This window comes from Pocillopora verrucosa, chromosome 8 (assembly GCF_036669915.1).
Source record: "Pocillopora verrucosa isolate sample1 chromosome 8, ASM3666991v2, whole genome shotgun sequence".
Taxonomy (NCBI): domain Eukaryota; kingdom Metazoa; phylum Cnidaria; class Anthozoa; order Scleractinia; family Pocilloporidae; genus Pocillopora; species Pocillopora verrucosa.
The window spans coordinates 8,918,973-9,201,275 of NC_089319.1; the positions used below are offsets into that span (position 1 = coordinate 8,918,973).

A 282,303-nucleotide genomic window follows, 5' to 3' on the forward strand; every position below is an offset into this window, starting at 1 on the left:
GGCTTATCTTAACCTAGCTTTGAACAACCTGGCCCTGAAGATTAACCACGCACGCTGTTACGCACGTTCATACGAGGCCATTTCAGCGTTCATCTAGCATCACTGAATTATAAAACGCACGACTCAGCTGAATGAAATTCTATTTTGTACAACTGCGCCAAAGCAACCTTGTTAAAAAAATATTTGCCATCCATGAAATTATTAAAATCTAAGGCAAAGTTAAACCTTAGTCATTGTTTTCTAAATGCCCTCTGTCTCAGCCAATCAGCATTTAATTATTTTTCCCTCTACACATGTATGTTAGAAATCGAAAATAGAAAGCAACCTGACAAATACTTACCATTAGCACCACTTGAAGTCGATCAGGGTCCACTGATCTGCTGAAGATTGAATACAAATGATATTCGCACTCTTGCTCACATGTAACTCCTGTGTGAAGATTGCAAAAGACAAAAGGTTGATCAAAAAACCTTTCTTTTCAAAGAAATCTTGAATGAGTCTTTAAGTACTGACGTATAAAGCAATGTTTAAAATGAGTTATCTTCAAATCTTTTTAGGAGTTTTTTTGGGTGAAACTAACTCCTTTGTGGGTCAGCTCTTAGTCACCCATCTCTTGTACAAAGTCCACTCTCTGTTTGGTGCATAAAGACAGTCCCGTGGCCGAAACAATAAACACACTCACTGCATATCCTTTTCCTTTTTTTTCTTTTTGTGGGACCAAGTCTTTGCATCACAGATGAGACCAGGGAAGAGATTTGTTGGGAGAAACTGACCCCTTTGTGGGTCAGTTCTTATTCACCCATCTCTTGTACAAAGTCCACTCTCTGTTTGGTGCATAAAGACAGTCCCGTGGCCGAAACAATAAACACACTCACCGCATATCCTTTTCCTTTTTTTCTTTTTGTGGGACCAAGTCTTTGCATCACAGATGAGACCAGGGAAGAGATTTGTTGGGAGAAACTGACCCCTTTGTGGGTCAGTTCTTATTCACCCATCTCTTGTACAAAGTCCACTCTCTGTTCAGTGCATAAAGACAGTCCAGTGGCCAAAACAATCAACACACTCACTACTTTTCCTTTTTCTCCTTTTTGTGGGACCAAGTCTTTGCATCACAGACTAAGACTAAGGAAGAGATTTGTTGGGTGAAACTGACTCCTTTGTGAGTCAGTTCTTATTCACCCATCTCTTGTAAAAAGTCCACTCTCTGTTCAGCACATAAAGTCAGTCCTGTGGCCAAAACAATCAATGCACTCACTGCATATCCTTTTCCTTTTTTTAGTGGGACCAAGTCTTTGCATCACAGACTAAGACTAAGGAAGAGGTTTGTTGGGTAAAAATGACCCCTTTGAGGATGATCAGCTCTTAATCCCCCATCTCTTGTACAAAGTCCACTCTCTGTTCAGAGCACAAAGACAGTCTATTGGCTGAAACATTCAACAAATTCATTACATATCCTTTCCCTTTTTTTGTGGAACTAAGTCTTTGCATCACAGATGAGACTAAAGAAGAGATTTGTTGATAGAAACCCACTCCTTTGTGGGTGATCACCTCTTATACCCCCTCTCTCCAAGAAACTCCACTTCACAGGTTTAAATTGACTGCCTAAAAATTACCAGCTGAGTTTTCATAGTGGCAAAAGGAAATTTTGACTTCTCAATCACTCAATACAGCAAAAACTGAGGTAAAAATATGAAAGGCAAACCTGCAATTTAAGTTTACTTTGAGTTGTCTGGCACAGAGTTTTAAATGATATATTGTACTTAATAAAGAGTTCATTTGAATTCTAACAATTGTTTGAGAGAAGATTGAGGGTGAGTCAAAAAGTTGTCAAGAGTCTAGAGGTACATGATCGTACAGCTGCACAAAATAGGTCAATGAATACGTCAGTTTACAGTATATGTAGCTACTGAGCAATCAACTCCGTTAAAATGAATACTTGCAGCTCACAAATGTATGTTCAAACAAGGTTGTAGCCTCCTTGTCAAACTACAAATATGTTGCTAAAGAAAAACAGTGTCATTCACCTAAGGAAAGTTTTTTCCTCATATGCTTTTTTTAACTCTTGCATGAGCCTACTAAGTAAAGTGTTTCATTTTTTTGCAATTGAGCTCTAAGGTGACACATCTGTTGTGGGACACTTTATAGAAGAGTTGTGTACGAGCCATAAACTGAACACTCAGTGCAAACACAGTGCTTCAAGCGATTGAATTGTCAGTTTTATCTCCAACCCTGCCCCCAACTATAAACAATACAGTAAATTCTGACTGGCCGGTCTCATGCTGATATAACCCCAGCTCTGTCAGATACATGAAAAGATGTATCTCTGTAATTTGCTTCTACTTAAATTGGATACATAAAACCACTGGACACAAACAAAATACTTAAGATTGGTACCACATGAACTGGATCAGGGTCCACTGATCCACCAAGAGCCAAAATGTTTCCAAGGATACAAACATTATTCACATTCTTGCTTTGAGTTCCTGTGCAAAGATTGGAACAAGCAAAAATTAACAAAAATATCTTTTTCCCGAGAAAATCTTATATAAGTATTGATGTACAATGTGCAGAGCAATATGTTTAAAATGAATTATCTTCAAATCTTTTTTGTGATTTTTTAGGTGAAACTAACTCCTTTGTGGAGTGACTATTAATTAACCTTTATAAGTCTGAGCTCCTATTCACCCATCTCTGGCATAAAGTCAGTGCATTAACACAGTCCAGTGGCTGAAAATTCAACTAATTCACTCCTTTTCCTTTTCCTCTTCTTGTGAGACCAGATGTTTGCATCACAGATTAAAGTTTAGAGAGAGATTTAGTGGGTGAAACTGACTCCTTTGTGGGAGATCAGCTGTAATAGCTACCCAACCATTCTCTGTTCAGCACATGAAGACAGTCCAGTTTCAGAAACAGCTTTTAATGAACATGTTTAATGCTTTTGTTACACATGCTTCATAAAGTTACATTCACAGAGGCTTTGATCCAAAAACAACAATCAAAGTTCTCAGGAAAACCTTTCATCCACATTAAATGACAACTAGATAAAAAAAAAAAAAAGAAAGCACCACCAAGAATTATCTTGTCTTTCCCATGAGACCCTTCAACGGCAATTGCCTAAAACTTATGTTTTGCAGAAAAATTTCGAAGAAAAAGATGTACCACTCTCTGTTTTGGGGAAATGGCATTAAAGGGCATGAATTGTTGCACAAACTTTCACTCAGATTGCTAAGGGAACTTCATTTGTGCATGTCATTTGCATTACTCTTGCACACTACTGTAAGCAGAGTTATAACCAAAGAAATGCCAACTTGAAATTTAGATCAGGTGTCAACTGATTTGTCTCCAGATTTATTTTATCATAATAGCTGAATAGAGGAAAAAAAGAAGGCAATTTTCAGAGGCCAATACTAAATTTAACAGTGTATTGGGTAAAATGATTTAAGTGAGTAAGTTCCAAATGAAACTGTGGTGCTGTGTCAGTGGAAGAGCATAGAAAGGTAATTTGGTATTATCAACTGAGTTGATAACATAAGTTGACCACCGTGAAGAGTTTCAAAGCTGATAATTTGAGCATTAGTCCCTTCAGGAGAGCAAATGGGTAAAATGGTTTTCCTATTTTGAGTTTCATTGCTTCATGTAACTCTGCAAAATATTTAGCAATTATTCTATTGTTCCCAAAGTGGAATGAATATTGTTAAATAAGCCCCCAAGATTAGTTCCAAGGGGAATTATTTAACAATAGTCAAAGAGGCTGAGGCAAACAATTGTTTTAGTAAAGTTGCTTCGAATTCTATTATAAATTCTGTAACTAACAAAAGCATTTTGCATATTGTGTGAGAATTACTCATATCGAGATAAGTAAGGAGTTTTAGGAGGTTTACTTAATTAAATCAGCAAAAAACTTAATATCTTTCTTTTGAAGAGTGTTCCACCAATCTAAATGGCATCTTTTGTGCTCTCTGCATTTGAATTTTCTTCTACTGCATTTATCACTTACATGGAAACATGAACAAAATGCGAGGCAACCACTTTGAGATTTAGCACTCCTACTATAATCACCTTATGCAAGATTATGAAATAGACAAAAATTGTGACACATACAAGAGTTTTCGAGTAAGTAAGAGAGTATTTTAGTGAAAAAAATAACAACACCAACATTTCTCACCATTTTTCCTTTCTCCTCTTGTGGAGAAATGGGCAACAAAGCAACAGCATTACATACAGTGCATATCTTTTCCACATTTCGGAAAGATTTCCGTATAGCACCATATCATCTTAAAACAAAGTCTTAGCCTCAAAGTAGTCTATTGCATATTTGATTTCACCACTGTTCACTTTCATCGAAGAACTGATGCATAATGAATTATATGCTAAGACTGAAATCTAACCGAGACTTAATAACTAAAAGCTTCACACAAAAGCGAGTTTTTATCTCTTTTACAAGACATCACCTTACCTCTAACAAGCTGTTTACATGCAAGCTTCCTCGCAAGATTTGAGTCCACGTGCGCCTTTGTCATTCCATGTCTAATTGTTACATTCCTGTAACTATAAATTCTCCTTCCAAAAATAATTATCCAGAAGACATTTAGTTCCGGTTTTTACAGCCGGCAGATACCAACCGACAGTGAAATTTCCCCGAAATTTTGTTTTCAAGCCAGGCCACCATGTTACATTCCTTCATTGCTTCCCAATCCCATTTCGACGTGTGAACCAATCAACAACCGTCGGAGCCATATGTAGCCGAACTCGGAGGGAACAGTCGGAAAACAGACGAAAATGTCCGAACATTGGACGGAACTGTTCAAAAAAGAGCGAGCTGTCCAAAATTAACAGAACAACGCGAAACAGACAAAAGTTTCCAAAATTAGACGGGATCGGGGACCATCCGAAAAGAGACGCAATATTTCGAGATCGGTGCAGTCAGAAATGTGCGAAATCTAACGAGTTCCGTTATCGGAGATACTGAGGTGGGGACAATGGGTGCAACCTACATGTAAATACAGTGGATTTTTTTTAAAATAAGTCCTGCGAAGTGTTGCTTACGATAAAAGGTGCAAATGTAGCCTGACAAAAAATGGCATTTATCTTCCATTGGAGTGTTTCTAAATATACAAGTCTTCATGAGAAAATTTCGTACCACGGAGTTATTTGATTTCCCGGTTACTTTATTACAATTGTAACAATTGTCATGCATAACAATATTTCCAAAGTTGTGCGGAATAAATTAGATCTTAAAAATAAAGATCGCACTCGGTTATTTTCCCTTGAAAATTTAAGATTGACCGCGCTGTTATTTTGTTACAGTGGGAACGTAAGATTGAGTACAGGGCTCTGTATTTCTCCTGTGCAAGGAGAACGCCACCTGAGCGATTGAGTGAGTTATCGATTACTTTCGTAACCATCCGTATCGCGCGTCGATATGCAATTTTTTCAAGAGTGAAGACTGATTGTGGGTATTTAAGAGATGGTAAAAACAATTGAAGGTTCAATCAGAGATCCCATAGAAACAAATTGCGCTGCGACCATAATTAAATTATGGTCGACCATAATAAAACATTCTCACCTGTAGAAATACGACGAATGTTAGATCGGTGACTCATCAATGTCCAGACAGAAATCATCTAAGACTATTAAAAGAAACATACAAAGAGCCAAGAGGTATAAAATTTCCCTCCATACACAACGTAAATAGTCCTTGTCTTTTAAATTGATTTTAAACTAGATTTCTCCAAAAATTCAAATTTGAGATTTGAGACTTGATTTAAGACAAATCAGGGAGAGACCATATTATGTTTTGCCTTCATTCGTTGCGATTTTCATTGCCTCCGGCAATTATTAATAGCCTTTCAAGGTCTTTCATAATTATTATTGAATTGAGTGTAGTGCAATTTGGTCTGAAATCATACGCATGTTTTTAAAATACAACGAACGCGTAGCGCGAATTTGATTTGAAATCACAAGTATGATTTTAGACCAAACTTTCGCGACACAAAGTTCAATTGCCGCTTTATTACATTTACTTTCAAATAAAAAAAATTCAGTCGCTCAAATACATGACTTTTTAGTCTGTACATATATTTTATTGATCCAGTACTGGGCTGGTGTGTAAAAAAAGTTGCTAACGTTGTCTTTCAGTTTCCTAAAATTTGATTGATTACTTTAGATAAGCCTTGAAATCGGACTGGTTGTTCTTTTTTAGTGGCTAGGAAAAAATTTCGATTAAGATCAGAAAATGATGCGAATGTAGGACAAATCACATTGACAAGAGCCAATCAGACTGCAACAACAGGGGGAACGACAGAAAATTGACGGCGAATGAGGGGGGGGGGGTGGAGGGGGAGGATCCTAAGAATATTACAAAGTCTAGGGGGAGATCAGGTAAATTATGGTCCTTTAGCTCCTACAGGCGCTATGCGTTTCATGGGTGGTGATCAACCCACGTGACTGACAGTAACAAGTTAACTCCTGTGAACTGTCATCACTCGAAGAATTTCCGTCATGTTCGTAATTATTGTTGGAGTGCTCTTCACTCTGAACACTGGCTTCCTCCTCGATAATTGCCTCTTGAAGAACACTTATAACCCTAGACTCCCATGTCGATCTGTCAGTTTCGTTCGGTAGGTCAATGTAACTCCTATCCAAGAGAGATGGCAAATGGACTTTGAGATCCACATTGTCGTATTTGATTATAATCAAGCAATCATCGCCCTCGTTCATCAATCGTGTTATGGCGTGGTTTATCTCAAATTCGCAAATGCCTTTTTGAACAAAACTCTCCGATACGACAGCAATGATCTTGTAGCTATCATGAACACTATCAACAATGCTCTGAGCAAACACTGAGCCGGGTTGAAAATCTTTCCAATGTATGCAGCATCTAAACCCGTTGCTCTGTAGCGTCGAAAGTAGGACGTTGTTGACCCATTCAGATTCTGTCGAGCTGTAGATTATGAATGCGTGGTACTTAAAAGCTGTGAATACAAAATGAATATTGTTAATATTCTGTCTTTGATTGTTTAAGATTGTGATTATTGCAGTCTTCATGAGGCAATCGAAATAAAGGATAAAAGCAACTAGGAGAGGATGCGCTTTATCCTCTCTTGAGGCAACCAAGTATATCTTGTTCTCGTTTTCCTTTTTAGCCGGCCAGAGAAATCCCGAATACACGTACGTTTTTTCAGGTTCTTGTCCATAGGCGAAGTTACTCGGACTAAGGACAAAATTAATTCTTTGCATGCAGGTGAGGTAATATCCCATATTTATTAGCAACTAGCTCGTCACAAACGAGGCAGATACTCAAGCATATCATGAATGTTGGGAAGTTATCGGAGAAAGTCCGTCTTGAAAAGCTTTTGGATGTGTATGTTATAGGACAATAATTATGGAGAGATTCCGGGCTATAGCTTTAGTTTTTTTCCTGAAACAGTAAGATAAATTGAACACCTAAGAAATTTCAGCTTTTTGTTAGAGTGAATGATAAGTGCATGATGCGGCTTAAGTATCGACCTTACCTCTTCTTACAGTCTCCCTGGTAACTGAAGATGGCGGCTTACGACATTTTCGATACAACACCAAAGCGAACAGCCCAAGAAAAAACGTACCTCCAACGGAAGAAAATACAACCTCAAGTGTTCTTGAAGCTGTTGAAGAATCGTGTATCAATGTAAATGTTTGCTAAAAGGATATCCACTTGTATGAGATTAGTTCACCAATTTTCCAAGGGAACAACAGTTCAAGAGATTCTAGTGAGTGGTTCGCTGATATTTCTTTTGTGGACTATGAATTGTATTTGGAGAATCCATTGCATTGAGGAATATATTACAGATGAATTACCTCTAGGGGTTAAAGAGACAGGAGACATTTCGCCTTTATAAAAGACGAAACATAGTTTTTCAAGGCTTTTTTTTTCTATGGGGATCAACCGCGTCAAAGTTACTTATCTACACTTACTTGGCGATGATGCTGTCCTTGCCGGAATAGAAACTTCTATGAGAGTAAAACCAATTTGACCTCATGTCGGTTAATACAGTTTCAAATTTGACATAACCGGTTAATATTTGGCAAGCTACTACTGCTAAAGTAGTCACTTTTTAGATTCTTTCGTTGCCATAGCATTATCCTCTAAAATAGGGACAACTGCATCGCCCATAATTCATTATATTGTGATTCTGCGGGGGATAAGACTGAGGGAGAGAGGGAGGGAGGGGGGAATTGATTTCTTGAAATGTCCTGCCTTTGTCTCTCTCGATCCTGAGCTACACTGTACGTTTGCGATTGTTTGCAATTTCTGGGGTAAATTTCAGATTGAGAATCTCAACCAAAACAAAATAAACAAAATAACCAAAACGGATAATCAATTCAAAACAAAAGTAAGTAACACGAAGAGCCAATGAAAGGTCGGAGTAACTTAAATCAAGCCGCCTGAGGTTCTGAAAACATGGATGACTGCGTCGTGATTAGCTTTGCATCCGATTGGCTCAGATGTTCAAGCGAGTTTTTTGGCAAATTACAGGGCAAAGGGATGCAAAACCAATGGAATCTCGGATTACTTTCGACGCCACCGCAAATGAATCCAACATTCTTCTGATATTTACAATGTTGCAATTCCAGAATATTCAAGAACGTCAGCCCTTCTATGACCTCGTCAGTGTTCAACAGAAAATTGAGTAGATCAGGTCTTCCAGACTGTTTGTCCGTCTGTCCACATTCACTTTGACATGAAATACTGAGAGTACTGATATACTTAATATAATTCTACCACATTTCCGTAATTGTTAACGCTTACTTATTCAAAACAAAGTTATTTCTGTAATGATTGTCATTTTGCCTTACTTTTCATTTCATCATTCTCACCATTGTTACAAATTTTTTAATATCAATGTTGTGATTATCATAATCGTCCTTGTCACTGTCACTGTAACTGTCTCCGACATTGCCATTGCCATTGCCTTTGCTATTGTCGTTGCCTTATTATTAGTATAGGTAATAACATGATTTCGAGTGCAATGGGTATTAATAAGCACGAGTAAATATTTCAAAGACAATAAAATTGCACGGTTCCGTAAGACGAGTGCAATTTGCAGTCTTTGAAAATTCAGAAGTGCTTATCACACCAAAGTGCGAGAGGAATCTTGTTATTACTTCTTAATGAAACAACATCACAGAAAGTCAAGAAAGACGACATTTTGAAAGTGTGCGCGCTCTTGTAACTTGCACCACTCGTGCAACATGAGAATGCACTCGTTTTTAGCCAGTCGGAAGCGCGTGAGTTTTTCATGTACATTATTACTAAATTATTATCATCAACATCAGTAGCGTTACTAGTATTAGTAATAGTATCCTTATTATTATTATTTATTATTATGTTATTATCATTATTGTTGTTATCGTTATCACTTAAAACTGAACATTATCATTGTGTTAAAAATGATGCATCTTACCGTATTTTCGAGTAATATGAATCATTGTATGAGTATCTGGATATTTGGGGAATGGATAGGCAGTCACCTAGGCACAAGGGAAAGATTTTGGATTCAGAAGTTTCAGGTTTCTGTTGACTAAATGCTACAGAGAACTCTCCAAAACTTCTTTAACAACTTCTTGTTCCTTGCTTCTATGTTTCCTATTTGAACCTAAGAGGAGGAGACGGTAGGGGCTGCGTTTCGTCAGTAGCTGTCATGTCAGCCAAATGAAAGTGATGAAGTCTTTCAAAAATCACGTGGCTAAATGTTGATTTTCGCCTTAGCAATATGAGGATGTAATAAGTAAAAAAAGAGAGCGCCATAGAGTTAAAAAAATTCACAGCCACAGATCATCATCCGTGGCTGTGAACCTTCTGAGCAATTTCAGAATATCTCCGGACCTTTTGTCAAATGAATCAAATATCGTTCTAAAACTTCTTCACATGAAAATACCATAATAAAACCAATGGAGGACTACGAAAATTTAACTAAGACGAATAAAAGGAAGAGAAACCTCTTTTGAACCTTGGTTGCCAAATACGCTTCGAGTCAAATGACTGACGCCCCCAAATATACACTGTACTTTAACACCTTGACCCCTAAGAGTGACCAGCATCTAATTTCTCCCCACAAAATCACTCCTAAATCAAACATTAAGGTCACAAGAATAAAGGAAATGATCACCAACTCAAGAAGTTCTTGATTGTGAGACACGTTCTCCTTGTTAGCACCTTAGTAAATGTATAGAGAACAGTATGGAGAATATGCACGCATGGAGTTGTTTGTATTGATATTAGGAAGTAAAGGGACAATGATGAAGCTTTTCTTGCCAGTCGGTTGTCATCGAATTAAATTGATACTCACAGGATAACAAGATAAAGTCGCTATCGTCACTTACCGCGACGTCAATTCGCTCAGGATATTTCCAACCATAAGTGGCATAATCCAAGATGAAATATGTCTGGTTCTGAATGAAATACGTTTCGAATTCCAATATTTAGGAGCTGATTTAAAACATGTATCAAAATCAAAAATTTGTTACGTTTGCAATAAACTAATGAGCTCAGCTCGATAAGCTTGTCTCCTGTACCTAAGATTAACAACGGTCAAGTTTTTTTCATAATTGAAATCGATTTGCAGTATCAAAAATTTAAGCTACAGGGAATATACGCCATTAAGAATTTACTTTACTATTCATGTTATGTCGTGTTGTACCTCAAGAAGGCAATTCGATCTTGTTGTGTGATCGTCCGCGTGAGAGCAGCCCTGACAATGACTGTTGTCGGTAATGCTGATCAGCGGCAGTTTTTACAATCTCAGCAAATTAAGAATTAAAAATGAGGGAATTTCAGTGAATACCTTTGGTAATTTGAAACACTGTAATTTGGGGACATTCTTTTGATTTCTGCTGATACCCATTTGTATGTAGTAGCTAGTCCAGTTGAAAGAGGCATCTGCAGAAAAGATACCCAAGTAAGTTGCAAGGGTTGTTATCTCAATTAAAGAATAACTGATACTTGAAAAAATCTCGATTCATTGCATCGCTCGAGCACGTGCGAGAAGCTGTGTGGCGGTTTAAGTATCCCATCATTGATTTGTTTTGAACAAATACCTCCATAACCGTCCTTGTTCCCTCTCCACTTAATTTTGCTTTTTCGTCTTTTACCACCCTCTGACTGATAGTCTACCCCCTTTCAATGATCGCTCTTGAACAGAAGGGTGCGAAAATACTTCTCAGGCAAGCAGCAATACGGAGAACAACTCAGTGACCTTGCCGTTCTCTCCTTATTGTTCAATTTTATCGCCAAGGAGGATCAAGACTTTATCACCTCAAATGTAAGTGGCCAGGTTGCTAGGCAAATTTTAAAATGGCCGCATCCGTGGTCGCATATCTACTTTTATCGGCGTAGATACCCGGGTAAAAATTAATGGTTTCTGCGGCATAAATCATGCAAAATCAACACAAAATAACAGTAGCTCAAACACCAGTCATTCCCATATATCATAATTATATGTTTAACATGATACATGTCTAACACGATACAACCAACCTGCCAAGTGTTATAGTACTGAATTTTGCTTAGCTTATATGGTAAAACATCACAGAATTAAAACTCACTTACTTTTAAAAGGTGTCCACGAAATGTTGACGACCCATTCTCCGTTACTTCGTTTGGAAAAACGTCCATTGATGTTTTTGGAATGCCACTCGTATTCTCCAAACTCGTGCCGTACACAACCTGCAGAAAGGTACATACTCTAAATATGGCAGTTTTCGGTGGTTAATGAAAAGTACGTTATGTAATTTGAGCTTATTTGCCGAGAAAATAACAAAAAAGGTTCACACATTGAGCCATCGACATCTCTTCCTTCTATACAGTTTGCAAATACCAAATGTGAATTACTTTGGTTCCAATACAAATGCTTTTCCTGTTTCCTGCTTTCACTATTCACGGAAACTTCAGTTCTGTTTACTATCTCTTGTTTGTTAATAAAGGAACTGTAACTTACTGAATTTTGAAGAGTTTGTTGACGCTGTGGGTAGGAAACCTAGAAACAGACATTAAACAAGCGTTTATGCAAGTAGGATATGAAATAAACCTGGGTCACAGCGTCTTTGATCACTCTTACAAATAGGACTACCACGCTTTTCTGTCACAAAACAAACACATGCGCATGATGACCACAAAATTCTTCGTTTGAATTTCTCGTTCAGTCTCCCGCAGTTAGTAACTGCAGTAGCCTGGATAGTCCATAAGAATCGCATTATTTTATTGCCATTTATTTTTTTTTTCTTTTCGAAACTTTTGATGGACCTAACAATACCCAACAAACATCTTAATAACAATATCGGTGAGTAATTTGGATTTTGGAAGACCCTAAAATGAAACCTTGTTTTATCTTACCTGCTGTCGTATCTTCTACAAGCGTGCGTGACGTTGGAACAGCTGTTAGGAAAAAAAGAAAAATAACCATGTAGTTTTCACCCAAATCGTTGAAGCAGTGACATGGATAAAAGCTCTTTGGCAAATTGTAGTGTTTAGGTTACTCGGAAGGGTCGTATATCAGACGTTACATATGATTACAAGTGTCTGTCTCACAAACCATAAATCCAAGTCTCAACCGGCTTTGGCTTCTTAAGCAAGTGACCGAATCAAGACAATGATGTATACTACCAATTTATTTTTTCTAGAAGTAAAAAGTCTAGAGTCGTGCTGATCTTTAACCTGATGGCGGAAATGATGAAAAAAAATTGTGAATTATTTTTTATACCACCAGAATGACATAAATTAACAAATGAACCCCTGTCCATGTAACAAAGGACATTTTCCCTCTATCCTTGCATTTAAAGAAATTCATTTTCAGCAGTGGTTATCAAAAATGTTTCTATTTGACAGAGATCTCTTCCATAATCATTGCCTCTGTGGAGACATCCTGTCTCCGTGTTATCCGCTCTCCATTAAGTGAATTTTCATATTGATGCGCTGAATGCCGGAACATAGGAAATATTCTTTTTCATCACAATTACTTGAAATCAAACGTAAAAAAAACCAACGAAAAAAGTTATAAATAGCTAAAACCTTCCTCTAAAACTCAACAATTAAGATGAAGGAGAAATGTGAAAGAAAAAAAAATAGAAACTAGTCCAGTTAACCCTTTACATCTAAAATCAGTTTACATATTCTCCTCTCGATTCTTTACACATTTCCCAGGGTGATAACAAGGATAATTTATTTAACAATCGATAGCTTCTTTATTTGGTGAATGTTTCCTTTATTCTAGTGAACTTAATTTTGATTCAGGGGTGATATTGAAAAGAATCGAAACCAGTCACTATAAGGGCTCCAAGGGTGAACAGAGGGGAAAAAGTGTATGAATCGAGTGAGCTTCTTTGAAACTCAGGAAACCGTGAACACCATAAATATACATGTAAATGGGATGTCAGAAAATCTGAACTGAGCTTGTGATTTTGAGGTTTGTCTTCGCGAGCTTAACTCGGACAACCGTATCCATGTATATGGAATGTTATACATTGCCAAAGCCAATCGGCGTCAGAAAATCTGAACTAAGTTTGTGGTTTCGAGGTTTGCCTGCGCCAGCTAAACTTTAACGTGATCAGTGGTCAATATACAACTGATTTATCAGAATCAAATAAAAGGGTGCACAGTTGTCTGAGTTTTACGGCAAATATCTGCCTGAATTTGACGAAGAAAAGACGAAACGGTAAGAAAATTATTATCTAAGCACATAATTATTTTACGCCTCATTTTTATATCCTCAGTCCTTGTGTATAGTTTAAACGGGAAGTTACCCCTTTGTCTCCCAAGATCTGACTGTTATTCTCCCCTCCGGCAGCAACACATTTACATGTAAACAGGTTACGAGAATGCGGTGTTACATTAACATAAAAGCCTCTACCTGATAAGTTTGAGTGTTCTGGTTACCTTTTTGTTGAATGATGTATGGCTATTGGGAGTTATAGGGGAAGAGCTATCACACAAGAGTGTCTATGTTGACTTCCTGGACGCTTTTTATCTTTATCGGCACAACTTACGTGGTTTAAATGACTGTACATCTGAGGAGTCCTCTTTTGGAGAGTAAGGAAGAGCAACAATCTTAAAATAAAATATGAAACCACAACATGATGAAAAGCGTCTCACTAACTGTTTTTGGTTCAAAAATAATTAAACTCACGGTAGCAAATACATTTTAAATCGAGGGTGCTCTCACTTACCCTTAGATAAATAATATCTGGAAAAATATATCCATAGGAAGAGAGATTAACTTGAAGAAATGTTTGATTCTAAAATGTAGAAAGAGACAGAGGAGAAATTATGGTGAAAAAACAAAAAGAACACAACTGATAAGCTACTGACCACCACGTCATAGACCACATGAAAAGAAGTTTACTATGGTCAGTGGATTTTCAGAAACGGCTTTTAATACCTCTAAGAGAAGTTTTCTTTTTCCTCTCATTTTGTACAGTTGGAGAGCATGCAGATCTCAATCTGTATCAATGCTGGATTATTTAATGAGTGTGCCCAAAACACTATGGTTACAGCTTTAAATCAATTGCTAAAGCCTCAGGGTTCTGAAGAATTAGGCTAAGTTTTGTTACTTTAACTAGGGCGACTTGCTAGCTTTACATCATTCAAAGAGGCTGTAACATTCTGATGTGCAAAACTAGCTTTAACTTGCGAGGCGATAGTTTTGAAAAGAAAAAACAACACGAATGAGGGTGTGGATGGTAATGTATTGAGAGGTTACATCATTAATTCGCAAACACTAGACTTGAGAGCTAGAAATCTTAGTTGAATCATTGAAGAAATTTGGCGTTAGAAAGAAAACTAAGTTAAATTCATTAAATTCACCTGATAAGTAAAAGAAATTCAGGTCAGTCTTTAAGAAAGATTAACCACATTTTCCGCGTAACTTTGCATCTTACCTTCGGATGCTGAGAACAAGTTGATGGATTTAAGCCTTTCACTTCAGGGTGGGCATTTTTTACTGCAAGTTTAACCACGATACCAGACCAGTTTCCATAAGTTTCTGCAAAAAAAAATCGCAGAGTGAAAAATTGTTACTCCAAGGAGTCATCATGCTTTTTCGTTAGGGACTTACCCTGAAGCCAATTTGCAACACGGGGTCATAGGGAAAATGCCGCACACATAGCAAAAATATATTATTTACTATATTACATTTCCGTAAAAATATCCCTAAAAGAGTCTGATCGAGGAAAAAGAAAAATTTAAGTGCAATTCATACGTAAGCAAGGGAACTTGCATATTAATTAAACCCTCATGATTCAAAACTAGGCTTAGGGAAAACATTTTTCACTAAAAAAAATAAAACGCATGAAGTTATAATTGCTTTTAGGGAACTTAACATAGATATATTCATATTAAGTATATTATTCTGCATTTGCAGCTAGATAATTTATCAAAAAATAAAACTTAAATTTCAATGCAAACGAGCCTTCGCTTTCTCTTTAAGTCTTAAGGTTCTCTCTCTGGAGTGCGGGAAATCTATTATCTTTAATTTACTTTTAAATTTTTTATCTGATTGGTGAAGGTAGAGCAATTTTTTCACTCCAATTATATCGCGAGAGAAAGGAAAGCCATTTTGATGCCGCAGTTATTACTAACACTCAATAAAATGGGTTCAACTCTCTCGAAGCTTTAATCACTCACCATTCAAAGGTGTCCAAGATATGTTCGCGTACCAATGACTGGTGTTTTTATACTGTCCAAAGGTCACGTTCACCTCTCTTGGGGTCCAGTCCACTTTTTGATTTGGTGAAGACACTGAGCACTCTGAAAAACATGGTCTGAAGTTAGATATTTGATCAAGAGCAAAAAGACTACCCCAAAAATAACAGTAACCGGAAGTAAATTCCAAACTGTCGGCCTACCCCTCTCCGATGCTCAAAATTTAACATCGGGAGAAACGACAACTCCCGAATAACTACTACATCAAGAAAGAGCATGGCTGGAATGGCAACAATTAAATTTTTTTCAATCGGGACAAGTTAACTCATCAAAAAATTTGTCATACTCACAGACATTTGTATGACGGAGGGTACAACATACATCCCTAGCGGTTGCTATATAAAGTTCTTTTTTTTAAATTGTTTGAATTACATTCACTCCAGAGATGCAAGACCTGTTTGAATGAAACTTTGCAAACCTTTTCAAAACTGGGTAATTATTTTGGTAATTGTGTATCCCCAACAAATCATCCTCTTCGATTTTAAATCACCTCTTACAAAAAGTGTCTATTCAGATGCTTAAAATGGTCTTTGCGAAGTTGGCAAACAATTTATCTGAGCTGATGCAAATTGTTAGGATTTGTAACCCATGTGTTAATTATATTTACAATTTCAGCCTTCATTTCATGATGCATTTAAACTGAAAAGTAAGATCCTAAGCTATTTCCTCACACTCCTGTAATTATTTTCAGCTTACCAGGAATGGCTTTCAATGCCTTTCGAATGCGCTGTTTGGTAGAGAAAGGTGCAGTTAGGCCTCGTTGGTCTGCCACTGCAATTATTAGGGGGTGTAAATTAATCAGTAAACAATTTCAAAATTAGCATTCACGCTATAAAGTTTATTCAGACAGGAGACCAATAAACTATGGGCAAATGAGAATCAATCAGCCTAAAGTACTCAAAGACCCTTAACGGACCAACTTTAAAACATCTACAGGGACCGGTGAAAAAATTTTACAAAGTGATCCCAAGATTTACCGCACTTGGGTTCACGCGATTTTTAATTTAGCGTCCTAAAAGGAGAAACAAACAAATCACGTCGACCAATCAAATAAATGTGAATATCGCTTTATCGATATAATTTTAAACCAGCTTACCTTTCCTTGCCTTGCAAAGCTCATAACACGAGGGGAATACCTGCAGGTCAGAAAGACATAGGGACAGTTGGTCAGGTGCCAAAATTGATCGATGAATTTGCGGTTGACTAAACAAAGACTGAAATCGAATTCGTTTTTGATAAACGAGGCTAGGCTCCAAAGGTGTAGTTCTTTTCTACGATTAACGAATCGTGTAGTACGTGAGATGAATTGTGAGCAAATTTAGGATTTTTAAAAATAGACGGTTAAAGCTTCCTCGTTTGCTCTGGTTAAACAATTAATGTGAGGAACATTGGCTGCCATCATGTCACAAAGGGTTAAGATCATATCATCGCACGGCTGAATTTTTTCAGTATTTTAGATCCGCCTATCATTAACCTACGGAAAACACGTCTTGATGCATGATTCTGTTGCAGGAAATCGGAAGGCTTCCAAGAATATCAGAGATATCAAAAGAAGCAAAATTTGAATATTGGAAAAGCTCGACAAGGGGCAAAATATAAACTCTTAACTGCTTCCTTCCTCCGACAAACAGTAATGTTATTTGCATATTTAAAGTATGATCACCAGGAAATTTCAAATGCTAAACGGTGTTAAGACCTAAAAAGCCATGTTTAGAAAGCCTCATCGATTATTTTTATATTCTCATTGGTTTGAGATACCAGGCACAAGAAGTTACTGTCATAAAATTTCCGCGAAATCTGCTAACTGAAAACCTCAATGAACCAACTTTTCCCGGAAAACTGAATCCAATATTACCGATCATTCAAACTATGACGGAATCTTACATTTGAAAGGTCTCATCTACTTAGTTCTAGAATGAACTGTGAAAGCTCTCACCCATCTGAAACGTAGTTTCATTCACAAGTTTCTGCCAGTATCACTTATTCAAATGCTGTTTGCTAAGTAATGTCTCGGGCTATGTCGAAATGGATTTGTCCATCCTTAAATATTCAGGGTGGTAAAATATGCCCAGAAGGAGTCGTATTTTTGTCACGATATCAAGAGGATCTCGTTTTGAAAACATAAGACAATTTTCTTGGATATCAAAGTCAATGAAGATTCTTGTTTCCGTTTCAATGAAACATAACTAGTACTATCATCTCCTATCATGTCTCCGTCCAATTTTACCGGTAACATTTCCATCGATAAAAATCTCGGGAAGTTAAACTCTTTCTCTCCAACTTTTTGGTGAGAGTAAACTCGTGCTTCTCTCCTCAAATATCAACGGTACTAAATGCAGTATTTTGATCTACATTACGTATCCACATACATCTTGTTAAGAATAGTAAAAGCGTCGAGAAGAAAAAATCATTATGAAACGTTATGCTGATTATAACTGATATGCTTTGTCATTAATTACGTGTTAGGAAATGATTTGGTTTGTCGGCTTTGCAAAGTGTATTTTTACTCAACAAAAACAATGACCTCTTGAACGAAAAGCATTTCTAATTCAGCTCCCTATGCAAACTTCTACCAAGGAGCTGTGTTTGGTATTCAAACAAATCAAACACAAATTGATTTTTAAATAGCAAGGTTAGTTATCCTGACGAAGGAGAGGAACAAAAAATAATTCAATACAGTCGGTCTAAACTACGCATTTGCGCAAATAAAGATTTCCCATTTCAAACTTGAATAAACACGAAATTACTGTCTTTACCGGACTGATTTTGTGTCTGTGATAGTTAAGACACTGTAGAGGCAGGATGACTCAATAATTTCGTAGAGAAAAATACTTTCAGCATTGACAGAAATATTCCTCAGTACACGTACACCTGAACGAATTCTTTTTTAAATTCCAACGTGACGTCATTAAAATGCACGTTTTGCTCCGCACATATATAAACACTGATTGTGAAGTGATCACGTTTTAACTTCTGTGAGCACACCGAAGGAAAATACATATAGCGACAAAGTTCCAACCCAAAAGTGTTTTCAGCTTGTCTTTATCACTGTCTATACATCTACCTAAGAGTATTTTGAACGAGCTTAAATTTCAGACCAGCTTAGCATCGCAAGACCTTTATTAATTGTGCTTGTTATTTCGCGATTTACCCTAGCTTGCGTTACTAATTCGTAGTTCAAAGGAAAAATAATATCAATAAACAGTTCTTGCCGGGCAGAAATCTAAATGCCAAGGATCACTCACATTGACGATCGAATGTTAATGAAAATTGCCAATAAGATTCACTTTGCACCATCATTATCCTTAGCCCAATGTTCTAAATTCCTGGAAATCAAATCACGCTCACCTTTTATAAAGTATATTTTTGTATGCCCTCGCAAACAGGTTTCAAAGAGTAGAAATTAGAACGAAACCGCTTCAGCGTCGAAGAAATGCATTAGAATTCCGAGGTTTCCGTTCTACGACAACTTTTACGATCCTAATAGGAATATTCGCAGACTTGAGCGTAAGTTGCAGTGCAGTCAGTATCGAAACCCAATCGGAATACAAACAAATGGGGCACAAACCTTTGAACTGGCGGTTTTTTCAGCTAAGCGATGGCATCGTCGAAGACATGATGACTTTACAGATCGTGCTTGAGATTCTTGAAGCAATACACCAGCAATAAGGACAAACAAGGGCAATACCACGACAAACATTAAACGGCCGAGTCTTGTATTCATTGGATTGCAGTTGCGTCAAGAGACGTCGGCATCACATGGCATTACAATTTCAGGGCTGGATATAACACCAAGCATTTTGTCTTCAGACACGGACTCCTTGTCGAGAGCACGGACCTCTCTTTACAACCTCGTTTGTTAACTCACCCGCAACAAATTTGTGATTTATGTATGCTGCAGACATAAACAACAGATCATAATTGATGCGCTCAGTCTTCATTATGCCTTTATCACGTGCGATCGAAGTTTGCATTGTCTCTTCCAGTCTTCCATACTTCTTTTATTTTAACACTAAGCTATTTTTATCTTCGTGGATATTTATTTGCATGGGACAATTTTATTCGTCTTGTTGTTTTTCCAAAATGCAAGAACACAGTAAAAGCGGAAGTCATGTACGAAATACAAGCATGAGTGATCATGGCGTGACAAATCTAAACAAAAATACCGATGGACCAGCCATGGTGACTGAAGCCTGACCTAGCTAAGCGTCTGGCACCTAAAGATATTAATTATTATGATAATATTAATGATGACGGTAATGATAACGAGACTTAAGTAACTAATTATAATGATTATATTTGTTTTTATGATACTGCCGTAACTTCGTGAAAATAGTAGAATCGAGATAAATTTCAAACTCACGATAATACTCACGAATTATTTTTTAAGAACATGTGTCGGCATGACTCATACCATCATCCATTTTTTGTGCTGTATACATTCACACGTTACGCGAAAATAACGTTATCAATCTAAATCAAATGATAACAGTTAGAAATTGCAGTGCTGTGAAGTATTGTCAATTGGTTTTAATCATGATTATCATAATTTTCAACATCATCATTTTTCAAATTTATAAAGTTAGATCATGACTCACAGCTATAAAGAGAATTAGTATACGCCAAACAAGTAAATAGAGCTTTTTGCGCGCGCTGATTGGCTAGTTCGGAAATGAATTATCAAATACTATTTACCTCTGAGCAGCCGATGAGACAAAATCGCGCGTAAAGAGTTAAATTTCTGACCATTTTTTCGGTATGGTAGAAGAAATAAACAAGCTGGTTGGTTTCCGTGTGGTAAGTACTAAAATAATTATTCACCTCTAATGTTGCGTTTACAGTTTTGGTAGATAGGAGCTCCTTTCTAACAGGTGTATACGTATCACGCTAAAGCTGAATATGAAGGATAAAGCGAGGATAACACTGGTCTTTAAGGGGAAGGCGAATTGGAGAGGGAGATAAATGATGAGTCTTAAATATTTTCTCTCCTATCCCTGAATTTCTGTTTTGTTTTCGTTTTATCTGCGTTTTTGTGGCAGCCCATTAGAAGCCTGCGCGCGCACAGGCCTCATCATGATGTAACATACGATAAAGAGTGTGACGTAACGGAAGAAACTCAGTTTTTCTTCCGTTCATAAAGATAGTGCTCGATGCTTCTTAATGGGCTATGTTTTCAGGTGGGTGCGTTTCTTCCAGGTACATTAACAATCTACAACATTACTTTGAGAACTTTGAAGCGAACGCAAGTAAGTTTTCGCAGAAATATGAGCAGTTCTTTCTAACTCAGTATGTGACGAAAACGAAGAGGGCAGAGTATCGAGCTATGCAAAGCTCTTTTTTTTACGATCGTTATTGCAAAATAGGAAAAATACTTACCAACAGTTACGATACAGAACGATTCTTGCGGGGTTGATGATTTTATTTTAAGACAAAGCACTCTGTACTATTTACAATAAATAGCTAAGTGATCCTTAAGCCACGCAAAAATGGTCTGTAATGTTCCAAATTTTTTTTCCAATCTTTGTCTTTCCAACTTGTTGCTTCGTGCTGGAGATCTTTTTAACCCTTCAACTACCATGGGTGACCAAGACAGAATTTCTCCTCACTAATAATCTGGGGATAATAAGTTGATCCAATACTAAATTCTCGAAACTAACATTATCAGAATTGTATGGTCGACAGTAAGGAGAATTACAGAGAAATCTATGGTTTTACTGTCTTTTCGATAGGTTTCTAGCAAGAGAAATTATAAAGTAATAGTCTATAATGAAATAAAATTGTCTTGATCCCTGGCAGAGTAAGAGATTCATGAAAGAGAGGCCCAGATCAATAAGATTATCGAAAATTGTTAAAAAAGATAACAAATTACTTACGTATCGTATCAATTAGGAATTTGAGGTTTAGAAAGGAGAAAACTGATTAAAATGCAGAAAAATGATTTTTTTTTGGATCTGATTTAAAGGTCATCTGTTACTATATGTTTTCCACTCAGGCACTAATCTACAAAAAACTGCTCTCTTTTCTCTCAACCTTACAACGAGAAATAAAATAAGGTTATAAATGAGCACCAACAGTGAATAGTGATGAGGAATCCTCTACAAATTTGACCCTTGGCGAATATCCAATAAACTTTTGACTCATGATACTGAAACAGTCATTGATTATTGGTATTAAGACTATTTTAGCTATGATTATGTTCCAGTTGTGAAACATGAAAGAACCGTATCGAGATCATATTCACTTTTTACCTTCGCTTAGAGTGTTATATCCATTGACTTGATTAAATTGATTTGATTTTCAGAAGAACTTCGTCACCATAAGAATATAAAATCTGATGTTGAATTCTGGTGTTGAAAATATAAAGTCGTACTGAGTACTGATAGCACAAGTTCTCTCAGCTAGTCTCTCAGATGAGTGGCAGAATCGAGTAGTGTTGAGTCAATTAGAATGATAACCAACTCGTTTTGACTTCATGAGTCTTTTTTCTGAACATAAATCAGTTAATTACAATTTCGCAAATTCCTGCGATAAGAAACAGCTGGCCAAAGAGAAGCGATTGTCAAGTTTTATGGTTTGAACTCTGCTAATAAAAGCTGCAGCGTCGAGAACCTGCAAAAATTCACAAAGCTTCCAGAAGGAAATAAATGTTACTATTATTCGTGATGGTAGTTGGTGCTTTATCACGCATTAGTAATACAAGTTGCCTCAGTGGCCATTTTGGCAATTTCGTGTCCATTTTCGAAAACATCTCCGTTGACTGGTTCAAGCACGGATACTTCGGTATCATTGCTTTTTGTGCTTTCACGTTTGTATTTGTGAGGAACCCCGAGAAATTCAAGGAGCTTTTTTTCCCAATGAGGTTTTTCATGATTACTTCCATAGTCGATCACGCTTCTTTCTCGCAAATCTACGGGTAGCGACCCTAAATCAACGTCATCAATCCTTAAGATAACCAAACTGTCGTCATTTCTTTCGAGAAGTCTCTGCTTCGCTTGATCTAGCTCATACCTGCAATAACGGCCGTTCAAAAACTTACTTGAGAAAACTACTACATTTTTGTAACTTTTGTAAACGCTATCCGAAATCAGATCATAAATAATACCGCCAGCTCTGAAGTCTCTGTGGTGGATTCGGCATCTTAGCTTATGCTTTCCTTCAAGGAGAGGTAGAAGCCTTTCTTCCACCCATTCAAGGTCATCACCTCTAAAAATTATGAATGCGTCACAATCATAATTTTCAGACTCAAGATCTGAAAATGATAAACACAAAATTGTTAGAAGGATTATTTATGCAAAAGAATTGTAAATTCCCAGACTTGTAAGTGTTGCTGCCCAAGTTTTTTATAGTTTTGATTTTCCACAATTTACCGGTAAAATTGTGAAAAATAAAAACTATAAAAACTAAAATTGCAAGACAATAGTTATTTAAAGAAAAAAAAAAACACGAATTAGGGTGTGGATGGTAATGTATTGAGAGGTTACATCACTGAGTCGCAAACAATTGACTTGAGGGCTAGAGATCTTATTTGAATCGTTAAAGAACGTTACCGGTGGAAAGAAAACTAACTTAAAGCCAATATAAAGCAACTTATTCACCCGATAAGTAAACGAAATTCAGGTCAATCTTTAAGAAAGATTGGAACTACGTTTTCCGCGTAACTTTGCCTCTTACCTTCGGATGTTGAGGACAAATTAATGGATATACGCCTTTCAATATAGGGTGGGCATTTTTTACGGTAAGTTTAACCACAATGCCGGACCAATTTCCGTAAGTTTCTACAAAAACAAATCGCAGAATGAAAAATTGTTGCACCAAAGAGTCATCATGCTCTTTCGTTAGGGACTTATAAAACTGAAGCCAATTTGTAATACAAGGTCATAGGAAAAATGCTGTACACAAAAAAAATATTATCATCTACTTTATACCTTTCAGTCGAAATATCCCCAATGTAGTGTGATCAAGGAAAAAATTTAAGTATGTATTTTGAATCTTGCAAGGATAAAACTACTTTGTAAGCAAGGGAAATTGCACATTGACTAAACCTTCATGATAAAAAACTAGGCTTAAAGAAAGCTTTTTTCCACTAAAACTAAAACATCATTAAGTTTTTATTGCTTTTAGGGAACATAACATAGATATATTCATATTAAGTATAAAATTCTGCATTTGCAGTTAGATAATTTCTGAAAAGAAAAATTAAATTTCAATACAAACCAAGCTCCCTACAAAAGCGTTAAATCTGGAATTTAATTTCATTTTCGATTTTGGATCTGATTAATTTAGAGTAGAGAAAGTTTTTCACTCCAACTATTTCGCGAAAGAAAGAAAGAAAGCAGATCACGTTTACTTGTTATAAAGTATTTTTTGCACTTAAGCGTAAGCTGCAGTGCAGTCAGTATCAAAACTCAATCGGAATATAAACAAATGGAGCACAAACCTTTAAAGCGGCGGTATTTTTAGCTGAGCGATGGCATCGTCGAAGACATGATGACTTTACAGATCCTGCTTGAGATTCTTGAAACAAATCGCCCGCAATAAGGACAAACAGCGGTAAGAATACGACAAACATTAAACGACCGAACACTGTATTCATTGGGTTGTGTCAAGAGACGTTGGCATCACATGACATTGCAATTTCAAGGCTGATATAGCACCAAGAAATCTGTGTTTAGACACAGACTCCTTCTTAATGGCACGCCTTCCTGTTTACAATCTTGTTTTTTCACTTGATTGACTAGTTGACTTGTTTGGTCAGTCAGTCTAAATAAACTTTTTTAATTGAATAACTCGTCTGAGTGTAGTCAGAATTGATAACGGGACTCACATTACTACTTATAATAATTATATTTGTTTTTATGATACTGCCGTAACTTCGTGAAAATAGTAGAATTGAGATAAATTTCAAACTCACAATACTACTCACTATAATATTTTTTTAAAGACATGTTTCAGCATGACTCATACCATCATCCATTTTGTGTGTTGTATACATTCACTTTGTTTTGACTCGTTACGCGAAAACAACGTTATCAATCTACACAAATTATGCTAGTTAAAAATTGCATTATCGTGAAGTACTGTCACTTGATTTTAATCATGATTATCATCATTTTCAACATCAACATCTTCATTTTTCAAATAGAGTTAGGTCATGGCCCACCACGAGAATAAGTCTATGCCTAACAAATAAATAGATTTTTTTGCGCGTGCTAATTGGCTAGTTTGGGAGTAATTAGCAAGTACTTTTAACCTCCAAGCAGCCGATGAGACAAAATCGCGCGCAAAGAGTTGAATTTCCGACCATATTTTGGTATAATAAAAGTAATAAACAAGTTTGTAGGTTTCTGTGCAGTAAATACCGAAACAATTATTAACCTCCACTTTCGTAAATAATTGTTTATCATGTTTCGATTACAGTTTTGGATCTTGAATGGGAACTCCTTTCTGACAGGTGTATATGTAGTACGCTGAAGCTGAATATAAAGGATAAAGCGAGGATAACAGGGGAGGGAGGGAGATAAATGATGAGTCTTAAATATTTTCGCTTTTATCCCTGAATTTCTGTTTTGTTTTCGGTTTATCTGCGTTTTTGTTGGTGTGTTAGCTTGCAGCCCATTAGAAGCGTGCGCGCGCACAAGCTTCATCATGATGTAACATACGATAAAGAGTTTGACGTAACAGAAGAAACTCAATTTTTCTTACCGTTCATAAAGATAGCGCTCGTTGCTTCTTGATGGGCTTGTTATCAGATGTTACACTTTGTGTGGGTGCGTGTCTTCCAGGTACGTTAACAATCCATAACATAACCTTGACAACTTTGAAACGAAAGTAAGTAAGTTTTCGAAGGAAAATGAGCGATAGGTCTTTCCCAACTCAGTGCGTAACGAAAACGAAGAGGGCGGAGCATCGAGCTTTGCAGACCTTTTTATGATAATCACTACAAAGTAGGAACAATACTTACGAACAGTTATGATACAAAACGATTCTTGCAAGGTTGATGATTTTATTTTAAGACAAAGCACTATGCACTATTTACAATGCATGGCTTCTAGAGCCTTAAGACACGTAAGAAAAAGTTTATGTTTCACAAATTTTTTCCAATTTGTCTTTCCAACTTGTTGCTTCGTTATGCAGCCCTTTTAAAAGTGGCTCTGCGCCATGTACGGAATTGCCGAGAATTCTCTCATTTTACTGTCTCTACGAAAGCTTTTTAGTAAGTACAACTGCAGTGATAGTGGAACGAAAAAATGAAAAGGCAGCATCGCTTGTTACGTCAATGATAATACAATCGTCTTGATCTCTTAACTGGCAGATTGAGAGATTTATGATTATTCAAAACTGTCAAAAACAATGGCCAATTACTTATAAATCTTATCAATGAAAAATTTGAGGTTAAGAAAGGAGAGAACTGATTAAAATGCATAATAATTTATATGTGGGCACAAACAGTAAATAGTGATATGGGATCGTCTACAAATTTGACCCACATGATACTAAAACAGCCATTGATTATCGGTAATGTGACTATTTTAACTACAATTATGTTCCAGTTCCGTAACACTGAGAGAAATTTATCGATATGTTATCCACTTGGCACCTTTTGGAGTTGGAAAATTGAAAGTCGTGTTGAGTATACTAATTGCATAAGTTCTCGTGCCAGTCTCTCATCTGTGTGGTAGGGTGTTGAATTTTAAAGTGCAGTGGACATGAAACCAACTCGTTTTGATGCCGTGGGTCGTATCCGATCACAAAATTATAGGTCATAGCAGTCAAAATTCTAAGCGATTGTCATGTTTTAAAATTTGGCATAAATAGCTGCGTTGAGAAACGTCAAAGGTTCGAAGAGCTTCAAAAAAGAACTAAATGTTACTATTATTCGTGACGGTAACTTGATGCCTCATTATGCGAAAGTAAAACAAGTCATCTGTCCATGTTCGGAATTGTTTCTTAGAAAACTTCTTCTCCTTCTCTGATCGGGCTGACGTCGTCTATGGAGGATACTACTGTATCAGGCTTTCATGCCTGTTTTTGTTAGGCTTCTTGAGAAACTCGATGAGTTTTCTTTCCCAGTGAGCTTTTTCATGATTACTGCCATAGTCGATAACACTTCTTTCTCGCAGATCTTCAGGCAGCGATGTTAAATCTACGTCATCTTTTCTTATAATGACTAAACTGTCGTCATTTTTTCTAAGAAGTCTATGCTTTGCTTGATTCAGTTCAAATATACAAAAGCTACTATTCAAAAAGTTCCTCGAGTAAACTACAACATTTTTGTAACTTTTACTAATACTATCCGACATCAGCTCATAGATAATACCACCGGCTTTGAAGTCTCTGTAATGGACTCGGCATTTGAGCCCATGCTGTTCTTCAATGAGGGGTAGGAGCTCTTTTACCACCCATTCGTTATCGTCACCATTAAAAATTATGAATATTTCATGATTTTCAGGCTCAATATCTGGAAGAAAAGAAAGGAAAATTTGTTAGACGAACGTGGGAGGTTTTATCCAAAAGAACTCTGTGAAATTCTCAGACTTAAGTATAGCTGATAAGGGTAAAAGTTTGAGCAGGCTTCATTCACAGCACAAAAGAGTTTTAATAAGGAGACTGAAGTGGTGAAATAAATGGATATGGAAAGATGTTATCCACACGTGATTTCAAAGTTAGGTACGTAAGCAATTAGGATCAATCGAGTCGCTCGCCCCTCCAAGAGATATTATTGGTATTTCTTTACTGATAGACAAATACAAACCACCAGATGGACGGCTGTATCTAGATCCCCTGTGTTGTAAACAGATTCTGGTAAATGTTTTGTGGCAAACACCAGCCAATACTACTGCCAAGACACCAGCAACGATACCAACGGAACTGGACATATATTTCATGACTTTATTAGAGCCTAGGTGAAAATGAATAACTTTTATTACCAAATCAAGAAAAGTCTTTTACTTGCCTTCCTTTCGTGAGAGATAAAAACTCGTGATTTGCTGTTATCAAGTACCGGTATGAAAAACTTTCAACGAACACACATTTAAAGTGAAGGGTCGTTTCTAAGATTCTATCTAACAGTCGGCTCTAGGAATCTCTCCATGCACATTCTACAGAAATGGGAGTAGTTGAAAAATTACTGAGGTAAAAAAAATCTGTGATAAAAGCCAGGTTACCATGCCCGTTAAAAGGAAGACACAATCCGGCTGTTTGAAGGCTTAGGCAGCTCACGAAACCAGTACTAAGAAATAAAGAGATCGATTGACACCAGCAACAAGCTTCATTCCAATAAAGCTAGCGTGTGGGACTTTGACGCTTACGCTGGGCAACGGCAACAACGATGTAATTATGCTAGGTGTTGTGTTTTATGAAGCATTTCCTCCCCGATTTCTCGTGAAAAGAGAATTCGTTTTTTGAAACAGCAGTTCATGAAAAGAATAACAATTTCAAAACAATGAGGCCTGTTTCAAAGTGCTCCTGAGAAGTTTGTCTGAGACCCCATAAACATAAAAACTCAGTATTTCCTTCTCACACCAATAGGAATACAGTTTGTCAAAGATCCTTTGAAAAATTTGAACAATAACTCACCAAATTTTCCAGTTTTTGCAGGCTCTATGGGCATAATACCCAGATCAGAAGACAAGGACAATGAACAGGCGTTTATGCAAATAATATGAGACAAACTTCGATGTCTAAGGGCTCAAGTACTATTAGAAGTAACATCACTGTGATGGCTTTCCGATGACCACAGATTTCTTCATTTGAAATTCTCGTTTAGTCCTCGGCAGTTACTAACTGCAGTTGCTTGGACAATCATCAATAATTGCATTATTGTTCGACTTCTGACATTGCATTTACTTCTTTTTAACACTTTTAAAAGGCGCAACATTATACATCTTAATAACAATCCCGCTAAATCATTTGGGTTTTAAACAATCCTCGAATGAAAGTTTTTATTTTCATCTTACCCGCTGTCGTTTGATTTACAAGTGAGGATGACGTTGGAACAGCTGTCAGGAGAAAAAGCGAAATAACCATGTGATTTCACACTAATCGTCGAAGTAGTGACCAACAGATGAAATTTTAAAGTTTCTTATCTGATAAACTTTTCTCTGTTTATATTACCAGAACAAAATAGTCTAATATATGAATATCGTGTCTATGTAACGAAGCAGCATTTCCTTATATCCTCGCCTTTAAAGAAAAGCAATTTCAACAGAAGTTATCTAAAAACTTTTTGTTTGGTCGGCAGGGATCTCTTTCATGACATTCCGTCTCTATGCTATCCAGATGTTTTTCACCATCATAAAATTAATTCTACAACATTGTTATCGGTACAACTTACGTGGTTTAAATGACAGTACATCTGAGATGTCCTCTTTTGGAGAGTAAGGAAGGGCAAGAATCTTTAAATAAAATAGGAAACTATCATGTGATGATAAGCGGCTCACTAACGTTCTTTGGTTCAAAAATAATTAATTAAACTAATTGGCAGCAAGTACACTGTAAATCGAGTAAGATCTCACTTACCCTCAGATAAATAACATCTGGAAAAATATATCCGTAGGAAGAGAGATTAACTTGAAGAAATGTTTGATTCTGAAATTTAGAAAGAAAAAGAGGAGAAATTATGGTGAAAAAAACAAAAGCAATGCAACTGATTAGCTACTGACCACCAGGTTTTAGACCAACTGAAAAGAAGTTTATGATGGTCAGTGGATTTTCCAAAAACGGCTTTCAATACCTCTAAGAGAGGTTTTCTTTGTCCTCTTATTTTGTACGGCTGAAGAGCGTCCTCATGCGATCCTAACATTCTGATCTTTAGTCTAGTCACACGTCACATTGACGTGTTGCACAAGTATCTTGAGAAATATGTAAATATGTAACCAGGACGCTACCGATAGAAAAAAGACTAAGTTAAAGTCAATATAAAGCAATTTTTTTTCACCCGATAAGTAAACGAAATTCAGGTCAATCTTTAAGAAAGATTGGAACTACATTTTTCGCGTAACTTTGCCTCTTACCTTCGGATGTTGAGAACAACTTGATGGATATACGCCTTTCAATACAGGGTGGGCATTTTTTACCGTAAGTTTAACCACAATACCGGACCAGTTACCGTAAGTTTCTACAAAAACAAATCGCATAGTGAAAAATTGTTGCATCAAAGAGTCATCATGCTCTTTCGTTAGGGAATTATAAAACTGAAGCCAATACAAGGTCATAGAGAAAATGCTGCACACAAAAAAATATTATCATCTACTTTATACCTTTCAGTCAAAATATCCCCAATGCAGTGTGATCAAGGAAAAATTTAAGTATATATTTTGAATCTTACAAGGATAAAACTACATTGTTAGCAAGGGAACTTGCACATTGATTAAACCTTCATGATAAAAAAAATAGGCTTAAAGAAAGTTTTTTTTCACTGAAACTAAAACATCATTACATTTCATTGCTTTTAGGGAACATAACATAGATATATTCATATTAAGTATAAAATTCTGCATTTGCAGTTAGATAATTTTCTACGCAACGCAACGCAAACGAAGCTCCCTACAAGCGTGGTAAATCTGGAATTTAATTTAATTTTAAATTCTGGATCTGATTAGTTTACGGTAGGGAAAGTTTTTCACTCCAGCTATATCGTGAATGAAAGCAAAGCCATTATGATGCCGAAGTTATCACTGACACTCAATAAAATTGGTTCAACTTTCTCGAAGCTTTTATTACTCACCATTTAAAGGCGTCCAAGATATGTTCGCGTACCAATGACTGGTTTTTTTATACTGTCCAAAGTTCACGTTCACCTTGCTTGGGGTCCAGTCCACTTTTTGATTTAATGAAGACTTTGAGCATTCTAAAAAACATGGTCTGAAGTTAGCAATATAATCAAGAGCAAAAGAACTACCCCCAAAATACAACAGTAAGTGGAACTTCCAAACTATAGGCCATCCCTTCTCCGATGCTCAAAAATTTAACATCGGGGAAAACCACAACTTCTGAATAACTACTGCATCAAGAGAGAGCATGGCACGAGTAGAAACAATTAAAATTTTTTAAATCAGGACAAGGTCACTCACCACAGAATTACTCTAGGGATGCAAGAATTGTTTGAACAAGACTTTGTGAATCTACACAAAACTGCGTGATTATTCTGGTTAACTGTCTCTCAGGCAAATCATCCTTTTCGATTTTCAACCACCTTTTACAAAAGGCGTCTATTCAGATGCTTAACATGGTCTTTGCAAAGTCGGCAAACGATTTATATGCGCTTCTACACACTGTAAGGATCTGTAACCTATTTGTTATTTGTATTTACAAGATCAGTCTTCATTTCATGATACATCTCAACTGAAACGGAAGATCCTGAGCTCTTTCTTTACACTCCTTTCATTATTTTCAACTTACCAGGAATAGCTTTCAAAGCCTTTCGAATGCGCTGTTTCATGGAGCTATGTGCAGCGAGGCCTCGTCGTTCTGCCATTGAAATCGCTAGGAGGTACATGTATAAACTTATGCAGTGAACACTTTCGAAACTAAGATTCACGTTATAAAGTTTACTCAGCGTCACAAGACAGACGACAAAAATTATTGTTAGCAAATGGGCATTAATCAGTCTAAAGCACTCAAAACTCCTAACCATTAAAATATTTAAAGGGGACAAATAAGTTTACCACGTGATCCCAAGATTTAACAGAAATCGGTTCGCGCGATTTTCGATATAGCGTCTAAAAACCAAAAACAAACCAATCACTTTAAAATTTCATCTATTGGTCACTGCTTCGACGGTTAAAGTGAAATCACATGGTTATTTCGCTTTTTCTCCTGACAGCTGTTCCAACGTCATCCTCACTTGTAATAATACATAGCAATAACAGTGATAATATTGTCAGAAAGAGAAAGCCCATTCGCTTTGGTGCTTTTGAGAGGGCTATCAAATATTACTTTAAAACAGATGAATCACTCTAAGTTTTACCTTGCGTTTCCTTGCAAAATTCATGACATGAGAAGGATACCTGCAGGTCAGAAAGGTAAAGAGACAGATGGTCAAGTGGTCAAATCGATCGGTAGATTTCCAGTTAATAAGACAGACTGAAATTGAATTTGTTTACGTTCCAAAGGTGTAGTTTTTTCATAAGGTTTCAGATTTGTGTTATGCTTAGAGAAGAATTTGGTGTGAAATATGCGCCATTTTCTACATTGTCCCACGAGCAAAAATTAATAAGAGAGAGAACAAAGCCATAGGTCCGCGAAGTGTGCTGAGGTTTGCATGATTGTCTTCAAACTCAAAGTTTAATATAACGTGCACATAAAGACTTATTTTCTATAATTCATGACTCGTTTAAGTACGTGAGATTAATTGCGAGCAAATTTAGGATTTAATAGACCGATAAAGCTCCCTCGTTTGCTCCGATTAAATAATTAATACGAGGAACATTGGTTGTCATCATGTCACAAACGGTTCAGATTATATCATCGCCTGGCTCAAATTTTCAGTGTTTTAGATTCGCCGATTCATTGACCTACGGGAAACACGTTTTATGCATGATTCTGCTACATCAAATCTGAAAATTTCAAAGAATATCAGAGATATCAAAAGAAGCAAAATTTAAAATGTAAACTTTTAACAGCTTCCTTCCTCCGACAGACAGTGATGTTATTTGCATATCTAAAATAGGATCATTAGCAAGGAATTTCAAATACTAAACGGTGTAAAGACTTAAAAAGCCATGTTTGGAAAGCCTTATCGATTATTATTTTTTTCTCTTTCGTTTAAAATACCAAGAACAAGGAGTTATTGACGTAAAATTTCTGCAAAATCCGCGTACTGAAAATCTTAATGAATTCCTTTTTCCCGGAAAGTTTGATCCAGTGCTACTAATCATTCATACTATGACAGAATCTCATCAGGTTAATTTGAAAGGTCCCATCTAATTAGTTCTAGAATGAACTGTAAACGCTCTCACCCATCTGAGACGTATTTTTATCCACAAGTTTCTGCCAGTATCACTCATTCAAATGTTGTTTGTTAAGTAATGTCTCGGGCTGTGTCAAAATGGATTTGTCCATCCTTTAATATTCAGAGTGGTAAAATATGCCCGGAAGGAGTCGTATTTTTGTCTCGATATCAAGAGGATCTCATTTGAAAACATAAGACAGTCTTTTTGGATATCAGAGTCGATGAAGATTCTTGGTTCCGTTTCAATGAAACATAACAACGATAATTATGTTTCAGTCCACTTTAACCGGTATTGAATAGTAACTAACATTTCCATCGATAAAGATTTTCAATTTAAACTTGAAATCGTCGTGTCTTCACTGCACTAATCACTATCCTTAACCTAATGTCATAAATTCCTGGAAATCAGATCACGTTTACTTGTTATAAAATATTTTTTGCACGCCCTCGTAAACAAGAGAAAAGAAAAGAAATTAGAACAACACCACTTCAGCGTGGAGGAAATGCATTATGCATTGTCCGTGGTTTCCGCCATGTGAAAGCTTTTACATTCCTTAGAGGAATGTTTGCAGACTTGAGCGTAAGCTGCAGTGCAGTCAGTATCAAAACTCAATCGGAATACAAACAAATGGAGTACAAACCTTTGAAGCGGCGGTATTTTTAACTAAGCGATGGCATCGTCGAAGACATGATGACTTTACAGATCCTGCTTGAGATTCTTGAAACAAATCGCCAGCAATAAGGACCAACAGCGGCAATACTACGACAAACATTAAACGGCCGAGCATTGTATTCATTGGATTGCAGTTGTATCAAGAGACGTTGGCATCACATGGCATTCGCAAGGCTGATATAGCACCAACAAATTTGTGTTTAGACATAGACTCCTTCTTGATAGCACGCCTTTCACTTTACAATCTCGTTTGTTCACTCAGCCGCAACAAATTTTTATTTATGTATGCTGCAGTCATGATAACATCTTCATTATACCTTTGAACGAGGTTTGCATTGTCTCTTTCGGTCTTCTTTAACTCTCCTATTTTAATACTAGGCTATATTTATCTTCATAGATATTAAATTGCATGAGATCATTTTTTTCGTTTTATTGTTTTTCTAAAATGCAAGAACAAAGTAAAAGCGGACGTCATGTACGAAATATAAACATGAGTGAGCATGGCGTGACAAATCTGAACAAAAATTCAGATGGACCAGCCTTGGAGACAGAAGCATGACTTAGATACGCGTTTGACACCTAAAGATATAAAAAAATTATGATAATATTAATGATGTTGGTAAATGTAATTTCTGAAGTTTGAGTGACATGGAAACAAGTTAGTCAGAAATTAATATTCTGATAGCACGTTAAAGAGGTTCGCGTGGCATCATGGAAGTTTCGGATGATTAAAGTGTTTCGCGGGAAAATTTAGTCATTCTAGATCGGTCAGTCTTATGTTTGACCACTTTCCTTTTTTTTTTTTTTTTTCGTATTGATGCAATTTTCGTTTCCAAATCCTTGTAAAATATCAGTACATTCTTCGATTTTTTTTGGGATTAGCAGGGTGGCCATGTTAGTTTACCCTTTCCTCAGGGTATTGTGCTGCTGCATTAGATGAGGAATACGTTTCCATATATTTTTTGACCACTTTTAAAGAATGGTTTTCTTAGTGGTTTTTCGTATCTGGCGCAGCACAGGTTCTTTTAGAACCCTTAGTTTTCAGTGTACACGTGTTAAGATCAAACCAGGATGCGTGTACTACAAGACTGGCTGACTCAACCTAAATAAACTTTTCACAGTGGATGACTCGTCTGAGTGTTGTTAGAATTGAAAACGAGACTTACATTATTACTTATAATAATTATAGTTGTTTTGTGATACTTCTATAACTTCGTGAAAATAGTAGAATCGAGATAAATTTTAAACTCACGATACTACTCACGATAACATTTTTAAAGACATGGTTCGCCATGACCCATACCATCATCCATTTTGTGTGCTGTATACATTCACTTTGTTGTTACACGTACGCAAAAGAACGTCATCAGTCTAGACAAATAATAGTTAAAAGTTGCAGTACCGACAAGTATTGTCACTCGATTTTAATCATGATTACCATCATTTTCAACATCGTCATTTTTCAAATAAAGTTAGGTCATGGCCCACCTCTATAAAGAGAATTAGTATATACCAAACAAGTAAATAATGCTTTCTGCGTGCGCTGATTGGCTAGTTCGGAAGTGAATAGCAAGTACTATGAACCTTTTAGCAGCCGATGAGACAAAATCGTGCGTAAAGAGTTGAATTTCCGACCATTTTTCGGTATAATAAAAGTAATAAACAAGTTTGTTGGTTTCTGTGTGGTAAATACTAAAACAATTGTTCACCTCCACGTTGGTGAACAATTGTTTATTATGTTTCGATCACAGTTTCGGTCCTTGAATAAGAACTCCTTTCTAACAGGTATATACGTATCACGCTAAAGCTGAATATAAAGGATAATGCGACGATGGTCTTTAAGGGGAAGGAGAATTAGAAGGCGATAAATGAGGAGTCTTCAAATATTTTCGCTTTTAGCTCTGAATTTCTGTTTCTTTTTTTCGTTTTATTTGTTTGTTTGTTGGTGTTTTCGCGTGCGGCCCATTAGAAGCTTGCGCGCGAACGAGCCTCATCATGACGTAACATACGATAAAGAATGTGACGTAACAGAAGAACCTCATTTTTCATACCGTTCATGTAGTCAGTGTTCGTTGCTTCTTGATGGACTGTGTTTTCAGGTGTTGCGCTTGGTGCGGGTGTGTTTCTTCTAGGTACGTTAACAATCTACAACATAACTTTGACAACTTTGAAACGAACGCAAGTAAAATTTCGAAGGAAAATGAGCAGTTACTCTTTCCCAACTACGTGTGTAACGAAAACGAAGAGGGTAGAGCATCGAGCTTTGCAAACTTTTTTTATGATCATCATTGCAAAAAAGGAACAATACTTACGAAACAGTTACGATACAGAAAGATTCTTGTAGGGTTGATGATTTTATTTTAAGACAAAGCACTCTGTACTATTTACAATGCATGGCCTTGAGAGCTATAAGACACATAAAAAAAGTCTGTTATGTTCCACAAATCTTTCCAATTTGTCTTTCCGACTTGTTGCTTCGTGATGCAACCCTTTTAAAAGTGGCTTTGTGCCATGTACGGAATCTTTACGATAGCTTTTTGGTAAGTACAATTGCAGTGATAGTAGAACGAAAAAATGAAAAGGTAGTAGCGCTTGTTCCAGACGAATGTACAGTAATGATGGTCAATGATAATGCAATTGTCTTGATCTCTGGCCGATTGAGAGAATTATGATTATCCAAAACTGTCAAACACAAAGACCAATTACTTATAAATCTATTCAATGACCAATTACTTATAAATCTTATCAAAGACCAATTACTTATAAATCTTATCATTGACAAATTTGAGGTTAAGAGAGGGGAGAACTGATTAAAATGTAGAATATTTTTATAAATGGCGCACAAACAGTAAATAGTGACGTGGGATCGTCTACAAATTTGACCCTCATGATACTAAAACAGCCATTGATTATCGGCACTTTGACTATTTTAACTACGATTGTGTTCCAGCTGTGTGTCACTGAGAGAAATGTATCGATATGTTGTCCACTTAGCACCGTGCTGAGTATACTAATTGCATGAGTTCTCTCTCGTGCCAGTCTCTCATCTGTGTGGCAGGGTCTTGAATTTTCGAGTGCAGTGGACATGATATCCAACAAGTTTTATGTTTTGAAATTTGCCATAAATAGCTGCGTTGAGAAACGTCAAAGGTTCGAAAAGCTTCAAAAAGGAACTAAATATTACTAATATTCATAACGGTAACTTGACGCCTCGTTACGCGAAAGTAAAACAAGTCCTCTGTCCATGTTCGGAAATGTTTCTCAGAAAACTTCTTCTCTGATCGGGTCGACGTCGTCTATGGAGGATACTACTGTATCATTACTTTTTGTGCTTTCATGCCTGTTTTTGTTAGGCAACTTGAGAAACTCGATGAGTTTTCTTTTCCAGTGGGGTTTTTCGTGATTACTGCCATAGTCGATAACACTTCTATCTCGCAGATCTTCAGGCAGCGAACTTAAATCTACGTCATCTTTTCTTATAATGACTAAACTGTCGTCATTTTTTCTGAGAAGTCTATGCTTTGCTTGATTCAGTTCAAAATCACAAAAGCCACTTTTCAAAAAGTTCTTCGAGTAAACTGCTACATTTTTGTAACTTTTGTTAACGTGATCCGACATCAGGTTATAGATAATACCACCAGGTATGAAGTCTCTGTAATGAACTCGGCATTTGAACCCATGCTGTTCTTCAATGAGGGGTAGGAGCTCTTTTACCACCCATTCGTCATCGTCACCATTAAAAATTATGAATACGTCACGATTTTCAGGCTCAATATCTGGAAGAAAAGAAAGGAAAATTTGTTAGACACACGTAGGAGGTTTAATCCTAAAGAACTCTGTAAAATTCTCAGACTTAAGAGTAGCTGATGAGCGTAAAAGCTTGAGCAGGCTTCATTCACAGCACAAAAGAGTTTTAATATGGAGGCTAACCATTATGTCATTTCAAAAGCGAGAGTGCTTCAGTAAGAGGACCCCAGACTACCCATTAAAAAAGTCAGCTGGTTAATGGCGTAGTAATTTGGTTTTATCAACTGAGTTAAAAATGTAAACTACCCACCGTTAAGAGTTTCAAAGCTGACGTTTCGGGCATTAGCCCTTTATCAGCGTGAATGGGCAAACCGAGGGCTAGCGCTCAAAACGTCAGCTTTGGGTAATTGGTAATTCATGGGTTTTTTTCTATAGCCATGTCATATTTGTACACCTAGTAATTGGAAGAAACCCTCTTTAAGAGCAAAATATAAGTAGTTGTTGATCAAGTGTTATTTTTTCCCTTCTTCGATCAGGCTCAACTCAGAAAGGGCCAAACACTTTAACGAAGAGCTGGCGGTCGAAACGTCAGCTTTGAAACTCTACGCAGAAGCCACTTTGCGCCATCAATTCGGTCGATAACACTTAATTCACCTGTTATACTCTCCTACCAACGTAGCACCACAATTTCTTTAAAAAGTTGCCCCCTTAATACGTTCATGACGTTTTCGCTAGGGAATTACAGCTATTTCGTGTAGATCTTTACGGAGGCGGGAAATCGTGCAAAAAAAAAAATGCCACCCACTATCGAGAAAGGAGCTTCAATTTTTCAAAAGATCGGAATCAGGTTTTTGTGATGTTGATTGTCTATCTCTTCTTTGTTTCCTTAAGCAATTCATATTATGGCTTGAAGAGACACTGAGCAAATTCAAAAGATAGTACAGCCATTGGTATCGTTTTGGTAAAAATAAAATTGCCCCAAAGTTCAAGAAAATCTAACAGTTTCAGTCTACTAAATAGGACAAATTCGAAGTGGTGAAGTAAATTTTTATGGATATATATTAACCAAACGTGAATCCAAAGTTTGCCTGAGTCGTTTGCCCTTCTAGGAGATATTAGGAACTTTTGGCAGTTAGGACAGCAAAACCAAGGAAGACTCGAATCAAAAATTAATACATATTTTAGTTGGAATTTCGCGACTGACTGGATGTGTGTACCATCTTTTATGGCGCCGCAAGTTAACCTCAGCATAGCGTATGAGAGCGCCGTTGAGTTCCAAATGGAAACTTAAATAATTTGCCGTCGGGGTTTCCTTTCTCGGACTACGCAAATTTTGATGATTTCACGTTGTTATTTTTCAGAGGATGGTTAAGAAATGTACACAGTTTTGAAACGCACGCGCTGAGCTATTGTTCTGCTAATTAGATCTCTGGTTTTGCCACGTCCTCGTTGCCATCGCCATCGTGGTTTGCTAAAGCTCCCTACTATTAGTATTCTCAAGAGAATATAATAAAGTTCTTTTTTTGAAATAAAAATACAAACCACCAGGTGGACGATCATAGTTAAATCCCTCGCGTTTTACACAGATTCTAATAAACTTTTTATGGAAAACACCAGCCAATACTACAGCCAAGACACCAGCTACAGCACCGACGGAAATGGACACATATTTCATGGGTTTGTCAGAGCCTGGGAAAAAAATTATTTCATTATTAAATCAATTTCAACACTAGTTAATAAAAGGAATAACAAATTAAAAAAAGAATCTCGGGACTGCCTTAAGTGTTTTTGAGAAGTTTTTGTGTAGCCCTATTATGATTAATTATTTTCTTGTCATATGAAAACGGATAGAGTTTTTCAAAGTTCTTGGGAATATTTGACGATTTTTTTTTTGTTTATTAGTGTCTGAAAAATGAAGGTAAGTTTGGTTCGGGGCAGGGGTGATAGATAGATGATCACAACTCCCCATGAATGTGGAGAATATATCATCTGCAGATAATTTCCTGAACCCCTGCATGCACTCAACTCAGGGGGATTTCGCTTGTGTCACCACAAAATTTACCTGATGCCACATATTATTTTTTTCTCAGTCCGTGAGCGGGCGGTATTCTACAAATCCTGCAATCTGATTGGTTCCAAGAGCGGGCAGTGTTCTCCCCATCCGGCCCGCTCACAGCAGGCGGTTCTTATCGCAACCATTTGTTAGGTTTAAGAAAAAATTAAAATGTTATTCACGAGCCAAGGTCGGTCCGTATTGGGGAAAACTGTGCCCTACGAGGCCGGTATCCAAGTCCTCGGGCACATTTTTTCCCAATTTAGCCCCCCCTCTTTGGCAGTTAGTAAGAAGTCAATTCTAATCGTACCCTCTTTATACTCTGTTGGCGTCGACTGACCCTCCCCCCCACCTCTGTACCCCCTAAAAACCATGATGTATGATGTACTCCTTCCCCAAAATCCTCCAAACTCCCCCCCCTCCAATCACAGTCGGTAAAGAAAAATTGGTTCTTTTGAAAGTTATTAGTAATAATTCGCGCAAAGGCCAAGCTCTACACTAACAGAATTCCGGAGCACAAACGAGGAAGAGGTACGAAGCAATACAAAAGGTGGACGAAACTAACGATAATCTTTGTTTTAAAAGGGTCAGCACCTCACCTTTCGTCGTTGTCCTTGCTTTTGATGTTTCTGTGGCTTTGGATGCTTTTGCAGCTGTCGATGATTTCGTTGTTACCCTAACTGATGTCATAGTTTGTGATGGTGGTGGTGATGTTGAAGCTAAAATGTAAATTTAAGATGGATCTAAAGATCAAGTGAACGCTGAAAGTGCCTTCTTGAGGCCAAGTGTGTAATCATCAGAAATGAATATCCTACATGTATGTGATTTATGGTGTTAAAATAGAAAACGGCTTTACTCAACTAAAAGGAAATAGGAAATTATGAAATGGGGATGCCATCCCCCTCCACTAATTGGGTTAAATTGTCAGGAGGTTAAGACCATCTCAAAATTTCACCGTGAAGTCTGACATAATCCGAAAGTCTGAGGTCCGACTCCTCATGGAGAATTTTTTTCTTTGTCCCACGTTCGAAGGAAGAGCTTATCACCAGTTAAAATTTACCAAATTTTATGCTCTATGTAGAGAGTCTTAATGGGGTTAACCGTTAGCCGTAAAACAGCCAAAAACATTTAGCCGTTAGGCGTAAAATTGGGAGATTTTAAACGTGAATCGTGAAAAAAGCTAACCGTAAAAACTGTTCCTTGTAGAGCGTGTTAGTTTTGTATCATTTTTGGGTAAACCGTTAGCTGTAAATAACCAAAATTGTAACGGTTAGCCGTAAATCATTCCATTGAGACCCTATATTCAGTTATTGCTCTTTATTATTATTTTAATCTAATAGAACCTACTTTTTTTGTCAGAGAATGACAGCATCCCAGTGACAGTCGTATTATACGGGATGCTTATAACCTTCAAGTAGAAAAAAAATTAGGGAATTTAAATGAATGAATAAAATATCGAAGGCACTGGGGAGTTGACGAACGAGCGGACCAACGAACGGATGGAAGAAAAGATGAACAAATTTAATTCGTAAATGAAAAATTGAATGGGATAAAGAATGGACGAATGAGTGAATGCATGCAAGCATTTCTGCATGCACGTAGATATACAAGCATCCTTCCATGCATGCAAGAAGGGTTAGATGGATCAGTATATTATAAAAAGGCCAGTGAAATGACATATTTTAGTGCATTTAGAAATATGAGAGCAAAAGACGACACTAAAACAAAAAGAGTAAAACATCAGGAAATCTGCATTTCACTCCTTGAACTTACCACTAGGTGAATATTTTCGCCCTGAATATAGCCATAACTAGATATATTTATTCTGAAAGACGTTTGGTTCTAAAAACATGATAGGAGGAGAAAAGTACAACGTAAGTCCATGAAATTTGCCTTAATCAAAGCTTGATCATTTCCTGATACTATGCCTCTGGATATGACAGCTGGTGGAGAGAATTACGAATGGGGGTTGAAAGGAAAAGTATGCCAAAAATACCATGCACGCAATTATTAAAAAAGTGTCATTAAGTGAACAAAAAACTCGCACGCTGCTGTTTTTAAATCTTGCTTATTGGCCTGGTCGCTCATCTGTGACGTAAAAAAGTCTTGCGCCCCCCACCCCCCCCCCCTTTCACTTCTCCCCATTTTCTTTCCTATTCTCCATGTAATATATCTCTAGAGTTTGGAGCTACAAAAGAGGCATTCTTGATACCAGTAAGAGCAAATGATGATTTCTTTTTGTGTGTAAATTGCGTATATAGCAGGCTGTAATCGTTAGTCTTATTAGCATTTTTAGCATTTTTTCGCCCCCAGAAAGTTTGTGGCCTTGAGCAAGAGGTCTGCTAAGGCTCTAACGCCGATAATGAGGTGCCGAACCCTTTTCAGGACTCTCGCTGGCTGACTTTGATCAAGGCCTCAACCTCTCTGTCGCAATGCATTTAATGAGTGTCTGCTTACACAATGCGAACTGCAACTGTGGTATTGCGTTCGCATCCAGGTTGTTCAATTATATTGAAATAAAGGCGTTCGCAGTCGATGTTCATCCCAATTGAAGACAGTTTTCGAAAGATTACGTTACTCTTTGGTATCTCAAATTGCGGAGGGCGACTGATGTTTTATGTACAATAGTTAAATTGTGGATATAAATCTTGAGGCTTCTCAAGCTGATAGTCTCCATTCAGTCTTTACTGGAATAGCCACGAAACGTATGAGGGTATACACTTATTTTACCTGTTTACACAATACCAGTCGACCAGATCAATCAAATATCTTATGGATAGGGCTAGCAATGAGACCTCTCTTCTTACCTTCGGCACCTTAGCACAAAGTATATCACTGTCAAACGAGTAGCGAACAGAATAGCCTTTTAAAAAACCAGCGGTATCTATGAATTTATCAAAAATATTAGAGAGAATATAAGACTTTAGAACAAGTGCGGCAATTATTCCGACAACGAATATTTTCATGAAGTTTAGAGCGGAATTGTGAGAAATATATCATTCAAAGGATATATCTGTTTCGGATTGAAAAGTCTCAGATATGAATAGGTCCCATGATATGAATAGGTTCAAGCGAACTTTTGTGCCTTGTAATAAATTGCAGACGTATAACTATAGATTTTCTCTATTGAAGTAAATCATACTCGTAGTTTTCAGATAATTTTCAATCGGTCTTCAAATACCACATTTTCCCTACGCTTTTGCGCACTATAATACGTTTAACTCCAAGAAATGAGAGAGCTTTAAGAAACGCATCGTACTTACACCAGTCATCAAAACACTGTTCAGCCATTGCTATTCAGAAGCAGGTTCTAGTCCACCATTTTAATGAAACACTCAATTTTGTCAACAGCGTTGTGAGGTCTTATAGCTAACTCAGTGAAAATATTTATCTTCTGGCGAAAACTTCACTTTTTGCCAGCGATCTCCTGGTTCAATGACTGTTTTAAAAAAGCCACTAACAAAGTTACACTGCTTCGCTTGTGGAATAAGTGGATCTCTGTGTTCAGGGGCAAAGGCTAATAACGCCTTTTCTTTCTTTTTTCCTCTTTTTTTGCTTTTTTGTTTATTTGCTTTTGCTAGTTTTTTTTTCTACTCCTTTATTACTGCTGTTTGCGTTGTTTGGAATAATAAAGGACAGGCAATAAGCCAGTAACGCACCATTGATTGGACTCCAAGATACGTAGGCATACCAGTCGTCTGTGTTATCATACTGTCCGAATTTTACGGAGACATTGGATGCAAGCTGTATTTCAGGTACGGGTGAATTGTCATCAGCCCTGCTCGCACAGTCTAAAATAAAGGATAACCTTAAGCTACAAAAAAACAACTGTCTTAGTGGTGTATATTGAGGATCATGATACATTAAAGAGCGATGCGGATAGGAAAAATTTTTGTTCACCATTTAAGGCAAACGGCCGGGCTCCTGTGAGGGCGATGAAATGCCTGCCGAACAATCTTGTTCGAAAGTATTAAAATAAATCACCAACTCTAGCCAATCAGAGTTGACAAAAGAATCGGCAAAAAGGGTTAGCCAATAAAAAGTCAGTGGACATTTTCTTACAAAAGAGTGACGTCACGGAATACGATTAGTGTCAGGTTTGCGTAAACGTTCCCTCGCCTCCGTTTTACCCTGGGGGAGGGGGGGGGTACGGTTACACGTAAGCTACTCGTGGCCTGCTGGGAGCCTCCTGGCAACCTCTGGATTTTACCCGGTTTAAATAGCCTGCGACTAAGAAAAAACTCTTTCATCCTGAGCCAAGTTAATCGAAATAAGACTTGCGCTGGATTTAATTCTCTAAAAGGCTCTTTCCAGAGATCTTTTTCGCCAAACAGAAAACAGTTTATTCTTGGGCTAAGGTTGAAGAAAACCAAGTGATACTTTTCCTGCCTTAGCGGAATTTTAAAATTTGGCATGGTGATATTTTCCAGAATTTTTATGACAAACTGTTCAAGTTTCCCGCTCCAAAACGATGCCCATGTTACAGCCGAAAACTTGTTAAACAAAATCAGATATACTTACCATAACTAAGAGATTGCCTCCGACGTCTTACAAAGGCAGTGATAGCATGTCGATAGAGGTCTGAAAAGAGAGAAGAAACGGATTTTAATCCAAAAATTACATTTCCTTTGAATATACGTAAAACTTTTGCTTCTTTCACTGGAAAATTTAGACTGACTTTTTTAATGGCTCAGGAATAACAGTGAGTTATAACTGATTTCCAAAGACAGCAGATTTAACTGAATGCATAGTTTTCTTATCTGTTTCAATCCAGTCTCGAATACTTTCAATTTTAATCATCCACGTCAATTTGGTATATTATTCTCTTCATTACTCTTCGCTCTCTTCAGTGATAATCATCGTTCCCTTGTTGGCTTAGAACCAAAGATAGCTCAAAGATAGTTTTATTTCCGAGCGCTAAAAATAGTCCCATGTGAGAGGCAAAAACATTGTCTTATTGTGATCTCTATTCAACTTTATAAGTATTATTTACCTCTCCTCCTTCTTAAACACTGATCGCAGGAGAGAGATGAGCTGGCCTGAAAAAATGCAAAACATAAAGGTAAAAACATGATCTCTGTTTAAAGGACTGTGCGTAGGTCAAAGCTTTAAAATTGTAATCAAGATGTTTGTGGCTCTCGACTTCAAATTGGCAGACCAACAGTATTCTTCTGCCTCAACATCGAAAGCGCTTTGAGTACTTGGAGGAAGACGCTAATGAATTTGAAATATCGCATTCAATTTTTCTATTTGCATTCACATCAATAAATTAGATCTTCATCCCCTGCATTTCATGGATTTACTCTAAAGTGTGTTTGTTTAGCTCCATCCTGATGGATGGAGAAAGCTTTAATACATTCAGAATTGATCGAAACTGAAAAATGAGACGATCTTGGAGTTTTGACGCAGGCTAATGTTATCATTTCGATAAAAAAAAAAGGAAAGCACTGATCAGGGCTTTCAATTCAACAGTTGCAAATTAAGCAGAAAACGCAAAAATAGCCGTTGCAAATTGGCACAAATAAAAGCCTAGTATAGGGCCTGGGCCTCAAATTGCTTTCATTCCTTTCATGATCTTCAATGTTCCTCTAGTTTATGCTCATTTCGTTTCAAAAGGTGTGGTTCCATTCAAATAACAGCATTAAACATGACTCTATACATATCTATTCTTATTGGGTGGATAATCTGTCGGTATCTTAGGTAACGAAAGGTTAGATCTCAACCACTTATTGAAGTGATAGGGTTAACCACTACTTAGGGAGAGTGGAAAACATGTTTTGCTGGTGTGAATGGGGCCTAAATTTATTTCAGATCTATGACCTGTTGGAGCACTAATCTTTGTGGTTCGTTCATTCTATCGAAGAAGCAATTCCCATAACTTGTGGATAAACGAAAACAAGTTATACTTTTGTAATCAAAATTTACGAAGTAGACCTCATACTCATGGTTTTAACGCATATTAAAGAAATGACTGCTTTTGAATATGTTAACTTTTAATTGTATATAAAAGAATCGACTGATAAAGAAAATTATTGGATGTTGTCGACCACAATTATTTACCTGTCACGTTCCACACGTTGTTAAAATTCTCTCTTCTTTGTTCTTAACGAGTGGTTATCATTATCATTCGTACTCGAGGCAGCCCGAGGTGAAAAAAAAATGTATTTTAATGAATAGTAGACAAAAGACTGAAAACACAATTCATTAACACGCAAAAGTAAATACAGATAGCAAGATAACAAACTCTTGTTGGCTCAACACATTTGTTTTCGAACCCCAGAGCGCGTGACCTTCACGAAGAATACACATGATCGAAACTTGTCTGTCCTGATCTACGACAAATTTTCCTTTGTGTGTGCCATGCCAGAACCTGCGAAAATTGGCTTGAACCGGAATCGTTTAAGTCTCTGCTCCAAACCTAATGTATTGTTGATAATTGCAATATATTGATTTCGGTAGACTTTCTCGGTGTTTATCGCCTGGTAATGTTTTTATTTATGATATCGTAATTATTTTCTTTTTCTTTAAATTTCAACGTGAATTCTAATAATAATCAAGAAAAGTGAAGTAAAGAAAGTTTTATAACACACTTCATAAATTCAGCCATTCCCAGCAATTTTCACAGGTGTAGGATGTTTTCCAAGCTAATGGCATGGAGGGAACAAAACAATGCCATGTAGGAGGAAATTTTATGTTCAAACGTTAATTTATTCTCTTTCGTTTTCTGTCTTTCCCGTGCAAACAAACAGTAAGATCTTAAAAATTCCGGTTTGCTTCCTTTAATGTAAATGATCACTAATTCTGGAAATCCTGTCCTGATTGTAAACAATCTACCCTAAGACCCCGACACTGAACGCTATTTCAGTATTGCTAACTTCATGAAAATGGATTACGCGGCAAACTTCGTTTCGCAATTCCTTAGCCTTGCTGTATTTTCAAGTTTAGTAAAATTTAACAATAGGCTCATAATTGTCTCGAGGGCAAACTAGAAACTAAACCTTCTATGATAAACATACTCTGCGGTAAACAAAAGTCGATGACAACTATAAATGCACGAAAGAACACGAATAAAACATTGTCGCTAATTTGCAAACATTGTTGATGCAACAATTTCTGAGGTACTGAAGTTTTTGGGCCAACTCAAAAGAAAACTCGAAGGAGCGGGAGACAGGATAAATTCATGTTCACATCTTGATTTCACGTCCAACAGGGTTAAGTTTGTTCGACTGCTAATTGAATATACCTCAGTGCTTCGCAAATCAGTATGACTTGAGCAAATTATATTCCCTGTTTGAGATAATATATTTTTTAAATTGAAGCAATCACTCAACGAAAATAGTGCTCCATGTGACAAAGCGAAAAGAGAGGTATTTCAGAGTAAAATCATCTGGCCAAAGCACAAAAAGGGATTGAAAAACTCAATACGACGTGATCGTGCATTAAAGCATCAATCATTTGATGCTACATTAACTTCATTGACCTATAATATGTATGATCAAGCAAACCATGTTAAATCTTTATTAACGAATTTGCATGGAAGATTATTAGCTCCATTTCTGTTTGCACTATCATATCTGGCAAACTAATTCAGAAATTGGTGAAATTGATGACATTTCTTTTTAACCGCACTTTGAGCTGAATAAAGCAAAGGCCTTCGGTACGAAATTTTCTTCGGTTGATCTCTGCAGTCGAATTCTTCGAGGCAATACTCCTGGATGTTTTGGTATCATTAACGGTAATTGTCGTCAAATATCACATGCACAGAATTTACTTTGTTAATTTTTTTGTTTGTATACAAATATCAGAAATTCGCGGCAGCCACAACTCTGCCTTGAACGCTTCAAGTGAATTTTGCGATTAAAACCTCTATACTTTCAAAACGCTACGTTCTCAGCCAACGGCCGATTTCACCATAACATGGAAATTTCGATGTAAATGGAAGAGAAAGAGACAACTTACCCGAGCTCTCTTGGTCAAAGATTTCCGCTCGTCCCAGCCGCAGGCTCGTAGGCACCCTGCTATGTTGTGTTCATCTTGTTCTAAACATTCTGTCAACGTTCCAGTGATAATAAGTGCCCCTACTGCAGCTATGATGATTCTCGCATTCATGGGGTCTATTGTTACTCTCAAATCAATTGCCACAGCTAAAAGGCACGTTCATCAAGAATCGGCGCTCGTTGTCTTGGGTAGAGAACTCTAAATAGCACCATAACCAAGGTCGACTGGAATCGACTGACTATCATTGTTTTGTGATGCAGATTTAACTGCACTAAGACATGCTATCTAAGTTAGTATAATTTCACACCTGGATAATTAATTAAGATGTCACATTTCATTCCCAAGATCGATGAATAAATTATCCTTGTCAATATTTCAAAGAAAATTTCTTTTTTTTGAAATTTCAGGAAAATTTCTCAGAGGTCGTTATCGGTTATTGAAATCGTTTCCTGGATGTTTTGGTATCATGTTTTGGAAGAGTGCCTAATAAGGAGAATGTTGCCAAAATTTATAACCGTAAAAAACCCACAGCAGATTAAAAGCTCAGGCAACTACAACACAACCCACAGCAATGAACTATACTTGCAATTAATCCTTAATTCATCACTTGCTTGTGAGACGAGGCAAACTCTCGCTTTTTTTAACTGGATCTGTGCTGTTCTCTTCTGCTTCCGAATGAACTTCTTCGTTTTTCAAGTAAATACTCCTACTAAACCTTAATGATTCCATACGAAACGTTTTTATTTATTTACCTCTATAGTTATCTATTAATTAATTCTATCATCTAATCGTCAGATGCTCATTAGGTTTCAAATCTGAAGAACTATAATTTGCTCCATCGACCGGACTTTGTATATCTGCTAAGCTTACTAATTTTAGCGCATATATTGAACCAGCTTCAAAGTCTTGGTAACGGATGCGATACCAATTAAACGAAATCGAGCTTCAAGCATCCAGTTTTCATCAGATTGCGTTTGGAGTCTCGTCTCCAAATTTTGAGAACAATGAAAGATAAAAATTACATTATCACTGTATTTTTTTTTTCCTTTAACGGAGTAATGAGGGCGGATTAGATCCACGGAAAGCCATATGCACTCAAAAATTAATTCATATTCCCGAGCGATCAAGTAACACCTTAAGCTAAAATTATGCATGTTAAGAAAACAGTGAAGCCAAGCATTCAGAGTAGGCGGTGTGCGCAGTCCGATTACGTTGCATTGTGGTAGCTTCATTTTCAATATGGCGGTCAAAGCTGCAGAATTCGGCAGATTTTGACGGAACATTCCGTAAAAGTTAGGCCGCTCCTTTTCCCTTTCACCATAGATAAATGTAATTTGATTTATTCTCAATTTGTAAAAGTATTTTTCGTACGTATTTGTCGCGTATTCTATGGTTCTGAAGGACAAACGCAATCACTGTTTTTTTTGGTATGTAATTTGAGACCATATTTCGAGAAGGTCAAATTTGATGTACGTCGCAGTTTGGAGCCTTTCAAAGATTTGGGTGGCCGCTTTGATCCTTCTTTAACAGCTCTGACCAAACGCTCTCAAACGCTCTCCGACGGTATATGTGTTTCTCGAATTTTAAGTGCTGGTGTTTGAGACCGATTATGGCCGAGAAAAGGCCTATTGTTGTGTTACACAGCGCTACTATTGTATACTCAATTGAGTTGTAAATTTACTTTCCTAAGAAAAAGCAAATTAACTTATCGCGAGTGTTGTATGGTAAATAAACTATCTTGATCATTGAAAGAAGAACAGTTGAATTAGAGCAATGAAAGGAGTCACTAGACCAATTAATAGCTCTACAATGCGCATGGCGACACGCCGGGTAAGCCGGAAAGCAAAAGGGAGTCGATCGTTAAAAGGTGTTGATAGGCCTATGCGACTCCCGCCATTCGCTTGCGCTTTTAAATCTTCTAACCTGAAAGCTTAGATGTTATTTGGATATTCATCAGTGACTTTCGTTAGCGATACGATAGTAAGGGTTAGTTTAAGGTGTCATTTCCCCGTCTGTATGTTCTTAAGGTTTGGCAAAGCCGGATGGGATTGTGTTACAAAAGGTAATATTTTCATATGTACGCACTATTTTTTTTTGTTTTTAAGTATCAGTCTCTCCCGCAGAGAACAACTCCAGAGATACGTTTCTCAAAACCTTATTCTAGGTATTCTCTATTCTTTAAGCATATTTGAAACTCTGTACGTTTTTTATTAAACGTTGAGTGTGACGAATTTGGTCTTAGGAAGCGTAAGGCTTCTCCTCTCACGAATCCCGTATTTACGCCTTTAAGTGTATGACATAAAAATAGTTCGTGTATTAGAGGGTCGCTGCCTCTTTGGAATGCATTTGCATGTCAAGGGTCGATTCCCAGTTAAATAACTCGCGAATTTGATATTATCCACATAGCCATCGGCTGTGACTGTAACTGCCGCCAAATGAATAGATAAACAAGAAAGGCTGCAGTTTCGATTCTTTTTTAATCTCTTCAGTTTTCTTTTACGACGACGAAATTTGTGACGAAGGAATAATAGGAGTCGCACACGCTCGCAAACACTTTTTAACTTTCGAAGGAACGGCAACAGCCAGTGAATTCTATTACATTCCACGTTTACTCACACTGTCTTGCTGCCACCAGAAATGTTCACTCGACCGCGAAAGGACGCAAATGATTCACTTTTCGCTTTACGACCATGATGTAACGTAATCAGAATGCGCACACCGCCTGTATTCAGAGTAGGGATTAAAAGACCATATCCCGGCAGTGAAAACTCGACAAGGCCCAACGAACGAAGAGAAGGCCAAAATCGAACCAGGCTCAAAGAAGGAGAACCTACAACAGAACTGATTTGTTTACGTCTGGTCTATGACTTATAGCAAGCTAATAAGATAAATACCTTGACATCTAGGGCTCTCCCCGTGTGGAACAGAGAACTTTCTACATAAGACAGCAGCTACTATAATCATGCACACGACACCTGCCGTCGACCAACGGAAATAAGCACATACCTCATGGTTTTGTTATAACCTGGATAAATACGAATTATGTATAGATAGATGTCAATAATTTTGTCATGAGTAGGAAACAAAGTAAAAAATCTGAGTCCCTAGAAAAGAAGCGGGTCCTAGACCGGAATCCGCTCTCCGATGCTCCACCACTGAGCCTAAGAGAAACTCTGTTGTGAGTTAGGCCATCACGGGGTACATACCTGAGTTGTGACCAGCATCCTGATGGGATCGGCGTTAGCTTTGTTCTCAATATCCAGAATATTTACTTTCCAACATGTATTTATAAACATTGCAAGGGAAACTTCATTGGACACATTGGAGGGCTGGAAATAAATTTTTGGAGAAGCTATCAGTTAAGGTAAAGAACACACTCAATCGTATCTGTCAAACAGTGTGCACAGAACACATTCCAAAACTGTCAAGATTTGAACAAATCTTCGTAGCTTCTCTGCATTTTAATTCAAAGTTGTGTAGTGTACGACTCCTAAATTTGCTTAATCTAGAGTTAATCCAGTTTCAGAGCTTTATTCTTTCTTTACAGATAGACAAACTGCATTATGTTTTCATGATATAGGTAACTGCTATCACGGTCAGTTAGCTATTAGAGGACTTAAGACCCTAACTAAAAGATCTAGTAATCAGTTGGAGATTCATGTTGAATTTGTTTTGAAGAATTTTAAGACTTTACCGATAAGGGAAGATAACCAAAACCCTTGCTAAACCGTCATGGTTTAGATTCAGATCAAGAAGACCAACGGATATAAAGTCGATTTTGCTATACCACTCTGAGTGGCGCAGGGCGACGAGAAGGACACGAGATATCTAGTCGCCCTCTCATTAGGTCTTTCTACAGGGGTATCATTCACAACACCCTTAGCCTTGAACTATTTAAAGTAGAAGTGTCTGTTTGAAAAAGTAACTCTTGCTGTGAATGAGATCAAAATTCTAAATCAGAAATGAATTCCACATCTCTGGGATTTACCATAGTCCAAAAGGGGTAGCCAAATTATAGAGCTTAATTTTTGTACGCTGCTTGTTATGAATATTTCATAATATAATGATATTGTTGCTAACAATCGATGTAAAGGAATACGATAAAAATGATGAAAAAAATACTACCGCGACTTAAGAATAAGCTCCTCTATTGTTTTGCTCTCATGCAAACTAAATGACTCAAAAAAATTTCGAAACACCTCTGAATATTTATTTGATGGCAACCATTTTAAAGAGATCCTTCACAGTAGATGTCGATGCAACTTTGTTCCATCCAAATTCCCCAAAGGGAAACTCACGATTAGATACGTACAAGAAGGTAAGGAGATTCACCAGCTCTTCCAAGATTTATACAAGGTAACTCAATAGACTATCAATATTTGAATTGCACTTATTCAAAGCGTCGAGGCTAGTTTTTTTTTTCCTCAATTGCCCAATTTATTTTAACATGTTAATGATTAAGCTCAACACATTTAATATTTAATGTAGATGGCAGTTTCATCCTTTCGACAATACAACTATAGGTTATGGAAGTTATGTCTCTGCGATAGGTAACCTAAAATGGAAACTACTGAGCTCTAAAATTTTCAGCATAATCAGAAATTTTAACCAAGAATTCCAAGTTGGCTAGACAGTGTTTTCCTTAACTGATGGTATTAGTCTGGAAAGATCGCGTTGAAAGACTGATTGTATTGCAAGAAATTGGATCACTTTTGGCTAGGATACATGATACCTTAGTCAATGAATGAGTAGTTAGCTATCGCTGAAGGGAAATATCTTTTGTCCACTACTGGTTAAAAAACCTGGTCAACATTGCAAAATTGCCTTCTGCGAAATAAACTATCTCTGTGTTTTATACGTGTTTTGAACAATAAACACTGACAACGGCAATAATTAAGAAAGCTAGTAGGCGTACGCCATTGAGAAAACAGAGAAAAGAAATGTAACAGGTTTATGGCAAATCAGTTGAGTTGAAGAAAATTACAAGAATGTTGAAAAACTTTGTAAAACTACGCGCTAATATGCCTAATAATGGGTGATCAAAGTCAAATAACCATGCCACTCTCAGCGATGCAATGTCACCCACACACTGCAAGCCGCCACTACATTGATTTCAAAGTCGAAATCTTCAATCTGTCGCAATAGAAATGTAGAGGTTGCTTCTGCTAACAGAAAAAAAATACGAATTAAATTTTTCAATTAATTTGATTACTTATATGTACAAAGGATTGTTTTATGATGTCATGAGGCCACGACAAGTTCAAATATTTAAGCTACACCTTGCAATGAAATTTTAAAAAAACATTCTTTGAAAATTTTGTGCTGCACGATTTGTGTGTAATTTCACAGTCACTTGAACAACTACATTTAAATTTACAACTGTAATAACATTAATTCTCCATCTTATAAAAGTCTATTTCACAACTTCAACCGATGGGTCGCTCCTTCTAGTACTCCTGAACGAAGCCTGTCGACAACTTCTTCAAAGAAGAAACATGGATGAATGTTATAAGTGGATGTAGGTCTGTCTTGCACACATTCAGAAGAGTAATGCCTTTGAATAACGTGCATCTTTCTTTCAGAAGAAATAGAAACTCGTTGAAGAATGTCTTCACAATTCGGGCACGGTGGATTCATAATTTCAAGTTCTTCCTAGATCTCGATTTGTCGATGCCATGAAAAAAACAACGAAGACCGTAGTTTCGTGCGGCTAAAACGCAGTTTCTTTGTTTGAAAGTGCGGCCACAGCCTCGTTCGGATATAACGCACTGTCATTGGTTGAAAAAAGCGGCCGCGTGCTTTGTTGGAGTTAGAGCACAGGACTTAGCTAAAGCTGTCACGCCATCTGCCAAATTGAAGGGCTAACGCTCGAAACGTCAGCCTTTTTAACTCTTTACGGTGGCCAATTTACGTCATTAAGTCAGTTGATAACACTAAATTACCCTGTTATATTCTCCCACCGAAGCTATCGGATGAACTAATAAGCGCAGAGAACGAGTGATTTTTTTGGTGCATCGCGAGGAGTAATTAGCAAGGAGCACTTTCCATGGTATGATGTTTTTATTTCATACATATTGAGATTTTTTCTCTTTGACCGACACATTTAAAGGTTGGAAGCTATTTTTTGCCTCCACCTTATAGTACCATCGTTCATGTCTCTGATTGGTCGAACGTTGTATTTTTACAGCCCGACTTCGTTCGGTATGAACGAAATAAAACTATTCTCTTCGTAGCATAGAGTTACAACGTGAAATCTTGATCCTTTCAAAGCTAGAGGGTTGTTGTGTACATTCTCTTTTTATAAGAATGTCTTATTTTAGGGGCTGAGGCTAAACGTTCTCATCTTACTTTATGCGATTTGAGCCTAAAAACGTTCTTAAACTTGTGTGGTATAGTATTTCAAGAGGTAATTTAGTGTCAACAACTGAGTCGAAAACGTAAATTAACCACCGTAAAGAGTTTAAAGGCTGCCTTTTTTAGCGTTAGCCCTTCGTCAGAGCGATTGTAGTATTTCAATAAATCGATCAAGTTCGACTGCAAACTCAGTTGATCTTCAGTGTATCGCGTAATAAGAATACAACATTCATTTGTTAATATAAAAAAACTCCCAAAGTATTTGGGTTCATTGTTCTGTTAGACCACATTTATTTATACTTGTCACAAAAATGTGACTTTCAGCCTTGGTATGTTCCGGCTTAGTATGTTCGCAAAATTTTGGTTAATCTCAGCCTGAACGTTCTTATGAAAAAGGTTCTTGTATTAAAAAAGAAGGAGTGAAAAGCCATAATTGAGAGCATGTAGATTCCAGTGGCACATTTTGCAATATTTGAACAACTTGACTCAACATATTACAGCGCCTCGAATATGTATGCCCAATAATTAATTTATAATTATAAATTTGCTGTGTTTGGGAACTGACAGCAGGCTGAGGACCAAAGCGAGCCCTCATTGGAATGCTCATTTCCACTGAGTTATGAAGATTATTTAGGGAATTATGCTATATGCTTTTTGGCAACCTAAGATCCCCAGACATATACCAACTTAAAATCCAACTCTACGACCTTTTTGGAATTTTCTGAAATACTTAAACAGAACTAAACAGCTTTTAAACCAGTTAAAGATATAGATAAAAGTTTCATGAAATTTCCATGGAGCGCTTTAAACTGGTTTAGAAATACCTCTTACTATAGCTTAATCCGAGAGCCGCACTGTAAGTTACGGACCGAGTTTTTTTCCGTAATTTACAACGCGGCCCGAGAAAAACGAGGCTAGGATAGTTAGGATAGAAAATAGTTATTATATTTCAATTCAAATAGAAGGGAAAAATATTTCAATTCAAGCGGAACGGCCGTGATGATTTACGCCCGTCAAATCTTAAGAACGAGAGCATTTTATCGGCTTCATCATAAATAATCATAAAGCTTTCCCGTAAAGCTATTTGCAAACATTTGTATTCTCATCAGCTTCAAGCTGGATAGTTTATTGATATTTTAGGAAGTTAAAACGCAGAATTAATTCTTGGACTGAAAGGGTTAACCACAAGTGAACCAGAGCGAGGTCTTGTCTTAATCTCCAGTAGCTCGTGTTAACTTAGCCATCAAAAGCCCTTTTTGGTAGGTTGAGGAAATAACCTCGACGACTCAAATAACGAAAGCACGTTCGCTACGGTTTCAAATTAGTGGCAAAAACATCGTCTTGCTACAAAAAAGTATTTGTTACTGACTTTCTCAGGTATAGATCTAGAATGACGTAATCAGTAAAAGCATATCATGCGTGAGAGACGTGTTACAACTTGCCTCGCTGTATATTTGACAAAGATTCAAAGTTTAGTTCTGATTAATGACTCATTGGAAAGTAATCATTGTTCCTTCGTTTGTTGTGCTTTGTCTAGATGATCTAATTCTGAAAAACCTCAACTTGTTGTGTTTTTGTTTGTTTTTCTCTTTGTCACTTGTTCTGCAATTTTTTTTGTGATTACTTTGTCAGAAAAACAAATTTCCAGACATAAATCAAAATTGAATCTATCCATATAAACGTATGAAATAAGATGTATTCAAATGACAATCAAAGTACGCGATAAAATACGGTCGACTTCCGCAATTGAATATTTCATAGCGAAAATTTTGGGTATTTTGGTATAAGCAATGGTAATGGGCCCAGAATTTACTTTATTAAATTCCTATTTAAACTCGTTGTTTATGTTCAAATATAAGAAATTTGAGGCGACTACAACTCTGCCTCGAACACTTGGATTTTCGCGATCAAACTTAGTTACTTTCAAAATGCAATGTTCTCAGCGAATGGCTGAGATGCATCCACAACATAAAAAGTTCGATGTAAAAATAACAAAAAGTGATAACCAACCTAACCTGCCTGGTTTTTTGTTCGTCCAAGCCACAAGCTCAAAGGAACCCTACTGCCTTGTAAAGTAATGGGTTCGTGCGAAGATTTTAGTCACTGTCAAAACACTCGTTACAATATCAGGGTACGTTCATCAAGCACGTCTTGAATAGTAAAGTTGTTGTTAAGTTTGGCAGAAGTCTAATTTTATACCTTGATGCAAATTTTACCGCCCCAAGCGATTCTTTTAGTCTCAATTCCCTAACCCCTTAATTCTTTTAATTCTTGCATCTTGTTTCACACCCGACTTTTTTTTTCACTCCACCCTCAACAACTATCGTCCCACGGGATACTGGTGAGAGGAATGTTTTTCTAAGGAAACTTCAAGACAGGGTGAAAATTCAATAAAACGTGAACATCTCTCTGTTGTTTGCCAGGGAGACGAAACCCATTCTCAACTTATTCTGGACGATACCAAACTCAGCTGACTTTCAGGGCAGAGAGCACAGTGTGGAGAATGTTGCCAGAATTCGTGACAATAACAATCCCGGAGAGATTAATAAGATAACAGATGCAAATGCAACACAACTAGCAATAAACTACTCGTAAATCATTCTTATTTTATCGCTTGCTTTTGAGAACGAGACAAACTCGTCGCTTTTTGTTACTGGTATTTCTGCCGATATGTCCTGATGCCAACAAAATTGAAAAAAATAGTAATTCAACGACTACTCTTCTAAAGCAAAAACTTCAACCCAGCCTTACTGTTTTAATGAGGAATAACTGTCTTGTATCCTTTCACTTCTTTATTTACGCAATTAATTAAATCATTAATCAATTCATTCCTTCAATCATTTATTAATCAAATGCTCTTTTCGTTCCAAGTTTGAGATCCCTATGTTGGAATAACTACGTGCACCCTTAAAGACACAAATGGTGAAGGTTTTCTCGACCCCGCAAACAAAGGTTGTCCAATGTTCAGGTGACGGGCATCGATTGGATGCTTGATTAAATGCACAGATAATGTTAACAAAAGCTTATCTGTTAGTAGTTGAAAGCCGAAGCTTACATATAGGTTTCTTTTACCGAAATAATGAGGGTAACATATACATTTCCAGCTGTTGTTGTTTATGCTGCAAACTTTTTAAACTTTTATTTATGAAACGACACTTCACTCTCCATACCCATACTTCGTTACCACTGCTCTTTGAGATTTTCAGGAAACCAAGATGTTTCGGCTTTTCCAGAAAGGTGACTTTGCCAAGACAAGGTACAGTCGATAAAATTTCGCATCTCATACCTTGGGAGTGCTACATTAAAAGCTTTTATAATCTCATCGCTTTATCATGGCAATACTTAGTCCTATTCAGATAATGGCTGCAGATATATAATTGTAATTGCTTTATGAACACTACAACGACTTTCCCTATTAAATTCGACGAAAAAACATGGAATAATCAGGCAGATTTTCAGTAAATCTTCGAAAGAGACCGAATGCAATAACAGCGTTAAAACGCAATATCCTCTTGCCCTCGTCCTCAAAAGGAAAATAGTCTGCAGATGTCCTTACAGACTTGTTCTTATCGTTAATTAAAGGATGAAAAGAATATCATGTCCTTCCGATTGCTATAGAGGCCTGTTGAACCGAGTTATTTCCCTGGAGTCTATCTAATTGAGAAACATCAAGATTTCTCTTTCCTTATGCAGTCTTTCAAGTCCACTTTTAAAGTTGATGACATTTGTCTCTAAAAACCCTTGACTGACATTCCGGTAAAAGAGCTAAATTACAGAACACATGTAATATCCGCATTTGCATTTTTTCTCAGCTTGATTAAGCACATACTGGCAATCGTGAATTACGATAATTCTGTCGCTGGTAATTAAAAAGAAAACCTTTCCCAGCCTTAAAGTCTCTGAAACGAATGCGAATCTTTACACAAATAATGAGCTCCAAGCAGCCTGAACTCAATCCGAGCCTATGTTTTCAGTTAACATATTCTCGTCATCTCCAGATCCTGAGAATGATAAAAGATAAAAATAATAATATCAGTGCCTTTCTCATAAATATTTTCGTAGTGGTCACAACCTCTTTTTTTTTCTCCCTTTCTCGCCAAATGAAGAGCGCAATAGATCTGCAGGTTAAGCTAAAATTTTCAATGGTAAAATTCTCCTGTACCCAGCGACATCCACTTGATCACTTTCCTGGATAGAAATACGAAAAGAAAATTGGATACAAACCTTGATCTTTTGCCCCGCTGCGCCACAAAAGGAACTTTCTAAGTAAGACATAAGACATCATTGCCAACCGGATAACAGTAGCCGCTAAGCCAACGGAAATGAACACATACTGGATGGTTTTGGTCGCACCTGAATAAATATATCTTATTAGATGTTTTGATGTATAGTATCGCCGAGTATTTCTGCGAGTTGTACTGTACGAACAAAAAACTTGTAAATACAAAAAACTTGTAAATACAAACTACGTAAATAAACTTGTAAATACAAACTACGAGCACAGATACTCAGTGATATTAAACGATCATGTAAAGACAAAATTTTTTTTTTTTGGTTTCATCTCGAGCGTGGGATAACAAACTTAGTATTTGCCTAGCTTAGCAAAGGCTCTCCGCGCCTCAGTAGCAAGCATGAGACCGTGGAATCTAAAGATCAGTTGTGCTATTCCACATTGAGTTAAATGCAAATTCAAATGCATTTATAGAGTGTCATACTCCAATAATTTTCCAGGGCAATTAATTGTTTAACTCTCGATTAAACAACATTATTCCATACTGTTCAGGCTAATTAAAATAAAATTAAAAATATATAGGTCTTATAAGGTCTCAGATTTTCTCCTTCGTACCATACTCGTGGAGAAACGACAAAACATATTTCGTCAGTGCCATTTCTCTATTTATTCAAAGATAATTGTTTTAAAAGGATCTTGACTACTATGTAATTCGTCTCACCTTTCGATGTTGTCTCCCTTGTTGGTGCTTTAGCGGCTGTTGATGTTTCTACCGTCGTTTTTGCAGTTGTTTCTGCCATTGTTGTTCGTGGTGTTGATGGCGATGTTGACGTTGGTACTGCAATGAAAAATCAAGATGCAGATATTAGATCAACACTGTAATAAAGATCACTGCGATAAAGTAAGAACTGTCCATGTATTAATGCCAGTAAACTATACCTACTTCTTACGTCGTTAACAAAGCTTTCCATCTCATGATCACTCACATTGGAGGGTATGCTTTGAATCTTCAATGAGAAAGAAAATAAATGAATAAATAAGTGAATAATGGAAATATTTTTTCTACATGTTGGCACAATTTCTCTTCCAAGGGACGCCAAAAGTCGACTTCGGAAGGACCCCGGTTATAAAAAACATCAAATTATTAAACTTTTTTAACTCACCAATAGATAAATATTTTCCGGGTAAGTATAGCCATAATGAGAGATATTAATGCTGAGATACGTTTGGTTCTACAAAGAAAATAATAGCAGGAGATAGTTAGGCCAAAGTCAGTAACATTAGCCCCTTTTAACTCTTTGAACCCTAAGAGTGACCAGCAAAAAAAAATAATAAAAAAAAGATAATAATTAAAAAATAATAATAATAGCAGGAGATAGTTAGGCCAAAGTCAGTAACATTAGCCTCTTTTAACTCTTTGAACCCTAAGAGTGACCAGCAAAAAAATAATAATAATAATAAAAAATAATAATAATAGCAGCAGATAGTTAGACCAAAGTCAGTAACATTAGCCCCTTTTAACTCTTTGAACCCTAAGAGTGATCAGCAACTAACTTCTCCTTACAATGTCATTCCTGAATCAACCATAAAGATCAGGAGAATGAATGAAATGATCACCAACTACAGCTCTTGATTGTAAACCAAATTATCCTAGTCAGTACATTAAAAAATGTGTAGAGAACAGTATGGAGAATATGCAAGTTGATGTTAGGGTATAAAGGATTAAAAGCCTTCATCTTGATATCTATCTTTTGAGTGATACGTGTGCTACTTTAAATGGTGCAAAACCAAAATACAAGGAAACCAGTATCTTAGACATTTTGGGAGGTTTTAACAGTAATAGCAGTTCACACTACATTTTACTCTCCCAATGATAATTTTTGAGAAAGACCGGTACAGTGAGGGTATTCCTGCGAATATAATATACTAGCATATTTTGTGCTCAGTATTTAAAGATTACCTCAACCCTGGACCAGCCATGGGGAAGAAGCCCAAGGCAGCTGAATGAGAGGACCACGATTCGTGAGGTATGGCCCCAGTAACCAATCAATCAAACCACTACTGCGAGTAGCTGTAAAAGAGATCGAAGGAATCACTCGTTCTCTTACCTTGGGCAACACAGAGCAAAGTATACCTAGCCGGGAACCGAACCCTAAATTAACCAGGTAGCCTTTTAAGACGCCATCGGGATCTATCAATGCAACGCAAAATAGATCGGAGACTGTTAGATTCTAGAACGATTAGATTAAGGTCAAGAACCTTTTTTTTCACAGTGAGTACGTACATATTATAGTAAATTACTAGAAAAAGAACATCAAACGGGTGGATTGGTTTTGTACCACTTCGCGTCTGCTAATTCCAGGCCGAATTGGAATATGGCGTGTAGACGGCGAACAAGAGAAATAAATTTCTCTAGACTAAATCTTCTGAGCAAGGAAAAACACCGGCTGAAACCTAAACAATGGGTGACCCAAGGTTCAAGAAACCAATTTCGGCCATAACTTTTCGTGGGGAAAGCTGAGAAAATGCCAATACTCAAACACATACATTTTTTGGTATCTAGAGGAAGTGAGTCATGTTTATGTTCACTATCGTAAATGTAGTGAAAGACAAAGAAATTGAGCTGGGTACGCACCTTTTACTGGATTCCAAGACACATTTGCATACCAGTTAACTGTTTTTTCGTATTGTCCAAAGGTTACATTTGGCCTGCTGGATGTTAACTGTTGTTCCGGTAAAAGTGTTCCGTTACTGGCCGTGTCCCCACAATCTTGAACGAATATAAAACCAATCATTTACTACCAAAATCCACAGCAAATCAGTTGAATAGAAACTGAATAAATTCCCATTATTTCTTTATCATTGATGCAGAATTTATTCCTCTTTAATTTGTTAATAAAAAAGAGAAAGCTTTATCTGTATGAAGCTGTATAAAGTTTTTTACCTTCCTATACTGTTGCAGGAAGATAACATAATAACATGAATTAATTATCAGCTACAATTATAGCTAGAACACAGAGTGACTAATTTATATCCGAAGAGCTTATTATTACCACGGGCAAAAATAGATCTTTTATGGCGCTCTACTGTAGAGACAAGTCCACCGACATCTGTGGAGCAAAATGAAATTCTACTTTTAAAATATATGAAATGATTATAAAATTTAACTATAGACCAAAGTTTTAATCTTACATCTGAAAAAAATGTATCAACAGTACTTAATTTTTTGGTTCCTAAAAACTATCAGATATTATATTTTTAAACTAGTTCCTTTTCTTTTAGCTCCTACAGCACAACCTAACAGTCTTCTGGAAGACTTACATTGTTAGTGTAAACAGCAGATAGAATCGGAGTTCAACAACCGATGAATAAAAATGAACTGTGTTGATAATCAGAGAAAGAGGACAGTTTCTAAGCTGTTCCTCCTTCACTGGCTTCCAACCAATCCCGGATTACATTGAATATGATTGTATTAAATGACAAACAACTCCTCCTGACTGGTTTAGAACCATAAATGCAAAAAAAATGTTTTTGCTGTGATGTCAATTTAGCTATTACTCGTGTCACTAATGTTTACTCTCTTGGTAAATCATCTTTTCCCTGTTGGTTTAGAACTGAAGATATGAGAGTAACTGTCTTCCATAATTTTCTAGAATAAAAAAATCGAATTTTTTTTTCAAATCTTTCAAAGATTTCCAGGTAATAAAAACATATTTACATGAGACAGAAACATATTGTTCCGTTGCACTTCTTATTCAGCTTTATAAGTACTGGTTACCTCTCCTCCTCCTTAGACAGTGGTAGCAGGAAAGAGATTGAAATGCCTAAAAAATGCAAAACATAAGGATGAATGTATCTCAGTTAAGTTTAAAGAATTGCACATAGGCCAGGACCCTTTAGGTTGTAATCTTGAACATTGGGGCGCCTCATTTCAAATTGGTAATGTTTTCCCTAAAGATACCGTCCAGGTTACAAATTTAGCTTAGGGTCCTTTCATAGTCTCCAGTCGCATATATAAATGTAACAATCAAAAAACCTTTCTAGATCCAAATTTGGTGCCTGTCACATTGTCTGACAAAAATGGCATATGTTTCTCACTGAATTTCTTAGAAATAGCATAACGTGGTCAGTGCCTGATTCAAAGAAAGCATATCATGCGTGAAAGAGACGTTTTAAAGTATTCTTGTTTGTTTTGCGCTGACAAAGGATTGAAAGTAGAGTGCAAAATTGTTAAGTTTTTAAGATAAGTTCCGATTGATGACTCGTTAGAATGTAATCCACGTGGTTCTGACACCCTATGGAATCAATACCCATAACTAGTGATATATTGAAATTAGTCTGATATGAAGATAAGAACGTGAACTTATTCATTTCTCTCTCTTTCGAAGTTTCCTTGGATTTCTGTACGGAAACCCTGCCGAAATCATTTTCATTTCTATTTGCAGCATTAAGTCCGGCTAAATCTTGAATTGGTGAAAATGATAAAATATTTAATTACCGCAAACTGTGCTGAAGTCAATCGAATTCTATTACTGTCGACTTCCGCAATCGAATTTTTTAAGGGAATACTCCTAGGTATTTTGATACAATCAACGGTAATTATCGCCTCCTAATTGGTCCAGAATTTACTTTGATAATTTTGTTGTTTGTGTACAAAGATTAGAGATTTATGGCGGCCACAACTCTGCATCGGCTTCGTTTTCCTCAGCTCAAATTTAATTACTTTCAAAATTCAACATTCTCAGCCAAAGGCTGATCGCCTTGCATCACAATGTACACATTTTTATTTCAATATAACAGAAAGCGATAACTAACCTGGGCTGACTTTGTCAAAGTTTTCCGTTCGTTCAAGCCGCAAACTCGAAGGCACCGTGTTGTATGGTATTTATCTTGGCTTAAACAATTGATCAATGATCCTGCCATAATAAGTGCTCCTATAGCAACTATAGGGATTCTCGCAGTCATGGGATCCTGGAAAGATCTTTGTTATTCCAAAAGACTTGTTATAATTTCAGGGCACGTTCATCAAGCACTTCTTGAGTAGAAAAGTTGAAAAAGCATCATAAATCAAGGTCGATTGGAGACTAATTTTCACTCCCATGTGATGCAAATTTTAACCGCACCAAGACATTATTCTCTTGCATCTCGTTTCACACCTGGATAAATCTGTCATTTTCCATCCCCGAATCGAGCAAAAAATCACACTTCTCAAGCTTATTCAAGTAATAATTTCTTGTCATCGAGAAAATTTGTCAGAGCTGTTGTTATAAGTAATTCGAATTTTCCACCTTCAGCATCCATCGTCCTACCGGTGAGAGGAATATTCAATTGTTTAGCAAAAATGGCAAATTTCTTTTTTCAAGAAACTTCAAGAAAGGGTGAGAAGTCAACAAAACATGACCATATCTTTGTTGTCCGCCAGGGAAACGGCACCCATCCTCAACTAATTTAGGAAGTTACGAAAGTCAGCTGACATTTAAGGTAGAGTGCATAGTGAGGAGAACGTTGCCAGGATTCGTGACAATAAATAAAACGCAATAATTAAAACTATTACACAAGCAAACAAAACCTGCCACCAACAAAAAACTACTCTTAACTCATTCTTACTTTATCGCTTGCCTTTAAGGACGAGACAAAATCGTTGCTTTTTGTTACTGGTATATCTATCGATAGGCACTGGTGCCAAAACAGTAAAAAAATTCAATTCTGCTACGCTTCTAAAGAAAAACGTGAACTGTGAAATAATGACTTTATATGGGGTAACTGTCCTTTCACTTTTCATTTATTCATTCATTCATTTAATCATCTGATGCTTTTCAAGTTTGACATCCCTTGGTTGAGAAATTCTGCCTGCACCCCTAAAGAAACAAATGGTGAAGGTTTTCTCAACCTTCGTTAGCAAACTTTGTCCAACTTTCAGGTGACAGGGATCCATTGGATGCTTGATGAAATGCCCAATTGGTTCGACAAATGCCGTCCACATGTTGAATAAATGCGCACATGAAGCATATCTATTTGTAGTTGAAAGCATAAGCTTAAATATAGGTTTCTTCAACCGAAATAATAAAGATTACATACACATTTCCAGGTGTTGTCGTTGTTTGGGCTGTAAAACCTTTTTAAAAACCTTTGTTCTCGTATATTTCCGAAATGACAATCCCATAGTGTACTGTTGCAAGTGTCGAGATACAATTCCATCCCCATACTTCGTTACCACTCTCCTTGGGAATAACCAGCAAGATGGTTCGGCTTTTACAGAAAGGTCAGTTTGCCAAAACAAAGACAAAGTCGACAAAATCCCGCATCCCATTATCCCATTCCTAATCATGGCGACACTTTGTCCTATTCAGATCATGGCTGCAGATATAAATTTGCAATTGCTCTGTGATCACTGCAACGACCTTTCCTATTAAATGCTGCGAAAAACATGAATGTAATGTAGATTTTTCTGTAAATGTACCGACAAGGCCAAATGCAGTAGCAGTAATAAATTCTATGTCTTTGCAGACTTGTTTATATCGTTTAACAAAAGATACAAAGAGTATTATGCCCCTCCGATTGCAATAGAGGCCATTTGAATTTAAAGCGAGTTCTTTCCCTGAAATCTATCTTATGGACAAAGGATTTTTCTTTCCTTATGTAGTCTTTGAAGTCCTTTTTTTAAAGTTGATAACACTTCTCCCCCACAAGCCTTCACTGACATTCTGGTGTGCGAGCTCCACCTTTAATATCTGCACTTGATTTTGCACATACCGGCAAATGTGAAGCAAGATAAGTTTGTCGCTATTAATTTAAAAAACCTTCCCAGCCTCAAAGTCTCTTTAACGAATGCGAATATACAAATGACGAGCTCCTGCCAGCCTACACTCAATCCAAACCTTCGTCATCAGATATAATTTTTGTCACATCTTCATCAGATTCTGAGAATAAAAGATTAAAAAGGTCATTATCGTTTTCTTTCTCACAACTTTTTTTCGTAACGGTCACAACATATTTTTCCCCTTTCTCGCCAAAAGACGCATAAGAGCGCAATAGACTTACAGGTTGAGTCAAAGCGTTCAATCACAGAATCCCCCTGCACCCAGTGATCACCCTTTTTTCTTTTCCTTTCTCGCCAAAAGACGCATAAGAGCGCAATAGACCTGCAGTTTGAGTCAAAGCGTTCAATTATAGAATCCCCCTGGACCCAGTGATCACCCACGTGATCGCTTTATTGAGTACAAGTATGAAAGGAAAATTGAATACAAACCCGGTCTCATCTTGCGCCACAAAAAGATCTTTCTAAGTACGACAACAGCAACTATTACCAAAAGGATACCAACCGCCAAACCAACGAAAATGGACACATACTGGATGGTTTTGTTAGTACCTGAATAAAGATAAAATAAGAAGGATAGCTAATTTTGAGGTTAGTAATGAGAAAAGGAAAAATGTTTTTTTCTTGTCTCATATCGAGCGTGAGACAAAGAACCTAGTATTGGCCCACCTTGGAAGAGAGTTCTCTGTGCCTCAGTGGTCGAGCAATAAAGCGCGGATTTCAAAGGTCTGTAGTTCTATTCCTTCTAAAGTCTCAGATTTTCTACTTCGAGCCATGCTCGAGGCAAGATGAAAAAACATTTTTTCTAATCTAATTAGTCTATTTACTCAAAGATAAACTGTTTTACAGGGATTCTGACTAAAATATAAGCCGTCTCGCCTTTCTTTGTCGTCTCTCTTGTTGGTTCTTTAGAAGCTGTTGTTTTTGCTATTGTTGTTTGTGTTGATGTTGCTACTGTAATGGAACATCAAGATTCAGATATTAGATCAACAATGAGAAGAAGCAAAACAACATATTCAGTCAACTTCACTGCGATAAAGTTATCATCCGATAAGCTTCCTCGATGTTTAGCCCCATCTTTCGACGGTCAAAAAATTCTATCTTGGACAAGACAGAGACAGAAGGCTTCAGAATTAATGTTTTTCTCATGATTATATGAAAAAAAACAATTACGATGACTGATTTATGTTCGCTGCTCGTGCGGCATCACTAATGAGTACAAGCTCGCAGGCAAGGAGGAACTTTAGTGATTGCAATTAACTATACCTACTTCTTACGTCGTAACTTTCCATCTCAGAAGCGGTTACTTTGGAGGGTATGCTAAGAATCTTCATAAAGAAAGAAAATGAATTAATAAATAAATAAGTGAATCATGGCTTCTTATTTTCCACTATTAGGCACTAGTTTTCTTGCAAGGGGCGTCAAAGGTAGACATCGGAAGGACGATGGAAATAAAAACATCAAATTGTCAAAATCTTTTCACTCACCAAGAGATAAATTAGGTCCGGGTAAGTATAGCCATAGTGAGAGATATTAATGCTGAGAGACGTTTGATTCTACAGGAAAGAAAGTAATGGCAGGAATAGCATCTTACTTCTCCTTACAATATCATCCCTGAATCAAACATTAAGATCAAAGGAATAAACGAAATGATCACCAAATACAACTCTTGATTGTAAACCAAATTCTCCGAGTCAGAACATTAAGAAATGTATAAAGAACAGTGTGGAGAATATTCATACTGATGTTAGGGTATAAAGGGTTAAAAGCCCTCATCTTGATATGTATCTTTTGAGTGATACATCTATTACTTTAAATGGTGCAAAACCGAAACACAAGGAAACCAGTATCTTAGACATTTTGGGAAGTTTTAACAGCAATAGCAGTTCACACTGCTCGTTATTCTCGCAATGATAATTTTGAGGAAGACGAGTACAGTGAGGGTATTCCTGCGATTTTACTAGCTTATCATGTGATCAACATTTGGAGATTATCTTAACTCTAAACCAGCCAGGGAAGAATCAAAATATTTTTAACTAAAATGATTTCAATTGGCGAAGTAAGGCCCCTCGAATCTGTTTACCGAACCCAAAGGATCAAAGTCTACCGGAAGCAGCTGAACAGGATGTAAGAGAAGTCCCCCGTTTTCTTACCTTTGGCAGCACAGAGCAAAGTATACTTGGATCAGAACCGAGCTCTAACTCAACCTTGTAACCTTTCAAAACGCCATCAGGATCTAACAATGCAAGGTAAAAAAGATCGGACACTGTCAGATTCTAGAATCGATTACGATCAAGAAATTATTTTCGCTACAAGTATTTCATGAGTAAAATGCTAAAAATCATTTTATTTGAGGAAAAAAAGGTCCCTATTTACCACTACCAGTGTTTCTTGTTGTAAAAAATGACAAACAAGCAAATCATTGTTTATTTTATGAGTTCCAGCAAGATATCGTGTTGTTCATGATTGCTTCCAAAGTAGTTCTATACCTTAATTAAATAAATTAAATCAGTTACTGGTGGACTTGCCGAATTGGAACGTGGCGTGTAGACTACAGAGCTAAATCTCCAGCTGAACTAAACCAAAGAACTCTAGAGAACCGGCAAAAACCCTCGAAGCAAGAACGAAAACTAACTAAAACCCTAGCAACATGTGACCTAAGGTTAATGAATCCAATCCGGGAATAACGTTAGTTGGCCCAAATTGGATATTCCCTTCCCCCTTATAGAAAGCATTTGATTCTGAACATTCGAGGAAGCTGAGAAAATGCCAATTACTACTCAAAGACAATAATTACCAGAGTTAAGGAGGAGTGTCTTATGATTCTGTTCACTAACATAGTTATAATGAAATTGTCACAAATTGAGTTCGGTACACACCTTTAACTGGATCCCAAGAGACATTTGCATACCAGTTAGCTGTTTTTTCGTATTGTCCAAAGGTTACCTTTGGCCTGGATGTAAACTGTTGTTTCGGGAAAAGTGTTCCGTTACTGGCCGTGTGTCCACAATCTAGAACAAATATAAAACCAATCATTTACAACCAAAATCCACAATAAATCAGTTAAATAGAAACTAAAAAAATTCTCATTATTTCTTTTGTATTGATGCAGAATTTATATTACTTTAATTTGTAATTAAAAAGAGAAAGCTATATCTGTATGAAGCTGTGTAAAGTTATTTTATCTACCGAGTTTGCACAATCTAAACAAATTTAAAATCGCCAAAATTTGCAGCAAATTAAGCTGGATAGAAATTGCATGATTTCCTTTATTTCATTTGGATCATTTCCAAAAGACAAAGTTTTTACCAAACAAAGCTTTTTCCGGTCACACACTGATGTAGTGTTAAACTGCCAGCAATTTATTACCAGCTATAATTATAGTAAATACACACGTTGACTAATTTATGGATAAAACAGTACCATCTATAGAAAAAGATCTTTTTCGGCGCTTTGCGCTGGTCTTCGCAGTAAGGACACCGATATCTGTCAAGAAAAATCAAAAACCTTTTTGAAATAAGTGAGAAATGAGTATGAATTATGGCAAGACCATATTTTCAATTTCACAAAACATACCAATAGCATTCCTATTTTTATGAAAACCATGAAAAATGATTTATTTAGACTCCTCCATTTCCTTTTAGCACGTGTAGAAAGCAATCTGTTTCTCTTCAGGAAGACTTAAATTGTTTTCGTAAACAGTCGATTAAATTCGACCTAAGCAATCGATGAATAAAAATTAATTGCTGTTGATTTTCAGAGAAAGAAGATAGCTTCTGAACTGCACTTCGTTTACTAGTTAAAAACGAATCCTGGACTATTCCGGTTGTAAATAATTAATATGATTTTATTAGTTAACAAACGACACTTTCTGGTTGGTTCAGAACCATATATGTAAAAGTGCATTTTTCTATAATGCAATAAGAATTTCGTATATTTTAGAGAAACAGAAATGTCGTGATTTATCAAATTTGTGGTTCAGCATTAAGTTTTGTGTACCTCTCCTGCTCCTTTTACGACACCGGTAACAAGAGAAAGATTTCAGGACCTGCATAGAGAAAAAAGACAAAAGCACCGCTGTTGTAAGGGGCTTAGGGTTAGGGTTAGCAAGCAGTAGCTAACACAAACTGGAATAACGCACCTTTAAACCCTACAAAAAATTTCCTATAGGTCAAACCAATGAAAGAGACTAACAGATTTGTCTCGGTTGCTTTGTTGTTCAGCGATACAACATACTCTTGTAAATCCCGCAATATCACGTCATTCTGGGGTGTCATGCTCCAATAATCAAATGAATGAGTATTCAAACGCCACATGGCGTGACTTTTTCAAACTCATTGGATATCGATATCGATCCGACCGGTTTATCCTGTTGCACAGCAGTCTTTTTTGTTTGTACGAGTTATGTTCAAGCTTGTAACAGAGGTTGAACCGGAGGCCAACACATTTAAATGAATGCAATGTACTGATACGGTACTTTATTTTCTTTCTTGTCGCGGAGACATATTTGCTTTCTATTTCGATTACCAACGAGGTCACGATAAGTAAATTTATTCCATGGACCAATGATTCCTTGAGTAGCACACACGTCGGGAAACTTCGAGTCTGTATCTTTGAGGTTTCAAAGTCACTCAACAGCTCGAAAGTGAAAGCGCCACTTTTAATAGCCTAAGCATGCTTCTAACCAATTCTGACTAGGAAAGTTTCTTCTAATTTTAAACAGCTGAGAGTTAATTCATAACGGCAAACCCCGTGCTGTTTTGTAGTACATTTTGCCCTTTCTACCTTTATTTCATTCGACTTGTGTTTTTTAACTCATGTCAATGCAAAATCTAGAGCTTACACTACTGACCTAGCCGTTTGTATTCAAACATGTCACGTTTTGCCGAAGCTGCTCTTTCCCTAATGGCAATTCAAATCAATTCAATTTCAAATTAACATTAAACCTAGATAACGTCTTCTGCTTCCGAACAACTTGGTTTACACCACAATGTAAAAGGAAATTTAATGTGTGTATAAAGAAACGGATACGTTACCTGAACTCTCTCGGATAAAGTTTTATCTTTTTCCAACCCACAAGCGCGAAGGCACCATACAGACTTGTTTATGTTTGCGCGTAATACCTCAAGCGAAGATCCCGCGATGTTTTTTAACTCATGTCAATGCAAAATCTAGAGCTTACACTACTGACCTAGCCGTTTGTATTCAAACATGTCACGTTTTGCCGAAGCTGCTCTTTCCCTAATGGCAATTCAAATCAATTCAATTTCAAATTAACATTAAACCTAGATAACGTCTTCTGCTTCCGAACAACTTGGTTTACACCACAATGTAAAAGGAAATTTAATGTGTGTATAAAGAAACGGATACGTTACCTGAACTCTCTCGGATAAAGTTTTATCTTTTTCCAACCCACAAGCGCGAAGGCACCATACAGACTTGTTTATGTTTGCGCGTAATACCTCAAGCGAAGATCCCGCGATGAAAGCAAAGGCAGTTATCGTTATGACAATGATTCGTGCAGGCATGGTTCTTGTGAAACGCTCTCCCTCCGTGTATTGACTTGTAAACAGGTTCAATGAAAGTTTCACCGGAAAAGAAGCTTTTCCCCTCGAGTAGAAAAGCTAAATTAGTACAATAAATCACGGGCAACTGCAGTCTGCCGGCAGTTTGTTTTCCTCTAAATATAGAACGAGTGCTGCAGGGGGAGTAGAGATTGGGACGAGATGGCGTCACGATTTCGCCCCAGCCTCTCTCATTTCGAGTCAACGTCCACTGTCAGGCTCGTAGAGGCGAACAAAGAAATATGAGTAACAAAAGATAATATGCTTTCCACTTGACCCATCTTAAAAACTCTAATTGCACAACCGTGGAGGATATTGAACTCAACTGGCGGTAAGGGCGGAAAGCATGATCAGGAGAAGGTTAACGAGATTTAATGACAACAGAGGCCACGAAGAAGAGTTTCTTAAATCCCCTTATTCATTAGTTTATTAAAGTAATATCAAAAGAAAAATTACAGTTTCATCCATTTTTACAATTCATTTATGTATTGTTTGTTTAGTTATTCATCTTTTATTCATTTATTTGTATATACATGTATGTATCTTTTCAAGTGTGTTTGCGACTGCGGCTCCCCACTGTTATAAATAATCACCCAATGAAGATTATACAACCTGCTGACATTCTAGGAATATGTTTGTCTGGGAATCCTTAAGTCAGAGAGTTTAGCCTAAATCCCTAAAACATAATCATAACTACTACAACACGCAGCTTAATGATATTGCGTTTGATAATTGGTTGAATGTCCATGCACGTGTTTATACATATGTACCTGTCATGGTTGACATGAGAAGAAATGTTTAAAACGGTTTTCTCTAAAATGAAAAAATCCAATCTATAATTAGAGTAAAGTGTTAGGCGCTTCAAAATTACTCCTTTGTGGTTTTGTTGTTAATCTCGTCGATATATATACATTTTTTTCAAATTTTCCCATGTAGAATCGCCGTCCTTTCCTTTTTTAAAGCAATCGTTTTATTCCATGCGCATACGTCGTTATTATTGTCCTTGAGGAAATCCAAGAGCACAAGATTGAGCTATAAGTTTTCTTTACTACAAATAAAAAAAGAAATCTCTAGCCTCAGTACCAGAATTTCAAGATCCATCTCGTCTGTCACATAGCGATTTATCTGGCTTAAAAAAAACTACTTCGGTGTAATCACTATCAGTGCTGTTAGTCAGAGTTCCTGCACTGCCAATTTTTACAGTTGATACTTTTACTGTACTCTCAATATTGCTGTTGTTATTGCTTAGGTTCACCCTTTTCCTTCGCAATATTCCTCTCAGTCCTTCGTTTTCTGGAATCAACCCGTCGTTACTTGAGCAACAAGCCATCGGTAATTGTGAGAAAACGCGCGCAAATTCTTTATATGCCAATCTTCACTTATAATAGACTGTTACACAGAGGATATTACGGTGTCATCGCTTTTTGTACTGTCAAGCCTGTTGTACCGAGTTATTGCTAGGGCATTTTTCGCCTCAGATGCGGCTGGTCTGCCTGTCATTACTGTTGCTATTTTTCTCTCTGATCTAACCGCAACGGGCACCTTTAGAAACTGAAGGAGCTTTTTTTCCCAATAAGGTTTTTCATGATTACTGTCATAGTCGATCACGCTTCTATTCTGCAACGTTCTAGGAAGCTCTTGTAAATCTGCGTCATCAATTCTTATGATGACCAGACTGTTGTCATTTTCGCTTAAAAGTCGTTGCTCCGCTTGTTCCAGCTCATAACAACAGTTAGTACTTTTTAAAAAGTTCTTTGAATAAACAACTATGTTTTTGTAGCTTGCGTATACACTCTCTGACATAGTCTCATAAAAAACTCTCCCAGGGTAAAAGTCTCTGTAGTGAACTCGGCATTTTAGTTTATGTTGTTTTTCAAGAAGGTGTAGAATTTTGTTTTTCATCCATTTACAGTCTCTTTCGTTAAACATAATGAATACGTAGCTCTCCGCTCCTGGACTATCCAACTCTTTCTCCTCAGATCCCGAACTGCTGGACAATGTTATTCTAGACCCTAAAAATATGAGAAAATACGTAAAACCTGTTATGTGCTATTTCTGCTTTCAAGCACTGCCTGTTTAGGGGAGGGCTGGCTCAGAACCTGTGTTTCTTCCTTCCCTTAGAATAATTCTAAGGTAACCGAACAGCCCAAGAGAAACACATCAAACAAGAATCAGAAATTTAACGAAAACGTTCACTTGGCATGAGTCATGCCAAAGAGTTTGCTGAATGAATCTTTGGCTTTAAACGTTCTGTGAATAAGTCGCTATATATTGGTAGCTGGCGAATAGCTTTCCGACATACTTTGATAAAAAATAGAAACGAAAAAAAACCACACACTCCCAGGTTCAGAATCTCTTTAGTTAATTTTGAATTTCAATAAATTCTGCCCTTTAATAAGATATACAAGTTCGTTTTCCATTCAATGGCACTCTGTACGGTTTAGTATTATGAGCTCCTGATTTAAAAATCTTTTAAAGAGGTCTTAAAAGCGATTGAATATTTTAAGTCTTTACTATTGAGATTTTCAGAATTGTCAGACTTCTTCTTTTCTATCACCAACGAGAGGATAATATTTGCCTATTTACTGAGGGAGTGCCAGACGGGAAGGCATTTGGCTTTAGTTAGTGACGTACAGACCTCGAGCCAAATATTTTCTACGCTAGATGTGCAAGGTTCGAGTGTCATCTCCACTGCCCAAAACATCGAATAAACGCTCGATGTTTATGTGACCGTCATGTCCTGCTAAATGTACGGCACCACAGAAAATACGAGTGAAAATGAACACTTTATCTGAGAAATTTTAAAGGTTAATAGAAGGAAAACAACAGCAAAATTGGGAATGAAGCCTTGCCAGCCACAAAAAAAAAAGACCAGGGAGAGCCCGAGTTAAAAATGGGAGCATTTCAAACTAAAGTAACATCAGACGTGTCTAGATGTTTAGAGGACAAAGACAAACCTGCTGAGACAGAAGTGTGTTCCATGGGCCGCGACACGAACTTTCTGCGAAAAATAATAACCAGTATTCCTACCAGTAGACCAACAAGGATACCAGCAGATATGAAAACATATCTGATAGCTTTGTTGTTATCTGGACGAACAGAATGAAATCAAATTAACTGTAAGTACAAAGTTTTGTTTTAAAGAAGATTCAAATCTATGTCAGCGCTAATCCTCTTTTGATGTCAGAATCTGACCAAATGCGCACCTACCCCAGCCCCAACCTAACACTTCACCTAACTTGTTATCAGTTGACTCCTTGAAATAATGCTAGATGCAACTCGCGTATTGCTCCGATGTTTTGATGGAGAACGTAGGGATGCTGCATTCAATGCAGGACACATTCAAGTGAGCAAAATTCACGGCACTGGATTTGTTTTTCCTAAATAGTTCTGGGATTCTCGAAAACGGTGATCATTTAGAAATGACCGATGAGAATTTCATTGGCTAAGTCTTTCCCGCATTTGCGCTCAACATAGCACGCTATTGATAGTGATATAAGAAGACTTATTCTTCTCTCTCTTTTAAGCTGATTTTAGGCAAATTATAGAAACCACGAATGTCGTTCTATCCTATATTCATTTGACTCTATTGCTCAATCATTTATTTGGATTTCGCAGTTCATAGTAACTTGAAATATGTTGCATTAAAAAAAGAAATGATAGAGCAGAAATTCTACTCGATTTGTACAATGAAAGCAATACTTAACGCGCTCTAATTGAAGGCACAGGAGAAACTGGAGTTATTGTATTTGAACTTACCTTTGTTAGAGAGGGTTCCCTGCGCAGTTGATGCTGAAGAAGACTTAAACAAAGTATAAACTGTAAATGAAAGAAGGCTGCATGTGAATAAACGTTGAAGTGTTATTTTCGTATGTACTGGTATGTCAGTGATAAGTGAATCACTACAGGTTCATTCATGACGTTTAATTTAATCATTTAAACATAAAAATACAAGGATTTCTCTACGGAAAATTATAAAATTCGTTCCAGGAAATAGAGGATCACATTTTTCTCTTACCATCACAAAGCTTACCTCTCGTTGTTTTATCACTTGTAGTGGAAGCTCTTGTCGTTGTTGCCGTTGTTGTTGTTGTTGTTGTTGCCGTTGTCGTTGTCGTTGTCGTTGTTGCCGTTGTTGTTGTTGTTGACGTCGTTGCCGTTGTTGCCTTTGTCGCCGTTTCTCTCTTTGTAGATGTGGTTGGTGATAATTCTGATGATGGTACTGTTGAAGAAGATAATAAATAACAGACAATAAATAACACAAAACAGAAATACTGGACACGAGAAAAATTCATCCACCCTTGATATAAATTGTTAGTATAGACAGAGTTGATAATATAAATCAGCCACCAAAGAGAATTTTTAAACAGGTGTTTCGAGCAAAGTATTTTGTAATACCCGACACAACAACACAATTTCTTTAGAAACTTCCTCCTTCACCCAACCATAAGTTTCTTTTCGTAAAAAAAACATTGTTTGATTATTATAACCCAAATATTACTACAAGTTTCTCAAACCATGATGGACAGTAAGGGAATTTATGATGCCCAGTGACACAAAGCATCAAAATGAGGATGGGAAATAAAAATTTTCCAAACACCATACGAAAGAAGTAACTAGATATACGAGTAAGTCATTTTCTTTAACATAAATCCAATTTTTTTCGAACCATTCTGCTGCATGTCTTTACTTTTACTGCCAAACGAAACAGTAGAACTTCAATAATTTCAATACTTTCGCACATCTGTTGTGTTTGACATATCCCCTACCTTGATTATTATTGATTTCACCACAAGCCTCGACAATAACTATTACATTTAGTATATAACATACAAGTAAATAGTCCTTTTCTCGCACGCTGATTGGCTAGCTAGTACTCTTCTAGTGAATAATGGTTAACCAATTAAATCGTTCTCTTGACTAATTAAAACTCACATGGACTATCATAACTTTTCAATGCGAAGCCTCCTGTATTATGAGGGATGCTGAGGATCTTTAAAAAAGAGAAAATGAAATCAGTGATTGCAGAAATAAAAAAGGCCAATCAACATTCTGTGATCGGCGACTCCATACAAAAATGAAGCGAAATGAAGAGCTAAAAAGAATAAATCCTCGCTGACCGTTTTTCGAGTGTCCCATCCACAAAACAAGACTAAATCACTTGAATCAGAAGGACAGAAAAACTCACCCCAAGTTCTATATAATCTGGGTATTGATAACCATACTGCGAGATGTTTATTCTGAGGGAAGTTTGATTCTGAAAAAAAAATGGCGGAAAACTGATCATTTCATAGGTTAGGTTCGCGTCGATTGCAGGAATGCAACGTTTTTCACTCTGCTGCACATATTAAGTGAAAAATGTATTGTTTGCAAATGTTATTACAATTTCGTCAACTTTTGGATTGTAAAAGACATATGACTGATTGCCCATCATTAATATTACCTAAACTACTTGACGTTGCTTTGATCACCATCACTTTACGTATACCTAAACCGGCTGTTTATAGATTATAGAAGTCTGACAGCTTTTCGTGTCAGCCGGTCGTCGGAGAACTCAAAGGTATCCGTGATCTCACCTTTGGAAGTACAGTGCAAAATATGTCTGGCCCAGGACCAACTGATAACTTAATTAGATGTCCTTTCAAGTATTTATTAGTATCTAGGACAAAGAAAGGCAAACAAGTATTGTAGATCAGTAGAGTGAGGGATAAGCGCAAAATGGCGGAAATGCAATGCATACAGAGCTTCATCAGTTCACCTCCACATAAACTTCACCTCCCCATACTTTTGAAACATTTTCTGTTCAAAGAAAGTTTTTCAAAGCTGCAAACGTTTCGATAGCCTATTTCCGTCGCTGCTCAGACGGAAAAGATCCTTAAAGAATTTTGGATCCACATTTTGATACTAATATTTATCCTGGTTGAAAATCATTACTCAGTGGCTTGCGCTGAAGAGATCGGCATGAAACACGAGGATTAATGGATTTTACTGAAACTACGATTCTGGTTGTATTAAATGCCGAGCATAGAAGAATTTGAGTACCATTAAGTGGATCCCATGAAACGTCTGCGAACCAGTTGTCCGTATCTTTGTATCGTCGAATAGCTACAAAAGGTCGTGAAGAAAACTGTTCTTCAGGCACTGGTGTTGATTCATTCACTTTGCCCGGGCAATCTAAAATAAAAGGGATTCCAACGTGTTACTGCTCCATCAGATATGATCAACTCGAATATGAAGAGTCAAAATTATCCAAAACTTACTATCCGAAAAGGTTGATCTTTTTCGGCGCTGAAAGATTGTCTTTTCCACAAAGGTGTGCTTCGCTGTAAATGATAATATCAATGTTTTTAACTTTTGTTGCATGAAAATTTTCAAAAGAATATAACTTTTTATCCGTTCAAACATCACGAGCCAGTAAAACGTTTGGGTTTATGTATATTTAAAGGCGAAACATTTATATCGCCCCAAGGAAAGATAAGAGTGAAAAAAAAAACCCTGGTTTTAACAAACAGTATCATCTATAACTATTGATTATTTGGAATACATTCGCTGAAATTTTTGATGCAAATGTTTGAAAAAAAAATTCTTTAAAAATTCTTCATTCTCTTAACTAATAAGTGCATATGGTTTGAATACTGTCCGGCCTAATTTTCCGATCGACTAAAGTTAACGTAAAGACGTCACTCTGGTAACCAGCCTGCCATCACAACCGTATATTCATTTTATGATTTTGTACATTTCATTGAATGATCGATAACTTATTACAAGAACCGACAGCGCTTCTAAATCATTACTTTTGCACACTTCTAAACCCCTGGACGCGAAAGTAACTATTTTTGTAAACAGAAATCAATTCCTTTCTTTTAATTCTCATTCCCTTGCGTTATTTTTTGTATGGTGGCTACAGATTATGAACACGCAAGAATAAAAACGTCTTTAGTTTAGTGGCTTATTCACTCTTGGGCCGTTTTCACGCATTACCTGATCTCCTTCTGAGACACCGGTTGCAGAGGACTGAATTTAGTACCTGTGTATGAACAAGAGAGACAATTGGAAAAAAATTGATTCAAGATATAAATAATTAGGTAAGTCATGGTATTAAGTGATTTTATTTATTCTCTTTCCAATTCAGGTTGTTTCAGGAGAATTAATATTACAGACGTATATATAGGTTTTGTTCCGGGTCTAAATATTTCGTTCATTGCCAAAAGCGTACTCCTGTATCATGTTTCCCTATTTTCCCGGAAACTTATACTTCCGTCAAAATAGAAAAATAATTTTAGTGTGTGAATAAATTTGCAGGTACTTAGTTTTTGTACAGCTTATGTGAACCTTCCCTTTATAACCTACATCCATAGAAATATTTACAATGTTTTTATGACACTCTACCTACTACAAATCTTAAATCGAACTCTTTACTAATCAACACTGGTGAAATAACTTGGTTCCTCACAGTTCTTTTGAAGGACGTCATTTAACTCAAGTGGTCTTCTTCATATTTATGCATCGATGTTAAGTCCTTGCGTGGAATCAATAATGGATACAAAACTTCAATAGTTAATCACCCAGGTTGATTGATGAAACAATTGAAATGCTTGAAAGAGAAGATGCAGTCGTCAATTGATTATCAATTGTTTTTTAACTGATTTCGCCAATTGCATTGTATAGTCATCTCTGTAGTGATTTACGTCCAAAGTGCACTAGAAAAAAAAGATTTCCACTTCAACGTGGGTAAAAAAAATTTTCAATGGTTCTTCTAGATCTTTCGCTAATCACAGAAACACCGCTGATAATCAAACATGTGCTTTTTCAAAGAATCTAAACGTCATATCATATCTTTTTGTGATGATTAATAATCATTCATTCTTTTGACAAAATAAGTGCTTTTCACTTATAAGTCGCATGATTGGCGATGGAGGCTGCATTTTCAATATTTTCGTGATGCTGATTCACGCCCTTTTATCGTGTCACACAGCTTTCTCGGTTTGCATTCGTCGTCCATTGTCGATACTGGCTACAATAGTGAATGACAATCTCAGAATCGCCCTGAGGCAAAAATCATTCTTTTCAAGAGACAATGAAACAACATCGCATAAGTTGATTCAAATGCTGCTGAAAACACCAACAGTAGTATCGATACCTAGCAGTCTGGCAAAACAACGTAAAGTCCTCATTCAAGTGCTCTCCTATGACCATTGGTTTTGCACCGGAAGCTTTTCGTCTCCGGTTCAAACCTGATGTCACGATGAATGCAAGGTCTTGATGAATGTTTTGATTGCCCTACGTCGTTCAAACCTGTTTTTGTTTTGTTTCGAACGCTAATAATTCGGCAGCGAATTAAAAAGGTCCACAGATCCCTAACAAATATCCAGTCTCAGCAGTTTACATAGATTGGGAGTTTTCCAAGTTGATAGCTGAGAACTGATCAATGAGTTTTAAGAAAATATTTCTCAGACTAAAGCTTTCTATGACTAACAGCTTTCTAAGACTAGCAGCTTTCCAAGTGCTACATTTGCTGATTCGACTTTTGATTCAAAACTCGTGCCAATGCATAAAAACAGAATTGAACCGTTTTATGACATCAAGAAATTCTTACAATAAAAATAAACTGGAGAGAGAAGAAAAATAGAATTCATTCCGGTTTGCATCCTCTAATACTACCCAATATCAATTTGGCAACTCTTAATTAATTCGTAAGAAGCTTTTTAATCAAAATTCAAACAAAAGAGGAAAAACGTGTTTGACATTTTTAATCTTAATTCTGTTTTCCCTTGCAACTTACACCAGCGTGCCTAATATTTTTTCGCCAAAGTTCAAGCTTAGCAAGCTTTGAAAAATGTGCACCTCGTCTAAAAGAATGAAAAATCACACACCCTGCTCCCAGCAGGTTTTTGATCAAAACAAAGGCTACGAAGAGCATGAAGGAACGCGAATTAGCTTTGAAATGAAAATTTATCAGACGCAAATGAGTGAAATTGTAAATCAGAGCGAGAGGCTGTATAGAAAACAAATGTGTATCTTGATGCCTTGTCTCTGAATATAATTTTTTTCACCATTACTTGATTTTTTTACCTCGCCAGATCATTAAGAATGTTTTCGTGATATTCTTTCCAAGAAAAAGTACGCTCTCTGCATATGTGAAGCAGACAAAACTCAAGTAAATATAGAATAAAGAAAAAAAGAACAGAGATTTGAACAAAAATAGCAACAGCACAGTGCTCCGTGGGTATCTAAGCACCAAATGGCAAAAAGAGAAATTCCGCAAATTCTCGAAATAAATCGTGACTTCATGGTTGACCTATTTGATAATGATTTGATGCACACAAGTGATCTCGATCTGATTTAATTGCATGATAGTTCTATCATTCTACATTTGATAAACCTTCCATGATACCTAAATTATTATTACCTAAATGGATATACGAGGTAGTTCTTTTTCTTATTAAAGAACGTCTAACTAATTTAATTGAAATAAAACGGTGCAAAATCTTTTAGGGTTTGTTTACCACATACTGAGCTGATGCGAACGAAAAGCTCACCAATTACGGCTCACTCGAAGGCCCTATTCCTGTGTTTGATTATTTTTATCTTCATAGGCGCATTACCCAATTACTGAACATATTCCTTTCTCTGTAAATTTGCATGACGTTTGCCACAACCTCTTGCCCAGTCACCTTCCAGTGTAATTTTTATTTGCCAATTAAATGGATAATTACAGAGCTGTTGTCAGCTGGGGCTGAATGTTTCATTCTCCGCTTACAGTTGAGTTGGCCATCATAATTAAGACCTTAACTTCGGCTGTAAATCTCAAGACACCGATAATATTCATACCTGAGGTGGCTTTGTGAGAGACATCTTTTTGTCCAGACCGCAAGCGCGAAAACATCTTGTTTTCTCGGCCACCTTTGCTCCTAACGTGTTTATCAATGCTCCTGTGAGAACCAAGAGAACGGCTGCTAAAACCCGCAAAGGAATTGTTGCAGGCATGGGTTCTTGCGATCCTTTGGCACCGTTTATTAACTTGCGACAGTTTCACGAAGGGTTGGTCACGAGACAAAGAATTCCATCATGAGCAGGAAAGCTGCCGAAACACCACATTTAAACAGGATTCAAATGCAAATTTCAAACAAGTCATAATGGCCCATTTTTGCTTTAGTTTTTATTTACATCTCGTTTCACACTCGGGTAATTCTGTCGCTTTCGATTATTAAGATTGATCTCCAAGATCTCTTTGTTAATGCGGATTAGTTTAAATATTGATGAAATAGGGAGAATTTTTTTGAGTCCACATCACTGATTATACCGCTTGTTCATTAATTCCGGCTGCTACGATAGGAGATTCAGAGTACATCATGCCTGTTTCTTACTTTGATTAACGCGATAAGAAATAAAAAACCAGCTTCAGGAAATGAAAGTCAACTACTTGGATGCAGTGAAGCTACATGTTAGTGCATGAAATATGATCCCTCTTAAAAAGAGCACGTTGTTTCCACCTACAAGTGAAAACTGGCAAACAAGGCAGGCTTGTCCCTGGTTTGAGGGTTTAAGTGTTAAAATAGGCTATTGGAACAATTTATAGCAATAGATTTATAAATTTGATAATCAAAATGATAACAGAGATTCAAGCTGACGAAAATGGTGAGCCATGAGCTGAATATAATCGCGCGTGGCTTCGATTTTCGTGGGGTATGAACAATCAAGTCGCGAATCAATGCTGTTAACTAAAAGAGAACCCGCAGAATCATTATGAGCAAACTCAAGCTGGGAAAATGCAATAATTAGGCAAAAAGTTTCAAGTTTTCCTCTTTGGTATCGATCGCTAGTAAAAAGAGGCTTTCTTAACCGAAGTTCCCGGCCACACGGGGGTACAAGAAGCGCAAGGCACGACGGTACCTCTTTCTGCCAACTCCATCCTCCTTACCCATCCATTTCCATGTAGCGTGCATCATGAAGACAACTTGGTACAAGTCAGGCTTCCCCTGATTTGTTTCGATTTGTCTCTCAGGTGACTGTTCCAACTACTTTTGGTTAAATCCAGACCAAGAGAAGTTTCTTTTCCTACGCTCATTTATCTACAAAACCACGAACTACTGGAATTATTTTTTTTCAAAAACGGTCATCTCAGAAATTCGTTAAAGAAACAAGTTTCAAAAAAGTGCAAAAGCTATTTTTTCTGTTGTTGCTGTTTGTATTTTTAAATATAGGTATTAAGTTCAGCAAAGCTAGCGATAAGTACAACATACAAAAATATAGAACTCAACATATGAAAGACATCTTAATATGAAACAAACTTGTTAAGGTTCCCGTTATATGTCAGTATAGTTCCCTTTGTGAAATAAATATCTCTGTGGTGGTGCTGCTTGTCAGTGTTTTCGAACCTTTGCAAAGCGCCTCCCTTTTAAAATCCTTCGGGCTCTCCAGGAGCGCGATAAGAAGTAAGGTGTTTTTCTCAGAAAATTTTTCCCATTAAAAAAAAAATTCCTCCCCCTCCCCATCCCTGTTAAAAAAGTATAAAGAAGTGCGAAACTTGACTAAACTTCAGAGGGAACATATCGACAGCGGCTGTACTTTAGAACGCCATAATACTAGACGAGCTTATTAAGCCCTGAAGATCTCTTTGATCGCTGGTAACATGAAACCTTTTTCCAGAACACAATAACTTGTATAGCTATTAACACGACTATAAATCTAGATCACATTCTTAAACAGAGGTTCCCTCTGTCTCTGAAATAACAGATACTTCGGTAGCGGTACCGATTGTTCTTTCGTAAGCAATTCTTTTCTGATGATTTTCTTCGATAAAATCGTTTGGAAACAGTTATCATTGTCTTTGTCTTATGTCATACATTCTTCATCAAGATCATTAGAGGTGTCCAGAAACTTAACGTGTTTGCTTTTCCAGAAAGGTTTTTCCAAGGGATTGGCATAGTCTAGGAAACTTCGTTTCTTCAATCCCCGAGAGAGCATCTCACAATCCGTTTTATCAATTCTCATCACGACCAGGCTGTCGTCTCTTTCTTTAAGAAGGTGATACTTAGCAAGGTCCAATTCATGGATGCAGTAATTACTGAGCATCAAGTTTTTGGAAAACACTGCAATTACTTTATAACTGTTGTAAACACTCTCCTCCATGTTAACTTCAAAAGGCTTCCCAGGCATTCCCTCCGAGTACCCCGAGAGACACTGCTAAAGTAGTAATCAGAGTGGTGGTGTAATCTGGGAAACAAAAAAATACGTACAGTTTACACCAGTCGCAAGGAAGTTATACAAGAGTCAATCATGCTATGACCTAACGTGATCATTAGCAATCTATGTTGCAGTCTCAGTTCACATTTCATGTAAGAACAAACAGGTACAAGATACCTGTGGGTATAATAAGGTATAACCTCCTCTGACAAAGGAACACGAGCGCATGCTATTACCAAGAGATCAAAGATGAGTGCGCTGGTTACCCTTTGGCTAAAAGGTTTTGGCTTTTCAGGCTACTCTCATCATGCCTCACCCAACCTATCCACAATTGTTTAACCATTTAGGAGGTTATTTCATTCTATAAAGCGTTTTGCATTTGAGAATCGTAGGTCAAAATAAAATAACGCAAAATACAGCCAATCAGATTAAAGATTGCCATCACGTAGAGCCAATGAGAAATCAAAGAGTTTACACGTTTAACTCCATAGCTCGTTTCACTCATTTGACTCTATAGCTCAATCATTTATTTGGATTTCGTAATTCATAGTAACTTGAAATATGTTGAATAAAAAAAATTAAATGATAGAGTAGAAATTCTACTCGATTTGTACAAAGAAAGTAATACTCGGCGTGCTATAATTGAAGACAAAGGAGAGAAAAACGGTCATCGAAACTGGAGTTCTTCAATTTAAACTTGCATTTGTTAGAGAGGGTTCCCTGCGAAGTTGTTGCTGAGGAAGACTTGATAAAAGTACAAAACTGTAAATGAAAGAAGGCTGCATAATAGTAAACTGTGAAGTGTTGTTTTCGTAAGTACTCGAATGTCAGTGATAAGTGAACCACTACAGATTCAATCATGACGTTTAATTTGATCATATAGATATAGAGAGGATATAAAAACACTGGTGGGAAAATGGAAAATAATATTTTTCTGTAGAAAATTGTAAAATCCGTTCCAGGAAACAGAGGATCACATTTTTCTCTTGCCATTACAAATCTTACCTTTCGTTATTTTATCACTTGTAATGGTAACTCTTGTCGTTGTTGCAGTTTTTGTCGTTGCTTTTTCTGTCTTTGCAGATATGGTTGGTGGTGATTCTGATGATGGTACTGTTGAACAAGATAATAGATAACAGACACAAAACAAAAATACTGGACACGAGAAAAATTCATCCACCCTTGATATAAATTGTTAGTATAGACAGATTTGATAATATAAATCAGCCACCGAAGAAAATTTTTAAACAGGTGTTTCGAGCAAAGTATCTTGTAATACCCGACTTAGCAACACAGTATCTTTAGAAACTTCCTCCTTCACCCAACCATAAGTTTCTTTTCGTAAAAAAAATTGTTTGACTATTATAACCTAAACATTACCACAAGTTTCTCAAACCATGATGGCACAGTAAGGGACTTTATGATGCATAGTGACACAAAGCATCAAATTTTCCAAAAACCATACGAAAGAAGTTACTAGGTATACGAGTAAGTCGTTTTCTTCAACAGGACTCCAATTTTTTCTAACCATTCTGCTTTATGTCTTTACTTTTCCAGCCAGAATTTTAATGATTTCAACACTTTCACACATCTGTCGTGTTTGACAAATCCTCTATTAGTAGATACCACACAAGTGAATAGTGCTTTTCGCGCGCGTTGATTGGCTAGTTCGGAAGTGAATGGCAGGTACTATTCTAGTGAATAATTCTAAACTGATTAAATCATTCTTTTGACTAAATAAAACTCACATGGAATAACATCAAAAATATTCATTGCGATGTTTTTCTTATGAGGGATGCTGATGATCTTAAAAAGAGAAAATGAAATCAGTGATTGCAGAAATAAAAGAGGCCAATCAATGTTCTGTGATCGGCGACTCCATATAAGTATGAAGTGAAATTAAGAGCTAAAAAAAGACATCCTAACTGACCATTTTTCGAGTGTCCTATCCACAAAATAGGACCAAATCACTTGAATCAGAAGTACAGAAAAGCTCACCCCAAGTTTTATATAATCCGGGTAATGATAACCATACTGTGAGATGTTTATTCTGAGGGAAGTTTGATTCTGAAAAAAAAAAACGGTGGAAAACTGATCATTTCATATGTTATGTTCGAGCCGATTGTGGGAATGCAACGTTTTTCATCCCGCACTAGTGCTGCACATAAAAAGTGAAAAAAGTATTGTTTGCAAATGTTATTACAATTTCGTCAACTTTTGGATGGTAAAAGACACATGACTGATTGCCCATCACTGATTTTACCTAAACTACTTGACGTTGCTTTGATCACCATCATTTTACGTATACCTAAACCGGCTGTTTATAGATTATAGACGTCTGACAGCTTTTCGTGTCAGCCGGTCGTCGGAGAACTCAAAGGTATCCCTGATCTCACCTTTGGAAGTACAGTGCAAAATATGTCTGGCCCAGGACCAACCAATAGGCGAATTAGGTGTCCTTTCAAGTATTTATAAGGATCTAGGACAAAGAAAGGCAAAAAAGTATAATGGACCATTAGAATGAAGTATAAGCACAAAATGGCGGAAATGCAATGCATGCTGAGTTTCATCAGTTCACCTCCACATAAACTTCACCTCCCCATACTTTTGAAACATTTTCTGTTCAAAGAAAGTTTTTCAAAGCTTCAAACGTTTCGATAGCCTACTTCCGTCGCTACTCAGACGGAAAAGAGGGAAAACGTGTTAAATCCTTAAAGAATTTTGGATCCACATTTTGATACCAACAAGAGCTCGGCATAAAATACGAGGATAAATGGATTTTACTGAAACTACGATTCTGGTTGTATTAAATGTCGAACATAAAAGAATTTAAGTACCATTAAGTGGACCCCATGATACGTCTGCGAACCAGTTGTCCGTATCTTCATATTGCCGAATGGCTGCAAGAGGTCGGGAGGCATACTGCTCTTCAGGTACTGGTGTTGACTCATTGGCTCTGCCCGGGCAATCTAAAATAAAAAGGATTCGATCGTGTCACTGCTCAATCAGATATGTTCAACTCGAATATGAAGAGTTAAAATTATCCAAAACTTACTATTCGAAAAGGTTGATCTTTTTCGGCGCTGAAAGATTGTCTTTTCCACAATTTTCCATTAATTTTTGTTGCATGATCTAAAATCTACAAAAGAATATAACTTTTTTCCCGTTCAAATATTAAGAGCTAGTTAAAAGTTTGAGTTTAGATGCATTAGAGGTGAAACAAATATATCGCCCTGAAGATAGATGAGAGTAAAAAAAATCCTAGAATCATCAAACAGTATCATCTATAACTATTGATTATTTTGAATACATTCGCTGCAATTTTCGATGCAAGTGTTTAAAAAAAAAGCTTTAAAATTTTTCATTCTCTTAATAAGTAATAAGTGCATATGGTCTTGCATACTGTCCGGCCTAATTTTCCGATCGACTAAAGTTAACATAAAGACGTCACTCTAGTCACCAGCCTGCCATCAAAACCGTATATTAATTTTAGATGATTTTTGTACATTTCATTGAATGATTGATAACTTAGTACAAGAACCGACAGCGCTTCTGAATTATTACTTCTGCACACTTCTGAACCCCTGGACATGAAAGTAACTATTTTTGTAAAAAAAAAATAATAATCACAGTTCCTTTCTTTTAATTCTTATTCCCTTGCGTTATTTTTTTAGTAGTGGCTGCAGATTATGAACACACAAGAATAAAAGCTTCTTTAGTTAAGTGGCTTATTCACTCTTGGGCCGTTTCCACACATTACCTGTGAGGCTATTGGAAAAGAATGGATTCAAGATATAAATAATAAGATAAGTCATGTTATTAAGCGATTCTATTTATTCTCTTTCCAATTCAGGTTGTTTTAGAATCAATATTACAGACATAGATATAGGTTTTGGTCCGGGTCTAAATATTTTGTTATTTTCCAAAAGCGTACCCCCGTATCATTCTTCCTTATTTTCCCGAAAACTTATACTTCCGTCAAAATAGAAAAATAATTTTATTATATAAATAAATTTGCAGGTACTTAGTTTACCAGTTCGGGCCATAACCATTTCTGGATATCGGTTTCGAGCTTTGTGATTGGGTGAGATCAAAACCAAAACAAAGCAAATTTAGCCGAGAGGTGCTGGAAACAAGAAGAAGCTGATTTTTTTTTTTGTGGCGGCCATGTTGTAATGCGGTAGTAAGCTGAAAAAAATTCGCCAATAAGGACTGGACGTAAGATACCATTAAAAATATTCGTTTATTTCAAACATTCAACATGCATGTCCCCGACATTCTCGCATTCTGGAAGAGTAAAGGGATTCTTTCTAGCACAAATTCTTTGTAAGGCTGTGGTCCTTCCACCAAGAGCGTCACAGGAATAAAAGCTCCTCCGCCAGCCTGTTTGTATCTGGAGAACTTCTGGGTAGAGCTTGGCCTCGATGTTACTGTCCGTTGATTTCCCTATTTTGGGTTACAAGAAAACCAATTAAATAAGGTTGAACCAAATAACGCGCACTGATAACAATTGGGACGAGTGAGGTGAAAATCTGGACTTCTCGTAGAGCCTCTGGAATGCGTTCCATTTCTCGTGGAAGAAGACAAGCCAGTGCATGCGAGTCATACGTGTTGTCGTCTTCACTTTGAATAACAAGCGGTGTTCCACGTGGAGCTTTGATCTTGAAATTATGATACCTGGAAAATAAACGCCAATAAATACATGAGTGGGATAAAATAAAATCAAGTAGTCACAATCTATATTAAGACGAATACACATGATCGAATTCAATGCAAGAGAATCATACAAGGTATTTTGCGCGCTATTGATCGATTCGCGGGAGAATCTAGGTCTCAGAACACTACAAATTCGGTCCTACAGCTTTAAGTCAGCAATAATATGTCCTTTACAACTACCCTTTGATTTGAACACCCCGTATAGAAAGTTTGTTTAGGTAATCACTGCAAAATGTGAAAGCACGAGCGGTGTTTCTAAACGAGTTTCACAATTACAGACAAGTCCCTTGTGGTTTTAGACGAAAATTTCACTCTCATCAGTTCGTGTAGTTAAACTCCAACCTTTGTTTCCGGAATGCTGTAATAGAGACACTTCGGCAAGGCTTTCCACCAATGTGATTTCTTTATTTTCATCTTCATGCCCCTCGTATCGCACATTTCCCGGATACGATACCTGAAGATGTGAGAGCTCAGTGAACGAATACCTCTTTGTTTTATGTTTGCCCGAAGGAGAACTTACTCGCTGGATAATCACATTTATGTGTTAGATCCGTGGTTTCCTGAAATTATTTTTTAGTGTGCATTCGCCTTAGCTGAATGAATCTCTCTGATGTCAAGATCGACATTGATTCGAAATTTCATCCAGAGCTCCGATTGAAAAGATTCTTTGTTTGTAGCACTGACCCAGGTCCGTGGCAGATTTGTGCCACAAAGACGACAAAGTGTCTCGAGATACTGAATGTGTTCATCCATGCTGTTGGCTTGATCTGAAATTCACAATGTAGGCTTATAAAGGTCCGATAAATAATTGTCCTTTTACTTTAAATTGGCCGGCCATAACGTATGGTTAAAATTTATGGTTTACACGATACTCCGATGGATCTGAACAAAGGAATCCGTCTGGTAGTTTGCACACTAACAGACTTTCAACATTTGTGCACTCGAGCAAAAACCTCGTGCACTCGATTGGAATTTTGACAAATTGGAAGCAAATTTATTCTAGTTTTTTAAAAGATATTTTTTAGGAATCAAAAAAAATGTTGCATACCTGAAAACCTCAACTAAATAGAGGTTATTCCTCGATCGAGCCCTTCGCAACATGGACCTCCACCCGACTTTTCATCTGAATTTTTCCTTCACGTCATCGCGATCACCATCAGTTCTTTGCTTGTTGTGTGTAATTGCTTGTCTTCTGTAATTTGGCAAGGTTTCATGGGATATGGGTAGGGAACCAAGTCACTAGGGCTCGAATAAAGTAATGAGTGAGTTTCCTCGATGTCCCACTACGACATCCATGTTGGTGACGTCATCAAGTATCCAGAAATGGTTATGGCCCGGACTGTTTACATACAGCTTATGTGAACCTTCCCTTTATAACCTACATCCAGAGAAATATTTATATTGTGCTTATGACACTCTACCTACTACAAATCTAAAATCGAACTCTCTACTAATCAACACTGGTAAAATAATTTGGTTCCTCACAGTTCTTTTGAAGGACGTCGCTTAACTCAAGTGGTCTTCCTCATATTTATGCATCGCTGTAAAATCCTTGCGTGAAGTCAATAATGGATACAACACTTTAATAGTTAATCACCCAGGCTGATTGATGAAACAATTGAAATGTTTGAAAGAGAAGATGCAGTCGTCAATTGATTTTCAATTGTTTTTTAACTGTTTTCGCCATGGAATTTTTAAGTCATCTCTGTAGTGATTTACGTCCAAACTGCACTGGAAAAAAAAGATTTTCACTTCAACGTGGGTAAACAAAAATTTTATATGGTTCTTCTAGATCCTTCGCTAATCACAGAAACACCGCTGATAATCAAACATGTGCTTTTTCAAAGGATCTAAACGTCATATCATATCTTTTTGTAAAGATTAATCATTATTCATTATTTTGACAAAATAACTGCTTTTTACTTAAAAGTCGCATGATTGACGATAGAGGCAGCATTTGCAATATTTACATGATGCTGATTCGCGCCCGTTTATCGTGTCACACAGCCCTCTCTGTTTGCATTCGTCGTCCATTGTCGATACTGGCTACAGTAGTGAATGACAATCTCAGAATCGCCCTGAGGCAAAAATCATTCTTTTCAAGAGACAATGAAACAACATCGCATAAGTTGATTCAAATGCTGCTGAAAACACCAACAATAGTATCGATACCTAACAGTCTGGCAAAACAACGTAAAGTCCTCATTCAAGTGCTCTCCTATGACCATTGGTTTTGCACCGAAAGCTTTTCGTCTCCGGTCCAAACCTGATGTCACGAAGAATGCAAGGTCTTGATGAACTTTGATTGCCCTACGTCGTTCAAACCTTTCTTTGTTTTTGTTTCGAACACTAATAATTCGGCAGCGAATTAAAAAGGTCCATAGATCCCTAACAAATATCCAGTCTCAGCAGTTTACATACATTGGAAGTCTTCCAAGTTGATAGCTGAGAACTGATGAAGAAAAGATTCGACTTTTGATTCAAAACTCGTGCCAATGCAATAAAACAGAATTGCACCGTTGTATGACATCAATAAATTCTTACAATAAAAATTAACTAGAGAGGGAAGAAAAATAGAATTCATTCCAGTTTGCATCCTCTAATACTACCCAATATCAATTTGGCAACTCTTAATTAATTCGTAAGAAGCTTTTTAATCAAAATACAAACAAAAGAGGAAAAACGTGTTTGACATTTATAATCTTAATTCTGCTTTCCTTTGTAACTTACACTAACCTGTCTAGTACTATTTCGCCAAAGTTCAACCTTAGCAAGTTTGAAAAATGTGCTGCTTGTCTAAACGGAATAAAAAATCAAACACCTTGCTCCCAGCAGGTTTTTGGTCAAAACGAAAGCTTCAAAGAGCACGAAGGAACGCGAATTAACTTTGAGGTGAAAATTTATCAGACGCAAATGAGTGAAATTGTAAATCAGAGCGAGAGGCTGTATAGAAAAAAAATGATTACTTGATTTTTTGACCTCGCCAGATCATTAAGAATGTTTTCATGATATTCTTTCCAAGAAAAAGTACGCTCTCTGCATATGTGAAGCAAAACAAAATTAAAGTAAATATAGAATTAAGAAAATAAGAACAGAGATTTAAACAAAAATAGCAACAGCACAGTGCTCCGTGGGTATCTAAGCACCAAATGGCAAAAGGAAAAATTCCGCAAATTCTCGAAATAAATCGTGAATTCATGGTTGACCTATTTGATAATGATTTGATGCACACAAGTGATCTCGATCTGATTTAATTGCATGATAAATCCATCATTTCTACGTTTTATAAACCCCGAAGTTAACCACATGGATATACATGGTAGTTCTTTTTCTTATTAAAGAACTTCCAACTAATTTAATTGAAATAAAACAGTACAAAATCTTTTAGGGTTTGTTTACCACATACTGAGCTGATGCGAACGAAAAGCTCACCAATTACGGCTCACTCGAAGGCCCATTTCCTGTGTTTGATTATTTTTATCTTCATAGACGCATTATCCAGTTACTGAACATATTCCTTTCTCTGTAAATTTAAATAACGTTTGCCACAACCTCTTGCCCGGTCACCTTCCAATGCGATTTTTATTTGACAATTAAATGGATAATTACAGAGCTGTTGTCAGCTGGGGCTGAATGTTTCATTCTCCGCTTACAGTTGAGTTGGCCATCATAATTAAGACCTTAACTTCGGCTGTAAATCTCAAGACACCGATAATATTCATACCTGAGGTGGCTTTGTGAGAGACATCTTTTTGTCCAGACCGCGAGCGCGAGAACATCTTGTTTTCTCGGGCACCTTTGCTCCTAACATGTTTATCAATGCTCCTGTGATAACCAAGAGAACGGCTGCGAAAACCTGCAAAGGAATTGTTGCAGGCATGTGTTCTTGCGATCCTTTGGCACCGTTTATTAACTTGCGACAGTTTCACGAAGGGTTGGTCACGAGACAAAGAATTCCATCATGAGCAGGAAAGCTGCCGAAACACCACATTTAAACGGGGTTCAAATGCAAATTTCAAACAAGTCCTAATGGCCCATTTTTGCTTTAGTTTTTATTTGCATCTCGTTTCACACTCGGGTAATTCTGTCGCTTTCGATTATTAAGATTGATCTACAAGATCTCCAAGATCTCTTTGTTAATGATTAGGTTAAATAGTGATGAAATAGAGAGGATTTTTTAAAAAGAAAAAACGCACAATTATTATATGCAAACTCAGGCTAGAAAAATGTTATAAGTCGGCCGACAATTTCAAGTTTTTCCTCTTTTGTATCGATCGCTAGTGGAAAGAGGCTTCCTCAACCAAAGTTCACACGGGGGTACAAGAGGTGCAAGGCACGACGGTACCTCTTTCCGTCAACTCCATCTTCCTCACCCATTCATTTCCATGTAACGTGCATCATGAAGACAACCTGGTACAAGTCAGTTTTCCCCTTATTTGTTTCGACTTGTCTCTCAGGTGATTGTTCCGACTACTTTTGGTTGAAACCTGACCAAGAGAAGTTTCTTTTTCTACGCTTATGCATCTACAAAACCACCAACTACTGGAATTATTTTTCAAAAAAGGTCATCTCAGTAATTCATTAAATAAACAAATTTCAAAAAGTTCAAAAGCTATTTTTTCTGTTGTTGCTGTTTGTATTTTCAAATATATATACTAATTTCAGCAAAGCTAGCGATAAGTATAACATACAAAAATATATAACTCAAAATATGAAAGACATCTTAATATGAAACAAACTTGTTAAGGTTCCCGTTCTATGTCAGTAAAGGTCCCTTTGTGAAATAAATATCTCTGTGGCGGTGCTACTCGTGTTTTCGAACCTTTGCAAAGCGCCTCCCTTTTAAAATCCTTCGGGCTCTCCAGGAGCGCGATAAGTAGTAAGGTATATTTCTCAGAAAAGGTTTTCCATAAAAAAGAAATCCCCCCCTCTTCCCATTCCCATCCAAGAAGTATAAAGAAATGCGAAACTTGATTAACTTTTGAGGGAACATATCGACAACGGCTAATAGAAACGTCGTGAATACTAGACGAGCTTATCGTGCCTTGAAGGTCTCTTTGATCGCTGGTATCAGGAAACCTTTTTCCAGAACACAATAACCTGTATAACTATTAACACGACTATAAATCTAGATCGCATTCTTAAACAGAGGTTCCCTCTGTCTCTGAAATAACAGATACTTCGGTAGCGGTACTGATTGTTCTTTCGTAAGTAGTTCTTTTCTGCTGATTTTCTTCGATAAAATCGTTTGGAAAACAGTTATTATTGTCTTTGTCTTCGTTCCTGCTTTCTTCAACAAGATCCTTAGAGGTGTCCAGGAATTTAATGAGTTTACTTTTCCAAAAAGGTTTTTCCAAGGGATTGGCATAGTCTATGAAACTTCGTTTCTTCAATCCCCGAGGGAGCATCTCACAATCCGTTTTATCAATTCTCATCACGACCAGGCTGTCGTCTCTTTCTTTAAGAAGGCGATGCTTGGCAAGGTCTAATTCGTGGATGCAGTAATTACTGCCAACCAAGTTTTCGGAAAACACTGCAATTACTTTGTAACTGTTGTAAACACTCTCCGCCATGTTAACTTCAAAAGGTTTCCCAGGCATAAAGTCTCTGTAATGAACACAACATTTCAAATGACTTTCTTCTTCCAAGAATGGAAGTAATTCTCCAGTCACCCAGCTCTTATCTTCGCTGCTGTAAATGATAAACGCGTGGTATTTGAATTCTGTAAGAGATAAAAATTTAAACGTTGTTAATCTTCCTAAATTTCCTTGCAAATTAGTTATGAGAACTTGTGTTATATTACGACAATACCCTTTGTCTGATACGTACAAAGGTGCGAGGAGTAGTCACAATCAAAACAATTTCTACCCACCCCTGATGTGGACGTCCAACTTCACATCTCCCTTATCTTGTGATGCAAAACTCAACAAACTATTGTTATTCAAAACCTACCTGGCGGCAGTTTACTGCTCTTCGGCCTGCGGCTTAAAATATTCTTTAAAAGGCAGGCAGCGAACGTTAATCCTCCGAGGACACCGAGAGACACTGCTACAGTGGTAATAAGAGTGGTGGTGTTATCTAGGAAACAAAAAATTACGTACAGTTTACACCAATCACAAAGAAGTTACACAAGGGTCAATCATGGTAAGACCTAAATATAAACTTGATCATTAGAAATCTATGTTGCAGTCTCAGTTCACAATTCATGTAAGGAGAACAAGGTATAAGATACCTGTGGATATAATAAGGTATGATCTCCTCTGGCAAAGGAACACGAGCGCATGCCATTATCAAGAGATCAAAGATGGGTGCGCTGGTTACCCTTTGGCTAAAAGGTTTTGGCTTTTCAGGCTACTCTCATCGTGCCTCACCCGACCTAGCCACAATTGTTGAACCATATAAGATATTATTTCATTCTATAAAGCGTTTTGCATTTGAGGATCGTAGGCCAAAATAAAATAACGCAACAGCCAATCATAACAAAGATTGCCATCACGTAGATCCAATGAGAAATCAAAGAGTTTACACGTAAGCGGCCTCAAGGGCCAGAAAAACCTTGAGATGAGGTTGAAAAGGGTTTTAGATATGCATCTGATTGGTGAAAAGGGAACCGTGAGTTCGGCATACAAATCACAGAAGTTAGTATAAATTTAGATCCCTTGACTCTCAATTGAAATTTCTCGTTATAAGATTTAGGACGGCACTAGTTAATCATCCAGTGCAGACAGTGATGGAAACCATTAGCAATTTGTTGAATGTCACTGCACTGAACTTACCTGATTTTCCCTTGTCAGTAATAGGAGGAGTCTGTGTGTTGGTAGCAGGAGAAGTCTCTGTCTCGGTAGCAGGAGTGGTCTGTGCTGTAGGAGTAGTCTGTGCCACAGAAGTAACTGTTGAAGACACTACAAGAAAAGAATAAAAAACGGATGAGAAGGTCGAGCGAAATGGTATATTACCAGTCTTAAACTTTATTATGGCCAGAAGTTCAACTTAAAAAGATAAAAATGAATTTTTCTATTTGCCATTGGTGTATATAATAATAATATAATAATAATAATAAAACTTTATTTAAGTGTCAGTGTATTTTAGCACTGCTGTGCTAATTGGGGACACTGTAAATAAGGAAACAAATATCGTAAATGAACAGAAACTCGTTAAAAAAAAAACCTAATGTACCCTAATGTGATGGTTAAGTTCTTAAATTCTCCACTCTTGCTCTCAAACAAAGAGATGAAAACTTATCCTTTAACTAAAACATTGTGCTTCTGTATCTGCTCTTAGCATAACCTCAGTTTCATACACCATCTCATAGAGCGCTTTGCATTCAAGGATCGTAAACCGAAAAAAAAATGCTTAAACACAAGGGACAGGATAAATGCAAATTTTTTTATTTGGCATCTGATTGGAAAGGGGAAGGCATTCAATCGAAAATCTCTCTTTTTAAAATAAATAGCTGAGTCATTTAGTCGCCAGTTGAAAAACAATTCAAACATCGACCATCTGTGATTACCACTCACCTACAACGGGTCCATACGGGTCTAAAGTTACGGTATCATCTGAAGAGAAAGGTTGGCCAATAACCTAAATAGCGAGGAAATCAAACATACGGAATGCCGCAGTTAGCAAATGCCTCTTAAGACTTCCTCTCTTCTATTTAGGTTGCATTCGTCTTTTTTTTTTTTTTTTTTTTTACGGGGGAAATTTGAGACAGATCACTGTAATGAGATTTTACTGAGCCCGGTTGCTTATGGTTTGGGGAAATTTCCAGGCCTAATGCCGAAATGCAGATTTAGAATGCTGAAAAGTGATATCTTAGTAACTGGGCTCACTACCCACCATCTCAAAAAAAAAAAAACAGAGGGTAAGGAGAGATCTCAGAAACCAAGGCGGCCAGATTAACTGAGATTAAGTGATTGAAATACTCATACGGGGAAATTTTCTAGACCTTCGATGGGCAATGAAGCGTGATCGCAAAAACTGCTCTATCCCGATTCCAATGTCGCAACGAAGGCAAACTTTGAAATCAAAATACCACTTGCTTAAGTTAATTGATTCCTGTGCCAAAGTTGAGTTATTACTAACATTATCATGAAAACTGACTTATAATTAGTTTTCTGTGAGGTAAACGGTAAAATAGAGCGCCAGTAGTGTCTTTTATTTCATACTATGTCTTACAATTATCGACAAACAATATAAAATTATTAATTTTGAAACTTATTTGAATTAAAAAGTAACTTAAGTTACGAAATCTCTGAATTACATCACAACAATGAGGAGCCTAATTTGTGGCGCTCTCACTTAAAATTCCAGTGTCATTATCTATAGGGTACTCACATCTAAGTAAATTTTGTTTGGATATTGATAGCCATACGAAGTAATGTTAACTGTCGCGACGCTTTGATTCTAGAGAAAAATTAACAGAGGATACATGTGTTATTTAACTAACAAATAAATTTACAAGTAAATAAATAAATAATGTTGGGAAACGTTCCAAAATTCTGAGGCCTACATTTTTGTTTCACAAGTTATATTTATTTGCTAATTTCATTTTCTCCAAAACCAATTTGGAGCTGATATATTTTGATATACTTTTGCGAACCAAAAATTGGAAATAGAGACTAAACAGGCTTTTTTAAAAAATTAACGAAAGCTATGCCTTTTAAATCCTTACTTTTGGATACTTTAAACAATCCACGTCTCCAGTAGAGGTGTCTATTGCGAAAAAGCGGATGAGTATCGAAGTCCAGCTTTCATTTGCATCTTGATGTGAATAGAAAAACTTATGTTAAAACAAACAGATTTGAGCTCAAACGTAAAAACTTCACGGGCAAAAAGTTCAATGATTAACCCTCTGATAAAGGAACCCCTAACAAACAACTTCAAAGTAATAATTGAAAGTTACATAATGCAACATCATACTGACAAAATGGCTGATATAACACTGGGTAAGTTTGTACAGTGAAATGTGAAAACATGAAATCATTTCACCGAAAGTATAAAATATCAGCAGACTTTCATTTATGCTGATCAAGTAATATCCATAAAATTCTCAAAAATAAAAACCCATAGAATCTAATGTTGTACAAAAATCTCTGTTTTGTAACTCTATGGATGGCGACCAGGGATAGTGAGAAAACATTAGAGTTGTTTAACTGAGCACTTACCATTCATAGGAGTCCAAGATAAATTTGCATACCAATTAGTGGTGTTTTCATATTGACCAAAGGTCACATTAATGTTACTTGGTTTCCAGTCCTGGGTCTGGTTTGGTGAAGAACCTGGACAATCTAAAATACATTTATTAAGTAATGGAAATTAATAACAATTTGATTAATAATTTACTGATGACTACTAATGTTTCTAGCCCCTGATATCTTGATTTCTGGTCTTGAAACCTCAATGCCCATGAGATGATTACATATTAAACAAGTTTTGCAAGTTTAAATCGTCACATTGCTGTGGCCTCAGTCAGATCCAGAAGAAGGATCTGGGAAATTTTGACTCCCAGCTTCCCCCACCCCACCCCCTAATCAGACCTGTACATTTTTTTTTCTTCTCATCTGACACCAAAATACTTGCAGCTATGTTAGTCAATATGAAATGTTTTTCAACTTGCTAAGGCAATAGCCCACAAAAAAAAAATATTAGTGTTTTCCGAATCATATTTTGGAGCCTCCCCCTCCTCCCTTCATCAAATATTTTCTGGATCTTCCCCTTGCACCTTCAGGAGCATGCAGCAAAAGAAATCCAGGTCAGAATTTGGCTCTCTGTACACACTTCCAACAAGTCCACTGGCATGGCATTATGTCAAATCATCTTCTTGTAACACATATTTATTGTGTTTCCATCCATTGGTGTTTTAACCCTTAGGTAAGCTATTCCTTAAGAAAAAAACTTGAAAGTACACATTTGATATTACTATAATGCTTACTAGGATTAGGTGGGAGAGCTTTTCTGAAGCGTTTTTGAAAGATCCCTGGCCTGACTGGGGCTTGTCCATGTGCAGCTGTTAAAGAGCAGGACAAAAAACAAAGAGAATGAATTACAATAATCAACAGTTTAGTGAGCAATGATGACTACTTCTTTGTCATTGAGTGATATGATAGATGAGATCAAATGAAGCTAAAAACAAATTTTTAAGTTTTTACATTGATTACATTTCTTTCAACTTTAATTAAGGAGCATAAACACACTTAGATGCAACAATAAACAAAGAAGGAACAGGAATGATTGAGGACTGGAATTATGTAAATAGATTACAAGTGAAAAATTTGAAAAAAATTAACAACACACGTAACATGTGACAAGCTTGTTTGAGTAAGTCTTTGCATAACACTTTTGTCTCCAGTCCTCCTCCCACTTACTTCTCAGACTTCTAATTCCCTTAGGAACCCCCAACCCTTCCTCCAGAAAACCCCGTAAGGCAATAAAATGTACTCCAATGCTTGAACAGTACAATTCAAACCTTAATTTTGATAAACAAATGATCAGTCAGTCACATTATCAGAGCACTGAATTACCTCTCCTCACTCCCAGACACTGGTGATAGCAGCTTGAGAAAAGTTTTGAGACCTAGCAATCGGAAACAAAAGAGCACTTGGTAACTTTCCATAAAATAAACAATGTCCAATCCATACACACTACCTTAGCTTTGTTGCCTTGTTTTCGAAATAATTCAGAAAGGACATTGTTTACTAACACAGAGTCCATAGCTGGCGAAGGAAGTGGCGGATAATACTGTACTTCGAAAATGAAGATAATAATAAATCAATTACAGCACTTCCGTAGTGACAGCCGTTAGTGTAAGTGCTATTACATCGTAATAAGTGAAAGAAAGTGGTAAGAAAAGCGGGAAAAATCAAAGATAAAAACAACGGCGCTGCAGTTTATTTTTGGAACTCCCTGACCAGGCACAATCTTTTGTTTGTAAGCGTTTAAACATCGCGAATGAACAAATTAATGGGCAGTTTCGGATGGTTAGTTGAGTCAGGATGATCCAAACACGTATTGAACCTTGTGCACGATAGAGTCCAAAAGAAAAATTCAAATGACACAACAAAGAAATCAAATAATCAGGTTCACTAACTACATGAATCGCTTTTGGTTCGAGTAATGCAAATTTAGTTGCTTGCGTGATATTCCACGAATGAAGTAAACCGTGACTGTGTCACGATATGCAGTACATGCCGTACGATCACGTACGCTCATTTTCGATGCAAAAATTGTGATTTAGAGCAAATGTAACGTCCAAAACATTTTCTGGCGATAATAATTTCTCTAATTATCAGTAAATTTTTAATTAAACAGAACTGACATAAATGTCGTGAAATGCAAACACATTCAATTTTGCTCCTGATCCTCCATGAAAGGACACAACAGCCTTTCATTTAGCACTTTTCAGGATTTCATACTCTACAGACGAGTTTTCTTAGACTTGTTGCAGATTCACCTCATTTTACTAAATTGTTTCACGAACTAAAGGTCGAAAATTATTTTTAAAGGTGCATTGTTTTAACATGTCAAAAATGTACTTCCTGTCTTCCTGTCTTTGCCGAAAAAAAAAAGTTAAGCTTGACTTAATCCCATCAGATCACGTCCAAGACACAAACGGTTAGAAGTGATAAGAATACACAACGATTTCGCGCAGTTTATTCTAATTTATTTGATTAAGGTTGACATCTGGAATTAAGGTTCTCGAATGTATACAACCTCTTTTGTCTTCGTTGCACTCTATTTGTAATAACTAGAGTCGAGATCACGAGAATGCATTTTTTTCATGCTTTCACGCCTCCTAGATACAAAAATGTTTTAAAAATAACAACAGAGCGATTTCATCAATGGATACTTGTTTCTGGATTTTTTTTGATTAGTATTTGTCAATCTCCCTTTCAAAAAAAGTTTTTTTGCTAGGCTTCCGATGCAAATCCACTGAAAGCACTGCTGTCAGATCCGTTCTACAAATCAAGGCTTTACAAATTGTTTAAACATTGAGCTGTGCACGTGTTTGCAGTAAAGGATAAAAACCTGAACGAATGATCGAAGAACAAACACGTTTTCAGTTTCTAAAGACCGTTTTCATTCTTATCGCCATCCAGCTCTCCTTCAGACCTGTCCAGTTTTCGTGCTAACCGGTACCTTCCATATGCAAATTTATATCGTTAATATAGTAGCCATCACGTACATGAATCGATTAAAACTGTATGACTTAAAATATTTCTTTCGTCGATGCTCTTTCCGACACCATTTTTGTTCGATATAATGGAAAATTGAGGTTTTAGTTTGGATGTGAAAACTTTGAAGTCAAACATAAAGCTAAGTGAAATTGATGTGGTCGTGCGTCTTCCATCCCTGTTTGATAAGCGTTATTGATTGTCGACCTAAACAGCAAGCGCGCAAAATAAAGTGATAACATTTTTTTGCAATTGTAGACAGTTTTGTTGTTGGTCTGTACTATGCGTCGAGGTAGAAGTGAAAAGCACACTCATAGGACCGCTTCCGCAATTTTTGCTATCAGGAAGACAATTTGATTCACATCTGAAGAGGAATCCCAGAGTCATACTTCGAAACAATTTAACATCCACATTTGCTCCTGGTTTAAACTAAAAGCAGTTCAACCTATAAAATGAGCGCTTCAAATGAGCGCCTTAAATTTAAGATTCTTTTAGACGCATGGTATAGTTTAGGTTTATTGATCACAGCGAAAGTGACATACCTTTCTTGTCAAGCGTTTCAGTTGTTGAGGATTACATTTTCTCACGCACTCGGTTGAAACACTTTGTTGCGATCTCTCGACGGAAACAGCGATAATAAGTGTGAAAGTCCAAAAAGCAATCATTTTGCTTAGTTTTCTGGAGTTCCTTGCAGCCATTAATCTCAATACAATACTTCTATGCTCCCAAAAGTCTGTACGTGATACCACTAACCGTTGTTTATCTACAGGAACCACTGTAAACAGTGACCAAAATATGAACTACGTATTGCTGACAATGCAGACTACACGACTCGGTGGGGGGAGGAGAGGAAATATATCACGCGACGCCGCCGGCGAAGGAAGTAGTATGCTATATCACATACTTTCTCATAGATATTTGGGTACTATGTTACAATAACTTAACGATATTGTCACGTGGTGTTTTAGCTCTCGTTTCTCTGTCTGTCACAGTTTCAGTGCTTTAAGCACTTGGACGATTTTAACACAACTTCCCCCCACCCCCCCAGCCCCAACCAAGTAATCACAATGAAAAGTTTAGATAAGTACGTCATGTAAAGAACTCCTTGCGTCCCACAAGAATCGGTGCCCCTTTTCCTGTATTCATCGGTCATTTATCGTCACTTGCCATCCATTATTGTCGTAGAAGCTTTATTATGTTTCAAGTTTTGCTTGGTTTTTACTAAATATACTTTTAAACGACAAATATCCCTTGAGGAGTAAATATGTGCAAATATACAATTACTTGTACCAATGCACAAGTAGTGACAGCTCCTAAGCAAGCAGCCTAAATGACCGTTAAGATTGAATGAGAGAGGGGGAAGCTGAACTGAAATTCAGAGGTCTTGAGCGTTACTTATCACATAGGAGAAAAAAGAAAAAGAAAACGAAATAATACAAATCCCCGTTCTCCTACAGTGAGTCTGGATCGACAGAACTGATAGTTTGTTTACTCGGATAAAATATCCGATTAATGTCAGTCAGTCTTCATGCACACCTCTACAAAAACATATTTTCGCTCACGAGACTGTCTAAACGTAACTTTCGTGAAAACAACAAATCAGGACCCTACCTCCCTCTCTCTAACACATCTTATTTTCTCTGAGCAACATATAGTCAAGCCTTCATTTGAAAACGAGACTAAAGCTGACCTTTTCACATCGCCAAGAGCAGCTACTCTAACTTCGTTTCTTATTTAAGACTTCACGCAATAATACAAATACGAATGAGTCCAAAGGCTTCACGAAAAACCACCAAGAAAAGCCATCAGTTTCTCAGTTTGTTTTCTTTCATTTTATCCTCCTTCAACTGTTTCGAGACAAAACTTGGTTAAGTCCCGTAGGCCTTGGACTCATGTGTGTGATGATAATTACAATTCAAACTGACTTTTACTCTGCCACAAGGAGGTTTCCTTAAGTATGTTTCTAGAGATGGTAAAGTTGCTTAATCTTTTAGTGAATAAGCACAGGTGGACTAAAGGAGGGGGGGTTAAGGTGGAATATATTTTCGCACGGGGATGCTAACTCTAATGTCATAAATTGCACACTAACTATAACAGACGTCACTTTTCGCCAAAAGGGTAATCCTCCCAAATATTTACAATAAGATCACAGCATCATTTGGATACGCTTATAGATGCTGTAATGCTAAGATAGAAGTCAAAAGCTCTCCGCTTTGAAAAAAATTGCTCTTTAGTAACATAAAATGGCTGAATAATATTTTTTCTTGTCCTATATAAATCAACAGCCTACAGGCTGCGGGGCAAGGAGTGACGTCCCCGTAACAGTAAAGTACTTTAATTTACAGGATCTGATTCGTTATTCTCCGCTCTAGTTACTGTCAAGAGATGATAAAGTTATGCTTCATCTTCTGTTGTTGCAATACATTTCTACGACATTTATTGACAGATGTTGTTGCATTATGATACCAGCCTCCAGCCGATACACTTGTTTATCCTCTTTGACTGTTTGCTGAGAAATATTCTGAATAGTGGAGAGAAGTTTCATGTTGATCATTCCTGGAAGTTACAGTATTAGGTAAACGATCACTGCTTAGCATATTCAAGAACCCATGTCACATACTAAATACGATGAAATGTAAATAAAAGTTAGACCGGATTATCCTCGTTTAGAGTAACAATGGATAACTCTGTGGTAGTACTTATCGAACTGTCCAATCTGGAATACCTACTCCTCATCTGTCCATCACTTCCCTCTGAGGTAACTTCGGGAGCAAAGACATTACTATTAGGGTCCGACTCCACTTCTACCTCTGCGTGACTTGGCTCCTTAGGGACATCCAAAAACTTGAGCAGTTTCCTTTTCCAAAACTGTCTCTCCGTTAGATCAGCATAGTCGATACAGCTTCTTCCGCGAAGCTCTCGAGGGAGGTCGTCGAACTTTGATTTGTCGATCCTTATGACAATCAGGCAGTTGTCCCGCTTGTCTAAGAGGCGATACCTGGCAAGTTCAAGCTCGTAATTACAATATTTACTCTGCAAAAAGTTGCTCGAATAAACAGCAATGATCTTGTGGCTGCAGGAAACGCTTTCTGCCATACTCTCTGTAAAAGGAATTCCAGGAGTAAAGTCTTTGTAGTGGATGCATACTCTCAAACCGTGCTCTTCTTCCAAGAATTTTAGAAGTTTCTTTTCACCCAGCCTTCATCTTCTTTGTTGTAAATTATGAAAACGTGGTATTTGAAATCTGAAGCCAAATATAAATATGAAAGGTCGTCATTTATAGAGTTGTAAATATCATACACACACTTTGCAGGCTATGCAGTATATCTTCAGCGAACGAATACAAGCTAATGGCGACGACGAAACAGGTGAGCTAACTTGTTTTGATATCACTTTTTTTTTATCATTCCGCCCCATAAAAGCAAAAAATTACCAAACTTGAACCTCGTTTTCAAGCTCTCGCAAATTACACTTGAAATTTAAGAGTCACTAAACTTTTAAGTACATTTCTTAGAAAATAGTTCGCTCTAAGTTTACTGCCGACAAAATCAGGTATATAGTTTTAGAATTTAGAATACATAATTTTCTATTTTGGGGGAGGGGGGGGGGGGTGTGGGGCAGAAGAAAAATGAAAGTAAAATATGAACTATTCGTGTTTCAAGAAAAAGTAGTGCCCTCAATGCGTGCAGAGAAGCGCTGGGAGTTGTCATTTTGAGAATCACGTGAGCTGCTCCCGTATCAAAAGTTTCTTTATGATCTATCGTAATATGTTCCAAAATGCTTTCTGCAAGTGCATAAAACACTTCTGAGAACTTTTGTCATTAGTGGAAAAAAGTACCTAAAGATGACAATATAACTTAACATAAACAAAGGAATCATTATAAAAACAAAATAATCAATGGAAAATTTTCTTCTCCAAGTTCAAACCTGATGGTAAAGTGATACTTGGTTTACGACGATGAAAATACATCAGCAAGCAAGCACCAAAAACTATTCCAACAAGGCTTCCAACGGCGATTGATCCATAAAGTAAGGCCGTATTCTTACCTGGAATTAGAAAGGAATATCTCTTACCTATTTTTCCCATTTCATGAAATTGTTATTTCAAGCAAGCAACAGGCGAGGAAAAGAATATAAAGAGAGCTCAAACAATATGGGTATTGCCTGTTAAGGTCACTAAACAACAAATGTTTAGGAGTAACCAAAAAACGCTCTAGGCTGGGAAAGGATGGAAATGATTATCATAATCGACGATTGCCATCATCAAATTATAACGTTTAACCCTTTAACTCCCAAGATCTCATTAGCACTTCTCCTTACTGTCTGCCATATAGTTCTTGTGATGTTGGTTTGGAGAATTTGGTATTGGATCGACTAATAATCCCTTAATTAAAATTTGTCTTTATTCCCATTACTCGTCTGCTTGATATTGTATTGATATTGTAAGGAGAAATTCTGTCTTGGTCACTCATAAGAGTTTAAGGGTTAAAGAGTTAACATGACTGAGCAATATTTAGAAGATCGATGCACAACTGTCGTGACGTATATATTTGGAAACGACCAACTACTTACGCTCTGATGTTGGTTTTGATGTTATGAGGACGGCACCAGGAGTGTACACGGCTGAAAAAGAGAAAATGCACCTCAATATCATACGGGTTTAATACATGCATTCTCAAATAAAAAATTATGTAATTTATTCGCATAGAAAAGGTGTTTGAAAGTGCTCCTTCGAAGTAACAAGATACCGTGGCAACCAGAGGTTTTATCACAATTTTTAACATATCGCATCCTTTTCAAATTGCTCCAACGATTTTGTCAGTAACTGACAAATAATGGACAAGACACCGCTATAGAGCACTTAACCTAGATGCTTAGCGCGTCAGAAAAAAAGGAAACTCGTTGCTTTTCTCTTGTCGCTAACTGTCATGATAAAGATGGAATATACCAGGAACTCTATGTAACGGGAAACAAAGTCATTCTTTAATGGATTAAATCTAAGCCAGCTACATCGTCAAGCTTATGCAGTATATAATGTTGAGGTGCAGTAGTTATTTATTTATGAATCAGTTATTAAATTGGGCAGCTCTAGGAAGATTCACAACATGCCAACATTTTTCAGTGATTTTATTGCACAAGAGTCTCTTAAGTGTACTTGTTTTATGCTCTTCATAGAGTACTTACGAGGTCCATATTGTTTAGTCGGCGTAAAAAGCTCTAAAACCAGATATGGCTCTGTCCCACTCCGTATGTTTGGAAGAGCAATCACCTGCAAGAATAAAGTCATTATATTCATCTGAAATGAGACATTACTTCGTGCGAATCTGAAATGAACTTTGTCAAATTGTTTATACAAAGAATCTGGATGGAATGAAATAAAATAGTAAAATCTTTCCCAAAAAATTAAGTTGGTTTATGGGATTTTACAGTTAAAACCCCCGAATCTAGGGAGAAAATTTAATTATCATCAGCTAAAAAATATCTTTCCGTTTATCTTACAATTAGATTGATTTTCCTTTCCTTGTGTGAGGACGTGATGTTCACACTTGTTCGGTTCTAAAACGAAACAAGAAAAAAAACTCAAGTACTCACCAACAATCAAACAGATAGCGATCAATCATTGCTTATCACCTAGGGGGAGTGGTAGAGGTTTTATTGGGGGAGGGGGGGGAAACAGTCGTCACAAGCAGAGTTTAGAGGGAGGACTGTAGAAAATTGACCGCGAGTTAACTGCAAATAATGGGGGATCCGGTAAAATTTATTGTGACACAACCAAAACCCTCTGAACCCCATCCCCTCCCCCGTAAGCGATGTATTGTGACCTGTCCCTCAACAAACAGGAAATGAAAACTATCCATGAGAAGAAGAGGTGCAAAACTACTTGGACGATTTTAGAATAAATAAGATTGGGTCTCGATCTTCAGGAAGGATGCCTTGGATCATAGGGGCAAAGATCAACGAAACAGATGGCTGTTTCCTAAAAACCCATTCATGACCGAAGTGATAAACATATGTACATAAGAATAAATACAGTACAGTCTCAAACATTTTTGATTATAGGGAAAAATCAAAGAGAGGAAATAGGAAAAAAGAAAGCAATTTCTTTGTCAAATCTGAAGTAGTACAGAGCAACCTCAGTAACTAGTTACAATTAAGGTTTTCTCGACTTATTCCAGAGTGCAAGAACCGAAGCAACAAAGAGCAAACTTAGGCGATCTCTTTTTCGCTTAAGAGACACGAAAGAAGTAACTGTTTAGAACTGAGAAATGATATACCTTCAGGCACAGAAAGGGGGGTGTCTAATCACCGTTTCTTTTTAGTTTTATTCCTTGAATTTTTGTGTTTCGCTTTTATCATTATTTTATTATTATTTACCAAATGCTTTCAAGGTTCGATGATTATCTATACCTAAAACTAAACAGACAATCTGAAGAGGAAATCCATTCTTAACATTAAGAGGTCCTTACGGCAACAAACCATCAGTTGCGACATGAAAACAATATATACCTTGGGAAGTATCAGGCAGGAGAAATTTTGATAGGGTGAACGACCTTCGCCAGTAAAGTACCTCATGTAATATTTATCCCAGCCTTTGGTACTACCTGAAAAAAAGGAGTTTCCATCAACAATTTTTGCAACCTTGCAGTTCGGAAAAGTGAGTACAACCTCTGAGACCTTTCATATTAGCCCCCTACCTCCCCTTAAATATTGCCTCTGTCCCATAGTCGTGCAACTCTCTTCTGTTCAACCATCTGGGACAAAGGCTGAAATTTTTGCCTAAGTACATGGAATTATCAACATAATTCAAAATGGCGTCTGGCTGAATTCAAAAAAAGGTGAACTTTCATGGTCAGATTAGCATGGCTAAAGAATAAAATAATACAAGGCTTTTGGAGGAGGATTAAAAGAGCTCATTTGATAGAGATAATCGAATTTTCAGGGGCTCATTTTGAAGTTCCAGTATATTCGAACAATTCCTGATTCAACGACAAATTCAACCAAAATTTACCTATGAATGGACTCCAGGAAACTTGCACAAGCCATCTGGAGCTGCCTTTAATATCATGGAAATGTACTCTTATGTTTTTCTCTCTTGATGTGCCATTTCTTATCGATATGGTCCAGTCCGGGGGGACACTCTGCGGGGACAAAACGAAAATTAGCAAAAGGGGACCATCGCAGCACATCATATTATAAATAATGGCAATATAGTGGAAAAAAAATTGATAAACAAACACCCATTAGTGAGGCGTATTCAAGTAAGAAAAAAGTCAGGGCCCAGTGTTCAAAGGGCGCATAATGCTATCCAATGGTTAACTAGCCGTCCAGAAGATGCGTCAACAACGTATTGCGTATTCTATGGATCGAGATTCATGCCGTGATTGGCGCTTTACCCCCCCCGTCCCACTCTTCTAGCAATCGAAGATAGAACAGTTAACTTTGTCCACGAGAAAACGAGCTAATAGCGAGCGCAAAATGAGAAAGTTTTACCAGGGCTTGCATTGAGCTGCTGGTAATCAATCACGTTGGAAAATTTGTCACAGCTTTTGATCAGCTATCATATTGAAAAAACTCCTGAGGTAATATATTTAAAATTCCCACCTGTGAACTCTTCTACATCATTTCGACGTATGCGCCGATGACTTGACATCTTTCATACAGAATCAAAGTTGTATTATTTTAGTATGGTCACGGCCCGCAGATATCACACAATAACTTTTGCGCTTTTGACCCACATAGTATTTATAATCATTGGAAAGCGTAACAAGTAGGAATATTAATCTTGTCCGGATAGACAAAATAAGGTTTATTTTGTCTATCCATGACCTTTTTTGGTCTTCCTGTCTTCATAAAACCCTTCAACAATTCTAGACAATTAGGATTTTTTTGTCAATCCATGACTATTTGATTGTTTTTTAGGTTGTATTTATGTTTGTCTGTATTCTAGTTCGGGTGGTTGGGTGGTTTACCAAACGTTGCTCTTGGAATAAGATGCTTTTACAAGGACATGAAAACACCAAAATAAGTAGTGGCCGTGGTTTTGTTTGTTTGTTTTTTTTGCTCGCTACTTGAGTACTAGTTTGTCGGTTGGTTGGTAATACCAAATCGCGTTCTTCGAATGCCTCAACTGGGACACATCAAGAGCAAAGTGAGAAATTATGAAGTTGTTATCAAAGCTAGCCTGTTTACCTTCAAAATCTTAGTGCTACACCACTCTTTACATGAGACGAAAGAAGATTCCTGTAAAAGGGAATCGATTAAAATATTTTTTTTCATTGTTTCATCATCAACACATCTTTATCACCCAACAGACAGGACGATAAATATCTTCCTTAGGAAGAAGTGAGTGGGAAGTACCAGTGCACACCAGCTTTAAAATAGGCTCACTGGTGATAACGTAACAGCTGTGTCTCATAGCAGGACCTTATTACACAGCGCTGCAAGAAAACGCGTTTTTGATAGTTGATACGAGTTTATTGGGAACACTTATACTGGGCAAAAAAAAAAGTCGTGCCAAACCGCCCATAAGTAAGGATCTGCTCGCGGGCTAAGTGATGCTCGTTACACATATTTCTTGTTAAAAAAGCTCCCTCCTTCCTTCTTTTTTTTTTTTTTTTTTTTTTCATAGAGCGTGAGAGAGCAGAATATAATTTTTTCGTATTTTTTTATAATTGTAATATCACTGCCGTGAAAAATAGAAAGGGATCAAAACTGTTTTGCATCAATCACGTAAATAGGACTTTAATTAATCCCATGCACTAATCTCTTTCCACTCACGCTCTCCAAAAAAAACGACAAACGCTATTTTAATAATCAGTTGGAGGAAACAAAAAGAAAAACACGACAACAGGTTCATGTTTTGGATCATTCACATGCTTATGAATAATCAAACGATGCTTACAGAGGCTTCACTGAAATCCTCGGTGATCTAGCTTCGGTTGTTCAAAGGTTGGATGACGCTATCCCCGGATGGATCTCTATCCAGTAGATAGCGCAGTACGTTTCGCAATCACTTATCCGTTGGGTAGTGATTTATCCGTTGGGTAGTTGATTTATCCGTTGGGTAGTGATTATCCGGTGGGTAGTGATTTATCCGTTGGATAGCGTTTATCCGCCCTTTATACAAATGGGCCCTGATGTTTAAATGTCATATATGAAGCTTTTCGCGTTTTCTACGCATGAGATTGGATGAAAGAAAGTAGTTACACGTCGCATTCAGATGATATAAATTTGGTTGAGAGCGAAAAATCGTGTCTGTGACGCGGCGTGTGATTTTTAACAGGCTCTAAACTAGGAGGAAAGTTATTGTCACGTAGCTGATCCACAACATATACGGAAAAGCTAAATGTAGCTCCCGACCTTAATTAAAGAACTCTAGTGGGAGACTACGGTAACAATAGTAGGTACAAATGAAATATTTGTGAGCGCAGGAAATTTATGCCAATATATGGTTCTTAAACTAACTAAATACATGATACAGTACCCAATTAACTATTTAAATGATTTAATCTTGATATTAAATTTCCACCCATTTTCCTATAACTTTCTTCCTCATAATTCCCTAATTAAAGCTTTTCCTTTTCGAAATCGGCCGCATTTGTACAATCACACACCAGGAACAATTCTAGGAAAAACCACACCTAAAGAATACCCGAGCTCACGTCATAATTTTCATCATGTTCTGCAACCGTAAATCTCTTCAAGCCTCCTAGGAACACGTTGTATGATCTACTTTCTCGAAACATCATACATGATTACTCTTCTAGCCTTTAGTCGAAGGGCAATAACAGAGAATCTTCTCCGCCATATAAACATTTATATTGACTGATTCTGTGCCTCGTAAAATTTTGCATACGCGGTCAGTGAGGTATTTTGTGTTCTCCTGTAGTGTTATCCACCACTTCGGCTACACAAAATGCCGTACGTTTCGCTGAAAACTCATAAAACTATACTCATGATTGGGTTCGTGACAGTGAAATACAATGAAACGCTCAAAAACATCTCCTCTTGCCAAGGTCACAGACAATAGGAGTGCGCACGATGAAACACGCTGGTACGAGCAAAATTTATGTGACCTTATGATCGCAGAGGTATTTGATATTCTCTAATATATATGTTGTTGAGAAGACACTTATCGTAACTGTGTACTTCTATCATAACCGCAAAAGTAAACCTTTCAAAAGAAAATTCCACTTTGGTAAAGAATGCTGTTGTCTTTGGAAAAATTTTGCCGTGCGGAGCTAGTGTTTGGACAAGGAAATCTGTTAAGCTTCCTAAAGAAACTCCGCAATACGTCAGAGCTAAAAACAACTGTCGCAGATTAGCGCACGGTATTGCCACGGTATGAGGACCACAATGAGAACTACTGGTTCTACCAATAATTGTGTCATCCAATAAGTAATTATTATTATTAAACGCCTATGAACAGACTGAGGAACTGAATTATTACTGGCTTTTCTTAAGACAAAACTTAGTATTCAATGTAAGGATTGGTTCTCAAGATACGTTGATTTCTAATTCTGGCCTATTGTTTTCCTCCAAACATACACCATCAGTCTTGCAGTTCATGTTCTCGAGGGCATCGTTTTGTACACCGAAAAGATGCCTTAAAGCTGCAGGTTATCATTGAAACTTAGCTTCAGCTGTCGAAATCGAAAAAAGCAAACACGTTCTCGGTTACAAACCTGTACTATTATCGCTGTACTAAAGTGACTTTCGTTCCGGATAATTATATATTCGTTCCTTTCAAACACGTTTCTTTACACGGTCTACGGAAGTGTTTTATAAACGTATCGATCGACAGTTCACAAAGCTGTACTAAATCTCTCAATAATTTGGTTGACTATCTATCTTTAGAAATTTTACCCGTGGAAGATCGAACTATACGCGAGGACACCCATGGACGGGAACCGATCGATTCACGAAAGATCACTTAGTTTTGTATCATATGGAACTTAATCAATCCCAATATATTTGAAAGTTTCAATAAGCGTATGATTGCGCTGTCGATATACTGAGAGATTTTATCAAGAAAAATCCCATACCTTGCATCTGAGAATGAGGTAGTGGAAGCACGCGATCTGCGCAAAGACACAATCGACGTCTTGTAGGTAGATGCCTCGCTCGTCTGTTTTTTCAGTAACCATTAGCATGGCCAAAAACACGAACAAGTACTTTCACAAGGCCAATTAGGGGTAAGCAGCCACCGATCAGTTCGTTCATGTTAAATCATACTAAATCGCGTGGCTAGGAAAATGAAACGTCCCAAGAAAACTGCGACTTGACTGCCAAATGCTTGATTTTTCAGATAAGCTCTTGTACACAAGTACTAACTTTCACGACAACATCACCATGCACTTTGGCAGTCCATAAGTTGAAACTCGTATACGTATTTGTCCTCCCTGAGTTATAGGTTCCTTGAAAACCTGCTCGCCAGGGCGTACAATTTTACGCTCAAAGCTTCTTTGCGAATGAACTCGGGCTGGTTAGGATATGAGTCTGCGTCACAAGACTTTGAAAGTGAAATCACAATCAAGAACTACCTAGTCAATATAACCTTTAAAAATACGCAAGGTGTCAATGAAGCATTATATTCTGTTCTCTGTATATTCACGATGCTGCGTAATGCATTAAAAATTGTTATTCCTTTCCGATACTAGTACATGCGTCGGTACAGCATCATCAGCAGGTCGTGTGTACTTGCTAATACCATAAGCGAAGGAATATTAAAGCAGTAATGCACGTTTGCGCTGAAAACATAATCATCTTGATCGAAGAAGGACCAATGAAAGAGCGTGCTTTACACGAGCTTATCTGTTACTGATTGACTTCTACGGTGGGTATGTATCGTTCCTGATTCTCAACTAAAATTCTTAGGCATTTGACCGAAAATGAGCCGTTTCTTAGAATTTTATGACAGGGCAGATACACATTGCGAAAATCCCGGGAATATTCGGCAAACAGTACAGTTTATAAAATTTTATCTGGTAAACGAAAACAGCGAAATAATTCATTGAGCCCAATTGGAAAATTTTTTAGGAATACAAAATAAAGACTGGGGAGTTTTACACTTGTGTATGTGGGATACTCCAAAAGGTCCAGAAACATGGGCAAGTTTCGAGTCTCGTAGATGGCGATAACCACTGTCGCTTTAAAAGGATCAAAACCCCCTAAAAAACTGTTACAATTTAACTTGGATGTAACTTCTGAACAGAGTATAAAACGCATGAAAATCCTAAGAAAGAGCATTGCATCGAAAGGGAATAGGGTAAAATATGGACTGGACCATTGGACTCTTGGACTATTTGACTATTTTTTTGGACCATTTTTCGGACCATTTTATTGTGGGGCCGTAGAACATTGGAACTAAGGGATGGATGGGACGCAGTCTATCAGTACTCAGAGAGGGGTGGGTGGCAAACTGTTGTTACTAAGGGAGGGGTGGAAGACGAACTTTTAGTACGAAAGGAGGGATGCGAAGTGGTTGTATTAGTAAATGCTACTGATTAATAGAGTTTTAATAGATCATTTAAATTATTTTAAGCGGTTTTTCGACTGACTATTTTTATGTAAAAGTTTTTGCGCTGGGTCGTAGCGATCCTCTATTTTTTGTCACGCCAATGCGAAACTGACACCTAAACACTGGACTAAGATTGTTATTGAAAATATCGTCAATTTCCGCTTTCGATCAACTGACAACAAAAACAGCACAGCTTCAGTGCTGGATCATTTTTTCAATGACAGGTTTGCATTTTATGGCTTAATGGCGCACTTCTTCTTTCACATAACTGATGTAATGATTCATTAAATCCCCACAAGTGAAAATTACAGAATTACCTTTTCTACAAATTTCGGATTTGTGATTCAAAAATTACAAATTTCCTTCGCAAATTGCCGATTTGAGTGAATCTTGCAAACTACATTTTTCCATTCCGTTTTGTTTCGCAAATTATAGTAAGCCCTCTTAGAGACAATAACAAAACGACTACTACATTTCGCAATGACTCGAGAGAACATGAAATTGCTTTCCAATTTCTGAAACAGTCAAAGCTGACTAGTGTTTGTTAGCTACAGACCAGATCAAAATATTATGCGAAAAAAGGAAAAAACCGAACTGTTCAAATAAAGTTAAAAAGCGTAGGCCGTGGGAAATGGCACTTTAAGCCGGAAAACTGTGTATCTGAAAAGACTGAAGATTGCTTTGAACAGAACTACTAACAATGTATTTATAGTAAAGGTGCAGACTTTAACATTGCGATAGCGCTTGTGAATACAATGGCTCAGGATCGGAACTCCGGGATCTCTATCGTTCGCATAGGATCAATGACAAGAGGAAGATAGATGAATTCTGTAATGATATACTGTTCACACAAAGGGAACCATTCCTGCCTTCCCTCAGTTACAACAGTTTCCTTTCCCCTTCCCGAGTACTGATAGACTGCATCCCACCCCTCCCTAAGTACTTATGGCCTACCTCCCCCCTCCCCCAATTAAAAGGTCCAAAAAGACTGGTCCAAAAAAGTATCCAAAAAATGGTCCAAAAAATGGTCCAAAAAATGGTCCAAAAAATGGTCCAAAAAAATAGTCCAATAGTCCAGTCCATATTTCACCCTATGGCCATTGAAAGGGACTCAAACAATCTTTTGTAGATGTGGGATATAAGGATATATACAATGATGTGTTTATTTGACAACAAATTGAATCATCGCCATCTCAATATACACCATGCTAATAATGGACCAGTCACAATTTATTGCCTGAGGGGAGGGGAGTTCGGGGGAATTTAAGGAAGATCACATGGTTTTTCAAGGGGAACGAGGGACCAGTCATCTCCAACAGAGTTCAAGGGGGGGGGGGCTGTAAAAATTGACAGCCAATATAGGGGAATTATCAGAATTCTACAGAGTCTTGTGAGGGAAACAGGTAAATATAATTGCGGAGAAACACACAACCAGAATCTTCCCACTCCCTTCCCCTCTCCCCCGCAGGCAATAAACAATGCTCGGTCTTTAACCCCATATATATAACCTGATTGTAAACCGCGAAAAAAGGGCTAACTATTGAAATTAGTTGTGCGGTATTTTTGTCCAATAGGCCCAAGGAGACTGACTGGCTGACCAACTGACTGAAAGACACTGACTTATTACTAAACCCTAAAAGTGACTGCCATCTAATTTCTCCCAAAAATTTCAGCTCTGAATCAAACAATCAGGTAGCGACAAGAAAGGAAATGATCACCAGCTAGAAGAGCTCTTGATTGTTTCACAATTTCTTCTTGTCAGCAATATAGGAAACGTGTAGAGTGCAGTATAGAGAATATGCATACTGATGTTGGGGTGTAAACGGTTAACTTTCCCACCAGTTGACCCCAACACGGAACGATTCACAAACTAAATCATTAAATATTTCGCGGCTGCCTATCGGACTAATTAAGAATTGAGCAGTTTCCTTAGATAACAAGGAACAGATTGCAAAAAGGAACACGAGCAAACAAACAAATAAATACAATAAAGCATTGAACCTCTGAACGATGATGATCGCGTCAATCTTCGTATAGCAAAGGAACACTGAATGTACATATTTTCTTCAACGTTCTCAATATTGAAGCCCCGCCTTGGCTCCCTTACACAATAAAAAAACAAGATTGCAGATCATTCGTCATAATACATTTCTATTCGTCATCTTCAGCACTTCCAGGGCTGGATAATAGGTTTGTCGTTTAAGCGCTTGAAAATTTTCTGCTCATCCTCAGGCCATTTATAGATCAGCTCAGCCCACAGAGGGAGTTCCTGAGGTTTAATGTTCGTATTTGGTAGAGCAATGCACACCATTTTACTAGCGGAGTGAGTCTGTAGGAAAATTTTCTTAAGCAAAGCAAGTTCATACCAAACGCGCTCGTGTTCCTGAAAATTGAAAAAACGAAATATTTCTTGAGAGCCCACTCTAGCAGAGGGAGAACTAACAAAAGCGTTTTTTTTCGTTTACCTGATGAGTTTCCGGATCATCTTCGTCAACTCCAGAAAGACGCAAAAGTCCCGGAGACAGAAATATAAGGACATTTCGAGCTCGCCGAATTTGTTGTTCAGCCCAGCGAGTTGGTCCACTAGAGAGTTCGCAGGAATTCATCACATCCATCTCCACTGGGTAGCCATTGTTCCTGAAGAAATTCACGACCGAAGCTACTTGAAGCTTGAACCACTCGTTTTCAGGAAAATAGCATGCGTAGAAAGAGTCAGGACCTAACAATTGAAAGGTTTGAAGATGACGTAACGCGATGACGTAACACGATGACGCAAACAAATGAGGCAATCGATGACTATAGACTGAGGTACATGTAGAAACTTACTAATGGGTTACAACGAAAGCCTCAACCCTTTAAACCCTAACATCAAAATGCATATTCTTTATACCGCTCTCTATAGACTTCCTTGGGTGTTGATGAAGAGAATTTTCTTAATAATCAAGAGATTCTTCAGTTGGTGATCATTTCCTTTATTCTTGTGACCTCAATGTTTGTTTTAGGGTTGATTCTGATGAGGGAAAATCGTTACTTATCACTCTTAAGGGTTAAAGGGTTCACCAAATCTTACCTACAAGGAGATCGCATCAGAGGTGTAAAAAGTAGGGGGAAATTAAAGAGATCCACTAACTTTACAGAATTTGTGTCTACACCAGAGTCTGATTACAAGCAGTTTTTAGAGGTATCTGTTTGCAGCGTACTGCAAGTCGACGAAAAGAAAATAATTTCAGTGCAAATGTTATCACATGCAAGAAAATGGATGTTTAGTTAAGACAGCATCTTTCATCTCAATGCAGCTCTTAATGCGATCCGACCACCATTAATTTTAAACTAGCATTTGAAGGAAATGATTTTTTTCCAAACACGTCAAAAAGGGGAATATTTTAACCCTTCAGGGAGTTTCTAAATAAGAACTCAAGAGTCCTACACTAACCTGCGTTTGGAGCTGTTGAAAGAGCTACTGTGTTGGAAAAAACCGCAATAAAATGGTCAGTATAATATTCAGTATAACATTACATTACAAAGCAAATAACTTACTTATTTGCACTTGACAACACCCACTGACAGCCCAACCACTTGAATTAAACCAGTTTTTTAGATAGCAGGAAAATCGATGGTTCAACACCATAATTCTATATAGTCCATGGGAAAACAAACCGACTTATTAATCAAGAATCAGGACAAAACTTAAATCCGCTTTGAGGTATCTCTATACGTCTGACCAAAACGAACGCTGATAAAGTTTTTCAGAGCGATTGTAACTATTATGTGATATGAACACAGGAAGATGAGCCACACACCTGGAGTAGGCCTTCCTGGGGCTACGGAAAGAGGATTGAATAAAAAAAAAGAAAGTTTAATTACAATACTTACAAGTTTATCTAAAACAATACCAGTGAACAAAACACAGCTTTTGTAATAAGGCAACTTGCGTGGAAAACAAAACATACCTGGAATGGTGACTGTCATGATTCCAAAATAAAACAGAGACAGAGTGAGTAAATTCAATTCACGGTAAAAATAACAAACTACTGATACAGAAGCATAATAATCCAACAATGATGAACCCACATTAATTTCAAACAACTTTTCTCCAAATACAACTTTATGGAAATAAATAGGAAAGTCACCAATGTGCTCTTAATCATTGTTTTTTGGAGCATGGGTAGTTGACCCCGTGATAAGAACAAGTCGTCCATAATACTCTAACATCACCACAGTAACAGTGCCCAAGTTTCGATAACATTCATGAACATTAAGGTTACGTAAAAACGCACTTCCTTATTAACCACCATTACCAAAGCAAGTTCCAAAAATTGCAAGGGCATTCAGTTATATTTAATTACGCACACACGAATTATTTATTAACTCTTTAACCCCTCAGGGCGACTAGCTTCTAATTTTTCCCTACATTACTATCCTTGTATCGAATGTAAAGGTCATAAAAGTACTGGAAATGATCATCAATTTAAGACGCTCCTGTTTGTCAAATTTAAGCTAAATTCTCCTTGAATTACCACAGGAAATGTAGAATGATGAGTGTGGAAAATGTCAATACTAATCTTAGGGTGTAAGGGGTTAGAGTGAGCACACAGAAAGATATCAGAATGAAAAGATATATCATAAAATCACCTAAATTGTTTGGTGGCATGAAATACCTCTCTTGACGCCTGTCACCTGTTAAAAAAGATTCGAAATGTAATTACGAAAGCTGGAAACATCTCACAATACGTGCACTCTTATGGGTATCAACTTAATGCCGATAACATGGCGAACAACAACAACAACAAAAACAATGGAAAAAATACAAATAGATCAGGCAAAGTAATGGCGCTGCGGCCTTTTGAAGCTCTGAACACAACGTCACGCGCCAACACACTTTTCTGCAGAAATGGATCATCAGGTCAGAACTCGTGCAAACGAGTAAAATAAAAGAGGATGGACATTTATCAGTATTAAAAAACCTCCTTAACCCTTTAACTCCCAATATCTAATTGACAATTCTCCCCTCGAGCTGTCACACATTTCCTTGTTAATTGGATACAAGAATTTGGTGTTAGATCAAGAAAACAACTCCAACCTAATAAGTTTGAGCATTCTCGTTATCTGTTTGCTACATTATGTATGGATACTCAAGGAAGAAGTTACTTGTCTATCACTTCTGGGAGTGAGAGGGTTAAGTAGGAAAGGCAAATTCCAACAAAGTTGCCACAAAGGGATTGGCAATTCAAAGAAAAGCGTTGTACAGCTGTCATTCGATTCTTCATCTGGCCTTCAAACCAGTCAGAAGGCCAATTCATCTCAACTTTTTTATCTTTTTTCATGAAGGAAAATATTTCTTGGAGGGTAAACAGGACCATTTTAGTATTGCCCTATGCTACTTTATTTTACTTTTTTTTTTAAGGTCTCGATCTTTAGTAAACAAACCTTCATAAAGAAGTGAACATGGCCTGATTCGTCTACGATAAATGAAGAACAAGAAAGCTGCCAATAACACAAGGCCAAAAACTGCACCAGAAGCGGCCACCGCAATTTTGATGGTGTCTGTTGAGAAAGAGTATGGTTTATTTGTGTAACAAGTGATGAGATGGAATGGGAGTTTATGAACAGTATGCGTATTCAAAGGTGGAGGGGTCGGAAACAACTGGATGAATAAGAAGATGTTGCATTACACTAAAAAAATTAATTAATCATAAAACACCGCCTTACGGGAACTTAATCCACAACAGCCTGCTTGCCAGTCTCGCACATTATGATATATCAATAGAAAGTAACGTTTTCTCTTGTATATATTTAACAAATTTATTCCATGACGCCGTGCGTCCGCTTAGTAAAAACTCACAGATGACGTCAAAATGGGGGTAAGAAAAACAAAGTGGCACACGAGGCGCCGCCGAGTGCGTCACCGATGTTCCTACTACATGGGGCACCATAAGACTGGTCCTTCCAAAAGTCAGTAAAATCAACAACTTAGTATCGTGGAGATACGCTGCATCGAAATCGTGGAACGCTATACCAGACGCGTCTCGGAAGATTCAAGCATACACTGCTTTTAAAAACAACCTAAAATCATTCAATCTCACGGGACTCTGAGTCCGATGTAGATCTATTCTTGATCAATCTTTTACCCTTTTTAAAATTTTCAATTTTTTTCATATATTATATATACATATTTTTTTAACTTAGTTTGAAAAACATTGTGGAATTTTCATATTTCGTATTAGTTCGTTTTTAATCTTAACTTATCATAAATTTATAAACCTTCAAAAGGCTTTATATTATTTATAATACATTGATTGATTGATTGATTGATTGATTGATATTAACGTCATCTGTGATCTATTACTGAACAAACCCAAGGCAATATGGAATCTATTTGTTTTTTATGATAAAAAGAGGTAGAAGATTGTTCGTGATGACGTCATTCATGCCCCTGTCCTCTAACAGATTATAGGTAGGACCCATCAAAATTCGTGGATATTTCAACCTATTAAATAACAGGTGATAATAAATAGCTTACATCAACGTTTTTAGGGGGAGAGGAATTTTCACTTCGTGGACTTTTGACGAAAACATTTATGTTTATAAATATTATATCCTTATATTGTAAACATGTATTATATATCATAGACAACTCTAGGAGATTGTCACGCCTTACACAGAAAGAGGCTATGATTCACTTTAGCCACCAATCAACTTTTCATCGGGATTGAGTGCTCCTCTAGCTCTGTTATCACATCTATATATCAAATACAGGCCATTTCCGTCTTTTATAAAAACTTTGCTTTCAGATTGAGACCAAATGCAAAGCCCTCGTTAACAAGAGGACAGAAACCTTAGTTTAGTTCATCAATATTTTCCCATGAAATGCTTCGCTTTTAGTGACGTGATTTATCTGGGAAATGGCCACCGTTTTGCAACTGGCCTGGAAATCACTAAAAGTTTACTGCCACAGTAGACGGCGTGGCTGGCGGTTTTGTATGTGCTTCAAGCGCAAAGCGATGAAGCCATGAAAACGAGCGGAGAAGCTGCTGGAGGTTTCAACGCCCACAAAACCGTCAACCACGCAGGCTTCCTCCACTTTTCTGACTGAAAGACATTTCAAGCTCTTACCGTTAGAGGACGTTGGAGGAAATGTCGGCAGTGGTCGTGCGGGAGGATCTGCTAATTAAACAAAACTTAATCGGTTGACTTTTCTTTTAAACCTAATCAAACAAGGCGGCTCGGCTACCAACCCTAGAACCACGTGCTCCCTGGAAAGACAATAACTGTAAATCCAACATTACAACATTACCAGCAGCAATTCACTACCAAATTAAAAATACTCTAAGAAGTGTTGGGAAACAAACAAAAGGCAATACGTACGATATGTCTTCATGAGATGTGAACTTTCTTTGGAGTGAGGATAAGTGTAAATCTGCAATAAACATCATCGGTTACATCACGAAAAAAGCCCTTAACCAGTTAGCCATTACCTACTGTACTTCTTACCATTGTCTTTTCCTTAACTTACATGCAATAATAAAAATGTAACAAAAAGTTACATCAAAATCACTCCTCGGAGTTAACTACAGATATAGTATTAGGAGAACTGACCCAACCATAGCAATGAGAGGTGAGTGCACTCCGACTAACTACAGCATCATCCCAAAAAGGATGTGAAGGTCAAAAGGTGTACAGAACGTGGGATTGTTTAAAGGAATACACTTAAAACGATTTATTGTTAGAAGAAGTAGTTAAAATGACAGCAGATAAACTTATTTCACTTGGGAACTGATGTTGTTATGAAAAACAGGGTAAGTAAACACACATGTACAATACATACCACCATGTGAATAGCACTTGGATATTCCCAACCCTCACCATCTGCAAGAATGAACTTATGCTGGTCCTAAATGGTAAAGAGGAACAAAGAACAACAACATGCATCATTGGGAGATTTTAAAGATAACATTACAAGGCAATTGCCTAGTCTGTAAACAAAGCTTGTGACACTAACTGTGACTGGCACTGAAAAATGTAACTGGCTTCTTTGTGGTAATCTTCCACATTGAAGAAAAAGGACATTTTATCACAGGTCTGTGCAAGCAATCATTATTACCATAAGTACATCTTTGTTTGGGAAACAAGGTTCTAAAATTTAGTTACAGAATAAATCTCATCTCCATGGTTGAACAAATATTAAATCTTAATCACTTTTATTGAAGTGGATGAAGGTCAATGCCAGATATCCAAAAAAATTACTGCATTGACTAATGTTCAATTTTGTTTATAAATCAATCTAATTCAAATTTCTAATAAGGACTTGTGGTCTTCTATTTATTTTAACATTTTTTTCAAATAAATAAATGTAACAAAGGTAAACAGCTTATCATTTAAAAAATACCTTTGGTATCAATTTACAAAAAGGTTGTCCTTCCCCAGACTGGTAAAAAATGGCATATGATGTCCAGTTGTACCATGGATCTTCACATTACATAGGAAAGAGAGCAAACAAATTATGAGTTGGCCAATCTCCCTTTAAGTCCCAAGATCTAATTGTTAATTCTCCCCTCTAGCTGCTACACATTTCCTTGTGAATTAGTTATGTGAGTTTGGTACTGGATCAAGATAGCAGCTCCTAACTGAAAAGTTTGAGTATTCTCATTACCTGTTTGTTGGATATTATACAGATATTACAGGGAGAAGTTACATGTTAATCACTTTTGAGAGTTTAAGGGTTAAAATAAATCTGCAAATTGCTGGAAATTGTAAGGAAACAGATCATGATCTGGCACCCACTTCAAAACTTCCTCTCAAGCTTGGTAAAAGTCAAAAAAGATCTTCAGTTGGTACAAGAAGTTTGAGGACTCTTAGACCTACCAAAGATCCTTAAAGACAAGGATCTTTAAAGGATCCTCACAAGGATCTGATGGATCTTTATATCCAAAGTCAGTTGTTAAGAACCTCAATGATTTGATGAAGATCCTCTAAGGATCCTACATAGATCCTGATAAATATCCTAGAAAGCTTCATCAAGCTCTTCAAACAAAGACAAAACAAGGATCTTTCAAAGATCTTAAAATAATCCCTTCAAGGAACTTATTAAGATATTTACTTAAATCTTTCAGGATTTGATCAGAATCTTACAGGCATCCTTGTCAAGATCTTTGCAACATTTTTGCAAGAATCTTTCAAGATCTTTGAGGATAAAATGAGGATCTTGCAAACATAATACATACATAAATCAACAGATCAAAAATGAAAGCAAAACTCATACACAACATGTGTAAACAATTTGGGATGGAGATGGCATCAATGATTTTTTATCTTACCAGTGTAAACTGGCTTCCATGATATTGATAAGTTTGGTTTTCTTTCCAAAAAATCCACTTCCACAGTAGCTTTAACAGAATGATGATCCAGAAACAGGGATGGTATTAAACAATCTGAGTGGAAAAGTATTGAAAGGAGATATTCATTGATATTTATAACAAACTGTATGGTACACAATGTAGGTTCAGCTCTTCTCTTATATTTTAGTGCATCTCTAGACTTATTGACCCTTCAACTCCCATGATCTGACTGTTAATTCCTCCCTGTAGTTGCTTCTCATTCCCTTGTAAATTAATTAAGAGAATTTTGTGCCAGATCAAAATAACAACTTTTACCTGATAGGTTTAACCCTTTACACCCTAGCATCAGTATGCATATTCTCCACACCGTTCTCCATAATTCCAAAGATGCTGACAAGGAGAACTTGATTAACAATCAAGAGTCTCTTTGGTTGGTGATCATTTCCATTATTCTTGTGACCTTAATGTGTGATCCAGGGGGATACTGTTAGGAGAAGTTAGATGCTATTCACCCTTGGGGGGGGGGGGTGTAAAGGGTTTAGTATTTCCATAACTGTATGCTGGATAATGTATGGATATCATAAGGAGACTTTACATGTTAATCACTTATGAGAGTTCAAGTGTTAATATGTATCAATATCTTTGCATGAAGTGCATCAAAAATATGAAGCAGACATTCATTGCTGAAGAGGGGTATAAAGATACACATTTCTTGTGCTATTTGAGAATGAAGATTTAAAGTTATCATGTACATTGTACATGGGCAATGAAAAATAAAATAGGCAGTGAGTTGCACAAGCATACAGTCTAGCAATTATGTTTCCATTTTTCTAAAGTAACCTTTTGAATACTTCTAATATTATTTTCAAAGAATTACCAACAAAATATTGTAAGAAGAATGAACAAAAAATGTATATATTTCAGCGTAAAATTTTTTTGGATCTTGTAGAGGGGGTCAGCGCAGAAAATTCTTACTTCAGTTATGGGAAACAACCCAATGTGACATAAGTGACTGTAAAGGGTGCATATCACCCCAAACAGCTAACACTCTGAATAAAAAAATCAAGCCATTAAAATTAAGCAAATGAATTCATTGGCAACCTATGCATTATCCCATCTGCAACATCCAATAGGATTTTCTAGAAAGAAATGTCACATCGTAGATACACATGTTTTCAACAGTATTCCACCCACTAATTTGTAATCTTGCTCAATCACCTTATAGTAGTTGTAATAGTGGCCATTCTAGCCTAAGCAATCACCACATACCCCGTCTTCTCAACCACTACATACACAATAGTAGCCAGGCTAGAAGTGGTTCCCTGGCCATAGTTCCCCAGTTTGCTTTGGCATTTGTTATCATAACTCCATTTGCATTAGATAGTAAATAAATTTTCTTTTCTTACTTTCTTTTTTCTCCTGCTTTCTTTTTTCTCCTACAACATCTCGTCTTATTCGCATATTCTTTGTAACTACATCTAGAAGAAAGGAATTTGTAAACATGGTAAGACGATCCTTGGCTAATAATTTTTAATTCACTTCAAGAAATTCCTCTTGTAAAGAGCCTTAACTAAGATTTTGTTGCCAAAAATAATCCCCTTTTTACTTTTTTCTTGTATTTTTTCTTACTTTTTTCCAGCTCATAAGACAGTTGATGGTACAATTGAATAAGATGGTTTATCACCTTATATTCATCAACCTGGGCCCACTTGTTCAAAGGCTGATTAGCTCTAACCCAGGGTTAAATTTTAATCCAGCTTTCTTTGTTTCTTTGTTCAAAAGTCTTTTTGGGAAAATTTTCACTATTCTTTTTAGAACATCCAATGATCAAATTGCAAGCAAAAAGATTTGAACTGAATTTTCTCCTAAAGTTTTCAGACCTGAAATCAAATTTCACACTAACCCTGGGTTACCTTAACCCAGCTTTGAACAACTGGGGCCAGGTGTAGGTAGTGCAGCTTTGCACTATCATATCATGCACTAACTGTACATCAGTCAACATAGGAAGTGGTGCCCAACTAACATCTGGATCCAGGAGCTTATTTTTTTTTTGTTTTGTTTTGTTCTTTTTTTACTTAAGAATCAAAATTTAAAGGATTGAGAAGCAGGTTCTGACACCCTACCCAGTCCATCTTGTTTCTTTAGCTGAGTCTTTTATTGTATAATTTTCAAAACTTTTATAACCACTTTAAATGAAAACAGAACAGCTTTGCAGCCCATTTAACTCATGGGGACCTTCTAGAAACAGGCCCTACACAGGTTCCATTGAATAGGAAATTTTCCCAGACTTCACCACATTCTATAATAAGTGCAACTGTAGTTTATCTGGTCAAGAGTTTGTTATTTGTCATTATCTAGCAGAAAATTTAATAATAATGATTTACTTATTTCATTTCACACTGAAAAAAAGAAAGTATATATATGTAATGAGCTAATATAGGACAGAGGCCAAAAGTCAATCAAAATTTTTGTCCTCCACCTTCTTCTTTGCTTTTCATGCATTCCCTGAGGCACAACTGAGACAGCTGAGGAGCTCTCTAAAATGAAAAAGGCAGAAACGCTGGTGAAATATACAGGAAAAACAAACAATAGAGTAACTCATGTATTTATAAAAAACTTTCAAACATACGATTACAGTTACCATTTTAACCCAGACTCCCAAGAATGATTACCATAGAAATTATCCTAAGTATACAATTCTTGTTCACTTCCTCGTAAACAGGTACGGAGAATTTACAAAATCATCAGAGAGGGGATACTCTGTACTTTAAATGTCTTGAGACATCATGAAATTTTCATTAAAAGCCAACTGAGACATGTTTGGCAATCAGTAAGGAGAGTCTAAGATGTTTGAGTCAGAGACAATTGGCTCAATGGTTTATAATCCATTCTGGAGCACAGACCAAGAAACTTTTTCAGAGACAATGCCAAAATTTGAAGCAGTTACCGCAAAGGGGCTCTGAATGCAAGATTTGAGTAACCACCTAATCATTTAACTTTGGTTGAGACAAAATTAATTATAATACTACGATATTTTCTCCTGCAAAATTTTTCTGGGCATGAGACCAACTTTTTTTGTCGCTATTTTACGATCTTTGATTGTTTAAAACACACATACAATTCCTCTTCTGTTTACAATAATACATGCTACCCACTTCAAAGCTACTTGATACTTTGCAATTGCAAAACTGCAATACTACAACAATACTATGCATATACATTATCAGTCGATGACGATGTCTTCAGAAAAGTCTTTGTTTGAAAGCAACTATTTTACACTGTGAATTGGGAGAGAATGAAATAGCAGCTATAACATCAATCATTAGAATGGATTATCCATGTAAACTCCTATGGCAACAATAAAACCAATTCTGTTTTTAAAAACCCCACAAGAAATTGCAGAATTAAACATGCTGTTGCATACTTTTAACGCAAGGAAATGTGATACTTTCTCTTAATATTGGCCAAGGAACTGTACCCATAGTATTTTTAAATTAAACTAACAGGTACAATGTTTGTTTCTCGATCGAATGAGAGCAGCCATTCGCCTTCAGGGTTTGAAGCAAACATTACGCTGAAGCGCACCTGTTCTGTTTTCTAATAACATTTTTAATTGATGGCAATATTTGGCAAGTCTACATCAATATCGCCTTGCCTAAAGCCTTGTTTCCAACTTTGAAGAGTGATATTTCACGTGGGAATGAGTTGAATTCGTGCGAACTAACTATATTTATTGTGTGCGACTTGTAATTATTGCGTAAGTAAACTATGCGAAAGCCACACTGTACGTTTCCTCCCATCTAATCCTCACCTGGAATCATTTTAATTAGAGATGAAAGGCTAGGGAGGGAACGGGGCGGTAAAAATAGCTAATAATTTAAAAGGAGTCGTAACATCCTTGGTTGAACGTTTCAAAAATTTATGACTTCCTGCAACACTGCTCGAAAAACAATGCACAACCCGTCGCTGAAAATGTTTTGATCAGTAAAGCTGTAGAGAGGTCCGAGCCTAGTCCGGAGAAGCTATTACAACTTCCATTAGTTCCCGCCTTCATAACGGGTTGTTTTTAGCACCTCTACGCCTTGATACAAACGCATTTCTTCGATGTTTTGTCTGGACAGGGGAAAAAGCGTAATGAGCAATTGCCACATGGTACTACCACTAACCAAAACATACTCTAGCAATAGTATTGTTACAAACCTTTTGGAAATGTAGTGTGTCTTGCCTCTCAGATCTGCATCGAGACTCACAAATCGCCAAGCGGTTGTTTATAGTTCTGTCTTCGGTTTTTGGGTCGCTTCCGATCGTATCGCGGGGAGCGAACAACTGACCCGCTTCTAGTGAGCCTTGCGCCACGAGCATGAATACAAAGCTTATAACAAAAGCGCGTATCAAACTCATTCTTGACTACGATCTAATATCTGCGATAAATTCACTTTTACACTGTTTGGTAACAAGAAAAGTACATCTCACGTTGCTAGGAAGTCCGCCATGTTTTATGGCTAAAGGGAGAGAGATGCTGGGAGCGTGTAACTCGTCATTCAAATGAGCATATAACTAAATACTGCTCGGTACGGGGTCACGCACACGTGCGTGCTATTTTTGGAAAGAAATAGGTAAACAGGTGAACAAACTTAATTTAACAGTACATGGATATTTACTCAGAGCTTTTAAAGTCAAGCAGAATTAGTTCTTATTTGAATGAATTTTTAAGGCCCATTTATTAAGTGATTATCCCTCAATATGTTTTTCAAAAACCCGCACTTGGAATGAATTTCATAACTCCATTTCTCGCCAAGCACCTATGCTGGTTGTAAATTTTAGGAAATCTAATTGAAAAACAAATTCCCTTTCGCTGCTGTTATTTTTAATATTTTAAGTCATAGTTTCAAATCACGATTTGGCAAAACTGGTCCAGTTCGAAAGCCCTCTTGGTAACGCAAGGGAGACATACGGATCCTGTGACGTAAATCGTAGAGCTTGGCAACCTTTTCAGGCGTTTCCGTTGCATGTCTCTTTGTTCGCTCTGTTTTTGTTTTGTTTTGTTTTGTTTTTCTCAATTTCACCTGCTTTTTTATCTTTCAAGTCGTTCGATGATTTAACCAAAATACTTTCAGGATATGTTGGGGTAAAAAGAGCTTTTTGGATCAGTCTAGACAACAGCCTGCCTTAGTAAAATCAAGGTAACAATGTCGACTTCCCTTGTAAATAAATGTCATCAACACAACTTCCTGAGTCAAGTTACAGGTAATTGGAGCAGCCTGGTTCAAAACAACATTGAAAAATTTGCATTATAAATGAAAGACCCATCTATTGCCGTTTTTAAAAGTTACCATGAAATCAAGAAGCCATTGCCTAATTGAAAGAGTGTTGGCAGCATGCTTTCTTTTAAATGTCCGTATAGAGTCCTACAGGCATACGTGGTGAAGTCAGGTTTGCTTGGCTATGAATAACACTTTTTCTTATAAAAATTAGGCATCCTATTGAAAAAAGCCTCCAGCCTCCCTTGGCTATTTACTTGTGATCGTTCAAAAGATGATCAGGAAGAGAAGAAAAAAAATCGACAAAGGGAAACAATTCAATAGTGTAAAATGACGTTGATTGAGCAACTCCTTCATCCTAAACCATCATAGAAAGTCTCAATGTACTCAACCCTCGTTCGTCAAACAAAAATAGAAATTGTGACCATCAATTAAATAAGAAATAAATTAGCGATCAACGATTTACGTTTATATCCTTATCATCGAGGACATATGGAAATATTTCTTAGATAGTGTCACAAGATTGAAAAATTATGTATAAATATAAAGTTCAGGTTTTCTCAAAGAAACTCGTAAACCGCTTCTTTCTTGTTGACATTGGCCCTTCGTCATTTTAATATTAGGATTTAAGTTCCGTTTGGATAAAAAATTTTTTCGAAGACTATAAATGAAATATGAATAATTTACATAAAATGATTAGTTTCACTACGAGATTATTGCCGTTAATACTTTTACTCGAAATGTAGCCTCTCCCTTCCAAACATCGGTTTTGACATAAACTTGTGTAAACCAATGCACGAACAATTCTCAGAAATATACCTTCTCCTACAAATAACTATTTGCGTACACTACATAAGAAAGCAGAAGCGATTAATTAAAGCGTGGAGTTTCTAGATACCTAACCGGATCGTTACAACCTTATAGGGAAAAAAATTCAAAAGATCTAAGGGATCTCAAGGAAACACCACCCAGATGATCACTTAAAACCTAGATGATCGGGAAGATCAAGATCCTCCGGACACAGCCGTACTTTATCCGATTGTAACTGGCTCTGGACAAATGTTTAAAAACAAGGCTGTCGTAACGTTTGTATAGCAACTCAACACATAATTTACGCTGGTTTGATCGATGGCCTGTCGTTTAATCGCTTCAGGATCTCGGTGAATTCCACTGGCCACCTGTAGCTCACTTTCAGCCAGACAGGAGAGTCTTTAGACGAGACTGGCATATCTGGGAGAGCAATGCACACCATTTTTGAAGCTGAGCGGTTTTGAGAGTAAATATCTCGAAGAACCTCCAACTCAATCCACACGCGGTTGATATCCTAGAGAAGAGATTAAACAAGAAACTATAACGGCCTTCAGAATTATAAAAACATATTTCCGATTTGAAGTCTGACCGATGAAAACGATATTAGGTAAACAAGGAAGGGTACTTTAACAATGAAAAACAAAATTATTTTTAGTTAAGGTTTAAAGCATGTTTAGAAAAATGTTTCTATACTTTCTCTCGACAATAATATCAACCATGGCGATACCGAAACGTTGTGCTTTTTTCTTGGCACAACAAAAGTTTAGTCGTAAATGAAAAGGAGTAAAGGAGAATCCCAGCATGTTTCAGATATCTTCTTAATCTTCAAAACCGAAAAGCAAATTCAATGCTCATAATCGAACTTCGCTTGATACCAAGAAATATGATTAGACATTGGTCACAAACAACTGAAGGAAAATACAAACATTTGAGGTGTTTTTACATGGATTCGAACCTCAAAAACTTTCTGTTTCGCGTGCGGAGATTCTAAAAGCTTTGTCACAGAAAACTCATCAACTTTGTGTCGTGAAGTTGCCTACAGTAGTCTGTCAGAACTACTGCAATGAACCTAGCTCGGAGAAGAGATTTTAATAGAAAAGAAAATGGTTCTTTATTATGTAGTGGAGTCTATTGCTTTATAACTGATGGATGAATTGTCTTATGTTTTCCGTTTCTCTTTCTTTCTTTCTTTTTTCTTTGATTACGTCACCTGTGACAAGTTATAGCAAAAGGAAGTTGGGAAAGTCGACAAGCAGGCATAAAAGCACTTGCTCAAAAATGAAACCGGAACACGTGAAAGAAAATACACCTTTACTATTAACCGTTTAAAAATAAATTCGGGAAAAAAAATCGCCTTTAATTGTTTCAAGGACAGCTAAATGGACTAAAACCGCTTGTGTTTACCACGTTTTTTCTCATAGCCGTGTTACCTTGTTTACTCTCACTAATAACTTTAAACAATTCTGTAGTTTTTCTTTCCTTTAAGGATTGCATGCATGATTCCTTCCCGTTAAATTAATTTGTTTGTCTCCTAAGTACCCTTTTCCCTTTCGTTCGTTTACTATGTTCGAACTTTCGTCTGTCTTTATGTCACCCGATGATGAGCACTGGTTAACAACAACAAAAATAGGTCCGCAATGCGTACTTGTGTGGGATTTTATTGACAAAGTGTTTGCAAGGGGTTTTTGAGCGGAAGCAAACCTGTCGCTCACCGTGAGTCAACTGTACTACAGGGGTGATATTAGGCCTGGAATTAACAGCCTGAATAGTAATTTTTGTGCGGGAATTATTTGAACAAATACAGATTCACAGGAGAGATCTGGGGTATTAACTTATACTTTTATCAAGCAATATGCCTTTCCCTCCCTCCCTGGAAGCTTTTTGGCGTGTTTTTGAACGTTTGGTAATCGTCTTCAACAAATAAATTACCTCTTGGTGGCTTAGGCTATTTATTTGTTTATACGGCAATACTGGAAATACTTGGAGCAGTAAATATTTTCGTAACAGTCATTGAAAAAAAATCGAAAAAATTTCTGCTACTACTGTTTAACTCGTGGATACACGATAGCGTAGAAACGAGTTCTTGTGGGCGCTCTGCGATATGCAAATTAGCGTGGACTCTTCGTAATTAGTCGTAATTAGTCGGCTTCGAACTCGAGATCTATCCTTCCGAAGAAGTAAGTCCAAAGTCCTGGCGCTATTATGATTGCACTGATCGTTGCGATATTTATTGTCTTAACACGCCTGTTTCGACATTTACTATATTGAAATGGACTTCAAATGTTTCAGATTAGTGCTATGATCAACTTAAAAACCAAATTTGAAGGGTCTTCGAATCGTCCATGCGCTAAACATAACGAGGACCAGCGAGAATCACTAAGACTTTGTGAGTGACAGCAAGCTGTTGACACAGAAATTCCCACGGAATCATGTATCCATGACATAAAAAAAATGGTAATTTGCAGCATTATTTCTTTCTACGCCAATTTGGGTCTTTCCGCTGTAATCGTTTCGTTTTGTTATTCTTCTATGCAAACGTTACTGTTTTGATGGTAAGAATGAAAGATGATCGCTTTCAAGAAGTCGTTGCCGAGCACGTGACTATAATCTGGCCGGTGTTGTTTTGATCACTTGACGATCTTTTTCGCTGAAAATACAGGACGACTTCCTATTTCAAGGAATGCTTTTCCAATTAATTTCTATCGCATCGGTGTAAAAAAGTACAGGTATATGGGTGTTCTGAAAAACAAAGGGAAATTCAAAACTACGAGAAATTGCGAGTAATCGGCCTCTTCTGCTACACGCGGGTTTTTTTGGTGTAACATGCGTGTGTTTCCCATAAGTTACAAGCACTTTACGCACGTGGGAATGCTGCAATCACGAATTTTAGATTACGTGAAAGTCACGCGTGTGGTTGTTTGCTCACTTCACTAATATGTTTGTTTGCTTGTTGTTGTTTTTTTTGGTATCCTGGAGTATTTCAGGAGGGGTTGCAGACTTAACTGTGGAATAATTGTTTAATGCAGGGTTATCAATAAAGGTTGCAGTTAGAAATTAGCCAAGATGCTAAAGGAGCTGCCTTGAAATTTCAAGATTGTGTGTTATGTAGTTTATTTTTGTCTTTTGTAAATGGCTGTTAAACTGGACAACTCTTAGAAAGATGACTTCAAACTTAATTTTAAAAGGCCTGTTCTGGTACCAAATGAATAAGCAGCATTTCCCTATTAATAGTTTTGCGAGTTTCTCATTACAAATTCCTCTGAAAAAAGGGAAAAACAACTCTTTTCATAACTATTTACTGCTTTCTTTTGTTGCTCTCTTAACTTAAAAACAATGTACATCATGATAAAGTAATTTGTTAGAGGACACCGTGAAATGAGGCCCAAACAGCTTTATGATCTGTGAAATATGTTGCTAAAACATCTGCTTGTATATCAATGTTAGATATATTTGTATATATATGATCAATTACTGTGTTGTTGTCAGTTGTATAAGTTGATATGAACTGTTTGTAATGGTTATCCCTCACTAGTAAATTATACAAAGGTCTTCTGTCTGTTTCAACAAGCCAATTTATATTAAAGTCTCCAGTAATGTTATTGTTGTCTGGTGAAATGTTATTTAATACCTCAGTTATTGCTTCATAAAGTTGTCTTACAGGCACGTTTGGGGAGTGATATATCCCTATGATTATTCAATCCTAAAGACTTGCTAACTTAATTACTGTTATTTCAACACCATGTATATTGTGACAATAGGGGTATCCAGGTAAGTATGGGATTTTACTGTACACAGCTGTACCACCATAAGACCTTGATCCATTGCTGGAATTAAGGTTATCATTACGGAAGAGAACATAACCAGCAATGTCATACATGTCATTATTATCTTGAGAATTAAATCTTGTTTCTGTGAAAATATTGATATCAGCACTTGGATAAATTAAGTCTTTACGTATATCTTCTATGTGTTTGTGAAGAGACCTTACATTAAGATAGCACAGTTTAAGAAGGGAAAATGTTACGTCATGGAGAGGGGAGATGCAAAGCTTAAGTTTTGCAGTTGTTCTTAATCTCTCCATCTGGATTAACAGCAATCTTGCTTTCACACAAATCAGAAATATATAGGCCTTCTATAGCAGTCACTCTACTGAGTCCCACATAATGTATGTGTGGAATAGTATTTCTGGTACTAAAATCCACAACAATTCTACTGTCAGTATCACCTTGTGACCTGTGAATTGTTTTTGCTGCTGCGGGACGCAGTGGAAATTGTTTTCTAACAACTTGTGCTGTTCTGTTTCTACCTACCACAAACTGTGTAGTCACAGGGTTTACTGGGGTCCATGTGTGTTCAATTCCTTGTACATACAAATGTCTTTTTTCATTCCTTGTTTTCTGACCTACATCTGAGTGGTCAAATTGTACCCATACAATACCAGATGGTTTGGTTTGTTGATGTAACTGACCTAGTTTAACAACATTTCCGGCACCATTTGTCATGCCATCTTCGGTTTGTACATTCATGACAAGGTGTGTTCTTTCACCCTCAGCAAGACAAAGGGTTGAGGCTAACTGTTTTGTTTTTCTTGGATCATTGGGTATTTGTCTTAGTATTTTGTTTCTTCGCTCTAGAGAGATAGCTCCAATAACACTATCTAGAGCATTTATTGTGAATTTGTTTCCTGTGGCTGCATTATGGGCCCTTTGATTAAATTCATCTACTTTAGCATTCTGTATAAATAAGTGAGGTGCATCTTTTGGGTTGTTGATGTCTTCTTGTATAGCTCTCTTTAAGTTTTGCAATGTCAGCTACTGTGTGTTTACCTTTACGCAACCTATTAAGTAATTCCACAAACAATTTGCTGTCTCTTTGACCCATGATTTCATTAAGTTCAAACATTTTAAAGTGTTTATGCCATAAACTGGGAGAAAGAACAGCATAAATCTACATTTTTGAGGTCTTTGAAAATATAAGCATCCATAACAGATTCTAATTGGAATAAGTCACCAATAGCAATTATGCTCACACCTCCAAAATCCTCTCTACAGCCTTTTATATCTTTAAGCCTATTGTTTAGCTGCATTGCAAATTATTACCATTACCATTTTCTACCATTGAGATTTCATAACAAAAATCAATTGACTTCTCAAAGTGTTTAGTCTACTTGAATCAAGCTGTTTGTAACGTCTCAGTGATTGATTGGCAGGAATGGCCAGAGTGCTATGAAGAGTGTTACCCTTAAGCTTTACCAGTTGGAGCTAATAGTATAACTTTGATCTGATGAAAATCATCACCAGCTCTAGTGTTATAATACTTAAGCACTGCCTGATACAAATCTTTTGTTAAATGCGACTTGCCAACACCAGCCCCTCCACTGAGGAAGCAGTAGAAAGGGGTTTCTGAGGTTTTAATCTGATGTAAAATGTGATAAAAAATTCTTTTTGCTCTTTATCGGGTGTCTGGACCATTTGACGAAAATCGAAATCAGGTAATTCATTCAATATCAGTGGTTCATTATTCAGCGATGTTGATGGAATGTTGAGATCATCAGAGAGGTCATAGTTTTCACTTAAATCAGGATGTAAATCTTCATGAGATCCAATCCTTGAACGGAATTGGTCAATAGAGATCCCCATATTTACTTGTGTGCTTGAGCAAGCAACAACAACAATCCAACTAACTAGAAACTCAGTTTATTAAAATAGATAACACCCTTGACAGTTCAAGGCAAACAATAGTTTCTTTCAGTCTGTGACACTTTGAGACACTCGTGAGACATTTTGAGACACTCGTGAGACATTTTGAGACACTCGTGAGACACTTTGAGACACCCTGAGACTCTTTGAAGCGCAACCCGCACAAATACATTCAAGCCGACAAATGTTGGCTTGCAAGAGTACAATGACTCCTTTCAATCTGGCACAACCCGCACCGAAGGTCCAAGCCGATAAATGTTGGCTTGTGAAAACGTAAAAGCTCCTGTGCAACCTGCACTGAACACAAGCCGCGTCTCAGCGTGTTGGCTTACGTGAAAAAATCTTCTGTTATAGACACCTGAAGAAATAACGAAACAAACGCCTCAGATTATGAAAGAAAGAACACAAACCAGGTGTACAAACGTAATCGCCTTTCGTGAGAGCTTAATCGTGAAGCTCCCACAACAAAATTGAAAAGTTAAAGCACGCAAAGAACCCGTGAAAATATGAAATGACTTATCCTTACCTTGGAAACGAAAATCCCCAAGAAACAAATATGAAATTCCGAATAAGTTCTCCAAAACCCAACGACTGAGAAGAGAAATGGCTACTTACATAACGAAGAGAAGGCAGAGTCTATCTTGTTCAGCGAGGTCGTTCAGCGATATTCCAGCGATGAAAAAGTCATCCGCTGCCAAGCTTCTTTGACAAAGGTCAAAAGTTCAGGCGGACGACTAGAGACTGGAGCCATTCCTGTATTTCACCGCTGACAGGAATGGCTCCAGCTCATGCGTATAATAATTTTTTTCGTTCTGGCTAAATAATATATAGACTGAGATTAAAAGTAAAAGCGCGATTTCTTAGGTTTCTCTTATGTTGAAGTCTACAGTGCTTGCAAATGAAGCCCTCTTTTATTTCCACAGGGCCATGTAGTTTCTAAGTTTTAAAATAATGCAGCAACTGCATGTCACGTTTGGAAAATCACGCAATGTTGCGTGACGCTGCGACCGATGTCTTTAATTTAAAGTATGCTCTGCTGGAGAAATATGGCTTGGCCGCCATCGAGGAAGTTTTTTTCGTGAAAAACTGATATTCTAGGTAATTGTTTACATGAAGGACAAATCCATTCATCGGGCTCTTCATCTGTTTTTGCACAACACCTAAAGAGGGTTGGCCCTCGCAATAGCCGCTAACAATGGTTTATAAATATAGGCGTTTAGTGTTAACTTATAAAACTCCCTGAAGAAGTTACGACAGTTGGACGAAACACGTCAGAGGAAAAGGAAGTTTTACCGACACTACTGTTCGCACAGCGCTGCTCACCAGTTTAGTTTTAAATTTTAAAAAAAATTAATTGTTTAAAAAATTATTAAAAAATTATTGAAAAAAAATTAATAAACGTTTGAGTCGGAGCTATTCCTGTCAGCGGTGAAATACAGGAATGGCTCCGGTCTCTGGTCGTCCGCCTGAACTAACTAAATGAGTTTTGTCAGCGGAGCTTGTCAGCCGACAGCTTTTTCATCGCCGGAATATCGCTGAACGACCTCGCTGAACGAGAAAGGCTGCCTTCCCTTCGCTACGTAAGTAAGCATTTCTTTTTGGACACATCGGTGTTTTCATTCGCATGGATATTTCATTATTCCGCTTCGAGACACGCGGTTAACAATACTCACGAGCAAATAGTTAAGATATAACTTATTAACTTTTACTATTTTTATCATCCAATTACAGGTCGGAGCCATTCCTGTATTTAGTCGCTAGTTGCGAAAGCGAACGCTTCCATGTTGTTTACTGACCGCGGTCTTCTGTGTGCCCAGGCTTTCTATAATGTTTTTTAGCCAATCAAAGAAGAGTGCATCTGTAAAGCGTTGCTAAGTTACCTAACTAAGCCGAATGTTTCAGGCTTTTACGTAGTCCTGTTTTTTTGCGCGAAAATTGATTCCTAGAGAAGTGTGTGTTCATTATTTGACAATATTCTCAGGTTATACAATATCACATATAGCGTGGATCCTAACCCATTTTTATTTTATTCGCAAATTTGTTCCATAATTGTTAAATATCGCAAAAACTTGAGCTAAGAAAACACAGTTGTCAATCCATCCGTAACTTGTGCATGCCCTAGCCTATTGTCTGCTTATTGTCTTGTTTAAACCAATCAGCTTTTGGTATGTTCGATCCGCGCGATCGGCACGCGAGTTTAAATAAATGTGACACATGCTTTCATTCTGTCAATTAAGCTTAAGTAGCATCATGGCAGAGGTATTTTCAGAGTTGATTAACTTATTTAAAATATCACTGCAAATACACAACATTAAATTTCCTCAAATTTATTTGTGAACATTTTGATGCGCGAACAAACGATCACCTTTTTTAGAGTGCGGCTTATACACGAGTTTTTACGGTGAATAACATTTTAACAAACGAACATGAAAAAAATTTCAATTTGCAAACACAGTCACTTCACCTCCACTGATGTCTGTTTTGGGATTAATTTCTTGCAGTTGAGAATCTATTGGACAAATTAAAACTCTTTAGTAAATAACATTTCAACGAACTCGAACTAAAGAAAAATGAAACCCCGTAACAATATTACCTAGACGATAGAACGGTCGCAATGTTTTCTTTCGCCACATAAAGGCCCACATCATTGCAAAAATAAGTACCAGACCTGCGAAGGCCCCCCCTATGATAGGCCATGCCAAGGCTGAAGACTTCTCAGTTCCTTAACGAAAACAAAACAAAAAGGAAACAATTCAGGATAAGAAATGTTCATAACGGTGAGGATCGCTTGTCCTGCAGAGGATACAAGCCAGTTATAAATTTCAGACCTGCTTAATTATACTTGTTAATAACTTTTTTGAACTAATAAAACTAGCAAAAACCTATTTCTCGCCTTAACCGGCTCTACAATCAATGTTAATTATTCTGATGTTTGAAGGAATCCGGGGTGAATGACTCACCTTCTGTGGGAAATATGGGATCGAACGTTGGGATGAATGCTAAGAAAAAAAATTAAAATTACAAATAAATAATGGGAAACATCATCTTCTTACCATATAATACTCGTTTGACACCCACCCAGGAATGTTTATGCGTCTTGATAACAAATCGCGGGAATTAAGGGGAACCAAAGCCGGGTCGTATTTGACGCGGAATGTATTTTGATAATCTGTTTTGTTTAACACGGCTTACAATTTTTTTTATTTATGAAGCCTGCTTAAACCAATGTTTGTTGAATTGATATTTAGCTCACGGGACTCTGAGTCCGATGTAGATCTATTCTTGATCAATCTTTACCCTTTTTAAAATTTTCAATTTTTTTCATATATTATATATACATATTTTTTTAACTTAGTTTGAAAAACATAGTGGAATTTTCATATTTCGTATTGGTTCGTTTTTAATCTTAACTTATCATAAATTTATAAACCTTCAAAAGCCTTTATATTATTTATAATACATTGATTGATTGATTGATTGATTGATTGATTGATCTTAACGTCATCTGTGATCTATTACTGAACAAACCCAAGGCAATATGGAATCTATTTGTTTTTTATGATAAAAAGAGGTAGAAGATTGTTCATGATGACGTCATTCATGCCCCTGTCCTCTAATAGATTATAGGTAGGACCCATCAAAATTCGTGGATATTTCAACCTATTACATAACAGGTGATAATAAATAGCTTACATCAACGTTTTTAGGGGGAGAGGGAATTTCACTTCGTGGACTTTTGACGAAAACATTTATGTTTATAAATATTATATCCTTATATTGTAAACATGTATTATATATCTAGACAACTCTAGGAGATTGTCACGCCTTACACAGAAAGAGGCTATGATTCACTTTAGCCACCAATCAACTTTTAATCGGGATTGAGTGCTCCTCTACCTCTGTTATCACATCTATATATCAAATACAGGCCATTTCCGTCTTTTATAAAAACTTTGCTTTCAGATTGAGACCAAATGCAAAGCCCTCGTTAACAAGAGGACAGAAACCTTAGTTTAGTTCATCAATATTTTCCCATGAAATGCTTCGCTTTTAGTGACGTGATTTATCTGGGAAATGGCTACCGTTTTGCAACTGGCCTGGAAATCACTGGAGTTCACTGCCACAGTAGACGGCGTGGCTGGCGGTTTTGTATGTGCTTCAAGCGCAAAGCCATGAAGCCCTGAAAACGAGCGGAGAAGCTACTGGAGAGTTCAACGCCCACAAAACCGTCAACCACGCAGGCTTCCTCCACTTTTCTGACTGAAAGACATTTCAAGCTCTTACCGTTAGAGGACGTTGGAGGAAATGTCGGCAGTGGTCGTGCGGGAGGATCTGCTAATTAAACAAAACTTAATCGGTTGACTTTTCTTTTAAACCTAATCAAACAAGGCGGCTCGGCTACCAACCCTAGAACCACGTGCTCCCTGGAAAGACAATAACTGTAAATCCAACACTACAACATTACCAGCAGCAATTCACTACCAAATTAAAAATACTCTAAGAAGTGTTAGGAAAAAAACAAAAGGCAATACGTACAATATGTCTTCAAGAGATGTGAACTTTCTTTGGAGTGAGGATAAGTGTAAATCTGCAATAAACATCATCGGTTACATCACGAAAAAAGCCCTTAACCAGTTAGCCATTACCTTCTGTACTTCTTACCATTGTCTTTCCTTAATTTACATGCAATAATAAAAATGTAACAAAAAGTTACATCAAAATCACTCCTCGGGGTTAACTACAGATATAGTATTAGGAGAACTGACCCAACCATAGCAATGAGAGGTGAGTGCACTCCGACTAACTACAGCATCATCCCAAAAAGGATGTGAAGGTCAAAAGGTGTACAGAACGTGGGATTGTTTAAAGGAATACACTTAAAACGATTTATTGTTAGAAGAAGTAGTTAAAATGACAGCAGATAAACTTATTTCACTTGGGAACTGATGTTGTTATGAAAAACAGGGTAAGTAAACACACATGTACAATACATACCACCATGTGAATAGCACTTGGATATTCCCAACCCTCACCATCTGCAAGAATGAACTTATGCTGGTCCTAAATGGTAAAGAGGAACAAAGAACAACAACATGCATCATTGGGAGATTTTAAAGATAACATTACAAGGCAATTGCCATAGTCTGTAAACAAAGCTTGTGACACTAACTGTGACTGGCACTGAAAAATGTAACTGGCTTCTTTGTGGTAATCTTCCACATTGAAGAAAAAGGACATTTTATCACAGGTCTGTGCAAGCAATCATTATTACCATAAGTACATCTTTGTTTGGGAAACAAGGTTCTAAAATTTAGTTACAGAATAAATCTCATCTCCATGGTTGAACAAATATTAAATCTTAATCACTTTTATTGAAGTGGATGAAGGTCAATGCCAGATATCCAAAAAAATTACTGCATTAACTAATGTTCAATTTTGTTTATAAATCAATCTAATTCAAATTTCTAATTAGGACTTGTGGTCTTCTATTTATTTTAACATTTTTTTCAAATAAATAAATGTAACAAAGGTAAACAGCTTATCATTTAAAAAATACCTTTGGTATCAATTTACAAAAAGGTTGTCCTTCCCCAGACTGGTAAAAAATGGCATATGATGTCCAGTTGTACCATGGATCTTCACATTACATAGGAAAGAAAGCAAACAAATTATGAGTTGGCCAATCTCCCTTTAAGTCCCAAGATCTAATTGTTAATTCTCCCCTCTAGCTGCTACACATTTCCTTGTGAATTAGTTATGTGAGTTTGGTACTGGATCAAGATAGAAGCTCCTAACTGAAAAGTTTGAGTATTCTCATTACCTGTTTGTTGGATATTATACAGATTTTACAGGGAGAAGTTACATGTTAATCACTTTTGAGAGTTAAAGGGTTAAAACAAATCTGCAAATTGCAGGAAATTGTAAGGAAACAGATCATGATCTGGCACCCACTTCAAAACTTCCTCTCAAGCTTGGTAAAAGTCAACAAAGATCTTCAGTTGGTACAAGAAGTTTGAGGACTCTTAGACCTACCAAAGATCCTTAAAGACAAGGACCTTTAAAGGATCCTCACAAGGATCTGATGGATCTTTATATCCAAGGTCAGTTGTTAAGAACCTCAATGATTTGATGAAGATCCTCTAAGGATCCTACATAGATCCTCATAAATATCCTAGAAAGCTTCATCAAGCTCTTCAAACAAAGACAAAACAAGGATCTTTCAAAGATCTTAAAACAATCCCTTCAAGGAACTTATTAAGATATTCACTTAAATCTTTCAGGATTTGATCAGAATCTTACAGGCATCCTTGTCAAGATCTTTGCAACATTTTTGCAAGAATCTTTCAAGATCTTTGAGGATAAAATGAGGATCTTGCAAACATAATACATACATAAATCAACAGATCAAAAATGAAAGCAAAACTCATACATTACATGTGTAAACAATTTGGGATGGAGATGGCATCAATGATTTTTTATCTTACCAGTGTAAACTGGCTTCCATGATATTGATAAGTTTGGTTTTCTTTCCAAAAAATCCACTTCCACAGTAGCTTTAACAGAATGATAATCCAGAAACAGGGATGGTATTAAACAATCTGAGTGGAAAAGTATTGAAAGGAGATATTCATCGATATTTATAACAAACTGTATGGTACACAATGTAGGTTCAGCTCTTCTCTTATATTTTAGTGCATCTCTAGACTTATTGACCTTTCAACTCCCACGATCTGACTGTTAATTCCTCCCTGTAGTTGCTTCTCATTCCCTTGTAAATTAATTAAGAGAATTTTGTGCCAGATCAAAATAACAACTTTTACCTGATAGGTTTAACCCTTTACACCCTAGCATCAGTATGCATATTCTCCACACCGTTCTCCATAATTCCAAAGATGCTGACAAGGAGAACTTGATTAACAATCAAGAGTCTCTTTGGTTGGTGATCATTTCCATTATTCTTGTGACCTTATGTGTGATTCAGGGGGGATATTGTAAGGAGAAGTTAGATGCTAGTCACTCTTGGGGGGGGGGGGGGGCGGGGTGGCGGGGTAAAGGGTTTAGTATTTCCATAACTGTATGCTGGATAATGTATGGATATCATAAGGAGACATTACATGTTAATCACTTATGAGAGTTCAAGTGTTAATATGTATCAATATCTTTGCATGAAGTGCATCAAAAATATGAAGCAGACATTCATTGATGAAGAGGGGTATAAAGATACACATTTCTTGTGCTATTTGAGAATGAAGATTTAAAGTTATCATGTACACTGTACATGGGCAATGAAAAATAAAATAGGCAGTGAGTTGCACAAGCATACAGTCTAGCAATTATGTTTCCATTTTTCTAAAGTAACCTTTTGAATACTTCTAATATTATTTTCAAAGAATTACCAACAAAATATTGTAAGAAGAATGAACAAAAAATGTATATATTTCAACGTAAAATTTTTTTGGATCTTGTAGAGGGGGTCAGCGCAGAAAATTCTTACTTCAGTTATGGGAAACAACCCAATGTGACATAAATGACTGTAAAGGGTGCATATAACCCCAAACAGCTAACACTCTGAATAAAAAAATCAAGCCATTAAAATTAAGCCAATGAATTCATTGGCAACCTATGCATTATCCCATCTGCAACATCCAATAGGATTTTCTAGAAAGAAATGTCACATCATAGATACACATGTTTTCAACAGTATTCCACCCACTAATTTGTAATCTTGCTCAATCACCTTATAGTAGTTGTAATAGTGGCCATTCTAGCCTAAGCAATCACCACATACCCCGTCTTCTCAACCACTACGTACACAATAGTAGCCAGGCTAGAAGTGGTTCCCTGGCCATAGTTCCCCAGTTTGCTTTGGCATTTGTTATCATAACTCCATTTGCATTAGATAGTAAATAAATTTTCTTTTCTTACTTTCTTTTTTCTCCTGCTTTCTTTTTTCTCCTACAACATCTTGTCTTATTCGCATATTCTTTGTAACTACATCTAGAGGAAAGGAATTTGTAAACATGGTAAGACGATCCTTGGCTAATAATTTTTAATTCACTTCAAGAAATTCCTCTTGTAAAGAGCCTTAACTAAGATTTTGTTGCCAAAAATAATCCCCTTTTTACTTTTTTCTTGTATTTTTTCTTACTTTTTTCCAGCTCATAAGACAGTTGATGGTACAATTGAATAGGATGGTTTATCACCTTATATTCAACAACCTGGGCCCACTTGTTCAAAGGCTGATTAGCTCTAACCCAGGGTTAAATTTTAATCCAGCTTTCTTTATTTCTTTGTTCAAAAGTCTTTTTGGGGAAATTTTCACTATTCTTTTTAGAACATCCAATGATCAAATTGCAAGCAAAAAGATTTGAACTGAATTTTCTCCTAAAGTTTTCAGACCTGAAATCAAATTTCACACTAACCTTGGGTTACCTTAACCCAGCTTTGAACAACTGGGGCCAGGTGTAGGTAGTGCAGCTTTGCACTATCATATCATGCACTAACTGTACATCAGTCAACATAGGAAGTGGTGCCCAACTAATATCTGGATCCAGAGCTTATTTTTTTTTGTTTTGTTTTGTACTTTTTTTACTTAGGAATCAAAATTTAAAGGATTGAGAAGCAGAGCAAAACTTTTATAACCACTTTAAATGAAAACAGAACAGCTTTGCAGCCCATTTAACTCATGGGGACCTTCTAGAAACAGGCCCTACACAGGTTCCATTGAATAGGAAATTTTCCCAGACTTCACCACATTCTATAATAAGTGCAAATGTAGTTTATCTGGTCAAGAGTTTGTTATTTGTCATTATCCAGCAGAAAATTTAATAATAATGATTTACTTATTTCATTTCACACTGAATAAAAAAAAGTATTAGTTAGGCTATATATGTAATGAGCTAATATAGGACAGAGGCCAAAAGTCAATCAAAATTTTTGTCCTGCATAATCCAATCTTGTAATTGCTAATAACCACCTTCTTCTTTGCTTTTCATGCATTCCCTGAGGCACAACTGAGACAGCTGAGGAGCTCTCTAAAATGAAAAAGGCAGAAACGCTGGTGAAATATACAGGAAAAACAAACAATAGAGTAACTCATGTATTTATAAAAAACTTTCAAACATACGATTACAGTTACCATTTTAACCCAGACTCCCAAGAATGATTACCATAGAAATTATCCTAAGTATACAATTCTTGTTCACTTCCTCGTAAACAGGTATGGAGAATTTACAAAATCATCAGAGAGGGGATACTCTGTACTTTAAATGTCTTGAGACATCATGAAATTTTCATTAAAAGCCAACCGAGACATGTTTGGCAATCAGTAAGGAGAGTCTAAGATGTTTGAGTCAGAGACAATTGGCTCAATGGTTTATAATCCATTCTGGAGCACAGACCAAGAAACTTTTTCAGAGACAATGCCAAAATTTGAAGCAGTTACCGCAAAGGGGCTCTGAATGCAAGATTTGAGTAACCAGCTAATCATTTAACTTTGGTTGAGACAAAATTAATTATAATACTACGATATTTTCTCCTGCAAAATTTTTCTGGGCATGAGACCAACTTTTTTGTCGCTATTTTACGATCTTTGATTGTTTAAAACACACATACAATTCCTCTTCTGTTTACAATAATACATGCTACCCACTTCAAAGCTACTTGATACTTTGCAATTGCAAAACTGCAATACTACAACAATATTATGCATATACATTATCAGTCGATGATGATGTCTTCAGAAAAGTCTTTGTTTGAAAGCAACTATTTTACACTGTGAATTGGGAGAGAATGAAATAGCAGCTATAATATCAATCATTAGAATGGATTATCCATGTAAACTCCTATGGCAACAATGAAACCAATTCTGTTTTTAAAAACCCCACAAGAAATTGCAGAATTAAACATGCTGTTGCATACTTTTAACGCAAGGAAATGTGATACTTTCTCTTAATATTGGCCAAGGAACTGTACCCATAGTATTTTTAAATTAAACTAACAGGTACAATGTTTGTTTCTCGATCGAATGAGAGCAGCCATTCGCCTTCAGGGTTTGAAGCAAACATTACGCTGAAGCGCACCTGTTCTGTTTTCTAATAACATTTTTAATTGATGGCAATATTTGGCAAGTCTACATCAATATCGCCTTGCCTAAAGCCTTGTTTCCAACTTTGAAGAGTGATATTTCACGTGGGAATGAGTTGAATTCGTGCGAACTAACTATATTTATTGTGTGCGACTTGTAATTATTGCATAAGTAAACTATGCGAAAGCCATACTGTACGTTTCCTCCCATCTAATCCTCACCTGGAATCATTTTAATTAGAGATGAAAGGCTAGGGAGGGAACGGGGCGGTAAAAATAGCTAATAATTTAAAAGGAATCGTAACATCCTTGGTTGAACGTTTCAAAAATTTATGACTTCCTGCAACACTGCTCGAAAAACAATGCACAACCCGTCGCTGAAAATGTTTTGATCAGTAAAGCTGTAGAGAGGTCCGAGCCTAGTCCGGAGAAGCTATTACAACTTCCATTAGTTCCCGCCTTCATAACGGGTTGTTTTTAGCACCTCTACGCCTTGATACAAACGCATTTCTTCGATGTTTTGTCTGGACAGGTGAAAAAGCGTAATGAGCAATTGCCACATGGTACTACCACTAACCAAAACATACTCTAGCAATAGTATTGTTACAAACCTTTTGGAAATGTAGTGTGTCTTGCCTCTCAGATCTGCATCGAGACTCACAAATCGCCAGGCGGTTGTTTATAGTTCTGTCTTCGGTTTTTGGGTCGCGGGGAGCGAACAACTGACCCGCTTCTAGCGAGCCTTGCGCCACGAGCATGAATACAAAGCTTATAACAAAAGCGCGTATCAAACTCATTCTTGACTACGATCTAATATCTGCGATAAATTCACTTTTACACTGTTTGGTAACAAGAAAAGTACATCTCACGTTGCTAGGAAGTCCGCCATGTTTTATGGCAAAAGCGAGAGAGATGCTGGGAGCGTGTAACCTCGTCATTCAAATGAGCATATAACTAAATACTGCTTGGTCGGGGTCACGCACACGTGCGTGCTATTTTTGGAAAGAAATAGGTAAACAGGTGAACAAACTTAATTTAACAGTACATCGATATTTACTCAGAGCTTTTAAAGTCAAGCAGAATTAGTTCTTATTTGAATGAATTTTTAAGGCCCATTTATTAAGTGATTATCCCTCAATATGTTTTTCAAAAACCCGCACTGGGAATGAATTTCATAACTCCATTTCTCGCCAAGCACCTATGCTGGTTGTAAATTTTAGGAAATCTAATTGAAAAACAAATTCCCTTTCGCTGCTGTTATTTTTAATATTTTAAGTCATAGTTTCAAATCACGATTTGGCAAAACTGGTCCAGTTCGAAAGCCCTCTTGGTAACGCAAGGGAGACATACGGATCCTGTGACGTAAATCGTAGAGCTTGGCAACCTTTTCAGGCGTTTCCGTTGCATGTCTCTTTGTTCGCTCTGTTTTTGTTTTGTTTTGTTTTGTTTTTCTCAATTTCACCTGCTTTTTTATCTTTCAAGTCGTTCGATGATTTAACCAAAATACTTTCAGGATATGTTGGGGTAAAAAGAGCTTTTTGGATCAGTCTAGACAACAGCCTGCCTTAGTAAAATCAAGGTAACAATGTCGACTTCCCTTGTAAATAAATGTCATCAACACAACTTCCTGAGTCAAGTTACAGGTAATTGGAGCAGCCTGGTTCAAAACAACATTGAAAAATTTGCATTATAAATGAAAGACCCATCTATTGCCGTTTTTAAAAGTTACAATGAAATCAAGAAGCCATTGCCTAATTGAAAGAGTGTTGGCAGCATGCTTTCTTTTAAATGTCCGTATAGAGTCCTACAGGCATACGTGGTGAAGTCAGGTTTGCTTGGCTATGAATAACACTTTTTCTTATAAAAATTAGGCATCCTATTGAAAAAAGCCTCCAGCCTCCCTTGGCTATTTACTTGTGATCGTTCAAAAGATGATCAGGAAGAGAAGAAAAAAAATCGACAAAGGGAAACAATTCAATAGTGTAAAATGACGTTGATTGAGCAACTCCTTCATCCTAAACCATCATAGAAAGTCTCAATGTACTCAACCCTCGTTCGTCAAACAAAAATAGAAATTGTGACCATCAATTAAATAAGAAATAAATTAGCGATCAACGATTTATGTTTATATCCTTATCATCGAGGACATATGGAAATTATTTCTTAGATAGTGTCACAAGATTGAAAAATTATGTATAAATATAAAGTTCAGGTTTTCTCAAAGAAACTCGTAAACCGCTTCTTTCTTGTTGACATTGGCCCTTCGTCATTTTAATATTAGGATTTAAGTTCCGTTTGGATAAAAAAATTTTTTCGAAGACTATAAATGAAATATGAATTAATTTACATAAAATTATTAGTTTCACTACGAGATTATTGCCGTTAATACTTTTACTCGAAATGTAGCCTCTCACTTCCAAACATCGGTTTTGACATAAACTTGTGTAAACCAATGCACGAACAATTCTCAGAAATATACCTTCTCCTACAAATAACTATTTGCGTACACTACATAAGAAAGCAGAAGCGATTAATTAAAGCGTGGAGTTTCTAGATACCTAACCGGATCGTTACAACCTTATAGGGAAAAAAATTCAAAAGATCTCAAGGAAACACCACCCAGATGATCACTTAAAACCTAGATGATCGGGAAGATCAAGATCCTCCGGACACAGCCGTACTTTATCCGATTGTAACTGGCTCTGGACAAATGTTTAAAAACAAGGCTGTCGTAACGTTTGTATAGCAACTCAACACATAATTTACGCTGGTTTGATCGATGGCCTGTCGTTTAATCGCTTCAGGATCTCGGTGAATTCCACTGGCCACCTGTAGCTCACTTTCAGCCAGACAGGAGAGTCTTTAGACGAGACTGGCATATCTGGGAGAGCAATGCACACCATTTTTGAAGCTGAGCGGTTTTGAGAGTAAATATCTCGAAGAACCTCCAACTCAATCCACACGCGGTTGATATCCTGGAGAAGAGATTAAACAAGAAACTATAACGGCCTTCAGAATTATAAAAACATATTTCCGATTTGAAGTCTGGCCGATGAAAACGATATTAGGTAAACAAGGAAGGGTACTTTAACAATGAAAAACAAAATTATTTCGTTAAGGTTTAAAGCATGTTTAGAAAAATGTTTCTATACTTTCTCTCGACAATAATATCAACCATGGCGATACCGAAACGTTGTGCTTTTTTCTTGGCACAACAAAAGTTTAGTCGTAAATGAAAATTCCGGAGGAAAAAAAGGCCGAGGAGTTAAGGAGAATCCCAGCATGTTTCAGATATCTTCTTAATCTTCAAAACCGAAAAGCAAATTCAATGCTCATAATCGAACTTCGCTTGATACCAAGAAATATGATTAGACATTGGTCACAAACAACTGAAGGAAAATACAAACATTTGAGGTGTTTTTACATGGATTCGAACCTCAAAAACTTTCTGTTTCGCGTGAGGAGATTCTAAAAGCTTTGTCACAGAAAACTCATCAACTTCGTGTCGTGAAGTTGCCTACAGTAATCTGTCAGAACTACTGCAATGAACCTAGCTCGGAGAAGAGATTTTAATAGAAAAGAAAATGGTTCTTTATTATGTTGTGGAGTCTATTGCTTTATAACTGATGGATGAATTGTCTTATGTTTTCCGTTTCTCTTTCTTTCTTTCTTTTTTCTTTGATTACGTCACCTGTGACAAGTTATAGCAAAAGGAAGTTGGGAAAGTCGACAAGCAGGCATAAAAGCACTTGCTCAAAAATGAAACCGGAACACGTGAAAGAAAATACGCCTTTACTATTGACCGTTTAAAAATAAATTCGGAAAAAAAAAATCGCCTTTAATTGTTTCAAGGACAGCTAAATGGACTAAAACCGCTTGTGTTTACCACGTTTTTTCTCATAGCCGTGTTACCTTGTTCACTATCACTAATTACTTTAAACAATTCTGTAGTTTTTCTTTCCTTTAAGGATTGCATGCATGATTCCTTCCCGTTAAATTAATTTGTTTGTCTCCCAAGTACCCTTTTCTCTTTCGTTCGTTTACTATGTTCGAACTTTCGTCTGTCTTTATGTCACCCGATGATGAGCACTGGTTAACAACAACAAAAATCAGTGCATATCGTTATGGCGATACATTTAAAATGTGCTCCTAACCTGCGAATTTTCTATCTCACGTCCATCACTTGAAGCTAGTTCCAAAAGACCAGGAGATAAGAAAACTAGCACTTTCTTGGCTCTCTTAATCTGATTTTCTGCCCATCGCGGTGGGCCCTGGGAGCTAATTTCGTTTGTTACCATGGCGTCCATTATGACGTTGTATCCTTGTTTCCGGAAGGAGTTTACAATTGAGGCCACTTGGGTACGAAAACTCTCATTCTCTGGGTAGTAACAACTGTAGTACAGTTCTATAAAGCAAAGTGGAACCCAACGTTATCACTTATGGAAAAACCGACTCCTTAACTATGGAAGTTGTGACTGTAAATATATGAAAATCATAAATGTGATCTGCGGATAAGGAAGTGAATATGGAAGCGATCTTCGCATTTATGAACGCTACTTAAGAAGTAGTAACCAGCTTCCAGTTGGCTCGTTAGCTCAGTTGGTAGAGCGCTGCACCGTGTCGCAGAGGTCATAGGTTCAAATTCCGTAAAGGCCTGAATTTTTTTTCAGGCTTACTACTGCTTAAGCAGTGTTCATAACGGTGAGGATCGCTTCCATATTCATGACGAAATTGTTTAACAAAACCACAGTTTTCAAATGCATTCATTTTACCTCCAATGTTGTTTGTCTTGGTAATAACTTCTGACAGCTGCGGATCTATATGAAAAGTTGAAGATTTTTAAGTCAATAACATTTCAACAAAAACACGGTAACAAAAATTTCATTTTCAAATACAGACATAATCAATACCTCTAGCTATGTTTGCCTTAGTAATAACTTCCTGCAGTTGGGGATCTGTCGGAAAAGTTGAGGAATTTTAAGTTAATAACATTTTACAAATACAAAGTGAAAAAAAAGCAATTTTCAACTGCAGATATATCACCTCTGCTGATGTTTTCTCTGGTATAAACTTCAGGCAGATGAAGATCTGTGAGAATAGTTAAAAACTTCAAAGTAAATAACATTTAACAAACGAACATGAAAAAAATTTCAATTTGCAAACGCAGTCACTTCACCTCCACTGATGTCTGTTTTGGGATTAATTTCTTGCAGTTGAGAATCTATTGGACAAATTAAAACTCTTTAGTAAATAACATTTCAATGAATTCAATGAACTCGAACTAAAGAAAAATGAAACCCCGTAACAATATTACCTCGACGATAGAACGGTCGCAATGTTTTCTTTCGCCACATAAAGGCCCACATCATTGCAAAAATAAGTACCAGGCCTGCGAAGGCCCCCCCTATGATAGGCCATGCCAAGGCTGAAGACTTCTCAGTTCCTTAACGAAAACAAAACAATAAGGAAACAATTCAGGAAATTCAAATTTCCGTTGGTAAGAACAGGAATGTTGTCCTGCAGAGGATACAAGCCAGTTAAATTTCAGACCTGCTTAATTATACTTGTTAATAACCTTTCTGGAACTAATAAAACTAGCAAAAACCTATTTCTCGCCTTAACCGGCTCTACAATCAATGTTAATTATTCTGATGTTTGAAGGAATCCGGGGTGAATGACTTACCTTCTGTGGGAAATATGGGATCGAACGTTGGGATGAATGCTAAGAAAAAAAATTAAAATTGCAAATAAATAATGGGAAACATCATCTTCTTACCGTATAATACTCGTTTGACACCCACCCAGGAATGTTTATGTGTTTTGATAACAAATCGCGGGAATTAAGGGGAACCAAAGCCGGGTCGTATTTGACGCGGAATGTATTTTGATAATCTGTTTTGTTTAACACGGCTTACAATTTTTTTTTTATTTATGAAGCCTGCTTAAACCAATGTTTGTTGAATTAATATTTAGCACATTGAAAATACAAGTTGGCGACTACTTGAATCCTATGGAAAATCCAGTTTTTCAGTACCCTGTTTCTGCTTTTCATTCAGTTAAACCCGGTTTAAAAAACATGTTTTGCTGGCAAGACATTCTGTTAATTTTGATTCTGAGGGAAGGAGGTCAAACCCAAGGAGGTTTATCTGTCCAAAGAAAGACCAGACACAGCTCCAGGATTTAAAATTAAAACCCCATATTTAAGAAAAAATACTCACTACGTCTAATGTATACAGACAGCTACAATCAACATCTTTAACATGATGCGCGTTAAACGAAATATTGGAATAGAAAGGCTTACTTGGTCTTAGGGGATCAAACTCTGACAAATTGATTGCGCTTTCTCCCGAGAATGTGCTTCTGAATGGATAGGAAACAACCTACAAACCAACATCAATACATGGAACTGAACTATTATTCCAGCAGTTACAAAGCTAGATATTTTTACCAGTTCGGCTTTTTTTCCCAAATAACTGATAGCTAACAACTTGATATTCCCCTTAACTTGTAACAGCAAAATTCGAAACAAAGTTTATTATCAGGCTTTTAGGATGAAATCCTCTCGTTTAAGCTTGACATTCCTACTTCCCTTTCGAGTAGTATAACCTTTCATTATTAATACTTGCAACTATTATCTGTACTATTCCATTCGACGGAAATCGAAGAACAGTAAGAGATATGTTCGTTTATCATAGCAGCAACCAGATTACATAGAATGTGACAGAACTGGCGCCTAGCAGGAAACAGGGGTTGTCAAAATAGAAAGAACTTGTCTCCAATTTTTCTTACCCTTAGTTGCCTCCACTTAACTACTTTTCCTTCAATTGTTCGACCGCGACTACCTCACCCATCCAGAAACCCTTACTTAAATGTATACAAGCCCGAAATATGTAAATACATCAGTTAAAAATATAGATTCCATATTGCAACTCGCATTGGTTTCGTAATAGGTCACTGATGTCGTCACAATGTGTTGAATCAAAAATGGCACGAGAAGTACAGCCGAGTGGATCACGGATGTTCTTATTACATTTTGACTTAATCTGTGTTCAACTGATGAACAAACTCATGGAATCTATCTTCTTCCAATAAAAAAGAAGACAAAAGTTGTTCATGATGACATCATCCATAAGTCTGTCCACTAATCGATCATTAATAAGCGCCAATCAAAATGCCAGTTTAGTTAAACTAATTACGGAAAGTATTGAACATACCGCATAACGGAGAGCATCTGGTTTAAAGTTTGCAGAATGATATATCAGGGTATAGTTGGTGTTATTCTGAAATTGGAACATCCCACTTTGCATTAATTATAATTACTGCAAGGCACATGCAAATCTTGAATACATTTACAATTATACAAAGCAACTCTTCACATAAGCAGCCGCTAAAAATCAGGTGTTACACACAATGGAACCTTTTTCTTTCTTTCAAAACATTGTTTGCCTACGAAGGTGCCATCCCAATTTCTTGAACTGAACTGTCGTTCATATTTCAAGCAATTATTATGGAATACTCGATTAGTAGGTTTCCTATGCATATAGGAGGCTTACAGGACAATTTTTACTTTCACTAACCTTTGGTACGAGCAGACAATTCACTTTTTTATCAGGCGATGGATCGTTCTCAAATTCGTACATAAGCGAGTAATGAGTCCACGTCCTGTTGTGGACTGAAACAAAAAAAAAACACCATGATACCAAATAAGAAGCTATGTTTGGTTTTCGCCCCTTACTGTAAGATCTGGACAATAATGAAGATCATTATTCAACAAAAGTCCATTTAAAGCAGAGAAAAAGGGACCAAATCTGTAAAAATATAGCTCATTTGCAGCATCTTTGTACTTTTTAGTGTCTGACGTGTATTCAAAAGAAAGTGTCTCAATTTCATGACAAGTGTTACCTTCAAAAAGAAATTCCGATATAGGCTCCCAAATGATGTTGTAACCATAAGTATCCGACGAAATTGTGCGGAATTCAACCTTCATCTTCTCTGGCAAACAAGGAGAAGGAGCTGTAGGATCCTTCAGACCGCGACACGCTGAAAGAAAATGAAATGTTAATAACGAAACGCTGCAGTGAGTTTCCCGTAATTTCCACGATATTTGCGTAATGTTGTTGTCACATAGCTCTCGCGCTTGTCCTACGTTATTTATTTCAACCCATCATTGCCATATCTACATGTGCGCGGCCGTACATAGCTAACATGGCGAAGGGAGTTGCAGTTGCGGTTGCATGGCGAGTTGAAGTTCCAGTCAAGTTTAGCAGCGACTTCCTTTGGCTAAACGTTTCGATAGTCAATGAAAGCTAGAGAAAGCGAAGAAGGATTGTTCTTTCCACTTGGAATTGACTTCTTAGCCAGCAAGCCGAAAAAAAAGAAGAGCACAGGTAACGAACATTGATATAGATGATCACAAACAAAGCCTGTTTTATGAAGAAGGCATCAATGTTACCTTTTAAAAGAAACTAGACTTGCTCTTTATTGCACTTCGAGCAACTTCTAACCTTCCCTCCTGCTCTCCGGCCTTTTAGCGTACATCCGCAACTCGATATACGCATAACAAAAAGCACAGACCGATCCTTTGTTGATATATATTGAAAGCACCATCTGAATAGTTGAACAAACCTTATTTTCACTATCTCTTATGAGCGACAGGGCGTCGCTGAGTGGTGCCAATACACGCATTTGATCCATTTGAATTAATTAGAAAGCAACCCAGCGTCCCTCGCGAAGAGACCATGAAGTTACGCCTAACGAGTACAAGCTGACAAACTTCTCGGCTAAAAAATTTCGTTCGATTGTTAACTAAATACGCACAAATGGTGCTAATTGATTAAAAAAAAAGGTTAAATTTTTTTTCTTTTTGGTAACAGCACTTATGAATAGCTTCTAAACACATCGCTTACTTTCATATTGCAGGGAAGAACGTCGTTCTCTTCCTTTAGATCGTGCAAGGACCTCATTATCTAGGAAAAGGACAATGTCAAAAGACAAAAAAAACGTTAGTTACTGGATTCTGATTACATCTATTGATCCACACCGCGATCATCCAATACGTTAAATGCAACATGATGTTATCAGATGAAACTTGTTCAATGAAAAAACAAAACAAAAAAAAAACTAACTAGCATCACCGAATCGATCCACGAAAGACATTTAAACCTTTTACCTTTGACATCCCTTTGCTGCTTGCAATGCTGGATACACTTTTTAAATGCAATATTCTACAAGAAAGGTGCATTTGTGTCAGAAACTAGCCACTCAATGTCTCTTTAAAAATTCAATTGGACAAATGTGCAACTGTTAACTTATCAGTTAGATGACCTTACACCATCGGAAACATTCTTTGATTTTTTTCCCTCCCTGTCGAAAAGATGATTCAAGACGATCAAAGATAGCTAAGAAAAAGGAGATCACGAATCTATATTGAAAATAAGAAAAAAATTTTATTTCAACTTAAATGAATCTCTTCATAAAAGCATAATTAATCATAAAAACATCTTGGACTTAGTAACATAGATCTCAGATGTGCTTTTAATTTTACATTACCTAGAATATAAAAGGCGTCTATTATCATACTCTTCCAGACTATTACCACTCAACCAAGAGAAGCTTATAATTGAGCGCCACGTGCAATTTAACGACACGTGTCGAAGCCGACATCGTCACGCCACGCACAGCCAATATGCCTGTTGACTGCCTAGTGTCATTTTATCTTCAGGGTTATCTGAACACAACAGGCTGAAAAATGTTACACTCTGCATAGTATTTTGTTATAAAAATATATAAGCCACAGGACGCACAAGTGTGTTGACCGAGTCCATGCCCTTTCCTCTTTGTGCGTTTGTGTTAACATAATGTGTTTTTTTTTTCTATGGATACCCTGGTAACGCCAACACGTGCAATTAAAAAAGTGTAAACGACTTATTGAATGGGACGACACATGAAATGGCGATAATATAACGGAATTGAATTTTGATTTTTGTCCACTATTGAAAAGACGCTACGTGCTCCAGACACGTTGGAGCTTTGACGCGAAAACGGGCAAAAAAAATATGAAAACAAGTATACATTGACACTACATGGGGTCAACGAAAAAAATCAAAATGTGAAATTTCCCTAACAACTTCTTCCACAGGGAGTCTCTCCTTTCAAAGAAGAAAATCAAATGGCGAAAATTTTACTGTAAACACGATTAAAACAAATCAGTTGAGATTTAGTAAATTAGCTTAAACCTACTGGAAATTGGTGTAAAAAAATGAGAAAGCTGGTAGCCGCAGTTTTCGCTGAGACGTGATTCACGAAACGTTTTTATGAGGGGTTTTAAAATATTGAGTGATGATGCATTAGAGCTAGGCTGTTCATCAAACTCCCGGCGTCGAGTAAAGTAATCCAATGGCCCCACAAAGTTTATTTGGGCATGAAATTCCCAACCATATATTGAAAAGTTTAATTTCTGTACTTACCCCTCGATTCTCCTGGTCTTGTATGATCGACCTGCATCGTCGACAGCAGACTGTGTCAGTTGACAAAGTCGCTGCTCTTAAAGTACTCGATTTCAATTCTTCACGAAGACACAAACTATCTAGGTTTGTTTCTGCGTGTTCAGTCCCAATCAAGTTAAATGCAACTAGTAAACTGATCAACCGGCAACAAGAGAGAATCATTGTCAAAGCAGTTCATAGAATCTCCAAGACAAGAATACCGAAACTGATTAAAATATTACTCTTCCTTTCAGCCCTCCGCTAGAGCAATACCGGATGGGCAAGTCTGCATCAGTCACGTGTTCATAACATTCAACTAGAATTGAAAGACATCGATGAACTTTGGCCTCTAGTCACTCAGGTGGATAATTTTCCTCTCAGTGATTGCTTCCTTTGTCAACAAGGGTACATTTAGAGCATAAATATTCAAAAAATTATGTCGTATCTACTGGTAACTCCAAATCGCTCCAACTTTGTAGCTCGCTGATGTGAGTTTCTCTGTTGCAGTTTCGCTCCAAATGACTTGATTGAAGTTAAACTAGCTAGTCATGCAGTCGTATGAGATTTTCTGGTCACGCATCTAAAGCATTGCATATAAAGCAAAACTACAGAGTTCCTTGACGAGTGCGGGCTGCCATGGTCAGGCTTAATAAACGCGGTTAATGTTTTCTAATAGCTGTTCCACATCCAGTTCTTTCCTTTTCATACAATATATAATGGAAGTTTGACCTCATGCGAGTCAGATGCGAGTCAGAAGTGAGTCGTCACACAGAGATTTCCAATGTCGTCAGTTGGCCACCAAAAATTACAGCGTTCTTATCGACCAGCGTACATGGCCGAAACACAAAGGGTGGGGATCTTGATAGTCACGAGTTGTGTGGCTTGGAATGCCTCCCAGTTCCAGCCTTTTGACACGTTCCAGATCTAGAAGCCAACCCACAAGTGCAATGAAGGAAACTAATTCTTTTGTAAACGACGAAGAGAAGGGTGGCCTCAGAGGAGACGGAAAAGGCTACCTCATAGGCTTACGATCAACTGATCGTTATATTGCCTGAAGGATGGCACATGATATCAGATGGACCCAGATGACCCAGATGATGACAAGACAGATAGAAATGCCGGAAATGAAATGCCGAAAAGGAAATGCCGAAAGAGGACAGGAAGTATGAAGCAGTTTGTTTGTGTTTTTTAACAGCGTTCCTAGGCGTTTCGACAAGGACTATGGCCGTCTTAATCCTTTACACCATAAAATCAGTGTCCATATTCTCCATACTCCTGCTACACGTTTCCTTTGGTATTGACAGAGAGAATTCGTGTAACAACCAAAGCTCTAAGGTTGGCAATCATTTCCTTTACTCTTACGATGTTAAAAAATTATTATTCAGCAGTATTATTGTAAGGAGAAATTGGACGCTGGTCACTCTTAGGGTTTAAAGGTTTAAAGGAAAGTGGATTAAGAGTGTCAACTTTCGCTGCTATAAAAACCAAAACCAATTTTAAACAAAAACAGAAAAGTACCAAAGACCCTTCAAGTTAATTTTCTCTAATCATCCTCACCTTTCCTTCCTATTTCTGTCTTCTCTCCTTCTTCCTGCTCTCTTTTCCTTCTCCCCTTTTTACGTCTTTCCTTTTCTTCAAGAAGAGAACGATAAAAAGTGAAAGTTTTCTTCTCGTCTACCAAATTGTTTTCTTTTTTCTACTCATTGTTTAGCAGATAACTTAACTTGGTCCGGCTGACATCACGAATACGAAAAAATAATAAAACATGTAAAGCAAAGCAAAACGATTTGCATGTTAAACTGACACGTATGATTACTGAACTTGATATCCATCTGCTCTCGCAGCAAAAGGACTTGAAATTTGAATAGCGAATAATTTTCGTGAGGTATGTTTATTTAAGCTGAAATCAAAATAAGGGTCACAAACGATAGAAAACGAAATATGACGAGGTATTATTTTTTTGTGATGGATATTACGCAAATCGATTATTGCGACTTCCCGTCGACAGACCTTTGTTTACTTTTCTGACGATTGTCCGAGTGAGGGCATGTGCACCATAATACGCAAATACAGTACTCCATCCGTCAACTTAACTGAAGGATCGTCCTGAGCTGGACGTTAAATAACTATGAATATCCCTTGATGCCCAGTGAAAAATGTAACCACAGTCCAGAAAGCAATGCCGAATGGTTTGCAGACGATTTCCAAGAGGTTTTCTGCTTTTCTAACCGTTATTTATTTTCTTGGCGCAGCAACGCTTTCTTCAGGGAAGTATGCATCTTTGCACGGTAGACTCTTGCGATCGAAACGAGATCCACCGTCTCCATGTCATCTTCGTTGTGCCTCAGTTGTCAGCAAGGTAGGGAGATAAAAATCATTCGAAGTGCTTAAATTAAAGAATCAATATCTGGTTGAATTCTTAAGAAGACATGCTTCAATAAACGCAGCTACGAATGCTTTAATTGGGAATGTCGTGACCTATGCAAAGTGAAGAAAACTTTCGGTAACCAACGTTTTACACCTTCTGATTTCTTCATTTCCCGCATATCACGTCTAGCGAAAAACTCCTTTGTTTTACGAATTTTAAAACTGTGTTAACATTTTAAAGGATAGCCGTATGGCTTTAAACTAGATTCGATAGTTAACACCCACGTACAACCATGCGAAGGATCCGTGTTCGAACAGAAACAGGATGTAAATACGAGTACATGTAAAGCTCGCAGTAAGATGACAAGAAGGTATTTTGACGCCTTTTGACCTCGTTTCTAAGGTAAAGTTTTTAGTGGATTATTAGTGGATTATTTTGATCGTTGAATAAGACAATGGCCTAATCGCCGAACTCTAAGTATGTGAAATTACTAAATAAGCGAAACAAATGCGTTTTGTTTGTCCACTTCTCGTAATTTTTCTTTTTCAGTGCCGACAGATGCATGTAAAACTTGTACACCCCCTTTCAGTTTCATAGCTTCTTTTCTTGTCCATCATTAGAGAGATTACCTAAGGAAAGTAAATAGAAGTTAAAAAAAACCAGTTACAACTAGTAGCACCCCTGATGAAAGGGAACCAGTGACTGGTTTTGCTGTTATTCCTTACATTCAGGGTGTTACAGAACCCACCATGAGAATTTTGAATGGCCACAGTGTTAAAGTTGCTCAAAAACCCTTTCAGACTTTGGGGCATATTTTTGCCAAATCTAAGGATCCTGTCACGATAGAACAATGAACTGACGCCATTTATTCTATTCCTTGCAATGACTGTGACAACATGTTTGGTACTTGCTTGAAAGAGCATCAAAAAGCGGTTTTCTTTTTCAAGATAGCATAGTCAGTTTTATCAGAGCACACATGCCTATCTGTACAATTGGGTGGGATTAGTCTAAAATTACCACCACTAATCGGCGTTACCACCAGCGCCTTTGTTTGGAAGCTTGGCATATTAACTCTGCCCATGCTCCTTTGAATTGTGATGAAGGCAGCTTACTTCCTGACGCCTATTCACACCTCATGAGAAAAAAGGCAACTAATTAGCGATCGTATAGAAGGACCTCTTGTTGCAGCATTTAGATCACCCTTGATGAAGGTACTAGAAAGGAGTGTGGAAACTTAATAAACTTAATAAGGTTCGATGTTTGAACTGGGCGTGAAGTGTGTTCTTCATCAAGTGCATCATATTCTTAGCACTCGTAGTACTTACTACACTAATGTCCTCATTTATCAATAGAATGGAAACATGACTTTTTATGGCCCATGTCAACATTTCCTTACTTTTTAGCAGCATAAAATACACTCTGTGCCATATGATTGTGTCCTGTTGTGGTTTTTAATCACTTGGTCTGCATATGAGTCATCACACATTCAGTTTATTGCACTTGCCCTTGCTTATCTTAACATTGGGCTAATAATCAGTGGCTCTGTGAAATATGAGTCCTTGCTCCTCCCAAGAAACCTATGTTAAACAGCAATTTTAATTTGGTATAGTAATAACTCATCAAAAACAGAGTTATTGCAGCATCACAGGTTGTTAGCTCAATATATACCATCATTTTTTTAACAGTTTCTTTTTCCAATCTCTTACCAATGATATACATCTATAGGAGGTAAAGATATCATGAATGAGTTGTCAAAGTCTTCACAGAAAATTATTTAAAAAAACTGACTCATGCAATATCTTCATCTATTTACAATAACTATGAGCATCATATTAAATGTCAGCCAAACTGGACTAATAAAGTAGCATTCAATGACAGGTTGACTGAACGTTGAAACCTGGGAAAAAAGAGATCTGACAAATTTGTGTTAAACATTGGGTCTGTTTAACTTTTGTTTTGCCAGGTGATTTCTTTGGAGGAATGTGTTGCAAGATGCCAGGAAAAATTACCTTCACACAGAGGTAAAATATACATGTAGATTATGTACATTTAGCTGCTTACTAATTTCAGTCAGATGTACATTATGCAGGTAAGCCTGAAATGCAAACATCTTATTTGGTGGTGCAAGATGGTGTTGTAATAAAGCATAATGTAATATGCCTGACCTACCATGTGTGATTCTACTTTGGCCAGTTGTTTGAACAGTTATGAAAGTATAATCAGGAATGGGTTTAACAATTGGTCTTGATTTTTTCTTTTCTTTTGTTGTGTTGTCATGGGCCAGGTTGTTTAAAGCTAGGCTAAGATAACCCAGGATAAATGTGAAAACTGGTATCAGATTTGAAAGTCTTTAAAGAAAATTCAGTACCAATCCTTTTATTTGGCTAAGTGTAACACAAACCTGAAGATGTTCTGAACAAGCCACCCATGGTTAAAAGTAGGTAAGAGTGGATACACAAGGATAGGCAAAGATGCTTTTACAAAACAATTTATTTACAAGAGTCTTTCGGCCCTACATCATGAAATAATAATTTTCAGTTTGGTGCATTCCCAGAAATGTTATTGGGTCAAATAGGTAATCTGAGTAGATTTCACATTTCCCATGGGAGTCACCTGATAATTATAGACATCAAGCAATATTGACAGTTGTCATCTTTTTAATGGTTTATTTAGTACATGTACTAGGTATCTGTAGGTTCAGTGTAGAAATTCAAAAATGAATGGGCAAACAAATTCAATTTAACACTGGGATCCTTTTGTAGTCCTTAAACAAACTTCATATGAGTAAGGGCAGTTTGGAGTTTTATAGTTTTGATGTGCTCTTTGGAAAAGTTTCAAGTTTCATTTCAAAAGTTACATTTCTGTTTGTAACCTTGAAGTGTCCCAGTAGTAGGTAACATCCTTTGTTGTGGGTGTCTACAAATTAATTAAAATCTATTTCCACCCAATGTGTCTCTATTAAATTCAATTTTAGACACAATGCACAAAAATAGGAAAAAAAGAGATAGTTCTTCCATCAGGCAACAGAGAAGTGCAGAGTACCAAAATGGTAAGTTGAAGTAAAAAAGCAAGGATCCAACATTTAGAATGTACATGTAGTAGGATGTTTATAGTGTTTTCAAGACCATATCTGGTGTGCCATAAGATGAAAGGTGGAAATGCAACACCTAAAGACTACAATAAATCAGTGCACATTCTGCAAATAATTTGAACCAGCCAGTTAGCAGAAAATTGGTACATACCTTAGTAAGTCTGATTTAAGCTTTAACTTATGAAAAAGAAAGGAAAAACAGAATTTGATGAGAAGGGAGGGATTAACATCACTATAGCACATTAACTATTGACAAAATTATAATACAGTAACTTATAAAAGAGGTTTATGAAAGTTCTTTTGGATAAGCAAATTTTCCACTATATGTAACAGAAGTGCCTCCCTAAATCATGTTAAAATGGAAACTGATTTGTGGAAACATTTTTACTTCTTAAGGTACACATATTAAATAACTGTTTGTGTTGATATTTAGAAAATATGTATATTTCTTTTGGAAATTTATCAACAGAGTGCATGACCTCTGCTGTACAGTCAAGAAACAAACCACTTCCTGTTAAGATACGTTCAGTAGAATTCAAAGAAAAGGATATTGATGTTGTGTGGGAGAAAAAGAATTCTTTCAAAACAGGTAGTGAAATGGTTCTGCCATGCTTCAGTAGTTGCTAGTAATTAATCAGAAAGAAGATGTTGAATGAAGATCTTGAGGAAACACCAATTGGAAAAGATTGCTGTATTAAGATTACTTATAAATTACCCCTAATTGTACAATGAGGAACAACAAATAATTCCCACCTTGATTTATTGTATGTGGTGTTGAAGTTTGAGGTTCAGTACTTTGGTAACATTAGACACATTTTAGTTGAATAAACACTTCTTAATTTCAGATCTCTTTGCTCAGACTAAAGAAAATTAAATCATTGTTTTCTTGACAGATTATAACTGGTCAGCTTATGCATTTATCTACAAAGTTCGTTGTGATAGATGTAGTGATGACAAAACAGCCAAGTGCAAAATTATTCCAAAGGTCAGGTTTCCAAATTTATTGTTTTTTTCCAAAAGGGGAAAATTTTAGTTTCTTTAGACACAGGCTTCATATTGCAAGATAATGTTAAATTAATCATGAGTATACAACATGGTTATGGTTTTAACATGACCCCATCAATTTGAGAAGACAGTGCCTGAGTGGTAAACAACAACTTTAATTCAATGGTGTGTAATAGGGTAATCATTAATGTCATCATAGTCATTTGCATCTTGATCAAAAATGTTTTTTCCATGGTGATTATCATAACAATTTAGGAAAATAAACATGTTGATTGATAATTCATGTAGTTGCTTTTTACAGGTTTTGATCGGGGTAGAAAGGAACTCATCATAATTTGGCCATAGGGTGGACTATGTATAGTATAGTTTATTTTTAATCCCCCTGTATCATATCTTAATATACTGGACCTTAGCAGGTCTTATTATTGATATATGTTTTGCATGATCTGAAAACCTTAGAACCAAACAGATTATTCAGTGCCACTGGCTCAATGGGAAAAGCCTGATTATCTTTTTGCTGCTGTATGTATGACCTAAATCAATTAGCAATTTGTATTATTATTTAATTTGTGACATTATCATTAAGAATGATATGAGGAGCAAAGCTGATGTTTAACTTTTCCAAATAAAAAGGTACATGTAATATGGTTTGGTCTTTTTCAAACACCCAGCAGTACCTTTCTGTTGTAAGGCTATCCCTTGAGGTTGTTTTCACTTGGTTTTTGAGAGATAACTTATGCTCACAATCTCTGTCTTCCTATATATACACTTTGAAGAAATATATTTAAGGTATTCCCATATTCTGGCTGAAGAAATTTAAAGGGATCTTAAACAAAGCCACATGATTTCACGTTTTTTTATTTTCATGTGCACTCTCCATTAGGATCAGAGCTTCTTCACCTCGTCAGATTTTCTGTTTTTAGGAATATGCATGGTGTTATTTGCTCAAAATGACCATGAAATGTATGGGTGGATGGGAAGTTTAAAAGGACCCACCCAGTCATTGTTCCTCAGTCATTGATTCTAAAATTTTGTTACATTGGTAATGCTGTTGCTACTGATAATACCAGTAATTTTGTTTTACTTGGGTTTTCTTTTCATTTGCCATTGTTAACAAAACCAAATAACATTTTAGTATGATGATGAAAATGAGTGATAAGAGAAGCGAAATTGCTAGCTCATTTTTGTTTGCTGTCTTTAGGTTGTGACCTTCCCGTTTTCCAAAAAAGCTTCTGTATCTCTGGAAACATTTTCTCCATATGGTGAGAATCTATTTTTTTGCTTATCAGCTTGGAAGTCTTGAAGCACAACATGTCAATTTTTAAAAAGTGAATAAGGTTAAAAAACAATTAGTGAATAGAAGAAGTGCATTGTACCTCTTTTTGTTTTCATTTCTTTTTATTAGCATGAAATTGTGCATGCATCTTGATAGCTTTGTTTTTGCCATGATTATGATGAATGCCAGCTTAGGTAAATTTAGACAACCTAGCAAATTCTAACTGGATAAGTATATATGTAAATATATGGCTTTTCAAGCAGAACTTTGTATTCCTACCCTTAATATTGAATCTTTCTGGTGTATTTACAGCCCCTCCACGCAAAATTCCTATGCCTACTGAAGCTAAAAAAGGTAAGCCATGCTGATATTTTAGATCCAAATCTGTTACAAGCACATTATTCTTGTAAACCTCTGGACCCCATAAGTAATGAACATGTGACCCCTAGGTCTCCCTTTTCAAATTTCAGCATGCTCATAATTAGCTGAATTTGGCAGAATATCTTCAATTTGCACTTAATTTCATGGTTTTTATGAGACACCTAACTTTTCTTGTGTGGTTTGTTGTTACAGACACAGTTAAACTTGTAAGCTCTATAGTAGGAGGAATAGCAGCAGGAGTGGTTATGCTTTTGCTGTTGTTTGCTCTAGTCAAGAAAAGGCCATGCCGAGGTAATTGCTGAACTTCTTATGATGTAATTGGTATACGAAGTCACATATATTCAGATTAATTCTTCTAGTGTCACTCACTCACTTACACAATCTTCCCCCAGACACAGTTAGTGTTGTTCATAAATATTAATATATTTAATAAATATATTCAATAAATATTATTAGTTGAATGTAAGTAATGAGTTTGAGTATGGCAGAGCAAAATTTTCTTCCTTACATAGGCCTCATGCCTTATAGTGCATAACGTTTACAGTTACCAGTTCATATTTACTTTATATAGGTACGCAGGAATTATTGTTGGTGTAGATAAGATAATTAGCAGAGCGGTTATTTCCATTTCATTGTCTTAGTTTATTTTGTTACTATTTACACTAACGCTTAACTTAGTATCAACATTGTCTCATGACCATTTCAAAATTTCAACATCAATTTTGAGTAATGATAACAATATTTCTGTTGATAGCCAATTCAGGACTTCAATACTCTCATTGTTACAATGGGCTGGTTTACTTTGTATCATCAACGTATTGACCTGTTGTTATAAACATGTTTTGATGGTTATGATCTCTGAGCCTGTTGTTATTATTATTACTCTATATTTGAACTTCTCACTAACATCATCATTCTCATTATTATTATTATTATTATTATTATTAACCATCTCTATCATTTATTTTTGGTCAAATTTTGATTTAGTGTTTCTCCTGATTTTTAAAGGAAGCACCCCTCGTATGCCTCCACCAGCGCCCCCGAGACCAGAAGAGAAAAAAGACGAAAAAGGTGGGCTTATCGGATATTTCGTAGTGGATATTCTTCCTAACTATATTTGATTAAGATTATTGTTATAATGATGTAGGTTTATAGGTCGATAATACACGTGCATTTGTAAACAATGAATTACTGGGATTCCGGAAGCGTTTGTTTGACCCTATAACGTAGAAGGTTCCAAGATGGCGGTTAGGAAGCAAATATTACAACATCACTAACATCTCTCCTCTTTTTTTCTATTTTTTTCCTTAATCTTTGGTGCTTGTTCATCGTGTGTTTCAACAAGTCTTATATGCAAAATGTATTTTCGTGCGAGCGACTGCAGCTTTTCCCAATGGATAATCCCTTACTTAAGAAAGATAAGCTTACGCAGTTGAGATGATAAATCGTACAAACGCTGGTTCTCTGATTTTACACTGAGTTACTTATTCCAAAACGTAACAACCATCCTGTCTTTCACCTACAGCTGTAAGTTGAAGCTCTATCATACTCTGAGGCCCTTACCTGATAAAACCTTAGATCTACCCGCGAAAGAATCTGGAAAGTCCTCCATGAAGACTGTGCACGACAAAAGACACACATGGCCATAATTTACGATTTCTTCCCAGCAAATTCTTCATTGTGAAAAGAATTTTCATCTTTTTCGCTTCCTTTCCTTTGTACTGCCAAAAGAAATAACCTTGTTAAGAAAATAATATGCATATCGTCGTCTAAAACCACAAAAGGCAAAGATACACGATGACCTGATGACCAGTAGCTTCGTATGTGCGCTTCGGTGGTGCGCGAAATGGCAGCCGCGGCATGTATTTCCCGCGCTTTTTTGTCCACGAACTGATCACCTGAACTCAGAGTGTTACAATGTTTCCTCAACCTTCAGTTTACTAGGAATGGCGATATTTGGGCTACCGCAGCCAGTCTTGAAAGCTTCTCACGTGTGAAATATATCATATTTTAGACTTAGGCCACACGAAATGCAAGGAATGTAAGGGATTCTTTTGCCGCTCCCTGAGGATTTCTTTAAAGCCTAAAACATGTATCAGGATGGTGAAAAAGATTAAGTAGGAAGTGTTACCAATTATGTTCTCCCTTTTTTATATATATATTTTTTTTTTAACAGAGCTATACTACACCTGTTATTATCCAGAGAGTGACGCTTTTCGAAACGAAGTGGCCTCAATTGTGAACTACTTTCGCCAGAACGGTTATAATGTCATCATGGACGTTATGGTGTCTACAGAAATAACTTCCCAGGGTCCTACGCGTTGGGGAGAAAGCCAAATTAGAAAAGCTAAGAAGGTGCTGGTTTTCTTGTCACCTGGTTTGATAAACCTCGCTCTGGATGGGTGTGATGGCTTCCAGTCTCAGGTAAATACATGGTACTTCTCCTTTTGGGATGCTCGTTTGTTCTCGGCCATCTTCAGTTTTCCTTTTTCGCTCAGTGGTTCCTTCTCCGTTGATTTTAGGACGGGAGTTCGTTATCTTAGTTTCCTTGGATGATTGAAAACTTAGGCGAAAGGACGAAAGGAGCGGGGGGGTTAAAATTCTGTCATGAGGCCATATTAACTTTTCTGGGGCGATTAGGCGTCGTAAATTTCTCCTCTAATCAAATCTCCACATTGGTGTGCAAATTCAAATTGTAATATTTCAGTATGTTTCAACACGTGGGTGGGAAAACGAACTTAATTTACCCCACTTCCGTTACCTTCGTATAGGGCTCTATGGTGCATCACGGTGTACTTTTACAATGTTGAAAAGCTGTTTAATTTATTAACAAAATAAAAACCTGGCTTCACGGAGGTACATTTTGGTAAGATTTACGTATGAGAGACTAATGATACATTAAGAATAATACATGAGCGCGCGTAGATGTGGAATTTCACTTCAAGTGTTCAACTCGATAGCTCACGAGAGAGCGTGGCGAACGAGTGAGATGTCGAGTTGAACGCGAGAGGAGAAATTCCATATCTACAAGCAACCATGTATTATTTTGTTTATCATATAAACACAATAGCCCTTTGGTTACAAGAAAAGCCGACTTCATCAATGAGTGAACATAAAAGAATCGAAATCGTACGGTGCGTTAGCGCTAAGGCCCAAGATGGAAAAATGCGTTGAGTCATGATTACAAAAACAACAATGGGCGTAATTTTCAATTTACAAAATTCTCCTATATTGAATAATAATACCAATAACAGCACGCGTTATATTCTAAGTTTATTATAATTTCGTGTATTGGTTTTCTTCCCCTTCTGGGAAAGTTTGAGCGTCACTGTCTGTGAGCGATACGGATTTTTTAGTTTTTTAGCCGCCATAATCCGAGAAACTTCTGACAAACTACCTTGGATTGAAAATCGTGAGGGCTTTACCGTTCATTCATCAACCGAGGCCGAGTGGCTCAAAGGCGAGTGACGTAGCAGCAGCTGATTGGCGATGTCAAACACATCATATTAACACATAAACTGCGGTGTTATACAGAGATTTCCGGCCTAGAGAAAAGCCGTAACAACATACGTGGAAAAATATAGTATTTTTTCACGTGTGTTGATATAGCCAATCATCTGCTGACACGTCACTCGCCTTTGGTGCCACTCGGTCAGGTTGATGAATGAACGGCAAAGCCTTCACGACTCTCAATACAAGCTTCCTCGAATTATGGCGGCTAAAACACTAAAAAATCCGTATTTCTGACAGACAGACTTTTCCTTTAGTTGGTTCTGTAGGTTAGGCATTGCACTGAGTCCCAGTCAGTAGTGTGGGTCGGTAAGAGTCGTGACATACAGTTTACTAGACAGGTCGAAGAAAATGGTAATCTACCGTTCTAGATTGCCTAGTAAGCCGTGACGACAACTCACTACGTACAAACACTACCTTGTCTTTTCAGGACACCAACCGCGTTTGGATTGAGCTGGAAGTACTCCGAGACCTATACACACATAATCGCTCAGCTTCGAAGATGGTTTGTATAACCCCACCCGACATGCCCTTGACTTCAGGACCACTTCCACTCTGGGCCAAAGTTAGCTACAAGTGGCCCGATGATGCTTTGGAAATCTTAAAGCGTCTTAACGACAGACCAAAGATATTAGCAATATAGAAAATGCCTGAAATCTTGCAAGCTTAGATCTGTGGCAAAATTATTGGAGTGTATGACCTTTTCCGCAGCCTAATTGCTTTTCCCCTTCCACTTTCACTTTCCTTAACCCCCCACCTCCAACACAAGAATGAGTCCTCACTAAGTTGCCATTAGAGGACCTTTGTTGCTGAACAAAGAATATTTAAAAGGTATCTCCTGCGGCCTAAATCCTTAAATTCCCATAGTTGACCAACGAGTGACTTTTCCTTACCTGCAATACGTTATCTTGAAACAGTGTTATGAGAACAAACAAGCTTATCAGTAGGGGGGTGCTATCTTGCTGTAAAACCAAATTCTTGTGTCGAGTTTTTAAGAAAACTTGTGTCAGGCATTAGGGAGAATTACTGTTTGGATCTTGGGAGTGAAAGGGTTAAATAGCCTAAGGAGTGACCTATAAAAAGCCATTGATTTAACTATTTTTGTATTATCGTCTCCTGCCTGACCTTAAAGAATCTCCGTAAAGTTTACCTTACCGGAAGTTAAGTAGTTAGTTTAGCCGTGAGATACTTCAGCTGGTACAGCTCGTGTGTTGCATTTAGAAGAAAAGAAGGCAAATCATATATTCCGTGATGGTACAAAGGATAAGGAAACATACTTACTGCAGCTAATGGTTTGATAAAAAAGATTAAGCGTTTTAAATTCCAGGATTTAAAATATTTATCTCTTATTAGCTTATTTATATTATATTTAATGGTGGTCTCATTTAGATGTAGTTTATTTTTTATCCTCGGCTAATATGCAAGCCTTGAAATATTCTAAATCTGGTAGAAATCAGAGTGGAATGGTTACCAGTGCCCCGGAAATCATAACCTGCGAGCATACCCTATCTATCAGCACCTCGGGAAAGAGAAGTCTGTAAAGGGTCTTGTACTGATAATTGCTAGTGCTAGATCCCTGCAGCGCAAGTCTGCAAGGAGTCTTGTACTGATAATTGTTAGTGCCAGACCCCCGGAAAACCCCTCCCAGTAGCGCACCCTGCAGCGCTGATTATAAGGGCTTGCTCACAGCCGGATATGGAAATCACGTTAGTGGGTATGTGAAATGTTAATAACGGGATGAAAATCATAACACAACGTTTAGGTGAGAGGAAAAAAGGAAAACGTAAAATTAAAGGATAACAGCGAGCGAGTGACATGATTTTCATGCTATTGAAAAATAACGCACATTACCATAGGAAATAATGTTTGGTACAATTTGAAGCTTGCGTTAAGGATGTAAATTAGTCAGATTAAGAATTATATATTAGTAATAATAATAGATCACAGCATATATGATTTTCAAGATATTTGTATTTCGGACGGGAGGCATGAGCAAGTCGATATGATTTTGTGGAAAGAATCAGGCTTCTTTGATCGTTTTTTATTTTATTTTTGTCATTTTTCTTTTTCTCTTTTATTCCTCTGCGCTTATCATTGACATGCGAACAGTTAGGTTTTGGTTCATAGTTGCGATTCCGTTTCATTCAGCCTTCATTCATGATCAAATCAGAACTGTAGAAGCAGATTAACTCGCATTTCATTTTAAAGATGCGTCTGAAAATAGTCAGATTATGTACTGTATGTAAAAGCGCAGACAGGAACCATTGCTTTTTTATCAGTAAGTTGATATTTCTATCATGTCAATGACTATTAAGTAACAGGACTTTTTGGAATAAAAATTTCATCAACAATGAAGCTGTATTAGGTTGGCCACTAGTATTTAACCGTTTTCTATATCCTTTTAGGAGGGGTGTGGTTGAAGCATGAAACGACGTTTTGAGGCGAGTTGCTTTTTGTTGAACCTCTCCCCCCCCTCCCCCCCCCCACCTTCTGCCCCGTTGTTGGAAGATCAATTAAAGGAAAAACCTTTACAACTTTTGAAGTTGACCCCTGATGAACCAAGGATGTTACATGATGTCAGATGGACCCAGATGATGACAAGACAGATAGAAATGCCAAAAAATGTCGAAAGAGGAGAGGAAGTATGAAGTTTGTTCGTGTTTTTTAACAGCGTTCCTAAGCGTTTTGACAAGGATTGTGGCCGTCTTAATCCTTTACACCATAAAATCAGTGTCCATGTTTTTCATACTCTTGCTACACGTTTCCTTTGGTATTGACAAAGAGAATTCGTGTAATAACCAAAGCTTCTAAAGTTGGAAATCATTTCCTTTACTCTTACGATGTTACAAAATTATTCAGCAGTATTATTGTAAGGAGAAATTGGACGCTGGTCACTCTTAGGGTTTAAAGGTTTAAAGGAAACGTAAATAAGTATAACAAAGTGCATTAAGAGTGTTAACTTTCGCTGCTATAGAAACCAAAACTAATTTTAAACAGACACAGAAAAGTACCAAAGACGCTTCAAGTTAATTTTCTCTAATCATCCTCACCTTTCCTTCCTATTTCTGTCTTCTCTCCTTCTTCCTGCTCTCTTTTCCTTCTCCCCTTTTTACGTCTTTCCTTTTCTTCAAGAAGAGAACGATAAAAAAGTGAAAGTTTTCTCATCTGCCAAATTATTTTCCTTTTTTTACCTATATTTTAGCAGATAACTTAACTTGGTCCGGCTGACGTCATGAATATGTATACATAATAAAACACGTAAAGCAGAGCAAAAAAATTTGCATGTTAAACTGACACGTTTGATTACTGAACTTGATGTCCACCTGCTCTCGCAGCAAAAGGACTTGAAATTTTAATATTGCTTTGGTTCTTCTCTAGCGATTAATTTTCATGAGGCATGTTCATCCTGAAATCAAAATAAGGGTCACAAACGATCGAAAACGAAATATGATGAAGCTTTTTTCTTAAATGGATATTACGCAAGTCGATTATTGCGACTTCCTGTCTACGGACCTTTGTTTATTTCTGATGATTGTCCGAGTGAGAGCATGTGCACCATAATACACAAATACAGTACTCCATCCGTCAACTTAACTGAAGGATCGTCCTGAGCTGGACGTTAAATCACTACGAATATCCCTTGATGCCCAGTGAAAATGTAACCACAGTCCAGAGAGCAATGTCGAATGGTTTGCAGACGATTGCCAAAAGGTTTTCTGCTTTTCTAACCGTCATTTATTTTCTTGACGCAGCAACGCTTTCTTCAGGGAAGTATGCATCTTTGCACGGCAGACTCTCGCAATCGAAACGAGATCCACCGTCTCCATGTCATCTTCGTTGTGTCTCAGATGTCAGCAAGGTAGGGAGATAAAAATCATTCGAAGTGCTTGAATTATAGAATCAATATCTGGTTGAATTCTTAAGACATGCTTCAATAAAACGCAGTTACGAATGCTTTAATTGGAAATGTCGTGACTTATGCAAAATGATGAAAACTTTCGGTTACCAACGTTTCACACCATCGGATTTCTTCACTTCCCGGATAACAAGTCGAGCGAAAAACTCCATTGTTTTACGAATTTTAATTACTAAACAAGTTATTATTAGTATCAATTGTTATGACATTTCGTATCAGTGTTGGTTTGCATCAGAAGAAGCAAATATTTATTGTAACAATTTCAATAGTTCAAATGCAGTTGTTAAATGGCATCTAAATCTTGCGTATAGTATACGACTCGCTATAATAAATGCGGCAGAATTGGGAGGAAATGGCCGGTTTTTTTTTTTTACCTTTATTAAGGAATGTTGTCTTGTGATTGAAAAGAACGTCGACAAAAAGCTTGCAAATAGAATTAGTCACCAAATACGATACAAACAATGCTTAAAAGGAAAGTTTGGTAAGGGGGTCCAAATCTGTGAAGGGGGGTCCATATCCGCTGTGACACCGGTTCGAACATCGAACTTTACTAGTGCCGCAACGTTTGAAACAATTAGGTTCGACAGATTTGTTTGGGTCCACCTACCGTTCTATTCAACGGGGCTTGTCGAATAGATCGGCAAAAGATCAACTTCATTCCATACATTAAACCGTTTCATGTGCCGAATATAATGCATTTATTACAAATACATTAAATAAATAAATTTTAACCCAGAGTCCTGCATGTTTCGTTTATTTGTCATGCGCCCACAACTTGGTTTTCGACAAAATGGTAGGGAGAGCGGAAAATATGTGTTCCTCTTGCACCGTGAGCTCGAAATATACATGCCTGAGGTGCGTGAACTACTTCTGTATGCCACCAGCCAGTAGTTCTTTGTAGCCGATGACAAGTACGAACTGAACGAGGAACGGTGGTGTTCCTTTGGGAAAAGAGTAATATAAGAAGGCAAGCTAAATTCAAAACTCGTTTCCTCCTGGCAGCGAGGTCGTTTAATTCTAAATACATCTTGAGTCGCCCTCTTCTATCCTCCTTCATGGCATTTGCAAGAACCTCTTCACTTCCACAGTTTGTCTTTCCCGCATTTTTCCGCCATATGGGTAAGCAATAACCGCTGACTGCAATATAGTCATATTCATTTTTTCAATTAAGTTCAAGTTAACTAGGTTCGACATTTGAATCAACTGTCGAATGTTGTTATTTAGGTCGATCCAAATTGGTATTCAGTTCAGCACATGTAAAGTTTGACGTTTGAAACGGGCCTGAAATGTGTTTTTCATCAGCTGCATTGTATTCGTATTACTTGTAGTAGTTACTACATTAATGTCCTCATTAATGGATAGGATGGAAACATGACTTTTTTTGGCCCGTGTCAATGTTTCCTAATTTTTAGCCGGCATAAATGCATTCTGTGCTATACTATTGTGCTCTGTCGCAGTTTCTAATCACTATTGGTTTGCATACGAGTCATCACCCTTTCAGTTTATTGTGCCTGCCCTTGCAACATGTCTTATCTTAACAATTTGCTGATAATCAATGGCTCTGTGAAATGAGTCCTTGCTCCTCCTAAGAAAACTATGTCAAAGAGCAATATTAACATGGTATAGAAATAAATCATTTAAGGCAAAGTTATCACAGCATCACAGGTTGTTAACTCAATATTAAATGGGACTTCCTATAAGTTATGTTCGTGTTGATTACCCATGTTGCTGTTGAAATGATTATGATGATGATGATGATGATGATTATCATTATTATTATTATTATTATTTCCATTGTCATCATCACAATTATGATAATCATACATGAAGTTATATGATGCATACCATCAGTTTTTTTAACAGTTTCCTTTTCCAATCTCTTACCAATGATAAACACCTATAGGAGGTAAAGGTATCATGAATGAGTTGTCAAAGTCTTCACAGAAACTAATTTTAATAGACTGACTCTTGCAATATCTTCCTCTATTTACAATAACTATGAGCATCACAGTAAATGTCAGCCAAACCGGACTAATAAATCAGCATTCAGTGACAGGTTGACTGTTACTTGAAACCTGAAAAATAAGATCTAACAAATTCTTTGTAAAATATTGGGTCTGTTTAACTTTTGTTTATGTTAGGTGATTTCTTTTGAGGAATGTGTCACAAGTTGCCAAGAAAAATTATCTTCACACAGAGGTAAAATATACATGTAGATTATGCTCATTAAGTTGCTTACTAATTTCAGTCAGATGTACATTATGCGAGTAAGCCTGAAATGCAAACATCTTATTAAGTGGTGCAAGATGGTGTTGTGATAAAGCATTATGTAGTATGCCTGATCGCATGACCTACCATGTGTGATGCTACTTTGGCCAGTTGTTTGAAAGGATGTGAAAATATAACCAGGGATAGGTTTAACAATTGGTCTTGATTTTTCCTTTTCTTTTGTTGTGTTGTCATGGGCCTGGTTGCTCAAAGCTAGGTTAAGATAACTCAGGATGAATGTGAAATCTGATATCAGATTTGCATCATTCCTTTTATTTGGCTGAGTGTAACACAAACCTGAAGATAACAAAATCTTCAAAGAATGGTAAACCTCACTAAAATGTTACAAAATTACATTAGAATTTTGCATCAATCATGGGTTATCTGAGTTGTGTTTTGAACAAGTCACCCATGGTTAAAAGTAGGTAAGAGTGGATACACAAGGATAGGCAAAGATGCTTTTAAAAACAATTTGTTTACAAGAGTCTTTCAGCCCTTGATCATGAAATAATAATTTTCAATTTCCTGCATTGCCAGAACTGTTATCGTGTCAAATAGGTAGTCTGAGTAGATTTCACATTTCCCATGGGAGTCACCTGATAATTATAGACATCGGGCAACATTGACAGTTGTCATATTTTAATGTTTTGTCTACATGTACTAGAAATCTGTCAGTTCAATGTAAAAATTCAAAACTAAACTGGCAAAACAAATTCAATTTAACACTGGGATCCTTTTATAGTCCTTTATAAAACAAACTTCATATGAGTAAGGGCAGTTTGGAGTTTTACAGTTTTGATGTGCTCATTGGAAAAGTTTCATTTCATAAGTTACATTTCTGTTTGTAACCTTGAAGTTTCACAGTAGTAGGTACCTTCCTTTGTTGTGGGTGTCCACAAATTAATTAAAATCTATTTCCACCCAATGTGTCTCTATTAAATTCAATTTTAGACACAATGCACAAAAATAGGAAAAAAAGAGATAGTTCTTCCATCAGGCAACAGAGAAGTGCAGAGTACCAAAATGGTAAGTTGAAATAAAAAATCAAGGATCCAACATTCAGAATGTACATATAATATTTAAAGTGTTTTCAGGACTAGTCTATCATTAGCATATCTGGTGTGTCATAAGATGAAAGGTGAAAATGCAACACCTAAAGACTACAATAAATCAGTGCACATTCTGCATATAATTTTAACCTGCCAGTCAGCAGAAGATTGGTACATACCTTAGTAAGTCTGATTTAAGCTTTAACTGATGAAAAAGAAAGGAAAAACAGAATTTGATGAGAAGGGAGGGATTACCGGTAACATCACTATAGCACATTAACAATTGACAAAATTTTGATATAGTGACTTATAAAAGAGGTTTATGAAAACTCTTTTAGATTAGCAAATTTTCCACTATATGTAACAGATGAGCTTCCCTAAATCACGTTAAAATGGGAACTGATGTGTATAAACATGTTTACTTCTTAAGTTACACATATTAAATAACTGTTTATGTATTGATAATTAGAAAAAAATCTATTTCTTTTGGAAATTTATCAACAGAGTGCATGACCTCTGCTGTACAGTCAAGAAACAAACCACTTCCTGTTAAGATACGTTCAGTAGAATTCAAAGAAAAGGATATTGATGTTGTGTGGGAGAAAAAGAATTCTTCCAAAACAGGTAGTGGAATGGTTCTGCCATGCTTCAGTGGTTGCAAGTAATTGATCAGAAATAATATGTTGAATGAAGATCTCAAGGAAATACCAATTGGAAAAGATCACTGTATCAAGATTACTATAAATTATCCTAAATTGTAAATGAGGAACAACAAATAATTCCCATCTTGATTTATTGTATGTAGTATTGAAGTTTGAGGTTCTGTATTTTGGTAAATGTAAGACACATTTTAGTTGAATAAACACTTCTTAATATAAGATCTCTTTGCTTAGACTAAAGAAAATTAAATCATTGTCTTCTTGACAGATTATAACTGGTCAGCTTATGCATTTATCTACAAAGTTCAATGTGATAGATGCATCGATGACTCAGTAGACATGTGCAAAATTATTCCAAAGGTAAGGTTTGCATATTTCCTTTTCCAAAAGGGGGAAATTGAGTTTCTTCAGACACAGGCTTCATATTGCAAGATAATGTCAATCATGAGGTCCTAAACCATGGTTTTAACATGACTTCATCAATTTGAGTGCTTGAGTTGTAAACAACAACTTTAATTCAATGGTGTGTAATAGGGTAATCATTAATGTCATTATGGTCATTAGCATCTTGATCAAAAATCTTTTTCATGGTGATTATCATAACAATTAAGGAAAATAGACATGTCCATTGATAATTTGTGTGGCTGCTTTTTACAGGTTTCAATTATATTTCAGGGTAGAAAGTAATTTATCATAATTTGGCCACCCAATGGACCACGTACAGTATGGTTTATTTCTAATTCCCTTGTATCATATCTTAATATGATGGAACTTAACAGTGGAAAAATACAAGTCGTAAATCAATATCTTTAGGGGTACTTTAACTTCTGATTAAATGGTGGTATGGTCTTTCATAATATGTTATGGTTACATGATTACAGATATATTTTTTGCATGATCTGAAAACCTTAGAACCAAACAGATTATTCAGTGCCACTGGCTTATTGGGAAAAGCCTGAACATCTTTTTGCTGCAGTATGTATAACCTAAATCAATTTATAATTTGTATATTACTTAATTTGCGGCATTATCATCAAGAATGAGACGAATAGCAAAGCTGATATTTAACTTTTCTAAATAAAAAGGTACATGTAATGTAGTTTGGTCTTTTTGCAAGCACTCAGCAGTATCTTTCTGTTATGCAACTTTGCCATAAGGTAGTTTTTACTTGGTTTTTGAGATATAACTTATGCTCACAATCTCTGTCTTACTATATATTATCACTTTGAAGAAATACAATTAAGGTATTCCCTTGTTCTGGTTGAAGGAGTTAAAAAGGATTTTTAACAGAGCCACATGAATTCACATTTTTTATTTTCATGTACCCTCTCCATGAGCATCAGAGCTTCTTCACCTCATCAGATTTCCTGTTTTTAGGAATATGCATAGTATTATTTGCTTACAATGATCCCAAAATGTATGGGTGGATGGGAAGGTTAAAAGGACCCACCCAGTCATTGTTGCTCAGTCATTGATTCTAAAGTTTTGTTACATTGGTAATGCTGTTACTATTAATACCAGTATTAATAGAGTTGAAAAAGAGAAGGAAAAAAAAAGGGTGAGCGAAAAAAAAGACATTTGTTAAAAAAGAGCCGTACCAACCGTCTGACTGCGAGTCCAATGCCTAACCGACTGTGCTACGAGAACATTCGATTACACGGCTTAAATTTTATCGTGAAATAAAACTGCGGCACTCCTTCGCGTAAGCGTTCGACAGGAGTGTTTTCGTATAAACTTTTGGCTATGTCAACGTATCTTTGGCTTTGTCTTCAATTCTGCCGTAGCGCGAGTTTGTTCAAGGATATTTTACGTTTGCTAAACGGTGTTTTAAACTCAAAACAAAAAACATGCTCTTTCTTTAAGCTGGTTATGAATATGCAAGTTCTCGGGGGCTGTATTGTTTTGATGAAACAAAAGGCTTCTTTTGTTTCGGCTTCATTCAATGAAAGCCGCTACGAAATTCGAGGTTTTTTACATACGTTATTTCTCGAAAACGAAGCGCAAACCAGCGAAAAAAAAACCAAAACAGTGTATATCGAGTAAAACTAAGTCCACATGCCAAAATTCAACTACTTCTGAACACTTTCAAAAATGGCCGAAAAATCAAGGGGTCGTTCTTGCTCTGAGCCTTTCAATTGTGTTTTGCTTGGGTTTTCTTTTCATTTGTTATTGTTAGTAGTAAAATTGCCACCTCATTTTTTTGCTTTTTTGCTGTCTTTAGGTTGTGACCTTCCCATTTAGCAAAAAAGCTCATGTATCTCTTCAAACGTTTTCTCCATATGGTAAGAATCCATCTTTTTTTATCAGCTTGGAAGTCTTAAAAGCTATGATGGATGCATTGTTCAATGGATATTTTCTAAGAAGTGAATAAGGTTCAAAAACAATTACTGAATAGAAGTATGATGAATACCATCTAGTAAATGTCATAATTCAACCTAGAAAATTCTAATTGGATAAATAAATATGTATATATATGACTTGTTTTCAAGCAGAACTTTATATTCCTGCCCATAAAATTGAATCTTTCTGGTGTATTTGCAGCCCCTGCACGAAGAATTCCTATGCTAACTGAAGTTAAAAAAGGTGGTAAGCCATACTAATATCTGCAGTACATGCACAGTATTCTTGTAAACCTCTGCGTTGTATAAGTAATGAACATGTCAACCCTAGATCTTCTTTTTCAGATTTCAGCATGCTTATAATTAGCTGAATTTGATAGAATATCTTCAATTTGCACTTAATTTCATTGTTCTTAGGAGACACCTAACTTTTCTTGCGTGGTTTGTTGTTACAGACACAGTTAAACTTGTAAGCTCTATAGTAGGAGGAATAGTAGCAGGAGTGGTTATGCTTTTGCTGTTGTTTGCTCTAGTTAGGAAAAGGCCATGCCAAGGTAAATGCTGAACTTCTTATGATGTAATTGGTATAAAGAGTCATGTGTATTCAGATTAATGCTGCTAGTGTCACTCACTCATTTAAACAATCTTCCCCCAGACACAGTTAGTGTTGTTGATAATCAAACATACCTACCCATCCTTCAACAAATATTACTAGTTGAATGTAAGTAAAGAGTTTGATTGCAGCAGAGCAAAATTTTCTTCCCACCAGTTTCATGCCTTATAGTGCATGAGGGTTATAGTTAACAGTTCATATTTACTCCATATATGCAGGAATTATTGTTGGTGTACATCAGATAATTAGCAGAGCAGTTATTTCCATTGCATTGTCTTAGTTTATTTTGTTACTATTTAAACCTAGCACTCAATTTAGTTTGTCTCAACATTTTCTCAGGACCATTATAAAATTTCAACATCAATTTTGAAGAATGATGACAATATTTCTGTTAATAGCCAACTCAGGACTTCAATACTCTTATTATTACGATGGGCTGAGTTACTTTGTATCACCAACATATTGACCTGTGGATGTAAACATGTTTTCATGGTTATGATCTCTGTGAGCCTGTTGTTATCATTACTACTCTATATTTGAACTTCTCACTAACATCATCATCATTATTAATCATCTCCATCACTTATTTCTGATCAAATTTTGATTTAGTGTTTCTCCTGATTTTTAAAGGAAGCACCCCTCGTATGCCTCCACCAGAACCCCCGAGACTAGAAGAGAAAAAAGACGAAAAAGGTGGGCTTATCTGAGATTTTTTAGAGGACAATGATCCTGACCATAGTTCATTAAGATTATTATTGTAATGATATAGATTTGTAGGTCGATAATACACGTGCATTTGTAAACAATGAGTTACTGGGATAACGGAAGCGTTTGTTTGATCCTATAACGTTAGAGGTTCCAAGATGGCGGATGGGAAGCAAATGTATCAACATCATTAACATCTCTCTTCTTTTTTCCTTTTTTTTTTTTTCTTAATCTTTGGTGCTTGTTCGTCGTGTGTTTCAACGAGTCTTATGTGCAAAATTTATTTCGCGCGAGCTACGGCAGCTTTTTCCAATGGATATTTTCTTACTGAAGAAAGAGATAAGCTTACGCAGTTGAGATGATGAATCGTACTAACGCAGTTTCTCTGATTTAAAACTGAGTTACTTGTTCCAAAACGTAACAACCATTCTGTCTTGTACGTCCAGAAATCACTTGCAGCTGTTAGCTGAAGCTCTATTATACTCCGATGCCCTTACCTGATAAAAACCTTGGATCTACTTGCGAAGGAATCCGGAAAGTCCTTCATGGAGACTGTGCACGACAAAAGACACACATGGCCATAATTTACGATTTCTTCCCGGCAAATTCTTCATTGTGCAAAGAATTTTCATCGTTTTCGCTTCCTTTCCTTTGTACTGTCTAAAGAAATAATCTTGTTAAGAAAATAGTATATATATCGTCGTCTAAAACCACAATACGCGAAGATACACGATGACCTGATGACCAGTCGCTTCGTATGCGCGCTTCGGTGATGAGCAAAATGGCAGCCGCGGCATGCGTTTCCCGCGCTTTTTTGTCCACGAACTGATCACCTGAACTCAGGTATAATGTTTCTCCAACCTTCAGTTTACCAGGAATGGCGATATTTGGGCTACTGCAGCTAGTCTTGAAAGCTTCTTACGTGGGAAATAGATTATTTTTTATACTTAAGCCACACGAAATGCAAGGAGTGTAAGGGATTCTTTTGCCGCTCCCTGAGGATTTCTTTAAAGCCTAAAACATGTATCAGGATGGTAAAAAAGATTAGGCAGGAAATATTACCAGTTATGTTCTCCCTTTTTTCTATTTTTTTTTAACAGAGCTATACTACGCCTGTTATTATCCGGAGAGTGACGCTTTTCGAGACGAAGTGGCCTCGATTGTGAACTACTTTCGCCAGAACGGTTATAATGTCATCATGGACGTTATGATGTCTACAGAAATAACTTCCCAGGGTCCTACGCGTTGGGGAGAAAGCCAAATTAGAAAAGCTAATAAGGTGCTGGTTTTCTTGTCACCTGGTTTGATAAACCTCGCTCTGGATGGGTGTGAAGGCTTCCAGTCTCAGGTAAATACATGGTACTTCTCCTTTTTCGGATGCTCGTTTGTTCTTGGCCATCTGAAAATCGTACAGTGCGTTGGCGCTAAGGCTCAATATGGAAAAATACGTTGAATCTTGATTACAAAAACAACGATGGGCGTGATTTTTAATATACAAAATTATCGTTTATTGACTTTGCCGTTACCGACGGAAGTCTTTCAGGTAAACGGCCAAAATCGGCCTGTGGCAAATCTTGCAGTTGTCGATTTTCGTTCTCAGCCGCGAAAAATACCATTATCAAAGCCACTGAAGACGTAATTTTCGGTTTTTATTTTCGTATATTGGTTTCCTTCGCCTTCTTTTAGTGTTTTAGCCGCGATAATCCAAGAAAGTTCCACAAACTACCTTATATTGAGATTCGTGAGGGCTTTGCCGTTCATTCATCAACCCGACCGAGTGTCACGAAAGGCGAGTGACATGACAGCAGCTAATTATATAATTGGCGACATCAAACACATGTGAAAAAACATCGTATTTTTTTTCACGTGTGTCGTTACGGCTTTTCTCAGGGTTTAAAATCCTTGTATAACACCATAGTTTATATGATAAATATTTATTTTCTACGATGAATCTCTTTTTTTCGACGTAATCCTTTACGCAAGTCAAAAGAAATCGGCAAGCAGCGATGCATCTTGCACTTATGATAGAGGGAGAGGAAGCTCCAAACAAAACACAGATCGAACCTAAATGAGTCAGTAAATGTTTCAAGATAGTTAAATTTTAAATACTTCAAATTGGATAGTAATATACGATCATGCCGTTTTCTAAATTTTGGCTTCAGACAAGGAGTAAAAATACTCACAGGTCTGTGGAACTATGACATCCTTTGGCCCTTCACTTAGATCTGCCATTAGTAAGCTGAAAAACCTCAGTTCAGAGAGTACTCCGCGAGGCGTTTCGATTCTCAGAGTTTAAGTAGCACGGGAAGATATGATTACTCTCAACTTGCGCGATGCCTTTGTTACGTTGAGAAATAGGGGCTACTGATAAAATGAAATAAACACAAATTTGGATATCTGACGGCATTTCGAAACCTTGTCTTTTCAGGACACCAACCGCGTTTGGATTGAGCTGGAAGCACTCCGAGACTTATACACCCGTAATCGCTCAGCTTCGAAGATGGTTTGTATAACCCTACCCGACATGCCTTTGACTTCAGAACCCCTTCCACTCTGGGCCAAAGTTATCTACAAGTGGCCCGATGATGCTTTGGAGATCTTAAAGCGTCTTAACGACAGACCGAAGATATTAGCAATTTAGAAAATGCCTGAAATCTTGCAAGCTTAGATCAGTGGCAAAAGTCATGGAGTGTATGACCTTTTCCGCAGCCTAATTGCTTTCCCCTTCCCCTTCCACTTCCACTTCCCCCCATCCCCAATGCAAGGATGAGTCCTCACTGAGTTGCCATTAGAGGACTTTTGTTGCGAAACAAAGAATATGAGAAAGGTATCTCCTTTCGGCCTAAACCCTTAAAATCCCAGAGTTGATCAATGAGGGATTTTTCCTTGCCATTGCAATACGTTATCGTGAAACAGATTTAGGAGAACAGACAAGCTTATCAGCAGAGGGGTGCTATCTTGCTGTAGAACCAATTTTTCCTGTCGAGTGTTTTAGAAAACTTATGTCAGTCGTTAGCTCGTGTGTTGCATTTACAAGAAAAGAAGGCAAATCATATATTCCGTGATGGTAAAAAAGAAAAGGGAACATACTTACTGCAGTAAATGATTTTATAAAATAGATTAAGCGTTTTAAATTCCAGGATTTAAAATATTTATCTTTTATTAACTTATTTACATGATATTTAATGGTGGTCTCATTAAGATGTAGTTTATTATTTATCCTCGGCTAATATGCAAGCCTTTGAATATACTAAATCTGGTAGAAATTAGAACGGAATGGTTACCAGTGCCCCGGAAATCTTAACCTGCGAGCGTGCCCTATTTATGAGTGCCTCGAGAAAGAGAAGCAAGGGGTCTTGTTCTGATAGTTGTTAGTGCCAGACCCTCCCGAAAACCTATCTCTACAGCGCAAGTCTGCAAGGAGTCATATACTAATAACTGTTAGTGCCAGACCCCCGGAAAACCTCAGCCAGCAGCGCACCCTGCAGCGCTGATTATAAGGGCTTGCTCACAGCCGGATATGGAAATCACGTTAGTGGGTATGTGAAATGTTAATAACGGGATGAAAATCATAAACATACATAAACATTAAGGCGACAGAAAATTGAAAACGTAAAATTAAAAGATAGCAGTAAGCGAGAAACTTCATGATTTTCATGCTATTGAAAAATAACGCACATTACTATAGGAAATAATGTTTGGTACAATTTGTAGCGTGCGTTAAGGATGCAAATTAGTCAGATTATGAATTATATATTAGTAATAATAGCAATAGATCAGAGTATATATGATTTACAAGATATTTGTTTGCGCACATGTCAGTTCGGACGGGAGGTATAAGCAAGTCGATTTGATTTTGTGGAAAGAATTAGGCGCCCTTTGATCGTCTTTTATCGTTTTTAAGTTATTTTGTCATTTTTTTCCCTTTTTTTTCTATTCTTTTTCTCTTTTATTCCTCGGCGCTTATCATTAACATGCGAGCAGTTAGATTTTGAGTCATAGTTGCGATTCCGTTTCATTCATCCGTCATTCATAATCAAATCAGAATTATTAAAGCAGATCATGCATTTCATTTTTAAAGATGCATCTGAAAATAGTCAGATTGTATGCTGTATGTAAAAGTGCGGACACAGGAACTATTAATTTTTTTTATCAGTAAGTTGATATTTCTATCATATCTATGATTGTTAAATAAAAATACTTTTTGGAACACAAATTTCATCAACAATGGAGCTGTATTAAGTTGGCCACTTGAATTTAACTTTTCTCTATACCCTTTAGGATGGGTGTGGTTTAGGCACGAAACGACGTTTTAAGGCATGTCGCTGTTTGGTGAAACCCCCCCCCCCCCCACTTTCTGCCCCGTTGTTGGAAGATCAAGTAAAGAAAAACATTTCCAACTTTTTAAGTTGACCCCTGATGAACAAAGTCTTAAGAGACTGTCAAAACATTAAGTTTAGGATAAAGAAAAAAAATACCCGATAAATGTTAAAAAAAACTTCAGAAATTACGAAAAATCGCAACACCCGGAAAACAAAGCGTTCTTTTCTTTCTCTTAAATGTCGTTTTTAATGTTAGTCGTTCCCAAGCCCCCTTTATCTTGGAACAAAGGAAACCTGAAAACGAGGTTGGCTTTCGGTTTCGATTTATGTTTCAGTGTGACGTCAGAAGGTCTTTCCTATGCTTATGAAACAATTCTGCAATATCATTCGTCCATTTGAAATTGTTATGATAAGTGCTACTCCCGGATTGGCGACCCTTGTTGAGCCACGTTACATAATGATTGACACGGCGAAAATTCAATAATCGTGCTGTCACTATCGTGCAGTGTACGTGAAACGAACCTTCAGTGATCCAAAAGGTGAGTGCACTGGAAAGCTTTTCCAAGCGTTTTTCACAAATGACTTTTCTTTTTCCTTTTTGGATCGTTTTAGTTAATCTACACATTGGTAAAAATATTACATGAGTTACATACAAAGGTCTATATTGGTAAACCAGTCTCTTGCTGTAGAATCTCAAATGGGTTTAGTCTAAGATCATAACCTGGCCGCCAACTGCGATGTTCAGCTCTACATGACCCTACCGATTAGGTCATATATATTTGTCAAAGGTTCTTCATCTGTGTAAATAACGTGATTAAACCAGCTAAATAAAATGACTGGTCGACTGTGACGAGAAAAGCGCCGCACTAAGATGAGCGTTAATCATCTAACCTATTCATTTCAATTTTTTTTGTGTACATTTTTTATTTTTCCCTAAATCGCATATCTTCATTGTCGAATTGCTGACTAATTTGACTCGGGCGAGTACAGTTGGTCGAAATTTCGAGAAAAGTTTTCCCTTGCGGTATTTCCCGCGCTCGGATAGATCTTGAAGAACTTTTCAATTTGGACACAGTTAACCAGTTTCAGTTACCCTTTTAAAATAAATAAGTGAATTTTTGGTCAAAACGCAGAATATACCAGTTATCCTGTAACATGTTCTAGGTGCTTGCCAAGTCATGATATTTTGAAAAGAGGAGAAACTACATTATTCTCTTTTGAAATAATTTTCTAATTTATTCCCTCCAGATTCGCCCGGGGTCTTAAAATGTTCTAAATTTTACGGTTAGAGAGTTCCGAATACAATGCACTCCTCCACAAGCCATAATCTGTCGTAAAAGTTTTAATCCCAAATAAGGTTCAACTTAAGGCCTTAAATTTCCAAGCAGTATTCGATTTAAGTTAATCATTATGGTAAAAAAAAGGCAAATTAAAACCGATTAATGGATCTCTCCCGCCATGACCGCCAACATTAGGTTATTCGAATATTAATTTTTAAAGCGGGGAGACTTTTTGCATATTTTCTTTGAACCAACTTTTTTTTTTAAGGAGGGTGAGGCGGGATAAATGTAATTAAAAATATTGAACAGCAAAATGTGAACTTGATTCAACAGTTTCCTAGCAATTTTCTTTCAAAACGTAAGTTGATATAATTTATGCTTGTAAAACGCACGAAGTTACCATAATTAACAACTTTTGTACGCTTTTTATGAGTACAAAGTCTGGGCTTTTACAGCCTTTTTTCAAACCATTTTAATTTTTTTGGCATTTTCTAGACTTCATGTGATAAATTTCTTAAACAGTCTGATCAGATAAGATGTTGTCAAGGATTCGCCGCAAAATTTAAATCAGCCCAGTATAATGTTCCTTCCAGACAAAAGGGTGCCATGGGTCGAGAAAACGTATCTAGGAAGCTGAAAGTCTCTAGTTTAGTACGAATTTCTCGACACTAGTTTCAACCTGGCGTATTTGACCGAGCCATTCGATCCCTCGTTACACCACGAATATTTTCAGGGTGTGTGTACCTGAAAGGCTCTTGTTAGCCGCCTGTCGCCCCCAGACCAAAATATGTACGCGATTAGTTTTACCGAGGTTGTTGCACACTTGGTTTTATCGCATTTCACTGAAAGATACACTCTTAATTCAGAAGCACAAGTGGTTTCCTTTTTAGGTATGGATTAGTTTCTTTCAGCCGAAAAAAGGCCTACTGTATATGGTTTTCACTTGAGGTGGGTGAATGTTCAAAAAAAAGGAATGACTCGCAATTTGGCTCTTTAAGAGTGTTTAATGAATCACCTCATCTTAGTTAGCGTAATTTCCTCATTAAACGCTCATCTTGATCTTTTGCTAATAAAAATAAATAATAATAACTTTATTTGTATAGCGGTATATACAAAAGCTCTATATCGCTTTACAATCAAAAAAGAAAATAACTAACTAACAATAACACTAAAACAAAAAGTCAAATGAAAGCGAGTCTGAAAAGATAAGTTTTCAATCTAGATTTACAAACATCAACTGATCCACTTAATTTAATGTCTAAGGGAATATCATTCCATTGCTTTGGGGCAGCGACCGAAAAGGCCCTGTCCCCATAGCTCTTCAGGCGCACATTCGGTACTTCTAATAAATGTTTGCCATTTGCCGTTGCCAAGCAATCCTGCGGTATAATAATTCTATTTCACAAATTTTTGTGATATGCACTGCTCTCTGATTGGCAACACCTTGGCCGAGCCACCTTAAATAATGAGTTAACTGGCAGAGAACGTTTAACAGTCCATCTGTTACTATCGTGCTGTGTACATGACACTTGCTCTCTGAAATCAAACAAGGTGGGTGCACCGAAAAGCTTTCCGAAACGTTTCTTTAGTTTAGAAATTTCTTTTTGGTTAAAATCATTTTGAGAAATTTCAAGAAATCTATAAATTTGATGATAGTCTTCTGTGGGTAAACTATAGTCATATGCCATAGGTTCCCTGGCTTAGAAGTCTTAAATCATGATATGGTAAACAAGAGATAAGCAGTTCTTTTATAACGCAACCGAGCTAGCCTCAAAAATCAGAAGAAACAATTTGAATAAACCAAGCAAAAGGTAAAATGAGGGGTCGACTGTGAAGAGAAGAGCACCCCACTGAGACTAACGTCAGCTGTCTAACTAAAATTTTTCTTGTTCAATTTTCCACCTATCACATATCTTTACAAATTAAAAAAGTGTGGTATTTTCATTCATTTAGGCTCCACAGCGTTTCTCTGTTATGTTTTCATTTCAGACAATCCCCTTGTATTTTTTTTGCTTTTCTTAGTCTTAGAATGCGTCAGTAGACGGTTTTTTGCTTACCAACAATTTGGCTCTCAAATTAGTATTCAGAACCTTAGCTAGCCTTAATGTCTCATTCATACCTCGTTTCGCTCTCTTTGTTAATTAGCCTCTTATTTAACGCTTTTCATTGTTTCGTATGTTAGGTGTCTCTTTCGCATTTTATTAAAATTTCTTTAACATGCTGCCAATTAAATAGCTCGAGCTTCAATCAATCCAATATCTTCTAATCATAATTTTTAATGAAATAAGTATCCTCCATTATCTTCTTATAATTAAGGTTCTGTGTGTTTCGTTCTAGGTCACAATTTTCAAGTAGGTTGCGCACTTGACTGCTCTATCTTCACTTGCTTTTAATTTCAGCAGTTCTAATTTAGCTACAGTATAACTACTGCAACGTCTCACACCGTTTGCTATATTCTAGATTTCGCTCGTTAACACCCTCTGTGACGTCAAACAACCTTTCGGCAACAGAAAATACAATAAATTAATTTTAATTTTCCCAATTTACCTCCATCACTTAAAAAGAAACTTGGGGACAGAGAAAAATTTTCTTCTTTATAAAATACGTTATGTAAAGACTTTTATTTTTGTCTTAGTCTGCGAGCAGGTCCTAAAGACGCACGTTTCTCCGCCCCTGAGATTTTAGACCTTCGGTTCCTTGATTGTTTCGCTACCTTCTCGTTACCGTTGCTTAACCCTCTGCGCCCTAACATAGGTAATCATATTTTCCATACTGTTCTCTGTACATTTACTAAGGTGCTGACAAGGAGAATTTTTTTAACAATCAAGAGTTTCTTTAGTTGATGATCATTTCCTATATCCTCGTGACATTAATGTGTGATACAGGGGTGATATTGTAAGGAGAAATTAGATGCTAGTCACCCTTAGGGGTTTAAGAGTTAAGTCCCTAATAACGGAGGACTAAAAGATTATTTTTACGGCAAAGAGTAAGTGAGCAAAAAGGGTAAAACTAAAGAATACAGATCCACTTATTTCCATCTTATCGAATCACATTACATCCTTTGGTGTTCTACCTCTTTCTCCGACGAGTTGAACCTCACCGGCCCTGCACTCCTTAGTTGCCCCGCAAAAAGTGAATTTCTTTCCGTCTGCTCTCAGCCATTTTCAGGAAAAAATAGCTCGTGAGCAAACCCTCATTATTAACGCTTCGTAGAGAGCGTCTCTTAGCCGCGAGAATGTATGAGACACCAGGGAACGCAAGTCGGCGAGAGGTCTGTAAGGGTTTAGTTCTGGATCCTTAGCTGTAAAAATTGTCCTTTTAATTCTCTTTAACAATGGTAAAAAGAGGGCGGCTAAAAAAAAAAAAAAAAAAAGATTTAACACTGAATACTAGCTAAACACGTGCGCTTTCAAATTTCGTACAATTCCTGCATGGCCCGCCTATGCAGAATAACACCATGAAAATGCCGTAATTTGTGCAGTCTGGGGACGAGAATCCCAACAGCAAATGATTTTGCCACTCCGAATCCAAAAGTATACTATGGGGGGGGGGGGGGTCTAACGCCGTTAGCTGGAATGCAGTGAACGCATCGAACTCTTCGTAACAAAATAACGACGAAACGCCAGTTTCTAAATCCCGATTAATTTCGTCTGAAGTGGGCGTTGGAAATAGTCTGGTTGAAAATATTTTATAAAGGATGTAACAGACGACAGCCACCTTGGGCACCCCCCTTCCCCTCAAGTTGGATCGATAAACGCCTCTGCGCTAAATCTTTCCACAGCTAAGTTTGAGACAATTCAAGAAATTCAATCCAAAGTGTTTTTATAAAAGGCTTGGAATGAAGACTATACTGACAGAAACCAAGTCATTCACTTTCTGCAGTCATTCATTCATACAGTCACTCATTTGTTTATTTTTTCCCTTTTTTCCTCTTTCATTTTAGCATTCATTGAGTTTATCAGACGGTCATTTGTTCAATCAGTCATTCACTCTCATTCGTTCGTTTCATTCATTCATTCTCTTACTCATTCATCCATTTTTTCATGCATTAATTTATGCTCTATTCCCGCTTTTCACCCATTTATTCACTTTGTTTCTCTTCTAGAAATCGCTTTCAGGTATTCTCACAACTATGAAGTTTGCGCTTGTTACTCTGGTTGCCTTGCTGTCAATCACCTGGGTTAGCTCCTCCTTCTTGCGATCCAAATTGAAGCTTGACGACTTTAAAGATGAAGAGCCATGGGTAACTTTTCCACATTAATACTTATTTGGTCGAGTTTCATTCTTGGAACATTTGCTTTTTCTCCTTTCCCTTTCATATGTAGACTTGATGTAATCAAAACAAGTTTCTTGTCCAGAACATCACTATAATGTCACCATAATGATGATGCATTTGACCCTTTAACTCCCATGACTGACCAAGACAGAATTTCTCCTTACAATGAGAGGAAGTAAGCCAAAAACGGAGCATTTATAAAACTTAAACAAAGAACATAGTATCGCACCTTGAGTAGACATCTATAAAAGTACAGTCGTATAGTTGACTTAATATGAAAATTGTCTACTTTCATTGTGCAACATGGCACTCCACTCTATCATAAACCCTTTACGCTTAAACATCAGTATGCATATTCTACAGACTTTCTCTGTACATTTCCTATGTGCTGACAAGGAGAATTTGTTTAACAATCAAGAGTTTTTTTGGCGATCAATATCCCTCTTTTCTCATGATGTAACTGTTTGATTTAAGGGGCGATACTGTAGAGAAAAATTAGATGCTAGTCATTCTTAGGGATTAAAGTGTTAAAGATCAAAGTTTTGGTGATATTTAAACAATTTGGGAAGAAATTAATGAAAAAGAATCAACAGAGTCTGTTCAAAAGTCAAACGTGGCGCGCTTGTAGTTTTTCTTTATTTCTGTTCAGTTAAAGATCACAGATGATCAATATAAATGAAACACCATCTTACGGCTCGAGTGCCTTTTTACGCTCTTAGTGCCACATTTGATGTCATAAGTAAAACTAAATCCGTTTGTCAAAAATTTTGATGAAGGACTGTTTTCTTGTAACAGTGACTTAAAAGAACCCCGCAACTTTTGTTTTAATGACCAAAGGGATCAAGATATTGTCATGATAAAGTCTTGTAGGAATACAAAAATACTGAAATTTAAACCAGGAAGCGAGTTTGACTGGTAACCCACTAAATTCCGAAAAGAAGTGCTTTTAGTTAAATATTATTTGACCATTTCATCTTTAGCTTGCAAAGCGTGAGCCTTGTCGGCCTGGATCGCACTGCGAACAAAGCTGCCTTACGTCCAGCCCTAATTTCTTGGGCATTGTGGGCACTTGTGAGAACGGAGGCATATGCTGCGCATACGGAGGTAAAAGACAAGAACTTTTATCCAAGAAAAAAAGACCAATATGAGCTCTCAGATTTTGTGAACCGTGAGGGACTGGGAAGAGGGGACTCACATGATCTTGAAGATGAAAATCACGAGTCATAGTTTTGTTTATTTCTCAAGGGAGTAGGATTCCCCGAGCAACTTCGCATTTTATGGATAACCTTTAACTGAAAAATGTAAAACAAATCGACATGCACTTGTTACAGAAATACCAGGTGGTCTCACTCATAGGTCAGGAGCTGAGGTCTCTCTCTAATGGCTCTTTTCTTTTCTCGTTTTCCTTTGCATTGTACCTTCTAAACCGAGAAACTGAGTAGAAGTCTGCTTCACTTTTGCACCAGATTATTTCATCTTCAACTTGCAATTAAATGCGCGGCTAAAGTATATTATCTCAAAATACAAAAAGATTGCCAGAGGCAACTGACATGCCATAAAGGAGCACTGGGATACCTTAGAATGGATAAGCATGAAAACGAATTGCATGCACAAATGAAGCACCTGAAAAATTGAAGCTATTTTTTTTAGAGATGTTCAAAAGCTATCAATAGCCTTTTCTAGTGCGAATATAAAAAACAGATGACAATACAAAAATAAGAAATGATTTTATTAATCACCTGCCGACTGAAAGCGCGATTTGCATTTTTTTTTCCCAAAACATCACAATGGAAAAAAGGGTTCTTCTCTTCCAGTTTCTCGTTAACATCAGTTTGTATACGGTAGATCAGAACTGTTCGAGTTGAAATTCATTTTAAAGCTACTACAAATTATGTTTATTGTATGCAAACACTGTAGTTACTCACGCCCATGTTCTTCCCTTAGTTGCAGGCTGATGCAAGCCCTCATGGTGAGGAAAAGTTCCGGCAAATTCACAAAGGATTTAATTCCTAAAACCCAAATTATACTTTACGTGGGTCGTAGAAACAGTTATAAGGGATGTTATTCCGGAAAATAAAAATGGCTTAAGGCGATTGTTCACCTTCTTCTCCTTCTATAAATTGTCCGACTATTTTTCATATTTACCTTTTTTTTTGGTTCATGAAAACAAAGACATAAGGATCGCTAAGACAACAAAAGTTTCTCTCCCCAAATTCGGATAGAAATCGAGCCAGTACACCTCTGTATCTCGAGAGATTCATTGACCTCGTCTCCGTTAGCCCCTTAACTCTTAAAGTGACCAGAAAGTAATTTCTCTTTACTATACCAAAACACTTTCGAGCAAGAACGATACGAGGAAAAAAAGAAAATATCGAAGGTGCATTTTTTTAATTTTTGCAACAAATTCTCAGCGTCAAATTATGACAGACAGTATGAAGAACTGATACTTAGTTCTTGGGAGTGAAACAGTCAGTACCGATAAAAAGTTATAAGTCGCAGCGAAAAGTTATTCCGTGAGATACGATAATTTTTTTTAACCCACGTTGCTGCCAGAGAATTTTGTGAGACTTTTTCAGGACCGACATCATTTATCAGCTGAAAGGGGGGAGGGGAGAGAGAGGGGCGTTTGTTGGAGCCAATCTTGGTTATGTCACGACAAAATTTACTGATCTCTCCATAAGACCCTGTAACATTCTCATGACCCTCCCCCCCTCATCATCGGTAGTCAATTTTATATAGTCCCCCCCTTAAACTCTGTTGGTGAAGACTGATCCCTTCCCGTTCCTCCTTTAAACCATGTGACCCTCCCCCCCTAAAAATCCTCCGCACCCCGCTACCCTTGGCGATAAAAATTACTAGTCCCTTATTGCTCCTATTTGGAGCAGAGCAGTACAAATAAAAGGTTTGTGGCAGACACCTTTTGGTGTAAATTTATTGTTTCCTCGTTATCACAACCACATCTCGACCTAAAGTTACCTTGATATATCAATCAAGATGTTCTTTTTAAAACCGTTTTTCAAAAAAACTTTCCTTATAATGGCTTCACGAGTATAATTTTAACCACAGCCATTAAAAATAATCGGTTTTAATTCGACAAGCAACAATATTCCCAACTATTTTTTTGTGACCAGTGAACGCGAAAATTCGACTCCGATGATGCACGTGTCACACACTGAGCATTAAGTACAGTGTACCATGTTTGGTTGGTATCAATAACAAACCAGAAAAAAAGGCCAAGTATTTCTTTTCTTGACGTAAACCAGGAAACTGAGTCGAGAACAGGAAGGGCTTATGGACTGGTCATTACTTTTGTATAGTTAGGGGATTTTGGCCATGTCACAGTAAAATTTACCTGATCCCCTCATGAGGCTATGTGATATTCCAATGATCCCCTTTATTGGCAGTGAATTGGCTGTAAACTTTCTACAGTCTCTCCTTAAACTTCGTTAGCGACGTAGCTACGACTGCTTCCCCCCTGTTCCCCCTTGAAAACTATGTGATCCCCTCAAAATCAACCACTTCCCCCCGTGAGATAAACAGTGAATGATCCCTTACTGGTAAAAAGCTAAGAAAAATTAGTGTTCAAAGACAAATCGCGTGTGATGGAATAAATTTTCGTCGCTTAGCGTCAAAAGTTTCGGGTAGGTACCTATAAAAGAAAGAATACCACGCAATTGAAACTGTAAAACAACGAAAGAAAGTTCGCTCTATTTTTTTATGTTTATCTTTTTCAGCGGGTTGTAAACCCGTCCAAATGAACACTCGACCCAGTTTCCCTGCTTCACGTTCAGGCATAGAGAACATGGCTTGCTCCTTTATGCCTTAATATTCGACAAGGTGTTGTTGTGCATGCGTTGCCACTTTTTAGTTCACTGAGAGCACTGCCAAGATCCTCCGCTGACCAATAAAGCTCATTCTCGCATGCTGAACGGCAAGATTATCAACGACTAAAACGTCGCCATTTTGCCAACGGAAACCGACAGCGCACGACCAAGTAACGGCTCTAATGTGCTGAAGAACTGCGGGCTCAACTTCGCTTCCATCACCATAGTAGGTCTGGTAGGCATACTGATGACTTGGTAGATTATAGTCTTTAAACCTGAAAACAGGGGAACTATTTTTAAAAAAAGAAAGAAAAGGGTTCAAAAACAAACCAAATGACTGTCCGGCTTAAAATGTCGGCTTTCTCTTAGAGGGTTCACCATGAATTTCTTGTCTCACAACGTAATAGTTTCCAATCCTTAACCGTGAACGGTAGGTATGTACTTGGCATATTTTCCCATAGACAGTACAAAAAAATAGAACCCTGACGAACGTTGAGGAATCACCATTTTCTTCAGTTACTGCGACTTCTCTTTGATCATTCAAATCTCTGTTTTCATTTCCGCAAACGGCAAAGAACATTGCAATATAAAGGATACAAAGATGGTATCACAGGTGCACAGCATTACCAACCTTGGCATTTCTTGCAAGTGTGAAGTATGATGGGATTGAATCTGGTTAAACCAAACTGTCTCCCCAGTCTCCGGGTGTTTGAGCAAGGCGGGTAACACTTGCCAGTAAACCAGTGCTCCAGAAGGCTCCCACTTATAACTAAAACCATTTTGCTGTAAGAAACGTTCAGCAGTCTGGAAATAAAATGAAAAAGAACTTCTGTGTTAATTCTTAAATCTAGCGTCGCCTCTAGTTTATAAAAGCTATTGCAACTCGTTACAAACCTTCGTGTCCTCAGTCATAAAAACATCTTGCCATGGAAGGTAGGCACCAGGCCCTCGTGAAGGAGCATAACGAACATAGCGTACTCCCTTTTTGTCGAAACTTTGGACAATTTTCGGGTCCAAGCGTGAAAGTATATCACTACTTCTTACGAGCGGTGTCTCTCCTCCACAATCCTTTCCTGGCTCTTGTTGGCAAAAGAACAAAAGCTGCGAAAATATAAAAAAGACAACAGTTAGTGTGAAGAGGCATGAGACAAGAACTCAAACAGTGTATCAATCTGACGGTTGTACATAGCTTATTTTAATTTCTGAAACTAGAAGCGATTAGGGCTGTAACATGATTTTTCCTGTATCCAAATGGAATTCTACATCTCTCTCGCACTTTTGCTCCCCTGCATTCATAATAACTGCGATAGAGAATTGCTGTGAAATATCACGATGCGAGATGATGCTACACAAATCGAGTTTCTTGATAATCGCCTGTTTTGACTGGTTGCCTGATTATCGTCTTTTCTATGATGGATCGTGTAGAGTGCTTTATTACGAATTTTTTTAAACTCGTTTAGCTTTGACTGATTATTCCGAAATCCTTGTGTGGGTCTTGTGCACGAGACTGTGCAAGACCAAAAACGAAGCTTAACTTTTGAGTAGCTTGTAATTCTACTTTCTCGAACTATAACTTCCGTCAGCGATCATGCTTGGGTTTGTCTACTGACCCTGGTTAGGACCAACGACAGAGTTCCTGTTTTGGTTGTTGTGTTCGGAGATCGGCCTTGTGTTTGATAAAAATATCACGTGCCTTAAGTTTGAATCCGACAAAAAATTGATCCAAATTAAAAGAAATTCTGACAATCAGTACTAGGACTAAAATGAGATGGGACTATTCCAACTAAAGTCTTGGCAAACACCTAGATTTAATCAAAGGTGTTACATCATATTCGGTCCAATATGAAAAAAGAGTTACCTTAGCAGGGTACACTGGACTATATGCCATCTCATTATGAAACTCAATGATAGCTTCCGGCGGCTCATCACTTGCTGTATATGTCCCAGAGTTCTTATCGAGTTCTTGACGTTCCACAGCACCACCTTCATAAGCCATTCCCTTGTAGCCGAGCCCTTGAGTCAGATTAGAGAAGTCAGCGGCTGTCTTAAGTGGGAGGTTTCGAATCAAAACAGCGCCGTTGTGAGGCAGATTTTCCTGTAGATACCCCCGGCAACTGGTGACACAGTCTTCCATGGATTCGAGGCCTGAATGTTCGATTTTTATCGCGTGCGGAAATGTATCTGTGGGGGCAGATAACGCTTCGGGGAATCCATCCCCGGTAGAACCCGGCAAAAATTTCTTGCCCGCTAATCTGGGCGACGTGGAAGGTTGAATTTCTACTGGTGTTAACGCTGTAATTCTTGGCCCAACATGATTAGATTCTTGTGCTTTCGTTGTCAGGGGACATGTTGATGAAGTGCTCAGAGGCGCTAAGGGAAGTTTGAACCTTCGAAGTGATCTCAGCAGCATCTCTTTTAAGAAGCGTTGATAACTGTACGTTTCTACAATAACAAATTTCATCAACTGAAATGAATGTGTACTTACCATGGGGATCAAATATTATTTCAATCACACCTTACAGAGGATTCTTGAAAAAGTTCTCTTTTTGAAATTTGATTACCAACTACCGTATAACTGTAAAGATAATTTTTGAATTTCTTTTCTGAGCCTCCAGAGTTCGGTGTCAGCGCTAAAAAGCTCGACAAAGAAACGAAATTTAAAAAAATAATGTCACGTACGGCGTGACAGGAGTTGTCTTTCAATATCTCGCTGCCATAGAAGGCTTGAAAGAGGGTTGATACGCAGCATGAAAATCCAACTGAATTAGATTAATCTGGCTGTTTTTCATCATAGGAAACAAGCATCCTTGAAGAAGTTAAACAGATAATGATTGCTCAACATCAATTAAATGAGCGTTTATGGAGATTTATGGTCTCAACAAATTAATTTTTTGTGGTTTTCTTTACGTCGAAGGTAATTTAACATGTCGAAGAGACGGACTGAACATTTCTTGGCCAAGCCACCATGTTTCTTTTGATCATTCGCTTTATAGTACATCGCATGTTCTACAAAATGATTACGATTGGTGAAGTTACATACAAGAGAGAGGATTGTGAGATTCATTTATAGAAGTGAAAATTGCTGGCTGGAACAAGTTTGACCTCAGTTGCAATTACCTCTGTATCACTTGATCAGAAATTCCACTTCAGATTTGTTTCTTGTTAGATGGCCGTGATTTACTTTTCAGATTTTCACAGAACATTAAAAAAAGCGATCTCTGGATTAGAGAATAGCTTCCTGGTTTAGTGTAAACAATCTGTTACCTAACTGACCCCTGATACGACAATTTATCTTAAATTGTTATCTTAGATGAAATCTCATCGTTTCCTTAAGCTCATTCTTGGCATGCTAAAAGTTCCGGCGATTAAACGAAGCAGCCACTCGTAACAGCGATAATTTGAGCCATTTTTGAGGTTGGATAACCGACATTTCCGACTCAGACAAAGGGTACGACCTTTCTTGTGAAAATAAGTTGTTTGCACGATAGTTAAAAATAATTTCAATTCACTTGAAACGCCCTTTTTGCGATGGGTTATTGCATCTCGAAGGTGGACTACTGGATTCACAAGTGGGATTCTTTGAAAGGCGAATGCAACGGCAATATTTTATTTAACGAATAGATTCCAAGTTGCCGTGCGTCTGTCCAATAATAGATCACAGATGACGTCAAAATGTGGTAAGAACAAAAAAAGAGGCACACGAGGTCACTGATTGTCTTACCACATATATATAGATAGATAGATATATATATATCTGTTTATATCATGCATTCAACACACTATCTCTATTCTGATTGGCCGAAAGCATACAGTGTATTTTCGAAATCAGCCCTCGGGACGTCATCTACCAGCAGATTATACAATAATCACGTTAAGGACACTCAAGGTCACGAATAATCATGTCATGTATGACCGCGATTTCTGACGGTAATCATGTCAAATTCGCGCACGTTTTGTGTTGCTCGCTGATTTTTAAATTTTAACACGTTTAAAAATAAATTATCAGTTCCCCTAACTATCGTGACCATTTTTTTTTCGGTCAATGTGTAATAAAACAATTATTAGATTCGGTTTTTGTGATATCCAGAATAATCAAGGTCTCGGTAACATTATCACTAGCCTCAGCCTTTGGCTTCGGCTGATAAACCCTTCCTCGACTTTGATTATTCTGGATATCACAAAAATCTCATCCAAAAATTGTTTTACAATTCTTATTTATCTACTTTTTCGCTCTTTATGGTATGCAACATCACGTTGTTTACAATTCTAACATAATTAGGCCAATAGAACTTGAGCAAACTTATTAGAGCTTTGACAACTATCTCCCTTTTTATAATATAATGTAAATTTTATATGACATTAGGCATCCAGATGGGATATAAATTATTTCATAGTAATATAATTGTCTACAGGAGCCAATGTGGGCTCCTGTCATATATAAAAAGAACAATGATTATTACAAACATATTAATTGATAAAAGAACTATGATCATTTTTATCATCATTAATTTTGAGGTTCAATTTTAGATAATTGATGCTGAATATATGTTTATGAAGATTTTTTGAATTTGCTACAAAATTTTGATTCCTTCAAATCCACTGGTGAATTATCATACTTCTGCTCCATGATACTTAACCAGGAATTTTCCATAGTTTTTCATACTATAACTAATATGTGCATTTGATGTAGATCGAGTATTACAAGAATGAATATTGTAATTTGTTTTAAGGAAATCTTTGTAAAACTTCAGTAGTTTATCATGGGAGTACAAGTACAATAATATTGGTGTGCAACATATGCTAAGTTCATAGACTGTTTAATTTACCTAGGGTAATAAATAGAGGTCTACTTTCTTGCTTATAAGCAGAGAATTAGGTCATTACTCTGATTATTTTCTTTTATTTAAAACATATAGGTCTTAATATAGTGGGAAAAGTGTTTGTTCATTTGTGATTAAAATAAATTAAATAGGGATACATCATGGTGTAATGTATATTTTGGAAAGATTTTAGGGGTGGAAAGTGTCTTGTCTCAGAAATTATTCCTGTTAGTATTGATATTTTCATTGTTATTTGATTTATATGGTATTTCCAAGATAGCTCTTTATCTAAAAACAAACCTATAAATTTTGAGTATTTAACTTGCTCAATTTCTTGCCCATTATCGAAATTTTAATTTTTTTAATTACCATCTTATTTTTTTAGGCCTGAAAATCATGTATTGGGTTTTCTCAACATTGAGTGAAAGTTTGTTTGCTGCCCACCAAGTTGTAACTTTATAGAGGTCAAGGTTCAAAACATCTTATAACTTCTCAATAACTTAGGAACAGATTTGTATCATCAGCAAAGAGAGGAAATGATAATAGTTTTTAATATTTTGATATGTCATTTATATGCAACTGAAATAGGAGAGGTCCTAGAGCTGACCCTTGAGATAGACCACAAGAGAATAGTAAACTGTCTGATCTTGCTGTTTTACATTTAACCATTTGCCTTCTGTCTTGCAGGTGATTTTTAAACCAATCGAGGGCAACCTCTCTTATTTCATAATTTTCTAGTTTATATTTCATTTAAATTGTGTTAGTTGGTTTTTCGATAAGCTTTTTACATGGCCTATATTTAACTTTCCTTGATTTTAGAATTCCTTCTGTCACCCAAGGTGTGCCAGCCTCTTTACAGTTTTTCACCTATTATTGGTATATTTTCATCAAATTTTTCTCAGAAACAACTGTGGGCCTCGTGGGGATCTGCCTTTTCACAAATATTTTCCCAATCTTCATTTTTTAAATCCAGACAACGTTTGTTGATAGCTTCTTTGATTTCTTTACTATGTAGAAAACCTCGAAATGGACAACTCGCTAAAATGGGTTCTTTTCATCAAAGTAAGCGGTCAGATAACAAGTGATACGCTGTGGAAGTAAGGTGAGGTATTTTTAATGAGAATTTGACTTTTTTTTTTCTTCCTTAGAGCGGTCGTGAATATTCCCATACAAACTCTTATAATTCTGCCATGACTGTTATTGCCCAAGATGATCATCTCACAGCTGGAGCTTGGGCCGACTGTGCGTCAACTAACATTTCAAATTACTTTTGCGCTCTATGGCCTACACGACACACTGAGTTATTCACGAACGTAATGGAGATTTCGCAAAGTTCACTAGGCAGATTTTGCAAATCATTTGCATATTTCCATTTCGCAAATTACAGATTTTCAATTCGTTTCGTTTCGTTTCGCAAATCACAGTACCCCAAAATAATAATGGATACCTTTGATTCATAAAGTTATTAGCATGTTTGTTCTCGTCAATTTTTACCAAATCAATTTTGAAATCCCCCAGGAAATAACATTTTTTGTTTAATAATTCGCTATTCCTCGATCAAAAATTCTGCAAATGCTTCAGATGATCTGTTTACAATTGTCATTTGGAGGTTTACTTATTATTCCTAAATCATAAACGATAAATTAAGCTATTGTTTAAAAAAAAAAACCTGTTTGCGATTTCAGCCGTGACAAATTAGCAATTTGCGTTTTTACTATTGCTCCAAACTGTACGATTATTGAGGATTCTAGTGCGGGTCCCAAGTGTATTTGGATTAAGTGCCCGGGAAGAGACTTCGAAAAGGCGACATTAGTGGAGTATCTATTGTTCCCATCGAAATTCGTACGACGTGTTCACCCAAAATTTCCTAACTCGTTCGAGACTGCAGTCGATGATAAGGACGTGGTCACGCACTCGGAGTGCTGTTATGCTGCGTGACAAACCCAGGCGAGAATTTAATGGCCGTATAACGCGAACAAGGCATAACTTATGGGCGGAAGAGTACACTGGATCGATTGACAATTTTTGAAAGATGGATACGTGAAATTCAGTTTAACTCTTTTGGTAACCTTGGATGTTCTATATCCATTCCTTAATTCGTTAAAGAGGGAAATTAGTTTGCATAAGAGTCACACGTCATTATGTCAAGCCTCCCATGGAGAGCAGTTGTTCGCATATGATCTTTCCACGACTGAGAGAAAAAAAACTCTTTCCCGCTCTCTAACGGGCCCTAAACTTCAGGATAGCGACCGACCCCTGGACGCTCCTGAATATCTCCGCTGCGCTTGAAATTTTCAAACACCGAATGTTGAATTTCTTTCAATAAAAATAATTGAAAACAAACATGGTTGTAATGTAGGCCGAGAAAATCCCAAGACACCGAGCCAGATAATTGCTGGTCAAATCAATAAATTTATACTTTTCCCATCTTCAGGTGTCTATGAGAACTATCGTTAATGTTTAGCCACTGGTGTCTCTCGGGCACCATTTTTCTACTTTTAAGACATAATCTGTCGCTAAATTATTCACCTTCCACATACTTCACATTTCAAACCTTTATAATTTTGTCCTCACCAAACCATTTGTTCGCAATTGATAGGCATACTAACCTTTTTTTTAGCCAGGCAAACTCTGCTTGAGACAGCAGCTTCGCTGTGAAGAAACGACGAGCCTGTTCGCGAAGCTCACAATTGCAGCTCTGAGATAACAATGCTATTTTAAGACCAAAGAAAATTTTGCATTTAATTGCATATGCATGTAATCGAGGTGAGACCTGATTATGTAATATAAGATGCTAGGTGAGACCTCAAATTGTTTGCATGCATGCAGTTCGACAAAGGCTGTGCCGTATTCCCACCTTTTCTAGAGCTTTTTTTCTATGAAAGGAACAGAAAGCAGGGGCCAGGCTTTTCAGTTTAAACGGGAAACAACGACTCCTGCCTGCTCTTTTCGCATCGTATCTCGCCTCAACCCTACTTCGACGATGCCACAGTCACGCAATGGTCACGACAACAAGACTTGACTCATCAAGATAACAGACCAGCAGCATTTCTGGTTGCATTTTACAATGAACAATAAAAGAGCGGCAACATACACTCCAACCCGTCCAAAGGATCAAACATAAAACCAATTCGTCGATAACCAGACTGAAAAAGAAAATCATCATGTATCTTTTGAAAGATTTCAAACCCATGCGTTGAAGAACACATAGAGACTTCTAAAAATATCATGCATCACCTCTAAAAATGTTCATTGTAGAGGCCATATTTTAACTAATTTACAGAAATAACGATACAGGAGTAAACTCATAATCTCTGGTGAGCTGTGATCCAAATGAAACGGCATTAGTCATTGTAAGTACTCCAGGTCTTAATCGCTAATCAAATGAATATCAGAGATATATGACAAAAGTTCTTTGTGCTCTTTGGGAGGCATGCATCAGGAAATTCTTACATAATACTTCTTTCTTTATACCAAAGGATTTAAAATTGAACAAAATCTACATTCCATGGTCTAGTCAAGCCAACAAAATAAACTTTTCGCCGTAAGAAATTCACTGTTTCTACGTAAATTAAGGCTCAAATTCTCAGCTTCTTCTCCAGGTAAATAAAAACACTTGTTGCCTAGTTCATAATTCTAACTCCGCCATGCGGCTGTATTCCGCCGTGAAGGATCGGCGCCAGTCTGCTTTTCTCTCTATTCGATTATCTTGAGCCTACGTATCTTTCTGATCAGCAGCCTCACTTCTTGCCTTAGCTTGACGTTGTTTAAGTCGCTCCCTCCAATCTCCTTTGATCTCTTCAAAGTTAGGATTGTAAGCTGCCTGACCACTAAAAGATAATCGAATATTACGTGAGAGCACGTTTTGATTGATTGACTGATTGATGGAATACTCTCTGAAAATATCAGATCGAAAAGTTAAAATGAGCATTCTTTGCGGGTTGGACCATAGTCTGCATCCCCTCTAAAGCCGTGTTTCAAAGGAGCAGAACAGATGCTTCTCAGAAGCAGAGAATTTACTTCAAATCCTCAAATATATCATCACCGGCGTGTTTATAGAAAAGCGATACCTACCTTGATAGATGTTCTCTCTTCCACTCCTCTATTTGTCGAGAGGGATCGATTCGTTCTTCTTCGTCCTCACTGCTATCTAATGTTGGTTCTTCTTGTTGCTTTATACTCTGCCATTTCTGAACCAGAGTGGAAACTTTCCGTGCCTTGGACGATAATAGCGATGTACCAACCTTGGAGCTCTAGGATGAGGACAAAATTTTTTTTTGAACGAATGGCTTCCATACTTTTTATTAAACTGGTACCAAGTAACATAACAATATTTCAACGAAATAAGCCTAATGACTTTTCAAAATCCCTTAAAGAAGTTAGATACATTGGACATGAAGACACAAGGAGCAAGGACATCCGTTCGTGTAAAATGGATTGGAAAAAAGCTCACACCTGAGGGGCAATGCTCAACGACAGGTATGTTTTCATAATTGGTTCAAGTTATGGCATTGAAAGAAAGCGTCATTTTGTTCCTAAGTCGCTCGAAAGACATCACATAATGAGGATAAAGTTATGAATCGTGAACAAACATTTTTTTACTGTGAAACCCAGTGAACTGGGTTAGACAAAAGCTAACGAGGCATAAGAAAAGTATACAGCAAATAGCAACGATAAAATAGCCTACGATTACGCGCTTTTCCTGCATCTCCTGAAATTCATTTTGATTCACTGCGGGTGAAGGAGAAAGTCGTGCAGGAACTTGAAACTTTCGCAACAACGTGCGGTCAATAAATCCCCATTATTCGCTAATGTTAGCCGACTTTTGTCATTAGATTAAACTCCGAACGGTTTTTTTCGTAAAATCGTAAAAAAAACTCACTTTTTTCTTCTTTTTCACTTTAGGTTTAGCCGTCAAACTTGTGGGTGTGGACACAACAGCAGCTGCAATTCCCTGTAAGAAAAAAAAAACCACGTTTAAGAACACAGCCCATCTTCTAATGCAAGAAAAGAACTACGAAATATAAGCAGCACTATCTTTAGTTCAATCTTTCTCATTCAAATCATGCAAACCTGAGGTGGCGCCGAAAACTGGGTCCCACTGCTTTCAGCCGCAGCCACGGGCTCAATAGGCAGAGGGGGACTCGCGCTAGAGGCTTCCAAATCAGAATAGTCAACAATGGATCGAGGAAGCGACCGAGACTTTGCGACGGCGGTTGCAACCGTCGGCTGTCCACTGATGAAAGGCGACGCGACTCTAGTCACCGTAGTCGACACAGTTGTTGGCATTTCTTCTCCGGGAGGAGGGGGTGGAACTTCTGCAGGCTCTGGAGGTGGTGGTGGGGGTGTACAAGAATCTACCGGAGGGAGAGGTGGAAGATCATCCGTTCCTGTACCAAAATACCAACATAAAAAGTGAAACTAAGGCAAGGGTTTGTAAAACACTGAATGCAGCAGTTCTGTCACTAACTCATTTACCTAAAATCTTCCTTTTGACACTGTTATTCGTTAAATTTTTTCGGGAACCCTATCTACTTCCAACCAGAACGGAAACCACGAGATTAAGGACAGAGGCATAACATGACTGATAGACGGAACGAAGAGAGCTCTATCTAATACCTTGCCTCATTCCCAACCTAATGCAAAAAGAAACTGATTTCTGAAAGGACTAAACTCAGCGGATACTGAGCACGCTCTCGTAGCTCAAAAAGCTACCGTGAAATGATTTTTTTTTTCTCCCCATTTTTTTCAGTTCCAAAAGTACATTCCGGAAAACAAGAAAGGAGAATCAAGAGCGTACAAAAATACGAACCTGGGGGAGGGGGAGGTGATTCTTCCGCTTCGTCTGGATACGAGGCAGTGAGGGTAACAGCTTTGAATCCATGATCTGTTCCAGGGACAGGAGGATTTGCGAGGGAATCTGATTGAAAGAAGGAATCTTTTGTTGTTTAAATAGAATAAGAAAGATGGTAAATTTTTAACTCGGTCATCGAAAACTGACAGTTGTGTCACAAGTATGGAAACAAAGAAAACGAAATACCTGCTGTAACCGATGACGATACCACTGGTACGGTGGGCATTACAACAGACATTACGGGCGCTTGCACCATGGGAACGTAAGCTGTGGTAAACAGAATGATTTTATGTCAGATGGTGGTCCCACCAACCGTAAGAAGCAATATTTGGCGGTAAGAACAAAAACATCTACTCTGCGCACACCTAGAAGCGACTTTGGCATACAATTTGCCTCAGCACATCAAGAAGAGTTACATTTTACCTGAATAGTTCCACATCGGCACACTTGTCTGAGAACTCGACACTGCAGCAGTTGAGCTTTGGCTGGATGTCTCTACAGCAGATGTGTCCTCCTTCACATCTGACTCTGTCTCGTCTGAGGGGTATTCCCACTGAGAATCACCTGTTACTCTATTCGTGTAGTAATAGCGCTTGTGTGTTCTGTCGAAATGAAACAGAGGAAAGGAGAACGGAAGAATGAGACACCCGCGAACAGGGACAGTAGATGCCTTCAGGCTATAAACAAAGAGAACTGATTTTGAGTGAGAGGCAATCCGAGACAATGGCGTGATTTCCCAACTCCTCTAAGCTTTTATTTCAAACTTTCTCCCTTTTGAATTCAACTGGCATATAACTGTGATATAAATACCGCAAGGATAGCCTCTGTCACAAAAAAACAGTGCTCTAATTAAGCGCCTTAGTAAAAGATTCTTGAACTGACGCTCTCTCTGTGGCAAGAATCTATCACCAAAAACGCACATAATAGTGTCAAATTAAAACAACCATACTTATCTCTCGAGTAATAAGGAGTACAAGGTGTTTAAACATACAGTTTCACTAACCTCGTTCATATCCTACTTTGTTTCTTGCCTTGTGTTGTTGGTATTGCTGTGGCAGAAGCTATCTTCAGAAAAGTGTGTTCGAATCCGGTTACTGGCCAGCTGTGCCACAGGACAACCAGTCCACGATACGCAACCACAAAGCCGATTTCATAACATACACTTTGATATAACACATATACGTCACACAAATGAAGACAAACATGAACACTCCAAACTTTCAACACAATCAGCAGTTGCACCGACACAAGACTGAGATTGGGTAGTTTTTCTTAAAAACTATTTCGCTGATGACGATTTCATCATCAACAAAACCAAATTTTGATCCTTTTGAACGAAATACATGCGACACACATCAAATAATTCCGTTTGAAAAGTTGGCACGATACACTTTTAGGAAAAGAAACCGTCAGAAAATAGATCAGGTGAAAAAAAAAAACCGCCAGTTTTCACGGTAACATGGATAATTTGATTTAGTCCATAAATATCAATACTACCAGAGATAGCAGTCATACTTTTAAAATACAACACAGCAACTGAACATTTTCCGAAAAAGAATAAAAAACGAGAAAAAAAGAATTAAAATTTGTCTTTTGAGGTCCTTTGACAACTAATTTTTATCGATAAATACTACAGTTCTTATCAGAGAACTGCTACAATGTTGCTACAATGTAATTTTAGCAAAATTTTTAAGAATTTTGTGCCTTTCTTAGCATACTAAACCAAGCTGTCACTCATTATGTCTTTAGTGATATCATATTGTACGTAAAATTACTTCTTTCTCTGAACTTTGACAGCAGTAAAGATTAATTTCAACCTTAAAGCTCACTTTTTGGTATTTGCAAACAAGTTATATCTATATGAACCAAGGACAACAATTACCAAGCACACTTATATTTACTGCACATTCACAAAAAACACAAAAACGACAGTACTTAAACATGAAACTTGACAAATACACTCACAGTTTGATGAAAACAAGAGCATGTGGATCACACAGCATGGAAGGATGACAAAACTAGATTCTGATATTTTTCTGAACATAACGTTCTTGGATGTTGACTCAGAAGAATCCAACATGATACAACATTGAGCGATATCTATCACAGTCTCTAGCTGAGCACAGTTCATTAGGAATCCAGGCCTGTCCCTCCAGACAGGCCACAAATACCCCCCTGGCAAAACACAAGACTGATACAGTACCTGTCCCAGTGGCACGACCAGCCAGGGGGGGCAGCAGACTCCTCATACTGCTTGAGCTGTGTGTCAGCCTCACAGAGCTTGAGGACCAAGTGACGACTATCCAGAGCTCCTTCTCGCCAATCACTGATTCTTGTCTGAATAGATAAAAATAAAAAGTTTAAACATTGAGTGCTGCAGAGCAATTTTTTGTGTCTGAATAAGCAAACACTCTCAAGTACTCTTGGTAGATAAGATCAAATAGCCTGCAAGTAGGCTCAAGGTACTAGAGCTTTAGCACAAGCATTTCTTTCCCTGCAGGGAGGTATGAGGCATTGAGCAAAGCGAGTCAGTGAGAGGTCTGAAAGGGGTCTGGCACGGATTCTTAGTGCCAGACCCCTGCAAACCTCTCCTCAACTAGTCTCCAATCTTCCCTTAGGCAGAGAAACGTGTATAGGAAGAGATAATGATGAAAGCCTGCTCAAAGTGGGACGGTAACACAACAGACCTTATATCAAAGGTCTTACTACCTCTTGAGTTCTCACATGATTTACCAAGTTATTTTCTTGGATAACGCTCTTCAAACCCTTAGGGTGAGAGGTGGGGGGAGGTAATGTACCTTAAACTAGCAACTTCGCTAAGAGTACCAGGTAGAAGACACATTCCAAAGTCATTAAACATTTGATAGAAACATGAAAGCCCTGTAACACGCATCCAAAGGCTTGACACTTAGAAGCAATGTGACGCCCATCTATATGTACACTAGGTTCAGCCCATTTTCAATTTAAATTCTGGTGCATTACACATATATTTTTGTATAAGCCAGGCAGAAAACTGAAGTACATCTATGATAAACATGCCAATAAGAAAGCAATCAAGTACCATGTGTATTACCAGTTATCTCATTTTAAGAGTTGATCTAAATCACTGATCTGAAGAGATACTCTTACCTCCATTTCAATGAGCAAAATCTTTAAGTTTGACACACCCTGACGAGAGACCTCCAAAAAATCCAGCTTGTTGCAGAGTACAGAAGCCAATTCCAAGATCTGTGACTAAAATAAAAGCAGACCATGGATTACTAAAAGCAAAACTAGCATGGTGTGGCTTAACAAAATAGTACAGCAGGTATGGCTGGTTTTTACCAGTAGACACACATTTTCAAAAAATCTCTTACCCTTTGATCCTCCTCCGCTTTATCGTACATCTTCTTCTTTTCATTGGCAGCTTTTAAAATAGAGGAAAATTGGCAATAGAGACATTAGAGTATTGTTCAGTTGAGTGTAAAAAGCAGTATGTGATAGCACTGGTTTTGGTATATTTGCCGTTATTGGTCCAAAAAATTTTCACCTCTTTCTCAACCAATTGGATTTCAAAATAAGAACCAAACATAACGTGGTACAATGTGCCTTCCATTTTTACAATGAATTCTCATTGGCTTCTGAAGACACTTGTCTTTCCTCTGATTGGTTTTTGCAATTATTATGGTTTCAGTTACACAACAGAAGCTGAAATGTCCTCAATTTGGAAAGTGCTGAAGGTAGCAACAATACAGCTGAGGAGCAGAGATACTACCTGGGTAGAAGCATTCACTTCTCACCACTGTGACCCAGGTTTGATTCTCAAACCAAGTCTTGCATATGGGTGGACAAAAATGTTTATATTGGTTTCCTTTAAATTCCTAAGTTTTGGTCCCTCCAGAAAAAAACAAACCTTAATTATAGGAGAATTGTATAGAAGCAAGTTGATTGATTTTTGTTACACCCTACCTATCTGTGATTTTTCTCCCTTCTTGTCCTCAGTAGGGGCAGCTTTTAGATGCTCAAACACCTCAGGTGGCAACAGTGGTTTCTCTTCTTTATCTTCACTCCCTATCTTTGCTTCCTCATCTGACATGTCCATGCTTTCTTCAACTAGAGTGTCTTGTTTTCCTTTGTCATAGGTGTCTAGGTACAATAATACAATTAAGCAATTAATTATTGAAAGCAGGAAGACTCACACAAACCTAGAATTACAATGGACATTTATCTACTGATCACTTCTAGGGGTCAGAGGATCAATCCTTCTGCTCCCTGGAATGACCGAAAAGGAAGTTATCCTTGCAATATAAATGTAGATCTATTTTCCAGCATGTAGCTGATGACAAGAAGAGAAAATGTCAACAAGTGGACATCCTTTGATTTAAGACCACAAAAGGATCTTAGGAATCAAAGGATCAGTACATTGCCCTTACCAATCCAATCTGCAATCATTTTGGTTGACATGCCATGATTAAAAAAATTTTTGGAAACTTTTGAAAAACCTTGAGTTTGAAGCACCAGCCCCATTATTCTCACCAAATGTGTTAAAACCCATCTATGGTCAAATTTTCCAGTTTAACTATGGAATTATAACACTCTCTAACCTTCCAGCAGCTGAACAGCAAAGTCATCATCAGAGTCGTCTTCAGCTGCTTGCTCAAGCTTCAGTTTTTTTGCTGGGACTTCCTCCTCATCATCATCAACATCATCATCATTATCATCAACCATTTTATCAGACTTCAACACTGCTGAGTTCTCTTCTTCTTTTGTTTCATTTGAGTCATTATCTTGATCATCCCAAGAATCCACCACTTGAAAGCTGACAGGATCCTCGTCACTGTTCTCTTTGGAGTTTTCTTCCTTACTGTCAGGTTCAGATCCATCTTCTGATGGTGTTTCTTGATTCTCTGTAACAGAAAGGGAAGGAGAGAAATAAATACACAAATAATAATTGTCTGTGATGAAAAAGAGGGGTGCCAAAGGAGATATGAAGGGGCACTTTGGTGGGCATTAGTCTCAATTCATCTTTCTTACCACTATCACACTATTAATCCTTGAAACTTGACCTTTGTTGACAAACTCCTAGTTAAAAACCTCCTACCGCAAAAACCCATGGATAAGCCGCACCTGCAGATAAGCTGCACCCTGAATTTAGCAGCTCAAATTTTGAAAAAAATTTTTTTGAAAGAAATCAAAAGAAATCCAAAGTCAAGTCTTGAGAAGACTTCTTCATCCACTGTTCATCGAACGTAAACTCACTATTACCATTCCAACAGAAAATACTTCAAAGTTTTACCCACAATTTTAGTACTTCAATGAACCTCATTTCTACCAACTTTGACGCATGATTGATCTTTTTCTGGTATTTGTTGACAGGAATTTCTTCATTCAACACAGTTTTTCCAAAGATTTTTGCATTACAACAAGAACATGAGTGGACCATTTGAAGATTAGTAACCAGGCATTAGATCGGACATGAAATGGACATTGGCGTCGACATTCACGATACCTTTTTCAAATGTTCCTGCAGATTAGCCGCACCACCAATTTCTAGCGATGATTTTTGCAAAACAGGTGAAGCTTATCTGTGGGTTTTTATGGTATTTTGAATTTGGTTTCCACACCATTTTCCTTTTCAGTTAATCCATACTTGACCCCTTAACTCCTAAGATCCAGTTATTCTCCTTACTTACTGCCACACTTTCCCTTGTAAATTCTACAACAACACCCACAAGCTGATAAGCTGGTTTTTTTCTCTGTTTAAAAGATAACAAGATGGCAAAGCAAGATGTTGCATGTTAATCACCCCTGAGAGTTAAAGGGTAACTATCAGAGACTTATTGGCAATTTAAGAGTTGGTTTTGGTCACTTTGACAGCAGCTGTCAGCACTCCCAAAGGAGGCTACTGGAAGAGCTTACTGGTTATTTTTTGTGGAGCATCTAAAGCTGTAAGTTATCATAGTGGGACAGAGTGTTGTTGAACTGGAGATTAATGCCACCCCTGGGTTTGTTCTCCAGGCAGGATTACTCTGGCTGGACAGTTTGGAAGCTCATGCTCTCCAGATTAGAAGTTGGGTGTGTGGGTGTGTGGGTGTGTGGGTGTAACATCTACCTCCTATAAAACAGAGCCATGCTTAAAACTTGAACTTCAAAGATCTAATTGTTAATTCTTCTCTCTAGTTCCAGCACATTTCCTCATAAATTAGTTAAGAGAATTTGGTGTTAGGTCAAGATAACAACTTCTACCTGATAAGTTTGAGTATTCTCATTAACTGTTTCCTGGATAATGAAAGGATCTTATAGGGAGAAGTTACATGTTAATCACTTCTATGAGTTAATAGGCTAAACAGAGAATGACAAGGTTGAACATGCAAGAGGCTAAATTGAAGCAAAGACACTTTTGAAAAAGTGAACATGTAAAAAGAAATATATAGTCAAATAAACACATAGTTTCTCAGACAAAGACACCTTTTGCTTCACTGTTTTCTTCATCATCTTGACGATGTTGTGCTCCTTCCTTTTCACCTTCGTGTTCAGGGACGTGTACTTTATCATCACTTGTAGTCTGCACTTCAGGAGCTGCTGACAAAAACTGCTCAGGGGGATGCCACTGAACTTCATTTGTCTCCATGTTCCAGTAGTAATAACAGTTCGTAGCTTCATCCAGGCAGGCCTGCCATGGGTAGGTATCAGCTTCAAGAAGAAAACAGAATAGTAATTTAATTTAACCCTTTACACCCCAACATCAGTATGAGTATTCTCCAAACACTTCTCCAAACATTTGCAAAGGTGCAGACAAGGAGAATTTGTTTCATGATCAAAAGCTCCTTTATTTGCTGATCATTACTTATATTCTCCTGACCTGAATGTGTGATTCAGGGGTGAAAGTGTATTGAGAAATAGCTACTCTAAGGGGTTATGGATTTAAGAGACTTTGTCAAGGGTAAACAACTATGGTGAAATTTAGATTACTTTTTGATTGGGTATTGCAAAACTAAAACCAAAATGATTGTAACAACCAATCCGACATAGACATATAGAAATATATCACAGGAAACCTTTAAGAACTCACATTAAAAACTGCCTGAGGCACAATAAAACTGAGAAGATCAATTTAAAATTTCACATCAGTTTTGCACTTAAGGATCAACAACTTTACTAAACAAGTTTCGAGGTACAGTGAAACAAAACCAAAGCAATCCTGAAATACCAGTTCTTTTGATAATCATTGAAAAAATTGGTATAAAAAAGGGATGTCAAAATTCATGCAAAGAGAATATTTTAACTCGATGTAGTTTCAGCCATAAAAAAGGGGTGCAATAAGGAAAAGAAAGTCATGTTGGTATGTCAAGAAAAAACTATTTTTTCACTGTAATACTTTAACAGAAGTATTGCTTGCCAATAAGCACTTTAGAAAATGTCATGAAGACAGGAGATTTTTCAAAGCACACTTTAAATTAAAGTACGCATGCATGTTTTGTAAAACCCTGAAAACCTGTGTGATATGTATCTGATAAATACACAAGGCAAAGTCCATTTTCTAATACCTCCACTTTTATTGTAATCAGCTCCTTCACTGTTATCATAACCCTCTGCAGGGTACATCATGGGATGTTCATCTTCTGTGGTGGAGCTCACAGCTTCTTCTGCCTGGCTGTTTGTCATTCCATCGTTGACAGTGCTAGTGGTGTCTGCATCTATAGATTCTATTTCCTGTAAAAAATGAAAGTAATGCTGTAATTAAAGGACTATTTCAGACAGAACTGCAAAGCATTATCTAATACTAAATGAAACTAAATGAAAACGGGAATCAAACTGAAATGTTTTTTAACTGTAATGTAATATTGTGCAAGTACATGCATCAAATTATTAATAAATTCCCAGTTCCTGGCTCTTTCAGTTTTCATAATATATCAGAAATGATGACAGAAAAGGACCAAAGCAAAAATTTGTACACAAGCTACATGCATATGTTCATTTGTCCTTATCACATTTATATGGCTTAGAACTGTGAACTTTTACTGAGAGGAGAACCACAAACAAGTCATTTGTTTCTCTTGTATATCACAAAGAAAAAAAGCAAATGATGATTACATCTCAACATGACTGCATCTGTCCAAGTAGGTAACAACAAAGGCATAACAGGAATACTGAAGATACCAGCACATAGTTTGAGGCAACATGATAAGAATTAAAACACTCATGAGATAAATACTTCAATGGCACTCTGAAGCAGAGAATTCCAAATAATTTACTTAATCTTAAATACACTCTTCCTGTATCCCAAGTCTTACTTTAAAGAAGTCTGCCAGTTTGGCATCAATTTCCATGTGCTGTTCTGTTGATGATGGACTGGGTTGGGAAGATTCTTCACGGGAGTTTGTACCACTATTTCTATCATCTGCAAGTTCAAGATTTTCTTCGTCATCTGCCAGACAAGGAAGTAAACCACACAACTTTGAATTTTAAACCTTATTACCTTTAAGATAATTGAGAAAATTAATAACTTTAAATTGGTAATAATTTCTCAGACAGTAATCAAAACAACCCTTTACAGCTTAAAAGAAATCTCTAGAACTTCTTTCAATTTTTCAAATATTTTTGCTGCTCTTACATGTTTCCCATTTTCTAATGATCCTTGATTCTGTAGAAAAGCTTTACTTCACTGCCCAGAGATAAATAAACCAAAGTACTCAACATTGCTGATTCCAGCAGCATGCAAGTCCTCTGTAGCTAAGCACTATACAAGGGAACAAATCCAAACATCTGTAGTTCAACTCTTTGATGGAAACTTTGTCCTACTCTTGTGACTAAACAAACTAGCACATTCTCCTACAGTTGATGGCCTTGCACAAAGTTCTCTATCTGTTTTATTCAAACTATACACTTAGTAAATTTTTAATAGCATTGTTTTATTCAAATTACCTTCATCATCGCTGTGATCACCATACGATCCAAGAAGCCCAATTCCTAGATCATAAAATACAGCATTAATAATCACAAAACTGGAATTATAATGGAATATATATGATAATAAAAAATAGCAACAACAATGAGGGATTTCTATGGTGCTGTATCCATTGGCATTTCAAGGGACTTTGGCCAGACTGCATTGAACAGTTTACAATATTTTTTGGAGGAAACTTTATGCAGTAGCATCCAAATTTCACAATCAAGGCCAGACCACAACACCAGGAACTGCCTTCCCTACTTTTTGCATTAAGTGTGTGGGTTCTTTAACATCCCCTTCTGGGGATGGGGCTTATGGTTTTTTGGCCTTATCTGAGAAGACTGGTATGTCTAACCATGTACAGATGCCATAGCAAAGGCAGCACATTCTTCTTCGTTATTTTAAGATCGGGTTGGACACTTTAACTCTCCACTTCCCACACAGCAGTCCAGTACTCTACAACATTAGCTAACCAGGCTGTGCTAACAATTTTATCTGCAGTTTCGCAAATGTTTTGTCCTACTGTACAAATCCATTATTTTATACTGTCAAATATGCATCTTTTATAAGGAGACTCAATGTAATAAACTTGTGAATAAATTAAACAACTTTGTTTATCTCTCTGGTTCAAAATTTGTCATCTTTCTTCAATCTACATGTACACTGTCAGGATGTTTTTACAAGTTCAGATCTTGGCAAGATCAGGGAACATGCAGAAATACTGTTATTTAAAAAAGTTTTGTATGAATATAGAAAATTGCCTGGTTGATAATGAGTTCAGCATAGCTAATTTGACGGAGAATACATCAAATATTACCTGATATACTGTTTGGGTTAATTGCTCTTGTTAGACTACTTGTTGCAAGTCCTGTTTTCAAAAACAGAAGCAATAATTCATGGGTATTTGCATCATCTTATTTCTAGTTAATACCATCATGGCAGGTTAAGTTCACCAGTTAAGCACTAGTCTTAATCAGTAACAGATTCAAAGGGCCACAATCCAAGCCACAACTGTTTTGGTCCACACGTCCACTTGGTGCCCAAATTTGAAGAGTGAGGTCAATTTGGCAACATGTGTTTGGATGTCATGTCCAGTCTCAATGTTTTTTTTCCCACAAAACTACTATCTCATTCTCCTTAGTTGCCTCAAAATTAATTCTTGTGATGATGCATAAACCTTCAAAAACAAATGTCAGCCATACTGCTTACTCCATCTTATAATTGGCCCTTAAATCACCAGAAAAAATAACTGACTGGCAGTCATGTTATGAGATCAACAAGACATTACAGGACTTACTGTACTTATTCAATTAAATACCATGGCATTTATTAAATTTTTTGTGATTCAAGTGCTGCATTTATTTGAGGGTTGTGTTTATACAAGGGTAGCATTTATTTAAAATCCAATTTATTTCTTGCAAATAATAGTGTATGGCAACTTACTATTTGAAATTAAAAATACAGAAACAGGTTTTAATGCTTGTCTAAAAAGTCACTTTTTTAAAATCTTTCTCAATTTCGCTATTTGCATGTTAATACTACATAACTGTAATACATAAAGTAAATAAAGATCTAATGTTTAATAGATAGGTACATTCAAGAGAATTTGTGTCTTGCTCACACAAAATTTCCAGCTGTAATTGAAGCATTGATTGCTATGTGCTTTTTGTGTCTATCATTCAAATAAACACCATACATGATGCAGCATTTATTCAAGGGTGGTGTTTATTAATACTTCTGCTCTAAAATGCATTTAATCGAATAAATACAGTAATCCTTGTGTGTTCAAGAACCCTTACTGAGCACACTAGCAGTTGAAAGGGTTATTGTGGTTCCCTTCAAATCATCAACCTTTTACCCCTTTGAGTGACAAGCATCTAATTTCTCCCTAAAATATCACCCTGAATAATACATTAGGGTCAAGAGAATGAAGGAAATGATCACCAACTACAGAAGCTTTTGATAGGGACACAAGTTCTCATCAGCACCTTAAGAAATCTATAGAAACCAGTATGGAGAATATGCATACTGATGTTAAGGTGTTAGGGGCTAAGCACTTAGTAGAGTTTTAACAGACCTTCCCCGGCTTCTCTCCTTGATACTCGGCCAATTTGCAGAACTGTTCTTCTACGAGAGGCTTGAGCCACAAGCTGTTTCTCCTTAGACCGTCGTCCCATAACTCAATTATCCAAATTTTTCATTCTATTCTAAAGTGTGTAAAATCATGGAAATAATGTTTCAATTGATGTACTTGTATTTGTGTACTGTACATAACTACTCAAAACATAAAACTCAGTAATTTACATTTGAATTAGGTGCAAATTTGACATCAATGCTCCTCACTAAGCAGCAGTGAGGATTTATCAAAAAATAACCTCAAAATATCATCAAAACGTGATGATGTTTCCCTACATACAAAAAAATTAACAGAAATTGAAACTAATTATACCAACTTCACAGGGAAACATAATTTTCCCCGGAATGCTTTGCATTATGAAAACATGGATGACGCATACTGAGGAAGTTATTCAGACACATAACATTGTAAACAAGATAGTCACTTTAAATTCACAAACTAACCTTTTAAATAATGAAACTTTGACACAAATTGGTCAGGAAGTCTTTATTATGGCGGATGGCGGAGCAGACCACATGGCAGGCTCTTACGATTTGTCAGCGGTAAAATAACTCAATTAAGCTCTAGTGTCCAGCTTCCCTCGTCCATGTCAATTACTGGTTATGGCGGCGATTGCATTCCTTTTTCGAACAGGTAACTTTAGTCTTTTTCATCGCCTACACTGTGGCGATGTTTGATTTGAAGATTACGTTTATATTTACTTCATATGGAAACCATATTTAACCTAATTCCATAATTTTCTGTCGTCTCCGGAAGGGGAAAATTTGATTTGTGCCCTCTGTGAAACTTTACTTCCTTGGTTACGTACTGTTTTCGATCGAATGTTTACATTAGCAAAGTAACTTTTCTGGCAGTGTGATTCGTTGTTTTGATTTCGACCTGAAATGTGACTTTTGATATCGGAGTGGCAGGATCAAGCAGGTGAAGCACTGAGAACAACATTTTGGAAGAAAATATTGATGAGTCGGTGATCTGCATGTCGCGCGTTAATCCAGAGACAGAGATTCGAGTCGATGTCGCGTTTCAAATATTTTTTCCTCGTTCTTTTTGGAAAATGCAGGAAATGAGCCCTGCAGGAATCATAAATTTATTATTTTTATGTTGTGTTCATAAGCATATGCCATGAAAGTTAACGATTATGGTGCAATGAAAACTTTAGTTTATTGATGGGTAAAGTTTCAAATACAACTATCTAAGCGTAGTGTTATGCTCTCCTATAGTGTTTGTCGACTTAGTAGGTTAACTAGAGCCTAAATATTGATACACGTTTTCACCAAACCGATCAAATTTGAAAATTTCCGAAATAATATATGTTGATTTCAGTTTGAAGGTCAAACTTCAATTTTTCAAAAAAAAACATGTCAAGATAAAAGTTTACTTATTCTTCATATCAACAGCCTTCATGCAATCCACAAAGACTCAACGTTTGCCATTGGCATCTCCTTTAAAGTCATCTGTCTGTAAAACATCAACTAGTGGATCTCTACGCAACATCAGCCCCCTTAAACGTGCAACAAAAAAGAAGCCAGGCACAACAGGGACTAGTCAATCAGATACTAGATTAACTTCATCATTAAGAAAGCTATCACTAACTCCAAATCCTCGACCACCTTCCCGGTCTAAAAGCATATCTCCTAGGAAGGCAAAATTAAGTCATGTTCGAGGATTGAGTTCTTCTGCAGTCCACTCAGTTGAGGACATTGTGAGTCTTATTAAAGGGGATAAATGTAAAAACATCATTGTCATGGCTGGTGCAGGGATAAGTACTCCTAGTGGTATACCTGATTTTAGGTAAGTAGCATTGTTGAGAAGTGCAGATTTTGTCATGGAATTTTATTATTGTCTGGAATTGTTATTGTGGTATGACCAATCTCACTGGAGTTCAAAGCATGAAAGCAATCAGAAAACCACAAACAGATTTATTTAGCATTATTAGATAACTTGGTTTTACCAACTGAGGTGATAATGTAAGGTGAATGCTAATGCTTGAAACATCAGCTTTAAAAACTCCCCATGGTGGCCAATTTATATTATCAACTCTTATAATGAAACCAAATTATCCTGTAGTACCCCACCATAAAGCAGTTTTTTTTAGAAACTTCCCCCCTCCTTAATTGATTAGCATTGTTGTGCACCTGTCACTTAATTTTTTTTCTTACACCTGATTGGCTCGAATTTCATTGTCAACCCTCCCCCCATTGGATTGATCAACGATTAATTTATTATTACAATAACAGTACATTGTCAAGTATAAAAGTGACAGTATCAAAGTGATGTCACAAATAGGCATTCTCATTCCCAGTCTCCAGGTCAATTTCACAAGGAAAATGAGTGAATTTCAAGGGGTAGAAAGTAACATAACTTTTTTTCATCACTTCTAAACCAGTGCTTGTTTATTTCATGTTTAAAACAATCAAACACAGGGTAAAAAAAATTTGTGTCACATATACAAGTTTACTGATATCGTATGAAAAAGAAAATAAAGTGAATAGTTTTATTTTCAAAGTCATAAATTGTATAATTAAATGTAACCACATTTTTCATTATATGTGCACAGAACACCAGGAACTGGACTTTATGACAACTTGCAGCAATACAAAATCCCAGAGCCAGCAGCCATTTTTGATCTAGACTACTTTTGGTATGACCCAAGGCCATTCTTCTGCCTGGCTCAGAGTCTTTATCCTGGAAATTACCAGCCAAACTATGTTCACCATTTTGTAAAGTTACTCCATGACAAGGGATTGCTCTTGAGAATGTACACACAGAATATTGATGGACTGGAAAGATGTAAGCTGACTGAATTTTTCAACTATAGCTTTTCCATGAGTGATCAAGACAGAATCTCTCCTTACAATATCAACACACCTGGAAGTCTGTGGTTTGCCTCCACTTGCAATCCACAGGCAGCTAAGGCAGTGTTTTGACACTAGGTTACCCGGGCATGTAAATCACACTATGTGTAGTTTCTGTAACTGATGTGATTTTTCTCTTTTAAGTGGCTGAAGTACCAGCAGCAAAACTTGTGGAAGCGCATGGAACATTCTCAACTGCATCATGTATAAGATGTCACAAAAGCTATGATGGAGAACAAATAAAGGTAGGGATTGTGGATTGAAGAAAATGTGCACTTTGCAGGTAACATTCCCTTTAAGTTTGATAATTAAAAATGACTTGAAATTATTATAGTATTTATCTGAAACCAGCTAGGACAGTTATGGCTGATGCAACAAAGAGAACTGCACATTAAAGATCACATGGCCTATTTCCAGCAGGCTTTAGCAGTGTGTTAGAAAAACATTTTCACTTCTAGTGTTTCACTCAGTCAGTGTAAGATAACAATTTTGGCAGAGACAAACTTGCCCCATTATATAACTCCAGGTTTTTTGTGAGGTAAGGGCCCTGACTACCTGGCCATCATTTCTCTTCAAACATCAAACACTGTAGGGCAAGTCTGACAAGTCTCACCCTTCATCAGTATCCTGTGAGCTGTATCAGGGCTATCACCAACTCAGACTACAGAGCCCATTCTGCTTCGTTATTCTCCAAACCAGGAATTTTAGATATTTTCCCTGTCAATACATTTGAAACCCCAAATTCATGTTTTGTTATCAAAGTAGTGTATTGCCCCCATTGTTTCCCAATGTTTTTGTAACAAATAGCCAAATTTACTGCTCTGGTACCAGAACTGCTCTTATTATCCACTGCATTTATATTGTACAAATCTCAAGCAATATGTAACTCTCTACCAAGGTCCTAAAATTTGCAATTCTCTTCTTGTATTAGTCACTTGCTAATCAAGTCTTAGCTTCAAGACGAAAATGTTAGAGTTTTTATAAAAATAAACACTGAATTAGCATAGCTTGGCCAATTCAGTGTGCTTGCTAATCAAGCCTTTTTAGCTATAAGACAAAAATGCTAGGGTTTTTACTAAAAGTAACACTGAACTGGCCAAGCCACACATTTGCAGCACTCATTTTTTGTCAATGCATTGTTGTTAGTGAGGTGGCCTCCCATAAACCAAGTGGTTTCTTGAGGTCTCCTCACCTTATGATTATGATGCTGTACATTTCTCTATTGTTACTGGTAAAAAGGCAAATAGGTGATGATTATGGTTTAAAGCTGTTTGATTGTAGTCCTGCAATATACATAAGGCTTGAGTCACCAAGAATTATGTAATTTTTATAGAAAACAATAATGTCAGACCACATGACAATCGCTTCTCTTCAAACTTCAAATGCGCTGGGGCAAGTCTGACCCTTCAGTATCCATATTTCAGACATTTGATTGAAGCATTGCAATTTGTTTGAGGCTTGAGTCATAGAGAATTTGTATTTTTAACAGAAAACAATCATGGATGGTGACATACCTAAATGCTCCAGTCCAAGATGTTCAGTAAGTGACAAATAAAGGGCCTTCTCTGTTTCTTGACAATTATGAACTTATATTGCAAAACACTCACATCCGAGATCTTTATTAAATATTAATTTCTCTTTATGGATAACTATTGCTCTCTGGAAAGTGAATTTTAACACTACTACCAGTCACTAATCAGTTCACCCCAAGATATGTATTCATTTCTTTGCTTTTTTTGTTAAATCTGTATTTTTTATCCTTGCAAGCCTTTTGAACCAAGTGATCCAGCAACCACCTAACCAGCCTACTTCAAAATTGAAAATATTTTTTTACAAACTGCCAATGGGCAGTAAGTGAAAATCATATGAAAAATCATCAAACACACAATCCACAACCCACATTTTATGCAGTGTTGGCTTTGTTCCTTCCTTAATATGTGAAAATATGATAGATCAAAAAACATTCCTAGGATGAAAAGGTAATCCTTGAGCACAAAGTTGATGCTGAACTGTATCCTTGAATCTTTTTTTTTTTTTTCAGGGTGTAGTTAAGCCAGATATTGTGTTTTTTGGTGAAAACTTGCCCAAAAGGTTTTACTCCTATATTGTGGATTTTCCAAAATGTGATCTTCTTGTAATCATGGGCACTTCATTAGAGGTGAGGGTTACATTGAACCAGTCTTCTAGTTTTGCGAACTTACTGGTTGAAAAGTTTTAGATTTAACATTTGCTAACATTAATTTCTTCAGGTGGAGCCATTTGCAGGCATTGCGAGTTCTGTGGACCGTTCCACTCCTCGCCTTTTGGTGAACAGGGAGATCGTGGGACCGTTTTCTCGGCGTTGGGAGAGACGCTCCAACGACGTGGTGCTCCAAGGAGATATTGTAGAGGGTGTGACAAAACTTGTTAACTTGTTAGGATGGTCTGATTCAATGGACATAATTATAAACAGTGCCAAGCAAAACTGGAAAGATCATTTGTCTACCACGGACACCAAGGTTAGTAAAGCTTCTGAGGAGCTTGCTAAAAGTATTGGAAAGACATCAGACAGAAGAGAAATGATGGAAACATCTTCACAAACTAGCAACGCCCAGCCAAAGAATGGCGTTGATGTACAGAGAAAGGAGAGTGGACTGTTTACAAGCACTCCTAAAAATGGAGTCTCTAACGGAACGACAGAACCAAGTCCATTTGGTACCAGAACGCTACACTCCCAAACTAATAGTTTTACAGGCAAAGGAGTTCTTTACAGGACAAATAAGAGTGTTCTCTTCATGAATGGGGAGGGGCCTATGAGACCCTCTTCATCTTCTCAAAGAGCCCCTCTTTTGCCGTTCCGATACACTCAGAGAAAAGAATCGAGTGGACAGGATAAGAAAACGGACTTCAAGGTTATTGAACCAGGAAAGGATCTTGCAAGTGCAGGATTTGGACTTGGAAGGCGAAGCGTGGGGCGAGTAAGCTGTTTTCTGGCCGGAACTGCGGATGAAAGTTCTAGTGATGATGATTCGGCATAGTTCACAGTAAAACTCCTGCTGATTTATAACAAGAGTTAAAATGCAGCTGCTAAATGACGCAGCGTAGTACATGTAAGGAGCCGGTGATGATGACGTTGAACATGTCAGAAACCGACTATAGAGGAGAAGTTGTAGTGGGCCAATCACGTTGGGTTAAATAGTGGTACATTATGTTAAAGTCGAGTTGTTTCCGTACAGATACACATATCAAGTATATATATTTTTTTAACTTCTGTAAAAATGGTTTAAGGGAAAAAGAAAAGATAAATTATTCCGTGCTATATCAAGAGTTGTCGATTGTTGTGACGCAGATAAAATAAATAAATGTATTAAGTAGAGTTAGCATAGCTGTCGAGCTTATCTCAGTTTCTGTACTCTGATGCTGGTAGGATCATCAACACCGTGTCCATTCAGGCTAATCCCTCCCCCCCGCTCCCATAGCTGTTTTTCAGGTGTCTCTGACGCAACCATCTATACTCTCACCTGCTTTCTTTTTAATCGGTGCTTGGGTAGGGAGGCGGAATTGAGGGAGCGCAGAGACAGAGTCCAGGACACACATGTTTTATCAAGTGTTTTTTCGGGTCATTTAAGACAAGGGTATTGCATTGTATCCCACGATAATTTTATTTATTTCATTAGCGGTGAAGAAAGGTATCCTAATATGTCATCAGTTATCAGGATTGTGAGTAATGTTGATGGGTGTGACCTTCGCGCAAACCAGTGAGACAAATATGCAGACACTCAAGTGGCTAGACCCTCACAGTTATCTACTATCTGCCAAGGGTTTGTGGTTTGCAAAACAGGCGTGATTTTGGCAAGCGAACGCTCAGTATTTCTCGGTAAAAACTATCGCTCCAATCCTTGATTTTTACAACAGTGTAAGACTAGGCAGAGAAATAAATCTGAGCGACGGTAACAAAGGACGAAGATGGGATGGGTGGGACAAAATGAATCATCTTTCCGCGCCTCCCCCCCTCCCCCACCCCACCCCACTGTCAACTGTATCTCTATACTGAACATGACCGGCCGGATAGTCAAATCGTGTTATTAGGGTTTGCAATTTATCGCTGGTACTAATCAATAAATCTCATAATTCAACCCTTTTTCCCTTGTAAAAGTATTTTTTATTTTGATATAATTAAAATATGAATATTTGAATATCTTCTGTGAGAACCAAACTGCAGCAAGACGATTGCAAATCACTCATCTGTGGAGGAAAGATCACCTGCATGCCTGGTCACTTATTTCTTATTTTAAAATCATGTTTGCTGATAAGACCGCGGTCCACATTTTTTACTTCACGTTTTAATTTTCGTTTAGCAATTCGCAGAAGAGTGGGCCCGAAGGATGTACTCTTAAACCCCTAGAAAAATTTGCAGACCTGGAAAGGTTTTTGAAACCCCTGTTTTAATAACCAACTTTAAAAAAAAAGGTATGATGTGTTATTTTCCTCGTGAAAATAGTTGGTATACTTTAGATGACGAGAGGCCCCCGGATTCAGAGGAGACCGAATTTCCTCCTGAAATGGTAAGTTGTACAGCACAAAAGTACTAGGAAATACTCTTCCACCGCCGGAGCATCACAGTTTCTTTAGAAACTTACCCCCTTTATTCATCTGATGTGAACATACTATGCTTCATGTTCATAACAAACGTGTGCACCTGTCAACGTAAGTGCACTAACTGCACATCAGGATCTGTGTGAAACTTCTACTTCTTGTTATATCAGTACAGATATCATTTTGCAGACTGCGAAGATTGCTTTCATATTCAGGTCTTTATCCGCAGTTCAAATATATGACTTTCATATATTCACAGTCGTTTATTCACCAGTTCATGGATTTAATTGGAACCAACATAATAACCAGTTCCTAGTTGGCTTGTTAGCTCAGTTGGTAGAGCGCTGTACCGGTATCGCAAAGGTCATGGGTTCAAATCCCGTGCAGGCCTGGATTTTTTTTTCAGGTCTTATTTTCACTACTGTTCAAGTAGTGTTCATTACTGCGAAGATCGCTTTCATATTCAGCGGATACCATCTCACTAGTCTCGTACCCAGATCTTTCACGGCTAATCTCTAGGTAGGATCTGGGTACGAGATTACCATTCCGCTTCGTTTTACCAACTGAATTTCGCTGCAAGCTGGCAAACTGGGAGAGAGTGATGCACTCCGAGGCACAAAGTGTAATTATTCAGAAGAGGAGTTTTCTGAGATAAAGCCAAAATAAACTCCATAAATCCCTCCTCATTTTATATTCATTTTTTCACGGAAACGTGAACTAACGAAATTAGGAAAATACTACTGCTAAGTTACAGGTTGCTTGGCTCTCTGATGTTAAACTTTCAGCTTTGCACGGATTGGCTGTTTTGATTTTCGTATTTGGGAGGCAGTAACCGTGATTGGCAAAGGCTATGCTATTTTACGTGGCAAGCGGTTCTGGGTGCACTTGATGAGGTTGAGCCGTTAAAATGACTCGAAAACCTGCAAAACGTTTCGTAATCAAAGCCCCCGTTGTACGGGTATTTGCAGCTCCGTCGTTTAAGCGAGCGCTCAATAAAACCATAACCTCCAACCGCCCAGGCTAACACTAATCAGGTGGAGATTGTTGCGTTTGCTATAAAATAGTGATGTGTGTTTTTCCATCGGGATCGTATCTCTGCAAGACACCATGGTCTCCCTTAAAAATTTTGACTCGGTTGTTTGGCGGCTAATGACAGTGACAAAAGGAAATGAAAATTATCAATTATTCAAATCAATCGAGGACTCTGCCTTGTGAAGGATCATCCCAATCTTTTAGTGGACTACGGGAGGCCCTAGCAATATTGAATCAGACGCTGCTCACTGGCTATCAGTTTCCCGCGGCTTAGCTTGCCTGACTCCAATCTTCTGAGTTACTTCGATGTACATCTCTCCAAGCGAATTTGAAAGTTTTCCCTTTCAAATCAAGTCTGATCGGACGAATAATAATCTTTTCTTTTTGGTAGTCATGAGACAGCAAGTTGAGATGTGGACGCCCTTTGAATCACCAATTATCGCAGTCTGTGGCCTTTCCTCTTATCTAGGCAGATCGGGAAACTGCTGAACTAAACTTTAAAAAACAAAAATTATCTTTCAAATCAGCATTCTGAATTCCCACGGTTTCAACGAACGCTTCCATTCAACCAATTTATTCGTTTTGTCTCGTTACGATGATTCCGCCTATAGCGTAACTCCATTTCCTGCATATAAACACACGCAACCCACAATAGTCCTCCAGAAACTTTCAAGGTGGCCAATCAACTTATCAACTCCGTTGAGAAAATCAAACCATATTAGTGAATCATCAGTCTACCTTATATAATTTTAATAGCAAGAATTTAATTCAAGTACGTCTGACTCGGCGCTGAGCAAAAAAAGTTCGATTCTAACACGAAATCGAGATGTAATTTTCCTATCATTCTAGTTATACGTCTGAGCAAGTTAGAGTGAATTAGGATGCAATTACTACACGATGGAGTCGATGAGTCGTGCGAAGTTGTTTTAGTGGTCAAAGATGGCAAGTTCAAAGTCCACAGAAAAGCTCTTTCAGAAGCAAGTCCTTTCTTTGAAAAGTTGCTGAACAGCGACATGAAGGAGTCCAAAGAAGGAGTGGTTCGCTTGGAGATGTTTACAAAATCTGTTATGAGTAAGACAATAGAGTTTGTTTCCACCGGAAATCTTCATATATTAGATGCAGACGAAGCCCGCGATTTGGTTGTGATAGCGGATTATTTGTTTCTCACAAAACTAAAGGTGTGTGCATCAAGATATCTTCTTCAGAAATTAAACATTACCATTTTGAATTCTCTATCAACTTTACGTATTGCTGATGCGTATCGCCTCAAGGAACTTTACTCTAAGACCAAAAAATTTATACTTGCAAATATCAACGCCTTATTCACCGAGAACCGCGAAGATGTTTTGAACATGTCAAGCAAGGAACTTACAATTTTTATTTCAAGCGACGAACTGATCGTAAACGTCGAGGAAGATGTGTTTAGTATCATTCTTACCTGGATTCATCACGACATAAGGAAACGACACACCTACTTCGTAGAGTTATTTCGTCACGTTCGACTGCTTTATATATCGCGTGACTATCTGTGCAATGATGTCGTGACAAATGAACTGGTCAAAGGAAATGAAGGCTGTCTGGATCTTGTTCACAAGGCTATCGGCATCCATGAATCAAAGAACGTTGATAATTTCCTGGATAATCTCCATGTAACACCTAGGAAGGCTTTTCAAACCCCTGTTTTAATCGCAAACATTGAAAAATATTTGATGTGCTATCTTCCACGTGAAAATAGCTGGTATACTTTAGGTGGCGAGATCCCTTTAGAACTGAAGGGTGACCGACTTTTCTCCTGTAATAGTAAGCTGTACAGCACAAGAATAGAGTCAGTTAAATATCCTCGGGAGATCTGCAGACTACATATGTCATGCTATGATCCATACTCGAGCACTTGGATTTCATTACCAGTCTTGGAAGGGAACGCACATTGTTGGCAGATATTTGTCAACAATAAAGATGAGGTGTTTGCTTTATTCTCGGAACCAAGCGGTGGGAATCACTTCCCCACTTGGTGGATTCGAAACGGAAGAAGTTCCGCTGAACTTACCCCTGTTAGACAAGGTGTCGAGGAAGGAACCGAAGACAAAAACGTTTCCTTCATTATGCAATATAAATCTGAATTACACAAGTGGGAAGAAATTGCATCTTTCAATTATTTAGACCTGAGACAGGATTTTATCATTGTGGCGCATGACAACTTCATTTATTTTATAGGCAGAATACTCAGAATACTCTGGCGTGGACGCGAGTATGAGTTCCCGCATGATGTGGAAAGGTATGACCTTAACACAGACCAGTGGGAAAAATTACCAGGTCTTCATCAAATCGCAAGAAGGTCGGCTTGTGGTGCTGCAGCAAACAGAAAAGTTATCATTGCTGAAGGCTGTCAGTGTGAAATTTACAATGAAGACACAAATGAATGGCACTTCATCGAAGACTTGGAGGAAGGATCTTATTCAAGGAGAATTATAAATCTCGTAACTGTCGATGATCAGCTGTATGCTTTGTTTAAAGATCAAACTGATGGGACCTACACGGTTAAACATTACGACACCGAGAAGAACAAATGGAGTCCGAACGAACTCATGACGAAGATGTCTTCAGTATTGGACGTGTGTTCGATGAGAATTTTCAGAGGATGGCTCAATAACTTCTCACTGAAAAGTCTTACATCTGTTCCCATTCAAGATAAGCCCAAGCACTCTTGTTGTAGCATGTAACGGTGATTAAAATTTTTGAGCCAATATTTAAATTACATGACAACCATGAGATTTTAACCCAGCCTCACTGGTGTGTACATACGATACTTCATTGTTCATCAAGGATCGTAACAAATGCATACACCTGTCAACTGGAGCGCACTGAGTGCACATCAGGATCTGTGTGAAACTTCTTGTCATATCAGTTTATAGACTGGCATGCGGACGACGCGATAGTAGCAGCCGAAGGAGCTTGGGTCTGGCTTAACGCGACCCGACCCAACCCTCGCTCGTTTTTCCGCTGGGCGGCTACTATCGCTCAATCATCACAACATTTACCATCGTGCTACGTTCTAATGACTGAACGTCGCTACAGACGTTTTAGTGAGCTCCCAATAAAGTCGCCAGCCGCGCAGGCTAACACTTATCAAGTGGTAATTTTGCTTATTTTAAACTAGTGATGTGTGTTTTCCCATCAGGTCAGGACAGAATCTCTCCAAGAGACCATGGTCTTGTGATTTACCCCTTAAATTTTACTTAGTTTGGAGGTTTGTGACGATAACGACAGAAAATAAATGTTACCAATTATTCAAACCAATCAAAGACTTGGCCTTGTGATAGATTATCCCAATCTTTTAGTGGACCCGAGAGGCCTTGTGTAAAATTATAACAATGCACGGAGGCTACCATTTTACTGCGGTTTTACCTGCTTTACACTAATCTGTCTAATCTGTTGAGTTACATCAATTAATGGACTTCTCCCCCAAAGCGGAAGTTTTCCCTTTAAATCAACTTTTAACTGGACACGCCACCCATCTCTCCGCCAAATAAGAAACGTCCCGTAATTATTTGATTTTAGCGCCCGGGGGCTTAATTACTTTTGATACCTAAAGGGAGGTCGCTTATTCAAAACCGGGCGCATGATAGGGACAGGGTACTTGTTTCTTTTTTGAGAAACAGCAGAACGAGAATCAAAGCTTTTATTTTCATTTGACTGAGGATCAAAGCAGACTTGTTGTCTCGCCTTGCTAGATCGGCTAGCCAAGCAATCCTCGCAAAATTTTGAGACAGGATCTTTCGTTTGAAGGAACAATGCGCTTCCGGTGGCAGAGCGAAAGACTAAGACGAAGACTTTTTTCTTATCGTGAGGCTTTCAGTGAGCAGCTTAAGAAAGATGGACCACGGTTGATCTCAATGTTCATGTGCTCGTACAGTGCTATTACTTGAACAGAATAAGGGCGCTCATTGGCATAGGGTAGCTTATTAGAATAAGGGCGCTTACTCAGTAGGGGCGCTTATTGACAAAAACAAATCCGAGGGGGGGGGGTTACTAATTTGAAGGAAGGCGCTTGAGTCATTGCGGCACTGGTAAAACTCATCAAAGAGTTCGTGGGGTATTCGATCATCTCTTGCTCTCGCCAATCAAGGGCATTGTGGAATGCACCAATCAGATCGCAACAGCGTCTCTTCCATAGTAGACACAATCAGCTCCTACAATATTAATGGAAGCTTTGCAGTTGTTTTAAGACTTAAATGGACAAAATTTAGAATCTTTCATTCATATTCAACTGCAACAAACTGAGTAGAGACTGGGGCTCAAAATGTGTCTGAGGGTCACGCATTACAAAGAATGAAAAAAAAATTTTTTTAATGAAATTGTTGTCAATTTCTCTGGCTGCAGCTGGAATTGTCTGTAAATAACATGGCTTAAAAGTGTAAAACTGTTATCTGTTCTTTAACTTACATTGTTTTTTTCGCAGAAATGAAATAAACACAATCCTTCATTTGAAATCAACATTTCCTAAATTTATGTGAACATTCTAATTCATTCGATTTTGTCAAAAAAAAAAAACTGAACATGAAGAATTCAGTAACCTTGATGTTAGGTAAATACAAGTAAAATAGATCTCTCTTATATTTCATTAAAACTGTCTGTATATACACTTTACATATAATTTTTTCCTTTGCTGCTGATTTTTGGGATCAATATCAGTATCTAAACAACTGCACACCTACCCCTCTCATACCCCAACATTATTAGTTGACTATTGTTGGGTTAGGGGAGGGGTAGGTGCACGGTGGCTAAAGTACTGACATTGATCCAATTTTCACTAAAACACAAGCGCAGGCTAACATAGACACATGCACCAGGATGCTGATCACCGTAATTCCTTTGTTTGACAAGATCCTTACAAAAGACACCAATGATCAAATCTGGGTTTCACTTGTGCTATAGTTTAAAAAGGCCCCCCACTTGCTTATGATTAGATACTTGAACTTTTGACCTATACTCCTGTATCCTAAAGTCTGGTCAGAAACTCAAGACCACTTCAGTCTAATGAAAATGAAAATTTCAAAGGCCACTCCAATGCGAGGGTCACTGTGGCTTGGGTCAGATAAATCATGCTAGCATAATTATATGTATAATGCTTTAGTCAGAGCATCATGCATAATACTGGCATAATGGCTAAACTTCTTGAAAATTTTCTTGATAATGTTGTGTTTCCATGGTGATGCTGAAAAGCATTATGTTCAAATTTTTTTAGCATAATTTAAGTGACCCTACCATTGGCAATAGGCCAAGCCATTATCATGGAATGACAAGTCAAATGTGTTTCAATGAACACTAAACAATAACACCTAGTGCCATACAAGAGGGTGGTCGATATGGAGGGGGTGGGTCACCAGCTCTGACACTTTCATTATCATCAAGAACTGCGCTGTATGGTGGAGGGGCAACATTCCCCTCAAAGAATCCAGAGACAGTCTGCCGTGCACCCTGGATAACAACATGTCCTCTATGATTGCGATGATGGTGGTGCCTTCTCGTTCTGTATCTGCGATTTTGTGTTCTGATATGTATTCTTGTTGGAGCTCTTGTCACTATTGAGTTCCTTTGACGTTTTGAGAGTGTTGTATGCCGTACAATGCTGAAGACAACAAGTACCACAAGAAACATGCATGTACACACAGTTGCAACAACAACAAAAGTATATGGAAGATGTTCACTTCGTGGTTCTGATTTACTCTCTGAAGGTTTCATTGTCACATTCATCTTCACAACTGGAACAGATTTTCCTAAGAGTCCATGTTGTGAAAAAAAAAAAATTAAAACACATGTAAGATAAATAAACAACACATATATGTCAGCATAAATTTCTAATTTTCTGGAACAAGGAAAGTACTTTACTTAAGTTTCATCTAGCCATGGAAAGAGATTGACAAGAAAATGTAATGAATAATAATTGAATCATTTTTAAATGTTAAGGCCGATGATCAATAAGAAAATGTTTAATTCAATGGTAATTCTAATGATTTAAAAGCAGACCAGACTTTGCAACAACTCTTCTTCAAAGTAAATATTCCCATTAAGTATAATCTCATTATTTTCTAAACTTTCACACCACCTTGAAAACATCTAACCCATAAAACATCTGTAGATTCAAAATTGGAAAAAAACTTAAAATTTCCACAATAGCTAAACAGAACTAATTAAATTAAAACAATCTTGTAAACAGACCTGTTTTAGGAGTTTTAACAGCTTGGGGAGTACTAACTGGCTTTTGAGAATGATCTGAAGCAAAATAGAAATTAAAAACTTTTTTGCATATCAGTAATTCTTATTTTTCAACTGTTTGTGGTTGGCATCCCTTTACATCTTCCTTGTTGGTGTATCCCCTCCAGTGTCTACCTACTCTCGCAAACTGGTGGGCATCCTTACAATAAACGACAACTTTAACTTGACCATAAAATTTTGTGAGGCAACACTTTAAGGTCATGGAGATGCAATTGTCTGATAGTTGGTATGATGGACTCCCAGGGTTAAAACATCCAGGTCATGGACTGAAACCTTGACTCTGACTTGCCCTTATTCACCCCCGTGCCCAGGTGTGTAGATGGGTACCAAAGACCTGTCAGAGAAGCCTGACAAAATGCTGGGGATGGGGATGGGGATGGGGATGGGGCTGGGGAGGGGGGTAACCTACCATGAACGGGCATCTCATTTAGTGGAAAAGAAATACTCCATGAGGCTTCATGTAACATAGACCAGGATAAGCCCCAGTGAATTGTAGGCCATTTGGCCCAAATGAAAGTCTTTTTTATTAAACCCTAATAAGGCTGTGACCCTGTACTTGCTCCGGCAGAGGTTTAAGCTGGAGAAGACTCATTCAAGCACCTCCACCTCTATAGACACCTCAGTGCTTTAAGTGCTTTTGCACATTTCAAATTTTCCAAAAACAGGAAATGCAAATAAGATGAACAGAAACACCAAAAGATTATCTGCTTCCAAAAACAAGTTTGGATGAACTACATGTACCTGTAGAACACTTAAATAATTTCTAAAGAAAAAAATGATAGCTCCATAACCAGTAACAAGAAATTAAGAAAAGAAAGGTTTAGAAAAAAAAGATTACTATGTGTCTCTGATAACATGCAAACCTGCTGGAAATATTTGATTTAAAAAGGATAGTTTTGTACACAATTTTGTGCCCACCTTTTTTCTTGAGGACCTCCAATATCCGGGAATAATTGACAAAGAAGCATTTCCTGTGTTTTTCAAGTATGTCCATGGATAAAACAAATTTAGGATGTTTTGTAACGTGACAACCAGCCAGTTCACTAATGCACATCCGCAGATTTTTCACCTCTCGGCAAATTGATGAAGAGTTCCGATTAAATTTTTGGTAGCATCTATTGACAAGATCCTCACTACATACTTTTCTATGAACTGCAAAGAGAAGGAGAGTCATTAGAAGCATACTCTTCCAGAAAACAGTTTAAATTGATGCCCCTTTGTACAAGTGTTATAAGTTGAAGGGGTCTACATCTATGTACAGTAATGATTCAATTTAGCACCCTCTTTCCAATAAGAACCTCCCTCAAATAATATTTGTTGGTAAACGCCCCCATTGAGTAAGCACCTTCATTCCAATAAGCACCCCTACACTAATTATTGCCCCTATTTTGTTTCTGCAATAGCACTGTTAGAGTACATGTAAGCATGGGTCCCTCTTGCTTTAATTACTTGCTTACAAGGTAAAAAAAAAGGGGTCTGTTACTGTTACTACTTCATATAACACTTGATCAAAAGCTGCACCAATGCAGTTAAAAAAGGCATACCTTTACTTGGTGGTAAACAGTCAGGAAAAGAATTTACTTTGTTGATAAGTGATTCATACTGGACTCTTATCCTGGCATGGCTTGGCCAAATGTTATTAGCACAAGCTTTGAGACAAGACCGTAATTCCAAAATTTCCTGGCATATCTTCAAGTTGTTCTCATTGAACTGATCCTGACAAACTGTCAACCAATGTTCAGTGCAGTTACTACTAGCATAAGATTCTGCCAAAAAATTAACAAGAATATCAGTAACTTGAAAGGATTAATGATTAAAAATTATTTGTGTTGAATGATAAACATCCCTACTCCATAACACAACAGTTTTAAAAGTACAGATTATGTCTTCCAATACCTTATGAAGTGAAAATTTTTGCAACATATCTGTATTCTAACTCGTATTTAGTGATTCAACATTTAACTTGGAAAAGAACCTTTGGTTTGTTAGAATTTTTAAAAGAATTTACAACTTCTTTGGTGACAAAATCACTTTGATTGTTTATGTATTTAGAGTCATTTCTTCATCCACTTTCCAGTGATTAATAATAGTAATTGAACTGAGTGGGGTGCAAGTTGGTCTGAAACATATAAGTTATTTCAAAATTCAATGAGCGCACAGCTTAAGTTTCATTTGAAATCATACGTATGATTTCTGACTAAAATTGCACGACACAGTCCAGTTACCACTTTGTTACATCCACTTTTAAATCACAAAATTCAGTTGCTCAAATACAGGATTTTCTAGTCTGTACAAATATTTTAATGATCCAGTACTGAGCTGGTTTGTAAAAAGTTGCAAAATTTGATTTTCATTTCTCACTTTCATGGACAGTAAGGTACTGTGTCTACTGACTCTGATGAAAAATTATTAGAAACGGACTGATTTACATTTCACACATACTATTTACATAGTTTCTTGTAATCGGGTTACGACTACTAGGCTTATCCCTTTGAGGATACATTAACAGAATAATTTTAAAATTAATTAATCCGCATTCTCGAAACATTGTATTTGTGAATACCGTAGGATGCGATCGGCATTTCACGCAAAATATTTGCATAGTTTTGTGAAAATAAGTGCCTCCATCATGTAAATGTTATATCAAAAGGAAACTGAAAAAATATTGCAATGAGCAGGGGGAGAGATCAGAACTACAATTGTTTGAAGAAGTGAAGTTTGAACTGCAATTAGCCAGGAACTGAAGGACTGATAGATACAAAATTGTAAGTATTGTTGTTTTTCCTTCACGCTAACAAATGTACGCTATTGTAACTTTTTTCTTATAATTTTTGTAATTTCAGTTGATTAAATACATATATATGTGTGTGTGCCACCAGATCAGATATAGTGCGAATAAATTCTCATTTCCTAGATTCTCGTGGTTGATCTTCAATTCTGTGTCTCGCGCATAGGCACAGAATATGGATGAAAATTAACATTAAAAAATAACGTTTCAACCGCTTGATGGTCATTTTTACTAACATTTTTACTGACTAAAACTCAATAGAGTTTTAGCATATTTACAATTGATTACATAAGCACATGATAAAAATTTTATCCTTCAACTAGAAAATGACGGTTGAGCAGTCAAAACGTACTTGCTTTTTAACCCTTTAACGCTATTGTAACTTTTTTCTCATAATTTTTGTAATTTCAGTTGACTAAATACATATATATGTGTGTGTGTGTGTGTGCCACCAGATCAGATATAGTGCGAATAAATTCTCATTTCCTTGATTCTTTTGGTTGATCTTCAATACTACCTGTGTCTCGCTCATAGGCACAGAACAGGGATGAAAATTAACATTAAAAAACAACATTTCAACTGCTCGGTGGTCATTTTCACTAACTTTTTTACTGACTAAAACTCAATAGAGTTTTAGCATTTTTACGATTGATTACATAAGCGCATGATAAAAATTTTATCCTTCAACTAGAAAATGACAGTTGAGCAGTCAAAACATCCTTGCTTTTTAACCCTTTAACTTTCAAAAGTGATTCACATGTAACTTCTCCCTATATTATTCATGCATTCTCCACCAAACAGGTAACAAGACCACCCAACCTTATCAAGTTGAAGGTATTATCTTGATCTAAAATTCTTGCGACTTATTTGTTTAGCAGCTAGGAGGGAGAATCAACAATCTGACTTTAGGAGTTTAAGGATTAATAAGCATTGAAATCTGGCCTAGTCTCAAAGTCATATGGTGGACAATGTACACTCAATACAAGAATAACATGCCACTCCAGTTACCTCGAATGTAGGGAGAATTAAAGGTTGAGGCAACAATTTTCTGAAGAGCTACCTCTCCTTTACTTTTTGGGTGAACTTAACTTTGGTTGCTCTTTAAATTAAATAATTGAAATATAACAATTTTCACACCACCAAGGATAGCGGCTGTTGTCAAATATTCCCCTCAACTATCTCTTGAGCAATATTCTGCAATATTCACTTCACCAAAGGAAAATAATTCTTCATAGCTTTGAAATTACCCAAAGCTGTTTAGAAGCTGGGCAATAAATGAGTAGGTGCTTCAAGAGGGTCATGTACCCCCTATGAACAACAGGAAATTGCCCAAAGGCTTAAAATTAACTTGTGGGCAGGAAATTTATCGTCAAAATTTACACTATAAGGGATATTGCACGAAAGCGCAAAATCACGGTAAGTATGGTTCTCACTTATTTCGCTGCATGATACAAAACCGAATATCGAGAATCTGACCTCATTTAGCTGTTTTCAAGTGTCAATTTTCTACGAACGTATCTCATTTAATGATGAAGGAGAGTATTAATTTGATGTAAATTGCTGCTCATGATAACAAAACCAGAAGCTTGGCGAAATACTTGAAATAGGAGATGACCCCAGGCAATATTGCCGAGCGAAAGGCAAATTACCACGACACGAACAAGTTTTACCACAAGTAAATGTTATCTTTGAATTAATCAAGGCAGAGCATATTTGCCTGAAATAATCCTTTTAATCAATGAAGCCTAAGAGGAGGATTTTGAGTTCAGCGTACCTTTTTGGCACTAGTAGTTTAGAGAAACTTGACCCGACAAAGCACTTGATAAAAATAAACGAGAAAAGAACAAGTATTGTCAACACAACATTGTGACATTTTTTTTCTTTTTTTGCCTTAACTGGATTATACTAAGATTTACAAATGCGCGATATCAAAATTGAAGCTGAAATCAAAGTTCACTAATGAAAAAAATTCGGAAACCAAAATATTAGAATACGATTCGAACCCTATCGCAAAAGATTGACACAAAATAGTGGAAGACGGATGATTTGATGTTAACAACAAGGCCTCGTAAAAACCAAACACGGTAATCAATGCGCGTTGTTTCGACTAGTATAATTGGGAACATTACAAGATTCTTCGGTTGCGTCAAAGTGGAGCGTCAGGCGAGCCCTCTCTGAGCAAAAGCTTGAATTTTCCACAACTGAAATTTGCATGCACGCAACCACTGTCAATACCTTTCTGGAACAGACCCAAAGGTGAGTGAAATGCAAGACTCGTTGACTTAATAACGATCTGCATGTTTGCCTAGACAAACTCACCTCTCAAGTAAACAATTCACATTTCCATCAGAAGCACAAAGCACTGAAATAGTAAAGAGCTTCATGCTTCACTCAAGTCAATGTAAAATCGACGATTAGCCGCGACGAAGATCAGTTCCTATTTTAGTTCACGTTGCTGACTGATCAGCGAAGCAGAACCATAGAAGCTTTTAATCTTTAAAGAAGCTAAAAACAAAATCTAACTTCTAAGGTCATCTTCAAAGTTAAATGTTTTACTGAGAGCCATTTCCGTTGCCTTACTTACCTTGTGGAGACATAACAAGCAGGAAAATCAATAAGACGAAGCCATATCCCCCCAAGTTGTCCATGTTTCGTGTTGCATATCTGCAAACAACAAACCCCACTGTCGGTTTTTGTCAATGTGTCCTATTATGGAAATTGACTCAAAGGAAAGCACAGTGATTGGCTGGCGAGGAAGAACAGATGTCACTTTCTTTACAACGTTTGGCGGCTAAATGATTACAGGTCATTCGTGAGCGAAATAAGAGAAAATTGGCGCTATTGTAATAGAACCAATCGTAAATAAGGCTATTTTTTTTCGTCGGGAACAACAAAGAATTTCGTTAAATTAGAGTTAAGATGTCGAGAAAGAATGCTTTTTATCCATCGCGTCCAGGGAAATGAATGACTTCTTACAATGCCGACTCATTAGCATGCAAAGCACAACTTTGCCAAATACTCAAACAAAGGTGGTTTTGAGGCTTTTGTAAGAAATTTCTAGTACCGGTAGCGAAGCGATGCTTTCACAAAATGGTGCGGAATCTGTTTTCCTTTACTTGATATCCGAGAAAGCACTCGCTCTCTGTTTTTCTTTCTTTCCAAACTTCCATTTAGAACAACTTTTGAAACGAGACCTTCGAGGTGCTTCATAATTGATTTAAAAAGCTTTTTTTTTCCAGTCATTTAATGACTTCAGAAGAACAGATGATAATTCTATAATAGCACTGGCTGACTTCCTCGAATTTAATCGTATTGTATTTCTTTCCTTGAGTTGCCACCCACAAACTTTCTGTATTCTGTTTTCCGACTGGAAAGAAAATAAATTAAACTTACTTGTAAAGATGTGGCCCGACATGGCAAGGCTATTTTTAATATGGCAACCCAAATTTAGGGGTAGACGTGAAAATATTTGTTATTTTATCCTGTTTGTTTTAGGAGTGTCTGGGAATGGTTTTGAATCATGGGCCTAAAAGGTGTTGTTATGCCTGTTAAAAGGTAGGCTATTGAATTTATTCAGCTTTCTGGTATACAAGTGTCATATTTCCATGTTTCGTTTCTTTTTCCAATCAATAGCATCCAGAGTTCCTTGCGCCGTTTGCGGGAAGTTCAAATTTCTAAACAACCAATCAGATCATCGGACTTTCGGTTGCAATCTGCAACGTATTGATGGAAGTGTAGATCGAACACAAAATAACGTGTTATTTACCGATCGCCTCTGTTATTTTTTGCTTCAGCTTTATTATTGGTTTTTGCTAGTGACAGTCTGATTTCTACAGTTTGTTTTGGTGAGTATCTTGAGATAATGCGCGCTATAATCCAGCTTAACGGTTTCCATAATCTTCGAAGATGTCTACGTACTTAAAGATACCATTAATTCTTTTTAAACTAAAAGGTAATGTAGAAAAAGTAAGCGTACTGTTTTAGAATCTGTGAAATTCACAAACCTCGTGCGCCGCAGAAGCTTTTCTCTAAGGTCACCTATGCATTCGAAAACTTCGTACTTAAAACAGATCGATGGTTTAGTGGAATTGATTCGGCGAAATTTCTGTTATATGCATATTTTTTTTATAATTTTCAATTGAATATTGTAGCGTACTGATATGGCAAGCTTAGCATTTTTAGCATCAGTTATTCTTATAAAATACCTTACCCTGTGACGAAAACAACCAATGCAAATTTTGACTTTTTACCGGTTAAGAACGACCAGAGAAAGAGAATGAATTGACCAGCCTTAACATATATTTTCAAAAGCTTAAAAGGCAAGGTTAAAAACCAATGCGATTGAATTGATTTACCATGAACCTTTAATACTTCTGCAGATATTAAATATTTTTATAACCGCTGGTTCCAGTTCAAGAAGGACTAAAAATGGATCCTACAGAAGTCCAAGTGGTAAGTCAACAACTGTATTGGCTTGTAATCATTTATATAACAGTGCGTGAAGAGGCACTGTAAGTCAGGGTAAAATATCTGGCCTAAGAACACAGCAAAATGAAGTAAGGGAGTTCCAAACCCAGACCCTCTGATTGTCAGATAATAAGCTCCCACTGCTATGCAAGTCAATCTCATAGTGACAAGCATAATTTACCAATACTGATGTACAGAGTAGTTGTTGATAACTAACAATTCAAAAACTTCATTGTGTATACTACTAACAGTACTGTATTTAAAGTTTGATGACTGACAGTTCTGTATTTAAAGTTTGATGATAGTAAGGAGAGAAGCTGATGGGGGGAGGGAAGGGTGACCTCGTTTCATGGACAAGGTGCAAAATTTATGTGTCACATGTACTTTAGATAGTATTCAATACATCATATAAACTTCAAATTTCACCTTACCTTGTAGGATGAATAGTAAAATTTACACATTATTAATTTTGGGTTCAACCACTGATCACATGAAAAAAAACCTTTGACACCCTCAGTAATCTTTTTTTTTCCTTCTAGCGTTCTCCATTATCAACTCAAGATCAAAATATAATGGCTAACAAACAAATTGGCAAACCTCAATTTGTCAGCAAACTGAGGCCTCCATCAGCTGTTAAGAGGCCTCGTGAACAAGCTTTCACTAAAGGAGTACCACCAAACTGTGAAGTATGTATTGATGATAATGATGCTGTGCAACATGAAAATTCTGTAGGTTTTAACTTTTGGGGATTGTTTATGATCTGGGGAAATAAATTACTGTTAGAAAAATCTTGCAATAGAAAATGAAGTGAAAAATGTTCCTTTTTCTGTCCATTTCACGACTCCAGTGAGGTAGGCTGTGGGTGGGGTTAAGCTTTTCGTCATTGTTTTGTGTAATAGGGCATGAGATTTGCCTCAAACTCACCAAGTACAGTAGAATCCTGCTAACTCAAACTCCTAAGAGATACAAAAAATTGTTCAAGTTAGCAGTGTTTTGAGACAGCTGATAGTGCATGACTAAAAATGAGATCGAGGGAAATCAGATCTTCATTGAGTAACTAGGTGTTTCAGTTAACCAAATTTAAGTTAGCAGGGTTCTACTGTAATAAAAGTTGATACTTTATGAAATTAGGTTCCAAGCATGATTTTAAGTTGTCTTGAACTGCAAAGAGTTCTTCTCAAAGAATGCAAAAAATGATAAAATCTTTTGTAAATTCACTTGCCACAAGTTAATGGGTTTACTTTCAATTCTGAATTTTTACTGAAGACAGGTTGTAGTTTTTTTTTTTTTTTAACTATGATGGGTATCTGCTGGAAAGATAATTCATTGTGATCTTTTTTATATAAATTATCTGTTTACAATTAGAGTAGTTGGTAGTGTAAATCAATTGTGTTTTCATTTCCCAGATATAGTTGCTAAACTGAGTTCCATGAGGCAATGATTCTTAATGGAAAAAAAAAATTAGTGGCATCAACACGCAATTTTGTTTTTAACTCCTTTGTAAAATTTATGATTTGATCACAGCCTGCATCCAAAATGAAGAAATCGTCATCACAAACCTCTTTAAAGTCTGCACCACAGGACAAAACAGTAACAACAAAATCTACAGTTTCGTCAACTTTAAGGAGGCAAACCTCAGCCAGCACTGTAAGACGAGGTACTTCCACTCAGGCACGACCAGCCACTGCGAATCTTTCTGCTGTTACCAAAAGACAAACAATAGCAACAGCAGCTGCAAATGTGAATAAAAATGCCAGTTCAAAGGGTTCTGCCACAGACTCATTGATGGGAGCAAAAGGTTAGTAAAGAAAAGAAAGATCTTGAAGATGTGCATTCAGATTACAGATGATCACTAATGATTTGAAAATGGATGTTATAAATTCATAAATCATGCTATTTTTTTCTCCAAAGCGCATCTTTTCCCCAGCTGATTAGAGAGCTAAACTAAACAAAAAACTTAATCAGATTTCAAGGAATGTTTAAAGTAGCCATCAAATTGCAGGAAAATGAAAGACAAAGATACCTTTGCATAGCAAGTTTGCAACTTTTGTCCCCAAAATGTTTACTTTTTTTCCAAGAAAATGTATGAGTAGCATCAATTTTCTACAATTTTAGAATAATGGCAATGATGAGATCCTTCAGGCTGAATACCAACATTTTTGGGCTGTTAAATCTTAAGTTACAGTTTTAAAATGAATGCATTCATTAAAAGTGGTCATTGAACTTCTTGTCTGAGAAATTTTGATCTGAAATCAAATCAAATTGCACTACATGCTTGTTTGATTTTTAAATCACACAATATAATTCCAGAGCAAATTGCACGCCAGTTGGTTCAATTACCATCATAAATCACACTTTAGAGAGCCAATCAGATTGCAAGGATTACCAGCCATTTCAAATACTTCATATGCAATAAGAGAATTCTGATGTAAATGCCCAAATCACTTTTTTACTTTTTTCTCACTTCCTTTTTATTTTCAGGAAAGAAAAGGCCTGCATGGGACTATAAGGGAAGACTGGAAGATATGGAAGGGTTGATGGCAAAATCCAAGTCCTTCATGGAAAACATGACAAAGACAATTGGAGATAATCAGGACAGGATAGGTTTTCTGGAATCTTTAAACAAACAACTGGAGGGTACTGTGCAAGTTAAACATCAACAAACTGAAGAGGTTAGATCATTTGTATCTTTCCCTCCCTCTGGCTTTCCTTATTTTTTTTCTTTGCTTACTTCCTTTCATTGGGCCATGACTCTCTTACTTATTGGCTTTGCTACTCGATTCTTGTTTGCTTGTATGCTTTGTTATCTTCCATCCTTTTGTCATTATTCTTGTCTCCTTCCCTGCCTTTTCTTTCTTGCTTGCCAATGCCTGATTTCTGGCTTCCTTATTTCCCATCAGTCTCCTGAGATGCCATCTTGTAAAACCTTTCCTACACACTTGCATTTTACTTTTCTCTCTGGCTTTAAATACATTTCTCTTTACTCACTTATTTTAATACAATAACTGGGCTGCCCGAGAGGGGAGGGGGGTTGAATATCCAGACTGGGAAATTATCAGAGCAGGGTTTTATCAAAGAAGTGTGATTGAAAACTTAAAGAGAGCCAAAAAAAATGTTTTTTTTTCTTTTCCCTTTTTGAGTTGTTAGCTAGAATTATTGAGTACCACATACAGTACGCATTTCTTAGTTTGAAAACGGAAACAAATACAGGCATTCCTTTATACAGGTATTGCTTTTTTCTGTAACTCTATCTAGCCCAAACGAATAACTTATACTCCACAGTTTTTGTCTTAAGGAAGGAGGGCCCAATAGAAATGCGCTGGATTTTATTAAAAACTTCAAGTTTTGGACAGAGGCTCCATGTAAAGAGAGAAAGAGTCGTTTAAAGCGTGTGCGGTACTCAAATTTTGAATTAATCCCATGAATTTTCAGGCCTCAGCCAAAATACAGGATCTTCAGATAAAACTAACAAGCGCTGAGGAGGAGGTAAGGTCTCTTCAGTTGAAGCACGAGTTTGAGATAGAAGTGGAGAAAAATGCCAGGAAATGCCTACAGCGGGAGAAAGACGGTTTAGAAAACGATCTTCACATTTCCAAGCAAGAGATCATAGCCTTAAAGTCGACTGTAGCTAAAATGACAGCAGATTCACTCGGAATAAGCACGGAACTACAGGCTACCAAGGTAAGTTTGGTCTAATTCCTGTTTACAGGAGGTGCCGTTCTGGAATTTTTGCCCCTCCCAACTCTTCCTCTTCTTAAATCCTCCCTAATCCCGAAGCGCGGGAAAACGTAATTGACGAAGTCGTGATTGGCTGAGGTGTTGATAATGTTACTAGTTAAGAAAGTGGTGCGAGTTTCTGACCAATCACAGAGCGAAGTTAAGCAAAACGAAAGCAATCCCAGATAACCTTCGACACTCAATTGAAAATTCCTCTTCTATACCTGATTGGAACCTTTCTTTAAAATTAGTAGAGAAAACAAAAGCTTAAGAGGCCTAAATATCATTTAAGATGACATCAGTGCGAAGAGACAAGAAAGGAACTTTGTGATATAATATAATATAAATAGCCTAACTTCTTTTTCAATCTAAAAAATTAATTATGGCTAGTCAGAAGACTGGGTTTTCGCGCGGTTTCCGTGTTTTCTTATTTTGGTCATTTACCAAAACTAAGTACAAAGATAAAACAAAGTAAGATAAGAATTTTCAGTTTATCACAAGCTGAGGTATCAAAAGACGAGGGAGTGAAACGGCATTATAAACTTGAAAACTTAAGAGTAAACTCTCTTTAATTAACTCGATAATTTCCTGTGGGGAAGCGTCGACGTGAATCTCCTCCGTCAAGGAGTTTTTTTTACCTTCACATTTCGTTGTCTACCGAATAAGAATTTTCGTGCGTAAATGCAGCAGCAAATCAGATCCGCCTTACACGCTAGCAAAGATTTTTCTTTGACGTGGTTCAATTTTTTTTTCTTCCTTCTTCTAAGCTGGAACAGTTGAAATATCTCTGTTGACGTTTTTTTCTTAAGGTTAATCTCGAAAAAACGATCGCCGAGAGCCAACAGAAAAGCGACATCATCGCAAAACTCGAAGACACCATAAGAGGACTTCAAGACAACATGGCGGCTCTAGAATCTAAACTGCGCTCTGAGGAAACCATAAGGCGCGAACTTCACAACACCATCCAAGAGCTGAAGGGTAACATACGGGTATTCTGTCGGGTACGGCCCATGCTGGCATCAGAAGAGAGTCAGCGATCGTGTGCGTTTTCTTTTGGGCAAGACGAGAGAGAACTGGTGGTGGAATCCACGTCACTGAATGAGGTAAGGTTTGTGATCTTAACCTTACTGTGAATCCTCTGTGACTACTCTACTTGGCAACCAACTATCTGACTATGACATTCAGTTTTCCATCGATTTGCGTCTGGTCGGTTCATTTTGTTTTAAGGGAAAGACACGTTACTTTCGCGGTACCTCCCTCTCCACTCAGTTACAAATGAGTACTGGCGAACTGTCAGTTAAGTCTGACGAATTTTTGGGGGGGAGGGGGGGAGTTAATCCGCATTGGTCTGGCAATCCATCCATGGGGAGGAGTCGCAATACACTTAGTCGCTCCAAGCCACAAAGACCGGACAAAACCCGGACCACTAAGCTCGAGTGTACATTTGACTGCAAAATGCAAGGAGAATTACCTCCAACAGACAAGTAGGTCTGTTAGATCAAGATGTTAGATCAAGTTAACAACTTCCACCTGATGAGTTTGAGTATTCTCATTACCTGTTTGTTAGATAATATGTGGATATTGTTAGGAGAAGTTACAAGTTAATCACTTAAAGTTAAAGGGTATTGGAACACTCTTAGTCACATAGTGCTTCAGAAACCGGGAACATACAGCCACTGGTGAAGGCTTTTTTTGTGTCATACAATGAAAAAATATATTCAAGTTCCCTATGGTTCAGCATTCCATAACTTTGTTAAATGGTTAAAAAAAAAAAACCTACCAGTATTCTCTTTGACCCACTCGTTTTAAAAAGAGAAATTTCTTTCTTTTTTTGTCTTTGTAATGGTGCCTGTTGATTTCCTTCGTAGACTATTTGCGGGAATAAGAAAGCCGCACCCAAACATGAATTCATGTTCGACAAAGTGTTTACGCCTTCTTCAAGCCAAGGAGATGTCTTTGGTGAAATCTCGCAGTTGATTCAGTCAGCCCTGGACGGTTACAATGTGTGTATATTTGCTTATGGACAAACGGGCTCAGGAAAAACTTTCACCATGGAGGGAAACCACGGAGATCATGAGGCAAAGGGAATGATCCCACGGGCCTTGGAACAAGTGTTTCGGACATCCCAAGACCTCAGAGAAAAAGGTTGGCAGGTGAGAAATGGTTAGATGCTTTTGTCTTTGTGATCTATCACTTAAAAAAAAAAAAAAAAGCATAACTTGATTGATCCTATAATTTGTATAAAACTATGAACTGAAAAGTGAAATATGGAGAAAATTTGCCTTGAAGCTTACGGCAGTTCGAATATTTTTCTCTGGTTAGCTATTTTTCGTGCCGCAAGAAACACTTTTTCCCTCAGTTTCTTCTTTTCTTGCACTTAAAAAGCTCCTACGTGTAACTAGGGTCTCCTTTGACAAAATGAAATGCAGAATATTCGTACGGCTGTTTAACCCTTTAACCCCTAAGAGTGATTACTTACAATCTTCTTCTATCAGTATCAGTCTTAAGACAAACATTGAGGTCATGAGAATAAAGGAAATAATCACCAACTAAAGACGCTCTTGATTATTAAACAAATTCTCTTTCTCAGCACCATTGGAGATGTATAGAGAACAGTATGGGGTAAATGTATGCTGATGTTAGGGTGTAAAGGGTTAACGAATAGATTCCGTGTTGCCGTGTTTCTGTTCATTGATAAATCACTGGTGGAGTCAGTGTTGTGATCTGTTACTGAACAGACCCACGGTAACATGAAACCTATTTGGTTTACTATAAATAACACAAAAGCAAACTGATGTTGATAGTGCATCTGCCCTCCAATAGATCATGCGTGTTTAAATGCGTTTATAATTCAGCTTATCATACAAGGACTGGTAATAGGACTGAGTGGAGTCCAATTCGGTCTGTTATCATACGAGTGATAACAAAATCGGACGACCGCGCAAATCATGGCAAATCAAAAAATTTATAATTACCGAGAAAAGAAGAACAGCCAAGTTATGAAAGAAAGGGAAAATTTGCATTACAAGACGGACAAAGGAGGCGTAAATTGTTTATTTGAACCCAAGGTTGTGATTGGTTGATTTAAACTACAACTTTGTAAAAACTTGACTAGTGTATTAGTGGGAAATAGGAGTTTTCTAAACCAATCACAATCGAGGAAATTGTAATTTATTTTTGTTAATTATGATACCATCAATCACTGGATGCGTAGCGTTCTATTTCAGTTCATAAACTTTCATGAAATAATAGCTCTTCTTGTCGTGGACAGAGACCTCCTTTATTTATGTTTTCTGGTTTTTATCTCCTGTTAGTACACGATTGAAGCCAGCTTCCTGGAAATTTACAACGAGACTATCAGGGATCTGCTGGGATCTGGTGATTCTAACACCAAGCATGAGATCAAAATAGTGAATCCCAGTAACACCGGAGGGGCTTGTGAGGTTACTGTCACGAACGTTAAGACTGTGACTGTCACGTCAGAAACACAGGTTAGTAACTTGCTTTAATTTTCACAAAATGTTTCAAGTGAAATATTGGACCCTTGAAAATAAGAAAAATAAATAAATAAATGACGGTGACGAGAATGTTGCGAAACCAAATATTTAATGGGCAGAACAATGGCTCTACACGTGCGTTTTAAAACTTTCCAGTGGTAGATCCAGAGGGAGAGTTCGTGGGGGGCGTTCTTGACCCCCCTTATCCAACCAAAGGCTTTTTTTTTACCACTCGCACGACTCCAAAGCTCTTACGTCTGAATAATTTTTTTGTGTGAATGTTACCACAATTAAAGCATAAGGGTTGGTAATTTCAGACCGGACTCCCTATCAAAAATTCCTTCATCCGCCCCTACTTGCAAGTACATTTCCTAGCCATCCTATGCAGAATATCAATTTGAAATCATGACAAATAGATCAGAGTAGTTGTAACGTTTTTACTTTTCGCCCAGGTATACAGTCTTCTGGAAAAAGCGACTCAGAACAGAGCCGTAGCCGCCACTCAGTGTAATGAGCGATCATCCCGAAGTCATAGCGTCTTTCGACTGAAACTTGTCGGCGAAAATCAACTCACCGGTGAAAAATGCCAAGGTAAAGAACATAAAAATGAAGCATTGCCATCGGCTAATTACATGTAGATGGAAGAAGACCTCCTCAATCCTGGCTGGTTTTTCTATTTCCAACTTTTGTAATCTGTTCAACGTTGTCGCCTACTTTTAATAAAAAAAAATCATGTGACAATCGAAATGTTTTCAAAACATATTTCAACTTTTTCTCTTCAGGGACTCTGAACCTTATTGACTTGGCAGGATCTGAGCGGTTGAGTCAGTCTTGCTCGACTGGAGAACGTCTCCGTGAAACGAAGAACATCAACAAAAGTTTGAGCAACTTGGGAAATGTAATCATGGCTCTCGCCAATAAAGAGCAACATATTCCGTACAGGAACTCCAAACTGACCTTCCTACTACAAAACTCCCTGGGTGGAAACAGCAAAAGGTAGGTGTTGAGGAAGAGATCGAACCGGCGTGACGCCAGCGTGACGCCGGGGAATATGGCGAGTGTAACGGTTAGTTTTTTTTCAAAGAAAATTGCTCTTTGAGGATTTTAAGGAAACAGGTTAGGAACCAGGTTATCGTTCGGGGGAGTTGTAAGTCTATTGATTTCGAAGATTTACTTTTGTAACCGGTGACGAATAGTAGTAAACTCTGTTTACATTCTTACTTTATTTTTTGATCAGTTCTGCGAATCCAACTAATCATGGAATTTTTTTCCTCACCAGTTTGATGTTTGTAAACATTTCACCTAAGGAGGAATCACTGCAAGAGACTCTTTGCTCTCTTCGCTTTGCTACCAAGGTAAAAAAAACTTTTCTGGACCATCATTTAAGTATTTTTTGTTTGTGGTTCTTGAGATACAAAGTTGAATTTGAATTTGAAAAAAAATTCAACCCATGCAACTCCCACATCCGGGCTCTACGATGCAGGGCGTGAAGAAAACCTCCGTCCGTTCGGGAAAAAAATCTGTCTCCCCGGAGATATACAAACCACATCATGAAAGAATTCTCATTTGCTCCACTCCAGTTTTCTGCTCGAAGCTGCGTGGTTATTTTCAATAGAGTTTCTTCATTGGTTCTGAATTGCATCGGTTCGCCTTATCGAGCCCCGTAATTGGTGAAGAAAACTCGAGCCACTCGCCCAGTCAGATACAAAATTAAAACCGAGCGTGTTTGAATTCGGTTTCTCGTTTTTTTCCACTCATCAGGCATTAAGTGCGTGTTTAACTTCGAATTATCAGTGGTTCCTTATGACTTAACCTTTGTTCCTATTGGTCATTGTAGGTGAACCAATGTAATATCGGAACTGCACAGAAGAAGGTTCTCAAGTAACTCACAGACCTTGGGGGAAGAAAAACCATCCTCAAGTAATCCTATCATGTTTTTTTTTTTTAACTGTGCAATCATTTTAAATACTGCAGATAAGAGATTTGTAGGAATTTCTGACACGGTGTAAATATCGCGTTTTAGTTTTCAAGCAGATAAAGATTTCCTTTTTATAATTGTAAATTCATTAATGAAAGTCCTAGTTTAAACTTGATTGGGAGGCAGTGTTTCACAGTAACCTCCTCCTGTGACCATCGATGCTATTATTAAGTCTCTTGGACATCGGAATATGGCTTCATATACAAGTAATTTTACCCTGATTTTGAATGCCATGAAGTAGTATGAGCAGTTTGCCTCTGGAAAAGGATATAAGCTAAAGATGTATAAACTAAACAATATAAATGGTGTCAAAATGGTTGAAGTAGTTTTTGGTCTATCGAGTTCATCGCTTAAAGCTGTTAGGCGAAATCTTACGACTTCTCATTGCCCTAGAGGACTGGTGTTATAATTTGCTTGCGTTTTTCTGGGAAGCGGAGACAAACGCGAATCAATAGCGAAGAATGACCTACCCTTTGTGCAGACCTTGCTCTCGCTTCGCGTTTTCATCCGCTTGCCTTAATATCGTTCCCAGGGCTTTTCCCAATTTTTGAGGGAATAGCCCTAGGAACAAGGTTGCTGCTTTCATGGGAAAAACGCTAAAGAAGGGTCACGCCTATTCTCTTGGCTACGAATCCGAAGGGGAGGGGAGATTTTTTTTCATCCTTTTCGGTTACTTTGATCACTCATCTGCAAACTTACCCTCATCTGTAAATCCTAAGACTTCCAGACTCCTCTGCCATACCAAAACCTTTGGTCAGTAAAAACACTGCTTAGATAGAGGAGCTACTTTAGGTTTAGCATCTGGAGACATTATCAAGTTGACCATTAAAATCGTCATAACTTTTCTACATTCTTAGCTATTTGTGTTCTTTCTTGGTTTCTGGTGAATAAACTAAGAAAGATTTGACAGATCTTAGATCGGTCGCCGCCATTTTGAAAATCACTTAGCAACCTGGCCGCTGCCTTGTGACGTAACAGTTCAGTCTGTTCGCATTGTGGCTGCGCTTAAACCTTATGGATTCAAATCGGAGTGCGAGCTCAATGGAAAAAGACAAGTTGCTGACTAAAGTAACAATTGTTTGTTAACTGTATGTGTTCAGTTGGATTATTTTTTATGGGCATATTTCTCCACTAAGGTTAGAAGGCTAATGGTTTGTCTGTGCTTTCCATCTGTCTGCTTGGTTTATTTTTCAATTCACCAGTCCTTCTAAAACAGTTTCTATGTTGTCTTCAGAAAAATCTTTACTGCGCCAATTAAATTATATTAACAGCTGAACATCATTTTTTTAATTTTGGAATGATAAATTTTCTCATTTCAATTTCCCATTCTTCGTTTCCCTTTTTTGTTTTTTTATTCAATGTCTTATTCCCTATTCCCGTTTTCCAGGTTTTTGCTGTCTATTTCCGTTTTAATCTGCAGATCAAACCCTTAAATATTTATTCAATGTCAAAATAGAGATAAATGATTGTTCGTGACATGAATACAGAAATTGAAAAGGCACAGGTTTTTCACCCTTTAGTTTATTCCCCCGACATAAGCTTACAAAATAATTATAAAAAGTGGTTCAGCGCAGTAACCTTAAAGAATAAGCATGAAACCTAACGGATTCACTTTAAAAAGGAAAAAGAAAGAAAGAAAATTGGATTAATTTTACTTAAAACGTATTACTTTAACAAAGGTATTGTTTGATCGATCGAAGAGCGGATTGTTCGGCTGAAGAAATGACAGATTTGAATTGTTTATTACACAATTTATGTAAATGTAAAACGGAAGAGTCTAGAGAAGTTTCTGGAAAGTCTTGCTGCGAATTTGTCAATTAACTCAGCACATACAATGGCGTTCCATTGTAGTGCAAATTGCCTTATTGTCAGAGCAAGTGACCCCGTGTGTCCACGAAAAGATCACTCCTTGCTCGACAAACGGAACCAAAATGACCGCAATTCCGCCCCTCGGGTCTTAGAAGTAAATTTGAAAGATGAGATTTGGTTAATCTGAGGGTCGTGACTCTCAGAAACGAAAATGAAAACTTGCGGTGCGAAACGAAATGATCAAAGTTTATCAACTGATGCAGACGAGCGACCAGCGAGTTGCATTCCTTTACTGTATTTTATCTCTGCACGATGTATTTTCCTGATTAGACATCGCTTTCAGTATCTTTCATTCATAGCTATATTCAAAAGTCAGTGGATTAAAGAGAAGTGTTTATATTGAGTCGAAATCATTTCCCAGATGGTCAAGCTTTTGAGCCATACAGTTTCTTGCCGAGTTTCACGTTGTTTTTCACAGTGGACGCAAATTAGTTAATTCCAATTGGTTGAATTTCGCTTTAAAATGAAGAATATAAATCGACTGATATACGAATGAAGCAGAACTTTTTCAAGTACTTGACTAAACAACGGAGTGACTTCGTATGCAGTATCGTTGCTAGCAGTTGACTCTGTTCGGTAAATGAGAAATATTTTTGCCACAAACTAGTGTAATTTTTAATGTTTGGAGTGAAAGAAAGATGCTTTATCGACATGATACGAGTGGCGAGTAAAAAACAATCTCCAAACAAAGTTTCATTCTGTTCTGTGGGAGAACAGGTGTGAATGTGTTTTAATTTTTCTTTGCTGTGACAAAGATAGAACTTTTCCAAAAATATTTCCTCTCAATTTCTCGTTGGCAGTTATGGCTTTCGTTTACTTTTAAATTATAAATAACGGGTAGCTGTTGTTCGGCGCAATTTTCTCTCATGAAAAAACAAAAGAATTTGGACTCTGATCAGAAGGCGTTCACGTTTGAATTATTTTTGCGACGAATGATGACATTCGTTCGGGGACACTATAATGGAATGCTCGGTTTCCTAAAAAAATTTAGCCACTTTGCCTCAAAATTAACGATTTTCTTTCGTCAAAAGTATCCAACAGCATAAAAAACCAGGCAATTCGCTGAAAAGTTAAATAAAACCAATTTATTTTCCCAGCTGGGGCTTATTTTTTTTATAAACATTGATAAGTCCGCGGTTAAAAATTGTAATTTTTTTTAAATCGAAATTGTCAAATACTGAAAGCGATACCGGTGTAATTTTTTCATTCGTGAAAGATAAAGAAATGAGGGTCTGTGCCATCGACAATCTTCGAAAATTACACTATTTACTCAGAAACAATGAATGAAAATACATATGTACGAAATAATCATATTGCAGCAATATGTGAAACATTTTCAATTATTATTCTTCGCTCTGTTCTCCCGTTCAAGATTACTACCATTTCAATTCGAACACTTTCCACTGAAAAAGCCAGCTTTCGCCGGAACACGGCGCTTAAAAACTTTCCAGAAGAAAACAGAAAATTATTCTATTTTAAATTCGGAGTGGCTCGGTTATTCAACGGACAAGAGGTAAACAATTGTAGTTTTAATGAAACCATAAGGCGTTCACGCCAATCACAGAGTAGTATTCCGATTAAATAGTGAGACTCCAAATGTAAAAATATTCATAGGGTCGAAAAAACGTGGTTTTAATGAATTTGAACAAGAACTTTTAAGATGCCTTCGGTGGACGTGTTGAATAACAAAGGCTAAACTGAAATCAGCAAAGTTCAATCTTTCTTTTAATTCAAAACAATACATCACAAAATAGAAATTAGTTCATCACCAAAAACGTAAAAAAAAAACCCGTAGAAATCAGCCCATCTTCTATTTCAATTACTTGTCGCCGAAGTGTCGAGTCCATAGATGTAAACATCAAAAAAATGTTTGAATCACGTTCTCTAACAATTCCTTAGATTTAAAGAAAATGCATTTGTAGACAAGCTTTCTTCAATAAAATTTTTTAATGTTACAAAGGTGTTCTTAATCATTTCCTAGACGCGTGTCCAGCACATCAATTTTACTTGTATTAAAATGGCTTTTGCCTGTAATATTCGACTGGCCTCCACTCTCTGTGCTTTCAAAATTATACGACACATTTCAAATACGCCAGCCTGTAACGTTCTCCGGTTTGGCCAGAGGATCTTTTTTATGTTTATTTTTAATAGAAGTTTTAAATTCTACATTGTTTTGGGTCATACCCGTAACCAACGAGTCTGACAGAATATTGTCACATATCACAACATCATATTTCACAAATCCCCCTTAGCCAATGTTATTCTACAAAGTATTTCTGTCTTTTTCATTGTTTAGATTTCTCGTTTGTTTTCGATGCTTTCAACAAAAAGTGTCTTTATCGAAAGCCTCGTTAACGGCGGACTTATCTTGCCTTTGGCTAAAATTCTTAACAATCGTCACCACTTCGTTCATACACTTGACCACTAGAATTTCTTTTCAGTTAAATCTAAAAGTTGTGGGTATTTAAGTTTCTCAGTGATAGTTTACAGGTCTCGGAAAGCCCTTAAAGTCGCATTTGCTGGGCTCAAAGATGCAAAAATCAGTTACCCTGGAAATAGTTCGAATTTTCGTATTCAATCCGAGGGTTGTAGGCTCGCAAAATTTTCACCACGGGAACCGAAGAATTGAAAAACGAAAAACAAGAATATTCCGCACAACTTTGTTGCAAGACACGGAAAGAATAAAAAATATCTCCTATCTCTCTAACTACATGTAACTCGTTATTTCCTACTAGCTTTTATTCAAATACAAACTAAATTTTTTTGGCTCATCATTCTTGGCCGGTTGGCCGCCGCGTGCTATCTTTGTGCAGCATATCAATTATAAATTAGTGAATTTTACATATATAAAAAAAACGAATCCATCTCTTCACGAAGTCAAAGTGGTTACTCTTGGATGTAGCAAAGACTATGTTGCTGTAATTTTTTTCTTTTTTGTTCTAACAGCATTACATGATACCTGGATTTTCTGTTTCTTTGGTCACACTGCTATAACAAGCAGGTTATTTCTAATTATTTCACAAGCCGCAAGGAAAAATCTCTTGTGCTCGCTATTTCGGAGCTTCGCCCGCATTCATTCCATTGGTGCTACGTGGAAAAGTGGCACTCATCCATGTTCCTCGATCTTGGGCGATTTCTGCTGTGGCGATTCATTCTGCTTGAACGTTCTGACACAGTCCTGTTGTCTGGCAGTTGTACAACTCCGATTTTCCCCCCATACCTCCAAATTATAAAACAATAAAGAGGGAAAATATCTTCGTTACACCCCCGTTTCAAATCGTATAGTAGAATCAGGATAATCCACAAGAGGCATTGAATTTGCCACAACTGCTGTGTTTGCCTTGTTCTTGTGTCCTTTAGAATTCGAAGGAATGCTGTCTAGCGATGTTAATAGTTCCATTTCAATGCCAGTTTCAGGTCCGTTCATTCCATTATGATCAACGGCTCCATATTTTCGTTCTTGCTCCGCTTCTTCCTTCTCTTTCTGAAGTCTTTCGTTTTCCTTGCGCTCCTTCTCCTTCTTGCTCTGTTCGGCTGCTCTCTGCTCGTTCTCGCGGTGGTAGAAGTAGTTGAAATTCGACACTATCACGGGCACCGGAAGAGCGATGGTCAACACGCCGGAAATAGCGCACAACGACCCTACGATCTTTCCCCAGACTGTGATGGGCCTCATATCTCCATATCCGACGGTTGTCATTGTGACTACAGCCCACCAAAAAGCGTCGGGTATGCTTTTAAAATTCGAGTCGTCCTCGCCGCCTTCGGCATAATACACCGCCGAGCTGAACAAGATGACGCCAATAAGAAGAAAGAAAATTAAAAGGCCTAACTCGCGCAAGCTTGCGCGAAGTGTATGTCCTAAAATTTGTAGTCCTCTGGAATGCCGCGACAATTTAAAAATCCGAAACACGCGCACCAACCGAATCACCCTGAGAACACCGAAACTGGACGCTTTGGTGTCTTGCATGGGTAGTGTTATATAGTAAGGCAAAATAGCTACAATGTCGATCAGGTTTAGAAACGATCGCACAAACACCAGCTTCTGGGGCGACGAGATAAGCCTCATCAAGTATTCAAACGTGAACCAAATTATGCAGGCCGTTTCAAGGGTAAACCACGGTTGCCTTCGCTTTGTTCCATCCTCCTCTGTTGGCCTGAATTGCGGTAGAGTCTCGACGCAGAATGTCACAATAGACAGCGTAATCACAACAACCGAAAATATTGCAACAACACGCGCTCCTAAAGACGTATCAGGAAACTCGAATAACTCCCAGATTTTACGTTGTAATTTATTTTCGGGTAGAATGGGTTTCTCCTCCTCGATGTACCCTTCTTCCTGTTCCACTTTGTGTAAAATGTCCTCTCCGAGTTCGTAGAACCGAATCTCGTCAGCAAACACATCCATGGGTACATTAGCTGGACGTAAAAGTTTTCCCCCGGATTGATAATAGAACAAAATCGCGTCGAATGCGGGACGATTGCGATCGAAGAAATACTCACTCCGAGTGGAATCATAATACTTCGATCGCTTATTCGCATTTCCTAGCAAGGTCTCGGGGTATTGTTCTAGCGTTTGAACGTGTGTTTCAAATTTCAGGCCACTCACGTTAATAACAAATCTGTCAGCACTCGCTTCAACTGGCGCCACAACTTGAGGCTTGATTCCAGTCAAGGAGATGATTCCAGCCTGTTGGTCGCGATTGCCTGAAGGCTGTAGATTGTTTCTTCCAGGCGTATAGCCTGTCAAAGTCCTGTCAGGATCCGCCGTCACAGAGGGCATTCCTGTTAACGCGTCCATCTCTAGTTTACGATCTGTTAAATACGGCGAACCTAAAGCCCGGATGCGAGGAGAAATACTTGATTAATAACTGACACGAACTGCCGACCAAAGGGGGATCTCCAAGCGCGCGGTATCGTCGAATTCGACCATACCGCGCCATTTTTTCGGTCGAGTAAAATCCTTGAAATAAGCGAGTAAAAATTTAAAAATTTGAGAACATGTCCCGCTTGTGAAGCTGAAAGGGCCCGATTCTCATAAATTATTGATTCCTTTTAGATCTAAACTTGTAATTTATTAATTCACTGAATAAATTATCACGTCTTCAAATAAACAGGAAATGTAAATAAGGGGATGTAAACATACTAAAAACAGAAATGTTTTCCATGCCATTACGACTCACTCGATGCGTTCTGTTCGATTCCGAGCCCACATTCAACCTTCAAACACCGCAAATTAAATTTTTAGAATCGCATTTCTCGCTCGCTTGTGCGAGTAAAATGTAAATTGGTGTTGCTCGCGTAGAAAATATAAGCAGATGTTTTGCGAAGACTTCGCAGCTACTTGCGAGTGGTATTATAGCTGTACTCGCGAATCTCACTCGTAAACCAACACACATTTGCTCTAGTGTCGCATAACTTACTTGTGTTGTTCACGGTAGTAAAGCGAACTTTGATTCCATCGGACAGAAGTTCAATGCGAAGATACAGGGTACAAACGCGGGGACAGATAACAATGTTATACGGCGCGAGTCCAACTGACACCTCAAAACATAGAGTCAAGAAACATGTTGCCATAAATCCCGCTAGGCACCCACAATTTTCATCGAAATTTCTCCAAAGTCATTGTATCGGTGTCCAAAGGCAATTTTTCTTGACACGTGGTCACATTTAGGCAAAAATTAATCTTCAGTGGCCGTTCTTCTGAGTTTGGCGATTCTCCGTGAAATAGCCGACGCGGCACTGGGAAAGCGAATCAATTCCTTCGAAGGCAGGAATTTACAGTTGCGTTATGAATTGCCAAGCGTGCTTTTCACTCGCGCCGAATGATTGCCTCGACAAACGTTTCGATGTTATCTGTCGGGCATTCCTTCGAACCAAGAAAAGCTTTCCCAACGGCGAAACAAATTACAAATTGTCGCTCCCAGGTTTTTGAGCACGCGCGATTGAAAGTTGTAACTACATTCAAGGCAGTGATAAAAATTTGCATAGTAACACCACGAACGGAAACCTGCTGCTAACAGTCTTGGATCCAAAACTTACCCGTCCATCTCCCGGTTAGGATGTCTTAGTGAGGCTTTTTTTTCTTTTTCAGACACAGTCATTTTTGCTGCCGAGTACTCACCAGTTCGAAAGCATGAAATGTATATATACTAATTTTATGAAGACTTTGCTCAGAACAAAAAATTAGAGCAATAAAAATATGCAAAAATTCGTGGCGCCTGGACGTAAATGCACAAACATGACATTTATTGCAAACAGCGCTAAACAAAGGTTTTTGAATTGAAATACTTTTTAAAACTCGGGTAAGTAATTTTATAGCTCGGTTTCATTGGAAAACAAAAGCACAATCCTGAGACAGCAGAAAACCCTTGTCTATTCCTTGGAGACGCACGCAGTGCAGAAAGAATATTTACAGTACTTGGCAACGATATTTAACAAGCAGAAAAACCTAAAAGTTATCCGCCATTGTTGGGAATTTTATTAGTAAGCTAACACGATGCTTAACTTACAACTATTGTAGTACCGAATCGGTGAAAATTACCTAAAATATTCAGCATAGATTGAGGGAAAAAGATCTCGCTCTATGTCAATTCTAGTAGAATGTCACTTTGCGAAAGATGGCTGGTGTTTTTCTTTACGCATAAGGGAAAAAATAGTGTTTTGAGCAATACTCGTTTTGTTTGTTTGTTTGTTTTCGTGTGTACTATTCCTGTTTTCGTTTTATTTGAGCCAGTTTGACAGGGGTCTTTTACACCAACCCACCCCCGAAGGCGGACAAAAGCTTGTGGTTTCCACCGGTTACTAATAAAATTTTTGTACCTGCTAATGTGAGACCACTGGAATTACATTTCATGCAAGAGTTATGAGATGAAAGCGCTCACTTACTGTAAACAACCGTGACGATTGCTGTTTGTCGTTTGTCAGGGATTCTTAGGTGCTATTTCATGGGATTCGCGCCAGTAAATGTGTTTCTGACGTTTAAAAGTAAAGCAATTTTCTTGCTTGAACCAAATAATTTTCGATAATTTTGTGGTTTGCTATCCTGCTTCTTTCGATTATGCCGAAATCACCAAGCCACAGACCCACGAGCTTTTTTTTTTTTTTCTCCCTCTTTTTTTTTTGCTTATTTTCAGCTTGAAATCGATGGAATAATTCGGACCACCCGCCGAACAGAGAGACGAAATCATTCTACTGTTAAAACAAATCTGTGAGAAAAATACCATATGAGGGTCAAATTAACCAAACAAATGCTGCGGTTTCGCCGTCAAAATAGACCCTGTGGGCCTTATGCCAGACCTACGGCTTATCATCGCTCCATCGCTACTGAATGTTTTGAAGGTGATATGAGTCCTACAGTTTTTACGCTACGAACAACAGATCAATTAAAACTGGGCAAAATGGTCACGCGACAACAGTATCGTGCTCAGTGAACCATTTCATTAGATATCGTGAAAGGGAATCGTGAATCGACAGAATGTGAAAGCGATGTCGCCAGAACAGGATAATTACATATTTTCAGCCATATGGCAGAATATTCGTGATAATTATCACAGACAAAACCTCATTACAAAGCCGCGGACGGCTTGATCATTGGTTCGTTTTGATAGAAAAGAACTGATGGAATTTTGTCCGCCACGTGGGCGTTCAATTCGTTTGAATCGAAAATTTGACATGGGTTTTAAATCTGAAACCCACGAAAACGTATGCAGCAGTTGCTTAAAAGCCATTTATTTCTCATACCTCCAAAATCCTACGATTAGCTTGATAAATAAGTGAACATGACAAAGGGAATTTTTTACTCTAATTTAGAGGTGTCATCATAATCTGCCTTTTCGCTCTGCGATATCAAATCATTGTTAAACAAACAGGTAGTCGGAGAGTAAAGATTAGCATTATCCTTTACCACAAAATTCGTCTAACAAAAATATTCAAAAACGTATACGAGGTTCGTATTTGTCGAGTTTGAACACATTCAATTGATCCTCACAAAAAATGGCAAATATCAAGATTATAAATTCAAATTCAGGGCAGACTCCTGCCCCTTTAATAGTTCAAAACCACAGAAGGAAGCAGACATGTTTTCAACAGGTACGACTGCAGGGCGAAAAAACGAAAAAATTGCATCGATACTTGATCAGTAACCTACCTGGCGCGAGAGAGGAGTTCTCTGTTACTGGGGCCTCTCAAAGCGTTTTTAGATAAACATGGTAAGATCTGATATTCGCTCATCCCTTTTGACGCACGTTGCTGAATCTCAGCTTTAAATGGCATTGAATAAATCGGCGTGATCAATATATGTCCGGCCTCCCTACAGAGTTTCAACTCTCGCCTATGACCTTGAACACATGGAAGAACAAAAAATCGACCTTAAGTTTTATTATTTTACGGAGAAAATTCCACTTTTGCGTATCGGGATATTTTGCACGCTTACTTATTCCTTGATACAACTCTAGTTTGTTTCGTTGTTTTAGCTTGCCTCAGATCACGCTAAGCCGAAGACACTGAGTTTAAATTAGATTTAAGGCAGAACTCAGGGCCGCTTTTTTTTTTTCTTTTTTTTTTTTCTTTCTTCTTGGTATCATGTTGGGTGCGGGAGATATATGATACTGAAAAACACGAAGAGTCGAAAATGCGAGTCAGAGCTGGATTTCAATCAATGAAATGCTTTGTTTGCAACGCGACCCCCAACCGGTTTTTGATTTGTTCAACTGATTGTTTGCCGGCCCTATTGGCTAAGATTTACGAATTGAAATAACTGACTTTTGTGAGGTCGCAACTAAGCTTGAAAAGTACTTGTGCTCCACCATTAACAATTTGTGGCTAAGCACCCTTCTAAGCGTAGCGTTTTCGTTGTTTGTGCTATTTCTAATTGTTATGAGAGCTCTATTAATCTCCATCTCTGTTGAGACGGCAACAACGCGTACATCACTGCTGCATCGCGCGAGTTAATTGCATTCGAACCATAGCTTAGGTTGGCTTGACAAAATCACTTTAACTTGGAGGAGGATTATTCACGACATAGTGAGAGCTAAATAAGGTCGCGAAGATCATAAATACAGGCCTCAGTTCAAATACAGAAGATGCTAAAAGGCTTTTTTAATTTACAAAGACTCGTTCGCGAATGATATTAAACCACAAAAAGCTTATATGGCCTTAAACCTAATCTTTCACTAATTCAATCTAAGATCTGTCCGAGTATGTTGAAAATTAGATTAACTAATTACTTACAATGAAAATATACCAGCCCCAGGGAAAGTGTCTCTTTCCTCCGTCGGGTTGGAATTAAAAGTGAAACTATGCATCAGATTTTTTAGAAATGATTTGAGATGGTAACTTTGCTGATAATTATCAACAGAAACTTGGTTGGAAAGTAAACTCCTGAGCAAACGAAAAACGAACACATTTGTTGACTTCGGCTTTTCCGGTTTTGTGGTGAGTCTCCCGAATTCTCTAAGTGTGGCGGCGGGCAAATGAAACTTGGGAACCTAATTGAATCATCTTGAAGTAATAAATTGTTCGTTAAAATGTTACTACGATAAGTTGAGACGCCTTTTTCGTGGATTTTAGCAGGTTCTAGATCCCGAAATGTAACAGCTAGTTACTTATGTTATCTTAGTCGTAAAAAAGCTTGGTTCCAAGCTAGAACTGTCGATGTGAAGCGTCTGTGTGACTGCCTTCCGAAAGCCTCGCTGTTTCATCACGTTTTTTTGTTCTCTCTTTTTTTTTCCATCGATAACCATTGCAATTATGGCAATGGGGAGGCAGACTCCGTTTTAAAACATAATCTCAGGGAACCGCTGATTTCTACGAGGTCTAACCACAAATAGGATTAAGGTAATTGTCATCAGAGTGGTACTCATAAATATTTTATTTAATTTGTCCGATCGACCTCAAATTCCAGTGTATAATTGGAACACAAAGGCATGCTTATGAAATTGGTCTGTTATGGAGTAGCTTTTCGATAAGTCCCTTGTTTGACCATGTTCAAAACATACGATTGTAGCAAAACTTCCTAAATTTGCCCCGCAATGAGCACATCAAAAGACTGTCTCCCACAATGTTTTGTTTTGTTTTGTTTATTTGATTTTTCGACACAGATGGAGACTCTGACCTCAAATACTTAGACAGTTTGAGCCTGGATCAAATGGCAGTTAAAATTATAAGGCAGCATTCGAGTCAACGTCAGAGATAGGTAGTCAAAATGCGCGGTTACGTTGCCCATCCAATAAGACAAGGCAATGCAATCGTTCTTCAGAGTCAAGATTGTCTATCGATGCGTAATGATAAAAATCAGCCAACATTTTGGCTGGATTATACTGGATTGCTTTAATTAAAAAGTATTTCTTGCAGTTCTTTACGCGGAAAGATATTTCCAAAGATATATTTATTATCACGCCCTTGAAGTGTGCATCATGCAGTCACGGTGAGGAATAATCTTTGGGCCAACTGCGTCTGCAAAAAACGTCGAGCGTTCATTTCGTCCGAGGAACCAAGTCTTTCGTAGATTTGAATAAGACAATTTTAGGGCATATTGATTGACGATTTTTGCCCCCTGATAAGTCATGAAAAATTTTCCGTTGCGCCCCCTTAAATGAATCTAATTTTCAGACAAAAATAGCTCCAACGCTATTACAAATCCAGAAGTTTAAAGAAATATATTTGAGGTTTGTCCGCCGCGTGGCTATTGAAATCGCGTGAAAGTTGTTTGAAATCGGCCGAACCATAGGTGTTTCCATTCAGTTCTGCCTCTATTGTATTTTTTCTTGAATTCTATTCTCCTTTAAAATTACTAAAATGTATGAGAATTTAACGAACAACGAACAGGCGATCTTTTACTGTATAAAAACAATAGCCTCCATTTGGCGCAAATGTTATACGGACATTTGTCCGCGGACATCTGCTCTTATCTGTTCCGAGATGAGAACAGTTTTCCAAAAGCGAAGCTCGAGGAATCTGTGAGCCTTGGGGAACAGATAATGTCCAAGGACAACATTTTCACATCAAATGGGGCTATTGTGTTTCATATCCTTCAAATATTTTTTGCAACTCGCGAGGAAAACGTTAACGAACAACTCACTGTTTGCTGGGTGAAATGTTTACTTTTCAGTCTCATTTGTAGGATTTTATGAACAAACAAACTTCTTTAACAATACCTTAACGCTTTTTCGTCTTGAATTAAATTTTGAACGAAGACTTTTATCGGAGTGGACGTAAGGTTTGAAAATTGGGGAATTTCACTTGGGGGATTATCCACGGATATTCCCCAGTTTTAGCTAGGAAAATATTCGGTCACGTAACGTATTAAAAACCAATCACGCACATGCAAAATTTCTGATGGATTATAATTAATGTTATCTAATAAAGACTTTTCTCGAGCCAAAACTCCACAGCAGCAGTCGAACAGAACTAGCTCTGTTGAGCATGCCGGAACTTGCAATTCGTAAAGTGAGCGTATCAGCACACCAAGCGCATCGAATGCGCTCATGAGGTAAACAAGGCTTTTTCGCTTGTTCTGGGGGTTGTGTGTATCTACCTTATCTTTGTCGAAAGCAATTTAATGATAAAAGGGCGAAAGTCAAAGGCAGCAAAAAATAACCGGTGAGAAGAGCTCGGGAAGTTTTGGTAATTTTATTGAAAAAAGTTACGAGAAAAAAGAACCTGAACCCATAAATGGGATTTTTTTTCCGGACTTTTTGCAGCCCTCTTTTGTAACCGGCAACAGGATATTCCGATGCATTTACAAAGTAATGACGTGAACGGGTCAAAATGATCGAAATTAAGCCGTTGTTAATGGGTAACAGGCAAATGCTAGTGTTGTATTCTGCTGTTGTCGCTGCTTTAAGTCAATTTTTAAATCATTTGTTTAATTTGTTGTTCTTTATAGTTGATCGTCTGTTTTTGCTGCATTTTGAGTTTTTGACCTTTTGTGCAATGTTTCAGATATTACCACATGTTCATTCACTCACCTGAATTGTCGCTGTGGCTATAGGGGTAAAGGTGTCGCATCCTGCTCCCTGAATCTAATGATCAACAAAGAACCGCATCAATAGTCAATTACTTTATGCTTTAGAATTAATTGTAACTTAGTGGGCCGAGTTGTTCGCAACCCGGTGATCAGAGCAACTTGCAACTGTTTATCGAAAGATATCCGGGATTTATTGGATTAGCTTCACTTCATCCTGTAACTGATCTAGAAAACTGGCGCTAACCTCTCCTCCAATAAGTAGCAAAACTTAAACTGATCACCACTGGCGTTTTCCCGCGTTTAAAAACTCGAGCCACTCTCTCAACCAATCAAATTTAAATCTCAGTTTGGTCACCCGCATTTTCCCGCGCTTCAGGAGGTTAACTGGATTTCACTTTGAGTTCTCATTGGCCCATTTCGATATTCATTTGATCGATATTATCAAATAACTGTTTCAGTCTCTGATCTTGATGATCTCTTGATGCTGATTGCATTGAAGGCTTTTATGCATTGCGTTCGCAAACTTTAACGAGCTTTCATTTTTGTAGAATGCGGCTGTTTGCCTCTCGCTAGGGAGTAAACGAGCGCCGTCTCTCATTAATCAAACAACCTACACTACCGACCTGTACTGCAATCAAAACTCGTCCTCAGACCTTATAAGTTTCTTGGATTTCAAAATTACGAAAACCGAAAGAACCTTGGGGACGAGGCAACTTGTAAAGCTTTTTCGTCAAACAGTTACCTCCAATATCGTCCTTTCCACGTCCAAGTCGTTCAAGCTGGTATCAAATATGGTCGGCGAGCTTTTTACATCAACAATCCATGTTTACCTGAGAGATCTTTACTTGTAATAATCGTCTAACAGATTTAATGAGTCGAGATTGCGTTGCTTCCTTAAGAATCGTTCAAAGAGTCAACTAATACTTCGAGTTTTTTCCATCCTCGTTTTTTCCTGGAAATTTTGAATCTGAATCCCAATAAACTGAAGCGATTAGTTAGATAATTCATTTCAGTACGATATTTACATCTAAGTCTTTGAAAATTTTGTTATAAATTATTTAAGATAAGCAAAGATAGTTTATTCTCCTCTCACTGAAGATGACTTCAAGGTGTGATTAATAAAAACTGATAAAATATGTCAAATTGCAATATCATGGTCTCTCGAAAAAAGAAATTACGAAAAAGTTTGTACAGAAGTATTCAAATTTTGCATACTACAGGACGTTTCTATCAAACAGACGCTTTCAATCTAAGTTATTGACGTAAACAAAGAGAAATGACATGATGTGGTTATTGTTATAGTTTACTAATCACATGCTTTTATCACTGTGACATTCAATGATATCAATGATAATTTAAACCACAAGAATATCTTATCTTTTACATGAATTAGGCTCGTTTCGTCAGCCTTATCCGCGATATGATGACAGTTTCCATGAACCGTAAAACAAGATTCTCTTGAGCTATGATATGATTTTCCCCAGAAACAAACCTTAATGGAACCCATAAAATATTTACCTCAGTTGCTTTGCAGACCATTCAATGATCTTTGTCAAATAAATTTGTATCTCCCCAGTAAACATACAGCACTGCATAATTGATAATCCGTAGGTAAGCTATCACGAATTTCGAAAAAAATTCTTTGCAAATTGTAAAAAGTTCTTAAAATTATCCTCCCCCCCATCTGACCGTTCGCCTGACTTTCCAAAACATGTTTTCAAGTAGTGGTATTCTACAAGCTTGTAAATTAAGCTCAGACGAAAAACCCTTAGCGAAAAATTGTAGAATTAAGAACTCAAGCAGTTGATAGCAACTGAAAAGGACACAGTTCTTCATTACATTTGAGAATAATCCCACGTAATATAACTCTCAAATTTAGAGAATATTTATCAAGGAGGCAATTTAGATTTAAGTATCTTTCCATTTGTGACTGACAAAACAGAAAATAAACACTCAATTATTTACGCGCGTCTTATGGTCGATTTTACACCAACAAAAAAAGCTTCTGCCAGAAATCCCTCGGGGAAAGCCGAAGGTAACCGTCTCCCTCTCCAGCCCAAAATCCATAATCTTTTACCACCCGTGCAGTTTTTGGCAAAAATAATCTACAGTTTCTCGATCCATTTACTTTCTTCTGCTCTCTTTTTCATTCTAATTGAGAGTAATTAGATATACTACTAAGATGTTTTAAATGCGCTGGTTTTATCAATTACCACCGTATGTCGATATCACCAAAATCCATTACACCAGCTGTCTACGACAATTTTCTTGAAAATTTCAACTATTTTAAAATACAACATTTTCTTTGCTGTGCCGCCTAATCTTCGCTTCTTGATATCACACCTCGATTTCAAGTTGGTATCTGATACATTCGAAAAAAGGATGCCAAGACATTTAGATCGTGGATACAAAAATTTCCCAACACGGCACATAAACGCATTTTTCTCGGTGTTGTCTTCGCAAAAATCCTCTAGTCGCTTACGAAGGCTAATAGCGTGACCCAGACCTTTATATAAAGAACATAAACCACCGTTCATTAGATTTAACCTTACCTGTCACATCGCCCGACGCCTGAGTGTTCACTAATGAAGCATACATGACGTCTTCCTCTTTAACTCGCTTACACGAAAATCCAAATCGAACTAAAGACTTTCAAAACTGATCATTGTTTCATCAACTCAAGGAGATGAGTTTGTTTCTGAATCACGAGCGTCGTTTTCATGCTATGTCGCACTTTCCCACGCCGACTGCGTTCATCGCTCTCCATCCGACAACAGCGCATGATACCTTATTTGATATGCTTAAGCGACCGCACGGTTTTATTACTAATGGAGATCCGAGTTCATTGCTTACACTTTTGTGACGATGCACCCATTCATATGAAGGCGCTGTTATTGGCAAAAATAGAGTTCATAAATACTTCTTAATTATTTATGTTTCTAAGGGTCATTATTCCCAACGTTCCAACAGGTGCCGGAAGTTGAAGCACCGGATTCACTTCCGGCGATACCTCCTCCTCCTGGAAAATTATGGGATTGCCTAATCGTTCCAGTGACATTAGTCGTGTCTACAATACCAAATAGGCAAATAAAAAACTGTTTTATCATTTTCATGTCGAATCTACATTTTGAAGCACGAAAAGAAGCCAAGCTAGGTACTAAACCGAAATTTCTTGTGGTTCTGAGGTTTTATTTCCATCGGTATAATTACACATTTTTTTTTTTGCATAAATTTGAGGATCACATGTACCGCAAATGCATTGCAAACGAAGAGATCAGCGTCCACTCGTGTGAAAATATGATAAAAGTATTACGGTTAAGGGTTTCTTGGTTTTTAAAGTTCTACTGATCAGTTCGTTATGTCAAAACGGCATGGAATAAGTCTGTCGGACAGATGATTTACTCAATAATCGATTGTTTGTAGTGGAAAGGATTTAGTTGCGGATATCCTTCCAAACCTGGCGGTTTTCTGATGATCGCAGGGTCCCGGCAGCAAATTTTGATCGGGAGGAGGGGGTGGGGGGGGGGGGGTTACAGACGACCGCGTTAGCTTCTGCCAACAAGGCAAGGGAATTGGGGCATGTTTAGCTGGACAAGTTTGTTAAAAAAAAGTTGGAGGGGAGGGGGCTAAATCACTTTCGACACTCAATTAAAAAAACCGCTCTATTCAACTCTAAACCAAAGAAGGTAGACTTACTACAAACGAGTCAGTGAGTTACGAGGAGAGAGCCCAGACCTATGGACCCAAACGATCAGGGAACTCGAGAAAGTTTACAAAGAAAGGAAAGAGAACATTTTCCAAATAATAACATTAGAATAGACCAGCACTCCGTTTTCACAAATCGGAATACATCAGGTACTGTTTTAACGAATGCGGAACAGGCAGTTCTGGGATTCGTTGCATTCTACAACTGTTAATCCTCTTTCTTATAACAAGCCGGCAAAAATGTTGCAGTGACCGCGGTGAACTGGTCAGACGCTCCAGTTTGCGCCATTTCAAGTTAGTGCGCTTTGCGCGAGAGTTTTCGCGGCAAATCTCCCGCGAGTGCGGTCTATTTCCCTCGAATTCTAACAACAGCTTATACAAGTCTGGATTAAGAACTCTCATGGCGCTAGGGTCTTTAAAAGCTATGCAAGTTCCTTGGTGGAGCTGATCAACGCTTGCTCCAAGCTTGAGAAAAAGTTTAATGCAATCCAACTGTACTTGAAGAGACTTCTGATTATGGCCATACCCTAACCTAGTTACAGCTATGCTTAACGCTGTATTCTTCCCTCGATCCACAAAATTGGGATCAGCGCCGAAGTCCAACAGGATCTTACCACAATCATGGGACGAATTCTGCGCAGCAAGAATTAATGGTGTGGTGTATGTCGCTCTGTTCACATCTGCGCCACGCTCCGCCAAGATTTTAACGCAATCGACGTAGTCACCTTCAACGGAAACCATCAGTGGTGTCTTGGGCAGCATGTCTACATCTTCATATATGTGGTTAGGATTTGCCCCGCAGTCCAAAAGCAGTTTAGTGCAATCCGCATGTCCTTGACAAGCTAAACAAATTGGAGTCATGTTTCCAGTGTGTGTTGGTGCGTCAACATTAACACCCGCTGATAAAAGCAGCTCCATGCACTTATAGTGACCTTCCTGACTACTAAGGTGCAGAGGAGTGATTTTCTCTATATAGGTTTCTGCGCATGCACTCACCCCCGCATTTAAAAGAATCTCAATGCACTCAGGGTGCCCGCGTTCTGCAGCAGCGTGAAGCGGTGTTGCTCCATCAATAACTTTACTTTCAGGGTCTGCCCCTAGAAGAAAAGCAATTAACTGTTAGAAAATACTCTGCTACCCTTTTAGAATGCTGAAACGAAACCAGACTCCAAAATCGAGGGCAAAAAAAACTACTCTCAGTAAAAAGCTATGAGAAGTTTTGTCCTCCTCTAACCCAACATCAAGGGAAAAAAATTTGTTGGTTTTTCTGAAACTGTATATGGGAATAGCTTATTAAGACTCTGTCTCTAAACAACAGGGGTAGTTTTCTAAAGTTGAGTTGGTTCAAATTCAAAATCAAACTCGTAAAAAGTTTGGAACAGGCTGAACCAGGCCTAAAAAATGTAATTATATTGAAACATCATGTTGAGCCTCTAAAAGTTCCCAACTGATATCAGTTCAATTGCTAGATGATAAAACCAATCCCCACCAGGTGGTTTCTCAGATCAATATCAGTATCTGGGCAACTGCCCACCTACCCCTCCCCTAACCCAACATTAACCTTGATTTGTCATCAATTGACTGTTGTTGGGTTAGGGGAGGGGTAGGTGGGCAGTTGCTCAGATACTAATATTGATCCAGTTTCTCCATACATGGCTCCTCCCATAATTTTTCTTGGAGCCCAACAAAACACCCACAGCATACAGTAACTCTGAAAATTCCTCTCAAACCTTTAAACCCCAGCATTTACATGTAACTTCTCCTTACAGTTCCAGTTTATCTTGCAAACAGGTTATGGAAACAGAGAAGCTTATAAGTTAGAGGGTGTTGACTTGTTGTAACACTACATTCTCCAATTTAATTAATAAGGAAATGTAAGGGAGTTAGGAGGGAGAATTGCTCACTGGATCTTAGGGTTAAAGGGTTAAAAATAGCTCACAACCACAATACTCTGAAAATAAACAGAATTCCTACCAGCAGTTAACAGCATGTTGATACAATCTGTTAAGCCTTCCTGGGAAGCAATAAACAATGGCGATGCCTTATCTACAGTCAATAAACTGATATCTGCCCCCTCTTTTAGTAGTAGCTTTAAGCAAGCCTTATGTCCATATTGAGTGGCAGTGAACAAAGGTGTGGCACCATCACTGTTTTGTATGTTAATGTCTGCCGCGAATGAGAGAAGTATTTTAATGAAGTCTTCACGACCAGCAAATGCTGCTTCATGTAAAGCACTCCATCCTCCAACATCCTGACTGTTTACATCTAAACTGCATTCTAAGAAAATCTGAGACGAACCAAAATGAGAAAACAAAGAGGTTACAGATTAATAAATTCATGAATACCATCCTTACCAAAAATGTTAGAGGCAGTATGGTAATTTCACTCACAATGTCAAGTATGAAAGGGTTTTAAAAAAGTAGCTTATTCCAGGCATTCAGCAATTTAATTATGGTAATTGCACTGAGTGGAGTGCAGTTTGGACTGAAATTAAACACATTATTTCAAAATCAAACAGGCATGCAGGGCGAGTTTGATTTGAAGTCAAAAGTATGATTTTAGACCAAAATTTCATGACACAAAGTTAAATTTCCATTCTATTACATCTATTTTAAAATGAAAAATGTAGCCCCTTAATAAAAAAATGTTTTTCAGTCTCTACAGATATTTTTGTGATTTTAAGTATATTGAGCTTGTTTGCAAAAAGTTGTAAAGCTTGATTGACTTCTCTCAACAAGCCTTGAAGTTTGATTGGTTGTTGTGTTAAAGTAAACTGTCACATTGGCTGGGAAGACAATGCAGTTTGGAGCCTATAACAATGTAATTTGTCTGTAAATCGCTACAGTGAGAGCCAATCAGATTGCAAGGATTTCAAAATGGATCTAATCAATCTGTAGATGGTCTGACAGTAGCAGCTGAGTGGAAAACGTGGGGGGTTTAAGTAAGGTTCCATAAACGAAATTATGCAACCCATTCCAAACATCCATCACATTTTTCACTCCTTCCCTACTTTCATGCCATTTACTATTAGTGCCTCTATTTATTTACTGAACCTCTGGAACAAGCTAGTAATAGACCATTGATCTTTGTTTGTGTCTCTCTTTAGAGATAGGAAGATGGCACATACGTCCAGCCTAGAATGCTAGCTAGGACTCAGTGGAACAATGACATTTGCTTTAAACCTCACTGAATTTTTGTCTCATTTTGATAAACTTTTCCACAAGGGTAATCATTTGATGAGATCTCTAAGAATTCTTATAACCCATTTAGCAAACTATCTGTAACAGATTGAAGTCTGATAAACACTAGAGGTGAACTGTAATGGATCAGCATCCCATTTACAGTCTGTAGGGGAGGAGTAGCAATACCCTTAGTTGCTTCATGCTATGTAGACACAGAGAAGTTCTACCATCTTGTGGGTCCCTTAGCTTAGGTTCAGGCTTAACTTTACCATAATTACATCGTCTGTCCCCTGGTGAATCATTACCTCCTCACTCATTTGAAAGGGATTTAAATATTCTTTTTGTGTTGCTAACAGCATGTATCAAGTAAAATTTGATGTCAGTCAGACGAGTAATCATGGCATACATCAGTCACACTTGTATGATAGACAAGTTATTACACTGGCCTGAAAACATTACAACACAAACCTTTAAACACTCTAAACTCCCACTTTTCACAGAGGCCACCAACAAGTTTACTTCTTCATCATTCATGACATTCACATCAGCTCCAAATTCCATTAGTGTCTTGATGCATTCAACATGGCCATTCAATGCTGCCAAGAAGAGAGGTGTTTCACCACTGTATGCTCGAGAATCAAGAAGATCCTCATTCTTGTGTTCCAGCAGGCTTCGTAGACAACCAGAGTGTCCTGCAGCAGCCGCCTCATGAAGAGGAAACCAACCACGATTATCAGAAACATCACAAGGAGATCCTGAAATAAACACAAAAAGAACTGTTTATCTCCTTTATTGACAATAAGTTATGGAAAAGTGGCTTTCCTACAATCATGTCCCTGGTCATTTTGAATAGTGTATTTCAATGAGCACCCACCCTTGAATAACCACCCACCCTTCGGAAACAATGTTGAACAAGCACCCCTCTAATACAAACACCCCCTCCTCCTTCACTTTCTTAAATAGTAGGGAAATGAGGAAACCCTGTCTCTATTGCCACTTTATTTACAATTTTTTTAAGCATAAACTACAATAGAATTGTCAGTACAGGAGAATAGTTTCTTTTCCATGTGCTTGCAGAGATCCTCTATGTGCCTTATCTGTTGTGCTAACTTAATAAGCATCCCTCCTTGTTTAAGTGGCCTCCTTTCAATAACTTTTGAATAACCCCCAGGTGTCCAATCAAGGAAATACCGTCTATAACCTAGTTATGTGATAAATCTAATTTCACTGTAATTTATTTAAAACTAGCATCATTTTTAAAGATGAATTTATATTGTGTGTTGCTTATCATACTGCTTAAATTAATATAAAACAGAGAAGAAGTTAAAACACAACTCCAGGCTCATAAAATAGTTACCAGAAAGAAATTTCAATTTTTGTAAAAGAGGAAGACAGCAGTTATTTTCGAAGGTCGACACAATTCTGTCCTGGTCACTCATGGGATTTAAAGGGTTAACATTAATTTTGATTAAAAACATACACTGAAAATTTTGAAACATTGCTTTGTCTAGGTATAGATCTACTGATATCTGTAGCTTGACTGACTGGTTGAGACATCCAGCGACCTTACAAAACGAGATGGGATTAAATTACTCATGAAAATTTAACGCCATTGAAGATATATCTTAATTTCTTGTAAGACAGTCAAGTTTTCGAGGTTTCCCAGTTCATAGTAACATTTAGACTTGTGCAAGAAAAGAAAACTGAAGGAAAAAAATAGACGAGGAGTATCAAGCGATAAGACTCCCAGCTTGTGATTGTGAGCGAAATGCAACAGCTGCCCACTTGAATATGTACAGATATGTATCATGCAATAACTCGAATGGTATAGAATGCAATGACTCACCATCGGCAATAAGACGTATTAACCTTTCTTCGTCACCTTCTCGAGCAGCTAATCCAACATTTGAGACTGTAAGATCGTCGGCCCGATCGAAAAACTGTAGTCCATTGCGAACATTTTCCAGATCTTGTTGCATTCCCAGTTCGTCGGCCATTTTGAAAATGTTAGCCTATTGATCTAAGGTAGAATTTGATTGGTTTAGCTGTTCGATAATTTACTGAATTCTCCATCCACCAATCACAACTCGTTTCCTATTTCTCTGTTGGAAAAGTAGTATTGGCGTTCGGACTGAAGGAAACATGGTCTGTTGGAGTGAAATTTGAAAGTCTGAATCAAAGTTTCTGCAGCAGCAATATTTGCTTTGCTCGCTGATCTTGTTGAATGTTGTAGGACTGACTTTTCATTTTTCTAGGAAGAATGGAGTAAATTAAAGCTCTTTTGATATCATAGTTCACTTGAGCTACAATGCAGGCCAAAAGTCACGGGACACTTACCATGATATTGCTAAAACCTAATATTCTCCCCTCCCCCCAAACAACGTTGAATTTTGTGCGCTTTGTTAACTTTACTTAGATATGGCGATTGTTCAGTTTTACCAAAATTATAAGAGGGGGGAGGGGAGGTTTTGTTTCAAAAACTGCGCATTAAAGGGTTTAATCCATCAGAAAAGGAGAGGAAGCTTACCGTGGGTAATTATCCAGAGCATAAAACTAATTTTCGCTATATCTTTTACTGATCCCTCTTTGTTCCTTTTCTGCTCACAGTTTCGCTCATTCAGTTCCTGCAATGTGCAATCTGCTTCTTCCACATTCGATTGCACTTTACTTTCAATGAAGAATAAAACGCCCGTGGGCTCGAAAAGTGCGGGCTTGGTCGCTTGTGTCGCAGCCACGCCAATGAGACCTTGCTCGCAGCCTGAAAAATTGCATTTTGCTGCTCCAAGTACACAATCAAAAGTAATGTGTGCCGGTTAGCAAGTCTAAGCCACCCTTTTGGTTGGAGGAAGCGAAAGAAAAAGAAAACTTTTTCTTTTCTCTCTGTTCTGAGAGCTCGGAACGGGATCACGTTAGCGCCAGTGAGTTATTGGTGAGTGGACAAATTGATTATTAAAAGCTCACGATCCTCAATTGCGATACTGCGCTATCTCGAGAATTTACTTTTACGATAAAAAAGACTTCCCTCACCCATCCGTTTTGATTGGCTGATGAATATTTAACTTGAAATTTATTGCATTAGATGTATTTACATGATAGAGCATTTTCGTTTTTTTCTTTTGTTACACAATATGTTCTGTGATGGACTAAGAAAACCTTGGAATACTGTCATTGAGCCACCCAAGTGAACGTCCATCTCTCCGGTAACTTTCAGCTCCGTTTTCAGTTGCCATACATTGCTTTCAGCGTTGTAACACGCGACTGATAATTTTGTAAAAGTATTCCGGCTCACAACGTCTTCTTCCAGAACATACAACTCATCATCGATGGCCAACAGGCCTTGAAATGAGGTCCATCTGTTGAAGCTTTTAATCAGCTGCCATTCGTTGGTTTCTTCACTGTACATTTCACACGTGAGTTGAATTACGTTAGGCATATCACTCTGGGTTCCGGCGATGAATATTTTTCTGTTTACCGCTGCACCACAAGCCCTCTCTCTCGCTACTTGGATGTCCGCCAGTTTGTTCCACTGTTTTCTGCGAAGATCATACCTATCAACATCATTCACGAGCTTGCTTTGATACATTCCAGACCACACCTTACCACTAACGAAATAGATAAAACTATCGTGGACCACAATACTAAAACGGCTTCTCCAATCCAAATAATCAGTCGATAATATGTCTTCCCATGAGTCGGAATCTGGTTTATATTTCGCAAGAACGATGCGGTCTTTTTTGTAAAGGAACGGTCTGTACAAGTTACAAACGAAGGAATCTATTACCTTCTCTTTTGAGAACAAAGCGTACATTTCATCCTCATAAACAAAAAGTTCAAGTAAATCTCTGTTTTCTACAGAAGGCATCGAGTTCCAAGCCTTTGAGTGTAGATTATACCATGTGACATCAAGTCTCCAGGATTCATGATGATACGGGACTAGCTCGACTCTTTTTTTAATATACAAGTTATCACGAAGGAAGAAAACACGTTTCCAGTTGATTAAGTATACTGGAATTTCATCAAACTTGCACCACCGATCCTCACGAGGAAAATAACCGACAATCGTGAAATAATCTCCGTTCCTAGAGTAGGTGATCATAACAGGGGTCTCAAGAGACTTTCTGGGCTTGTGACGAAGAGTATCGAAACTTTTATAGTCAATTAACTCGACAGCCTTTTCCACGAGCTCGATACAGTCTTCATTGTCTCTTACCAAATCATTTGTCACGACATCACTGAATAGAAAGTCACGCGATATGTAAACCAGTCGAACGTAACGAAATAACTCGGGAAAATGATGTTTTCGTTTGTTTTTGTCGTGATTAATCCAGGCTAGAATGGTATTTAACACATCTTCCTCGGCGCTAACATGTAGCTCATCGCTTGAAATCAACATTGCAAGTTCCTCTCTCGACATTTTCAAAACATCTTCACACTTCGTAGAGAGCAATACATTGAAATTTGCAAGGATTGACTTTTTGGTCTTGCATAAAAGTTCCTCACAGTGATATTCGCAAGCAAAACGGAGGATTGAAATACAATTTGAAGTATTCAATTTCTGTACCAGAATCTGCGTAGCTAGGGTCTTCAGCTTTTGAATAAACAAATAATCTGCCATCACAACCAAGTCTCTGGCATCATCTTCATCCAGTATCTGTACATTACCGGTGTAAATAAACTCCAATGTGTTTCTCATAACAGATTCGGTAAACATCTCTAAGCGAACCACTCCTTCTTTGGACTCCTTCATGTCGCTGTTCAGCAGCTTTTCAAAGAAAGGACTCGCCTCCGAAAGAGCTTTTCTGTGAGCTTTGAACTCGCCATCTTTGACCACCAAAGTAACATCGCACGGCTGATAGAGGCCATCTTTTGAGATTTCTTCTTCTGCTGGATTAACTTCGTCAGATGTCAGAACAGTGTGAGGAATCGATGCCATTTTTTGTTTGGAATTGATAATTAATTTTTTGTCGTTCTCTGACTTAATGCTGACTCATAATTGCACTTAGTTTGAATTTTACTCTCAGTTATATTAGCTCGACTCTTCATCCAATTAGAGACAAACGAATGAGTCGCACTGATCCTGATAATGAGATGTACAGGCGCATTGGACACTTTGACCACACTCAGTCGCCTCCTTCTCTCCTTCCCTTGATTTTATCGTTTTAACCTCGATTGGCTTCAGTCTTTTTATTTTCCGGCTGCTTTGAGCGTTGTGATAAATTCTTTCTCGACCGTTTGAAAAGTGAAAATTTCTTTGGATCGTTATCGGATTTCCTATAGTCCTCAAAAACGAAAAGTCAAAAATGGTCCAAATGATAGTGCCAGCATAAGCTTCGTGTTGTAATTAATTTTTTTCTCTCGACCACCACAATACCGTTCACAGCGTTACAATAGAAATTTGAATTCATTTCATGTAGTGCAGTCATGACTCAGCAATGAGCCTCCTGCCCCGAAGCAATGCGTCATGAACATTCAAATATAAACATCAATCGAAGTTAAATTTGCATTCATCTCTCATGCCGCTTACACTTCCTAACTTAGGATACAACAAGAATGAAATAAAAAAATTGACTCTGAGCTAAGGTTCGCAAAAGGTAAATCGCATTAAAATTATAGTTTTGAGAGGATGAATATTACTTTCCGTCTGGCTTTAGAGAGCGTAGTATGCATCCCGCGATTTTCGTTGGAATTGAATCTTTAAATAATTCTTAACTGGTATAAAAATATCGCTTGTACCATGGTGTGTAAACCGTCAATCAAGTCAATGTTTCATTTAAAATTTTCTTAGCCATATTAACCTCACCAGCTCAAGTTTTCTTTTGACCCTGACGTATGCATATCACCATGAAAAGTTTAAGATCAGACAATTCTTTTTTAACCCGTTCAAGAAAAGATTATTCAATTGCGACAAAGTCAGCAACCGTTCATCTACCGTTGATACAATTTGTCTCGACATCATACAACCACTTTTGCCTACTCTAACGACTCTAAAGAAACTCGGTAAGACTAACGAAAACATTTATCTTCAACGCGAAGAAAAAGTATTGAGAAACGTAAGTTAATAAAGTAAACCACGACATGAACTTCGACAATCTTTTCCTAATGTTTCTTCACGTGATAATTCGCTCGCGGTTTCCTGATTCACTGAAACTTGTTAAGGAGTGTGATTTGTATGATAGAAACACATCATCTCAATTTTGTGTTGGAGACAAATTTCTCTTGTCGGTGCTGATTCTTACTTGAATTAAAAATTTCTTTATTTCATGATTTATTGCTGACGCATGACTGCCGAAAAAAGGATTCCTTTTCGTCCATTCAGAGATTGATTTGAAAAGGAAAACTTCCGTTTTGGGGTGATGTACATTGAAATAACTCAACAGATTAGTGTGAGGCAAGCAACTGATAGCCACTTAACAGCAGAATAAAGTCACTAGTTGCCATTTTCAACACAGAGCCTCTCCGGGTCCACTATAAGACTAGGATGATCTTTCTCAAAGCAAAGTCTTCGATGATTTGAATAATTGCTAATTTATCTTTCCCTTGCATCGTCATTAGCTACCAAACTAAGTAAAAAAATTGACAGAGAAATCAGGCGACCATGGTCTCTTGGAGAAAAGCAGTTCTGAGCTGATAGAAAAACATACATCACTAGTTTATAATAAACGCTACTGCCTCCTAACTGAGGAGGTCGCAAAAGCCAATCCATGCAGTACTGAGAGATTTTACATCACAGAGCCAAACAAGCTATGGCATCATTGGGCTGGTCTTTTTTTTCCGTTGCCTTTACGGTTCAGTTAAAAAGTGAAAAAAAATAAATGATTGTTTGGAGTTTAGATTGGCCTTATGTCAGAAAACTTCTCTTCTGGTTAATTTCTCTTTGTGTCTTGAAGTGTATGACTCAAATCAAATTGTCCATTAAATCTTTGATGGACAGTTAAGCATTCCATACACACAACATTGCGGCTGCCAGAGTAAGATGTCATTGAAATATTGGCTTTTAATCACTACAACAAGAGCGCTCTTGATCCGTAATATGACTTCGCATTAAAAGCAATTGCAAAAGGCAACAACGCTTTGAAGTAAATTCAAATCATCCGATGACGACGTCTCTCTTTAAACAACAAAGAAAAAATTACATCCTGTGTTAACCCTTCTTAGGGTATTCTTCATCGAGCTGTGATTGAAAACATTTTTTTAAAATATCCCGAATCTCGGAGTAGAATAAAGTCTTCAGAGTTCAAAATAACAAGCTGAACAAACAGTTATTGTTACTGATGAGTGATTTTTTTAATCGCGCGTGGTTTGTGGCTCGATGCAGTCGGATAATAACAAATAAATATTCCTATCATGTATGCAATTTTGACAAAAACTAAAAAAGTTCTTGCAAGAAATGAAGCAGGCGCCGGAAAAAAGTGAAAGGAGGAGACGTATTCTGTGTAAGAAGTATTGTCACGATCTGATTGGTGCAAGAGACTATCTCTAATGCCTCGATCTGATTGATGCATGCAACAATACCTCGATGCTGCGATCTGATTGGTGCGAGCATGAAATGATGAGCATAAGCCACTAACTATCATTTTATTTTTTACAGGGGGGGGGGGGGGGTGGGGACGTAAAAGGAAGAAGAACACTAAGTGGTCAAGTGGAGCTGAGTCCAAAATGTGTTTTTTGGTAATTAGTCCAGAAGAGCATGAGTGGACGACGATCGGGAATTCCCGAAGTGATCTGTTTGCTTGCAGTTTTAGACCTCTTGGAAAGTCATAGAGTCGAAGATCTAGGGGGCTAATTATTCAACTGCGTTGCATTAGTTCCGAGAGAAGTCTGTATATTGGTAAGTCGGTCGACATTGTGTCTATGAACCTAAAGAATTTTCTGTCGATGTCGAAGATCGAGGCGTATCCTGAGTGGTAACAGATACAAAACTTTTCAATTTTGAATTATCGAGCCAACCTTTGAAAATTCTTATTGAACAAACGTTCAGTACAGAAGACATCCTCGTCAGGAGTTTGTTCGGGCTCCATCTGTTCCTCTCAAAGTCGTAGTGTTTTACTGTCTGGATTTTCGTGATCACACTTTCAATCAAAGCATACACCTCGCCATCGACAGTCACGAAGTTTATAATTCTATTTGGATAAGATCCTTCGTTGAAGCCTTCGATGAAGTGCCATTCATTTGTTTCTTCATCGTAAATTTCACACTGATTCACTTGTGCTCCCCTCTTAACACCGCCAGAGATGATAACTTTCCCTTTTCCTGCAGCACCACTAGCCCGCTTTCTTGCTATTTGAAGACCTGTTAGTTTTTCCCACTGGTCTGTGTTAAGGTCGTACCTGTCCACATCATTCAGAAACTCGCACTCGCGTCCGTGCCATTTTATTCCGCCTATGAAATAAATGAAATTGTTATGGGCCACAATGGTAAAATGCTGTCTCAGATCCAAATGATTGAAAGATGTGACTTCTTTCCACTTGTGTAATTCAGGTTTATATTGCATAATGAAGGAAACATGTTTCTCTTCGGTTCCTTCCTTGGCACATCGTCGGCCGAAAAGACGTTTTGAGTGTCTTCTTCCATTTCGAATCCGCCAACCACGATAATGATCCCAACCACATCGTTCCAAGAACAAAGCAAACATTTCATCTTTATTGTTGACAAATATCTTCCAAAGACATGTGTTTCCCTCCGAGACTGGTAACGAGGTCCAAGCGTTCGAGTAGGGATCGTAGCATGACATATGCAGTCTACAGATATCTTGTGGGTATTCAACTGACCCTATTCTTGTGCTGTACAACTTACTATTGCAGGAAAAACTTCGGCTAGCTCTCGATTCTGAAGGCCTCTCGTCACCCAAAGTATACCAGCTATTTTCACGGGGAAAAAAGCACATTAAATATTTTTGACTGTAAGTGATCAAAACAGAGCTTTCAAAAACCTTTCTAGGCGTGTAATGGAGATTATCTGGGAGATTGTCAAAGTTCTTAGAGTCAAGTGTGCCGATAGCTTTATGACCAAGATCCAGACAACCTTTATTGCCTTTGACCAATTCATTTGTCACGACATCATTGCTCAGAAAGTCACGCGATATGTGAAGTAGTCGAACGTGACGAAACAACTCTGCGAAGTAATTCTGTCGCTTTCTTTTTGCGTGATGAATCCAGGCAAGAATGATGTTAAACACATCTTCCTCGGTGCTGACATGCAGCTCGTCGCTGGAAATCAACATTGTAAGTTCCTTGATCGACATTCTCAGAACATTCTCACGATTATGAGTGAATATGGTAGTGAAATTTGAGAGGGTAAAAGTTTTGGTCCTAGAGACAAGTTCCTCGCAGTGATATTCATCAGCAAAACGGAAAATTGAAATAAAATTTGAAATATTACATTTTTGAAATAAAACTTGGGCCGCCAAAATCTTCAAGTTCGGTAGAAGCAAATAATCTGCCAGCATAATCAAATCTCTGGCCTCGTCTTCATCCAGTATCTGTACATTACCGGTGTATATAAACTCCAATGTGCTTCTCATAAGAGAGTCGGTGAAGATCTCCAAGCGAACTACTCCTTCTTTGCACTCCTTCGTGTCGCTGTTCAGCAGCTTTTCAAAGAATGGACTCGCCTCTGAAAGAACTTTTCTATGAGCTTTGAACTCGCCATCTCTGACTACCAAAGTAACATCGCACGGCTGATCGAGTCCATCTTCTAAGAAAAACACTTTACCAGAGATTTCTCGTGTAGGACAAACTTTGTCAGATGTTAAAAAAGTGTGAGGGATCGCTGCCATCTTTTCTTTGGAACTGGTAATTAAATTTTCGTTCTGCGACTCAATGCTGACTCATAACTGCACTTAATTTGAATTTCACTGCCAGTAATATTGGTTCGAGTCTTTATCCAATAGGAGACAAATGAATTGAGTTAGACTTATTCTGATAGTAAGAGGGACAGGCGTATTGAACATTTTTACCAACCTTGGTCCCCTCCCTTTCCCGCTTTTTTCTTTCTAACCTCTGAGTGGCCTCTAAATATTTCTAAAGAAAGGTTTTGTAGTCTCCAGGTTTGAATTTTAATTTCGTCTCCATTTTAAAACATGGATTAAATTTTGACCTGCAACTGAGTTTGCAAGACTGGCAGTTGCTTCTAAACATCAGCTAAATCAACCCACTTTTTAAACACTGCATTTATGTTCTTCGACGCTTAAAAAAAACTAAAACAAGTTGACTTGTGCCACAATACATATTTCCACTCTCAAGATCAAATACTAAATTAGACTTCGTTTTTATTTCCCGGTTGCCTTGGGTACTATGTGATTAATTCTTTCTCGGCCATTTGAAGGGTTAAAATTTTTTTGGATCGTTTTGATTTCCTCCTCAAAAACAAAAAGTCAAAATGGTCCGAAATAGTGCCAATACACATGCACTTCATGTTAATTGTATTTAGTTTTTTCTTTCGACCACTGCAATACCGTTCACTCCATTAAGGTAGAGATTTTGATATATTTTCATGCTTTCTTGTTGACTCAAAAACCAGATCATCCAACTGTGGTAAAGTCAGTGACTTTCATTTAAAGTTGAGTCAATATGTCTTGAAACCGCGCAAGTACCATTGCGACTCTTAAGAAACTATGTAAGTCAAAGACTACATGAAGATAATCATCTTAGAAGCGGAAAAAAGTGCAGATAAACGTCAGTTTATGAAGTAGGCCACAAGATAAACTCAGACCAACTTTCTTGAGTTTTTCTCCACAGGATCGTTCGGTATTTATGCAAAATCAAACCTTATCAAAATTTCCCCTGACAAGGAATGTAACATTTAATTGTCTTTACACAATTATAATATGGCAATAGCAAATAAACAAAAAAAAAATCTTTTCAAAGATCAGAAAAATAATATTTGCCAATCTATGAAAATTCTAAAGAAGGTAGGGTTTATGTCACACGATTGAGCACTTTCGCTTGTCTCTTCTGTGATGAGTTTGTCTGGTCTGTGATGTATCCTGCGTTGAAAACGGTGTAAATGGTGAGGAACTTAGAGACCCCTGAAACACTTTCATTGTGTCGCAAATTTTAAACTGTCGCTGGCTCTTTCATCCCATGGAATTGAAATTTCAGTTTTCAGCTTCCATTCATCGCTTTCTGGGTCGTAACATTGAACTCTTAACAGTCCCGTCACGCTTGGTCGATAATAGCCCACAACATATACCTCGCCATCTACGGCAATCAAACCTAAAAATGCCTTTAGCTCCACGCTAAAGCTTCTAATAAACTGCCATTCATTTGTTGTTTCATTGTGCACTTCACACAGGAGTTCATCTTGGCCTGGTTTCATTTCATTTTTAGTCCATCCAGCAATATATATTTTTCCGTTCGCCGCTGCTCCCCAAAGCTGTTTCTGTCTCGCCGCCTGAATGTCTGCTGGTTGATCCCATTTTTTTTTGCAAAGATCGTACCTATAAACATCGCGTTGGGGCCCTCCTCCCCATGTTTCTATACCACCAATGAAGTAAACGAAGTTTTCGCTGGGCATAACGCAATAATATCTTCTACAAGCCAGACCCTCAGTGAATAATACATCCTCCCATAAATTGGAATCTACTTTGTACTTTAAGATGACTATGCTACATCTAGCCGGCCAGAGGATGTCGGTGACAGGCGGCCCTTATGACGTAAGAACAAAGCATACATTTCATCATTGTAAACGAAGAGTTTCTTTAAAACTAGGCCGTCATTTAATGGTGGTAAAAACTTCCATCTGCAAGAGTGTGGATTATAACAAGAGATGCGAAGTTTCCGAGAATAACTTGCATTTGATGGTTTTCGCCTTGTACCGTACATTTTATTGCGACAAAAGAAAATACCATCGTCACTTTGCAAATATATTGGCTCTTTTTTATACCAACGGTCCTCGCGTGGAAAATAAAAAAGGTATTTTCCTTCCGTTTTGTAGGCGACAATTGCAGAGGAATCTAGACACTTTCTCGGTTTGCGATCAAGAGTATCAAGTGTCAAACTCATCACTGAGTCGATTAATTCAATAGCTCCTTTCGCAAGTTCCAGACAGTCTTCATCGTTTTTAACCAACTCATTTGTCACGACATCACTACAAAGAAAGTCACGTGATACGTAAACTAATCGAACTCGACGAAATAGCTCGGGAAAATGACTTCTTCGATTGTTTTTGTCGTGATTAATCCAGACTAGAATGATACTGAACACATCTTCCTCGGCGTTAACATGTAGCTCATCGCTTGAAATAAAAATTGCAAGTTCCTCTTTGGACATTTGCAAAACATCTTCACGCTTCGCAGAGAATAATGCTCTGAAATTTGCAAGGATAATTTGATAGGATGGTCTTGCATAAAAGTTCCTCGCAGTGATATTCATCAGCCAAATGGAAAATTGAAATACAATTTGAAATATTCAATTCTTTCAATAAGGTTTGCGTTGCCAGGGTCTTCAGGTTCTGGAGCAACAAGTAATCTGCTATCACAACCACGTCTCTGGCATCATCTTCATCCAGTATCTGTACATTACCGGTGTAAATAAATTCCAATGTGCTTCTCATAAGAGAGTCGGTGAAGATCTCCAAGCGAACTACTCCTTCTTTGCACTCCTTCATGTTGCTGTTCAGCAGCTTTTCAAAGAATGGACTCGCCTCTGAAAGAACTTTTCCATGAGCTTATCTCTGACCACTAAAGTAACATCATAGGGCTGATCGGGTTCTTCTTTCGTGAACCACATTTTACTTGGGATTTCTCGCTGAGATATGCAAGAAGTCGGTGAAATTGATGCCATCTGAAAAGGGAGTTTTCACTTTCCCGACTTAGGGCTGAGAGTCAAAGTCATCTGTAAATTTGCCCACAGATTTCTTCCGCTTTGCCATTTGCATGTGCCAAATTACTATTGGTCTTCACTGCAATAGTCAAGTGGCAGTACGTGGCTATCAAAGCCGACTTGTAGTTCTAATCACGTACGGTTTATGTGCTCTCGGTCGGATGTACGATGCGAGTTAACCCTTTGACCACTAAGAGTGACTAGCATCCAATTTCTCCTTACAATATCAGCCCTGAATCAAACATTAAGATCATGAGAATAAAAGAAATGATCCCCAACTTAAGAGGCTTTTGACTGTAAAACAAATTGCCTTTGTCATCACCTTAGGAAACGTATAGAGAACAGTATGGAGAATATGGATTCTGATGTTAAGGTGTAAAGGATTTACAGTGTATCTGCTTGAGGAATTTTTTGCGCCTTATTTTGGTGAATAGTACCAAATAATAGCTCACTGAGATATTGCGTTGAACTCAAATCCTGCGGAGTCCCTTATTTGCGTCATAAGTGTGCAGTGAAAAGAAATTATTTGCATTGTTTTGGTTTCTTGTTCCGTGAACCTTTGAGCGAGCGAAAAAGACGACAGTCTTAAGGGGGAATGGGGGGAGCTTGGGTTGAAACAGATAGCTTTCTTGTTTGTTTGTTTGTTTTTCTTTTGTTTTGTTTTGTTTTTGCTCTCTTTTTCCCCAAGAACACGCGCGGACACGGAAAGGCGAAAAAGTTGTTAACGTATATCAGGAGGAACTGATCCCAGTAAATACCTGGTCACATACTTAAATTATCCTATACACTTGAAATGAACAGCAGTAGTTGTATTGACCAAGTTCCTTTTTTACTAAGCAACGACCACACAAAAGTAAACAAGAAAAAACCGCAACAGAAAAAAACTCAAAAGGTTGACGCAAACACTCAGTCAGCAGAATCCGCTAACACTGTTTTGTTCTATGCCACGCTGGCCTTAGGCAATGTTTAGTTTCTCACTCACAATTATTTCATATAGAAAAGAAACCGCAATTCCTATCGACTCAGTGCATAGCAGCCCACAGTAATATTCGGTCGACACGAGAGAAGCTCTTCTATCTTTTGCATTCGGCTCTCGATTTGCGAACTTTGTTCCTGTTCTCTTAAAGCTCCTTAATGAATCCCGCGTGGGTTATAGCGTCAATAACCCGGGAGAAAGTGCGTTTTATCATCTTAAATATATAGCAAAGACACTCTTGATTACAACCATCTTTCAACTTTGTCAACACCTCAGAAGGTGCCTGGTTGCGCAAGAGATACTTAAAGCTTATAATGCGCGATAGAAAAAAGTCAGTATTTTAAAGTATTTAACCAGCTTCACCGCAAACTTGCGTTACGTCAGTAAACCTGTATACGCCATAGGTATGAAGTAACTGAGGGTCAGTCGTGCTACAGAACATTTGGATGATGTACTAACATCTCTTATTTTTACTAGGATGTCTCTCTGTTCCATCACCTCAGCTATATGAGGGCTAAATCGGTAATGGTTTGCACTACCATAAGTGGTCTTGATAACTTGGAATTCATCTATACTATGAAGAGTTCTGACCGTGCCTTCTTGTTCAAGCGTCTAGTTCTTCATATAATCCCGCCATTCTGCGGCTTTAAACGCGAAATGGTACACTTCTCCATTTACTCTGTAGGAGGATCCAGCCGCTTGCCGTAACGTGGCAAAGTCAATAGCTTCATCAAGTTCATCTGTGAAGTGAACTCCTTCGCCCAAACGTGCCTCACGGTCATCCAAACTGTATGGGTTTTTACCTTTATTCACGCCTCGGTAAAGTGTTCCATCTTTTGGCTTTGACAAGTGAATAATTTCACACTCCCCTTCGCTAAGTGCGGTCTTCCAAGCATGGATTATTGATGATCCACTGCATCCTAAAGGTCTGCCTGTTACACCCGTGCCGCCACTCGACTCTCCTTCATCTGAAACACCTTCTCTTCTCTCGTCTTCTCCTTCGCTTATCTCTGTAGCTGATAGATACACCCATTCACCGAAATCACTATCTGCTTCGCTTTCAGCACTTTCTGTTTGACCCTCCTCAAATTCTATTCGGAACTCATCTCTATCGGCTCTTGTCACGGATGATGACGCACCCAGAACCTCGCTGTTTTCTCCACATTCGAACTTCGCCAAGTCATGATGGTCATGTGGATGGGTAACTTTGCCTCCTTTAAACAGAGTTCCGACATCATACACTCCTATTCCGTCCATGATGGGGGACATAACACCCTCCACCACGCCCCCGATAATCGTCTGTGGGTCTTTACCCGTGGCAACATTAGTCCAAGCTTTGATTTGTCCGGCTGAAGTATACTTCCCTTCTACAGCCGACTCTACTCCAGTTGTTATGCCATCCATCACAGCTCCCCCTGCGATACCCCCGGCAACCATTCCCACTGGACCGCCGGATACCCCTAGAACGCCCCCTACGACAACCCCGGTTGACCTTGAAGCCTTCTTCATTGCCTCATTCCCACTCTTTTTATCCCCGATGGCATAGTGTATTCCACCTTTGATGTGCCCTATCACAGGCATGCCGTTGGCTACTTCATTGGTGGTGTGAATGACCACTTTGCCAGACTCGACCGCAGCTTCAGCCGTATGCTTTGCTAACTTGACGACCGTCTTATTTAAGGTATCCACCCGTCCAAAAGTGACTCCAGAAGCGGCTGCCACGGCACCTGTTGCTACGGCAGAGCCTACCGTTTCTCCAACGTGACGCACAACCGTCTTAGAGGCGGCATTTCCCGTAAACTTGGCGCATTCGACCGCAGCATTATTCAGAGCATCAACCTGACCAAACGTAACTCCAGCGGCAACTGAAGTGGCACCAGTAGCGATTGCTCCTCCGACTGTACTCACTTCGTTTCCCATCTCTCTTTATATTTAAATCTAAAACCAAGAGAATATAATATAGTTTATATTCTTTTGCTGAGACAAAATCGAAGACAACAAAAAAGCGTGGGAGGAGAGAGTGAGGAAAAGGATGGTGGAGTTACTTCATTCAAGATTAAGAAAACGGGATAAGCTATAGCAATAAATACAGATCAGCCTTAGAGAACTAACATCCTTTATGCTCTCTGTCTACAAGATGGCAATCAAACTCAATTTTGTTTGGTTAATTACCATCAAATGCGAATTTGGGCCGAAACTCCAATTGATTGTTCAACTGTCTGCTCCACTAATGAATCAATTTTTTTCGCCCTTTAAAGTTCGTTTGTTTTTTTCTTTTTCTAGCTCTTAAGTCCAAAAACTGTCGCGTTTGCGTGACTGTTGTCCTAGCGTGACATTGGAGGAAACGGATTCTGTTTTGATTAGATCTAACTTTTTCGGTTTTTTTTGTTTTTCTTTTCTAACCGACAAAATTCAAGGATTTCCTAATTTTTTTTTACAAACATTTATCAAATGTCAACAAAGAACTGATTAGCACACACGAGCACAAGATTTCGATCAATGGAAACACTTTCTTGTGAATGTAATTATCTGTTTGATCGGTCAAACCATTAAAATCCCCCCTCCCCCCACGTCTCTATTTTAAATGGGGACAGAGAGCACTAAATCACTAGCATTGTTGATAATTTGGGGTAATAGCATTTTTAACGTAATGTCTATTCAGAAATTCCGTCAAGTGTCACCGCGGTTTGAGGAATTACCATTAACGGCTGTTTTATCTAACTACTTGAGAACAAAAGTTGCTATTTACAACGAAAAGTTTCTACATATTCTGCCCAACACTTCGGTATGCTCGACTTTCCCTCGATCGTCGCACAAGCACTCTGCTGTCTTTTGAGTGAACTATTCGAGTGTATATGAAATGGCGGAAAACTGAATTTGGACATCATTTCGACTCGTCACCTCTCCGAAATTATCAAAAACAACACGAATCGCTCGCGGATTCCGTTATTCTCTTCTTCATTTGCACCTAAAATTTAATTTAGTTAAAACGGCGATGAAAAATTTTAACATAGGGACATTTGCGTTTACAGATGCGTCGAATTTAATCGACTTAATTTGTGTTTTGAAATAAATTTTCGTCAAGCTAACACTCACCTTTTTTTGTGTATTCCAGCTGCGTCTTCTACCTCAAAAAGAGTCTTCCCACTATGGAAAACAACACTGGAAAGCTATGATACAGAAAGTTGATAGCGTTGAAATCGAGGCCGACGTGATAATGAAATGAGCACTTCTTCCGATATTTACAGGAACCTTCGGGATTTTGCCGATGACATCCACGAGCTTTTGCCCTAAAATTTCATTCTTAACTACTTGATTCTGTCAAAGTATTCTCTTGACTGTCATATCACGGAGAAGTCACAGAGTTTTTCCCAAAACGATTGGCTCAAAGCTCCCGGCTCTGTTTTTTTGATGCAGTATCTCGTAAGACATCTGAACTCCAGGAAACTGGAGACTAGTAAGATATCTCCCATAGTCCGTGACCTTGTATTTTCTTTCGTTTCCTCCAGGAAGATTCCCTTAGATGTTCTTCACTCCAGCAATGTTAACTTATAATTTTCACCTAAATATTTTGAGAAGTAACTGAATAGTGCGATTGAAAGAAAGTATTTTCCTGGAGTATCTCACAAGCCCTAGCCATCTTGAATAAATTTACAACTAATGTTAGATTTGATTGGTCAAACCAATCGAGTCCATGGATCCTATTTCTAAACGACTAATCATAACCTTGATTCTATTTTTCCCATGGTTCTTAGGAGAGTCCAAAGTATGTTTTTTTGGCAATTAGTTCAGAAGAGCATGAGTTGACGACAATCGGGAGGTCCCGAAAAGACCTGTTTGCTTGCACTTTTAGACTTCTTGGTTAGTCACATAGTCGAAGATCAGTAAAGGCGAACATATGCAGTGTAAATTCACGGCTGAGCACTTTGTGTTTTAAGGCCAATTATTCGACTGCGTTGCATTAGTTCCGATAGAAGTCTGTATATTGGTAGGTCGGTGTACGCTGTGTCTATGATGCTAAAGAATGTTCTATCAATGTCGAACATCTGGACGTATCCTGAGTGGTAACAGATACAAAACTTTTCAATTTTGAATTGTCGAGCCAACCTTTGAATCTTTCAATCAAAGCATACACCTCGTCATCGACAGTCACGAAGTTTATAATTCTATTTGGATAAGATCCTTCGTTGAAGCCTTTGATGAGGTGCCATTCATTTGTTTCTTCATCGTAAATTTCACACTGATTCACTTGTGCTCCCCTCTTAACACCGCCAGCGATGATAACTTTCCCGTTTCCTGCGGCACCATTAGCCGCTTTCTTGATATTTGAAGACCTGTTAGTTTTTCTTACTGGTCTGTGTTAAGGTCGTACCTGTCTACATCATTCAGAAACTCGCACTCGCGTCCGTGCCATTCTATTCTGCTTATGAAATAAATGAAATTTTCATGGGCCACAATGGTAAAATGCTGTCTCACATCCAAGTGATTGAAAGATGCGATTTCTTTCCACTTATGTAATTCAGATTTATATCGCATAATGAAGGAAACATGTTTCTCTTCGGTTCCTTCCTTGGCACGTTGTCGGCCGAA

At 37.4% G+C, this 282,303-nt stretch overlaps 26 protein-coding genes, 3 long non-coding RNA genes and 2 pseudogenes across 46 annotated transcripts; 5 read left to right on the forward strand and 26 right to left on the reverse strand.

The window, feature by feature from the left end:
• Window positions 1-6,053: 6,053 nt before the first annotated feature.
• Window positions 6,054-19,610, reverse strand: LOC131778925 (uncharacterized). Its single transcript, XM_066171233.1, has 16 exons — window positions 19,302-19,610; window positions 16,830-16,869; window positions 16,430-16,504; window positions 15,656-15,778; window positions 14,911-15,014; window positions 14,200-14,268; window positions 14,020-14,080; window positions 12,371-12,412; window positions 11,976-12,014; window positions 11,588-11,704; window positions 10,824-10,918; window positions 10,363-10,431; window positions 9,444-9,510; window positions 7,954-7,989; window positions 7,515-7,643; window positions 6,054-6,974 (listed from the first exon to the last, which is right to left on the reverse strand). The coding sequence occupies exons 1-16, from the start codon at window positions 19,455-19,457 to the stop codon at window positions 6,397-6,399; spliced, it is 1,800 nt and encodes a 599-aa protein (XP_066027330.1). The 5' UTR covers window positions 19,458-19,610; the 3' UTR covers window positions 6,054-6,396.
• A 1,236-nt stretch (window positions 19,611-20,846) lies between these two features.
• Window positions 20,847-24,707, reverse strand: LOC131779019 (toll-like receptor 2). The gene is made up of 2 exons (XM_066171130.1): window positions 24,698-24,707; window positions 20,847-22,982 (listed from the first exon to the last, which is right to left on the reverse strand). Exons 1-2 carry the CDS (start codon window positions 24,705-24,707, stop codon window positions 22,414-22,416), a joined length of 579 nt encoding a protein of 192 aa, XP_066027227.1. The 3' UTR covers window positions 20,847-22,413.
• A 1,009-nt stretch (window positions 24,708-25,716) lies between these two features.
• On the reverse strand, window positions 25,717-33,645 carry LOC131778934 (uncharacterized). Its single transcript, XM_066171461.1, has 10 exons — window positions 33,326-33,645; window positions 31,701-31,740; window positions 31,133-31,216; window positions 30,459-30,581; window positions 29,746-29,849; window positions 29,252-29,320; window positions 29,067-29,127; window positions 28,690-28,731; window positions 27,486-27,632; window positions 25,717-27,191 (listed from the first exon to the last, which is right to left on the reverse strand). The coding sequence occupies exons 1-10, from the start codon at window positions 33,479-33,481 to the stop codon at window positions 26,734-26,736; spliced, it is 1,284 nt and encodes a 427-aa protein (XP_066027558.1). The 5' UTR covers window positions 33,482-33,645; the 3' UTR covers window positions 25,717-26,733.
• Window positions 33,646-35,706: 2,061 nt separating this feature from the next.
• On the reverse strand, window positions 35,707-47,437 carry LOC131778858 (uncharacterized). Of its 2 annotated transcripts, none has more exons than XM_066171460.1 (10): window positions 47,117-47,437; window positions 44,151-44,196; window positions 43,679-43,738; window positions 42,817-42,948; window positions 41,965-42,041; window positions 40,931-40,999; window positions 40,505-40,565; window positions 39,757-39,876; window positions 38,650-38,793; window positions 35,707-37,133 (listed from the first exon to the last, which is right to left on the reverse strand). In XM_066171460.1, the coding sequence occupies exons 1-10, from the start codon at window positions 47,264-47,266 to the stop codon at window positions 36,619-36,621; spliced, it is 1,374 nt and encodes a 457-aa protein (XP_066027557.1). In that variant the 5' UTR covers window positions 47,267-47,437; the 3' UTR covers window positions 35,707-36,618. The 2 variants fall into 2 exon arrangements, with proteins under 2 accessions (XP_066027557.1, XP_058951312.2); XM_059095329.2 differs by having other exon boundaries at window positions 38,647-38,793.
• A 64-nt stretch (window positions 47,438-47,501) lies between these two features.
• Window positions 47,502-55,672, reverse strand: LOC136283133 (uncharacterized). The gene is made up of 3 exons (XR_010718585.1): window positions 55,520-55,672; window positions 50,362-50,484; window positions 47,502-50,180 (listed from the first exon to the last, which is right to left on the reverse strand). It is a non-coding gene; the product is annotated as an uncharacterized lncRNA (long non-coding RNA).
• A 661-nt stretch (window positions 55,673-56,333) lies between these two features.
• LOC131778856 (uncharacterized) lies at window positions 56,334-63,409 on the reverse strand. Its single transcript, XM_059095327.2, has 10 exons — window positions 62,556-63,409; window positions 61,519-61,564; window positions 60,794-60,850; window positions 60,376-60,510; window positions 59,849-59,931; window positions 58,904-58,972; window positions 58,684-58,747; window positions 58,462-58,578; window positions 57,734-57,862; window positions 56,334-57,510 (listed from the first exon to the last, which is right to left on the reverse strand). Exons 1-10 carry the CDS (start codon window positions 62,703-62,705, stop codon window positions 57,461-57,463), a joined length of 900 nt encoding a protein of 299 aa, XP_058951310.2. The 5' UTR covers window positions 62,706-63,409; the 3' UTR covers window positions 56,334-57,460.
• Window positions 63,410-63,500: 91 nt separating this feature from the next.
• Window positions 63,501-70,085, reverse strand: LOC131778855 (uncharacterized). Its single transcript, XM_066171131.1, has 11 exons — window positions 69,933-70,085; window positions 69,594-69,710; window positions 68,557-68,605; window positions 67,981-68,043; window positions 67,437-67,568; window positions 66,711-66,793; window positions 66,045-66,113; window positions 65,828-65,885; window positions 65,437-65,511; window positions 64,990-65,109; window positions 63,501-64,660 (listed from the first exon to the last, which is right to left on the reverse strand). Exons 1-11 carry the CDS (start codon window positions 70,083-70,085, stop codon window positions 64,608-64,610), a joined length of 972 nt encoding a protein of 323 aa, XP_066027228.1. The 3' UTR covers window positions 63,501-64,607.
• Window positions 70,086-70,540: 455 nt separating this feature from the next.
• LOC131778964 (uncharacterized) lies at window positions 70,541-80,219 on the reverse strand. Its single transcript, XM_059095457.2, has 11 exons — window positions 79,953-80,219; window positions 77,103-77,148; window positions 76,382-76,444; window positions 76,164-76,295; window positions 75,698-75,780; window positions 75,310-75,378; window positions 75,057-75,114; window positions 74,155-74,343; window positions 73,881-73,940; window positions 73,079-73,210; window positions 70,541-72,133 (listed from the first exon to the last, which is right to left on the reverse strand). Exons 1-11 carry the CDS (start codon window positions 80,106-80,108, stop codon window positions 71,514-71,516), a joined length of 1,608 nt encoding a protein of 535 aa, XP_058951440.2. The 5' UTR covers window positions 80,109-80,219; the 3' UTR covers window positions 70,541-71,513.
• Window positions 80,220-81,315: 1,096 nt separating this feature from the next.
• LOC131779025 (uncharacterized) lies at window positions 81,316-85,899 on the reverse strand. Its single transcript, XM_066171132.1, has 8 exons — window positions 85,843-85,899; window positions 85,363-85,402; window positions 85,145-85,276; window positions 84,704-84,786; window positions 84,306-84,374; window positions 84,056-84,113; window positions 83,313-83,420; window positions 81,316-82,337 (listed from the first exon to the last, which is right to left on the reverse strand). The coding sequence occupies exons 1-8, from the start codon at window positions 85,897-85,899 to the stop codon at window positions 82,261-82,263; spliced, it is 624 nt and encodes a 207-aa protein (XP_066027229.1). The 3' UTR covers window positions 81,316-82,260.
• A 428-nt stretch (window positions 85,900-86,327) lies between these two features.
• On the reverse strand, window positions 86,328-91,014 carry LOC136282946 (uncharacterized). Of its 2 annotated transcripts, XR_010718522.1 has the most exons (4): window positions 90,748-91,014; window positions 88,072-88,401; window positions 87,366-87,477; window positions 86,328-86,984 (listed from the first exon to the last, which is right to left on the reverse strand). It is a non-coding gene; the product is annotated as an uncharacterized lncRNA (long non-coding RNA). The 2 variants fall into 2 exon arrangements; XR_010718521.1 differs by having other exon boundaries at window positions 88,072-91,014.
• Window positions 91,015-91,080: 66 nt separating this feature from the next.
• Window positions 91,081-100,040, reverse strand: LOC131778977 (uncharacterized). Its single transcript, XM_059095470.2, has 10 exons — window positions 99,736-100,040; window positions 97,544-97,595; window positions 96,955-97,029; window positions 96,188-96,310; window positions 95,695-95,783; window positions 95,358-95,426; window positions 94,541-94,604; window positions 93,800-93,925; window positions 92,976-93,101; window positions 91,081-92,745 (listed from the first exon to the last, which is right to left on the reverse strand). Exons 1-10 carry the CDS (start codon window positions 99,889-99,891, stop codon window positions 92,165-92,167), a joined length of 1,461 nt encoding a protein of 486 aa, XP_058951453.2. The 5' UTR covers window positions 99,892-100,040; the 3' UTR covers window positions 91,081-92,164.
• A 325-nt stretch (window positions 100,041-100,365) lies between these two features.
• Window positions 100,366-106,844, reverse strand: LOC131779037 (toll-like receptor 4). The gene is given in 10 exon segments (XM_066171133.1): window positions 100,366-102,381; window positions 102,384-102,437; window positions 103,121-103,240; window positions 103,766-103,816; window positions 104,378-104,462; window positions 104,693-104,749; window positions 105,701-105,795; window positions 106,203-106,278; window positions 106,280-106,332; window positions 106,796-106,844. Coding segments are annotated over 10 exon segments (1,182 nt in total). The 3' UTR covers window positions 100,366-101,839.
• A 6,008-nt stretch (window positions 106,845-112,852) lies between these two features.
• Window positions 112,853-125,590, reverse strand: LOC131779036 (uncharacterized). 3 transcript variants are annotated; one of them, XM_059095559.2, is made up of 15 exons: window positions 125,249-125,590; window positions 123,528-123,585; window positions 122,455-122,526; window positions 121,028-121,141; window positions 120,100-120,179; window positions 119,539-119,604; window positions 119,079-119,130; window positions 118,827-118,874; window positions 117,141-117,257; window positions 116,346-116,390; window positions 115,664-115,675; window positions 115,514-115,534; window positions 115,147-115,173; window positions 114,179-114,432; window positions 112,853-114,096 (listed from the first exon to the last, which is right to left on the reverse strand). In XM_059095559.2, exons 1-15 carry the CDS (start codon window positions 125,447-125,449, stop codon window positions 113,878-113,880), a joined length of 1,386 nt encoding a protein of 461 aa, XP_058951542.1. In that variant the 5' UTR covers window positions 125,450-125,590; the 3' UTR covers window positions 112,853-113,877. The 3 variants fall into 3 exon arrangements, with proteins under 3 accessions (XP_058951542.1, XP_066026859.1, XP_066026858.1); XM_066170762.1 differs by having other exon boundaries at window positions 115,147-115,170; window positions 118,827-118,877; XM_066170761.1 differs by having other exon boundaries at window positions 118,827-118,877.
• A 9,545-nt stretch (window positions 125,591-135,135) lies between these two features.
• LOC136276814 (uncharacterized) lies at window positions 135,136-143,846 on the reverse strand. Of its 2 annotated transcripts, none has more exons than XM_066170764.1 (11): window positions 143,516-143,846; window positions 141,796-141,853; window positions 140,745-140,816; window positions 139,304-139,417; window positions 138,376-138,455; window positions 137,814-137,879; window positions 137,355-137,406; window positions 137,103-137,150; window positions 135,779-135,817; window positions 135,412-135,540; window positions 135,136-135,327 (listed from the first exon to the last, which is right to left on the reverse strand). In XM_066170764.1, the coding sequence occupies exons 1-11, from the start codon at window positions 143,699-143,701 to the stop codon at window positions 135,257-135,259; spliced, it is 915 nt and encodes a 304-aa protein (XP_066026861.1). In that variant the 5' UTR covers window positions 143,702-143,846; the 3' UTR covers window positions 135,136-135,256. The 2 variants fall into 2 exon arrangements, with proteins under 2 accessions (XP_066026861.1, XP_066026860.1); XM_066170763.1 differs by having other exon boundaries at window positions 137,103-137,153.
• Window positions 143,847-144,015: 169 nt separating this feature from the next.
• Window positions 144,016-155,456, reverse strand: LOC131778986 (uncharacterized). The gene is made up of 17 exons (XM_059095489.2): window positions 155,399-155,456; window positions 154,946-155,020; window positions 153,371-154,312; window positions 152,074-152,128; window positions 151,811-151,870; window positions 150,807-150,944; window positions 150,482-150,576; window positions 150,119-150,184; window positions 149,206-149,284; window positions 148,588-148,626; window positions 148,219-148,347; window positions 148,081-148,125; window positions 147,948-147,992; window positions 147,815-147,859; window positions 147,677-147,721; window positions 147,059-147,309; window positions 144,016-145,879 (listed from the first exon to the last, which is right to left on the reverse strand). Exons 3-17 carry the CDS (start codon window positions 153,569-153,571, stop codon window positions 145,667-145,669), a joined length of 1,506 nt encoding a protein of 501 aa, XP_058951472.1. The 5' UTR covers window positions 153,572-154,312; window positions 154,946-155,020; window positions 155,399-155,456; the 3' UTR covers window positions 144,016-145,666.
• Window positions 155,438-167,380, forward strand: LOC131778987 (uncharacterized). 2 transcript variants are annotated; one of them, XM_059095490.2, is made up of 12 exons: window positions 155,438-155,747; window positions 157,720-157,777; window positions 158,731-158,805; window positions 159,317-159,436; window positions 159,741-159,832; window positions 160,312-160,374; window positions 161,054-161,114; window positions 161,441-161,482; window positions 161,702-161,800; window positions 162,497-162,580; window positions 163,686-163,933; window positions 165,450-167,380. In XM_059095490.2, the coding sequence occupies exons 1-12, from the start codon at window positions 155,568-155,570 to the stop codon at window positions 165,660-165,662; spliced, it is 1,335 nt and encodes a 444-aa protein (XP_058951473.2). In that variant the 5' UTR covers window positions 155,438-155,567; the 3' UTR covers window positions 165,663-167,380. The 2 variants fall into 2 exon arrangements, with proteins under 2 accessions (XP_058951473.2, XP_058951474.2); XM_059095491.2 differs by having other exon boundaries at window positions 155,439-155,747; window positions 162,518-162,580.
• Window positions 156,007-163,306, reverse strand: LOC136282828 (uncharacterized). The gene is made up of 4 exons (XR_010718461.1): window positions 163,073-163,306; window positions 157,153-157,333; window positions 156,774-156,888; window positions 156,007-156,385 (listed from the first exon to the last, which is right to left on the reverse strand). It is a non-coding gene; the product is annotated as an uncharacterized lncRNA (long non-coding RNA).
• A 960-nt stretch (window positions 167,381-168,340) lies between the features above and the next one.
• Window positions 168,341-180,751, forward strand: LOC131778991 (uncharacterized). Of its 3 annotated transcripts, none has more exons than XM_059095497.2 (12): window positions 168,341-168,878; window positions 171,077-171,134; window positions 172,155-172,229; window positions 172,757-172,876; window positions 173,180-173,271; window positions 173,824-173,886; window positions 175,133-175,193; window positions 175,453-175,494; window positions 175,706-175,804; window positions 176,494-176,556; window positions 177,669-177,916; window positions 178,997-180,751. In XM_059095497.2, exons 1-12 carry the CDS (start codon window positions 168,663-168,665, stop codon window positions 179,207-179,209), a joined length of 1,350 nt encoding a protein of 449 aa, XP_058951480.1. In that variant the 5' UTR covers window positions 168,341-168,662; the 3' UTR covers window positions 179,210-180,751. The 3 variants fall into 3 exon arrangements, with proteins under 3 accessions (XP_058951480.1, XP_066026862.1, XP_066026863.1); XM_066170765.1 differs by having other exon boundaries at window positions 168,342-168,878; window positions 175,453-175,497; XM_066170766.1 differs by lacking the exon at window positions 168,341-168,878 and adding an exon at window positions 169,339-170,054 and having other exon boundaries at window positions 175,453-175,497.
• Window positions 180,752-189,360: 8,609 nt separating this feature from the next.
• On the reverse strand, window positions 189,361-198,082 carry LOC131778989 (dapdiamide synthesis protein DdaC-like). 2 transcript variants are annotated; one of them, XM_059095494.2, is made up of 5 exons: window positions 197,700-198,082; window positions 192,129-192,712; window positions 191,165-191,371; window positions 190,902-191,074; window positions 189,361-190,545 (listed from the first exon to the last, which is right to left on the reverse strand). In XM_059095494.2, exons 2-5 carry the CDS (start codon window positions 192,678-192,680, stop codon window positions 190,311-190,313), a joined length of 1,167 nt encoding a protein of 388 aa, XP_058951477.2. In that variant the 5' UTR covers window positions 192,681-192,712; window positions 197,700-198,082; the 3' UTR covers window positions 189,361-190,310. The 2 variants fall into 2 exon arrangements, with proteins under 2 accessions (XP_058951477.2, XP_058951476.2); XM_059095493.2 differs by lacking the exon at window positions 197,700-198,082 and adding an exon at window positions 193,388-193,530.
• A 155-nt stretch (window positions 198,083-198,237) lies between these two features.
• Window positions 198,238-212,540, reverse strand: LOC131778980 (formin-binding protein 4-like). Of its 2 annotated transcripts, none has more exons than XM_059095476.2 (19): window positions 212,454-212,540; window positions 211,951-212,080; window positions 210,691-210,741; window positions 209,849-209,893; window positions 209,218-209,324; window positions 208,471-208,636; window positions 207,392-207,616; window positions 205,528-205,830; window positions 204,893-205,069; window positions 204,301-204,350; window positions 204,074-204,178; window positions 203,148-203,281; window positions 201,368-201,546; window positions 201,131-201,211; window positions 200,903-201,010; window positions 200,164-200,480; window positions 199,973-200,044; window positions 199,165-199,343; window positions 198,238-198,920 (listed from the first exon to the last, which is right to left on the reverse strand). In XM_059095476.2, the coding sequence occupies exons 2-19, from the start codon at window positions 212,048-212,050 to the stop codon at window positions 198,806-198,808; spliced, it is 2,514 nt and encodes an 837-aa protein (XP_058951459.2). In that variant the 5' UTR covers window positions 212,051-212,080; window positions 212,454-212,540; the 3' UTR covers window positions 198,238-198,805. The 2 variants fall into 2 exon arrangements, with proteins under 2 accessions (XP_058951459.2, XP_058951458.2); XM_059095475.2 differs by having other exon boundaries at window positions 209,218-209,351.
• Window positions 212,541-212,606: 66 nt separating this feature from the next.
• On the forward strand, window positions 212,607-218,220 carry LOC131778985 (NAD-dependent protein deacetylase sirtuin-3, mitochondrial-like). 2 transcript variants are annotated; one of them, XM_059095486.2, is made up of 7 exons: window positions 212,607-212,643; window positions 213,408-213,801; window positions 214,568-214,800; window positions 215,010-215,110; window positions 216,355-216,405; window positions 216,907-217,023; window positions 217,115-218,220. In XM_059095486.2, exons 1-7 carry the CDS (start codon window positions 212,613-212,615, stop codon window positions 217,880-217,882), a joined length of 1,695 nt encoding a protein of 564 aa, XP_058951469.2. In that variant the 5' UTR covers window positions 212,607-212,612; the 3' UTR covers window positions 217,883-218,220. The 2 variants fall into 2 exon arrangements, with proteins under 2 accessions (XP_058951469.2, XP_058951470.2); XM_059095487.2 differs by lacking the exon at window positions 212,607-212,643 and adding an exon at window positions 212,797-212,931.
• A 3,133-nt stretch (window positions 218,221-221,353) lies between these two features.
• On the forward strand, window positions 221,354-223,192 carry LOC131778924 (kelch-like protein 28). The gene has a single exon (XM_059095408.2). The coding sequence runs from the start codon at window positions 221,354-221,356 to the stop codon at window positions 223,190-223,192; it is 1,839 nt and encodes a 612-aa protein (XP_058951391.2).
• Window positions 223,193-224,822: 1,630 nt separating this feature from the next.
• On the reverse strand, window positions 224,823-232,284 carry LOC131778990 (uncharacterized). Its single transcript, XM_059095496.2, has 5 exons — window positions 232,121-232,284; window positions 228,293-228,514; window positions 227,667-227,900; window positions 226,692-226,745; window positions 224,823-226,249 (listed from the first exon to the last, which is right to left on the reverse strand). Exons 1-5 carry the CDS (start codon window positions 232,182-232,184, stop codon window positions 225,798-225,800), a joined length of 1,026 nt encoding a protein of 341 aa, XP_058951479.1. The 5' UTR covers window positions 232,185-232,284; the 3' UTR covers window positions 224,823-225,797.
• On the forward strand, window positions 229,292-244,106 carry LOC131778981 (carboxy-terminal kinesin 2-like). Of its 4 annotated transcripts, none has more exons than XM_059095477.2 (16): window positions 229,292-229,513; window positions 230,338-230,370; window positions 233,032-233,091; window positions 233,170-233,381; window positions 233,916-233,988; window positions 234,543-234,689; window positions 235,528-235,801; window positions 236,485-236,675; window positions 237,436-237,684; window positions 238,530-238,823; window positions 239,589-239,873; window positions 241,035-241,211; window positions 241,670-241,808; window positions 242,000-242,213; window positions 242,497-242,572; window positions 243,055-244,106. In XM_059095477.2, the coding sequence occupies exons 5-16, from the start codon at window positions 233,965-233,967 to the stop codon at window positions 243,100-243,102; spliced, it is 2,118 nt and encodes a 705-aa protein (XP_058951460.2). In that variant the 5' UTR covers window positions 229,292-229,513; window positions 230,338-230,370; window positions 233,032-233,091; window positions 233,170-233,381; window positions 233,916-233,964; the 3' UTR covers window positions 243,103-244,106. The 4 variants fall into 4 exon arrangements, with proteins under 4 accessions (XP_058951460.2, XP_058951462.2, XP_058951461.2 ...); XM_059095479.2 differs by having other exon boundaries at window positions 233,331-233,381; XM_059095478.2 differs by lacking the exon at window positions 230,338-230,370.
• A 2,717-nt stretch (window positions 244,107-246,823) lies between these two features.
• Window positions 246,824-259,776, reverse strand: LOC131778983 (potassium voltage-gated channel subfamily A member 2). 4 transcript variants are annotated; one of them, XM_059095483.2, is made up of 3 exons: window positions 259,582-259,776; window positions 257,031-257,084; window positions 246,824-249,894 (listed from the first exon to the last, which is right to left on the reverse strand). In XM_059095483.2, exons 1-3 carry the CDS (start codon window positions 259,625-259,627, stop codon window positions 248,324-248,326), a joined length of 1,671 nt encoding a protein of 556 aa, XP_058951466.1. In that variant the 5' UTR covers window positions 259,628-259,776; the 3' UTR covers window positions 246,824-248,323. The 4 variants fall into 4 exon arrangements, with proteins under 4 accessions (XP_058951466.1, XP_066027718.1, XP_058951467.1 ...); XM_066171621.1 differs by lacking the exon at window positions 259,582-259,776 and adding an exon at window positions 257,772-257,868 and having other exon boundaries at window positions 246,825-249,894; XM_059095484.2 differs by lacking the exons at window positions 257,031-257,084; window positions 259,582-259,776 and adding an exon at window positions 253,211-253,323 and having other exon boundaries at window positions 246,826-249,894.
• Window positions 259,777-260,677: 901 nt separating this feature from the next.
• Window positions 260,678-265,916, reverse strand: LOC131778984 (ankyrin repeat and SOCS box protein 3). The gene is made up of 4 exons (XM_059095485.2): window positions 265,763-265,916; window positions 264,385-264,671; window positions 262,709-263,021; window positions 260,678-261,831 (listed from the first exon to the last, which is right to left on the reverse strand). The coding sequence occupies exons 1-4, from the start codon at window positions 265,911-265,913 to the stop codon at window positions 260,864-260,866; spliced, it is 1,719 nt and encodes a 572-aa protein (XP_058951468.2). The 5' UTR covers window positions 265,914-265,916; the 3' UTR covers window positions 260,678-260,863.
• Window positions 265,917-267,001: 1,085 nt separating this feature from the next.
• On the reverse strand, window positions 267,002-268,998 carry LOC131778923 (kelch-like protein diablo). The gene has a single exon (XM_059095407.2). It carries the CDS (start codon window positions 268,847-268,849, stop codon window positions 267,002-267,004), a length of 1,848 nt encoding a protein of 615 aa, XP_058951390.2. The 5' UTR covers window positions 268,850-268,998.
• Window positions 268,999-271,765: 2,767 nt separating this feature from the next.
• LOC131778922 (kelch-like protein 40) lies at window positions 271,766-273,691 on the reverse strand. The gene has a single exon (XM_059095406.2). It carries the CDS (start codon window positions 273,689-273,691, stop codon window positions 271,766-271,768), a length of 1,926 nt encoding a protein of 641 aa, XP_058951389.2.
• A 1,825-nt stretch (window positions 273,692-275,516) lies between these two features.
• Window positions 275,517-278,208, reverse strand: LOC136282968 (kelch-like protein 17; annotated as a pseudogene).
• Window positions 277,590-281,104, reverse strand: LOC131779022 (uncharacterized). The gene is made up of 2 exons (XM_066171304.1): window positions 280,810-281,104; window positions 277,590-279,651 (listed from the first exon to the last, which is right to left on the reverse strand). Exon 2 carries the CDS (start codon window positions 279,631-279,633, stop codon window positions 278,326-278,328), a length of 1,308 nt encoding a protein of 435 aa, XP_066027401.1. The 5' UTR covers window positions 279,634-279,651; window positions 280,810-281,104; the 3' UTR covers window positions 277,590-278,325.
• A 618-nt stretch (window positions 281,105-281,722) lies between these two features.
• Window positions 281,723-282,303, reverse strand: part of LOC136282969 (kelch-like protein 2) — a 1,785-nt pseudogene continuing 1,204 nt past the window's right edge.

Bases quoted from the DNA above. Each gene is read 5' to 3' on its own strand.
- LOC131778925 (XM_066171233.1), bottom strand. From the start codon at position 19,457: ATGAATACAAGACTCGGCCGTTTAATGTTTGTCGTGGTATTGCCCTTG. The intron at 16,505-16,829 runs GTAAGCTGGTTT...TAATAATTGCAG, and splicing joins GCTTTGCAAGGCAAGGAAAG to TGGCAGACCAACGAGGCCTA. The intron at 15,015-15,655 runs GTGAGTGATTAA...TTTTTTTTGCAG, and splicing joins ATCTTGGACACCTTTGAATG to AAACTTATGGAAACTGGTCT.
- LOC131778934 (XM_066171461.1), bottom strand. From the start codon at position 33,481: ATGAATACAATGCTCGGCCGTTTAATGTTTGTCGTAGTATTGCCGCTG. The intron at 29,128-29,251 runs GTAAGTGAGATC...TTTTATTTAAAG, and splicing joins CAGATGTTATTTATCTGAGG to ATTCTTGCCCTTCCTTACTC. The intron at 27,192-27,485 runs GTTTGTATTTGT...CTTTTCTTCCAG, and splicing joins ATACAGCCGTCCATCTGGTG to ATATTGAGCCTGAAAATCAT.
- LOC131778858 (XM_059095329.2), bottom strand. From the start codon at position 47,266: ATGAATGCGAGAATCATCATAGCTGCAGTAGGGGCACTTATTATCACT. The intron at 42,042-42,816 runs GTGCGTTACTGG...ATAAATTCATAG, and splicing joins ATCTTGGAGTCCAATCAATG to ATACCGCTGGTTTTTTAAAA. The intron at 38,794-39,756 runs GTGAGGTGCTGA...TTTTTTTCCCAG, and splicing joins AGCAAGGACAACGACGAAAG to GCTCTGACAAACCCATGAAA.
- LOC131778856 (XM_059095327.2), bottom strand. From the start codon at position 62,705: ATGACTGCGAGAATCCCTATAGTTGCTATAGGAGCACTTATTATGGCA. The intron at 61,565-62,555 runs GTTAGTTATCGC...TGCATTTTTTAG, and splicing joins CTTTGACAAAGTCAGCCCAG to GCATTTCAATCTCTTTCCTG. The intron at 57,863-58,461 runs GTGAGACGAATT...ATATTTATTCAG, and splicing joins AAGGGAGACAACATCGAAAG to GTGCGACCAAAACCATCCAG.
- LOC131778855 (XM_066171131.1), bottom strand. From the start codon at position 70,085: ATGCCTGCACGAATCATTGTCATAACGATAACTGCCTTTGCTTTCATC. The intron at 67,569-67,980 runs GTACTGTTTTAT...TATTTGTTCTAG, and splicing joins AAGATCTTTTTCTATAGATG to ATTGTGGACACACGGCCAGT. The intron at 66,794-67,436 runs GTGTGTACCGAA...TTGCATTGTTAG, and splicing joins CTCTTGGGATCCAGTTAAAG to ATCCTGATGGCGTTTTGAAA.
- LOC131778964 (XM_059095457.2), bottom strand. From the start codon at position 80,108: ATGCCTGCAACAATTCCTTTGCGGGTTTTAGCAGCCGTTCTCTTGGTT. The intron at 77,149-79,952 runs GTATGAATATTA...GTTCATACACAG, and splicing joins CTCTCACAAAGCCACCTCAG to GTACTAAATTCAGTCCTCTG. The intron at 76,445-77,102 runs GTAATGCGTGAA...TATCATTTACAG, and splicing joins GTGTCTCAGAAGGAGATCAG to CGAAGCACACCTTTGTGGAA.
- LOC131779025 (XM_066171132.1), bottom strand. From the start codon at position 85,899: ATGTCCAGGGGTTCAGAAGTGTGCAGAAGTAATAATTCAGAAGCGCTG. The intron at 85,277-85,362 runs GTAAGTTTTGGA...TTTTTATTTTAG, and splicing joins AAGATCAACCTTTTCGAATA to ATTGCCCGGGCAGAGCCAAT. The intron at 84,787-85,144 runs GTACTTAAATTC...TCTTTGTCCTAG, and splicing joins ATCATGGGGTCCACTTAATG to ATCCTTATAAATACTTGAAA.
- LOC131778977 (XM_059095470.2), bottom strand. From the start codon at position 99,891: ATGGCTGCAAGGAACTCCAGAAAACTAAGCAAAATGATTGCTTTTTGG. The intron at 95,784-96,187 runs GTAAGTGCTCAG...ATTCACATCAAG, and splicing joins ATCTTGGACTCCTATGAATG to ATGCAAATGAAAGCTGGACT. The intron at 95,427-95,694 runs GTAAGGATTTAA...ATTTTTCTCTAG, and splicing joins ATTGTTTAAAGTATCCAAAA to AATCAAAGCGTCGCGACAGT.
- LOC131779036 (XM_066170761.1), bottom strand. From the start codon at position 125,449: ATGAGTTTGATACGCGCTTTTGTTATAAGCTTTGTATTCATGCTCGTG. The intron at 119,605-120,099 runs GTATTTTTTAAA...TTTACCATTTAG, and splicing joins TTTGTAAATTGATACCAAAG to GACCAGCATAAGTTCATTCT. The intron at 114,433-115,146 runs GTTAGTGTAGGA...TTCAATTGTTAG, and splicing joins TTCAACAGCTCCAAACGCAG to GTCCTGACTCTTTCTACGCA.
- LOC136276814 (XM_066170763.1), bottom strand. From the start codon at position 143,701: ATGAGTTTGATACGCGCTTTTGTTATAAGCTTTGTATTCATGCTCGTG. The intron at 140,817-141,795 runs GTGGTTATTAGC...CCTTTCCTCTAG, and splicing joins CATGAAAAGCAAAGAAGAAG to ATGTAGTTACAAAGAATATG. The intron at 135,541-135,778 runs GTGAGTCATTCA...GTTTTCGTTAAG, and splicing joins TCCCATATTTCCCACAGAAG to GAACTGAGAAGTCTTCAGCC.
- LOC131778986 (XM_059095489.2), bottom strand. From the start codon at position 153,571: ATGATTCTCTCTTGTTGCCGGTTGATCAGTTTACTAGTTGCATTTAAC. The intron at 152,129-153,370 runs GTAAGTACAGAA...CCTTTCTTGTAG, and splicing joins AAGACCAGGAGAATCGAGGG to AATATTGCATTTAAAAAGTG. The intron at 148,627-149,205 runs GTAAGCCTTTCT...TTTTTTTCTTAG, and splicing joins GTTTGATCCCCTAAGACCAA to CATTCATCCCAACGTTCGAT.
- LOC131778987 (XM_059095490.2), top strand. From the start codon at position 155,568: ATGCCGAATGGTTTGCAGACGATTTCCAAGAGGTTTTCTGCTTTTCTA. The intron at 158,806-159,316 runs GTAAGTTGAAGT...ATTTATCAACAG, and splicing joins AAGTGCAGAGTACCAAAATG to AGTGCATGACCTCTGCTGTA. The intron at 159,437-159,740 runs GTAGTGAAATGG...TTTTCTTGACAG, and splicing joins AAAGAATTCTTTCAAAACAG to ATTATAACTGGTCAGCTTAT.
- LOC131778991 (XM_066170765.1), top strand. From the start codon at position 168,663: ATGCCCAGTGAAAATGTAACCACAGTCCAGAGAGCAATGTCGAATGGT. The intron at 168,879-171,076 runs GTAGGGAGATAA...TGTTTATGTTAG, and splicing joins GTGTCTCAGATGTCAGCAAG to GTGATTTCTTTTGAGGAATG. The intron at 176,557-177,668 runs GTGGGCTTATCT...TTTTTTTAACAG, and splicing joins AGAGAAAAAAGACGAAAAAG to AGCTATACTACGCCTGTTAT.
- LOC131778989 (XM_059095494.2), bottom strand. From the start codon at position 192,680: ATGCTGCTGAGATCACTTCGAAGGTTCAAACTTCCCTTAGCGCCTCTG. The intron at 191,372-192,128 runs GTAACTCTTTTT...ATATTTTCGCAG, and splicing joins GTCCAGTGTACCCTGCTAAG to CTTTTGTTCTTTTGCCAACA. The intron at 190,546-190,901 runs GTTGGTAATGCT...CCCTGTTTTCAG, and splicing joins CACTTGCAAGAAATGCCAAG to GTTTAAAGACTATAATCTAC.
- LOC131778980 (XM_059095475.2), bottom strand. From the start codon at position 212,050: ATGGGACGACGGTCTAAGGAGAAACAGCTTGTGGCTCAAGCCTCTCGT. The intron at 209,894-210,690 runs GTAATATTTGAT...TTTATGATCTAG, and splicing joins TAACCCAAACAGTATATCAG to GAATTGGGCTTCTTGGATCG. The intron at 199,344-199,972 runs GTGAGTTTTTTT...TCCTCATCCTAG, and splicing joins AAGTGAAAAAGAAGAAAAAA to AGCTCCAAGGTTGGTACATC.
- LOC131778985 (XM_059095486.2), top strand. From the start codon at position 212,613: ATGGCGGCGATTGCATTCCTTTTTCGAACAG. The intron at 215,111-216,354 runs GTAGGGATTGTG...TATTTTTAACAG, and splicing joins ATGATGGAGAACAAATAAAG to AAAACAATCATGGATGGTGA. The intron at 217,024-217,114 runs GTGAGGGTTACA...TAATTTCTTCAG, and splicing joins TCATGGGCACTTCATTAGAG to GTGGAGCCATTTGCAGGCAT.
- LOC131778924 (XM_059095408.2), top strand. From the start codon at position 221,354: ATGCAATTACTACACGATGGAGTCGATGAGTCGTGCGAAGTTGTTTTA.
- LOC131778990 (XM_059095496.2), bottom strand. From the start codon at position 232,184: ATGGACAACTTGGGGGGATATGGCTTCGTCTTATTGATTTTCCTGCTT. The intron at 227,901-228,292 runs GTATGCCTTTTT...TTCTCTTTGCAG, and splicing joins CTGTTTACCACCAAGTAAAG to TTCATAGAAAAGTATGTAGT. The intron at 226,250-226,691 runs GTCTGTTTACAA...ATGGACTCTTAG, and splicing joins TGTTAAAACTCCTAAAACAG to GAAAATCTGTTCCAGTTGTG.
- LOC131778981 (XM_059095477.2), top strand. From the start codon at position 233,965: ATGGATCCTACAGAAGTCCAAGTG. The intron at 233,989-234,542 runs GTAAGTCAACAA...TTTTCCTTCTAG, and splicing joins ATCCTACAGAAGTCCAAGTG to CGTTCTCCATTATCAACTCA. The intron at 241,809-241,999 runs GTAAAGAACATA...TTTTCTCTTCAG, and splicing joins CACCGGTGAAAAATGCCAAG to GGACTCTGAACCTTATTGAC.
- LOC131778983 (XM_059095481.2), bottom strand. From the start codon at position 250,638: ATGGCAACATGTTTCTTGACTCTATGTTTTGAGGTGTCAGTTGGACTC. The intron at 249,895-250,484 runs GTAAGTTATGCG...TCCGGGCTTTAG, and splicing joins TACTACCGTGAACAACACAA to GTTCGCCGTATTTAACAGAT.
- LOC131778984 (XM_059095485.2), bottom strand. From the start codon at position 265,913: ATGGCCGACGAACTGGGAATGCAACAAGATCTGGAAAATGTTCGCAAT. The intron at 264,672-265,762 runs GTGAGTCATTGC...TGTTTATTTCAG, and splicing joins AATACGTCTTATTGCCGATG to GATCTCCTTGTGATGTTTCT. The intron at 263,022-264,384 runs GTTTGTGTTGTA...GGTTCGTCTCAG, and splicing joins GGAGTTTAGAGTGTTTAAAG to ATTTTCTTAGAATGCAGTTT.
- LOC131778923 (XM_059095407.2), bottom strand. From the start codon at position 268,849: ATGGCATCGATTCCTCACACTGTTCTGACATCTGACGAAGTTAATCCA.
- LOC131778922 (XM_059095406.2), bottom strand. From the start codon at position 273,691: ATGGCAGCGATCCCTCACACTTTTTTAACATCTGACAAAGTTTGTCCT.
- LOC131779022 (XM_066171304.1), bottom strand. From the start codon at position 279,633: ATGGGAAACGAAGTGAGTACAGTCGGAGGAGCAATCGCTACTGGTGCC.